General features: G+C 47.2%; 3 protein-coding genes, 4 long non-coding RNA genes and 2 pseudogenes across 9 annotated transcripts; 5 read left to right on the forward strand and 4 right to left on the reverse strand.

Annotated features, from left to right (window-relative positions):
* Window positions 1-60,743: 60,743 nt before the first annotated feature.
* Nenf (neuron derived neurotrophic factor) lies at window positions 60,744-72,088 on the reverse strand. The gene is made up of 4 exons (NM_025424.3): window positions 71,876-72,088; window positions 65,417-65,477; window positions 63,876-63,979; window positions 60,744-61,046 (listed from the first exon to the last, which is right to left on the reverse strand). Exons 1-4 carry the CDS (start codon window positions 72,047-72,049, stop codon window positions 60,870-60,872), a joined length of 516 nt encoding a protein of 171 aa, NP_079700.1. The 5' UTR covers window positions 72,050-72,088; the 3' UTR covers window positions 60,744-60,869.
* Window positions 72,089-79,858: 7,770 nt separating this feature from the next.
* Window positions 79,859-105,241, forward strand: Pacc1 (proton activated chloride channel 1). The gene is made up of 8 exons (NM_025864.4): window positions 79,859-80,033; window positions 82,140-82,236; window positions 92,739-92,948; window positions 94,684-94,835; window positions 98,934-99,076; window positions 100,717-100,861; window positions 102,325-102,432; window positions 103,646-105,241. Exons 1-8 carry the CDS (start codon window positions 79,998-80,000, stop codon window positions 103,805-103,807), a joined length of 1,053 nt encoding a protein of 350 aa, NP_080140.1. The 5' UTR covers window positions 79,859-79,997; the 3' UTR covers window positions 103,808-105,241.
* Window positions 105,242-105,937: 696 nt separating this feature from the next.
* On the reverse strand, window positions 105,938-150,998 carry Ppp2r5a (protein phosphatase 2, regulatory subunit B', alpha). The gene is made up of 13 exons (NM_144880.4): window positions 150,193-150,998; window positions 126,427-126,623; window positions 122,598-122,699; window positions 116,206-116,298; window positions 112,882-113,012; window positions 111,749-111,808; window positions 110,844-110,952; window positions 110,291-110,344; window positions 108,980-109,030; window positions 108,699-108,818; window positions 108,488-108,615; window positions 107,831-107,932; window positions 105,938-107,066 (listed from the first exon to the last, which is right to left on the reverse strand). The coding sequence occupies exons 1-13, from the start codon at window positions 150,371-150,373 to the stop codon at window positions 106,934-106,936; spliced, it is 1,461 nt and encodes a 486-aa protein (NP_659129.2). The 5' UTR covers window positions 150,374-150,998; the 3' UTR covers window positions 105,938-106,933.
* Rab11b-ps1 (RAB11B, member RAS oncogene family, pseudogene 1) lies at window positions 142,573-143,417 on the forward strand (annotated as a pseudogene).
* Window positions 161,615-162,201, forward strand: Gm2272 (predicted gene 2272; annotated as a pseudogene).
* Gm31987 lies at window positions 174,157-186,699 on the reverse strand. Of its 3 annotated transcripts, none has more exons than XR_373879.4 (3): window positions 186,252-186,699; window positions 186,015-186,105; window positions 174,157-174,801 (listed from the first exon to the last, which is right to left on the reverse strand). It is a non-coding gene; the product is annotated as a predicted gene, 31987 (long non-coding RNA). The 3 variants fall into 3 exon arrangements; XR_373878.4 differs by lacking the exon at window positions 174,157-174,801 and adding an exon at window positions 184,186-184,631; XR_373877.4 differs by lacking the exon at window positions 174,157-174,801 and adding an exon at window positions 185,535-185,573 and having other exon boundaries at window positions 186,252-186,695.
* Window positions 174,532-176,601, forward strand: Gm32128. Its single transcript, XR_373881.4, has 3 exons — window positions 174,532-175,075; window positions 175,331-175,376; window positions 175,842-176,601. It is a non-coding gene; the product is annotated as a predicted gene, 32128 (long non-coding RNA).
* Window positions 186,700-190,296: 3,597 nt separating the features above from the next.
* Window positions 190,297-219,005, reverse strand: Gm32200 (predicted gene, 32200). Its single transcript, NR_151615.1, has 6 exons — window positions 218,781-219,005; window positions 218,260-218,338; window positions 199,523-199,543; window positions 196,469-196,730; window positions 195,608-195,764; window positions 190,297-191,937 (listed from the first exon to the last, which is right to left on the reverse strand). It is a non-coding gene; the product is annotated as a predicted gene, 32200 (long non-coding RNA).
* A 22,293-nt stretch (window positions 219,006-241,298) lies between these two features.
* On the forward strand, window positions 241,299-244,332 carry Gm32334. Its single transcript, XR_373886.3, has 3 exons — window positions 241,299-241,445; window positions 241,983-242,038; window positions 244,132-244,332. It is a non-coding gene; the product is annotated as a predicted gene, 32334 (long non-coding RNA).
* Window positions 244,333-286,009: the final 41,677 nt, after the last annotated feature.

Below are 286,009 nucleotides of genomic sequence, written 5' to 3' on the forward strand. Positions count from 1 at the left end.
TCACTGAGACCTCTGATCATATGCTTCTGCACATGGCTGTTTAGTGCTGTGCGACAACTGTTCCCCAAAGCCTGGCCTCTCTCAAGAAGGAGTGGGAATCACTTACACACATATGTACACGCTTACCACATGCATGTACACACATGCACACAGGCATTTCTTTTCATACCAGGGGACCTTTGTCTCTGAGCTGATGTCACTAAGTCCTCACATCTAGGCTTGTCCTCACTTGGGAAGTGTGTCACATCTGCCGTCACCAAGCTCATCCATGGGTCCTGTCACCCACTTGGAACTCTGGCAAGTTTGGCCGGCAGAGCACTTCCCACTGCTGCACAGCTGTATTGGATACACCCCTCTGTACTTGTGAATAAAGTCACAGAGATTCACTGCCACCGTTCTTCCTCTGGTTCTCTCTGGACAGAAAACTCCCAGAAATCAGACTCACTTTCCTATCACTGCTGCTAATGAGTGAGTGCATGAAAGTTGGTTCATGTGGATTATAGATGTTAAAACTGCCTCAGACTGGCCTCAGTCCACCCCTCAACCCGCAGGGAACCAGGGTCCCGGTGTTCAGGTGAGCAAGGAGTCAGGGAAAAGTGACAAACAGACACTGACACAGAGAGAGTGCTGTGTCTGAGTGTGATTTCTCCAAGCGACCATCAGACTTATAGAAGAAAGCAAAGAAGTTAGGGGACACATCAGCCAAGGTACATTGAAGTTATCTGACACCAAACAGAGAAATGCATACATAAAGACTGGCAGGAACCAGGCAGTGGTTACAACTGAGATGAAAGGCAGCCCTTTCTAAAGTCAGCCATTGACAGGAGCCAGGTAAGGATTTCACACCCTAGCAATGTATGCTATTCCTCTGAGCCTTGTGAAAGCTTGCACGGGGGTGGGGGGGGGGGGCTCTGCTCTTGCTGGCCTTTTCATGAATAATGCAATACTATAATTCCTCCTTAAACCACAACCCTCCTTCCTAGGCCATTGTAAATTCTTTCATCTGGGAATGACTCAACTCGGTTGTTATTCTAAGTGATTTTGTGGGGGATTTTCTTCTATTAAGTAATGTAGTCTGCCATACATAACTATAAGAATTCTAAACTTACTTTGCTAAGCTTGCCCTGAGATTTCTAGCTCCTATCCAGTAAAATACTGCAAGAAAGCATGCAAGGCCCTCCACACTATAGCAGGGACAAATTTGGAGCATTCATGCTACTGGATGCCAAGGCTCCAGGAGACTAAGTTTCCATGAAACTTTTTGCCTCTGGACTGTGTTCAAGCTTTTGGGCCTACCACGCAGTTTTTTACTGAAGTGGGTGTGGCATAAACCCCATTATTTTACTTTGTTTTTAGTTTTGAGACACAGGCTTACTTTGTAGCCTTGGCTGGTCTGGAACTCACTATAGACCAAGCTGACCTTGAATTCACAGAGATCCTCCTGCATCTGTCTCTCTCCCATGTGCTAGGATTAAAGAATGTACTACCATGTCTGGCTAGGATTTACAAAATTTAAGAAGCATTACCAAATAGTTCAATCAAACAGCGCCAAAGAGACTGTAATGAAAGGTCACTGTTCCACTCCTTCAATGACCAGGGAGACTTCAGCTTTAACTTTGCCTGTGGGTGATAGTGTCCCTGGAAATTGGTATTTAGCTTTTGAGATTACAACATACTTTCAAAGATACAATCTCAGTTTTTCTTCCCAACCAGTTGGGAAAGTTTTCTTTAGGCTGCCTTCCTGGTCTCAGGTCTTTCCCTCTACCCAACTTGTCTCTCATCCCAGTGTCAGGAGGTCCCTCTGGGACTCTTGATCTTTTGTAAGCTTTCCTTGGCTGGGATGCCCTTCTCCTGGGCCTCTAGGGGGAATATATGAGGCCTCTGACTTCCACAGGCCCCAGACTCACATGCACATGCAAACACACACCCACATACACATGTACACACACATGTACTCACATACTTATACATACTACACACATGCACACATACCAATACATATACACACAACTCTCACATGCTTACATGCCCATACCAACACACACATGTATATACAACACACAAATTCCAACACATGTACACAATACACATCACACACACACATATTAACACATACAAGCATACTCACACTAAAACACACATTCATGCACGCATGCATGCCTGCACACACATACACACACCACAACTTGCACATACACGAACACACATATGCACATATACACATATAAACACACATATATACACAAAGTAAAAAATCTTTCGAATTAACATAAGAGCCAGTGACTAGAGATGGAGAGGACGGGTCTACAGGGAAAGCACCAGCTGCCAGTCAGGAGGACCAGAGCTCACCTCCCCAGAGCAATTGCAAAGCTGGACAGGCACCACCATCTTGTTTATGAAGTGTCCATAATTAACATGCTTTTGTGTTCGTTGGGAAGGGTTTTTAATTTAGATCTGTGCATAGCTTGGTCTGTATCTATTTCTGCAGATCATATAACCTAGCCCTTCAAAACATGTGTATGGTAGCCCATGTCTACCATAATCCTGGGGAATTAGTCATAACTCCTTCTCTCTGCCCATGTACCTCTTTCCCCAGATTGCCTCATCTCAGAGAGGCTCTACCTACTTCCTCATTTTTTTAAAATTATCATTTTGTTGTTAGTATGTTATTTGTCTTTGAGACTATGTCTTGCCTTGTGGGTCTGGTTGGCCTGGAACTCACTGTGTAGCTCAGGCTGGTCTCAAACTAGTGACAGTCACCCTGTATCAGGACCCTGAGTTCTCAGATCACAGATGGTCCTTGTGACCAGCTCCATGTCCATCTCAGTCCCTGCCACAGCCTGGTCTCTCGGCTTCTTGTCTTGCTCTTCCTGCCCTCTCTGTTGCCCCTGAGGCCTCTTTATTTACAAAACTCTCACAGTGTACCTGGTGCAAATGGAAGGTTCTAGTAAATTTCACAGTGCTCAGCAAACAGTTCATTCTGAGATCTGGCTCCCCCAACCCCCACTTCTGAAACCTCTTCTCTTTCCTTCCTAAATTCTGCCAGTGTCTTGTTAGCTGTGTTAACTTGTCTGCCCCAGTTTTCCTCCATCTTTTCTCCAGGCCCCGCAGGGCTGTTCTGTAGGCTCTGTTACCTGCCCTGAACTAACTCCTACTGACTCTTCAGGCCTCAGCCTCATAGACTTGAAGGAAATAAGGCTAAGACATATAAGATGTCATTGCTAGCCTTTATTATATGTGTGTATGTATACATGTGCCTTTATTATAATATGGAATGCCAACAATCCAGCAATCATTCGTCAAAGAAGAATTGTGGTCCTGATCAGTTACTGGTTATGATAGAGCTGATCCCAGGTGAGCCTACGACAGGGCTTTTTGCAGAGCCAACCAGCCAGTCAGTATTTCCATCTTTTGACAAAAGGTCAGAAGGTTCCATGAGAATGCAGGCTCACTGATGATGATGGCCAGTCTTGGTTATCAACTTAACAGGGTCTGGAATCAAGTAACAGGCAAGATGAGACACTCCTGTGGAGAATTTTCTTGATCAGGTTAATTGAAATCGGAAGACTCATCCTGAACGTGGATTTCACCTTCCGTGGCAACTCAGCTCAGATAGAAGGAGGTTCGAGAGAGTGCTTTTGTTTGTTTGTTTGTTTGACCCAGTCTCCTTTGAGTATTGCTGGGGAGATTATCCACCCCATTTGGGAGCTTGGCCATAGTGCTGTCATCTGTGTTCCTTCACTGACATCAGACGCCAGCCTCTTCAGCCTTCAGATAGGGACTGTAGACTAGAGGCTCTCCAGGAATCCTCCAGAGTTTCAGCACCAGGTTGAGATTGCTGTGGTGAGCCTTGTGGACTGAGCAGCTACTGAGTATCAGTCTCTCGAGGGACACAACCATTGGAGTACCCACAGCATACAGGATGAGCCAGCCCAATTCCCTGTGGTAGATGTTCACTTTATCTGTTTTGTTCCTCTAGAGAACCCTGGTACCCAGATATGTCATTATGCCACTTGCCCAGTACCATGAGGGCGAAGCCATGCAGGGGGCCGGAGACAGTGTCAGAGAGGAAGTGAGGTAGAGCTGACACTAGCAAAGTGTTTGAAGGGTAGATGGGGTGCAGGAGATAGGAGGACAAGGAAACAAGGAGGCATGCCATTTCAAAAGAGGAAGCAGGTACTGAGCTGTGTTAAGCCTGCCTTACTCACTGTGACCCGGGTACAGCATGCTTGGTGTATACAGTGTGCACACTATCTACAGTGTATACACTTCCTCTCTGCCTTGGAGGGTAGGTGGGTGGGAATTGAGCATCTCCAGCACCTGCTTGATGCTTGCACCTTTATCCTTCAGCAAGTTGAAAACACCTTCTCTGACCTTCAAATGCTACTAGCTCTCTAGAGCTGCTTTCTCTCTGGAGCCATTCTGACCTTTGTACCAAATAAATGGGCATCTATTTTTATTTTGGGCCATTTTTTTTGTTTGTGAGACAATGTCATGTAGCCCAGGCTAGCCTGAAACTTGCCTTATAGCCAGAAATAAGCTTGAATTTATACTCCTCCTACTTCTGCCTCTGGGATTGGGATGAAGGTGTTCTTGTGTCTGGTTTTATGTGGCTCTAAGGACAGAACCCGGGGCGCTGAGCATGCTAGACAAGCACTCTGTCGATGTACCCTCAGCCCATCCTGTTTTGTCTGTTACCGCTCAAGATTTCACGATAAATCCCACCTTCCCCTTGAAGACGGGGAAGGTGATTTCCATTCGCTTTTCAGTTCCTCCAGTCGTCAAGTCCCAAATCCCAGTGTGGCCAGGCAGTGCTCCCTGAAGGGAGTGTCTGTCAGCCCGAGTCCTGAGCACCCATGAATCTAATGGCAAACAGTGGCTTCCTTCCATCTGCATGCTGTGATGTTTACTCATGGGCTGTGGTGTCACTTAAATGCTGCTGTCCTACATCTCTGACTTTTAGAGAAGTGATGAGTAATAATTTTACAGGAATTTAGAGAGGATGCCCATTCAAAGGCCCTGGCGCTAATCAACTTTTGTATTTACTGTTAATTAACTTCTTGTCCATGGAAAGTTGTTGCCATCTGGGAAGACTTGGACTTAGTAGATAAAATAAGTCCTTGTTCTGCTTTGCTGAGTCCCAGCCTATGACACTAGACAAGCTATTTATGTACTCTGTGGACTTGTAACTACAATTTTCTGCATTAAAATTACTTTGTTTTTAAATGCGTGTTTGTGTGTGTGTGTTTGAGAGAGAGGAGGGAGGAGAAGAGGGAGAGGGAGGTGTGTACAGGTACCCAAGGAGTCCCAGGATGGTGAGCATAGGGGAGATGGCTTAGCAGGCAAGAACACTTGCTGTTCAAATACTCAGCAACCATATAAGAAGGCTGGCAAGTCCTTCAGGAACCCACAGCCAAGTTAAGCATGGACTAGAAATCCCTTGAGCCACCAGCTGCTTAGGTCCTCTGTCCCTGGTGTCATCCAAGTGGCTCAAGCCTGGCCCAGTGCTTGCCCCTCCCATGTCACTGTTTCCTTACATATCCACATCCACACCTGACCACAGCTGGAGACCCCAGCTTTGCAATCATGTGATTGGTCTGAAACATTGTTTCTGTCACCTGACTTCCCAGCTAGTGTCTGGAGCCCTTGGAACTCCAGTGTAATCTCTAGGGTACCCACCATCAAGCCCTACCCCCCTCCCCAAGAAGTCACATGTGGTCACACAAACCTGTAACCTCGGGTACCTCTTGGCTGTGAGCAGAGACAGGTGGATCCCGGGGCTCAGTGGCTGCCAGCCTAGCTCCACATTCAGTGAGAAACTCTGTCTCAAGGGAGCACCCATGAATCTAATGGCATCAGAAAGTGAAGCAGGCTACCCAAAGCTTTTCTCTGGCCTTCACACAAAGTGCACACAACATTGTGTGTGTGTGTGTGTGTGCGTGTGTGTGTGTGAGTGATGTATATCTACATGCACAAATAAGTAAACAGTTTAGAGAATAACAGCTGGTGAGGCTGTTTAAACTATAAAGATTAAATGTGGAATAGATATGAAGTTATTGGTAATATGTGACATGTAAGCTGTCCATTAAAAGTCAGAGAGTTTTAATCTTTTTATAGACTAATGCTGTCTTTTTTCTGTTATATTCCCAACATTCAGACTTCACAGAGAGGTAGGGAAAGATCTTTCAAGGCACCAAGGTTCATTCTTCCATCTGTGAGCGCCTAGGGGAGGGTCTAGAATTGCCTCCTCAGGCAGCTCTCTCTCTCTCTCTCTCTCTCTCTCTCTCTCTCTCTCTCTCTCTCTCACACACACACACACACACACACACACACACACACGTCAGAATTGCAGTGTCTGCCTCACTCAAGGTCACAAGGCCATCAGGGCAGGTGTGGGAGACAAGATGCCTGGTCTTCCTGTGATGCTACCTGTGAAGTAACAGCAGCGTGGGCAGTTGTCCAGACCAACCCCAGAACATTAATTAGCTTTGACAGATTCTAAAACCTAGGCTGCCTCCTTCAGAAATAGGGAACTGCTTGGACTTGTCGGGATTGGATGGTTGGCAGCACCAACACAGAGGCAGACCCCAGAGCTGACTCCAGAAGCAAAGGGAACGAAGACTATGAAGAGGAACAGTTGTGTCTGATAGCAGATGCCACAGAGGCCAGGCCTCAGACCCTGCTGGTGGTACAGCCCAAAGGTGCAACCTGGGGAACTCACCTAGTGTCTCCTGAGCCTCTGTAAAATGAGAGTTCTACTACTTAATTTTTACTTTTATTTAAGAATTACATTTATATGAAAGAATTTCACAAGTAGAAGAAAACTACCTGATTATGAAATGGTTGTGAATTCATCTATCTGACATAATTGGCATAATTACTTGGACACCACATGGTGTGTGCATCCCTGGGCCTCCCCAAAGCTTTTTTTTTTTTTTTTTTCTGAGACAGGGTTTCTCTGTGTAGCCCTGGCTGTCCTGGAACTCACTCTGTAGGCCAGGCTGCCAGGCTGGCCTCGAACTCAGAAATTCACCTGCCTTTGCCTCCCAAGTGCTGGGATTAAAGGCGTGCGCCACCCCGCCCGGCTTCCCCAAAGCTCTTAATGAAAGCCCATGCCCTGCAAGATGCAGCATAGCCCCTGTGTGTGGTGTGTGTGTGCACACACGCGCGCACACACACATGTGCACACGCTTGTGTTCAGGCCAGAGGAAGAAATCCTCTTTGCCATCCCTGAGGTTACAGGGTATAGGGCCAAGTCTAGCTGTCATTTCTACATCTGTCTTGTCTGTCTTGTCTGTCTGTCTGTCTGTCTGTCTGTGTATCTGTTTATGAGGGAGCACACATGTGGAGGTCAGAGAACAAGGAGTCAGTTCTCTCCTATTACGTGGGCTCCGACAGTTAACTCAGGCTGTCAGGGTTAGTGGCGAGTGTTGCCATCTCTGAGCCTCAAGCCTGGTTTTCTAATTTAAACCTTGGAGATCTGAACTCAGGCCCTGGTGCTTGCACAGTGAGGCATTTACTCACTGAGTAGCCACCCAGTCTACCACGGAGCTGCCTTTAAAAACTAAATCAACAACAAAAAACCTGGGTTTCACTATGTAGCCTTGGCTGGCCTGGAACTTACCATATAGAGCAAGCTGGCCTTGAACTCTCAGAGACCTCCATGACTCTGCATCCCAAGTGCTGGAACTAATGCCATATACTATTGTGACACCTCTACATGGCTTTTTATAATTGTCAGACATGACTACTGCCACAGCTCAGAGAGGAAGTAAGAACTTTCCTTGGCTACAGCAGCCTTGACGCTGGCAGCTTGCAGCTCAGCTAAGATTTCCCAAGGGCCTGAATGATAGCTTTGCTCTACCCAGCCCAAACCATGAACCCCAGTGTACTGGCTGGTTTTGTGTGTCAACTTGACACAAGCTGGAGTTATCACAGAGAAGGGAGCTTCAGTTGAGGAAATGCCTCCATGAAATCCAGCTGTAAGGCATTTTCTCAATTAGTGATCAACAGTGGAGGGCCCCTTGTGGGTGGGACCATCTCTGGGCTGGTAGTCTTGGATTCTGTAAGAGAGCAAGCTGAGCAAGCCAGGGGAAGCAAGCCAGTAAGTAACATCCCTCCATGGCCTCTGCATCAGCTCCTGCTTCCTGACCTGCTTGAGTTCCAGTCCTGATTTCCTTGGTGATGAATAGCAATGTGGAAGTGTAAGCTGAATAAACCCTTTCCTCCCCAACTTGCTTCTTGGTCATGATGTTTGTGCAGGAATAGAAACCCTGACTAAGACACCCAGCTTACATTGAAGCCCCATGGGCCACTACTCTAAGGGTAAACAGACCTTACACCTGCCATTGTCCACCTACCCCCACTAACACAGAATTGCTGGGTAAGGCCTGCTGAGCTTGGACCCAGGCTTCTACCGTGTGTATTTTCCTGCATTTGTTTTCAGGGGCCCCTTCGGCACTTGCTTTCTGGCTGGGTCCTTGCTCCCTTGTGCAATCAGGCCCTGGTGGCCAGTGCTATGATGAATGGGCTTCCTCAGGCAAACAGGCAGTGACTGAAGCCCTGCCAGCTGTGTGGCCTCAGCTTGCACAGCACTCCCACAGGAAGAGCCCATGTGTCACAGCGCTGGGCAGCTGCTCCCGAAGGCAGCAAGCCCTTTGCTCATGCCATGGCCTATCAAGTGGCTACAATTCCATTTGGCTGGCGATGGCTGCCCTGTTGCATCACACTGCCCTGACCCCTCCATTGTGCTAGACAGTTTTCAGGAATGATTGTGTGTGAGGATGAAACTCTATAAATCTTCCCCAAAGCAATTTCAAAATGACTACTATGAATAAACAACAACAACAAAAAGACTGCACATTTTAATAAGGAAACATCTTTCTTGTCAATGGTTTAGAAGAGAGGCCATTGCCATAGCCTGTGACTCCAGTACCTGAACCCTCAGCTGGAGAGCAGAGCCAATTTCATTTTTAAATTTACATTAATTGAATTGGGGGGGCACACATGGGGGGGAGTGAGAGGAAGGGGCAGAAAGAGAGAATAACTTGTAAAATCCAGGGTCTCTTGTTCCAGAGACTGAACTCAGGTCGTCGATCTTGGCTTCAAGCTTCCTTACTGCTTCCTGAGTCATCTCAGCGGGCCCTTGTTAAACACATTAAAAACATTTATTCTTTTGCTTGCATGTATGTAGTTGTAGGCACCACATGTGCCTGCCACCCACAGGGAGCAGAAGAGGGAGTCAGATCTACTTGAACAGGAGTTAGAGACAGTTGTGAGCTGTGAACGGAGCCCAGGACCTGAGTTATCTCTCCATCGCCCATTCGGAAGTTTAACTGAACAATTGTTATGTGCCAAGCACGGAGTACCTGACAGTAAAGAAAACAGAGAAAAGGCTTGGCCCTCATAGGGAGGACGTTCCGATGTGCTCAGAGTGCCTTTGACAAAAACCATTAAATAATAATATTAAAGCATAGAGACATTTCTCAGCCCCACACAGCAAGTATCCCGTGCTCAGCTGGGTCCCTGGCTCCTCAGGGTTTGACTCCCCCATCCAGGCATCGACCATCAGCACCACCATATAGAAAGACCCCCTGGGTTCACTCTGCCCTGCATGGCACTGCAGTCAGCCACAGGCAGAGCAAGATAGTCTGGCTGCCTGTGCCTGTGTCCGAGGGGCAAGGAGCAGCGTCCCACCCCGCTTCTGGTTAGAACAAGGAAAGTCCTATCATCAATGCCCAACGTCTTCCGGGGCGAAATCACTTTCAGTCAAGAACGTCTGGTATTTCAGCCACTCCATTTCTATGATGAAGAAGCAACCCTGGATTTGGTTTCCCTGTGGATGGTGGTGGTGTTTTGTTTGTTTGAGACAGGTTTTCCTGTAGCCCAGGCTGTCCTTGAACTCCTCATCCTCCTGCCCCAGCCTCCCCAGTGAGGATTACAGGCATGTGGCATCATGCCTGGTTCCATTGCATCGATAGGGACTGAGAACCTAGGGTTCAGTGAGGCCAGGCAAGCACTCTGTGGCTGATTGGTACCTATCACTTGTTACCTGTGCAACCCTGGGTACACGCGGCAGAGAGCTAGATCCTGGTCCTACCCACGCTCTCAACCCTGGGATCTGGACGCCGTTTGTCCTTGCCCACACTGTATTGCACAGCCCTCTGCTTTTGTTTCAGCAAAGCCCATGTGCCCACCATTGCCTAACCACTTTGCAGCTTACATCCAGGGCCTCTGCTGGGTTTGCATTCTTTTTTTGGATGTGTTCCCCTGGTTTGCCAGTTCCCTCTCATGGAGGAGGCTGGGCGACTAAATGTTTCAACCTTTCTGCCCCAGTGTGCCGCACAGGACCCACAGCCAACTGGGTACAGACCTTTCCTCCCTACTTGAGCCCATTGACTGTAGAGCCTGGCAAAGTGTGTGGCCTGCAGGAGGTGCCTAATGATGATAAAATGAAGTGAGAAGTGAGCAGAGCACACAGGTGGAGGATAGAGATGGAGAGAGGAGAGAGCCCAGGCTGGGATGAAGAAGAGGTCTTGCTACAAAGCAGGAAGAGACAATTGACTTGCCTGCCCCTCATTCCTCCCTCCTCTGGCTATGAACTTCAGTTGCCTCCGCCCTCGTTCCCACATCAGTCTCCTCTCCATCCTTTAAATCACCTTGTCCTCCACATCCTTCCTGGTGAGGCCAGGCTTTTCCTGCTGAAAGGGCAGGCAGGGAGGAGCAGGAACATTTCCTGCAAAGGGTCAGCCCTGCTAAGCCCTCTGTTTAGGCATCTGAGAGATGCTACGTCTTGGCAGAGTTGGTGCCTTCAGATATGATGGGATTTGGGGAAGCCAAGCAGAACGTCCCCAGTTTCTAGCTCCTTTGTCTAAACAGTCCCAGGAGATTCTTCCTGGTTGACAGCAGCCTTCCACCGGACTGAACCTGTGCTACCGGTTTGTTCTCATGTCCTAGCTCTCCACAGGAGGCTTCCGGGGCAAGGGTCTGGTCCCTCGCCTGCTTCAGCAGCCCAGCAAGGTCCTGCTGTGTTCAGTGTGACCTTTGTCTTCTGACCTGGCTGTTGGTCAATCAGTCAATCAGATGTTATTGAGGGATGGGCCCTGTTGTGAGTGAAAGAGACTCAGAAAAACAGGGCAGGATCCTTGTGCTTGGAGAGTGTGCATGGGCGGGGTGGGACAGCTTAGTTTCGCACATTGGAGATCTCACAGCTTCAGGACCTGCATGGAGCCTGCTACATAGCAAGGACAGTCAGCAACAGCTCAAGGCCGCACTGCATTCTCTGCACCCTCTAAAGATTCCTTCTGCCTTCCCCTTTGACAACTGTCCAAAGGCCAGGGATAAAATGCTTGGGAAGAGTTTGGTGACAGGAACACTTGGGCACACCCAGGTCTCCCTTGACAGCTGGCCTAGGACCATGAATTTACCACAGAGCTGCTGGAGACTGGATTTAGATTCCAACCCAAGCTCAAAGCCCAGTATTGACGCAGCTTGAGCCTTGTAGAAATGGCCCAGCTTGCCTCAGCGTCTAAGCTGTCAAGTAGGGACAGGAATACCAGCTCATGTGCTAGCTGAGAATTAGTTGTTATCCATATTTCAAAAGAAACAGCAAGGGGGTTGATCAAGAGGCAAGGTCAGGAGATGAGAGAAAGCAGGCAGTGAGCCAAAAAGGCTGGTGGCACTGGCTAGAACTGGCAAGACCAACGAGGTCACTTGCTGTGTGCTGGCCTTATGCTCAAAGCCACATACCTCCCAAGTTACAGGTGTTATCGTCACTCCACAGATGAGGGAGAGAGAGCCTAAAGAGATTAAGAAATCTGCCTGAGGTTGTCCAAAGCCAGGATTTGAACCCTAATTATCTGCCACCAAGCCCTGTCCCACCCACCCCCACTCCATCCCCCAATCTTCAGTGCTGCCAAAGATGGCTGAAAAGCCAGAATCTGTTTACCAGGGCCTGAGGCAGAAATCCTCTTCCTGTGACCTCTCTGTGACCCACACCCTCTTCTGTAGAGTTGCCAACTTCAAACAGCTATGATCTTTCCACCTGTGGCCCTCCCCATTCTCAAGAACTCAGCAGGGGACACTGTGAACTGGGAATGCCTCTGCCACTTCAGCTGAACTGTTGTGATGGCTCAGTGATAAATGGACTATGAGAAAGACATCCCCGATGCCTCAATTGGAGTGAGGCATCCCATCATCCCACAGGAGCTGCAAGAGGACAACCGTCAGGCCAATGCCCCCTGCCCTCAGCCATCCTGGCTCTGACTCCCTCCCTCCCAACCTGAAGCAAGCATAGATGGGGCCAGGAGAAGGAGGGAGAACTGGCCAGCTAGGGAGAAAGTGGCTTTGCTTACATTTCACATTGGACACGTGGGGTCCAGAATTATCTTTTTGTTTGCCACCTTGTATCCCAAGAGACTTCAGCTTGCCCTCCATGGGATGGCAACAGATATTTCAGAACCTGCGGGAAATTTCTTGTTCTTCCTTTGAGTCAGAAGATTTAAAAAAAATTAAACTAGAGAAAGATCTAGTTGGATGCTATAGTTCTTCTGGGGATATTCTTTTCTCTTAAAAATTATACACGACCATTTTTGTGAGAAAAACTGTAGCCTGAAGAATTAGTCATAGATGTGGCCACTAAGAAGAACCATTGTTGGAAGCACCCCAAGGAAGAGCCAGCCAGCCCTTCAGAAATACCCACAGCTCTCTAAGGAAGCCTGAGCTTTCCCAGTGTGGTCTGGGAGCAGTGGGAGGAGAATTAGGAAGCAGGCAGACACTTTAGATGGACATAAACCTGGATGAAAGTTGGCTCACTCCACAGCCAAAAGGAACCCTGAGCACATTCGGTGGAGTAGCGTTCTGCTTTCTGTGAAGCTCACTTCTGTAGCAGACAGGAAAACATCTGGATTTTCCTCACATCCCAGCCTCTCCCTGCTAATCCTAATTGTATCACAATGTTACCTCTCACCCCAAACCACACTAGAAGCCGGCTGTTTAGAAGAGGAAGGGCCCTAGAGTTGTGATGCTTAACCAGGAGTTTGGAGGAAGACCTCTCTGAAAATGAATGGAAGCTGTGAACGGGAGAAGTGTATGCCGGGGCTGCACCAGGGAGAGAGGGCTTCCAATTGGTCCAAGACCAAGCTCTGCTCGTATTGGCCACTCTCCTGTTGTTGTGGTAAGAGATCCTGACAAAAGAACTCAGGGCTCACGGAAGCTGGGTTTGTTGTGGCATTTGGTTCTATTGGCAGAGAACAGGATCATGATGGGGAAGTCATGGCAGCAGGAAGCTGCTGATCACACAGAAATCACAGAGAGCAGGAAGAGGGGCCAGGCTTATCAAACATCAAAGAAAAACCTCAAAGCTCACCCTCAGCGACTACTTCCTCCAGCCAGGCTCAACCTCTTAAAGGTACCAGAACCTCCCCAAATAGCACCAACACCTGGGGACTGAGCGTTCAAACATTCGAGCTCACAGAGGACATTCCTCATTTAAATGACCAGACTGCTATTCCAAGGGACCCAGTTGTGATTCCCAGCACTCATTTCAGGTTACTCACAACCACCTCTAATTCCAGATCCACAGGGATCCTGTCCTCCATGGGCACCTGCGCTTACATGCACAAACCTACACACACACATGCTAGTTAAAAATATGAACTACATTTTAAGTGCATGCTCACCTGCCTTATGTTCCATGCAGTATCATAGAACGAGGGATGTGGGCATCTGAAAGCTGGCCACCAGAGTGAGGAGAGGCCAGGAAGCTATTGAAGGCAAGCTTGCTGCTGCTGGCTTCCCTCCAGTGAAGCAGACTCCCCCACGGCTGGCCACATGGACACAGTGCTGAGGGCTCGTGTCTTAGCCCTGGCCAAGCCTCCTGCCTGGTGCTGTGACCTGTTGCAGGCATGCACACAGACATGGCTGTGCACTGTGTCAGTGGCTCTGTCTGTAATTCACTCGACTCTCACTGCAGTCCCAGAAGAACTGCTCAGAATCTTCTTCTCAAGTTCGTCTTCCAGGAGTTAAACAGAACTCACCAATAAATAGTACTATTTATTGGTCGTTTACCTGTGCCGAGACATTGTGTTGCTTTGAGGTCACAAAGCCATATTTTATGAATAAGGAAATTGAGGATGAGAGTCTATTTATCCATGGTATAGAGTTACTAACCCGAGTTTCTCCAGTCCCAGTTCTTTGATGAGAATCCGTGTGTTCTGTGTTATCCTCAGCACAGTCTTGTGGCGTGGACAGCTACCATTGCCCAGGACTAGGGAATTTGGTTAACACCGTTCTAAGCGTTTATTTATTTTTATCTCATGTGGATGGATATTTGCCTGTGTGTATGTATATGTGCCAACTGCATGCCTGCTGAATGAACAGGTCAGAAAAGGACATCAGACGCGCTGGAACTCAAGTTATGGACAGTGCGGATGCTGGGAGCTGAACCTGGGTTCTCTGCACCAGCGGCCAGTGCTCTGAATCATTGAGCCATCTCTCCAACCCCAGTTAGCAAAATTCTAAAACCACATTAGTGTTCAGGACTCACACTCCAGTAGAGAAGGGTGGTAGCACAGGGAGACACCAAATGTAGCTGATTTTCCTGGGGTAGATCTTCCATAGCTCCACAATAGGCTTTCTGCGAAGAAAGCCACAGAAACCCACTAGGTTGCACATGGTCCTTTACAGTACAGCTTTGCCATACCTCCATCAAGAGGAAAGTCTTTACTTTGAAATGCATTGCTTTTAGCAGTAGAATTTGTTGGATGTGGTGGTGCCCTGAGAGCACCCCTTAAGCAAGCTGGCAAGGTTGATGGAAGACGGTGGGGGGAGGGGGAGCAATGAGGAGAACTGAGACTTCCCAGACAACAGCAGTCACCAGATGTCAACGAGGCTCCCTCCATCCCCAGCCCAGCTGCCAACTATGCACATCCTGCAGATGAACCCTGCCAACAAACCATGCCATCAAGGGAAATGTCTTCAGCTGTTGATTCTATTATCCAAAAGCCACAGGTCTTCCCAAATCCCACCCTGCCCACCAATCATGAAACTACAAAGCCAGTGAGAGGATGAGGAAAGTTAAGTGTGCTAACCGCTGAGCAGGAAAGACTTGGTAGACAAGTGGGTAAGGGGACAGCCGCTGACCACAGCTGAGGAAGTTATAGTCCATTGCTTCTGAGAGAGGGGAAATGATGAGCGGTCCCGGGTTTGATTGACCCGTAGCGCCCCTTAGACCGAGTATGGCGGTGCATGCCTGCAATCTCTGCACTCAAGAGGGGAAGGCAGGAAGATCAGAAGTACACCACCATCCTGGACTACATCGTGAGTTTAATGCCAGACAGAGACACAGGAGACCTTGTCTCAAAATCAAAAGAACACACACACACACACACACACACACACACACACGTACGCACATGCTAAGGTAAAGTGCATGATCTCTGGAGTGAGATTGCTGGGCTCAGCATCGACCCCTCAGTGACAGCAGGATCTGGGTAAGTCACTGAACCAGCTAGCCGCACTTTTCTTTGTCTCACAAAACAAGATGAGGATTACATATAATTTCTGTACAGGGGCTGACACAGAATATGTACACAGAAAATCATAGGCGTTCTGACTGTCGAGATCTGTGGGAAATTCAGTGGGAGAGTCACAATGTATTCTACCGTCTTAGGTTCGGAAGGAATCAAGGGAGCCTGATTAAAGATGGGAAGAAGGGAGCCAGGCTTCTAAAAACCTGGTTAAACGCCACTGGTGCTGTGTTCAGTAAGTTCCTGTGTTGCTAACCCCTCCTGGTCATTACTGGGCTTTCAGAGTGGGATACCAGAGCCTGGGTCATGGTGGAGTGGCTTTCACACAAAGGCCTAATTCATTCCCCAACGTGCCTGCAGGTTTTCCTCTGACACAATCACCCCACACAACAAGCTGCCCCACGAATGCCAACTGGGAGCAGCCCAGGCATGGGCATCGCGTGCAGAGTTCTGCCTCAGGACAAGCTGAGGGCTAGAGGCAGGCAGAGAGGTCGGGTCTTGACCTCCTGGAGGCCTCGGCTCTAAGCAGCCTGCTATGACCCTATGCCCCTTTCAGCTGCCCTCTGGGGCCAGAGGCTGAGTGCTGAGCTGGCTTAAATGTGTGTGCATAGGTATTCATCAACTGAATGGGGGGATCTGCAGGGGCTGTACTCTAAGATGTTAGCCACAGTTCTTGGAATGGGACTTAAGCTGAGCTTAATTTCCTCTTTTCTGTGTGTATGTTTCCAATTGTCCACAGTGACCACATGTTCCCTTTGTAGTTTTGGTTAAGAACAACAATGTAGCCCTGTGTGGTGGCGCATGCCTTGAATCCCAGTGCTAGGGAGGTAGAGGAATGCAGGTTTCTATGAGATCAAGGCCAGCCTGGCCTAATTTGTGAGTTCCAGGACAGCCAGGGCTGTGTAGAGAAATTCTGTCTCCTCTTCCTTCTCCTCCTTTTCTTCCTCCTCTTCCTCCTCCTCCTCCTCAGCAGCATAATGCAATGACCAAAAGATACAGAATCCATGAATTCTTAGGAAGATGCTTGAGGCATTGGCAACCAGAGTCTGGGTCTGTGAGTCCTTGTCTCAAAAGATACACATACCCATCTATACCTAACTGCATAAAGTTAAAAATGAATACATAAAAAGAGAGGATACTTCCATAACTATATATATATATATATATATATAGTTATCTGATATATATATATATCAGTTGTTATATATTATATAAATTATACATTATATATTATTTATATTATACATATTATATACACATATATAAAATATAATACATACTAATACATTTATATTTTATATTTGAAACATATTTAAATAATATATAAGCATATGTATTATTTATATTTTATATATTAAAATATATTTTTATATATGTAAATACACTGTAGCTGTCTTCAGACACACCAGAAGAGGAATCAGATCCTATTACAGATGGTTGTGAGTCACCATTGTGCTTTCTGGAAATTGAACTCAGGACCTCTGGAAGAGCAGTCAGGGCTCTTAACCACTGAGCCATCTCTCCAGCCCTCCATGACAATTTTAACTCAGTCCTCATGGAGAACTTGTGAGAGAGGGTCAGTAGGTTCTTATCCCTGAGGAAGAGGAAGTCCAGGGAGCTTGGACCCAGGCATCTGGCTGAGAATTAGCAGCCGCTACCCAGCGATAGCAGAAACAGCATTGTAACTGTCTTCAGAGAGAAAGATGGAGGCCCACTGGAGCCCAGCTCCCTCCACAGTTTCTCCTGACTGGGCTCATCCATGGCAGGGAGGCCCAACAGGGCATCCAAGGACACACCTGCAGCTGAAATGCCAAACTTCTAAAGAAAAGCTGCTTTATTTCTGGAGGTCTTCAAAGTCACCCACACCTTACTACCAATCCCCATCTTCCACCCACCACTGGGATACCAAAGAAGAGTTCAAAGTCACAGCCATAGCAGTCTCGGATGAAGGCTCCATTAATCTCTTCTGAGCGCAAGCCACCAGACTCTTGAAATGATTTCAAAACCAGTAACTGACTTAGTCCTTTGTGGGAGCCATAGTGAAACCTGGCAGCCACTCCCTTCTGTGTTTGCCATGTCTCTGTTCCCCATGCACTGTGATTTCTGAGTGACCCTGGGCACCCACTGCTGTGTCACTGATAGTAAGGACTTTGCTCTGGCGAGCTGCTCCCATTTGCCAGAAAGGAAACGCAGGCTCCTAGAAACTGAGGAACTTGTTCAAGGTCTCACCATGAATAAGCATCTCAGCTGGGCTCTGGGTGGGCTGCTGACGCTGACCCCAGCCATGGCTCACACTCCTGAAGCGTCATTTCTAAAGCATTTGTGTCATGAGAGAGGCACATAGGGACAACTGTGGCCAAATAATGAGGACAGTGGGGTAGTGTGGCCAAATAATGAGGACATGTGTATGAGTGTGTATGTGTGTGTGCATGTATATATGTTTATATGCCTGTTATATATATTTGTGTATGTATGTGTATATGTATACATGTGTATGTTTGCGCATATGTCTGTAAATCGCACCAAGAATTTCCCTATGTGTAGCTCAGACTGTGTGACACGTGACCAGCCACCCCTGCCTTCCCAGCCACATAGAGTAGGTGCATATGTGCATACATGCCCAGCCAAGCATCCAGTTTCAGACTTCCTTGCATACAGTTCACCCCCAAACATGATGGAGTGCAGCGGTCACTGCTCCTCATAATGTGCCTGGTATCCGTGGGGTGCTCTCCTGGTGGTGCTGTCTAGCTTCACTCACTGTGGTGGTGGGGAGGCCAGCTGGGGTCTTTCTCTAAAGCAGACTTTTTCACGCGCGTCCTACTGACATTTAGGATGAGGCAAATCCCTGTGGAGGACTAGCCATTGTCAGATGCTGAGCCTACATCCCTAACTTCTGCACACAAGCTCTCAACAGCAAACCCAACTATCTCCACTGTGGCCAAGTGTTCCCCCAGGGAAGTAGTGTCCTTTGAAGACAGCTGGGATGTAGGGAATGCTGCAGGGGTGACCTGTCATTGCTATCAGTGATCTGATCTTCTTAGTGACTAACCCAGGCTCCCTGTGAGAGCAGATGGGGTCTTAGCAAGAGTGCATAAGACTCAGACCACACGGTCGAGCCCAGAATCACGGATAGGAAGATGTACCGCTGGGCCGCATCACTGTATCCCTTGCCAGTGGTCAGCGTGGCCAGGGTGCATAGGGACCAGGAGGAAGACAGAGCTACCTCAAGATGATGCCCCTTTGTAAAAGTACAGGGCTTTTCTGTGCCCTCCCTTGTTCCCGAATAACGACACAGAGACCTTTGTGTTTATTATAAGCTTTAGGCACTATAGCTATTAGAACCTGACAGTGCTAGCCTGGACTACTTCCCAGACACGTGGCCCATTACCAGCCATCTTAGTCTCTGGTCCTGGTACTTCCTTCTTCATCCCTGTCCAGACAGTGACTCCCCTGGTCCCCACCTGATACCCTCTACCCAGAAGTCCCACCTTTTCCTTTCCTACCTAGCTATAGGCTGTTCAGCTCTTTATTTGACCAGTGAGATGGTAATGGAGAACAATGTTTACAGAATACTAAGTTAGGAGATGATTCATAGTAACACCAAAGTCTGGACAGCCACCGGACCTCTGGAAACAGATATCAGCATCTGAATACACAGTGCCCAAAAGCATCCTCCAGGACCCTGTGAGTTGTCATTTGCACAGTGTGGCAAAGGGTTGTTCTTAGTAGTGATCCCAGGTTTGGCTTGGCTCTGTGAACGCCAGACACAGAGGATGGGGGTCTGGTTGTACAGTCACCGATGGGGACAGTGGGAAAGGAACTCTCCTTGATTGGTGGTCCTTCAGCACTAGAAACATTCAGATTTTAAACATTTAAACGGGATGGAATACATTACAGCCCTTGACTGTATTGGTTCCCAGAAAACGTCAATGGGGAGGGGAAGGCCAGTGCTCAGGCTCTTAGAGTTCAGTTGCTTAATTTGTCTCACTTGCTGTCTAGGGCAGTCACAGACAAACCTGCCACTCGGGCTCCGATGGCTCTTCATATAGAATGTTCAGATCACACGCTTCGGAAAATGACACAGAACTGGCATTCCAAGAAGACACCAGAGTCCCAGAGAGGCTAGGGTGGGGCAGCCCTGGGAGTGGCCACTTCCTCCCACCATATTCCACAGTCTGGAAGGCAGTAGATCTGGAGGCAGAGGCCAGACATTAAGACGTGCAAGAAAGGGAATCAGGCTCAGTGAATGAGAACTTGCCACCATGAAAACACAGTGCTACAAGATGTTCCCAGAATACCCCTCTCCACTGTGAACTACGGTCCCTGAGAGAAGCCGCATCTGTAAAGATTGTACAGACTCGCTCACTGGTTAGAATATTCTGGTTGTGGAGACTTAAAACGTTGTGGCTCCAAAGCCAAAATCATCTGGGGCTGTCTTTAGTTCCCCTAACAGTCATTTGTCAGCTGCCTGAGTCTGACTATCAGGACATAGACCTCTGGGATGTATTAGCAGAACACTAGCTTCCACCAAGCCCAAAGTTAGGCCTGTCATTCAATGACACTGAAACCTTAGCAAAGTTAAACAACCCCACACCCCACACCCCACATCCCACACCTGCCCTTGCTGGAACTCACCTACCTGTTATCCACATCAGTGTTATTTGGTAAATGTATTGATCTGTGACTATATGTGTTCTGTGACTATAAAGGTTCGTGTAGGGCTGGGGATACGACTCAGTTTGTAAAGTGTCTGCCTACCGTGTATGAAGCCCTGGGTTCAGTCCCCACCATCACATTACACTTCCTGCATGGACACCCAGCACGTGAGAGGTGGAGACGGGAGGAGTTTAAAGTTATCCTCAGCTACATAGTGAGTTCAGAAACAGCCTGGGCTATATGAGATCCTGCCTCCCCCAAGCAAACAAAACATGTTCATGTAACCACGTCCATGGTAGAACAGGTCACTTAGGTCAAACTGAATCCATGTTCTGGGGCTCTGGCCACTCATATTTGGCTCATATTTGGAGAGATCTGTGCTGTGGGCCAACACCACAAGCTCCCTTTGGGGCCCTGTATGTGGAGAGACATGGGGTCACATCTGGCTGTGCCCAGAAGCACCCCGAGTCTTTACTGATGTCAGTTAACTGGCCCTGTGGTTAAACCCTGTGTGTTCCTTCCCGTGACCACTTTCTAGTCTGCTCACAGCACTTTCCCAAGCGCTTTGCACTGGGGCCTGGGCTGGCTTCTCAGAGAACAGTGTAGCAGTGTAGTTGGGAGGAGTTCCGGGAGGAACCGTTCCCTTGTTAGTTCTCCTAGCCCCTGCTGAAGCTCCAGAGCCCAGCCCTGTCTTTGCTCCCTTTTTCGGGTTCTGCCTTTCCATCACAGTGCCCTCTGACCCCTTTCTTCTCGGTTTAGCCCACGGACACCTGACCCTTCACTTCCATTCCTGCATTTCCAGGTCACAGCACCGCAACCTACTCCAGCTCACTTCCTCCCAGGCATCCGGTCAAGTCACAACCTGTAGCCTGTTCTTAAGGCGTAGACATGAACAAGTGGCTCCCAGTCCATCTCTGCATTCATAAATTGAAGAGGATGACATGTTCCCAAGAGAGCCCCCTGGGATCCTCAGGAGCCCTCCATCTTATGGCTCCCCAAAGGTAAGGCCACCCTGTAAAGATCCTCAACGCTGTGGGTTTGTTCTGGTAAAGTATAGCAGCAATTTGTTAACCATTCTGGCTCGCGGTGGGTTGCACACCTGCCCACCCAGGAGCTTTTAGGATTTGAAAATGAAAGACACATTTGTCAGTTAATTTTTGACGTGTCGTGACTAGCTCAAAGGCTGAGCACTCCTGAACCTTCCCCTGCTAGCACATATTTTCCTCCAGTACTGCTGACTTAATACCCTCCAATTCTATATTTTATCTTTGTTGCCCTCTCCTTCTGGGCAGCCCCCTAGTCTTTGCTGCCTAAGAGGCTTCTGGGGCTGCATTCTTTCTCACCTACATTTCGGATGATTTTCCTTCTGCAGCTCTAAATCTAATCCATCTCCCTCCGAATCATGGCGATTCTCCTTCTCCTTCCTCCCAGTTCCTAGCCTGTGCAGATCCAAAGGTCCCACCTCAGTTTACCTACCCAGCCATTGGCTGTTGGCTCTTTATTGGTTGATCAAAAGCCAATTGGGGACAAGAACCTTCAGCGGTTTGAACAGGCAGATTTCCATTTGGGGGGGCTGGACTAATTCAAAGCAATAGGACCAATCCCCAACAGTAAAGTGTCTTCCGGTCAGCTTCACGTCTACGTTCCCCTTTAGGGACCAGCCAGAAAGAATGGGCTGCTGTCTTCCACACTCCACCCTACTTCCTCCTCCTTGGAATGTCATCTCCAGGCCCTTGCTGGAGCTGCTTCCTCGTTCTAAATGTCATCTTGCTGTTTTCATGGATGTGAGCTCTCCCTCTCTGCTCAAAACATCACAGGATTCCAGCTCTCCTCAGTCACCTTTGCCCTTCTGAATTCTTGACATTCTCCTTGGCCACATTGCCCTGTGTCGTAATTCCAGGGTTGTAAATTAGAGTGTCACACACCAGCACAGAAACTGCAAATCTGTGCACAGAGCTCTGTGGCACAGCTACAGGGGGCAGCTTCCCGGCTGGCCCCTGTGCCTCTGTGTGAATGCAGCTGTGCCCCAGTGCTTAGCACTTGGGTCTTCCAGCCCCCACCTTCTTGGTGAATTCACCACATCTAGCTTTCTGTCAGCAGGAGCTACAGGGGCTGCTGTAGCCCGAGCCCCTCCAGAGCTCACTCACCCTCCACCACCTACTGGCTCCTACATCATAGGGATGTCTGAGACCATCTTCCTAGGTTGTAGGTTGAAGGCCAAATCCTTAGTCTTTCCTCCTACAGTCAAAGACAGCTGCGCTGTCATTGCTTAGGTCGCACACCTAGAGACACAGCTGACTTCTGTTTCTCTCATGCCGGCATCCCTTCAACCTGCAACGGATTTGGACACTTGCCCCTCTTGCCATTCTGCTGTGATTCACAGCCAGCCGTTGCCTGCTTTGTCCTGTTGTCCTTAATGTCTCCTTGCCTCCTTGTGTACTCCTGCTTCCTCTGTAATTCAAGGAGTTAACTCAGCAGCCCCACTCTTCTGGGAAGTCAGCGGCGGCCGCTCCTCAGCCCATAGCCTTCTTCTGATGGGATCATGCCCTAATTCTGAGTAGGAATTGGTGCCCTCACAATGGCCTGTGTAGCTCCTAACATAGTGGTGTCTGCTCACTGCAACCAGCTGCAGTGGCCTAAAGGACTCCAGGTGTACCCCACTTTCAGGCTTGGGCAATGGCTTCCTCTCTGCTTGGAACATGTTTCTAAGAACCTGCATGGCACAGGTGGACAGCACAGGTGCATGGCACAGGTGGACAGCACAGGTGCATGGCACAGGTGCACAGAACAGGTGGACAGCACAGGTGCATGGCACAGCTGCATCTGCATCTGTGGTATTATTCAGTAGGGTCTTCCTAGCATCTCCACCCTTTTTTTTTTTTGTCCTTTCTTTTTGTCTGTGACACTTAACCCAGATGAACATGCTATATACTTTTTATTATTGTCTTTCTGATAAAATGCGAGCTCCTGGGAGGGTGGGTTTTTATCTGACACATTGTGGGTGTGTAGTAACTGTTTGTAAGGGAAGGAATGAATAGGAGAGAATGGTTCGGACATGCCTGAGTCAGCTTTCCTGGAAGCAGGAGCATGCTTATCCATGTGTCAAACTGGACACCAGGGGATAGCCGGGAAAAGCATGCTTCATACCATGAGCTCAGCCTGCTGGTCCCCTGCCTGATGCTCAGGCCCAGCCCCAGGAAGAGCATCCCAAACAGCAGAGCACACTGATGTTGGACTCCTAGTGTCTCAGACAGTCTGCCTTGTAACCCTCTTGCTGCTCACAGTCGGAGTTACTACATTCTGACAGAATCTCCAGGCTCCTGAGTTATAAATTTAGAAAAGGGAATGAGGTGTGAGGAGTGGGTATTTTTAGCCTTGCTGGTTTGGTTCCTCAGCACATGTGCGTGTAGAAAGCTTTGTCTGTATTTAGTATTAAATCAGGAAGTAAGAGGACTGAGTGGTGGGTCAGCGTCTCTGGAGGTGGCTGCGTGAGCCGGTTGCCACACAGGGTTAGGCCAGAGCAAGTTCCCAGGAAATGTCTCTGCAGAGTCATCCAGGGCTCAGCAGTAAGAGCCTTAGACCCTCCCGTTCCCTTTCCTCCGTCTGCCAGAGGCGCCAATGAAAGTAGAAGGGCCCCTCTGGGCAGGTCGTGGGCAGTCAGACTCTCAGTGAGGGAAGGTGGGACTAAAAGCTCTCACACTGGTGACTGCCACACAAGCTCCCGGGGCGGGTGAGGGTGGGGGGCTGAGAGGAGGGACAGGATATGGAGCTGTCACATTAGGACAGTGATATGAGGTCTTCCTTCCCCTTTGGAAGTTGAAGGTGGAGAAGAAGAAAACTCAGGAGGGCAAGAGTCATATTTGCTTAGAAATGACAGCATGGTGTGGGTACTGCAGAGAGTGGTGGGAAGCAGCCTGGCTGGTAGTACATTCTAGGAGATGATCCCTGCTGTGGTTAGAACTAAAACCTCCACTGTAAAGTACTCTGAAAGAGCATGTGGAGCTGGGTCGTAAGAGCTTGGTCCTCATGAACAGATTAGCCCATCTGTGGGTTCACGTGTCTGTCAGCTTCCTTCCACCTATTTTTGTTCATGATTTAGTCAGGGTTGCTATCTTGCACAAACATCATGACCAAGAAGCAAGTTGGGAAGAAAAGGATTTATTCAGCTTACACATTCACATTGATGTTCATCACCAAAGGAAGTCAGAACTGGAACTCACACAGGGCAGGAACTTGGAGACAGGAGCTGATGCAGAGGCCATGGAGGGATGTTACTTACTGGCTTGCTTCCCCTGCCTTGCTCAGCTTGGTTTCTAATAGAAACCAGGACTACCAGCCCAGGGATGGCACCACCCACAAGGGGCCCTCCCACCCTTGATCACTAATTGAGAAAATGCCTTACAGCTGGATCTCATGGAGCCATTTCCTCAAGGGAGGCTCCTTTCTCTGTGTCAAGTTGACACAAAACCAGTCAGGACAGTGTCTGAGGCCCCGTTGCCTTCGGGCTGTGATGAGGCAGAGCATTAGGGGTGAGCATGGTGGGCTGGAGCAGCTCACCTCATAGCAGCTGAGAAGCAGAGACAGCGAGAAGGGCTGGGCTGCTACCAACCCCTTTGAGAGCATGCCCAGAGTGGCCAGGCAACCTCCCCATTAGGTCTCACCTCTTAAAGGGCTAAACCAATAGCACTGTGAGCTGGGGACCAAGCTTTTCAGATATGGGCTTTCATGGGACATTTATCTAAACCATAACAATGAATTCCCCCTTACAATAGGTCTGTTTAAAAGCCAGTTTGATGCTCTCTTGGATGCCCCATTTTACCATGCGATGCCCTATGCCTCCTAGAATGCTATAGAGCAATGGTTCTCAACCTGTGAGTTGTGACCCCTTCGGGGTCACCTAAGGTCATTGGAAAGCACAAGTAGTTACATTACAATTCATAACAGTAGTAAAACTTCAGTTATGAGGTAGCACCAGAAATGATTTTATGGCTGGGGGTCACTACTGTATCAAAGGGTGGCAGCGTTAGGAAGGTTGGGAATCCCTGCTCTAGTGAGGGCCTTACCAGCAATGAGAACCTCAGAAGATGGGGCAAGCCAACCGTGAGCTTCCCAGCCTTCAGAGCTGTGAGCTAAGCAAACTCTCTCCTTATAGAATACCAGACTCTGGTATTTTGTTGCAGCAACAGAAATCAGATGAACACAAGGCTCACAGGTGGGGTCGCCATAGAATGAGAGAAAAAGAGAAGTCTTGGCGGTGACTTCTGGGATTCAGGAGACCAACTCAGTAACTGGATACCCTCCCTGCAAATGGGTTTGTAAGATGGGGCGAACAGGGAAGGCAGACCCGCAGGTCAACAAGGTGTAATCTGTGAAGCGACTGACTCCACACACAGCTGTCGGAAGCCTGAGAAGTTGCAAAACAGGGCGGATTTTGTTTTGGTTTTCAAAATGATTTCAGACTACACTGGCTAGTTTCATGTCGACTTGACGTAAACTCAAGTCACCTGAGAGGAGGGAACCTAAATTGAGAAAAGATCAGGTTGTAGGAAAGCTTGCGGGGCATTTTCTTAACTGGTTACTGATGGAGTAGAGCCCAGCCCATTGTGAGTGGTGCCATCCCTGGGCTGGCGGTCCTGGGCTCTGTAAGAAAGCAGGCTGGGCAAGCCATTAGGAGCAAGTCAGTAAGCAGCACCCCCTCTCTAGTCTCTGCATCAGCTCCTGCCTCCAGGTTCCTGCTCTGTTTGAGTTCCAGTCCTGACTTCCTTCAGTGATGAACAGTGCTGTGGAAGTGTAAGCCGAATATACACTTTCCTCCCCAGCTTGCTTTTGGTCATAGTGTTTCCTCACAGCAATGATGGCCCTAACTAGGACACAGGCCTGGGCAAGTGTGGTATGAACAATTCCCAGATAGTTTTCTTCACTTTTTCCCAACACTGTACATGAGAGCGGTCACCAATACCAGGAAATTAACCAGAGCTACCAACTTACATCAGATGTTGTACATTGTACATACATCCCATTTCTGCCCCACTGGTGTCTGGGTCTGGCCTGGGAGCCCAGCAGGCATCACCAGGGCAATCGACCTCTATGTCTCTGTGGTCTCTGGACTGAGAGGACTCCACAAGTGCCATTTGATTGTAGAATAAATGTCCTTTTTGTTGCTGTATTGTTGCTGTTTTTGTTTGATTGCTTGGTTCATTAGTTTTGTTTGGTTTTGTTTTTGTTTTATCAAGGCAGGGTTGCTCTGTATGGCAGCCCTGGCTATCCTGCAACTCTCTCTGTAGACCACATTGGTCTTGAACTTGGAGTTCCGACTGCCTCTGCCTCTGAAGTGCTGGAAATAAAGGCATGTGTCACCACGGCCTGGATTTTTTTTTTTTTTTTTTTTAGAATGTCATTAGATTTGTGTTTGGCTGAAGTGACTGCCTACTTTGGACACTTTTGGCTGGAACATCATAGTTTATGTTGATCCATCCCAGATTCTCCAGGCAAGAGAATATGTGTCAGATTACCACTATGGCAACTGGTCACCTGGTGCAGGTGGTGTCCACCAAGCCTTTCCACTCCAAGGTCACCACCTTCCCTTGCTATATTAAGTGTCATGAGGAGACACTGACATTATGCAAACTTCCTCCTCATCGTATTTCCTCCCACAGATGTTCGTTTCCATTGATGCCTCTTACCTAAAATAATCATCGCTGTGCTTGTCAAGGGGTGGACCTGTGTTTCCACCATGTTCCTATAGACAGCAAGATCCTTTCTGTCTCATTCACTCATTCATTCACCCACACACTCACTAATTCACATACAGTGATCTCTGGTGTCTACAGGAAAGAGAGGTGTACCAGAGAGAATACTGAAGTCCCTGGAGCCTCCAAACTCCTCACATGAAATAGTTTGGCATTTGAATATAACCCACGTGTCCTACACTTCACAGCCTTTCTGTGGCACTTATTGTAGAGAGACTCTCTTGTGCACTGTGTGGAAGCATCATCTGTCAATAAAAAGCTGATGGCCAATCAGGTGAGGCAGGATTAGAAGGTGGGACATCCAGCAGAAAGACAGGAACTCTGGGATAGAGCAGGAGGTGGAGAGATTTGCCCCAACTCTGAGGAAGTCGGCCGTATGAATCTTGTGCCAGACATAGACTAGAATAAACAGATTATATAAGTTACAAGCTAGTTGCTGAACAAGCTAACACTTATGAGCTAGGCATATATTCATAAATAATTAAGTCTCAGAGTAATTGAACAAAGAGGTTGGGTTGAAAAGCTCACAGTTACAACTTATGCCTAATGCAGCATAAATGCTGTGTAAATAGTTGGTGAATATGTTGTTTAAAGAATGAAGCCTGTGCAGTACAGATGGGGTTCTGAAGTAGTTTTGGTGTGCAGCTGTGGGACCCACAGGTAGAGAGAGGCAGGTGCTGCTTATCTGTATCAGTGATGTGAAGTGTTTTATCTGGACCATTAGAATAATGTACTGGGATGTTTGTTGTGGTCACTCAAACTGTCTGATCCCTTCCCGTATTTATAGAGGCTCCAGTCCATGCCTGGCTTGCCCATTGCTTTAGGGCCATGAGCAGGGTCACAGTGTGGTAGGATTGGGTGGCAGGGCCCTGCCTGGAGTGGAAAAGAAAGAAGAGAAAGGAGCTGAGGTCCCAATACCCCACCCAAAGACATGCCCCCAGTGACAAGAAGACCTCTCTCTAGGCCCCACCTCTTAAAGGTTCTACAACCTTCCATGGGCACCGCTCTAGGGAGCAAGGCTTTACCACATTCTGGAGAAACTCATCCAAATGATGAATCAATTGACTAGTTTGTTCATCTATAACCTGAAGAAAACCTGAAGTGGATGGGCGAGGGCTTGTGTAGTGGCTCTACACCGTGTTCCCGTTCCCAGGCTCCTACTACCTTTCTGTACTGCCACACTTAGGATGAGGTGTGTCTTCTATTGTCAAGATTGCCATATGGTCATGGCACTGCCACCACAACTCCAGTCATCCTATCCTCATTATAGACCAGAAAATGAAAATGAAGATAGTGGGCAAAGCTGCTTGTCAACTGAGCCTCCTTGAAGTGCTCTCTCAGAAGCCCCTTAAAGTGCTCCCTCAGATGCCCCTTGAAGTACTCCCCCAGAAGCCCCTCGAAGTACTCCCACAGACGCCCCTTAAAGTGCTCCCTCAGATGCCCCTTGAAGTGCTCCCCCAGAAGCCCCTCGAAGTACTCCCTCAGACGCCCCTCGAAGTGCTCCCTCAGAAGCCCCTCGAAGTGCTCCCACAGATGCCCCTCAAAGTGCTCCCTCAGATGCCCCTTGAAGTACTCCCCCAGAAGCCCCTCGAAGTGCTCCCACAGACGCCCCTTAAAGTGCTCCCTCAGATGCCCCTTGAAGTGCTCCCCCAGAAGCCCCTCGAAGTACTCCCTCAGACGCCCCTCGAAGTGCTCCCTCAGAAGCCCCCTGAGCAGTGTCTGCTTCTATCTCAGTGACCACACCAGTGATCTAGGAGCATCCTACCTGCAAGTTAGTCTGGGAAATGTAGTTTCTTGGCTGGGAGCATTGCTCCCTGAGGTGAACAATGGGCATCTCTAATAAGGAGAAAGGATGGGTAGATGAGGGTGGTTATGAGATGGAGCGTGTCTAGGGTAGTATGGCCGTAGACTATCACAGCTGAAATAATGGAGTTTATGGATGAGACAGGTGCCCATAGAATTCACTTACCACAGGCCACTCCCCTTATTAAAGTGCTATGCAATCCGGGAAGGGGCGGCTAATTAATTGAAGGAGTGATTCCAGTTTCCAGTTTGGAGAAAAAGAAAATGAAACCTAAAGCCACCCAGTAACTCACCTGGAATCACCCATGGAGTCCTGATTTCACTATCTCAACTATGCCAGGCTTCTGCTTGCCTGCAGACCTCACCTGCCCAGCTTGGCCTGTCTCAAAGAGAGACGCTCTCAGGGGCTCTCAGAACACTCTCATGACCTGCCCGGAGTCTCCTCAGGACAGTCTCAATAGCTCAGAGTGGCAATTTATAAACAAAGACCTTACTTAAGGATTCATTCTGAAAATAACTTAATCTATTTTATACCTTTTTAAAAAATCACATGTCAAGTTAAAAAAAAAATGAAAGGGGACATTTTCAGAGGTCGAGAGCCTTTTTATTGGAGACCCCAGATGCAGGGCAGGGCAGGGAACCCGAGGGTGGGGCAGCAAAATAGGCGCTTACTTGGGAGCCTCTGTCTGGGAGGCTCCGGGGAATGGAGGCCGACTTGAGGAGCGAGCTGCTTGTCCTTGTGTGTAGCAGTAGAACTCTGGTTGTCCTGTGGCTGGGGTCATATCCTTACCGAAGGGCCCATTGTAAGAAAGGTCGGTGTATCCCTAGCCCACTACCACACACATGCACGTCCTGAGAGTGGAGGAAAGCCTAGGGTCTCAGGGATTAGACTGCTCTATGGCCCGACAGCGGCTGTGACCGAGCGCCCCCATGGGGCGGCATCTGGGACTGCATGTAGAGGGACTGACACAGCGATGAATGTGACCCAACACAAAACCACAGGCTTACTTAAGACCTTATGAGGGACTTTTGTCATCCTGTTTTGTGATTCAACTGTGTAGTTCTGAGCATAAACTGTAGATGACAACACCACATTGCAGTATCAAAAGGTCGATCACGACTGGCGGGTGACCTGAGTCAAGGAGTATATGTAAGCCCCTGACTTCTGAGTCCTAACATAGTGTCATAACTGGTGTGGTGACATATGCCAGTAATGCCAGCACCCGGGACACTGAGGCAGTAGGATTGCTATGAGTTCAAAGCCAGTCTAAACTGTGCAGGAAGTTTAAGGCCATATAGAACTTGGGCCCTAATAGCCAGACGCTGTTTCAGAAAACAAAACGTATTTCACTGCGACTGTTTGTGGTAGATAATGATGTCATTATTAACGACATATTCCAATAAATACAGAAAGAGTGGGCTGGAGGGAGGAGGGCTGAACAGTCATTTCTGTTTCAAGATAAACTAGAGCCATCCTTGACCTCTGGTGGTGCTTAGAATGTTAAACTATGACATGGAAGGACTCATGTGCTCCAGTGCTGTCTGAGCAGGCGCAGAGCTCTGAACCCTGCACCTTGCTTTGACAGACAGGTGAGAAGTGGGAACACAGCCAAGGGCCAGCAAAGTGGCTCAGTGAGGAAAGGCGCTTGCTGCCAAGTCTAGTGATCCAAGTTCAGTCTTTGGGACTCATATGGGGGAAAGAGGGGCGCAACTTTCGTAAGGTATCCTCCTGCCTTTACAGGCACACACATGCATCACACACACACACACACACACACACACACACACACACGCACGCACGCGCGCACACACACACACACACACACACACAGGTAATTTTTTTTTTCAAAGGAGAAAAACAAAACCCCAGCAGATCCATTGGAAGTGTCACATGGGACTTTCCTGGGCAACTGAAAATTTACTTTTTAAATTTATAAATTTGCTTTTTAAAGTGTTACGCTTAGCCAGGCGTGGTGGTACGAGCCTTTTATCCCAGCACTCTGGAGTCAGAAGCGGGAGGATCTCTAGAAGCTCCAGGCCAGCCTGGTCTTCCAAGACCCTGTCTACGCAGCAGTCATTATACTCTCTAGCCGTCAAGCTCAGAGGTGGTGTTCCTAAGTGTGCGGCTCCTTCCTGCCTCTTGTGCAGCCGTTTTTCTGACATCATCTCTAATGTCCCCGAGCCTACCTGACCTGGGTGCCATCTTGGTTTTCTGTTTTTATTTTGTTTTTCTGATTTTCCTCACCCTCCAGGTGTTTATGTTGCACTTTGCCGGAGGACTTCTCACCCAGACATTTGGTTTGGCGTGGTTTTGGGTTTTCGAGACAGGGTTTCTCTTATAGCTCTGGCTGTCCTGTACCTCACTACATAGGCCAGGCTGGCCTGGAACTCACAGAGTTCGGCTGCCTCTGCCTCCCAAGTGTGGGGATTAAAGGTGTGCGCCACCATGCCTGCTGTTTTACCACCTCTAATCAGCTCTGGGGTTGAGACCAAACAGGAAAGCTCGCAGCCAGTCTCAGGGACAAAGGAAGCTGTCACCACATGCCGGTGTTGCATTGTCCCTTTCAAAGCTACCATTCATTTTCTCAGCCATTCTGTGAGACAGAAATTTCTGTCTTTATTTATAAATCAGGGACCAAGGCTCAGAGAGTCTGGACAACCTGTCTGAAGCCACCCATCAAAGGGCAGGTCCAGCTCCTGGTTCTGATCCCAGTTCTTATTCTGAATTCTTGCTCTTAAACAAAAACTTTGCAGAGGGAAAAGATCCTGTCAGTCACATGAGTGAAGGGTTTCCTCATGATGACACACATAATCCCTGTCTGTGCTCGGCTCTGGTTGGAATCCCAGCTCAGCGGAGGGCCCCTCCCCTTATATGACTAGGGCACTCAAGCCAGGTCATGTGATTACCTTCGCCCATGAGCAGGCATTTCTCCATGTGACATCACACAACAGTTGAGGCTTGCCCAGGTGCTTCGTGGCCTCCCGGGGCTGATGCGGAAGTTTCATTTCTCTGGGTGACATCACACTCCGGTTGCTGACTGCCCAGGTGCTTCATGGCCTCCCGGGGCTCACGCGGAAGTTGCATCATCTCTGATGCTTGGCTTTTAAGTTGTTTGTCTTTGGCTAATATTAAGCTGGAACGGGGTCAGGGAAAGTTGTCAAGGCAACCAGACAGCAAATACACTTGCTATAGCCCTCGGGTGAATCATTTCATAGGCCTGCAGAAGGCCAGGGCTGGGCCTCCATGTAGAAGAGACTGAGTCTGGTACAGTGACGCCGCCCCGCCCCCCCCTGCCCCAAGCACTGGCCACTTAACCTGCTTTAGTGCATGGCCTCCTCAGCTCTTAACCCAAGGAGAAGGAGGCAAGAGACCCATTCTCCAAGCCACAGGCCAGAGCACATTTCCCCCTGGAGTGTCTCAAACCTTTGTGTACACAGAATCCCCTAGAAGGTTCAAGAAGACAGAGCTTGGTGACCCCCACGGCACCTGACTTTACCATTTGGTAGGTCTGAGGTGGGGTCAGAGAGGTCACATGTCTAGTAATTTCTCAGGTGATGTAACCTATGAGCTCAACTTGTTGACTGCTGTCTGTGTGCCCTCCCTCACCATTCCTGATGACTGGCACTTGTGATGGGCGGGGGGCAAGGCGAGGAGTAGCCTCTGGTGAGGCTCTAATCTGTTGAGGGTCTTCGGCTCTAGACTTCTCCTTTTCAGCCAGTTAATTGAGTGTGAACTTGGGGAATCACCTACCTTCCCTCTAAGTTGTATGTCACATGAATAGAAAGCTTCTGACACCAGCTGCTCAGTACTTGAAAGACTAACCCTCTCTCTGCCTAACCCTCTCCAGCAACCCCCGCTGAGGCCTTGAGTCTGTTTCTTTGCCTGGTGTGAGGGCTACAGGAGCCTCCCTAGACCTGCTCCCTATTCACACTGGGCCTTCAGTGAAAACCTGTGGTGTTTCTCAGTTCTCCCTGGCACATGGCCCCCTTCCCGTCATGCAACAGATACAATAACAACAACAACAATCTAAGTACACTGGAGCTGGGCAGTTGGCTCATTGCAAGTGTGAGAACCAGAGTTTGGACCTCCAGCACTCAGGATATAGAAATGAGAGGTCAAACTGGCAAGCTAGAGTGGCTGGATCAGCGAGCTCTGAGGTCCAGCAAGAGACCTTACCTTAATACATAGATAAGGTGGAACCCAACTGAGGAAGACAGCCAACATTAACGTCCTGGGGCCTGCACACACACACACACACACACACACACACACACACACACATGCACGCATGCACGCACGCAAGCAGACATACACACTACATGTGCACATACACATGTAGAATCATTAGATATGAAGCCAGAGAAACTCACTGGTTGCAACCCAAGTGTGATGAAGATTTGTGTCACTGAACATGGAGAAGGAGGGCAGAGCCGTCCTGCAGGATGGGTGGATTCCATCTGAGGAGAGGAGGGGCGTAAAGGCTGCAGTGTGCCTGCAGAGTGGAGGGCGGAGATTGTCACCTGCCAGAGGTCTAAGGATGAATGCTAAATGACTGAGAGGTGGGGAGGGGTGAGAGAGGGTAGGGGAGGGTGTGTAGGGTGGGTGGTGAGAGGATATCCAGAAGGTGGCTACAGTGGTCATGACAGGAGGTCCAGGGTGGTGGCTGTGGAAAAGCATAGGAAAGGTGTGAGCTGCCACCCGCTGACCCTCCTACACTGGAGGTAGTCCAGGCATCAAGAATGGCTTGAAATGTGGACTAAGGTCCATATTTTAGGGAAGAGAAGGTATTTGGTGAGTGTGTACAGTGAGGAGCTTGGATAGGCCCCTGATTAATTAGAGAAGCCCCCGACATCCTGTGAATCTGCTGTGGAACACCCCACAGTGTATTGTGTATTGGGCTGCTACATTGTATAATAAATGTGCACCATTGTTACTTACCAATTAATAGTGATAAAAGATGTCCAAGCTATCGCCTTCCCAGAGCTCTTAGAATGCATGGTGAGATGTTTACTGTTACAGTTTATATGTATGTATCTTGGTCAGGGTTTCTATTCCTGCACAAACATCATGACCAAGAAGCAAGTTGGGGAGGAAAGGGTTTATTCAGCTTACAATTCCATAGCACCAAGGAAGTCAGGACTGGAACTCAAGCAGGTCAGGAAGCAGGAGCTGATGCAGAGGCCATGGAGGGATGTTCCTTACTGGATTAAGACAGTAAGTCTTTCTGCACAAGTGTAGTACACTGTGTCTGTGCCTGCTGCCTATGGGATTCAGAAAAGGATCTTGATCCTCTTGAGCTGGAGTTATGCATGGTTGTGGACCTCCATGGGGTTGCTGGCAACAGAACACAGGTCCTCTGCAAGAGCAGCAAGTGCTCTTAGCGGCTGAGTTTCTTTTCAGCCCTAAGATGATTTGTTTTAAACATCAACTTGACCCAACCTAGAATCACCTAGGAAGAGAGTCCTGAGCGAGGAATTTTTTAGATCAGGTTGGCCTGTGGGACATCTGTGGGAGATTGTCTTGACTGTTAGGTGAGGTGGGAAGATCTGCCCGAGTGTGGGAGACACCATTTCTCAGGTTGGACCCTGCACTGTGTGACAGAACTGTCCAAGAGTGGGCTGGGGCGATGGCTCAGCAGTTAGGAGCATTGTCTGCCCTTGCAGAGGACGTGGGAGCCAGGCTTGAGTGAGTACAGAGAAATACACACAGGCAAAACCCTCATCGTAATAAAAAAGTTAGAAGAGGGACGGCAAACAAGCGTGTTCTCCGTGCTCTGCACTGTGGGTGTCGGTTTCTGCCCTGACTTCCCAGAAATGGCGGACTGTCACCTGGATTGTAATCCAGATAAACACTCCCCTGACTTGCTTTTGGGCATGGTGCCGCAGCCTGGGATGAAGACAAGGGAAGACTGAGGGTGAAGATTTAGGATCAGAAAGCATCAGGCAGAGAAGGCCACGGCCAGGGTGGCCCTAGCTGTCACCGGGTAAGCCTGTAGCCCCACGTGTGCCCATGAGAATGGCACTGCACTCAGTTCAGGCTTGTTGGGGAGTGAAGAGTTCAGACTCACTACACAGAACCCTGCCTCCTCCCAGAATGCACAGCAGCTCTGCACTGTGTGCCTGGCTCCCTGACAGGACTTCCCCACGAGTGTCCTGCCCTGGAGTTTCCCGAGCACAGGCTCCAGCAGTCCTGCCCTTTCCTGTCCACTCTCCATAGATCCAGGACAGGATCCACACAGGGGACCCCACTGGGTCCTTGGGTCCCCTGGACGGGATTCCTTCCTAGTGCACTTCGGGTAAGATGTGACCGGCAGACTTGTGACTCCCCATCCTTCTGAGTTTAGATAAGCTCTAGCTGTTTACCTGGCCAGCTCGCTCCAAGCCTGTGAGATACCCGGAATTCTGGGTAATGGGATAGGAAAAGATTGCTGTGATCCAGACCTGCCCAAGCCCACCTGTCCAGAGGCTCCCTGTTACCCAGTGTTTTCTAGTTCCCATGGTGACCAAGAGCACAGAGCAGGGTTGTTATTGTTCCTGGAAGAAAAGGGAAGGACCGAGTTTGAGACTGACGTCCGTCTGCCAGTGGGCAGCTGAGTCACCCTGCCATGGCTTGGCCCGTCTATAGAGTCACTTCCCCATGGTCTAAGGCTCCCACTGGCTTCTCCTCCTCAGCGAGAGCTAGTCCTCTGCCCATGTCAGTAAACAAGCACCTGAGACCAGTACTTGTGTGCTGAGCGCAGCCCTCAGCCCTATGCATGGCTAGCAGAGTGGGGAAGGACATTACTGACAGACCAACACTCTGCTTCCAGGGCGTAGGAGCTGGTGGGCAGGTACAGACCCTGTCCTTGTAGCACAAGGTCACAGTTGGTTTCCAGGACCTCCTTCACTCTGCCTACCTAACCTTGGCCATACCATTTTGCCTCAGCAGAAGAAACAGAATTACCTCGTCACTTCCTGGTATCTGGTCTGCCCCCAGAAGACCAGGAGCCACCTCCAGATACCACTGATACATGGACTTGGGATTAAGTTTTCCAACACATTTTCCTCTGGGGTGGCGGGACATTCAGACCATGGCCATCTCCTTCTGTCGCTGCATGGAATGAAGAGCCTTCACTTCACAGACATGGAAGAGAATAGAACAAAAGATTCCACAGATCAACTCAGGGTGGTGTCAACAAGAGACAGCAATGAGGCGGAACACCCGGGTCGCCGCTAACTCTAGCTCTCAGGCTGTGCTGGCCACTGGCTTTCCCTACCAGAGGACGGTTTTGACGGGCAGACACAGTCACTGCACTAGTGGGTGCTCACCGTGACAGATCAAGACAACTGTGTGGTATGCACTCCGGGTTTCAGTCTTCCCGGACATCTAACCAACCTGGGTTTTCTGGGCCATGGGGACCCAGGCCATTTTCTATGCTGACCCCTGCCTGCGCTTTTGTCCCCTACAGAGCTGGTCTGAAGCACAGTCCTCTTCCCCGTGCATGAAGACCAAGAAGGGTGATCATAGAACCGGTTCAGTGGGTGAGATGTTTATCTGTAAACACTACAAAGAACAGGGCCCAGAAGGCTTTTCGGGGGAGCCACAATCAGTTTCTCAGTCTCTGCTGTGTGTTGTGTGTATTTGTGTGTGTTGTATATGTGTCACATGCATATACACATAGACATGCTACATGGATACATTATCAGATTTTAGTTTTATGTATATATGTACAATATATGTGCAGTGCCCAAGAAAGCCAGAAGGGGGTGTTTGTGAGCTGCCATGTAGGTTTTGAGACTCAAACCTGATTCTCTTAACCACCCTCTTGAGCCCCAGGTAGCACATTCTAATCCTAGCATTTAGCATCAAATGTCTCATAGCTGTGGGTGGGGCTTAATTAGCCCTCTAAGTCTCACAGGTGAGTGGACTAGATCCCAGAGTCAGTGCAGCAAGAGTTTTGACAATTAGCTGACAACCTAAGACAGCCTAAGCATCCAATGAGGAAATCTATCCTCTCCTTCCTTCTTCAGCCCCACCAGGCTGCCCATAGCTAAACCCAAAGAAGGCTAGTGTGCCAGAGCCAAGGCCCGAGGGGAGAGCATCTGTCACACACGTGGTACTCAGGTTGCCACCCAGAGCCTTGGTTAGTGACACTTAAAAATCTGCATCCCGGCTGGGCCTGGTGGTGAATGCCGAGGCAGGTGGATCTCTGTGAGTTCAGGGGTAGCCTGGTCTACATAGTGAATTTCAGTACACCTACAGCTATGTAGAGAGACCCTGTCTCAAAATAACCCCCTGTGCCTCAGGCATGTGGGTGACACTGACTGGGAGAGCCTCAGGCATGTGGGTGACACTGGCTGGGAGAAACCCAGAGCTTTCCATGTCCCCAGGCCAGCATGATGCTGTGCGCTCTAGACACGCTCCTTTGACAGGGCTGACAGTCAACCTCACCAGCTGCCCTGGTCTGTCAGGACGTGGGCTACGGGTCAGAGCACAGTAACAGAGGGGCCTGTGTGGGTGAGAGGAACAAAGAGGCCTGTGGTCACGACACCCACATACAGTCGCCTGGACTCCTCAGGGACAAAGGGCAGAGTTCTAATTTGGGCTCACAGTGGGAGCAGGAGAAACCATGTTCTTGTTTTCTGCACACTTGTGGTGGGCTTGCTCAGCCCTTGCATTCGGCCTGTTCTGGGTTCCCATGAAACTGTCTCTAACCTCATGTTCACAGCCCACACAGCTGATCCCTGAGGCCATCATGGCTTGGTCACATGCACACTCCTGAACAGTGTGGCCAGGATCCTGACACCATGGCTGGGCCCTACTATGTGCCTGGTTAAGAATCTTAGATGGTCTCCTTCATCGGGTGGCTTGTCCACCGTGCTCCCTGACAGCCGGGCTGGTCCCCAGTGGGGATGGAAGTCTATGGTGCTCTCTGACAGGAGAAATGTCACTTTAGTCCTCTTGATTCCTTGGGAGACAGCCCCACCCCTGCCTTGGGGCTCCTCCGGGCTCCTTGCTCTGCTAGGTGTTTACCTGGGAGTTGCTAGTGTGGACTGCACGTAGCCCTTTGCACTTCCTTCTTCAGTGCTCCTTGGCCTTTTGTCTGCCGTGCTCCTGTCAGTGGCTGTGATTGGGGCAGAGGGTAGAGCACCTTGCTGAAGGTGGCTCCTGGACCTTGCTCTCTCCTCCACCCAAACCTCCCTAACATCCCAGGCTCAGGGACTTGTCTCACCAGCTCACTTTATCAAAGTAAGAGAAAGAAAAGACAGTCTAGGCCAGCCAGTGCTGGCTGCTGCACCCTGCTGCACGACAAAGACAGATCTTTTTGTTTTGTTTTGGTTTGTTTGTTTTGTCAAAGCCAGGTCTTGTCAGCCTTGGTTCTGCAGAGCTGTGCACACTGTTGGTGCTCTATGCTCTGCCCAGGTTCCTGAAACATCGACTCCCTCCCACCTCTTGTACCACCTGTAGAAAAGAACCAACCCCCAAAAGTTGTCCTCTGGTCTCCACATGCACACCATGGCACGTGTGCCCAAGTTGACTGTCTGTGGACATAAAGTAAAAAAAAAAAAAAAATAATAATAATAATAATAATAATAATAATAAATTAATATACATATATATATGGAATATATAAAGTAAATATATATATATGCATGAGGAGATTGAATTACACTTCAGCTGACACTAAGTTTTTCAATGTGGAGAGAGAAATGAGGAGAAGGCTGGGACTTTCAAAGCTTTGATCAGCCCCTTCCGCTTGTGTGAGTGTGAGTGCGTGAGTGCATGCAGCATTGTTGCGGGGAGTAGGGGGGCACCAGTCCTCGGCAGGACATCCCTCATGGCCACCAGGACATTGCCCAGTGCTTCCCACTTCCTCCTAATGAACTAGAGTGCACACCTGTCCTTGGATACCTTGAGCAGCTGCCAGGCACGTGGTAGGACGTGAAGCCACACCACCCAGTCACGTCCCTCATGAATCAGTCAGTGTTGGTGAGGCACCCTGCTGTGTCAGCTTGCTGGTGTCCTTCATCACCTGTGGCCTCATTGAGGACCACAACCATGGGACAACAACCTGCACATTTAAAATAAACCTTATGTGTATTCATGCTTTGCGAGCTTGTATGTATGTGTACCATGTATGTACCAGGTACCCTGGGAATTCAGAAGAAAGCATCAGATCTCCCTGGAACTGGAAGCACTGATGGTATGAGCCACCATATGGGTCCTGGGAACCAGCCAAGGTCCTCTGCAAGAACCACACATGCAAAAGCTGTGGAGCCATCTCTCCAGCTCCATCTTTAATTCTTTTGGCACTGAAAATCTTTACTCCAAGAAAATCTCACCTAAACTTCCATCAAAACCAATGGGAAATCAGCAATCGCAGGTAAGATTGCTTAGCTAACCAATAAAAATACAAAAGGAAGAAGAAAAATGGGACATGCACACACACAAGCATAAAAGAAAGGAAAAACATAGGTTTCTGCCAAGTTACTGCACTATACCGTTCCCACCCCTGGAGCAGAGCCAACTTAAGGCTTGTTTATATAATAATGTACATAATTCACTTTATGTTCCTCCTTCAGGAGATGTTCTCCCTGCTAAGGTAAATGACTCCATGATAATATAAACAACAACAGTCTGGAAGGTGAGGGTGTGTCTAATGTCCTTAGCAAAATGGTAACCACTGTGACCTTTAGGACAGTCCTTAAGTCTGTAGGAAAGAACTCTGAAGAAAACATGAATGAGATATAGATAGATAGATAGATAGATAGATAGATAGATAGATATGATTTCTCAATTATGCAAAATATAAGGATGCAATATGAATTATATGAGGGGCTTCACAAACCTAAAATAACAGAGGCAGCTGCACTCTGAGCCAGCTTGTCAGAAAGATATTAAGGAGATGAAGAAATTTGGGGAGTGGTGATAGCATGGCAAGATCCCACTCAGCTAAGTTTATTGTTTGTGCTTACAAAGGCAGGCAGATTCCTGAGTTCAAGGTCAGCCTGGGACAGAGCTAGTTTAGGCCCAGCGGGGTAGGAATGGTGATCTCAGAGTTGGATCCCACCCAGCTAGTTTATTGTCTATGCTTACAAAGGCAGGAAGATCCCTGAGTTCATTGCTATGTTTTAAAAAAAATAATGTACCTGCTGTCTTTCTAAGAATCAAGGGGATAGGGACATAAAGTGTTGATTCATGGGATAATCAAAAGGGAAACTGGGGTGGACTATTGAATTAATACATAAATAAAAGCCCATACATGGGCTTTGGTCTGCAAGAGATAGCTACCCAGAGAGATCTGCTTGGAGAGCGAACACAGCTCTTTTAGAATTTTTTTTCTAGCAAGAACAGAGCTATCTGGAGAGCTGTCTCAAGCAAAACATGAGGCTGTCAGCTTGCACCCCCACCTCACTGAACTCAGGTCCTCTTGCTTAACCTCTGAACCACCTCTCCAGGTTTCACCGAAGTTGCCCAGGTAAATTTGTACTTGGTAATCCTCCTGCCTCAGGATCCAGAGGAGCCAGGATTACAGGCCTGTACCACCAAGATTATCTTAATTTGGTCACATTCGATGCTACCTAAAATTAGGGAGAGCCCATGGTTAAGGCCAAATACGGATCCCTTTACCCCTTCTTCACCATGGTCGTCATTTTCTTGTCCCTGCGGAGACTTCCTGTGGTTGCTTTCCTTTCTCCTTCCCGCCCCAGCTGTCTCCTTTTGGATGGCAACATCCAGTTTATCTTGATTTTGTTGAATGGATCCTGGTGGCCCAGGGGACCAGTGTTAGGTGGGTGATCAGTAAAAGCCACATCTCCCTGCCTTTACTCTCTCTCCCCAGAAAAGCATTGAGGGCTAAATGGCTTCCTGATATGTGATCCCTGGTGGGATCCAGCATGAGGTCACTTACAAAGGACAGAGGGACATCCTCAGGAGAGGGCATTGCTGACTTTGCTCATGTTTGGGTTCCTTCCTGTGTGGGGTGTCCCCAAGGTCACCTTCTTGGGCCCACGCATGTCCCAGGCTTAACCCACGGCTGCTTATGTTTCATGCCGTGGGCCTGGCCCAGCATCTTTCAGCACAAGCCAATAACCACTGTCACAGCAGTCATGACATGGGTGCCCTAACAAATGGAGTGGCTGTGAGTCTCCAGCTGCCTGGCCTCCACCCAGTGTTATTGATTAAGATGTATAGTGGGTCATCCAATAGACCAGACCAAGAGCCATACAACTGAATAGAAACCAAGCAAGCAGAGAGCCCCACACAGACTGGATTGCCTCACTGCCAGCATGTCAGAGCAGCTCTCCAGAGAGGATGCCTCTGAGCTGTCGTGATAAACAGTCCCTTACTTTACCCTGGCCTGATTTAAGCAGTTGCCTTGCTGTTGTTCTGTTTCCTGTTCCTGCCCGAGCTGTGTTACAAAGCCTCACTAGTAAGTGGAACATCCTCTATTGGAGCACATTGCTGCCTGCTTGATGCAGCATTATTAAAGCCAATTAGGTCTGTGTGCTGGTTGGTATATGCTTGGTCCCAGGAAAGGCACTATTAGGAGGTATGGTCTTGTTGGAGTAGGTGTAGCCTTGTTGGAGGAAATATGTCATTAGGGGGGACCCTCCTCCTAGCTGCCTGGAAGCCAATTTCTCCTGTCTGCCTTCAGAACAAGATATAGAACTCTCAGCATCTCCAGTGCCATGTCTGCCCATGCTTCCTGCCATGATGATAAACAACTGAACCTCAGAACCAATAAGCCAGCCCCAATTAAGTGTTGTCCTTTATAAGAGTTGCCTTGGTCATGGTGTCTGTTTACGGCAATACAATCCTTAACTAAGACAGTCTGTCAAGTACATTTGTTGAAATTTCGTTTTTTAGCCAGTGCCCTGATTGGTGAACTGACCCAAGTGAGAAAGGTAAGGACATAGGTGACATCGTCAGATGACGCATTACAATTGTATCTGATCCAGTGCTTCCTAAACCTGTGTTGCTGTCTGAAAAATGCACATTCATGTACCCGTGCGTCTGGGGCAGTGGTTCTCACCCTTCCTAACCCTGCAGCTCTCTATTCCAGCTCCTCAGGTTGTGGGGACTCCCAAGCATAAAGTTACTTTGTTGTTACTTCATAGCTGTAACTTTGCTACTGTTATAAGTGGTGATGCAAACATCTGTTATGCAGGATATCTGATATGTGACCTCTGTGGAAGGGCCATTCAACCCAAAGGAGTCATGATCCTCAGGTTGAGAACCGCTGTCCTAGTGTGACTAGACAGCCAGTCCCGACAGGTGTGTACTATGGGCAAACAGGACAAAATGAGAACTGTCATGGGTTTTTAAGTCACCACAATTGTGTTTTGTTATTGTTGTCTCTTTTTGACACTAAGGCCAGAGTGTTTCTGGGACGGTGGCTGCTTAATCAACCAAGCCCTGGAAGGAGGAACGACCAGAAGAGAGCCCTGACTCAGGCTGGAATTGAATAAGACCACTGAGGTGTTGGGATTGCATGCTGTTACTACAGCATAATCCACCCAGCCCTGATTAATAGCCCTGAACGAGCCCAGATCTCCAGAATTCCCTTGTGGTCTAAGCTGAGGGGTTTCCCTAAATGCCATTCCTGCCCATGCTTTAGATGGTGTGCTGGGTTTGGGAAGTCTTCTGCCTTTCATGTGGATCTGAGGACCAGTTCTGAGCTGCCTCATACGGGAGACTGCAGTGAGCTGAATGGTACCCTTCAGAAAGGCCTGGACTGTTACATTGCTGGGGGGTTGACGGGGTCTTTGTAAATGTAGTTAACTTAAGGCCGTGAAGCAGAAGATCAGCCTGAATTAGCAATGTGGGCCTTAGTGGCCCAGTGGCAGGTGTACTTTTAAGTGTGAAGCAGGGAGGCCAGGGTTTAACTTAATGGTGGAACAGTTGTTAAGTTTGTTTTTTAAGTTCCAACATTGCTTAATAAACAAGGTACTGAAAATGAAGATAGCTAATGGGGTTAAGATAAGAGTGGTATGGATCAAGTAGGAAGACAACTAAGGAAGATAGTGGAGCCAGCACCGTGTGTATGGAGGGAAAAGGGGGGGGCGCAGAGCCAAGCCTCTCATCCCTGCCAGTGATGTGTTGGGTGTTTCTGGAGTCACCTGAGCACCCCACTCTCTACCGCCCTCCAGCGGCCAGATGTCTAAGGATGACCCAGTCAACACCAGGAGCATGGGAAAGCAGCTCTCTAGGAAGGTACAGCGCCCCATGGGGCACCACAGAGCCTCACAATAGCGCCCCCTGGTGGTCATAGATGGACAGAAAGCAACAGGGGTGAAAAGCGGGGTTTTTTACCTGGAACTGGGGAGGCTCTCATTCTGAGGACGTGCAGCAGAACAAGGGCAAACTGTCAGGACAGAGTGTGGCCTGTGTAGCAGCAGCCAGTGGGAAGCCCTCTGGGGTCAAGCAATGGTGTTAAATATTGGACGGTGATGCTGCCAGTCCTCCTGGAGCAAAGCCTTCACAGCGTGGGACCTGGACTGGAGCAAGCAGGACTGGTGGTAGGGAACACAGGCCTTGCCTGAACTGTAGCAGTGGGAAGGGGAGGACACACCCACTCTGTGGTTTGTTCTTTCTTCATAACTATCAGTTATGCTGGGACCATGAGACTGTGCCCTGGTCCCAGGCTGCCCCTTGCGAACCACGTGGGAAGAAGCTACTGACCTGCCCAAGTAATACTACCCCAAATCTTGATGGTCATTTGCAGAGATCTGGGATGACCTGGACAGTGTTACACTGAGTTTACAGCATCCTGCGAGAGACCTGAGGAATGCAGCAAGCCAGGGATTTGCCCTGAGATGACCTATGCCATCCACTCACCCAACCACAGTGCTCTCTCTCCCCACACCTGCAGGAGGTGCCAGGGTACCAGCCAGGATGGAGGTCAGGGGTAAAGGATGATGGACTGGCTGGGAAGACTGTCCTTCACACTGACAGTTGACAAACCCAGAAAGCATGTGTGTTAGCAGAAATAGGAGGCAGACCATGATGTGTCTCACTTAAGGGCACTGTGCAGCCAGGAGACCCTTTGACTTCGGGGGTGGAGGGAGTGTTTGCAATTTCACCTTGCTGTCTGAGGTGTGGAGTCCTCGATGCTCTAGGATACCGTCATGGTGGGAAGACCTATGGGTGAGGCAGGAGGCAGCTCGCAGCAGAATGACACGTCCCCTTTTTTGTTCAGTCTAGGACCTCAACCCATGGAAGGTGCCACCCAAATTCAGGATCTCTTCGGTCCACTCTTAACTCTGGAGATACCTCCATAGACACACCCAAAGGGTCATCTCCTAGGTGATTCTAAATCTAGCAAAGCTGACAATACAAACTCACCTTGGTCACCTTGATACCAAACACTTCTTTACATCTGAGCAGCTTCTTGCTAGTTTGCACTCTGGGCCTTAAACTGCATCCATCATAATTACCAAGGACTAGCCAGGCATGGTGGTGTATGTCTTTTATCCCAGAACCCAGGAAGCAGAGGGAGGCAGATCTTCAAGTTCAAGGCTAGCTTGGTCTACAGAGTGAGTTCCAGGGCATCCAGGGCTACATAGAAAAACCTTGTCTTGAAAAACAAAACCAAATAACAACAACAAAAACCCGCTAAGGACTAATACTATTCTGTATGGTAATGCTATTATCAGTACCTTTTGTTGTTGGGATAAAAAGGACCACAAGGGCAACTTATAGAAGGAAGGGTTGTTTAAGCATATGATCCTGGAGGGCTGGAGTCCATCCTGGCAGGGAGCGGTGGCAGAAGCAGCAGACATGGCAGCAGGATCAGGAAGTGGAGAAATCGCATCTTCAACAGTAACTACAAAGCAAGAAGAGCACACTGCGAGTGAGGTTAGAAACTCCCAACACCCACTCTCTCTCACTAATGGACATCCACCAGAAAGCCTACAGGTTCCAGAGCCTCCCCAAACAGTCAAGCAACTGGGGACCAAGCATCTAAATACCTGAGCCTATGGAGGACATTTCTCCCTCAGACCACCACATTCCACATACATACCACATACCACACACACACTAATACATGCATGCATGCACATGCACACACAAAGGCACACACACACATACATGACCACATTAACAGTTACAATAAGGAATATACTGGGTAGTTCATTTATTATAACTCTTCCTTAGGAATAAAGCCAGAATGCTAGAATGTGTGACATCCTCATTGGTCGTTATGTGGAACCAGCTATCCACAGACTCTCAGGGATGGTGTGGTAAATCCTGAGGCTCTGAGCAAAGGGTCTTCTCATATTTGGTTGAGACTCGTTTAGCCTTTAAGACACCTTCAGGGCTGGTGAGATGGCTCAGTGGGTAAGAGTACCCGACTACTCTTCCAAAGGTCCAGTGTTCAAGTCCCAGCAACCACATGGTGGCTCACAACCATCCGTAACAAGATCTGACGTCCTCTTCTGGTGTGTCTGAAGACAGCTACAGTGTACTTACATATAATAAATAAATAAATCTTAAAAAAAAAAAAAAAAGACACCTTCAGGGGCCAGGGAGCACAAGAAGGGAGGCCGCTGACTCTGTGCTGACTGCCATCCTAGGGACCTAGAGTCGCAGTATCCCAGGCATCAGGTAATATCAAGACCAGACTTGGGCAGTGTCCAGCAGTATGACAGGCCAGGGGCAGGCAGGTGGCACTATGTATGTACAGGAAACATCTTGGCAAGCTGGAACAGTGTCTGTGGTGGTGCAGGTCTGTAATCCCAGCACTCCATAACCAGAGGCCAGCTCGAGCTACATAGTAGCTTTGAAACCAGCCTGGCTACACAGTGAGTAGCAAAAAGCCAGAAAACTAGAGGCTGGGGAGCTGGCTTGTCAGCCAGAACCATCTCGCTCTTGAAGAGGACAGATCCATTCCCAGCACCCATGGCAGGTGGCTCACAGCCAACTGTAACCAGTTTTCTAGGGTGTCTGATGCTCCTGGCTTCTGCAATCACCTGCACACATGTGCACATACCCCTACACATACACATAATTAAAGAAATAATAAGTCAGCCAGGTATAGTGGCCCATGTTTTTAATCCTAGCACTCAGGAGCAGAGGTAGGCAGATCTCTGTGAGTTTGAGGCCAGCCTGGTCTACATAGTGAGTTCCAGGACAGAACAGTCTAATGATCTTCTTCTTCCTCTTCCTCTTCCTCATCCTCTTCCTTCCCTCCCCCTCCTCTCCTCCTCCCCCTCCTCTCCTCCTCTTCCTCATCCTCTTCCTCCCCTCCCCCTCCTCTCCTCCTCCCCCTCCTCTCCTCCTCTTCCTCCTCCCCCTCCTCTCCTCCTCCTCCTCCTCTTTTTCCTCCTCCTCCTCCTCTTCCTCTTCCTCCTCCTTTTACTTCTTCATCCTTTTTTTATAAAGGCCAACACTAAAGAAATTAATAAATAAAAAGTGTCTGCTAGGGGCAGTTCTTCCTTTTTATAGTTCTTAAATGACCAAGATTTTTTACATTACAAAAAGCTTTCTGCTTATAATTAGACCAAATGATCATGTTATTCCACCACAGGGAAACCAGGTTTGGCCCTACACCCAGCAGCTGCTGCTACTATAGGGGCCTTTGGCCTCATGAGACCAGAGCCCCTTTCCCCATGCTAATCTCACAAGATTGCATCCAGCCCTCTCAGCTCAGGCCTGTTTCTGGCAACCACATCTGCCCTCCCTTGTCCTTCCAGGGTTTTCCAGAAATTCTTTGCCACTGTTCCTTGGCAGGAGACTACGGCATCACATGGCCAGTGACTGGTGCCTTCTGACTCACGGAATGGAAAGAAACCACACAGAGAAGCACACAGGGCCTCTGTTGCCAGCCAGGGTGACCACATGGAACGGGAGGTGATTCATCTGAGCCTGCCTGGCATTGGCACTCGAATACACTTGCCTGGAGCTGGGCAGTCAGCCCTTAAGTGATGCGTGGGGTATCCCCCTCCCAGGGCAGAGCAGCCCCTCCTAGGAGGAATAAGTGGCTCTCTGCCTCTGTCCCAAGTGGCTGACAGATGACCAAGGAGGTTGTAGGACAGCTCTGGGGACAGAGGTAATTAGATCAAGAATCAGGGTTGGGGACTTCAGAGAAGAGGTAGACAGGTGGAAGCTGAGTGTGGCTGGGGTCCTTTGCTCCAAATTCTTCATCACACCTGGTGTCTCCAACACAGAGGAGACACAGCTCACCATTCCAGAAGGAATATAATCAGTTGCTCACATAGTCCTTTTCAAGGCCAAGTGCAGAGGGGGCAGGGCACCAAGGGCAAGCGCAACTCTACGTCATTCCCCACTGGGCACCATATGACAGTCCCATTTTATGTATGAGGAAATTTTAACCAGAAATATAAAGCAGGTTGCCGCAGGTGACTGCCACCAGTGACAACTCTAACCACGTTGTGTGGTCCAGCTCTGCTGTGAGCTGCTGATGGATACAACATCCCATGCAAGCTCCACATTTCCCTTCACATACATGGTCTGACATCATCCTCAGAGCAGCACTGTAGGGAGGATGTTAGTGTTCACACAAAATGAGATCAGAAAGAACAGCAAGGCACAGGGTGTGTGATGGACAGGGTGTGTGATGGACAGGGTGTGTGATGGACAGGGTGTGTGGACAGGGTGTGTGATGGACAGGGTGTGTGATGGTTTGTATATTCTTGGGCCAGGGAGTGGCACCATTTGGAGGTGTGGCCTTGTTGGAATAGGTGTGACCTGGTTGGAGTAGGTGTGTCACTGTGGGTACGGGCTTAAGACTCTCACTCTAGTTGCCTGGAAGTCAGTCTTCCACTAGCAGCCTTTGGATGAAGATGTAGAACTCTCAGCTCTGCCTGGACCATGCCAGCCTGGATACTGCCCTGCTCCCACCTTGATGATGATGGACTGAACCCCTGAACTTGTAAGCCAGTCCCAATTAAATGTTTTTTTATAAGACTTGCCTTGGTCATGGTGTCTGTTCATAGCAATAAAACCCTAACTAAGACAGTGTGGTAGCTAGTGTTTCAATTGTGAGCCTAGCCTTTAAAGGCTGAGCTATCTCTCAGCCCCTATGGTGGCTAGTGTTCAAGTTGTGAGCCTAGCCTTTAACTGCTAAGCTATCTCTGATACCTGTGATACTTTTTAATTGTACAAATGATACAAGGTAGACTAGACTGGCAACAGTCTCAGTGAAAGATTCTTTAGATCAGATTGGCCTTGGTGGTGGTGGGACTGTCTTGATTACCTTAATGGCGGTGGAAAGACCGACCTACTGTGGCAACACTAGGCACAGTAGGCAGGGCCCTGGACAATGTAAGAGTGGAGGAAGAGAGCTGAGCAGTAAATATGTATGGATTCCTTTTCTTCACAGCTGTGGCTGGCTGCTTCGGCTTCCTGCCTTGGCCTCGTCACTGTCATGGTCTGTAACCTGGAGTTGTAAACTAAAACAAGCTCTCCCCGGAGTTGTTTGTCAGAGTACTTAACCCCAGCAACAGAAATGCAACACGTACAGAGAGCTCGAATGCTCTGGAGTTACAAAGTGAGTGCTGTGGAACCTCAGCCAGGACCTTCCTAAGCTGGAGCACCGTGGTTTGGGATGTTCCCTGCTGCCTATGGGGAAACCTGGCATGTGCTGAGCTGTAGGGAAGAGCTCTGACAAGGTTAAGGGGATTCAGAAAAGGTCAGCCAAGCCACATGCACAGGAAGATGGGTGAGCTAGAGGGGTAGATGAGGCCCAGACTTCTCCGTGAAGTCATGGAGGCGGTGCAAGCTTGCTTCAGAGAGCCTAACCCTAACCCTCCTCCCTCCTCCCTCTACCCTCCTCCCTCCTGCCTCTTCCCTCCTCCCTCTTCCCTTCCCCTTTCTTTCTCCTCTCTCCTCCTTTCCTCCTCCCTCTCCTCTCCCTCCTCCCTCCTCCCTCTCATCTCCCTCTTCCCTCCTCCCTCTTCTCTCCTTCCTCCCTCTTTCCTCTTCCTTCTTCCCTCCTCTCTTCTTTCTCCTCCCTCTTCCCTCCTCTCCCTCCCTCCCTCCCTCCCTCCTCCCTCTCCTGTCCTTCTCCTCTCTCCTCATTCTTCTCCTTTCCCTCTCCCTCCTCCCTTTGTTCTCCTCTTCTCACTCAACCCCCATCCCTTCTGCAACCAGGTCTCATGAAGTTTGGCCTATAACTTATTAGGCCATAAAAGATGACCTCAAACTCTTAACCCTCAGGCCTCCACCTCCAGAGAGCTATGATTGCAGGCATGTGCCACCACACACCAGGCATGCTAGGTGTTAGAAACAAACAATCTGGGTGTTGCACGGGGGAACACAGAAACAAAGCAAATGTATCTTGGTAACATAATTCTTTTTAAAAACTATTTCATTGTATGTGTGTGGATGCTGTGTCTGCATGCATGTATGTGCACCACATTCATGCTTGATTCCTGTGAAGACCAGAAGAGGCCATCAGATCCCCTGAAACGTGTGTTACACACAGTTGAGAACTACTGTGTGGGTGCTGGGAATCAAACCCAAGTCTCTGTAAGAGCAACAAATGCTCTTAACCACGGACCCATCTCTCCAGCCCTAAGGGTTTTTGTTAAAAGGGTGTGCCAGAATCCAAACCAACAGGACTCCTGCCTTTATCCCTAAAGTAGTCGGTAGCTGTGTTTCATCCATTAATGGGTGCTCAACTTCACAGGCTGACATGATTGGCTAATTGGTGAAAGGAGGAAGGAGAAGGCCAGGAAATGACTTCCTGCTTGGCTGCCTAGCTTTGACTTAACAAAACAAGTTTCTCATAGGCAAGCCCTCTACCAACTGCTCTCTTCTCTCTCTCTCTCTCTCTCTCTCTCTCTCTCTCTCTCTCTCTCTCTCCCTCCCTCTCCCTCTCTGTCTCCTTTCCTCTCTCTCCCCTCTCTCTCTTCCTCTCTCTCCCTCTCTTCTTCCCTCCCTCTCTCTCCTTCCCTCCCTCTCCCTTCCCTTCTCTCCCTCTCTCTTTTCACACATGTGCACACACACACATACACATACAGTCCTTCCAACAAGGAGAGAGGAGAGAGAGAGAGATCAAATAAGTTTTCATTAACCCAGAGAAAAAGATGTCTATCCAAAGGAGACAATGGCAGCTTGGCCCCTGCCCTTCAGTTCATTCCATGTTGCTCAGCCTGGTGCCAGCTCACTTCTCCACATTCTTTCTGCAACCTCCCACCTCCCTGTAAACACCCTGCAAACGCCACTGACAGCACTCGGATCCATCAGTCCAGCTCAGCTCCATGCCTTGCTTATCTAGGAAGACAGTTCTGCTCCAAACACATGCTTATAAAACTAAATAATACAGTCTTGCTCCCAGGCTTGATGTTGCTCCTGGCTGAGCATTATTTCAGAATCTGTCAATGGAGCCCACGTGCAACAAATGCATTCTTTTATGTACTTAGAGTTGGAGACAGGGAGTGCCCTGTGGGATTGCACAGATGTGCCTGTGGGTAGAAGGGATGTGAGCCACTTCTTCACCTTTCCCTGGGTTAGATGACTTCTGCTGGCCCTTATGGAAGAGAGGGTGGGAGAGGGACTGGTGAGATCATGGGAGACAGTCGGAAGAACGTGGAAAGAACTGCCTGCCCCAAACTCCTGCCACGGCGCTGCAAACTCTTTCTTTTCACACCTAAGCAGGCCACTCACATGCCATGTTCCTCTCCCCACTTGCCACCCGCTTCTTTTCTGTCTCTCAGGGGACATTTTCCAGGCCAGCACTACTGAGTCCCCGGGTATGGAAGGCACCCCATTCTGAGCCTCCTGCTCCTGGGTTAAGCAGGCTGTGCTGGCTTTGCTCCCCTGGAGGGAATCTGGAGCATGCCCTTGCCTTGGATTCAGCCCGGGAGCTTGGCAGAAGAATGTGGGTTGTGTCCAGCAGAGAAGCCCAGCCTTTCCTGGAGCCATCCCAGGTATCCAGGGTATCCACTGCATTCTCAACAAACCCTAGACACCCACACAGAGCAGAGTGGGAGATAACCGCTGAGTGAATCCCACCCACAGCTGACGATAGCTCTCCAGCTCCCCTTTGCTCAGAAGGGCCAATCTGAGAGCTGTGAAGTGCTGGCACCCTCCAGAGCACCGGAAGCTGGATAGAGCCAGGGCAGCACTGGGTGTCCACAGCATGGAACATTTTCAAATCACACTGACAACTTCAGAGTATAGCCCCAATGGAGTATCTATCGGTGGTGCCTCCATGTTGTGGAGACAGAAACTAAGTCCTTCCTCAAGGGTCCTAGGGCTGGTGAGTGGAAGTAGGTCACAGACTGTGCCTGGTGTGTATGGGTCACCTGGATCTGTGTTCCTTAGTCAGGCAGGACAGGGCATCATCGGGGTCTCTAGTCTCTTAGCCTGCCCATGTGACTCCCTCAAGAACTGACAACCCAGAGCAACCTTGGGCAATCAATGCCTTCCCCACTCCCCACTGTCAGTCAGCAGGCAGAGGGCTCAGGCCACAGACCTTGAAGGCAATCGTGGCTCCTGCCCCAGGTGCAAGACATAGACAGACAGACAGACAGATACACAGACACGCACACACACACCGATACAAGTACAGGCACACAGACAAACAGAGACAGACATACAGACACACTCACAAACACATACATACACATACTCAGACATATACACAGACACACACACACAATGACGTTTTGATAACAGAAGACTTCAGGTTCTGTTAGCCTAAGGTGTCTTCCTCTCAGAGGTCACAGAGGCAGCCTGATCTAGTCAACAGAGCTACTCAGACATAGGTTTTGGTGGCAGGCCAGGTCTTCAAGGTAGCTTTTCACCTACAGGCCTGAGTAGGTCCCCTGAGAGACCTCTGCTCGAAGCAATTTGAAAGCCATGCCCCAGTTCTCTCGGTTGCTTGTCTAGGCCTGGCAGGCCTTCCAATCCCACTCTGGTTGGCCTTCTTGACTAAACCAGAGCTCACTGAGTGGCTAGACTAGCTAGCCAATGAGCAATGAGGTCCCAGATTCTATTATCTATATGTATGTGTTTATGATATATATGATATACAATATATGTAATATTGTATGTTGATTGTTGGGGACTGAGGTTCCACCTCAGGTCCTTGTGTTTGCACAACGAGCTTTTTGTCCACTGAGCATTTCTTCAGCCCCAGGGTTTTTCTTCCTTAACTGTAACTTTACTGATAAGCCAGAGCTTGTAAAAGTGAGCACCCTGGGGCCTGTGGTAGGCAGTATACCATGGCAGGGATGCACAATGGAGCAAAGCCACTCTCTTATGGCTGGGGATGGGGAAAATATCTTACAGTCCCTTTAGGGCATGACTCAGTGACCTAAAGACTCCAAAAAGTTCCACAACTCTCCAGTGGTTCCCAAGGCTGTGATCCAAGCATCCAATACACGGGCTCTGAGCCTATGAGCAGTCACTTTTCAAAAGGCCGGTCCCACCTACTACCAGCTGGGCTCTCCAGGCCACACCAGAGACTCCTAAGGACTGCCCTCGGCATCAGGACCCTCTGCTTTCTCAGGGAGGGCTCAAGCGGAGGTTTGCTGGAATAGAGGAGGAATATGCTGTGCCTGTTGTCCCTGTATCTCTCCAGATGTAGCACAGGCCACTGTGTCCAAGGCTGAGTCAACCCACTACTCAGAAATCAACTCCTATGAGAAAACCAGATTCCAAATCCTGAACCAGGACCTGGGGCAGGAGGATTTCCAAGATCAGAGAAGACTTGAGAGCTGCCCAGAGCCTACAGTATCTGTGCTGCCTGCCTGGTTCCAAGGCTTTGGTGGCACCAGCTGTCCCAAATCCCCAGGGGCAGAACATCACAGTCCTCAGTACCTTGCACACCCTTGCAATGTCCACCTCCCGTTGCTGGGAGGCCAACACACAGACAGAGACAGACCGCTTACATGCGCCCACCCTTGGTACTCAGAGATGCCTGCCATAAGTATAAGCTTACTCGGGTGTCAAAAGTTCCTTGTGATCCTCTCCCAACACTTCACCCCCTGGGACTCATCAAGAACAAGCACGGAGAAGCATGCAGCAGAGCCGTGCTTGCTGGGGTTGGGGTGAGAAATGGGAAACAACGGGAATAAAGTTTTTGTCATAAAAAGGAGATAAATGCAGAGATCTGCTGTGCAGAGCAGCACCTGCCATGAACCATGTGTGCTGAGGGGAGTAGAAACAGGAGGATCAGGGCTATCCTTGGCTACATATTGATTTCAAGGCCAGCCTGGGCTACTCGAGACCTTGTATCAAACCCCCAAACAACTCTATATCATGCTGTTCTTTATGGTGATGGTTTCCTCACTGTGCGTCACACACAGAGGCCACAAACATGTTTGAGGGAGTTGACAAGTAGATTGTATCATAGGTGTGATGGCTAGTCCTGTGGACTGACAGGACCTGCAATCACCCTGGAGACAGACCTCTGGGCGTGTCTGTGGGGTAACTGAGGCAGAAGGACGCCCTAAATGTGGTTGTGTCAATCCATGCGCTGAGCTGTAGCACAGTAAGTCCCCACATGGGAGGCCAGGCCCTGGCTCTGCTGCACACTGACCCTTCGCTGTGCCTTGATTCTTCACTGAGAAAATGGAGTCAGTGTCCGACTCACAGGGTGAGCTGGCCTAGAGTGAGCCGAGCTAGCTATTATTGTAATTTCTATCTCACCACTTCACAGCTGCTGACGTGTGCCGCTCACCCAGGCCTCCTGACCCAGGATCTGGTGTTCTTTCCAACACGTCACTCACAGAGTGCACATGGCTTCTGCAGCCAGATTGTGACCAGCAAAGCCACCCCCCTTGGGACCCTTTCATCAAAGCTGGTGGAGCCAAGAGCAGATCTAACCCTGGGAGCAGAGATGTAGAACATGGACCCGGCAGTGTGGAGCCACCTGCCCAGCTTCTCCTGTTAGCATTTCATTTTGGAAATACTGGGAACCAAAAATAGAAGTTCTTGAGCAAAGCTTAATCCTGCTGGCTTTCAAGACAGCTGCTGGAACGGTTGCGACTTGGCCACCAGAGTGCACTGTTGCCTGTGCAGGTGCTGAAATGTGACCCATAGTGGGCCATTGTGAGTCATTGTGGGCCCGAGATTTCCCAGGAAAACCCAGATGGTAAGTAACCTGCCACTCCATCTTCCCAGCTCTGTGCTGCAGTCCCCACAGACCACCAGCTCCGGGGCATAGGGAAACCACCTTGCAATCAGCCCACTGTTCTCTCTGGGGACCCTTAAGAGATTGACTGGTTCCTGTATTTTCTTGTCCTAGATTCTTCCAGAACCCATCCCAGGCCTGACTGCCTAGGAAATGTGACATACACATCTAGGTGTTGGATATGGAAAATGTGTAGTTAACAAACTGTGAGCAGCTTCAAAGAACAAAATGTTAACCGTTGTAAACATCTAACTGGCTTCCACCGGAGCCAAGAAGCATCCACCTAGAAGACAGAAGATTCTCATAGGTCTGTCAGAGAGCTGCTTTCATGGGCAGAGAAGGCTGAGAGAGAAGGAAGGTGCTGGTCCCAGGCTGGGTGCTTTTTAAATTCCCTTCCTTCTAGGGAGCATCTGTCATTTCTCCTGCTTCTGTGAAGGGTAGATCTTGGGCTTTGGTTTGGTGGTGTGGAGTTAGCATGTGTGTTTGGTTCCTCTTTGGGTTGTCCTGTTGGGAACCCAGCTCAGAACTCAGTGCAGGTTAATAGCCTTCCATGTATTTTAGTTCATTTAAAAATGTTTTATGTTTGTGAATGTGTGTATGATACCATTTGTGAGTGAGGTGCATGTGTGTAGGATACATGTTTGTGAGTGAGGTATATGTGTGTAGGATACATGTTTGTGTGTGAGGTGCATGTGTGTAGGATACATGTTTGTGAGTGAGGTACATGTGTGTAGGATACATGTTTGTGTGTGAGGTGCATGTGTGTAGGATACATGTTTGTGTGTGAGGTGCATGTGTGTAGGATACATGTTTGTGTGTGAGGTGCATGTGTGTAGGAAACATGTTTGTGAGTGAGGTGCATGTGTGTAGGATACATGTTTGTGTGTGAGGTGCATGTGTGTAGGATACATGTTTGTGTGTGAAGTACATGTATGCCACAGTGTGCATATCAGAGGATATTGGTGTTGTTTCTCATGCTCCATCTTGCTTCTGAGTCAGGATCTCTTGTTTTCCACTGTTCTGCACAGTCCAGGCTAGCTGGCCATGGGCTTCCAGAATACTCTCCTGTCTGAGTACTAGAACTACAGATGTGTGCCCCTACCCACTCCCCAAGATTTCAATAGCCCTTGTGCACCCCTACTCAATTAAGAGCTGTTTGACTGAAAACTGTCTCCAGAGCCAGATGCTGGACTCTGCCTGGGCATCCTGAGGGCAGAAGCGGACCCTGGGGCCAGCAGTGCGAGCTAGAGCCCTGCCTCCTGGTCACAGCTGCTTTACTCTCTAACCTTCCTTTCCTTTTGTTTTGTTTTTGGTTTTTGGTTTTGGTTTTGGTTTTGGTTTTTGGTTTTTTGGGTTTTTTGTTGTTGTTGTTTTTTGGTTTTTGTTTTTTTTTGGGGGGGGTTGGTTTTTTGAGACAGGGTTTCTCTGTGTAGCCCTGGCTGTCCTGGAACTCACTTTGTAGACCAGGCTCGAACTCAGAAATCCACCTGCCTCTGCCTCCCGAGTGCTGGGATTAAAGGCGTGCGCCGCCAAGCCCAGCTTTTTTTTTTTTAAGATTTATTTATCTTAATAAATTTATGTATATGAGTACACTATAGCTGTCTTCAGACACACCAGAAGAGGGCATCAGGTCCCCATTACAGATGGTTGTGAGCCACCATGTGGTTGTTGGGATTTGAACTCAGGACCTCAGAATGAGCAATCAGTGCTCTTAACTGCTGAGCCATCTCTCCAGCCCTAACTTTCCTTTTCTAATAACTGCCACAGTTCACAACCTGCCCTAGGACCTCCAGCACCTTAGACAATACTCCCACACCCTCTCAACTTCCTAGATGAAAGAACCAGGCTGTCTGCCCTGCTGGAGAGGGAGGGCCTAGAACCAGGGAACTGAAGAGTTAAGCCAGAACTAAAGCATCAGGAGTCTGTCCCCTGCTGGTAATGGCTAATACCCTGATTACTCCGGTAGATCCCTGGACAGCAGGGTATCTAGACGCCGCTGCCCTCAGTGACCCCACAGGAAGGGGACAGGGCAGCAACCCCAGTTCTGATGGATGGTCTGGCTCCAGGGAGTCTCTTCCCGCCTGTTTCCCCTTGGGGCTTCAGAGCAGGTGGTCTGAGGCCAGGAGGGCAGCCCAGTGGGCTCCCTGGGCAGCCAGGATCGCCAGCCAGGGCAGTGTTTGTTTTCCTCACAGACCAGTTACCACTTGCTGCTGTGGTTGCCCGGGGAACACTTGCTATTTTCATGTAGGCCCTGGATGATGAGCTGTGGAAACTCTTGCAAGGTTGGTCTGAGAGGTGATATTCAAGTAGGCTGTGCCAGAGAGGAGTGCTGGACAGCAAGAGGGAGGCTCGACATTCACACACACAGAGTGTGGGATGAAGGAGGGTGGCTGGGAAAGACTGTGCCCAGAATCAGGAGTACCAGTCCATCCCTTGTTCATTCATTCCCATGTGGTCTTTGCTTTCTGTTCATTGGATCAAACATTCAAGGGTTTTGACTTTGTGCTAGGTGCGTGCAAACTGATCAAGGGTGTCCCAGCCCAGGGAAGCTGGCAATGTAGAATACAGCTACAGTTCTGTGGGATCCAGGCCATCGCAGGGCCACATGGGTAGCCTGTTCCCATGCCTGTCCTTGGCAGGAAGGGTAACTGAAACACTTCCCTGATGAAGTATCTAGGAGTAAATAGATTTTTGAAGGCAGAGTGGACAAGGGGGAGCAGCACGTACATGGTTCAGAGGAGACCAAGTATAGCACTTCTAGAGGAGACTGAGTATAGCACTTCCAGAAGAGACTGAGTATAGCACTTCCAGAGTGTATGCCCAATCCTGGGCAAAGTGAGAGCCTGGCCAAGAGCCAATCCATCGAAGGGCTTGGGGATGAGATGATGTTGGACCACTGAAACAGTTGTGATGAGGCCTCAGGTAGCAAAATGAAGCCCAGGCCTTCTCTGGAGAGAGGCAAGTTTCCCCACTACCCAGGAGACGTGGGAGACTGGGGGCTCCACAGGGTATCTGAGAGCCCTGAAGCTGCAGGAGGGAGCCCTCCACAGGGAGAGCCAAGCTAAGCCTTTGGTCCAGGCTGGCAGTCACTGCCCATCCACCCTTTCCCCAAAGCACAGTCTACTGCTTTAACACCAGGCATGCACATAGATGTCTTCTGCCTGTCTGTGGCCATTCCCTTAATGGAAGATGCTTACTAGTCTAGAAGGTGGGTTTGCTAGTCAGGCCTCTGAACACACACACACACACACACACACACACACACCACATACACAAACACACACAGACATACACACAGACATATACACACATGCACACATAGATATACACACATGTACACACACTCAAACACACACTCACAGATATACACACATGCACACTCACTCACAGACATACACACACATGCACACACACTCATACATATGTACACACACACACCCCACATACACAAACACACACAGACATACACACAGACATATACACACATGCACACACAGATATACACACATGTACACACACTCAAACACACACTCACAGATATACACACATGCACAAACACTCACAGACATACACACACATGCACACATAGATATACACACATGTACACACACTCAAACACACACTCACAGACATATACACACATGCACACATAGATATACACACATGCACACACATTCAAAAACACACTCACAGATATACACACACATGCACACACACTCATACATATGTAAACACACACCCCACATACACACAACATCCAATCACTATTGGACTTAACCTGTTTGTTCTTTGTTTGTTTTTCAAGACAGGATTTTTCTGCGTAGCCCTGGTTATCCTGGGACTAACTCTATAGACCAGGCTAGCCCGGAACTCAAAGAGCCACCTGCCTCTGCCTCCTGGGTGCTGGGATTTAAGGTGTGCACCACCACACCAGGTTGGACTTCTTTTGTAAAACTTTTTATTTATTTTTATCTCATGTGGGTATGAGTGTTTGCCTGAGTGTGTATGCATGCCCAGTATCCATGGAGCCAGGAGAGGGACGTGAGTGCTTGGTTCTGGCGCAGGCCCTTGGCAGCAGTGAGTGCTCTTAACTGCTAGGGTGTCTCTCCAGCCCGTTAGTGGCTCCATGCTGCAGGCCCTTGCTTCTCCTGTGCCATTGCAAAGGAGCTGGCTCTATGTCACATGCCAGGGTGAGATCTGTGCTCTGCAGACACACAGAGCAGGGAAATGAGGGGTCTGACACTCACTGAGAGTGCAGGGGCAAATAACTTCACAAGTTACACCAACTGTGTAGACAGGCATCCCACAGAGAAGCTGACCTTCCAACCTGGAGGCCAGGGGTAGACATGGAACTTTCCACCCTTCCCGTGTGCGTCCTTTGACCTTCCTTTTCCTGGGTAACTAACCCAGTTCCTTCCTTGCTTGCTTATCCCAAGGGCAGCTGTCTGCCGTGTCTAGGGCCTCTCAGTCTAAAGGAGGCCTGGACTCAGCTTGGTGACGTTCAGTCCCTCGGGGGCGTCCAGGGCACAGATGTTGGACTTTCAGTATCAGTACCAAAAGTCCTCAGACACTTAGCTTGTCATTGAAGTGAAACTTTGGGGCCCTTAAGACACACACACACACACACACACACACACACACACACATCATTTGGCAATCACAAGCACACTGGTGCTCCTGGGTTACAGGAGAGTACATTTGCAGGGAGAGTGTTGCAAGGCAGGTGTGAGCCCTTAGGGCAAAGGAAGCATCTAAGCAAATGTTGGAAAGTTAGTGCCTGCCTGTGATCCCAGCACTCAAGAAATGGATGCAGGGTGGGGGTGGGTGGGTGAGAACTTTAAGGTCATCCTTGGCTACGCAGTCCAGGCCAGCCTGGGCTACAGGAAGCTGTCACAAACAAAGCAAACATGGAGTGATACAGACACAGGGCCTGCAGGGATCTGTGCCCGGACAGCAAATCCCCTTCTCTCCAGCCCCTTCTGAACCTGCCCTTTCTGCAGCCCACGAAGCTGCCCAGATTTCTGTGTGCACTGTCCTGTCAAGTCTCTGGTTTGGAATCTCAAAGCGAGAGGCTGGTCGTACTGAAGAGAGGCCCCTCTGCAGTGGGGTGGTGCTTTGAACGGAGAACAGGATGGGGAGCCTGAGGCCAGCGGGGAAAGCTGGGCCCTAATGGGGCAGGATTAGGGGGAAGTGTGGGCAGCCAGCCTTGCTGGAAAATCCCAGCCAGGCTCGGAGGTGTTGCCCTTCTGTGGAGACCAGGGCCTGAGGAATGGCATCGCAGCCTGCTGCCAGGTCAAGAAGACACAGGAAGCCATAGGCTCCTAAGTCAGGCTTGTTGGGTGTTTTTGAGGGCTGTGCATCACTGATTTGTACCATCTGTTTGGGTCAACATGTCCCCATACAGTGTACATTGGCTCAATGAACAACTTTTGGAATTCTAGGCCTGAGACTTTCTGTTCTTGGTTGCCACTGTAACTGGGGCATCCCCTTGCCAAGACAGTAGTCCCCACAGGTTGGTAAAGAGTGCAGAGATAAATCACTCTGGAGATGGCTTCAGAGCCGTGTCTGTGTTATTACATGGGAGCAGCCTCTCATACAGAGAAAGCCTATCAGTTGTGATGCTTATCACATTACCTCCGATTGGAGCAAGCAAGCACTCATACAGCCAGGGCCACAGGGAAGGCGCCATGGCAAGTGCAGACGTGTTCACAGGCCAGCCACTGGCAACTCACACTACTTCAGAATTCAGTGTTCTGACTTCAGGAGCACGGTGTGCCTTGCAGCTGCCGGGTCACGCCTCCATTTCTTCTACGATAGCGTCATTACGCCTGAGTGGCCACCAAGCCCTGGAATGTACCATCAAGTATGGCAGCCTGCTCTCTCTGAGGTGTGGGGATGGCCAGGGATGACTTTCTCAGGGCCTCTGGTCCAGCTGAGTCTTCCTGAGGTACGAGGCTAACTATGCAGTTCCCAGGCTATCCTCTAGGGGTGCCAAGTCCTGGGGCAGGGCTCCAGTCTCTATTTAAAGTAAAAATTCTATTTTTTGTATACACACACACACACACACACACACACACACACACACACAGAGCAGGGAGTCATACAGGCTGGCCATGAACTCAATACATAGCTGAGGACAATCTGGGACTTCTGACCCTCCTGCCTCTACATTCTGAGCCCTAGGATCACAGGTGTATGCTACCATACCAGTTATGTGGTGCTGTGGCTGGATCCCAATCTCATGCATGCTAGGTAAGCACTCTACCAAATGAGACACACACACACACACACACACACACACACACACACACACACGGCCTCTTGCTATTCTATCTATCTATCTATCTATCTCTCTCTCTCTCTCTCTCTCTCTCTCTCTATGTGAGTGTTTTGTCTACATGTAACTTTGTGTACCAAGTATATAACTGGATAACTGGTGCCCACAGAGGCCAGGAGAGGGCATCAGATTCTCTGGGACTAGAGAACCTGTGAGCCGCCATGTGTATGCCGAGAAGTACATCCAAGTCCTCTGTGACCCCCGACCAGGCTCCCTGCCAGTCTGGCTGCAGCCAGTTCCTGCCACCGCTTACATGGTCCTTACCTCCTGGCCTCATCACAAGCAGACATGGACATCAGGACCAAGACAGGAACCTCACCCCTGCAGGCCGTGCATAGGAAGTGCAGAGACAGGAGAATGCTTCTGCAGCAATGGGGTTGTTTGCTTAATGTATCCTTACTACAAAGGAGATGTGGTTGTGGTAGGGAGTGTGGGGAACACAAGCGAATGTAGAATCGGGGGTTCTTCACAGCGCACTGTGACGTTGGCCTTTAGTCACAGCTGAGCACCCACACACACACCTGCTGGCGGGCAGGGACACCAGGCAGGCACGGCCCCTGACCAAGAACCATACACAGAGTCTCCCAGTTAAACATTCGCTTTATTCAGCTGCAGGGCACTCGGAGGCTTCCTCCGCTTGTTCCGAGGGACACTTAACTCCTGTCCCCTCACTTCTCCCTAGAACCGGCTGCTTCTCAGCTAGACATCAGAATTCGTCCTTTATGTCAAAATGGGGCTGGTCTTCAGGCTTGAAGTCCAGGTTGGGGCTGCCATCCTCGTTGAGGATCCTTCGGGCTGTGTAGCCAACAATGGGGTACTTGGCTTTGTACACCTTGCTGAAGACGTCATCGAGGGCCTCCAGCTCCTTGGCCGTGAGACCAGTCTTGGGGAGAAGAGATGGGAGAGAGAGATGAGCAAGCTGAATTTGACAAGTTGTGACTGGCACTGTCCTCTCTCTGGCCCTGCCTTATCAGCCCCAAACTCCAAGTGCAAAAGAAAAAACCATGCTAAAAGAAAACGAAAGAAAACAAAGCAAAGCCTTTTTTAGGAGAGAGCAGGTGCACAGCCCGCCATCACAGATTCTGGGACCAAGTTTCTTGCATTTGGGGAAATGGCAGCGGTCAGCACACGTGGAGACTCACCCTGGGAAACTGCCTTTGTGTTCATGGCGTCCATTCTCGCCAGAAAAATATGGGGGAAAAACCCTCCATCTTAAATCAAAGAATGAACTTTCAAACTTTTAAAGAAACAGCTCTAGGTATGCAGGGTATGTACACAGAGGGTAAGTGAGGAGTGTTTACAGGATGTTAGTGCAGGATGCATGTGTGGGGGGTGTGAGCAGAGTGTTTGTGGGGGGCGGTGAGCAGAGTCTCTGTGTGTGCAGGGTGTGTGAACAGAGTCTGCGTGTGTTCTGTGAGAGCAGAGTGTGGGTACAAAGTGTCTGTACAGAGAGAGTGCTGGGTGTGTGAGCAGGGTGTGTGAGCAGGGGAGCAATGGCCTCATCAGTTTTGCTGGTCAGCTGACACAGGAAGTATCTTCCACAGAACACCCAGTCCTGGGTGGGCAGCACTGCAGCCTGCCCACCTCTCTGTCGTTATTAAACATTTAAGTACAGCATCTGCTGTAACCTGGACTGAGGATGCCCCTTGGTGAAAGGTCCATGTGTCAATGGTTTGGTCTCCAGGGTGAAGTTACTGGGAGGTGATGGTGCTTTTAAGGGGCGTGGCCTAGTATGAGATCCTTACATTGAGAGTGTGCCCTCCAGAGGAACTGTGGGACACAAGACACTTCACTCTCTCCTTTGCTTCCTGGTCATAAGGAGCATGGGCTTTCTCTGCCACATGCTCGAGCTCTGAGATCAGTCAGTCCTGGATTGAAGCTTCCAGAGTAAACCCTTTCTCTTTAGATGTTACTTAGACGTCTAGAGAGACAGCTTGGTGGTTACGAGCACTTTCTGCTCTTGGAGAGGACCCAGGTTTTCTTCCCAGCACGCCCATCAGGCAGCTAGCTCCAAACTGCCTTTGACTCCAGTTTCAGGGGATCTGGTGCCCTCTTCTGGCCTCTACAGGTACGTGCATGCCAGTGGTGCACATAGACACACATACAACGAAATAAAAATTCATTTTTAAAAAGGTTATTTGTGTTAGATATTTTGTTACGGTATGGAAGGCAGACTAAACCCTTCCCACTAATTTCTTTCTATAATGCTGTGGCTTAAGAAGTTGACTCACTGGGCTGCAGAGATGGCTCAGAGGTTAAGAGCACTGGCTGTTCTTTCAGAGGTATGAGTTCAATTCCCAGCACCCACATGGTGACTCACAACCATCTGTAATGAGATCCGGTGCCCTCTTCTGAATTGCAGGCACACATGCAGATAGAACACTGTATACATAATAAATAAATAAATCTAAAAAAAGAGAATTTGACTTCTCACAATTTTTTATATTGATTTGATAAGCACAATTCAGGTGAATGCCAGGCAATTGTAGCATTTACTATATAAAAATTACTATACTATGTTGTGGATATTACTATATAAATTTTTGTTTGTTTGTTTGAGACAGGGTGTCTTAGTCAGGGTTTCTATTCCTGCACAAACATCATGACCAAGAAGCAGTTGGGGAGGAAAGGGTTTATTCAGCTTACACTTTCCACATTGCTGTTCATCACCAAGGAAGTCAGGACTGGAACTCAAGCAGGTCAGGAAGCAGGAGCTGATGCAGAGGCCATGGAGGGATGTTCCTTACTGGCTGGCTTCCCCTGGCTTGCTCAGCCTGCTCTCTTATAGAACCCAAGACTATCAGCCCAGAGATGGTCCCACCCACAAGGGGCCTTTCCCCCTTGATCACTAATTGAGAAAATGCCTTACAGTTGGATCTCATGGAGGCATTTCCTCAACTGAAGCTCCTTTCTCTGTGATAACTCCAGCTGTGTCAAGTTGACACAAAACTAGCCAGTACACAGGGTTTCTCTGTGTAGCCCTGGCTGTCCTGGAACTCACTCTGGAGACCAGGCTGGCCTCAGAACTCAGAGATCCGCCTGCCTCTGCCTCCCGAGTGCTGGGACTACAGGCGTGCTATAACCAGGCCCACTTTTAACATGCTGTGGTCTTCTGCACAGAAGCATGAGCACAGGGAGGGGCCTTGATTCTCCAAGTCCATCCACTAAGCTTCGGCAACTACCAAGAGCAGGACTCAGAGATGTGTGCAGCGCACACAGATGCCCAGCTGACGAGTCCACAGAGTTTGGACTTAAGTCTGTAGGCAGTGAAAAGCCAACAGAGGCTCCTAAATAGGGTGACCCAGAGAGCAGTTGGCTACCAAGCCACATACGCTAATTAATAGGCTTATTAAGAAGTTTTGTGGGCCAAGGAGCTTGTTCAGTGGTAAGGCATTTGCCTAGTGTGTGTGTGTGTGTGTGTGTGTGTGTGTGTGTCGGGGGTTGGGGATGTCTACATTCAAATCCAGAGTAATAAAAGAAGTCTGATTAATCCAGAGACTTAAACAAAACAAACAAAACTAAAAACAACTGGGCTCAGTGGTACACACCTTTAATCTCAGCCCTTGGCAGTCCTGTGAGTTTGAGGCCATCCTGGTCTACCTAGAAATTTCCAGCCTAGACAGGGCTACATAGTGACACTCTGTCTTGAGAACCAAGAATAAACCCCACAGAATGGGAACGGAACGTTTTGACAAAGGCTTATCCGGCTTACAGTGTCGTGAGTGAGGTCTGCTGGATCCAGTGACATCTTGGCCACACCTCTGCTGGAGTCCTTCCCGGCCAAGGCATTGTAGGGGGCTCCTCGTCCATAAAACTCTGCAGCAGGGCGGAAGGAAGAGTGTGGGTATGCATGGATGGAAGCCAGGGGTTGGGGGGTTCTCCAGACTCCCCAGTTCTTGGAAAGGCTATAGTTCTGAAGATGAACTTCACAGGGCAGATGGGAGGCCCAGGCAAACTTATGGTGTTGCACCTACCCAGAACACACCTGTCAGCTGAGAGACTGCAGAAAACACTCAATGAAGTCTCTTTAAAAACTAAAATGTAGGGGGCTGGAGAGATGGCTCAGTGGTTAAGAGCACTGACTGCTTTTCCAAAGGTCCTGAATTCAATTCTCAGCAACCACATGGTGGCTCACAACCATCTGTAATGGGATCCGATTCCCTCTTCTGGTGTGTCTGAAGACAGCTACAGTGTATTCATAGATATAAAGTAAATAAATAAACAAACCTTTTTTTAAAAAAATTAAAATGTAAGTTATGCTTAATGATGCAGGCCTGTAGTCAGAGCTAGAAAGGAAGCTGGTGTAGAACTGCAAATTCAAGACCAGCCTATGCCTGCCTCAAAATAAGTATTCTTAAAGGGGGAGAGAGGCTAGGGATGTGGCTCATTGGTACATAAAGCCCTGGGTTAAATACTGTGTGTGTGTGTGTGTGTGTGTGTGTGTGTGTGTGTTTGTCTATTTATCTGTCTGTCTGTCTGTAGGGTGTATGTCTGTAGTGTGTCTCTCTCTGTGTGTATATATATTATATATATGTATATATATGTATATGTGTGTATATATACATATATATATATACATATATATATATGGAGAGAAAGAGTGTGTTTATATGTGTGCCTGTGTGTCTGTCTTTAGAATGTGTGTATGTCTGTGTGATGAGTTTGTCTCTGTGTTTGTGTGTGTGTGTATAGTTTGTTTGAAAGTGTGCCTATGTGGTGTGTTTGTCTGTGTGTGTCTGTCTGTCTACCTGTATATAAGGTGTGTGCTTTTGTGTGGTCTCTGTGTGTGTGTGTGTGTGTGTGTGTGTGTGTGTGTGTGTGTGTGTGTATGTATACACAAGCATAGACAAGAAGAGCCTCCGGTCTTAAACATCTCAGGAACTCAAGTCTTCTACCATGTGGACTTAGAGGAGTAGTGAAAACCCACCTCCTGGTAGTAGAGTAGATACAGTCAGGGAAGCTACTGCATGGTACTGAAAGGTTCTGCCACTTCTACAACAGCAACTCTTAGCCAAGGGACACTCTTCTGGCTTCTAACAGAGTGCTCATGGGGTTTGAACACACTGCCCTTCAAGTAGAAATGAGGCATCAATGGAGCACTAAGTCCATGGACCTGTTTTGGTGAAACCCTGACAAGGCTCAGCTCCAACCGGCCTTGCAGAGGGAAGGAAAGGCCTTGCCTGACAGAACCCCTGCCTCATCCCTCCAAGCACCTGCTCTGCCCGAGTTCCCCAGAAGTGATGAGCCACTTACCCTTCCCAGAGGTGACATCGAACACCACTCCCTTCACTGCCAAGTAGATGGGCTGATCCTCCTGGAAAGCAGGGGGGGAGGTGTGAGGAGCAGGGGAGAGGCCTGAGGCACTGAGGAAGTCACTGGTGCAGAGGGCAGCTTACACCACAACCCCATGGACTGTGGTGACCTTTCTTCTTGTGAACCTGGACCTTTGTGGTGTCCTCACATGCCCTTTGCCACCCTTTCAAAGGGTATTAATGGAACATATACTCCTGTCTGCTCTCCAGAAAGAGGGGAAGACATGGCCTCCCCCACCACCACCACCACCTGGGAAGGGACATTGGAATGCCTTTTCCAGTTCAGACTTTGGTCAGTAGCTACAAAGGGATTGAACATCGTTTTGGCAGCTGGCACCTCAGAGAGAAGAACACAAGACAGAAGAGCCTGATCTAAGTTCTAAAAGTTGTAAAGTTACCAGGCAGTGGTGGCGCACGCCTTTAATCCCAGCACTTGAGAGGAAGAGGCAGGCAGATTTCTGAGTTCAAGGCCAGTCTGGTCTACAGAGGACAGCCAGGGCTACACAGAGAAACCCTTTCTCGGGGGTGGGGGGGGAGTAGTGAAGAATCAGATAATCAAAAAAGACTTGTGTCACCTAGAAGTGTAAGAGGAAATAAACTGTATGCTTCCCAAGTTGCTTTTGGTCACGGTTACTGCATTGTATCACAGCAACAGAAAGCCTATGACACAGGGTCAAACCATGAGACCTTGTCTCAAGAAAGGAAACAACAAAAATGTAATTCCAAAATTGTACACAGGGACTTTGAAGTTAAGCTGGAAGGACCCTAGATGATGAAATACTCCCCTTGTGGGTGAGGCTATTTGTTGTGCCTATGTGCACAGGTCTGTGCCTGCGTGCGTGCAAGTGTGAATGTGTGCGCGTTGAGACACCGTCTTGCTCTGTAACCTAGGCTGGCTTTGAACTCAGTTCTCCTGAATGTCTCTTGAGGGTTTGGATTCCAAGCTTGCCTCACCACACCCTGCAGAGTAAGGCTATTTGGGCCCAAGGAGGTTGAATTGGGCATAGACTGAATCAGAGAAGGCAGGACCAAACTTGGAGCTTTGGAACACAAGGCTCCGGTCGCCTTCTCGCCCTTGACCACTAGAGGGCACTCTTAGCCCAGAGAGAACTTCTGGGACTGTAGGGGCGAATGAGTGGGGTGGGGGGGGCAAACTTCCTCAACCTCAGGGCTCGTACGACAGGAAGGGACCTTCACTGTCCTTCACCTGGGACACGCCGTGGCCTGCCTACCTCTGGCTAAGCAGAGGACGACCACAAGTGCTCCAGCGGCTCTAATGCAGGGCCACGGAAGAACTGGGCAGAGAGGAAGTAGGTGGAGCGTGGGCACAGCCGGCAGGAGGACTTAGACATTGGTCAGAGCTCCTGTCCCTCACCAGTCTCTGGGCCCAGAGCGGAGCCAGACCTGCCCTCTGTGCACCTCTTCGGAAAAGAGGAAAGCTGCGTGGGTGTTTTGGTTTGGTTTTAGGGTTGTTGTTGTTGTTTTGGTTTTGGTTTGTTTTCAGAGAAAACTGCTCTGAGGGCATGGTCTTCTTACTGCCGGTAGCACCCACGACCTATTTCAGGGTCATGGAACAGGGATTTATCAACAGACTAAAAGGGATGGGAGAAAATAATAGAACGTGAAAGAAAATGGAAGTGCCTGAATGTGAGCTTTTCCTCAGCACACTCTCAACTTTTTATAATAAGGTCAGCAGGCGCAGAGGCTGGTTCAGGGTCGCTGTGCCAAGCACTTTGTGTGTCTCCATCTCGTCTTCACAAGATGCCTGTGTAGACGAGGTACTCCCTGTAGCCGTGGGAGGGGGAGTTTTACATATCCATCCAGGAGTGAAGTACTCAGCCAGGTGTGACAGACAAGGCTGAGATCTGCAGTCAGGTGACTCTACCTGAAGGACTATGTCACAGTCTTTCAATGGCCCGCCCCCAATCCATTGAAAGGCCAAGAGGTTCCCCCAGGAAAAAGAAACTCCACCTAGTAGGGCATGGTGGTGCTTGCTTTAAGATCTCTGTGAATTCTTCAAGCACCCTGGTGTACATAGTGAGTCCAGGACAGCCAGAACTACATAGGGAGACCCTGTCTGAACACCACTCCTGTGAAGAAAGGAGAGAGAGAGAGAGAGAGAGAGAGAGAGAGAGAGAGAGAGAGGAAGAAGAAGAAGAAGAAGAAGAAGAAGAAGAAGAAGAAGAAGAAGAAGAAGAAGAAGAAGAAGAAGAAGAAGGAAGAAGAAAGAGGAGGAGGAGGAAGAGGAGGAAAGGAGGAGGAGGAAGAGGAGGAGGAGGAGGAAGAGGAAGAGGAGGAGGAAGAGGAGGAAAGGAGAAAGAGGAAGAGGAGGAAGAGGAGGAAGAGGAGGAGGAGGAGGAAGAGGAGGAGGAGGAAGAGGAGGAAAGAAGGAAAGCCCTTCTCCTGAAGAATTCCAGCCTCCTTCCAGGTACAGCCTGCCTAGTCAGACAGCCCCGCCATCTGCAAACTGCTGTAATAGTATCCCCCTCTCTCTGATGTCAACACCATACAGTTGAAAATATGGTCCCCGTGGTGCTTAGTAACTTGGGCCAAACACACAGCACAGCAAGAATCCAACCCGGGATACCATTATAAGCTTTAGCATGGCCAAGTATTGCATCACAGAAACCATGATGCTAACTGGGCGGGGGCAGAGGTGATGTCCTGTGACTGCAGTCAGACCAGACCCATTTCCAACATGCTCTGCTCTGCTAACTCTGCCCATAGCACTCCTCTGTTTCAATCATCTCCTTGCCTGATTCTTCCCACCTCAAGCCTATGGCTCTCCAGAGTTAAGTCTCCATCCACAATATGAAATAGAAAAATTAGGGTCTTTTCTCTGTCCTCATTCTGGAGTCTGTGTGTGTGTGTGTTTCCTTGGGTTCTGTGCTTGGGGGGAGGGGGTGTCAAGACCCTGCCCATACATAGATGAAAGCAAACAACTCGGCAGAGGGCTGCACTCACTCGTTTTCTGTCACCACAGTCTTATGCCACTGCTGCCAGCTTTCTTATTCTAGCCCTAGCCAAATATTTCTTTGCTAATACAAAAATATACTTCTCTCTACCTACACAACCTGTCAAAGTTACCTAAGATTCTCTTTCCTATCCTGTCTTGACAACTGCTAATAAATTCTAGTCAGTTATAACCAATCAATAGTGCTCAATTCTGTCAGAAGTTTGTCAACTATTAAGTTTATGACGGACAGAATCCCCAAAAGCTTCTAACGGTTTCTCCCACAAAGTCTCAGAAGATGTGGACACAGCTACTGGATTGTGATGTGACAATCACTGAAATACGCAGTGGACAAGACTGGATACTCTGAGTCACATGACATGGCTAAAACCAAGGTAAGCCAATCCTCATGTCACACACATCCACTCCACAGAGAAAAAGCCCTGTGACTTCTGCACCGGAGAGCCAGACTGACTCTGCCCAAGTTGCCATGGAGACCACAGAGAACTGTTGGCTAGTGGACTCTCTCATTTTTTTAAATAATACACAACTGATATATAACCGATAGACTATTGTTTATTCTTTCTCAGACTTCTGACTACATTGACAGCTAGAAAAAAACTAAACTCTGTTTCCATTAAATACTTCATATTTCCTCTTCTTGCTATGCCACTGTCCTGATATTATCTGAGCTCCTATAAATTTGCTTAACTCTAATAAAACATTCCAGTATATGATCCAACTTTTGAATCATGCTCCTTCTGCTCCACAAAAGGCTCGTCTTAAAGACTGCTCGTGTGGTTAACTCATGTTGCTATCTCTTTTATAAACTTGTAAGCTACAGGAAACCCACTCAGATCTACCTTTCATGGATCACATAGGCTCCGTCCAGATCCGTACATCGGCTGTTCCAGCGGGTGGGATTCCTCTGGGTTTCAATTGGACATCTTAAAAAACTGTTCTTTCTCCCAAACATACTTAATCTTTTCTCTACCTATAATAATGTGTTTCAACATCTTGTCAAGTCCAGGCGCTTACTATACCCAGGACCACTCCAGAGGAGCAACCTTCAGATGCTCCAATCTCCTCACAGACACAGACTCTACTGGACCTGTTCCTTCCGACCTATCCTCAGATGGCTCCACAGGCCCTGGACAGCAAGGAAGCAGACCGCTCTCTTAAGACTAGACAAACATCCCCCATACCCATCCCTCTAGGTTCCCCAGAGACACGCCGCCCCAATGTCAGCATGAACCAGCCAGATATCACATCCACCCTATTTCTGCTTCACCATCACCTCTTTCTAAGTTTGTTTGTTTGGTTGGTTGATTGGTTGGTTTTTTGTTTTTTTTTTTTTTTTTTTTTTTTTTGAGACAGGGTTTCTCTGTATAGCCCTGGCTGTCCTGGAACCCACTTTGTAGACCAGGCTGGCCTCGAACTCAGAAATCCGCCTGCCTCTGCCTCCTGAGTGCTGGGATTAAAGGCTTGCGCCACAACACTAAACCAAAATGGGGGAATGTTCGTATTCTGTCTGGATTCCACCCTCACTGTTCCTGGCAGCAGTCAAGTATGTTCCTCCCCACAGTTACCTAGCAACAGCCAGGTAGACCTGGCCCACTATAAAAGGGGCTGCTTGCCCCCTCCTCGATCTCTGGTTCTCTTACCCTTGTCCCCCTGTTCCCCCCTCTTCATTCTCTAACCCCCTCTCTCCATGTGGTCATGGCCGGCCTTCTCTTCTCTTCTCTTCTCTTCTCTTCTCTTTCTCTTCTCTTCTCTTATCTTCTCTTCTCTTCTCTTCTCTTCTCTTCTCTCCTCCTCCTCCTCCTCCTCCTCTCTCTCTCTCTCTCTCTCTCTCTCTCTCTCTCTCTCTCTCCTACCCTCTTAACTCCCTCTCCATGCCCTAAATAAACTCTATTCTACACTATACCGTTGTGTTTCCCTCAGGGGGAAGAGATGAAGAGATGCCTCGGCATCAGCATGGGCCCACTGAGGCACCCCCTCCCCCCACACCTCACCACACCCCCATAGAACATATATTAATACCACTTTATCTTTTTATGATGACAACACTCACCATCTCTTTCGCCAACAACAAATGACCAAGATCTGGTCCTCTACCCACTAGAAACCCTGGGTTCTTCCCCAGCCAGTCTGGGTGCCCCGATGCAGAGTGCTCCACATAAACCATACTGCACACCCAGTGTAGGCAGTGAGAAGCCCGCCCGCCCGCATCAGTAAGGCGTGGATTGCCTTGCTAGGCAGAACAACAGGCCAGCTTTGCTAACTGTTCTCCCCATGCGCCTATACCGGGAGTTCCCTCCGCTGTCCGGTAACACCCGTTCACATTCCCGCCATGTTCCTATCCCTGTGTTCTTATGGACCTGTGGGTCAAAAGCAGCAGTTCTTGGGCTGCAGAGATAGCTCAGCAGTTTAGAGCACTGACTGCTCTTCCAGAGGTCATGAGTTCAAATCCCAGCAACCACATGGTGGCTCACGACCATCTGCAATGAGATCTGATGCCCTCTTCTGGAGTGTCTGAGGACAGCTACATTGTACTTGTATATAATAAATAAATAGACGGGAGCAAGCGCGGCCAGAAAAAAAAAAAAAGCAGCGGTCCTCAACCTTCCTAACGCTGCAACTCTAAACAGTTTCACATGCGGTGGTGACCCCCACAACCATAAAATGATTTCCATTGCTACTTCATCATTGTAATTTTGCTACTGTTATGAATCCTAATGTAAGCATCTGTGTTTTCTGACAGTCTTAGGACCCACAGGCTGAGAACCACTGGCCTCAGCTTTCATCCCTAAAGATCTGTTTTGGGAGAGACCCTTGCATATTTGGTCTATGTAAGGTTCGCTAACACCGAAGCTAGGGAGCTCAGGGCACATAGATTCAGCGAAGCAACACGGGTCCTTCCCTCCTGTACCACTGAGCACGTGCCTCAGTTTCCCTATCTGTAAAGGTAGGGGATTAATTCCTGGAATCACTACAATGCCAAGAGACCGGTTCTTCCTAACTGGATTCAGGCTTCCTCCCCATCTAAAGCAGCTACCCATATCGGGTAGTGTTATTTCCTCCTTTGCGTTCATCCCCACCAGCCCAGACACTAAATGGGGTCTGAAGGGTGAGCTTCAGTAGGCCCGGGACACCGGGGCAGGAAAGGAAAGGCTTGGATCATCCTGCCGGCCCCAGACCCCCCTAGCTCAGTGCGCACTCTCAGGCCGGTCACTTTGCACAAACTGTAGGCCGTGTGACCCCAGCTCACCCTCACACTAAAATCTAGAAGGGTCTGAGGTCTGTACTCAGACCCACAGCGACAAGGCGGGGCGGAGGAAGCGCGGGGTGGGGCGTCAGGGCGACGCCCTGCCTCCACCCGGCCTCGCGTGGGTCCCCGCCACCAGTCAGCTCGGGACAGCCGCCGGCCCAGGCCGCGCCGCCTACCTCCTCGCCGCCGTAGCGGGCCAGCTCCTCCTCGGTGAAGAGCCGCACCGGGGGCCCGCGCTCTGCGGGGCGCGGCGTCTGCCCAGCCCAGGCTGAGGGCACTGGGACCAGAGCCAGCGCCAGGACGAGCGCCGCCAGCAGCCGCAGCCGCCACCAGGGCGCGGGGCGCGCCATAGACAGCGAGGAGCAGGCGGGAGGACGGCGGGGCGGGGCGGAGCACAGTCGGCTCCTAGGGAGGGGCCCTGTAAGACAGGACCCAGCCTTATCAATTTGTCCTCTCCTCCTTTCTCTCTGACGCTAAGTCCTACTACATAGCCTGTAATGTTCTTGAACTGGTGGCTATCCTTCTGCCTCAGTCTCCAGAGAATTGGGATTATACACTAGTGGCACCAGGCCCGAGTAACTTGCCCCCCCTTCCTTCCTTCCTTCCTTCCTTCCTTCCTTCCTTCCTTCCTTCCTTCCGTCCTTCCTTCCTTCCTTCCTTCCTTCCTCCCTTCCTCCCTCCCTCCCTTCCTTCTTTCTTCTCTCCATCCCTTTCCCTTACTCCCTTCCTCTCCTCCCTCTCCTTCCCCCATCTTTCATTCCTTCCTTCCCTCACTCTCTTCCTTCCTCTTCCCCATCTGTCTTTCCCTCGTTCCTTTCTTTTCTTTTTTCCTTTCCTTTCCTTTCCTTTCCTTTCCTTTCCTTCCCTTCCCTTCCTCTCCTATCCCTTTCCCTTCCCTTCCATTCCCTTCCTCTCCTATCCCCTTCCCTTCCCCCCCCCCTTCCCTTCCCTTCCCTTCCCTTCCCTTCCCTTCCCTTCCCTTCCCTTCCCTTCCCTTCCCTTCCTTTCCTATCCCCTGTCCTTCCCCTCCCTTCCTTTCCTTCCAGGATTTCGTTCTGTTTTTCAGGCTGGCTATGTCCCAAGGCTGACCTTGCAGGGATCTTCCTAGCCTGGCTCTTTTATAGAATTGTGTTGCAACGAACATGATTATGGCTTTGAAGGCTGTGCCAAACTCACAACACATTATCTGCTTTATACCGAGTCGCAGAATCTCAAGGTTGAAGAGGCCCTTCTAACTCCCAGGGTGAAATATCACAGCCTTCTTGAGGCCTAACACATCTTGACAATATCTCTGGCCTTGAGCACTCTGGCTGCTCCAGCCTCTTCTCGCTCTGCAGGCCTGTGTGTCAGGAAGCCAAAAGATTCTTCCTGCAATTTCTCCTGACCACATGAAATGCGCTGCCTGTTCTCCCAGAGGTCCTGGATTCTACACTTACACGGCAGTTCACAAGCATTTGTAACTCCAGTCCCAGGGGCCCTGACACCCTTTCTGGCCTCTGCAGGCACCAGGTACAAATGTGGTATACAAGCAAAACAGCCATACATATAAGTAAAATTTAAAAAGAATGTAGAAATTATTTTCCAATAATGTTTCCTAGTATTTATTTCTTAGCTGTATCCAACAGGAAAGCAGACTGCTGGCCACACAGGTGACAGAGGCTGAGGCTGAGACCTGTGGCAGAGAAGACCAGCCACAGGGAGGAGGAGGTGTGGCTCACATGTCTGGAGCTATGAAATAAGAGGCTAGAATCTTGGGAGGGAAGCTGGAGTTTGATGGCTGCTGTGGTCTAAGGCAGGGAATGGATGCTCACAGCGGATCCCCTGCTCTCCCTTCCCTTGAGCCTGCCAATCTCAGGCAGCACTTCCCCTTGATGGAATTCAAAGGAAACTCTGCTCTAAAGACTTTCTGATGGCTCATTTTTATTCCCTGGGCTCTGTGAACAGTGTATTAGCACTCAATATACTAATTAGTAACTAATTGCTAATTAGCAATGAACATGCTAATTGATAACTAATTAGTATTAGTAACAAATACATTATTCACAACCAATGATTTACAAGAAGTAATTTAAGGAAATAAAGGTTTATTTTGACTCACAGTTTTGGAGATTCCGTCCCCCAGGGTGGGAAACACCCTGGGATGGGGATAGGCCGTGTGTCCACACCTCAGCAATCAGGAGGCAGAGAGGAAACCACCAGAGTTACTTACTTTTTCTTTCACCATTTCTCTTCATCCCTGGACCCCCACCTGTGCAATGTGCTATCCACATCTGGGACAGGTATTCTCCTGTCTGGAAAGGCCCCACAGACACACATAAAGGCGTGCTGACCAACACTCTTGGGTTCTTCATTCAATCAAGTTGACAATCAAAGTCAACCACCACAAACAGGTAGCGATAGTTTCATATTACCCATAAGGCTACTGGGCACAGGAAGGTTAAATGACCTTACTAAGACAACAGGCCCAGAGCAGAGCAGAGATAGAACCTGATAGGGTATCAGGGTGCCAGGTTATCGATTTCACTAGCTCTTCCTCTGATGTTCCTAGGTAGACTTTGAGTGCAGAAATGGCACAGACAACTGGGCATACAATTTGTGGTTTGAATAAAAGTGTTTCCCATAGGCCCTTAGGGGTGGGATTATTAGGAGATGCGGCCTTGCTGGAGTATGTATGGCTTTATTGGAAGTTCCTGGGGGCAGGTTTCGAGGTTTCGGAATTTCAAGCCAGGCCTAGTTGAAGTAGAAACTTAAGGGTTCTTTGGAAAGTCAGTTGTGTTGGATGGAGTTTTGTTGGGGCAAACACGTGAAGGAGTGTTTTCTGAAGTGGACAGAGGTCTGAAAGGCTAAGATGATCATGAAGGAATGTTTCCCTAAAGCACACATAGGAGAAAGGATGTTCTGTTAAAACAAACAAAAGGACACATGATAAAGGATTCTTTACTAAGGACAAACATATTTTGGTTGACCTTACATTGTGTAGTTGAGCTCCATTTGTTGGGACTCCACAGAGAGAAACACATCAAAAAACTTCTGGTGGTGTGCTGTGGCTTCTTGTTTTCGTGGACTTGGGCTGAGTGACAGTGATGTCAGCTGAGACAGATGCATGTGCTGAGGCGAGACCCGTGGAGGACAAGTGATGTGTGGAGAGAGGATAAAGAGGGTGCGACAGACACCAGGGACTGAGGCTGAGCTTGGCTTGCTTATAGAGCTGCCTGTGTAATGTTTGTTCTCAAGCCCTCACTGATCTTCACTTTGCTGACAAAGGCACAGCCAAGAACTTCTCCTCCTGGTCCCTCCTGTTGACTTGTGCTGAGTCTGAGGCCTGGCTGTCTCTACTAGGTAGTGCCACAGCTGCTGATTGGTGTTTGCTATCCACACTCTATCGAACTAGACTGCTGGTGTATCTGTGAAGTGTTTGAGAGTGGATCTAGCTGATGCTGCTGACCTGTGAACTGACAACACAGATGGGATTTGCTCCAAAAAAACCTTTCTAAACAAGTCCAGTTCCCCTGTATCCTTTCTTTTCCACTACCCCTGGTAGGTGGTAGGTTGAAAGGGAGGTTAAATCGTTTAAGATTAGGTCTGAAAAAAAATTAAAGTTACACCTAGTGGCTCACTCTCTTCCTGCTGCTGATGAATCCAGGTATAGAATTCTCAGCTGCCTCTCCAGCACCATGTCTGCCTGGAGGCTGCCATGCTTCCTGTCATGATGACAATGGACTAAACCTCTGAACTGTAAGCCAGCCCCAATTAAATTCTTTTTTTTTATAAGAGTTGTTGTGGTCACGGCATCTCTTCACAACAGTGGGAACCCCCACTAAGACACAAGCCAGGTCCTCAGAGAGCTGGCAGTGATGTGCTCCCACATATTTGGGAGTGGGGTTAGTTTCCTTGGGCTGCTGAACTGAAGGAGCACAAACCGGAAAACTTATAGATGTGTCTGATCTCTTGGCACTGTGACTCGATGTTGTCATCTACAAAGTTCATTTTTGAGAAATATGCAACCTAGTTACAAAAAAAATTCATGTTTTAATTAAGTTTGTGATTCTATGTGGAGATCTTGCTGGCCTGGGGCACACAGAGCCCAGGGATGAAGGGGAGACCGGCAGTCATCATGTGAGTAACTGGGGAGCCACTTTGCCTTTGCCGATGGGCCACTCCAGGATGTCCTGGAGTGTAGGGGAAGGTCATTGCATGGTGTCCTCCTGCCTTGACATCATATCCATGTTTATTGTGTTTTTAATGAAAATGTCCCTCACTGGGTCATATATTTGATGCTTTGTTCCCAGTTGGTAGAGCTGTTTGGAAAAGATTAAAGTGTGTGACCTTGTTGGGGGTATGTCCCTGAGGGTGAGCTTTGGGGTTTCTGAAGGTTCATGAACCCTCAAAGCTTTCTCTCTGCCTCTTGGTTGCAGATCAAGATGCAAGCCTCCCTCCACCATCATGTACTCTAACATCTAAAACTGAGAGCCAAACTAAAGGCTTCTTTTTATAAATTGCCTTGTTCATGGCATTCTCTCACAGAGACAGAAGACAACTTCTGTCTTTTTATAAAGACACAGACCACACTGGACTACCCCATCCCACTTACACCCAATTAAATCCTCAATGACTCTATTTCCAACAAAGTCACATTTTTAGGTAGATCCACATAGTTTGAGGGGACATAAACTCATTACATGACTCTCTAGGATAGAGACAGTAGTTGAAGCCATGAGACGAGATACTTGCTTTCCTGCTCCTAGGGAACAAGTAGAAAGAAGATAGACAGGGAAGCTAGCTTTGAAAATGGTTTTGTTGGCCGGGCGGTGGTGGCGCATGCCTTTAATCCCAGCATTTGGGAGGCAGAGGCAGGCGGATTTCTGAGTTCAAGGCCAGCCTGGTCTACAGAGTGAGTTCCAGGACAGCTAGGGCTATACAGAGAAACCCTGTCTCAAAAAAAAAAAAATTGTTTTGTTGGACTAGGAGGAGGAACCAGGGCACAAGACTGGAAGAGGAGAGAGCAGGTAGGAGTTAGGGGTCCTGAGAGCCCAGACAGAAAGTGTCCTGGGGGAAGGGGCTGGGGCCCAGAGATGAAGAGAGGATGCAGCAGAGAGTAAGAGAGTAAGAAGCACAGGGGAGGAGAGATGGCTCAGTGGTCCAGGGCTTGCCTTGTTCACCTGAGTTCAACCCCTGGAACAGACTACAAAAAGTTGTCTTACAGAAGAGTTGGGAAAAAGATTGAGGGACCCCAAGAGAAGAGGGACTCCACAAGGAGGCCAACAGAGTCAGCTAACCTGGACGCTTGTGGGGCTCCCAGAGACTGAATCACCAACCAAAGAGCAAGCACAAACAAAAGTTGGCCTAGGCCCCTGCACCTATAGCAGATTAGCAGCTTGGTCTTCATGCAGGTTCTCCAACAACTGGAGCAGGGGCTGTCCCTGAGACTGTTGCCTACCTGTCTGCCTGTATATCCTGCACCCCTAAATGGACAGCCTTGTCTGGCCTTAGTGGGAGAGGATGTGTGCCTAGTCCTGAAATCCTCTTGTGTGGGGCTGTGGGTGTGTGGGTATGAGGGTATGGGGAATTAAGATGGGTGTGGGGGGAGGGTTGACATCCAGAGGGGGGCTTCCCTTTCTAAGGTAAATGGGGGGAGGACTTACTTGAGGGGGTACTGGGAGTAGAGGAAGGGCTGATATTGGTTTGTAAAGTGAATAAATAAATTTAATTTTAAAAGTTGTCCTCTGATCTCCACATACACACCACACACCATCACACACACACACACACACACATACTAGCAATGCATAAGACAAACAAGAAGGGACATGAGGAAACAGCCACCTGGCCTGAAAAACAGAAGTCACACACTTCTGAAGCATGACCCTGGGAGAAGAGTCCTTGGGGACCTCAAGGGCTGAAACCCCTATTTTATGTTCTCTCCACACTCGTTCCACAGAGCCACAGGAATGAGGGAGCTGGGTGTCTTGCTCATTTCTGGATCCGGTGTGGATGCGGCACAGTGTATGGTAGTGAGTATGGCCTCAGATCTATCTGGTTCTTCTCGGCTATTAAATCCTGTATGGCACATTCTATCAGCTACCCTTTTATCAACACAGTGGGAAATTTAATTAGTTCCTGGTATTTTTTTGGTTTGGTTTGGTTTTGGTTTTTAGTGACAGGATTTCTCTGTATAGCCCTGGCTGTCCTGGAACTCACTCTGTAGACCTCGAACTCAGAAATCTGCCTGCCTCTGCCTCCCAAGTGCTAGGATTAAAGGCGTGCGCCACCACCGCCCGGCTGTTGCTGGTATTTTTGTTTGGTAAATGTCTTTAGGGTTTGAATAACTCTGATAAAATGCTATGATCAAAGGTAACTTGGGAAAGAAAGAGTTTAAATTCACCTTACAGTTTAAAAATCTATCACCCAGGGAAGTCCGGGCAGGAGCTGATGTAGAGGCCATGGAGGAGTGCTGCTTACTGGCTTACTCCTCATGGCTTGCTCAGCCTGCTTTCTTATTGCACCCAGGACCATCAGCCCAGGCAGGGTGGCACTGCCCAAGTGAGCCGGGCCCTCCCACATCTATCACCAACCAAGAAAATGCACCACAGGCTTGCCCACCGGCCAATACAGTGGAGTCAGTTTTTTAATTGACTTTCACTCCTCCAAAGTTGTGTCCAGTTGACATAAAACCAGCTGGTACAATAACATTCATTAAATGAGATGTAAACTGGTATTCCATTAATGAACTTACCCAGAATTCGTTAGGTACCTACATGGTATTAAGCGCTACACATACTGACTGTCTATAGCTGCTTCCCAAAGTTTTGGCAACCATCAAGTGCGCATTTGTCTACATTCTGGCCCATTTAATAGATGGAAGAGCAGAGGACCAGGTGGCAGGGCAGGGAAGAGTGGTGGTAAGACACAAAGAGAGGAGCCCACTTCTCCCTGGCACACTTTGATAAAAATGTTAAACTTTTACCAGAGATCTGCTAAGTTCTTAAGTCTTCCTTCCGATGCTCATTCTGACATATAAGCAAGAGCTTTTACCAGATGAGGCAATTGGATGCCATGACCAATATTAGGCTGGAACCCCTGCTCACCCCCTGCACAAGGTAGGGAAACCACGCCTGCTCTCCTTCCCCAACCCTGCCCCCACAGAGACACCCTACCGCCACTCCTGTCTGCTTGGAGAAAACTCCTGGCTAACACATCATCACTCCTGTCTCCCTGTTTCCAGCATCCCACCAAGAGTGCCCACCCAGGGGCTTAGGTTTTGACCATGTATGGACACAAGACTAGCTCCTAGCTGGCAGGTCATCACTCCTTGCCTAAAACCTATAAAACTGCCTTGCTTTATTCTAGGAGTGGGACTTTGCTGACCCCCACCTGTGAGATTGGTGAACCCTCCTGAGAGCTGCCAGCTAATAAACCCGTCTTTATCTATTTTTAATCTGGCCTATATCTGTGTCACTGAGAGAGAGAAAATGTCTATCAACCAAGAGCAGATCCTGCTGGGCTCCACCTTCTGCCCTGGCTGTCTTACATAGACTCAGATAGCCAGCTGACTACCTCATGGCGGTACCAGCCACAGGTACTTACACACACTCTACAGGAACCTTAGTAAACTATACAACTATTGCAACCCATTGCTTGGCTCTGGAAGGTGCAACCTGAGCCAGGGTTGTTTCACACAGTCCATATCGACTGCTGGCTGTCACAAGCCTTGTTGAACTCTAGAATTTTGTTATTCCTTTCTCAGATGAAATAACTTCTCGATCATCACTCTCTCCCTATCCTTACTGACAGAAGGTATCCTCATTACCTCAGTGTACTAATCTGTAAAATAGAGAGAGAGAAAAAAAGTTTCCTTTGCAGGATTCCTTGAAGGATCAAGACGTAAGCGTACGGAGAGCTTGGTACACAAAGGGCTCTTTGGACATTTATTGTCATTATAAACCGCAAGGCCCAGTTTCCTCTCCCCTTACTGGGCGCTCCGACTGGCCTTTGTGCCATGCTGCACTCAGGCACTCCATTTTTCTGCCTGTAACAAAGAGAGGAAGTGCGAGGCTATTGCTTGCCTCTCTAGCGGGAGGTTGAGCCCAGCTGGTGCTTTCCCCACCGCTCCCGGCACCTAGAACTACAACTCCCAGCGTCGCCCGCGGCGGCAGCAAAAGATGCGCATGCGTTGAGCGCCGCCACGCCTGGTCTTGGGCGGTAGACTAGAGCGGGTCTTGCTTAGTAGAGCGGGCACATCTTGGAGCTCGCGCCTCCTGCGGCGTCGCGGTCCCTGGTGAGCCGTAGAGGGCCAGTGCCATGATCCGACAAGAACTCTCCACGTCCTACCAGGAGGTGCGGACCGGACGGGCGCGGAGGGCGGGCAGGGCGCCGCGACCCCGGTGCAGGTGGATGATTGGCACTCCGTGGCATGCGGGCTCTGCAGCAGGTGGAGCCCCTGCGTGGTCCCGGCACGCGGGGATAACAAGGGACCCTGGAGTCTGGCTGTGGGGAACGCGTGTGGCCAGCAGCTCCTCGGCAGCTCCTCGCCTTCCCCAGAACCCCAGCAGCCCTTTGTCTGTCGCCCGAACCTCCCGCTTCCCTTCGCAGAGCCGCGCTGGCTCCGGGCCCCTTCTGTTCCTCTGGTGTGGGGCTTCCCCGGCTCTGCCCTGCCTGGGTGTCTTTCCGCGACGCCGCATCCTTAGCCGTCAGCCACCACTGTCCAGGTTTGCTCGAGGCCGTGCAGCCGCCCCATGCCGTTAGACCTTGTCCAACCGGAGCAGCCCAACCTTAGCTTGTCTCCATGTCCGTCTCCACCCACGGAGGCCCTGGCCACACTGGAAACTCACACTCTCCAAACGAGTTAGCAGCGTGCTGAACTCAGCGCCCTGGGGTCACTGATGATCCCGGGTGAATACCAGGATGCAGACAGCTCTTGCTTCTGCGGAGTTTTGGGGTACTAGCTTCAGAGGACCGCAGTGTAGCAGAGCTTATAAGATAATGTATTGAAATACAGGCTGTTGTCCTGTTCGCAGAGCAAGGCCACAAGTAGATAGATTCAGGTGCTCACTGGAATCGTGCCTAATGGTAGAAGGCGTTAAAGAGGCCCCGCCTCCCTTTGCGTTCTTCAGATCTGTTTGAAGTCCCAAGAAGACTGGCTTGCATCTTTCTTGCCCGGGTTGTTTTGAGAGCGGACCTAATGAAATTAGGTATTTGCTGAGGTTCCGCTCTAGAAAGGAGCTTTCTGAGAAGTTTGGCCTGGGATAGGCAAAGGCTTGTGCTGGCTGCTGAGTATCAAGAAGGCGATTGGAGGGACGGGGATTGCCACTATACCTGGGTTCTTGGGACCACTGTCCCTCTTGAGTTTTGTTTTGTTTTGTTGTTGTTGTTTTGGTTTTTTTTTCTTTTATGTAAATCATCTAGGGTAAATGTGAAAGATCTCTGAGGGCTGGGGGTGTCTGTAGCCGAGATGGTTCAGTACTTGCTTAGTACTAGGAGGTAGAGGCTGAAGGCCCAGAAATTCGAGGTCATTCTCCACTATAGTGAGTTTGAAGCCAGCCTGGATTACATGAGACCCTGTCTCTGAGTGGAGAAAAGGTACCTTTTCATGTGATATCCCGATGAGCCTGGGCTGGACCCCTGCAAACCACGGGGTTCACCTGCCTAAAATGATGGGACACTGATCCCGGACTTTGCTTTCTCAGCAGCAAGATTTCTCCCGTCTGACAGGTCATGTGAGAAGACTGCTGAGCTAGATTGCGGTTGCCTGGTACCTGGACATCTGTCGCCCCTGCTTTGCCATTTGCACCCACATCTGTGGGCTTTAGTGTCCCACGGAGACACCAGTTTTGCTGTTGTCAGTTTTTTTTCTCTGAGTGGACTCTAAGCCACATTTCCTCTTCCTCTAGGAAGTGGTTAGGACCGTGGGCTTTGGAATGAGACCAAGGTGGCGTGATTTCTGTTTCACTAACTGACTGTGGCTCTGGGAGATGCTGAAGGGTGACTCCAGTACTTGTCCTGTTTGGACTCGGAACTAGAGTCACTTTGGGTTATTGCACAATGACAAGCGTTGGGCTCTGAATCGATCATTATGATTGTCCTTAAAGATGTACCCCAAGGGGGTGCACACTGCAGGGGACCCTGTAAAAATGGAGGCAGGGGTTAGACATCAGGCACAGCTACCAATAGCCCTGAGAATGCCAGGGTAATCAGCAGAAGCTAGGAGACAGGCTGGGAATACAGGTCTCCCTCACTGCTCATCGAGCCAGCCCTGCTAAATCCTTTCCTGTAGTTTCCCAGGAAACTTCTGTGAGAGAAGACAGAGGACTTGGTCTCACACATCCTGTGTCATGTGGCCTTTGTGCATGTGTGACGGTTATGTGGATGGCAGCTTCTGCTTTTTTTTTTTAGCCTAGAAAGGCAAGGCCAGTCCAGCTAAACTGTTCACGCCTTCTCCTTCAGCTCAGCGAGGAGTTGGAGCAGGTGGTTGAGAACTCGGAGCAGGCAGACGAACGAGACAAGGAGCTGGTCCAAGTACAAGGTCCAGGTGTCGTGCCAGGTGAGTGGGTTTAGGATGCTGGCTGTGTGCTGCTACAGCTGGAGGCCCAGTCTAGGCACCTTGCCAGCAGAGGGAGGGGACATCTCCTCTCCTCCACACTTGTACCCTGGAGTTGGGTCTCAAGGTCTGCCCGGTTCTAAAGCTCTACATATTTAATCAGCCTCCAGCTGGAGGACGTGCCTTTTCAAGGTCTGTGTTCTTGATAGTGGGGTTGGAACCAGTTCCTGAAGCCAGGCCATTCTTTTTCCCCAAGGAGGTGCTGGCCAGCATGTCTTTAATGCCCTGATCATGTCCCAGAGCCCCATGGGAGAAAACCTCTCGTCAGGCCTCCCCAGCCCTGCTGCCTGGTGGGTGGCTCACCTAGGCTGTTTCCCTGCTTCATACTCTACTTAGGCTCATGCCTCAGTGGTTTCCTTGAGCTGGGTATATGCGTCCTACATGTCTGTGTGCCCATGGGTACCACCTCTGTTGTTTAATTCCTGCTTCTGGAATTCTCAACCCCATTTTTAAGACATTTCTATTTGTGTGTCTGTGTGTCTGGGCACATGCCCCTTATGTGAGGATGCTCACGGAAACCGGGAGGTGGCATTGGAGATGTGAGCACCTGACGTGCATAGATACTAGGAGCCCAAACTTGTATCCATGCTTATTTTGTGTGAAAGAGGGAAGGGTAGCCATTGTGGAGGTCAGGGGACAGCTTGTGGGAATCAGATCTCCTTCCACTGTGTGGATTCCAGGAATTGAACTCAGGCGGTGGGGCTTAGCAAGTGTCTTTGCCCACCAAGACATCTTTCTGGTTCCTGCTCCTTGTGGGAGCTGGGGTGGGCAGGTGGCTAAGTGAGTGGGTTAGCAAGTAGACAGAGCCCAGCCTGGTTCCAGCTCTTTGGGGAAGCTGAGGAGGTATGCTCTGTCTTTTAGTTCCTCTGTCTTGGGGGGACAGGAAGTCCTGTGATTCTGCCCACTACCTACAGGAGACCTTGGAAGCAGTAGAGCAGCTAGCTTCTCTCCCACAACTTTCCTAACGACCACATTTCATTCTCAAAAGAACCCTGCTAGTTGGCGTCTTCATTTTCTTTTCTTTTCCTTATTATTTTTTGGTTTTTATTTTTTTTTTTAAAGATTTATTTATTTATTATATGTAAGTACACTGTAGCTGTCTTCAGATGCACCAGAAGAGGGCATCAGATCTCGTTATGGATGGTTGTGAGCCACCATGTGGTTGCTGGGATTTGAACTCCGGACCTTTGGAAGAGCAGCCGGGTGCTCTTACCCACTGAGCCATCTCACCAGCCCCTGCTAGTTGGCGTCTTCATTTTCTTTTCTTTTCCTTATTATTTTTTGGATTGAATATTTTCTTTTTTTCTTTTATTTATTTTTGTAAAAGATTTATTTATTATTATACATAAGTACACTGTAGCTGACTTCAGATGCACTAGAAGAAGGTATCAGATCTCATTACGGGTGGTTGTGAGCTACCATGTGCTTGCTGGGAATTGAACTCAGGACCTTTGGAAGAACAGTCAGTGTTCTTACTGCTGAGCCATCTCTCCAGCCCGCATCTTCATTTTCTAGACACAGACTGCAGACTCAGACTTGGTGAAGCATGGAGACAGACCTGACCCCTCTAGACACTCTGACCCCTCTCTACCTACTGACTGGTGGCTTTAAAAAAATATTTGTTTATTCTGTATGAAAGAGGGAAGGGTGGGCATTGTGGAGGTCAGGGGACAGCTTGTGGGAGCCAGATCTCCTTCCACTGTGTGGGTTCCAGGAATTGAACTCAGACTATGGGGCTTTGCAAGTGTCTTTGCCCATGAAGCCATCTTACTGGTCTGGTTTGTTTATTATACATAAGTCCATTGTGTAGCTGTTTTCAGATGTACCAGGCATCAGATCTCGTTAGGGGTGGCTATGAGCCACCATGTGGTTGTTAGGATTTGAACTCAGGACCTTTGGAAGAACAGTCAGTGCTCTTACCCACTGAGCCATCTCACCAGCCCAGTCTGGCTTATTTTTAAGTTGACCCATAACTGTCTGTATTTGTGGGTTTCACTGTGGTATTTCAGTACATGTGTACATTCCCTGAGGATTCTATCATGGAAATCAGTGTATAATCTCATATGCTTATCACTTTGTGTTAAAAACCATTAAAAATCTCTTCTGGTTATTTTGAAATATGTGACTTATTGCTGCTAATTGGATGTCCCTGCTGTGCAGTAGTGCCTTGGGACACACTGCTCCTGTCTACTGTCTTAATACCCTTGGCTCCCCTCTCTCACGCTCCCCTCCCTGTTTCTGGCATCCACTGGCGAGGTCAGCTGTTTTAGAGTCCATGTGAGTGAATGAGCTCATGTGATGTCTTTCTGGGCCAGTATCAGTTCTTAGGTCCAGCCATGTCACAGATAAAAAGACTCAAGCTTCCTTTTAAAGAAGGTTTTATGTAGCCCAGGCTGGTCTTGAACTCGCTGAGGACGGCTTGGAACTTGTAATCCTACCTTCACTAAGATTCGGTTGGAGGATAGTCTGCATAAATACGGACTCTCTGCCCTGTTGTTTTCTTTAGAGTTGATGTTGACTCCAGGACACAGGGAGCCAACAGACTGCCAGTGGACTTCTAGATTGTTATCTTGTAATTGATCTACTCCAAACCCTGGTTTGCAAGATGAGAGCGGCCCAGTTTCCCCTTATTTTTCAGACTCTTCCCAGCCATTTGGGATCAGCACCAGGAGGTATCTTGCCTGGTGTGGTCATTTTTTAAACTTGTGAGCTTCTAGACTTGGTTTGCCATAATTGGGTCTCCTGGGCCACTGTGGATCCATGGCACTCCTATATCTTCTTTCTCTCACTGGCCTGTCTGTCTCTCTCACTGTGCAGGCAAGGCTGGCTGGCCAGCGAGCCCCTCAGAGAGATGCCGTCTCAACCTGCCCAGCTCTGGGACTACAAGCATGATGCACCAGACATGGCTTTTTTACATTTACAGTCCTAGGGATTGAGCTCTCATCCTTATGCCTTGAACCTAATTTAAGATGGGTCACATCCCTGGCTTTGTGAATAAGACTGCAGTAAATACAGGAGCTGACTCTTGGACGAGGTGATTTTGTCTTCTCTGGGTACAGTGCACTGGCATATGGCTGGATCACATAATATTTCTCTTCTTTCTTCTTGCCTGGCTTTGTTTGTTTGTTTGTTTGTTTGTTTGTTTGTTTTTGAGGCAGACTCTCCTGTATCTCAGCATGGCTTTGCTATGAAGGGGAAGATGGCTCTCATGATGGAGCAAGCACCAGCATATCTCCAGCCTCTGCTTTTCTTATTTTGATGTAGATATTTGCTGTTGGGAACCCCCTTTTTGAAGCTGGGTTACACTGTGCCGTCCAGGCTGGCTTTGAGGTCTCGTGACCATTGACTTTCTGGTTGCTTGGGTTGCAGAACTGGGCCACCACACTTGACTGTGCACCGACTTTATTCCTCCCATCAGAAACCTGCAGAGGAGTTGAGCTTGCTTCCCAGGACTCATGTTGGGCAACTTACAGTCCCCTGTAACTCTAACTCTGGGGGACCCAACACCCTCTTCTGGCCCTTGGGGGGCACCTTCCCCACCAGGTATGGCACGCATCCACAAAAATAAGTCTTAGGTCTTGGAAATTGTGATGCAGTAATGTAGCATTCTGAATTTAATGTGAGCTTACCCCTCCCAGAGAGTCACCCTGTGTGCATCACTCCTGTGTCTCTGGCTAAAACAATTCCAACTGTTTCTTATTAGGCCAGGACAATGATGAAGAATCCTCCAGCTTTGTTTGACATGGAAGGATTTTTTTTTTTAATTTTCTTTATTTCTGAGAAGCTGTGTCACTGAGGGTGATGTCCTTGGCTGGGCACTTCCTCTAGCATTCTGAATTCACCTCCTATTCTGTCCCTTTCTGGCCTTCCAAGTGTCTGCCTGTCTGTCCATCCATCCATCTGCCTGCCTGTCTTTTTGTCTTTTTGGTTTTAAATTCTTCTCTCCCTCTCCCCTCGTCTTTCTCTTCTCCCTCTCTTCTTTTTGTCTATCCATCCCTCCATTCTTTTATCCATCTATCCCTTTTTTTTCTGAGATATGATCTCCCTGTAGCCAGGTTGGCCTTGAACTTGTACTCCCTACCTCAGCCTCCCCAGTGCTGGGATGGCAGGTTAGACCTTCCACTTCTGCCTCCAGGTCTCTCTCTCTCTCTGCCTCTGGGCAGCTTGCCTAAGTTTTCTTGAGAGAGGAAGCTCTTTGAGGTAAATAGAATGTGAGTGCCTGTCCAGACCTTACTCAGTGGCTTTTAGCTGTCCTTTAATGGTCTCTGGGCCTTCCTCCATGTCCTCCTCCGTAATTTCCACCGTGCAGATCTTTTCTCGGCGGCTTTCCTTAGATGCTACAAGCGTTCTTTGCGGTTCTCTCCTCACCATTGACAACTGGCTTATTTCAATAAACCTGACTTCAGGTCTGGAGCTCACTCTGCTCGGTGTAGCCTGTTTGTTTGCACTGCTGCCTCTATTCATAGTTTTCATTCATTGGCATCTTCATCTCTTACACCTTCCCTTCTGCACCCTGGCTGTTCTCTGAGTCCCCAGCTGTCCTGGCCTCTGTTACATAGCTCTAGCTGTCCTGGGACTCGCTCTGTACACCAGGCAGGCCTCAAACTCACAGAGATCACAGAGATAGCGATCCCCCTGCCTCTGCCTCCCGAGTGCTGGCATTAAAGGCGTGCGCCACCACCGCCCGGCCATCTTTCATTTCTTAATAACTGAGTCTGTCCTTTAGAACCGGTGCTCCTCTGGTTTCACTGAGGAACTGCCTGTCTGCTTCCTCTCACTGTGCTTCCTTGATTGTTACTTGGAATTCCTTCTCCTGCATTTCTGCTAAGTTCCTGGAGAGTTACTGTGTCTTTTTTAGTGTCATTTCCTTGCTGCTTGTGCCTCACGTGACGTTCCATGGAGTTCCATACATGAATGTAAAATGCCAGTAAAAACCTACTTCTGCCTGCCCTCTGCCCTTCTAGCCTGTTACTGGCCACCGGTGTACTCTCAAGCTGACTTGGATCCAGGGGTGAACTAATCCAGCCTATGAATGGCGCCACCCACTCTCCATCTTTTCTCCTCAGTCAGACCTCCCTGGAAATGACCTCAGCGTCCGAAGTTTGTTTCTTAGGTGATTGTAAATGTAGTCAGGTTGTAATGCAGACTCTGATCCTGGGCAGGGGAGATGGTGGCTTAGCGGCTAAGGAGCCTGCAGACCTGAGAGTATTCCTCAGCTGTTGGATGGGCTGTCTGTGACATCAAGGGCTAGCCATGGGTGTTTGACCTCTGTTGAACTGTGGTCTGGCTGAGCTGTCCATAGTGAGGGTGTGTGTTGGGGCTGTGATCATTCTGGGCCCACTTCCCCGTCGTGTGGCGGGGTTTTGTTTTGTGGAATTGATACGAGGTAAACAGAGACCTGTATCTCCTGAGTGAATTGATCTCTGGGTCATTGTGTGGCAACCTTCTCTGTCCTACAGTTCTTGTCTTGACGTCTCTGTTGTCCTGCAGATATGGCTACTCTTCATAATTTCCCTGATTCAGGTTTCTGTTTGCTTAGAATGTCCTTTTCCAATCTTTTACGTTAAGCCTGTATGTCTTTGTGAAGTCAAGTTTCTTCTAGGCGATGTGTATATTTAAAAGGTTTAAAAAAAAAGATTTATTTATTTATTAATGTATGTGGGTACACTGTAGCTATCTTCAGACACACCAGAAGAGGGCATCAGGTCCCCATTACAAATGGTTGTGAGCTACCATGTGGTTGCTGGGATTTGAACTCAGGACCTCCGGAAGAACAGTTGGTGCTATTAACTGCTGAGCCATCTCTCCAGCCCCCTATTTAAAAGTTTTCAAGGTTTATTTATGTGAGTGAACATCTACCATGGGAGTCATGGGAGTGCCTGAGAATTAGGTGGTTGTGCATCACCATGTAGGTGCTGGGAATCAAACCAGTGCCACAGGAGCTCTTAACCGCTGAGCCCTCTCTCTAGCCCCAGCAGTGAGTGCCTGTATCCCCTCCCTCTCTGCATCCACCTGTTCCTTCTGGTTTTGTCCCATTTAGATCCCTGTACAGGCCAACGACTTGTTCCCAGCATCCTGCGGGGTTCTTCCTGCTGTTCCCAGCATCCTTTGCTGTCTCTGTGCTTTGCTGCCTGTGGTTTAGTGGCTTCTCACTGTGTAGGTGAAGTTGGTAGCTTTGGAGTTCCTGCTCTTCCAGTGGGACTTACCTCCCTCATAGCTGTTTGGCTTTATGCTGGTGAATCTTGATTGTTGATTGGCTTTGAGAAGGGACAGCACCAGTGTAGTACACTCCTTCTGGGTATCGTGACCGTGACGTGATTCTCTAAAGAGGAACGAGGGAGGAGGAACCACCCTGGATGTAGCTGTCAGTAGCCCAGATGGAGCAGAGAGGGAGGGAAGCCACAGCACCCTCTCTGCTTCCTGATCCTGTGAGGTGAGCTGCTCTGCTCTGTGGAGTTCCCCCTACACACAGGAGAGTGCAGCCTCTGAGATGCCTGAGCCAGATAATCCTCCTGCATATCATTTCCCTAGATGATGCTGTCACAGTGACACAAAGGCCGACAGAGTTGCCTAGAACTTCTGTAAGGCCAGACTGTGGGCATGGATGCCTTCAGTGGTTTGTCTTAGAAGACCCATACGTTCTCAAAAGATAGACCGCATTGCTGGGTATAATATTCTTGGTTGTAGGGTTTCCACTGAGGGATCTGCTGGTGGTTTAATGGGATACCTTTAGTGGCACTTTCCACTTCCGTGGTTCAGATTTTATAGCTTTGTTTGTACTTTTGGCAATATCACTATAATGTGCCATGGTGTAGATCTCTCCTGGCCATGTCTGCACTGTGACATCTATGGTGTAGATCTCTCCTGGCCATGTCTGCACTGTGACATGCTGTGGTGTAGATCTGTCCTAGTGAGATCTGTTTGGGCTCCAAAAGCCTCCATACATCAGTGTATACATCTTTCCAAAGATTAGGACAGTTTTCTCTCTCTCTCTCTCTCTCTCTCTCTGTCCTGCTCTTCTCTTCTCTTTTCTTTTCTTTTCTTTTCTTTTCTTTTCTTTTCCCTTCTTTTCTCTTTCTTTCTTTCTTTCTTTCTTTCTTTCTTTCTTTCTTTCTTTCTTTCTTTCTTTCTTTTTTTCCTTTTGAGACAGGGTTTCTCTGTGTAGTCCTGGCTGTCCTAGAACTCACTCTGTAGACCAGGCTGGCCTCGAACTCAGAAATTCACTTGCCTCTGCCTCCCAGACAGTTTTCTTTCTTGTTTCTCTCTCTTAGTGTTTTCACCTAGCCATCAAAGTATTCCAAAAAAACATTAAGATGAGCAAGCCCTGTGCCTTTCCTGCTAGTCCTCTCGCTGAGCCCCCGTGTTTCTTGTTCACATCCTGCCTTGGTTTTCTACTTCACTGAACTCTGTAATAACATTTCAAATCCTTTACCAGGCATTTATCTATGCGAGTTTCTTTGGGACCTCTTGCTAATAGGCACATCCTTTTGGAAGCATCGTGCAACCTTGAGTTCTCATCTCTTTGTACCAGTTAAGATTTATGCACGGTGGACCAGATATTTCTACCATTTACCTGATAGCCTCCATAATAATTGGCCTTCTCTTGAAAGTACATCTCAGTTAGTGGGTTTGTTGTGTGATGCCAGCTCCAGTTGCAGCTGGGTAGTGCAGTACCCGCCCATAGCTTCCTTCGTTTGTTCTGGTGAGTTTAGGGCACAGAGAGGAAGGGAGCAGAGAAGGCCTGGCCAATCTGAACCTACGGCACCAGAATTTTGAGAGAAATTAATTTGTTCTTTGGACTGAAAGACTAGATTTACAGTGCACAGGTTGAGAGCTTGAGCTGATATGGATTTGGGGTCTCCTAACTACTTGAGAGCCTGGATGCTTGCAGCTGCCTAAGTCTCACTTGGAAAGAGAATGATGATTTTGGTGGCACAGGGTCTTTAGAGAGTATTGTAGCAAGCAAGCAAGCACTCACTGGGGGCAGCAGTGTTGGTGAGAACTGAAGGTTCTTTTTTCCATCCTATTTGACAGTTAGAGTGGCAGAGATGGGGGCTGCAGAGCCACAGCTGTAACTAGAAAAGATATGTCTTGGAGATGACACGGAGAGGGGGAGGACCAGCAGTCTGGGGCAGACACATGACCTCGCCATGTCTATCCAGTGATACAGCTTATCTGATCATTGGTCTCTGTGGATGCTTGGTGTTCGAGAGCATGTCATATTCTCTCTTCCCTCTTTTTTAAATGTTTATTGTGTGTGTGCACGTGTGTGTGTGTGTGCATGTGTGTGTGTGTGTGTGTGTGTGTATGCGCATGCCTGGTGCCTATGGTGGTCAGAAGAGGGTGTTGAATTCCCTGGAACTGGAGCTAGAGAGGCTTGTCAGCCACGATGTGGGTGCTGGGAATTGAACCTGGTCCTCTGTAAGAGCAGCCAGTGCTCTTGTCTGCTAAACCCTCTCTGCAGCCCCACATGTCAAGTAAATTTTTTTTAGATTTATTTATGTATATGACTGTTCTATGTGCATGTATGCCTGCATGACAGAAGAGGGCATAAGATCCCATTACAGGTGGTTCTGAGCCACCATGTGGTTGCTGGGAATTGAACTCAGGACCTCTGGAAGAGCAGTCAGTGCTCTTAACTGCTGAGCCATCTCTCTAGCCCCCATGTCTAGTAGTTTTTGATGGAACACTGGTGTATTAGGCATGTTCTTCTAAGTGAACAGAACGAATACACTGCATGTGTATATGTGTGTCTTGTGTGTGTACACATCAAAGAGCCTTTGTTAGACTGGCTTACCTGACAAAGTCTAGCAGTGGCTGTCTGTATGTGGGAGAGGCAGAGACCCAGTGCCTGCCCCCTCCCCCTTCCCCTCCGCAGTGACAGACCTGGAAGCTTTCTGGAGAGCGGCTGGTGTTCTGCCTGGAAAGCTGGAGTTAGGTGTTAGCAGAGGTTGGCAGTACACACTCAGAAAGCAGCCAAGCAGAAATGCTGCCTTTCCTCGGCACAGGTACAGCTCATATTGACAGCAGATCCTCCCTCTGGAAAGTCTCAGAGGTTTGTGCCCCCTAGTCAGATGGGAGGAGACCACCGTCACAGCCAACGCCGATTGGCACAGTATGGGCTCTGGACCCTCTGAGGTCTTCTGAAGTGCGTTTTGTCTTGGAAGGTAGGCAGCATGGCAAGGCTGAAGTTCTGAGGTCCTGCCTGCCTCACAGTGGCAGCCAGAGTTACCCATTTGCCCTCGTACTCCAGCCGGCGATCCCAGCATACCCGGTATTTGCAAAATCAGTGACCTCTCCCCTCTGCGGCTCGACTACTTTCAGGATTTCTCCTTCACCTTCAGCCCTGAACTCTCTCTCTCTCTCTGAACTACATCATTTAGGGGTTGGTATGAACCCTCAGGCAAAAAGTTAGACATCTGTGCTGTTCTTTCCAGAGGTAGATTCCCTGTACTGTGTTAGCCCGTTCTTTAACGCCTTCATTACATTTCAGATACGTTGTTCAGATCTTATGGGCTGTCAACTGAGGCTGGTGTGACCACGCTGCTTGGTCCCTGTTGGAAGCCACAGCCATCTGGGCTTTCCCTCAGGGCACCGTGGTCGGAGCTGGGGCGCAGAAGCACCTTGGAAAGGTGAACCCAGCTTGCTGTAACCACCCTCATGTTGGGTGGCTCTCAACAGGAAACCCCCTACACACACTCCTAGCACCATGTGTCTACCCACAGTCAAGTGCCGCAGAGATGTTCTCTAATGAAAGCTCCCTTCTGCTTAGAAAAAGCCGCCTTCCCACTGCCCTTACAGCCTGGGCTCTGCACTGTGTTCTGGTGCCATGTCCGCTAATGCCCCGTCCTAAGGAACTCATTTACATTAACCCATCCTCAGCCCCAGGTCAAACTCATCGCCTCATTGTGGGGTAATGCAGATCTTACCTTTCTCCTTCCTGTGACAAAAATACTCGGCAGGAAGCTACCTACGGAAGGAGGGAGGGGCTTGTTGTGGCTCTCGGTTTGACAGGACACAGTCCGTCATACAAGATGCAGCTTCAGGAACAGACCATTGCTGGTCATATGGACTCTGCATCAGGTGCAGAGGGTGCCAAGTCGGGTGCTTAGCAAGGAGACCCCCAGTCATGTTAGCCATCAAGGGACGGTCTCCTTGGGAAAAGGCTTAAGAAACGGGGCAGAGTGGGCTATGAGCAGTTCTTCAGGACAGGCCTAGGGATGGCAGACGGGAGCAGCTCTGGGATTGAAGGATGAGAACGTTGTTGAGTAGGGGGAGGGGAGCACATGGCCCTGACTGATTGAGATGTCATGTTGGTGGCCTTGGCTGGGAGAGATGAAGTTGATGTTTCTAGGTGCCCTTGGTGATGAGGGTCGGCCTCACCTCCTCCACAAGGTAGGTGAGGGCCTGGCACTGCTCTGGTGACCCTGGTGTCCTGTCAGCAGGCGTGGACAACGAGTCCGCCTCCAGCAGCATCCGCTTCAGCAAGGCTTGCCTGAAGAATGTCTTCTCGGTCCTGCTCATCCTCATCTACCTGCTGCTCATGGCGGTGGCCGTCTTCCTGGTCTACCAGACCATCACGGACTTCCGGGAAAAGCTCAAGCACCCTGTCATGTCCGTGTCTTACAAGGAGGTGGATCGCTACGACGCTCCAGGTAGGGCCTGCTGGGCCAGGCATCTGCGCTCCAGCTTTGGGGTTTCTGTCAGCAGGCACTGCCTTGCCTCCCTGAGCCAACACTGTCAGCACAGGCAGAGTGGAGCCGGGCAGTTGTTGTAGGCAGGCATCCGAGAGCCTGTGCCAGGCCCTGGTGCCCTGGAGTCCTGGAGCCCTGGGGCCCTGGAGCCCTGGAGCCCTGGAGCCCTGGAGCCCTGGAGCCCTGGGGCCCTGGGGCCCTGGAGCCCTGGGGCCCTGGGGCCCTGGAGCCCTGGGGCCCTGGAGCCCTGGAGCCCTGGGTGGGTGTTGGAGACTGGCTTTCTTAGGCATGAGGTCAACACAAGGGTTTATGGGAGGGGCAAAGCTGGACGCCAGGAATGAAGGGCAGCATGTTAGTCTCTTTTCTTTTGCAGTGGCAAAGCACTGTGAGCAAGGCGACTTTTTTTTTTTTTTTTTTTTTTTTTTTAGATTACATGTAAGTACACTGTCATTGTCTTCAGACACCCCAGAAGAGGGCATGAGATCTCATTACGGGTGGTTGTGGTTGCTGGGATTTGAACTCAGGACCTTCCGAAGAGAGCAGTCAGTGCTGAGCCTTACGGCTTATAAAAGGAAGCTTTCGATTGGTTCGTAGTTTCAGAGGGGGTAGAGACCAAGATGGTGGAGCAAAGGCTTGCTGGCAGGAAGGGCTGGAATGGAGAGTGGGAAGCAGAGAGCACACGGAGGAGGCGGCGGAGGACACCAGCCTCCTGAATCCTCAAGCCTGCCCCTCCAGTGACATACTTCCTCCAACGAGGCCACACTTCTTAATCCTTCCCAAACAGTTCCACCAACTGGGGGCTGAGTGTATGACACATGAACCTAGGGGGCTGTTGTAGTTCAGAGTGCCTCAGGCAGTGAGAGTCAAGGCTGGAGTATGGTGCAGGAAGGTGATGGGATGTAGAAGCCAGTGAACAGCCATCTAGGCAGAGCCTAGCCTAGAGGGGCTCCAGGCTGCTCTGTGTACCTGCCTCCACATGTTGGGAACGACTGATCCTTATTGTCTGCCAGAGTGGGTGATCTGGCTGGCACTGTAAGTTGGCACTGGAGAAGGAATGTGGCTCAGGCTTGCCCACTGTGAGTGTGCCACCCACTTTGACCCTGAGTGACACCCAGGACATCCTGTGCACAGGCTGGAGAGGGAGTTGGGAGTTTCCCTGCAGGAGCTCCCAGCTCACCCTACAGCCAGGCCCGATTCTTTCTTTCCTCCCTGGCTTTGCTGTGTCTGCTTCTGGCTCTTTGTGGGCTTTTCTTGCGGTGTCCTCTCTCCTCCCTCAGCTCTGCCTCCATTGCCTATACTATCACCAGTATCTCCTGGGAGCCCAAGCCGAGAGCACACAGAACCCTCTATGTGCTGTGTGATCCCAGATCTCCTAGCAGAGGAGAGAAAAGGAGTCCTGGGGAGATCCACAGCCTAGAGCCTCTGCAGCACCAGGCGGGCAGGCCTGGGAGGCACCGGCGTGCTGTGAGGGGAGGTGCTCGGGTGGGAGTATTATGAGCCCTGGAAGCCACGTTCCAGGCAGGGTGTGGAGTGACTGAGGTGGTGAGTGCCCTCCACTGGAGTAGGACTCTGCCTTGCCACCCCCACCCCCAGTTTTGGCTGCCGCCCTAGTACTTTCCCAAGGAGGTTGGGGTGCGATTCTGTTGGGTGCTCAGGACTGTGACTGCTGACACTTGCCAATTTCTGTTTGTTCCAGGGATTGCCTTTTACCCTGGTCAGGCTCAGCTGCTCAGCTGTAAGCACCACTATGAGGTTATTCCACCTCTTGCCAGCCCTGGCCAGCCGGGAGACAGGAACTGCACCACTCAGAGGATCAATTACACCCACCCCTTCTTCAACCACACCATGGTAATGCCTGCTTCCCTGGGTTCTGGTAGCCACACACCCTGAGGACTCCAGCCTTTCTTCCCTGTAGCCTGTCGGCAGGGGCCCTTGGTCCCCGGCAGATGAGAAGGGTGGTGTGTGTGTTACTGGGGCTTCATGCCCTGAGATGGGAGGGTAGCAGGACTGAAGGTAGTCTGCCTGCTGCTTGTTTCCAGGAACTGCCTAGGAAGCCATACTTTGAGAAATTTTGCCAATGTGAAGATGGTGTGCTGGTGTGGTGGTGAAGATTGCTGACAGCCCACACCACACAGCACAGCTCAGCTGGCAAACCGTGCACAGTGTATAAGGGTCCTGGGCAGGGAGATGGCTTTGTATTGTTATGTCATGACTTCTTCCTCCTTTAGGAGGGACTGAAGGGGCCATATGCGAGCTCCCCATCAACGCAGAAACTTCCTATGCACAAGACATTGCCGACTATGGTGGTTTGAGTGAGAATGGCCCCCATTTTGAATGCTTGGTTCCCAGTTAGAGGAACCAATTGAGAAGGATTAGGACGCTTGGCCTTGTTGGAGGATGTGTGCCATGGGGGTAGTCTTTGAGGTTTCAAATCCCTTGCTAGGCCCAGTTGTATGTTTTCTCTCTCTCTCTCCCCCCACCCCCACTGCCTGTGGATAAGTATATAAGCCTTCAGCTATTTCTCCAGCACCATGTCTTCCTGCCTGTGTGATAATGGACTAACCCTCCAAATCTGTAAGCTAGTCCCAATGAAATGCTTTCTTTTATTGCCGTGATCATGATGTCCCTTCACAGCAACAAAACAGAGACAATGATCGTGGTGACAGAGACAACCAACACTGTAGCTGTGCCTCTGGGCAAGGTGGAGGTGGTGGTGGCTTAGAAGGTCTTGAAAGAGAATCTGAGCTGTGTCTAGGGACAGAAGCAAAGGACAGTGCGTGTGTCCTGCTATGGGCAGTCTTGCCCACCATAAGTAAAAGAAGGAACAATGCCAGGCCCTGGTTGATCTTCTTCAGACCTCTCAAAGCCCGATGAAGTGGTTTCTACTCCTTGCAAAACAGGATAGGGTAGGGCATGAGGACAGCCCTGTGTACCGAGAAAGGCTGCACAGGTAGACCAGAAGGCCGGAAGAGCTAGTCAGAGTAGCAAATGCTGGCTTCTAGCCCCCAGCTCAGGGGGACTGAGTTTGGAACAGGTCTGACTGATGTGACTCAAGGATTTTGTCCCTCCTGGTTGCAGAGCTGTTGGGCAAGGTGCTTCCCTGGATGCCAGGCCCCAGAGCGGTCTCTGTACAGGCTGAGGGAAGACCCACTGCTCAAGCATGGAGACAGGCCTGGGGTTAGATCATCAGTGCTGCAAGAATGTCCTCTGTTGATTGGCGTGCTTCCTGGTCTGCCAGCAGGCAAGGGAGAGCGTTAGGCAAGCAGATGTAAGCTAGCAGATGTAAGCACCGGGGGAGATGTCCCACTTTGGGCCACTACTCGGTCAGTATCTGAACCCTTTATTCCTAACTGAGAATGGGCAGTTGGTGGCCACCAGACGTTTCCATGAACTCAAGTTGAAGTAAAAGGACTTGGAATGAAACAGCAGCATCCAGTCAGGAAGATGGGCTCCCGGCTTTCGTTATTCCCTATGAGAAGCACAGTGGCACCAGGGCGCAGCTGTGCCCGTTCTGGGAACCTCTTCCCCTGTTGATTGGCGTGCGTCCTGGGATCCCGCTGCCCACACCCAACACTTTTATTGCTGTATACTTCATAGCTCAAATGTAAGTTTAAGAGAGAGAAGAGGCACAGAAGGAAGAGTGTGCTCATGGGAAGGAAGATGGATGCATTCACTACCCCAGCCTGAGGGATGGTTCATCTTCTTTGTCAGCTCCTTCCAGCCACACGCGATGACCTCCAATAAATTCTCATGTCCCCTTTCAACTGCTTCCTGGGCAAAAATCGGCATGTGATGATGTATCGAGACTGTCGTGGGAGTGTGCATGCACCCAAGTATCCCGGGCACGAGGACCTTGCTCAAGCCCAGGAGTTCAGCCTGAGCGTCACAGTGAGACTCCATCTCAGAGAAAGGAACAAGAGTACGATTCAGGGGCTGGAGAGATGGCTCAGCGGTTAAGAGCACTGACTGTGCTTCTGAAGGTCCTGAGTTCAAATCCCAGCAACCACATGGTGGCTCACAGCCATCTGTAATGAGATCTGACGACCTCTCCTGGTGTTTCTGAAGACAGCTACAGTGTACTTAGATATAATAATAAATAGATCAATAAAAAAAAAAGAGTAAGATTGAGGCACCAGAGTGTCCATGAGGCAGGGATGGCTGGAGTGTTCACAGCTGCTTACAACCCCTGGTGATGTCCACACAGGGTCCGCATGTCCGTTGTAATGTGCAGGCAGTCCTCCCTGCTGCTTTCTGAGAAACGCCAATGATTGCCTTGGCCTCACCACAGGTTGATCTGCATTGCTGGAAGCCTTGAGAGCCACATCCGACTGGACTTAGGAAGCTGCCCTCCTTGGGGTCTGCACCAGCCTCTTTGCAGTCAGCTTCCAGCTTGAGTCGTCTGGGGACTGGGGCTGAGGTGGCCTGTTCTCACCCTGCCTTTCCCACCACCCTTCTGCAGTGAGCTGTTAATGTGCAGGCTTTGGCTGGCTGAGTCCTGAGACAGCGACCCCCATTGAGGGTCTTGTTGTGTCACATGGCATAAGTCTTCAGGCTTTTGTTGCCTTCCTGGTTTCTTGTGCTTTGGATTTCATGTGGCTTGCCTGTAGCCAGTGATTTTCTTTTGTACAGCCAGGGCTGCCACCTTTCCAGTCTGTTTCCTCATTGCTGGGTTCTCTACCACCCACAGGTGAAGCTCACGCTATCTCTGGGGCTTCTCTAGCTCCTGAAATACTCATCTGACAGAGTGTGACACCGCGTTCAGGCTTAGCTCCTGTATGTCAACACCCTTCCTGAGGGACCCCCCTCGAGGCCAAGGCAGCTTCTGAGAGTGGCCTGACTGGCAGGCCGACAGGCAAGCTCACACGGGCACCGCTGCTTCATGGGACTGCCCAGCAGCACTGTTTCTTGTGCTGTCCACACGGTCATGGTCAGCTTCTGAGCACATGCCTGCTCCCTGGGAGGTGAGGGGTAGCGAGGAAATATTCTCACGTTACTCCATCAGGTCGGCTCCGTCTCAGTCAAACGTCCTGACGTATTTAGTTGAGCGGTACAAGCTAGTTTGAAAGCACATTCAGAAGAGAGGAGAGCACATACCGCAACAACTAGGCTGTTGGATGAATAATGTGGGAGGGACTGGCCCAGGCCGGAGTTACCTTACAGAACAGGTAAAGTAGTCCTGGCTCAGGGACAGACCAGTGCATTCATGGGCTGCATTCAGGCCAGGACCAGTGTAGGGTGCCGAAAGACAGGGTTGAGAGCTGGTTAGCTATGATGCCACATTCAAAACTAAAGCCAGGCGTATGCAGTATGTACATGAAGATTTAAAATCACAACGGGGTGAGGGAGAGATGGCTCAGCGGGTTAAGAGCACAGACTGCTCTTCCAGAGGTCCTGAGTTCAATTCCCAGCAACGACATGGTGGCTCACAACCATCTGTAATGGGATCAGATGCCCTTTTCTGGTGTGTCTGAAGACAGCTACAGTATACTTATATACTTAAAATAAATCTTTAAAAAAAAAAAAAAACCCTTTAAAATCTTGAAAGGGGCATACTTGGGAGTGCTGAGTTATTGACATACCTTAGCAAGGAGGCATCCGAGACAGATGGATGGACAGACTTCATTCACTTTCCTAACTTGGAAACCCCCATGTAATAGACATCGGGACAAAGTTAACTGGGACACCCCTACCCAGGAAAGGTGTTCCATAGTGTGCACAGCCCGTGAAGAGAGCATGTGTCACATGCAGCTGGGCTCTGGGTTGCGGTGCTGAGATGTCTCCGGGACCAGCTTGCATCCCTGGGCAGGAGGGCAGCAGTTCCTGGAGGCTGCTGGTGGCCTGCTGTGTTTGCCTGGCAGGGCTTATGGCTGAAGTCTCTGTGGGCCTGTGTGAGGGTCGGGGCAGCTCCGAGCGAACACTAAGGCTCCGGCTTTTGTCTCCCTGCAGCAGTCAGCCCTGATTGTCCAGGGGCCCCAGGAAGTGAAGAAGCGAGAGCTGGTGTTCCTCCAGTTTCGCCTGAACCAGAGCAATGAGGACTTCAGTGCCATAGACTACCTCCTCTTCTCTTCTTTCCGGGAGTTCATGCAAAGGTGGCTGTTCAGAGTTCAGGGGTCTCACTGTCTCCTGCCTTGTGCGTGTCCATGCTGGAAATGTGGGGGTGAAGGTAGAGAGGGGGAGCAGAGTTGGCCCAGAACAGGAGCTACCCTAAGGACCTGGTGGCCCATCACACTGTCTGCAGTCAAGCAAACATGGATGTAGTATTGCTTGCTGTCTGCGTGCATGCTGTCCTGGAGAGGGTTCTTGGTTAGCCTGGGCTGCTGAGGAGCTGAGGGAACTGCCCTCCCTGTGGTCCGTGAGCCTTCTTGCCTGCAGAGTACTACCTGCAGACAGTTCCTGTTGGTTTCAAACACTGGGGAACATTGCAGTGCCATCTCCAGGGCCTAAAACACTGGGTCTGGCCCTGCCTGGCCCTGCCGAGCTTCAGGCTTCACTTTTATGATGTAGGAAGATACATTACAGTGACAGTGAGGTGACAGTCCCCCTGAACAGCAAGTCACACACTGCCTCTGCCGTCCTTCCACCCCAGACCTCCTAGCAAGCACCTTCCCTGCTTATGGCCCATCTGTCTTGTCTCCCTTCTGGGAGCCCTGTCACCCTGAGCTGCTTTAGTGAGAGGCCTCAGTCAGGCACTGTTGCTTTTGCCTTTATTCTTCAACTGGTTCACCAGTGTATAATGCACTTTGTTCATTTTCTCTCTCAACCTCCCCTCGTTCCCACTGGGCCCCACTGAAACCCTCATTTTTCACAATGAATCCCTACCTACCTTCCTGTCTTTCCCTGTGTTAACTACAGTTTAATTAGAGTTGTCTACATGTGGCTACCCTACTGAAGGAAATGATAGCTTCTCTCCCAGCAACCAGTCACTAACTGCTGATGATCCCAGAATGCAGTGTCAGCAGGCCCAGTCCTGGGCAGACATGCAGTAAGGTCAATGGCCGCCATGTTCCGAGATGTCTTATTGTATATGTCCTTATCTTCTGGCTCTTATATTCCTCCTGTTCTCTCTTCTTCAGTGTTCCAAGTTCCCTGATCCTTCAGGTGGGGTGTGTTACATCTGTCCCTTTTGGGGGCCAGCAAGCCCTATTTTTGAGGACTGGTATTACTCCGTAGCCCAGGCTGTCCTAGAACTCATAATCCTCCTGCCTCAGCCTCCCAATGGCTGGGCTGACAAGCATGCACCACTCTGCCTGGCTCTACACTGCAGTCTGTGCTTGCTCACTCGGGCTTTGCTTCTGCTGTGCATACAGCGCCCATTGCTGGGCCTTTCAGAGGGAGGCTGAGGTCACTGAGGAGTGCAGCGAGCCATACTTGAGGGAGCTCCAGGAGACCTAGGGGGTGTGGATGACTGAGATGGTGAGAGGGATGCTGTGGAAAGGGGAGGAGTGTGCCACAGTGGAGGTGGGGTTGGGGGCAGGAATCATGCTGTGGCCCTCCTACGGGTGGAGCTGTTTGGAAACTAAATGGCGGTTACAGGTGGTCCAGGCGCTGCTTTTGATGCCAACTAACCTGGTAAAGCAGCCAGATCGGAGGGAGACCGGTATAGACTTCTTTTCTGTAGCAGAAAAGAAACCAGCTTGAGACTGGACTGGAGTTTGCTTTGGCCACATTGGGCTCCTGCTGTCAGGCAGGCCCGGATTAACCTGGACCTCCCTTCTCTCTCTTCGCCAAGCCCGGACAAGGCGGGCTTCATGCAGGCCTGTGAGAGTGCTTACTCCAGTTGGAAGTTCTCCGGAGGCTTCCGCACCTGGGTCAAGATGTCACTGGTGAAGACCAAAGAAGAGGACGGGCGAGAAGCTGTTGAGTTCCGTCAAGAGGTAGTGGCTGTGTTTTGTTTTCTCGGCACATGTGATGATCTCCACACTTAAATTGGGATGGAGGGAGACTTTTGAGTGGAACGGGCTTTTGGGTGGGGACCCGGGAGGAGAACCCGTGTGAAGGTGTCTCATGCTGGAAGCAGTCTACAGCAGCCTGCCTGTTTTCCACAGCACCATTTCTGTGCTGTGTAGAGGTGGGAAACATTTCCTAATGCTGCCAGGGATTGTTGCAGATGAGGGGAGACCAGGCACAGTGAGGGGTGTGAGGACCTGCTAGGATGCAGGAGATGATGAGCTAGTCTGAAAGCTTTTGGTTCTTGACCGGGAGCCAGGAGAATGCTGGGTGTTGAGGCAGGAGGATTGCTTGTTTTTTTTTTTTTTTTTAAGATTTATTTATTATTGTCTCTAAGTACACTGTAGCTGTCTTCAGATGCACCAGAAGAGGGTGTCAGATCTCATTACGGATGGTTATGAGCCACCATGTGGTTGCTGGGATTTGAACTCAGGACCTTCGGAAGAGCAGTCGCTGCTCTTAACCACTGGAGTCATCTCTCCAGCCCCTGCTTGGGGATTTTTAACTGTTGTCTGGGAAGAGCCGAGGAAGACAGAACAGGCATGCTGTGGGGGATGTAGAGGGATCTGGCTTGCTTCCTTGGGAGCCCTGCTTCACCACAAGCAGACCCCTGGAGGTTCCAGTGAAGCCGCAAAAAGCCAGGCTCTCCTTGTGCACATGGAGCCCTGGCACCTAGGTCTAGTCAAGAGAGAAGATTTTTCCCGCTTTAGGGAGCGACAACCCTTGAAAGCAAGACTACAAGATGTTATTGTAAGGTGACTGCCAGCCCCACAAAGGCTGGAGGTGTCCCTGACCACCTACTCAGGGGCAGCCCTGCAACAGATCTCGGCATCGTCTTCCTGTGGCCAGTGTCACATGTCAGGTCACAGGTGGCCCTGTGCCTCTGGAGCCCATCTCCCCTCCACTGTGCAGCACAGCTTCTATTATAGATCATCGGCTGATCACTTGTGCCGATCACGTGTACCTACTAAGTACTTACAGAGCCCTAATATGGACTGGGGGGCTACACTTTGTCCCCTATAGACTCGAAGGCTTAGACTACTTGGCTCTTAAATAATTTGTCCTCTGAAGTGGACTGAATATGGCTTGAGTGTAGACATCTGAGAGCAGATTTTGGTGACAGTTCAAAGCACTATCAGGCATTGTGATCTCTTCTCTCCCAAAGACCGAGGCAGCTGCAGTAAAGCCCTGGCTCCTGGACCATTTAAAAGGTCTTGTATGTGAGTCTTGTCTTTTCCCTCCCCAAAGGATGCTGTTAGGAGAGCCAAGGGCTAGTAGTCCTGCCTGCTCTCACTTCCCTGGGTCCAGGCAAGGGAGGGCCCAGAAGTGGTTAAAAAAAAAAAAAAAAAAAAAAAAAAAAAAAAGTGGTAACTGCCTGTTCTGCACCTAGACCAGCGTGGTTAACTATATTGACCAGAGACCCGCAGCCGAGAGGAGTGCTCAGTTGTTCTTTGTGGTCTTCGAATGGAAAGATCCCTTCATCCAGAAGGTCCAGGACGTAAGTACTGCTAAAAGTGGTTTTCCTCTATCATCACAAGATGTCCCAGGGTGATCGTTGCAACAGGCAAGAGATTCCAAAGCTCAAACATGGGCCCTTCGGGTCCCAGGATGGAGTCTGAGACAGACATATTTTGCTGTCACTCCTGACCCTCAAGTTTGGCCCAGGCTTTGTGTGAGGGGTGAAGGCTTGAGGCTTACGAAGATGAAAAGGGTGAGAGGAGCCAGTTTGTAGCTGTGCACTGATTTTCTTGAACCTGATCTACCTGTTATATAAGAGGCTTCTGGGCCAAGTAGAGCCTTTGAAGTCCCTTGAATCATGCAGGCTGAGGTGTGCCTACTGTACATATGTAAACAACACGGGGTCATCCATCTCAGGCCACCCCACTTATCCTGGCTTACAAGTGGATTTTCTTTTTTCTTTTTCTTTTCTCTTTCTCCCTCCTTCACTCCCCTCCCCCCTTTCTTTTCTCTCTTCTCTTCTCTTCTCTTCTCTTCTCTTCTCTTCTCTTCTCTTCTCTTCTCTTTCCTCTCCCCTCCCCTCCCCTCCCCTCTCTTCTCTTTTCTTTTCTTTCACACAGGGGAGTTTGAAAATGTAAGAACCCTGCCTGAGTTTGGAGAGGGGGTAGACTGTGTGGAAGAGCACTTATCTAGCATGCACAAGGCCTGCAGTCCATCTATTAGCACTGCAGAGAGATAACAGGGTATTTAATGGGGGCCAAGCTATTTCTTTACATCATACCCGACAGTGAACAGCTGTCACAGGGCTCTGGGGGATAAACAACTTTGTTGAAGGAAAAAGGGTTTTGGCCGAGTGGATAGAGAGAGTGCTGAGTCGGATTAAGTCCGGATAGGAGAACATCCCAGAGCAGGAAAGAAGGAAGGTGCGTTGGCCTGGTGGCAGAGTCCCCAGGATGAGTGTGAGGGGACAGCTGAAGGCTGAGGTAGCTGAGATCAGACAGAGGGACCAACCTTGAGGCTGAGGTATAGTTTAGGGAAATTTCTTTGGGTCACTTGTTAGATTAAGCACAGTATGAATGTCTTATTTACACAAAGATTTTTGAGGCGGAATCCTTTTACGTGGAGGGGCTCACAGTTCCCTTCTGAGCAGTGGTAGGGCAGAAGCAGCATGCGTCTCTGTTGGCTCCAAAGTCTGAGACAGACAGAGTCAAGGCTGCCGCCAACCAGCAATCCCGGTCTTGTCTGCCCCACAGATAATCACAGCCAATCCTTGGAACACCATCGCCCTGCTCTGCGGGGCTTTCCTGGCGTTGTTTAAAGCAGCAGAGTTTGCCAAACTAAGCGTGAAATGGATGATCAAAATCAGGAAACGATACCTTAAACGGAGAGGCCAGGCGACAAACCACATAAGCTGAAGCGCCCGTGCCACGGCACTCCGACAGAGCGAGACACCAGCAATCCTGAACTCACTTGAAGGGACCCTGCAGGGAAGGACAGTCCCGTCCATCGCACTGGAGGCTCAAACCCGGCCCGGGAGGGAAACGCCCAGTGAATAACCTGAAACTTATTTAAGTACTTAAATTATTAACGGACATCTTGCAGAGCTGCCTAGTGCCTTGGAGAGGTTCCTCCTATTTGGTCACTAAATAGTTAAGGCTTCTTCTTTCCCTTAGGGCTTTTTTTCTTTAAAGCGGACTGATGTGCCCTGTACGCAGAATTCCTTTTAGACCATCTACTGTTACTTAACAAGAACTTGTTAGAGCCTAGATTTGACTTTTTTGTTTTTCCTTAAATGTAGCCCCGCTGTAATCACTGTGTAGACCAGGCCTTCCTCGTGCCTTCCCATTGCTGAGACTAAGAGCCTACATCACTCCCCGCAAGCTTTACACGAGACCTTAAAGGCTACTAGAAACTTGTGATTGTATTTCTGATGTGCTAGAAGTGCTAGCAGAGGTATATACAGTAGGCACCTACTTAGTGTATCTTGATTTCATTAACAGGTAAATAAGGTTGGGCAAGCACAAAAGGGATGGGAGTGAATACCCAGTAAGCCAGCGGGCAGCAACGCTGGACGCTGATGCTGTATGGCCAGCAAACCCAGAAGGTAGTGTAAGTCTGGACCGCAGCATAATGGCTCTGACTCAGCACACATCACTGCCAACAGGGAGGTAAGCTGTGCACTGTCCACAGGTGGCCAAGAGGGATGGCCACACCACATGAGCTAGTCCCTGCGTCCTACAGAAACACACACCTAAAAGGGTGGCCTTTAGGGCTTTGATAAACAGCACCTCTACATAAAACCAAAAACTCTATAATAGAGTTCCACATGTGGCCAGAGGTAACATTGAAGAACTTGTAATTATGCCTTAGGGAATCGGAAGGGAAATACTCACAGGTATAAGGAGGACATTTTTGTCTCTAAATTAGCAGCAAGAAACTGTTTTGCCCAAATCCCTAGAAATAAACTTGTACTGTGAAATATTCCTGCTACCTTTGTCTCACATATATACAAGAATTTAGATTTTTAGCCTAAAACTTTTATTATAAAACACCATTTTAGCACAAATGCCAAGCATAAAGCATCAGTGACATTAAAAATATGTGAAGGACAGAAAGTCGAGGGGCAGGGGTGCAGTCCAGTCACAGGATGTGTGCTTACCACGCAGGGCCCTTAAAGTTCACAGTTGCATAGCACTTCAGTAGTTAAATATCTGCCTCAGTGAACACTAAAGCTTTATTTTCCTGTATTGTGAAAGCTGAGCTGCTTTTAATTTTGCTTTAGATAACTAGGAAGTAATTTTTGCCTATTCATAGAATAAAAACCCGACTTCCACTTTCTGGAAAGGCAACCCTGTGTTTTGTTTTGTTTTTTTTTAAGATTTATTTATTTATTATATGTAAGTACACTGTAGCTGTCTTCAGACACTCCAGAAGAGGGCATCAGATCTTGTTACAGATGGTTGTGAGCCACCATGTGGTTGCTGGGATTTGAACTCCTGACCTTCGGAAGAGCAGTCGGGTACTCTTACCCACTGAGCCATCTCACCAGCCCGCAACCCTGTGTTTTGTGTGGGTCGCCCAGGGCTATTCTGCAGAGGCCTAAAGGGAGCAGCCTCATTGGACTGCAACAATGGCCCTCCCTGGGATGCCCACTGCTTGAAAAGAGAGCAAAAATTACAGGCCACTGTATTACAAGGGAGTTTGTCCAGAGGTCATGGAGGCTGCTGTCACAGCAACAAAAAACCCCTGTGACCCTTCTAAACTGGTGTTTAGTTGAAACCATGTTACAGTCTCCCTGCCTTTCCCAGAACTGCTACTGCCATGGATTCTGAGATTTCCCGTTTTAGTTAAAACTAGCTTTAATGTTAAACTGTCCTAGAACACGGAGGGACAAGAAGCTTGGGATTTTATGAAAAGATCGGTTAGATGGCTAGACTCCTAATCCCTGGACCACAAGCAACCTAATTCTAATTAGAGTACATCCGTAAGTTATAATTCTCTAATATAAATATCTTCCAGAGACAAAAGAGCAAATGACATAAGGCAAAATACAAACATAGACTTTATTAAATGCTGCTCAATCCTCAGTAAAGATCTCTCATTATAAAACAGTTTTCCATACAACTGCAAGGCAAGAGGCTGGAATGGTACTGGTAACAACAGTGTGAAAAATACCTGACCAGGTAAAAACAGACAAAGCTTCTACATAGTCAGCTCTGAGGACACCTGCTGCAGTTCCTTTAAATAAAGCCAGGCAGTGACAGCTAGCAGTCTGCATCACACTGTGGGAGGGACCCAGAGCTCCACCCTGCAGGCAGGCAGGCCTGGGGACTGGCAGGGTGAGGACTGGGAAGGCCCTGCCTCCAGCCTTGGAGGAGAGGAATGAAGGAGGTGAGCCTCGGGTCCACCCGTGGCCTGTGCTGCTCCGCACACGCTCCGGGGAGCCGCTGCTGAAGGGGGGATTTGGGAACATCAGAATTTTGGTTTACTTCCCCCCCCCAACTTTAATACTTTGTGCTTCAGAAGCCTGGAAATGTCAGATGTTGTAAAACCCAGAGTATGGCAGTGTCTTTAATGAGGCTGGGCTCTTGTCCCCTGCCCACACCTCTCTAGGAGAGGTGAGGGAAGGGCAACCCCTCCGCTTATCTTACGAGGCTCTTTCCTCAGATGTACTCAAGGTGTGCAGCACCAAGGTGTGCAGCACGGTGAAAACACATGATAAAGGAAGTGTGCAGAGGACGGCTTCATCTGTGTGTGCAGCACAACCGGGCTCAAGTCGCAACACACGCTTGCCACTCCCACGATCACCTCACTCAACAGAGACAGTGACACAATCCATGATTAGACAGAGTTTACAATATACTGTGGCCGTGATACAGCACAGGGCTATGTTTTAGTCCATAATTCTTTCGCTTTTACGCTTGCCAGGAAAAACTGGCCTCCTAATTATATTATACTGATGAGGTCTGCTCTGAAGTTTTTATATATTCAAAAAAAAAAAAAAGTGTACAAAACGACCGCCCAGCAGGGGGAGCTGATCTTTATTTGGCACTGGTACTGCTGCGAATACTGTGCATGTTGTAAGCATTGTTCTGTTTCTCTAGAGCCTTCTTCAGCTGCAGCTCCTCTAGTTTTTTCCACAACTCTTCCCGTTCCAGTTCTTTCTTCTTCTCTCTGTAGAGAGATCAGCAGTTTTAATGGGAAGCTCAGGAAAGACACTGGTTGGTGGCTTTGTGGGGAGCGAGCATTACAATGCCCGTGGCTTCTGTGACACGCGTGGTATTACATGGCACTAATTCACCGTAGTCACTCGAGGCCTCTAGGTCAGCTACAGTTAACACTCAGGCCTCCTAGGGAGAGGTAGAAGCCCCACCCTTCCATACCAGCAGAAAGGCAATCTACCCACCCGTCAGTTTATGTTCAAACTGAGTGAGCTTTAAAACTAGATAAGTAAAGAAAGTACAGGCTGTAAAGGAGGGCTTTTATTTCTAGGTCTTGGTTCCCACACACCTCTCCTGCCTGTTGCTTTGTGGACTTGGATCCTGGTTCTAATTTCTACCTGAACCTTGTGAGGTTTTTGTTTGTGTCTTCCTGGCCTTAAAATCACAGAGCTCTGACTCGCTTCCTGACAGTGTGCTGACTTCAGATACCACTCTCTGATGATCCACAGCACCAGGACTATCAAGCTCTCGGGAAAAATCTTATGTCTCAGCTGAGATCAGGACGAACACGATCCGCACTTAAACCACAGTCTAACTGTTAGAGGAGGAAAGTCTTAACAAATTTATAAAAATACCGGGATTACTTTCCTGGACAATGGCTGTAGTGCTCAGAGGCTTCCAAATGATAATGCCTAACATATTCACCATAGATCCACCGACTAAGAGATGGACCTTTCTGAACTGAAGAACACAGAATTTTCAAAACTCATCAAGTACCTCTGTCTTTCGGCTTTGTAGGAACTAGTAAGGTCGTCAAAAAGCTTGCCGTTCATCTCCATGAGGGTTTTCAGCACATTGTACACCAGTGCTACAATAGTCCTGAAAGAAAGAGAAGACAGTTCTGGGTTAGAGGCCAGCAACACTGAATGCATAATTAATGCCAGATGCTAGAACTAAAGTGGAAACAGTCTAGTCTCACAGGCCAGAGATTCTAATGTTTACCCTCTTCCTATGTAGATACAATATTCTGGTTCTCTTCATGTGAGTTTTGTAGTCTCATCCTAGACCCTGGGTAGCAAGATAAAAATGTCACAGAAGTCGGAATGTCTGAATGCCATGTCTCCCTTTGGTCCTCAGTTCCTAGCTTGGGGAGGCCGGATACAGCTGGCTCAGCCGATGGCACTGGACCGCAAGCTGGTTAGACCATTTGCTGAGGAGCATCCATAGACAGCTTTATAAGGATAAGCAGTATCTACAACTATGACACTCACCTTCAGTATAGGTTACAGATCTGTCCAGGCTTCAACTAGCAAAGTAAAGACACGTGAAGTACACGCCTGTGATCTCAGCGCTGAGGCTGAGCCAAGAGTTCAAGGCTAGCCTGTGCTACTGAGACTGTATGTTAAATGGAACCCAACAACAACAGAAACTTACTGATTCCAGTGTTCTTTGGAAATTTTATACAAGCTGGCAAACATGATTGGCAGGATTTTATCAATATTCTCTTCAATCAAACTAAGAATATATTCATTATTCCAGAAGTACAGTGCTCTTTCTGCAACCTAAAAAGACACCAGAAACCTCAAAATCCGCAGGAAAAAGGATGGCACAACAACAGAATGTCACAGAGAAAGGAAGCTGGTACCTGGAAATGAGAGCTGGAGACGCACTTGGATATCTGCTTAAAAAGCGGCTCTTCAATTTTTTTGAATTGTGTTGGTTCAATGACATCTAAGATCTCTTCAATTTCTCCTAAAAACATCACCTAGGTTTAAAAAAAATTTTTTTTCCTTTTAAAAAATTTACAAATGATGCTAATGTAGACAAGGCAAATCGGTACATTAGGAAATGGGTACAGTTCACAGAGCAGGTCAAGATTGCAGTCCTAATGTAAATACATTTATTTTTATTATTATTAAAACCCACCTCTTTCTGACTGCATGTTTTTGGCCAAAATTTCAGCAGTCCTCTGATCACCTACAAAAACCAGCAAAGTTTAGAATGAATTCAACAACTGGGTGTGTGGTACACGTCTACAATCCTAGCACTTGGAGGTACCCAGGCAGGAGAATTCCAAGTTCTAGACCAGCCTGGGATACAGCCAGACCTTACCACTTCTACTAGCTAGACTATCCCAAGATATTTCACTCATCCTGACGTCAAGCATTTAGCACTCAGTACATGAAAATCCCTACTTAGCTGTGGACTTGAACCTGGGCCGTGCCAGACACTGCTCTAGGTACTACACGGCTGGGCAAAGTCTGTGGTCTTCATGGAACGGGACCAACGTGAGTGGACACTTAAAGAACAAGAAAATGATGTCTGGTGTGAAGGAAGTTAATCTTCGAGAACATTTTTGTTTTTCCAAGACCGTATAAGTAACTGGTGGTTGAACCCAGGGCCCGGTGCATGCTAGGCCAGCACCCTACCAACTGGGCTCAAGCCTCAGCTCATCACAGCTAACAGATAATTCTCATTATCTAGAGTGCCCGAACCTGTTTTATGGCTGACAAAATCAGGGCAAACTGAGATGTTAAAAGGAGACCATCTATTTCAACAATTAGGCCATGCATATCAAATTTCAAGCACCCCTATGGTTAGCCTAAATACATGAATTCTAGTCCTTCAGTTTCAGTACTTATATTTGAAGTGCTTAAAAAGCATTCTACCGAAACACTCATTTTACTTAAGGGTACAATCAGTGGTTTGTATAGTGAGTTGGGTGAGCTCAAAATCCCAGCATTTAGGAGGCTGAGGCAGGAGGATCACAAGTTTGAGGCCAGTCTAGGCTAAATACAGTTCTAGATCAGCCAGGCTAAAGGTTACAGAGTTCATTAGGGCTGAGCTGCTGAGCCTTCTGCTCTCACACCGGCTCATCTTAATCATTTTTCTCAATGACTAAGTATTTCTAAGACTGAACTCCAAACTGCTGGAGGGGAGGAAACACCTCTAATCTTTTTATTTCTGAACAAAACTCAAGGGAATGGTTCTGGGACTCGGTGTGTTCTCACCGTAAGAAGTGACAGAAGGATTGAGTGAGGAGAGCTAAGAGTTCACCGTTGTCTCTGGATCTTACCTACATCTTAACCATCAGTCCCTCAGTTTATGCCTCCTGCCTCCTGAGCATGCTCCGTTCTCAGGCTCCCAGAAGCTGCTCTCTGTGTGAGAACTGACTACCCAGGCTGCAATGAAACACCAGTGGCCAGACAAGCGCATGAACAGGAACTGAACACTCACCGGCTCTGTCAGCGTTGTGTCTTTCTCCAGGAACTGCACAACACAGTACGCCAGCTAACGGGCAGAGGCAAGTTTAAGAGATGTTAGTGACGTAACACTAGGGGTAAGGGGATAGTTTCACACTGACACAAAATGTCACTCCAGTTTTAAGTTGCAGTATAAGATGAATATATTCTTATTAAAGTTCTAAGTTCAACATATTGTTAGCTCTAGACTTAATTAACTTAAAAACACCCATTTAGTCTTCCAGTGCTAATGTTAACAGCGACCAAGACCTAACAGATCATTAGCATCATTCTGCATCCCTGTGAGATTCATTCAGGGTCACACAACTAAGCACTTCCCAGACCTAAATATAAGAAGCAAACTTTTGATAATCTTTTCTATATCTAAGTTAAAACCGCAGTAGTAGTATGTAAACAAACTCATAATAAAAATTTTGCCAAAGCACATTCTTTAATTTTACAAGAAACTAGCACCTTAATACCTCTCAGTTTTTTTGCCTTTATATTTGTTTTTGGAAATATCCATTTGTAATTGTTCTGAAATTTACCTGTGCGTGAAACAAGGCCAATCCTTTTGCAGTATGCATAGGAATAAGAACCTTCATTAGAAACTGCTTATGCTCTGCTTTCAGTGGCAATGCAAAGCCATTGATGATACTGGAGGGAAGAAAAGGCAGGGAAGGGTTAAGTAGTCACTTTGCTTCCACAAGTTACATGACCTACAGCACTGGGGAGTGGTAGGGCAGCCTGCTGAGCTGTCCCTCCAGGGCAGCCTGGAATCTGACATCTACACTGTCACTACAGAGTTCTGCACAGCTGCCTTTAATTTCCCTCCTTAAAGCAACAGGAGTGACTGTCTCAATGCTGTTAGAATTCCCAGCATGCACAGTGATAATGGGGGGTGGGGGTGGGGTTTCCCTGACATTTCTGAATAATCTAGAATTAAGATAATGCTATCATTACTGGTGTGTAGTGAACAGAAAGGACGTGTATAGAAAACCGAAGACTCTTCTAAAGGAAAAGTTAGATTGGGGATGGCCTATCGACATTTGGATAAGATCTCTCTCTCCCTCTCCCCTCCGACTGCTTCTGCCTCCCAAGTGCTGGGATTAAAGCCTTGTGCCACCACTGCCCGGCTTGGGTAAGAATTTTTGTAGTGAATGAATGACAACTTCATCTCTTCCAGGCTTCCAGCTGGGAAGAACTTCCAAGGGGCAAGGCTATGTAGATCCAACAACACACAACAGTGTATGTGTGTGTGTATACACACACACACACACACACACACACACACAACACACACACACACTGTTAGGGATTGAGCCCAGGGCATCTAGCATTGTGCTGTAAACTCTCAAATAGGAACTCATTTCAACTCCAGCTGTTTTGTATATAAAATACTCTTTCAGTAACTTAATTCTTAAAAAATAACAAAACCCCACCCCTGACCTACCTTCCCAATATTTCCAGGAGCTCAGCCACACCATTGAAATGTTCCGTTTCATATATAAACCTGAATTTGAAATAAAGATAGATGTAATAAAATGTAAACACCAAAGAACAAGGCAGGAAGGTGAAAAAACTCAGCCCAAGGCAGCAGTAACAGCAAGCAGTGGCTGCTCAGCCTCAAGGCTTCTGGTTCACACCAGACTCTCTGTTTTGTTTTGAGACTGCCACACTGCCTTTAAGCTTGCTGTGTAGCCAGTCCTGACCATCTGACCCTGTTGTCACTAGAGGTGTGTGCCACCACAGCACCAAATGAGCTACATCCCAGCCCAAACTGAGAGCAGTAACAACACAGGATCTATTTCCCGAGTCACACAGTCCTCTGCTAAAATCTGCCACATAGTATTATTCCACCGGGATCATTATATTACGCTTAATATAAAAGAAAGACAGATTGCCTAAAGAAACCGTTTCAAAGTAGGAGACCACTATTCACATAAAAATCCGAGGAAAGGGGGTCCATTTTTTCAACTGTTCAGAAACTTTAGACAGTAACTGATAGGCTATCTAGTTATCTACTATCACAACTGCCTTTAAAGCAAATGACAGCATGAGTTGGGGGTGACATGGGGCTGCAGAGCTGAGGAGATGGAACACTGATTTAAGACTAGGGGAGGCAACAGCCCCCTCCCATCTCCCATGCTAGCCTAATTTTGCATCATCAATAACTGACATAAAGAAAAACGAACTTGAAACACAGATATTAATGTGAAGTCTGATGTGAAGCACGGGTTTCACCAGTATTTAAACCGTGGTCCCAAACAGATTTTAATCAGCTTTATCAGAACCGTCCAAAGGAAGCACTTCTACAGGTATTGGCTTAAATAGTGATTGTTTAAAAAAAAAAAAACTCAGAGAGAGTTTGAGCAAATTATTCTTTCAACTCAAACACAGTCACCCATCCAACACTGTCCTGCTACCACTGCTGAGGGTAAAGGTGGCAGGGTTCTACGTTAGGCTGCCACCGTGTGAGAACCACGGAGTGGGCAGGGATGCCTGAGGTGCCATCAGCTCTGTCGGGTTTCAGCTGAAGGAGCCTGGCTCAAGAGAGGAGGAGACTGCTCTCGGTGATGAATTTACCTGAGGAAAATGTTGTTAATTTGCTTTCTGATGAACGCTCTCAGGCCAAGGAACTTGCCGTAAATCCGATGCAGGACGGTCTTCAGGAAGTCGCGCTCCCGTGGATCTTCACTATCAAAAAGCTCCAGGAGCTTGAAGAGAAATCTGACAAATTACTTTAAAAAAACAATCGAGCTAAAACCGCTCTTTTTTCTAATTCTGATTGTAAGATAACCTATGAAATATTCTGCCTTACTAGATTTTTATCTTTGCTAAGTAAATGAAACTAGGAAAAGTATAAATATTTTCACTAAATTCATAATTCTTTGTATTGTTTCAAAGAATATAAACACTTTCTAAAAATATAATTTTTTTAACCTTGCCAGTGACTTTAAAATTCTTTCCTAGAATAATTTTTAGTGTTACGTTTAATGTTTTTTTTAATAAAACTTACTATTTTTATTTATTTATTTTTGAGACCGAGACTCATTATGTAACCCATGCTGGCCTTGAATTTGCAATCTTCCTGCCTCTGCCTTCCAGAGTACTGATATTTGGAGGCCAGGCTGTTCGAAAGTTCCATGGTAAGATTGCCTTGAACATCTCCAAATGCGTAAGAGTCTTCCAGAACTGCACGGACCCTTCTGTTCTAAACTGAGATGCTGGGCATAGCCAGGGAAGGTGGCGAGCTCTTTCTTCATTGTTTCTGTGCAGATTCCAAACCCAAGCAGACATTCTGAGGCACTGATAAGTCACATTCACGTGCCTTAAACAAGCAACTTCCTTGTGGTTTGCACTCATTTTTGGCTAGGTTAAGATACTGCGTGAGGCTCCAGCCAAAAATACCTACAAAGCACTGGTCCAAATGATCATAATTAGGAATGGCTAGCCTTCTCATTTTAGCCTTAAATTCGTGTTTCTGATGTTGGTTTACTTGAGATGGTTTTGTTCAACGCAGACTTAGCTCTAAGGGGGCACGAAGCTCAACAGCAGTTGTTAGCTCTGAGTTTCAAATCTAGACATATTTTGAAGTATTGTAATTAAATAAAACTAATTAGAAATAATATACTCATGCCAGGAAACCTGGTTTTTCTGGCTCTGTTGCCCTCAAACTATTTTTAAGAATAATTCAGTCAAAATCAGAAGGTCCTGTTCCATGGTTCTCAAGCCGTGGGTCACGACCCATTTGGGGATCCCATGATTCACAACAGCAGCAAAATTACAGATATGAAGTACAATAAAATAATTTTATGGCTAGGGGTCACTACAACACAGGGCCGCAGCATTACGAAGGGTGACACTGCTCTAGTTCAAATCCAGACTGTGCCATTTACAAGCTGTGTGGCACTGGATGTGGGCTCTTTTTACAATAAGCATAACATTGATGAAGTATCCAATGACAGGTCTGTGTCACAAAAAACAACGAATATATCTTAGTTTTCTTGGGAGATTATCTTATTTGAACGTAAATTTAAATTATGTAGTATGCCGCCATCCTCCCCACCACCACCCCCGCCCCTGCCCCCAGCTCTTTTAACTTAAATCTCTTCTACTCTTCTGAGTTTTAACTTTCAAAGCTGAGAATTCTCACATGGTAGTTTTCAGAAGCACACCCCACAACCCCGATACCTCCGAGACGCAGCTGTGTGCAGTACACGGAACTGTTGGAATCAGATAGTTAACGGCCTTGGCTTTCCAGATACTTCAGGAGTTTGAGGTAGAAGGCAGGAAACCGTTCCTGCTCTACTGGGCTTCTGTCTCTCCTCAGAGAAGCCCAGCAGTCTAAGTCCCTAGAGCACCAGGTTACTGCAGCACGAATATGCAAGGTCCCCTCAATCTGCTGTCATCAGAGATACAGTCTAAGGTGTGTGGCTTCACAAGAGCCTGAGTACACTCCACAGCAAACCATACAAGAAAGTAAATGTGCGTTTGTTTATCTGCAATTGCCCCAAAGGCCCCGTTGTATTTGGACTGACTTTACCCCTGGTTGATGTGTATGCTGTACTGTTAGCGGACATCTAGTCTTATGTAGTTTTTGAAGGGATAGGCAGGCAGAGATTTACCATATATGAGCCAGAACTGTTCAAAATATGTGGAATATTTTTAAAAAGATTTGTTTATTTTATGTATGTGAGTGCACTGTTGCTCTCTTCAGAAACACCAGAAGATCAGACCCCATTACAGATGGTTGTGAGCCACTATGTGGTTGATGGGAATTGAACTTAGGACCTCTAGAAGAGCAGTCAGCGCTCTTAACCTCTGAGCCACCTCTCCAGCCCCAATATGTGGAATCTTTATCATCCAGAACACCCAGCAGTGGTCTGAAAGGTCTTCACAATGGAGTCAAATTGTTCTCTCAGCATCAGATTCCTAACAAGGTTACACAGTGATTATGGCTTTAAAAGGGAAAATGGAAATAGAATGGTTCACTTGACAGTTCTGTCTAGGGCCAGACAATTTCAAACGACAGAAGAGAGGCTGTTAAGTCTTTAAGGATCTTGACAATGAAAAAAAAAATGGGCACATTCTTAGAAATTAATTGCATGTTAGTGTCCAGAAATAGAAGTAATACCCATTTCTAAAAACCAAGAAGGCATTCATTCCATGTGCTCAGCTATCTCCTCTCAAGGTCCCATTTTATTTTAACTGTGGCTTAAGGAACCTGTGGTGCAAAGGGGGGATGGGATGGGTGGAGACAGGCAGCTGGTGTTCAGATGCTAGGTGTACAGAAAGACATCTACAGCTCAGTCACAATGATTAAAACACGGCAAGTCAAAGTCTTAAATCCCGAACTTTGAGGCACTGCAGAAAGGGCAGTTTGACTAATTTCATTGGGTGCACACTCTGGATATAAAACTCAACTGCTGAAAGCTACTCAGAAGACGAGTGAGCGTGTGTGGGGGCCAGAAGACGGCATCTGACCCTCTAGAATTGGAATTCACAGGCTTTTGTGAGCTGCCAGACTTGGGTGCTGGGAATCGAACAGAGCTTCTGGAACAGCAGCACTTTGACCCCAGTGTCTTGCCAACCTTGGAAGCCGCTTTTACTTTGTCAAGAATAGTCACTGAATATGTTTAAATGACTATCCCCCCCCCTTTTTTTCCATTGCCATTTTGCCTGCATGTATGTCTTTGTGAGGGTGCCAGCCCCTCTGAAATTGGACTCACCAACAGTTGTGAGCTGCCACATGGCTGCTGGGGATTGAACCTGGCTCCTCTAGAAGAACAATCACTGCTCTTAACCCCTGAGCTTTTTCTCCAGACCACTAAATCAATTACTCTTAAAAACAACTAATTACTAAGCCAGTGCGTGGATACAAACATTTGAGATCTAAGAGTCCCTTACCTGTTGGACAAACTTCTGATCAATGTATCGCTTTGCAATGCTGGGCTGGAAATCAGGACTCTCCAAGAATCTCAAGAAGAATTCATACACCAACTGTGCGAGAAGGTAAGTAAAAGCAAAATGCTGTTGATAATATTCTGAATTACAGTTCCAGAAAAACAAACAAACAAAAAAACCAACCACCTTTCTTACTAGCGTGAGTTGGTAACTGTTTCTAAAAACAAAGTTTTAAGGAACCTTTATTTTTACAGTTTAGCTTTTCTCCTGATTGGCTTTTTATCAAATTGACACAAGCTACAATTATCTGGGAAGAGGAAGTCAACTGATAAAAATGTCTCCATCAGATAGCCTGTAGCAATTCTTTGGGGCATGTTCTTGATTAATCTGATCTGGATAGTACCATCTCTGGGCACGTGGTTCCGAGGTGTGTAAGAAAATAAACCGAGCAAGCCAGTAAGCAGTGTTTCTGTGTGGCATTGGCGTCAGTCCCAGTCTCTGGTCCTTAAGTCCTTCCTTGACAGGTGCCCTCTTCTCCTAGACTGTTCTTGGTCATGGCGTTCATCACTAAGCAGTCTCCTGAGCCACAGTCGGTGAGGGTTGTATTTCTGCACCACTCATTGAATGATCGTAATTTATGAGTGCTAGAACCAATTGAAGTTCCCAAGGTATCAAGTTAATGTCCCCCCATCCCCTAGAGTCCCTTAAGCACAGGCTCAGAATAAGAGCGGGCAGTGTGGTCATACCAGTTATAAAAATCAAGTCTTCCTATTAAACTAGGGTAGAGGGTCTAGTAAGGTGGTTCAAGAAGGTAACAGAACTTGCCGCTAACCACTGACCTGAGTACAATTCCCAGGACCCAACTTAGTGGAAAGTAAAAAAAAAAAAAAAAAAAAAAAAAAAAAAAAAAAAAAAAGACTTCCATGGGTTGTCTGTCTGACCTACACATGTGTATACACACACACACACACATAAAAGCAGAACATGAAAATTGAAATGGAAAGCAGTACACCTGGAGAGTAACAAACAACACTGTAGAAGCACAGGCCTGAGAAGGAACTGTACACCACAACAAACAAACCAGATACATGGGTGAGTCTTGTACCAAGAAGTCCCACGCAGCCTGTGTGACAGCACAGTGCACCTTATCACGGCAAGTCAGAACTAAAATAATCAAGGAGAAAGCATGGCTAGTCTTTTAAAATTGTAGTCAGGCCGTGGTGGTGCACACCTTTAATCCCAGCATTCAGAATGCAGAACTCTAAAGGTTCAAGGCCAGCCTGGTCTGCAGAATGAGTTCCAGCACAGCCAGTGGGGTTATACACAGAAACACTTGGGGGAAAAAAAACAAACAACCTAATAGCTATGAAAAGTAAGAAACTGGCCTCAAGGTACAACTTAATTTATAAGCAAACATATCAATTAAGCATCCTAAAAATACAAGAGAGTTAGATCCCAAAGTACAAGGTCACTTAAACATCTGGGGGTCTAGGGAGATAGCTCAATGGGTGAATCTCTTGCCTCACAAGTGTGAGGACTGGAATCTGGATCCTTAGCACCTGTATGAAAAGCCGGACAAGGTATGGATGTGTAGGGGCAGCTCAGCAGCTAGAAGCACCAAAGCTCAGTCTCCAACGCCCACAGTAGGCAACTCACAAGGGCCTGTTAACTCCGGTTTCAGGAACTCTGATGCCCTTTTCTGGTCTTTGTGGGCACCTGCGCACACATACAAAAATACTTTCTTTTTTTTTTTAAATCTAAGCAGGTATGGTGGTCCACTTGTAATCCCAGCACTTTGGAGGCAAAGGCAGGTGGAGCTCTGTGAGTTCAAAGCCTGATCTACATAGTGAGTTCCAGGCCAACTAGGGCTACAAAGTTTAAATGTACCTTACCCACCTGGGCACAGGGAACAAAGTTTGATTGAGAGATACAAAATTTTTAATGTTAATTGTGCATTAAGAACATAATAAAAATAATTTTGCTTTGGGGCACAAACAGGCCCCAGCGTGAGCCTGGAGTGCTCTGTAGAGTTAAACTGTAGCTGTGCTGATAGCACAACTAAGGCCTTCTATCACATAACTTTTCAGAGAACCAGCGAACCCCTTGGGAGACTTACATGACATCAAGCACAAGCCCCAGATCCCTAAAGCAGTATGTGGATGAGTGCTATGCTGTTCATAAGCTGTACACGGTTTGTTTGTTTGTTTGTTTATTTGTTTGTTTGTTTTTTCGAGACTCTCTGTGTAGCCCTGTCTGCCCTGGAACTCACTCTGTAGACCAGGCTGGCCCTGAACTCAGAATTCCACCTGCCTCTGCCTCCCAAGAGCTGGGATTAACGGCGTGTGCCACCACTGCCCAGCGGTTTATTTTTTAAAATTGTATTATTTTACGTGTGGGTGTGGGTGTTTTGCCTGCACCTGTCTGTGCACCATGTACATGTAATACCTAAGGAGGCCAGAAGAGGGAGTCATATCTCCTTGGAACTGGAGCTGTGATGCTGGTTGCTGGGACTCACACCTGGGTCCTCTGTAAAAGCTGTCAGTGTCAACTCTTAACTGCTGAGCCATCTCTTCAGATGCCTAATTTTTAAAATAATTTTCATCTACATAATTTCCCCAACAACAATGCACATGAAATGACTAGTCTAGATGCAAATACCTGCGGTCAGGAGCCAACTCAGCAGCACTGAGGAGAGGTCAAAGGCTACTTATTTAACACATGCTGCCTGAGTATTATAAACAGACGGAAGAAACCCACAGAGCTGAGAGTCTTCATCACAGTGAGACAGACCATCTCCTAGGAATGAAGCTCGTTCCCAGAGCCACTCCACTCCCTCTTCCTACATTATTTCTTCCTGAACCTATCACATCTGACTAAGAATGTTCATTTCTGGGCATGAACCGTAAAACATGCAGGCATTAGAGTCTTAGCGGGGTTGCTTTGTGGTACTTTTTTTTACTCCCAATGTCAGAAACACACAATGGAGGCTTGAGTATTTAATAGCTATATGAAATCACAGTTTTGCCAGGCAGTGGTGGCTCACGCCTTTGATCTCAGCACTTGGGAGGCAGAGGCAGGTGGGTTCTGAGTTCGAGGCCAGCCTGGTCTACAGAGTGAGTTCCAGGACAGCTAGGGCTACACAGAGAAACCGTCTCGAAAAACAAAACAAAACAAACAAAAAATCACAGTTTATAAGACTGTTTCTGAGCATTTACTGAAGTTTCTCTATATCCATATGAAGAATTATAATTTGCCTTTAAGAATCTTAGAACAAAAACAAAAATCTTAGAACACACACCAACAGCTTCAGCATTAATGCAATGGCAGACTTTACATGTGCTGTTACAAGTTTGGCTTGCCAATTGTATACAACAGAGCGCACCCTACACCCCAAAGACAAGAGATACATAGAAGCTGCACTACTCAGTCTTTTGAAACAGTGTCTCATGTAGCCCAGGCTGGTCTTGAACACAAAATTAAAATATAACTGATAATGAGTGTGAACTTTGGAGGCTCTGTGTCACCTTCCTGATGCTGGGGTGTAGGGTACCTCATACAGGGTACAACTCTAACAACGGATCTAGGGCATGTAGTCTACCACGGCATGTACTCTACCAAGCACATACACCACACGCAGCCTCCATTGTGCTACTCAGTTCTGAAAATGCCTTTCCTAAGGTAATCCAATACAGGGCCACCAGAAAACAGGACGGACACTAAAGAATCTCAAAATAAACCTATATAAGCTAGCGAAACTGGAGCCATCTGACCCAGAGAAGACAAGACTGAGTGGCAGTTTTAATGAGTATAGGTATACAAAAGGCCCTTTCCAAGGAATACAGTGACCACGTGCTTTCCAAAGTCTGTTAATAGGAAAGTGATGTGAAGGAATTTTAAACAATTTGTTCCATGAAAGAATTCATAAAGGAGAGCATCTATATATTATACCACATAGTTTATACTACATGTTTAGAACACTGCCTGGGCACAATGAGCAGCAATAGAAGCCCAATTCTCTATGAATCTCTCTCTCTAAACATCTGAGAAAGCAAGACAGAGATTCTGCAAAATACTGAGCAGTTTAAATATGTCCAGCCTGGATGTCTTCTCTCTGCTCTTCCATCCACTGAACAAAACTTAGACACAGCCATGGCAAACTGGACAGAGAAAAGCCTGTAAGGCCTCGACACCACACAGAACTACGAGCATGAAGCTGGGAGTGGGAAATGGGGTGTCCCTCCCCAGGGACAAGCACACCAACTATACAGTGCTAAACCGTCAGCCCTGAAAACATGCATACAAGTAACATACGTACTTAATAACAACTGATGAAAAAGCCATCAGTTTGAAGGACAGTGGGGAAAGGTAGTATATGGGAGGGTCTGGAAGGAAGACACGTTATAATTAAAATACAATCTCAAAGTGAAACAACAAAACATATGCTGGACAGGGCAGCAAACATTTGTATCCCCAGCTACTGAGGAAGCTGAGACAAGAGCTCACCTAAGCCCCAGAGTTCAAATCTAGCCTGGGCAACACTGCAAGCCTCCCCTGCCACACACAGAGGTCAGCAAAGATCATTATAATAGTACCGACTCACAACTAAAAATGTCCTAAACAGATCTCTAAGGTGTACAGAGGCACAACAGGAACCTTCCACTGAGCACCTTTTTCCAGCGTGGTAACGTTCTGTGATCTCACTTCGAGCAGCTTTATATTCCATCGTAAAACCTGCTTAAATACATGACATCATCATCCTGGAACCCTAAGTAGCTTCAGATCGCCCCCAAACATTTCACTACCAAATTTAAATGCTATACCAAACTTTAGTAACTCAAGAGTGTAAAATTTTAGACATACACAGACCATAGATGAAATAAATTGCAATCTGATTTTGTCTTGAGTAAGATCTGGCGAGAGCGAGGGAGAAGGAGCAGGCACATGTGGAGTGCTCAGAGGACGACTTGTGGAAGCTGGCTTTCTTCATCACGAGGGTTATGGCACTGAGCAGAGGTCAGTAGGCTTGACATCATGTGCTTTTATCTACTGACCAGTCTCACCGGCCCTAGAAGTCCTATCTTGGTAGCAATTACCATCTCCTAAAATGTTAACCATTTTCTCTCAGAGGAATATAAACGGAGCCTCAAATTATACAAGTGAAAAATGGAAACACATTGTTTACTTGGCTGAGTTTCTTATGTTAATTTCTATGAGTATATAAAAATATCCTGATAGAAAAATCTGTCTCTGCTTTTTAAATTTTCAAAAACTAAAAGTCTTTCTCAAAGACTATCCAGCAACACATAATTAAAAAAAAAAAAAAAGAGTAAGATGGGCTAATGAGGATCTCATGCTTTAAAAACTGATTTTATACCACGTATAGCAGAAAATGTCAGATGAACTTGTGCTTCATTCTATTAAAAATTAATTCAAGGGCCTGGCATGGTGGTGCATACCTTTAATCCTAGCAGTTAGGAGGCAAGATCTCTGAGTTCAAAGCCACCCTAGGCAACAAGCAAGCTTTAGGGCAGCCAGGGCTACATAATAGAGAGAACCTATCTCAAAACACAAAACAACAACGAATCTAGCACCTCCAACTAAATACTATTTTTAGGAGACATACGTTAGATTCAAAAGAAACAAAGAGACTAAAAGTAAAAGAATGGAGAACCTAAGTCATGTAACAGCAGCCAGAAGTTGGAATGGCTATACTCACACCAGACAACCTAACTTCAAATAAGGACGAAGAAAACCTTAAGCCAGTTACAGCGGCACAAGCATTAATCCCAGCACTCAGGACACAGAGGAAAGGGGATCGCTTTGAGTTTGAGGCCAGCCTGGTTTACAGACTGAGTTCCACTCCAGCCAGGGCTATGTAGAGAGATTGTTTCAAAACAACAAAACATGACTTTTAGAAGACAAAATAATGTTAAGAAAATGTATTTGAAATAAAATAATAAAAATAATGAAAATAACAAATAAAATTATTTTATTTTTCTTTCTTTAAAGAAAAAAGTCAACATTTATTTTGTGTTTCTAAGTGGGGGGGTGTGTGGTGCATGTGTCACGCCTTGCATCTGGGAGTCACATGACAACTTGCAGGACTCCGTTTTCTATTCCACCACATGGACTGAACTTTGTCGCCTGGCTTGGCAGCGTGCACCCTTACCCACTGCAACACCTCAGTGACTCATAGTTATAGTTTGGGGAGGACAGGTTCTTACCATGCAACTGAAACTGGTTTTGAATTCATGATGTTCCTGCCTCAGTCCCCCAAGGACTGGGTTACAGGCAGATGCCAGCACATGCAGCTTAAAACTCAAATACTAAAAACTCCACAGGATCAACAGATTGTTGACATGTAAACATTGTTAATACAGACTAATAGCTCATACCTGTATGTGAGGCCAAGAGGCCTCAAGTGTGGGCTCATCCTCTTCCGGGTCAAAATCTGGATTATCACTTGGAGGAAGTGTCCGGAAGATGTTAGCACTGATCTGAAAAGAAATTAAGTTTGGACTCATATTCTCTGCTGTATAAGTGAATTTAACAGTGAGAAATAAAACATTCTAATACCATTTTATTACAGAAAGGTAAAACTATAAATTTTGTTCAGCTCTATAAATCTCTTCAAGACATAAAGGGATACGTGATTCTCTACGGAGTAACTGACTTCCTTAGACCTCAAGCAGCTAACGATCACAGATCACCTCCAAATGCTTTCATCACCAGCCACTCTTTTCAAATCTTTTCTTAAAACAGAATCAGGGAGGAGAAGAGAGGGGATCATGGGCAAGAGGCAAAGTTAAAGTTACCAACTTCATCTATCTTTAATTTGGTCATTCTACAACTCCTCCCATATTTGAATCCAGCTATGGTCCATAGCTGTAACAAAAACACCCTCCCTGTTATTATAGTCACAAAACCTCATGATGGTTTACCTATGTTTTAATACTTTGAGATCTGAGACTTTAAAAACAAATTACCCTTAAACAAGGAAGGGCTCTGAGATTCATTTTAGAGCCAGTGACATACAGTGTTTATAATTTCCTCCTCTGTATCATCTGTGTCAGCCAGGTCCCAGGAAACCACACACATCCTTTTCTCACCACCAAAAGCTACACTATGGTCCCAACCCACAATTCTTTTGGGCTTTTTTTTGGAACTCACTATATAGACCAGATTATTCCCAAACTCACAAAAATCTGCCAGCCTCTACCTCCACAGTGCTGGGATTAAAGGTATGCCACTATTCCCAGACTATTTCTTCTAAGACAAATGAACAGACCAGATCAGATAGCTTAGTAATGTTTAAGGGTGAGCTAGTTAGGAGATGATTATGGTGAAGGGATGACTGTGGTGGGGGGATGGCTATAGTAGGGGGATGGCTGTTGTGGGGGGATGACTCTATATTGGCGGGATGACTGTAGTGGGGGATGACTGTAGTGGGGGGGATGGCTGTAGTGGGGGATGACTATAGGGGGTGGTGACTGTAGTGGGTGATGGCTGTAGTAGGGGGATGGCTGTAGTGGGGAATGGCTGTAGTGGGGGATGACTATAGGGGGTGATGACTGTAGTGAGGGATGACTGTAGTGGGGGGATGGCTGTAGTGGGTGATGACTGTAGTGGGGAATGACTGTAGTGGGGGATGACTGTAGTGGGGGGATGGCTGTAGTGGGGGATGGCTGTAGTGGGGGATGACTGTAGTGGGGAATGGCTGTAGTGGGGGGATGGCTGTAGTAGGGGGATGACTGTAGTGGGGGGATGGCTGTAGTGGGGGATGGCTGTAGTGGGGGATGGCTGTAGTGGGGGGGATGACTATAGGGGTGATGACTGTAGTGGGTGATGGCTGTAGTAGGGGGATGACTGTAGTGGGGAATGGCTGTAGTAGGGGATGACTATAGGGGGTGATGACTGTAGTGGGGGATGGCTGTAGTGAGGGATGACTGTAGTGGGGGGATGGCTGTAGTGGGTGATGACTGCAGTGGGGAATGGCTGTAGTGGGTGATGACTGTAGTGGGGGATGACTGTAGTGGGGGGATGGCTGTAGTGGGGGATGACTGTAGTGGGGAATGGCTGTAGTGGGGGGATGGCTGTAGTAGGGGGATGACTGTAGTGGGGGGATGACTGTAGTGGGTGATGGCTGTAGTGGGGGATGGCTGTAGTGGGGGATGGCTGTAGTGGGGGGGATGACTATAGGGGTGATGACTGTAGTAGGGGGATGACTGTAGTGGGGAATGGCTGTAGTGGGGGATGACTATAGGGGGTGATGACTGTAGTGGGGGATGGCTGTAGTGAGGGATGACTGTAGTGGGGGGATGGCTGTAGTGGGTGATGACTGTAGTGGGGGATGGCTGTAGTGGGGAATGGCTGTAGTGGGGGATGACTGTAGTGGGGGGATGGCTGTAGTGGGGGAATGACTGTAGTGGGGGGGGATGACTGTTTGAAATAAACTACTTGGGCAGGAAGGTAATACAAGTGATGTACAAATAAGTTTCCAGCTATTCTTAACCCCAAGGAGGCAATTATCTAGAACTTCATCAGTCACAACTCAAAAAGTTTTCTTTTTTGAGACAGGGTTTCTCCATGTAGTCTTGCTGGAACTAGCTCTGTAGAACAGGTTGGCCTCAAACTCAGAGATTCATCGCCTCTGCCTCCTGAGAGCTGGAATTAAAGGTATGTGCCACCAGGCCCAGCTTTCAAAACCAAGTTTAAAGGTAAAACCAGTAACCATGTGATAGGCATCTGCTTCACACAGAGTAACAGAAGTCTCCTAATTGTTACTAGCAAAATGAAAAGCTAGCTTTGTGGCCCCCAATAAAATAACATGTAATAAATGTCCAGAAGTATGTCAAAGGGCTAAGTTGATTAGATGGCTCATACTTAGAAATTAAACAAAAACAAGGAAAACCACATCTTTTTATTTGAGTAAAGAGATTAAATCCCAGAATAAATATATATGGAATTATAGAATAATCTGAATAAAATAGTTACTCAGTTTATTTTCAGTTAAAATAGAGTATTTTCCATCAAAATTCCTCAATAAAAACCACAGGAAATCAGTTAACAGAAGGCAATAACTTTTAGTCTTGAAATTTTAATAATAAAATAAAAATAGGAAGTCCATCAGCATTTAATATTTACATTCCCTTTTACTATCTGTGTGAGTTTAGAAAGCTAATTTTACTTTGGTTAACGTTCTCTCTAAAGCTAAAACAAATAAACATCAACAACAAACCTACTAAAGCATTAATTTCTGATCTACAAATACAACACACATTCCTAAGTTCCTTTGACAGGGATAAAAAGAAAACCATCCACATAATGTAAAGGCAATTAAGTCAGTATTTTTAGTTCAGCTATTTGGACCTTATAAAGTCAGGAGTAGAATTTTCCACTTACAGATTCATGTCTGTGCTCAAACTGTTTGCTTCAGATTCTGGCTTCTGGACTAACAAGGCTTGATAAGAAGTACTATTTAACTCCTTATAGGTTGAATTACAACTAAAATGTTATAATCTATAAACGTCCTAAATGGGATTTCTCTGAAGCTGGAACTTGCGTAACTCCCTTACCCACTGCCTACACCTGTGTGTCTCGTTTTCTCTGCCCCCCTTACAGTTCCCAGTGACTACTCGCTCACACGCTATGATCTGTATGAACTTGCGTTTACACTGTTGGTTATTTTTAAGATTTTAGTTTTAGTTACATGCATGTGTCTGTATGTAGATGTGCACCTCAGTGTAGGTGCTAGAGGTATCCTCCTGGAGCTGAGCTATTAAAAGTCAGAGAGCTGCAGGTTGGGAACTGAATCCCAGTAGTCCTATACAAGAACAGTATGCTTGAGCCTACATTGCGTTCTAAGTTTAAGGTCTACTGTATCCAAAAAGGTATCCAAGAGCCACAATACCTACCAATTTCTCAAACTCCTATAACCAATGACCATATCAATGAAACAGATAATCTTTCAAATGGGCTTTTTTGAGACATAATCTCACAAAGTCACCATGACTGATGTGGAATTCACTATGTAGGCAAGGCTGACCTACAATTCACAGAGATTGACTACCTCAGTCTCTGAAGCGCTGGGATTCAAGGTGTGCGCCATGCCTGGCCCCAGGGGGAAGTTTTTAAGAACATTCTTTTGGGCATGTTAGTTACTGTACATACGCCTCAGATCTTTGCACTTACATTAATCTGAGGAATAGAAATCTAGAGGCTTACCATTTTTACTATATCAGAATACGCTGATTCAACAATTACACCACGATTAGTTGAAACATACTCAACCAGTTCATTCAGCGTCGCTCTTTTAATTTCTTTGCTCTTCAAGTCTGAGACAGAGTCCATGAAATCAAACAGTACACAGCACTGTTGTAGCTTCTGGCAGAAAAGCTCTTGCTGTTCATTTGAAGTGGCATCTATAAATAGAAAGAGAAAAACTCTGAATAAACCAACTTGAATGTTACTTTGTGGTTTTTTTTAAAACATGATTTTGTAGATGCTATTTGCATGTATACAGTCCTCTAAGCGATTGAGTAGTAAATCCAGGCAGCTGTAATATTTTCGTACAAGGATTTACACTAGGCTGTTCTTGCTGTCTACAATCAATCAATCGGATATTACTGATCCTAACATACCTTTCTTGTGATCACCTCAATCAATTTAGATGCGTATCATCCCTTATCTAGATTTTCAGTCACAACTGGCTACTCATTCATAACTAATTATTCATTTTTGATTTATTATGTAAGCTACTTAAAAAGTTAAGACTTTCCTAAGAGAATCAATACTACCGTACTCAATGAGATCCTCAATAATTTAGAAAATGAAGCCTCTGTATTATGTCAGAGTACAGCTGCCTATGCTTAAAGTCCCCTTTCAATACAACCAAGCCTGCCTCTCCATCCTGGTGAAACCATAGCCCTTGGGGCTCCTGAAGAGCACAGGCTGGCCCTGAGCCCAGAATGCCCATGTCCCCACCATAATCTTGGATACTTTACTCACTGGCTCCATTTTGGTCTAAGTCCTTAATCAAAGATTTTCCTAATAGATCAAACTAAACTGGTTGGTAAATCCACCTTTACCCTAAAGTATTTTAGGTGTGTATCTCTGTTGCAGTATTTCTTGTATCACATGCTAATTATATCTTGTATTTTTAATTCTCCTTATCTATGAGGTCTCCCAAAGTAGGAACTACATGTTCTGTCATTATGCCTATTGCTTCCCTCTTCCCTCTAATGCATCCAGTAGAGCCTGGAACATAAATGATACCTTTTTTTTTTTTTTTTTTTTGGTTTTTTTCAAGACAGGGTTCTCTGTGTAGCCCTGGCTGTCCTGGAACTCACTTTGTAGACCAGGCTGTCCTCGAACTCAGAAATCTGCCTCCCTCTGCCTCCAGAGTGCTGGGATATTTGCCTTCAGCTTGTTACAAAAACAAGGTTTACAGTTGATCCTAACAAATGTATCACAGTTTTTTTGTTCTTAGCATTAAAAAATTACATTTAGACTCTAGACTTTCAAATCTATCAATAGGAACCTTCTAGTCCCTCACTTATCTAAGTCTCCTGAACCGTTACCGAGGTTGTGTTTCTAAGATCAGATATCTAAAACTTGATACTTAGGCTCATGTATGTAAAATTGCTTGCCCATCAAAAATCAGTTCCTGTTTTATATAAAGATACAAAAAGAATCTTCAAAAAGATTAAAATCTCACCACAGGTATCTGCAAATGGGTGTGTGCACACATGTGTGCGAGTGTACATGTAGGGGATTTTCTATGTCCCCATGTACGGGTGTGTGTGCATGTGTATGACGATACATGCAGTGGACTTTGTGTTCCCATGAGTTGGTGTGGATGCATGGATGTGAGTGAGCCTGGATTTGCCAATTTGTTGAGCTGTCTGGCCGGCAAGCTCCAGGGACCTCCTGTCTCTCCATCTCCTCAGTGTTGGGACTAAGTGTGAGGAATGGAAATTCAACTCAGGTTCTCATGACTCCATGGCCCATCTTGAGCCATCTCCCTAGCCCCGCCCCCCCATTTCTTTTTTATTATAGCAAGTGTGAATATTTTAAAGACCAGCAAAATTTACATGACTTCTGGAGGGACTGCTAAAAACTACAAATAAGTTTTGAATGTACTGTATTAGCCTTCTGTGGCTGTGCTACTAAAAGTGTCTAAGACAGGTCTACACCCACAACTAATCATCTCTCCTGCTCTGTCCCAGAGCCAGCACCGGTCCCTGTGATGTGAAGCTGAGGGACAGTAAATAACATTTTTATTATTTTTTTTATTCAATCATCTTTTAGGGAACTACTCTGAAATGGACATATGTTAACTTTTTTTTTAAAAGAATCATTAAATTTGCAGATAAAACCTGCCTGAGCTCTGGAATGAGACTTCACCTACTGTGGAGAGAATGAGGCAGCTCTGACTGACGCACACAGCCAGCAGTCGGGCCTACTACCCCTGCTTGGTCCAAACACCAGCAGGTGTTCAGCAGCAGAGCTTGCTCTTCTCTGCAAACTCGGTGACATCTCAAGGGCCTTTTCCTTAAACCTTTTGGAGTTTTCTGTTAAATAGTTAATTTCAATTAGTTAATGGCATTTCCTAACACTGGTACCAAGCTCTTTAGTTTAAAAATATAGGAGATAAGACATCTTTGCTTTTTATAAGCTCTCTATCAATGCTAAGCTTTTCAGAACACATATGTATTGCACACTTTTGATGATGATGACTGTAACCCTTTGTAACTTGTAGAGAAAATCCTCAGCATCCTTGCAGTCACTCATTTACTTAAAAAAAAAAACAAAACTCTATCCTTCAAATATAGCTGTATCTTTATTCAAGAAGACGGTACCTCTGTATCCATCTTAATCTTCTGTGTCTGTTCCCGGGCACTGAGCACAAGGCTTCACACAGGCTAAGCCAGTGCTCGCTCTACCTCTGAGCCCTGTCCCAGCGCTTGCGCTGCATCTTGACTGTTACTATCATTAGATTCCATTATAATGATGATTTGGGGATAATAGGTGCCATCTTTAGAAGCTGACTCAGTTCTAACAGAGTCTTAAGATATTTTTGAGCATTTTTTCTCCTGATACTGGAATGACTACAAATTCACGCTTTATCCTCTTGCACATGTGACCACCACTCATAGGCAAGTCCCGCCCTCTCTCCCCTCGCTCTCACCACCACACACGACACCAAGTTTCTTATCTGCAGGACCAAGTCTCTCACTCAGTGCCTTCCTTAGCTATCAGTGGTGAAGAAGCTGCTCCTCCACACATTCCTCTTCTGCCCAAGTGCATGCAGCTAAAAATAAAAGCCTTCTTCCTTTATTTGTATCAGGTATTTCTGTCAGAGCAACGGGGAAACTAACACATTGATGGATATTAACTTCTTAAAAACATATAAATGAACCCTGAGTATATAAGAGAAGGGTATTTAAAATAACAGGGAGTATGGTTTGAATCTGAACTGTTCCTACAGGCTAATGTGGTCCATTGCTGGTGGTGTTTCTTGGCCTGTGGAAGCGTTGCAGCAAGGGGCCGAGATAGCAGAGATAGGTGACTAGGGGTGGGCTTGTGGGAGCTATACCACTTCTGGCTCCGACTCGTGTTGCCACTTCCTGTCTGTCCTGACACAAGCGAGCATCTGGAGCCACATGCTCCCATTATATGGCCTTCCTGGCTGGGACAGACTACAACTCTCTGAAACCATGAGCTACAACAAACATTTTCTCCCTTAAATTCTTTCTTTTTGACACAGTGATGAGGAAAGTTCAGTAATACACCGGTGAACTCCACTTAAATGATACAACGAAGCCAATCCTACATACACCTGCAGAAGTATTTTGATCTCTCCCAAGTATTTACCAAAGAGCAATCCATAACTATTAGATGTACAGCAAAGTCAACAACTTCAATGCGTTAAGGTTTTTATATTGCCTAGGGAAGAATATTATACGACCTGTAATACCAAATTGTGCTCATCTTCGGTAACATCCTCAGAGCTAAGGCTACTTTAAAGGACTCCCCTGGAAACCATCACTAAGCCAGCAATAAGAAGGCACTACACGATATTATGAACAGTACAAGAGAAACTGCACAATCAAGGAGCGAGCTATAAAGAAACACATGTGCTGTGCCTTTGCGAAATACATAATTAATTTAAACTTGGCTTGAATATGAGTTTTAAAAATGCATGTAACTTTTCCATCTTATTATGATTGAAATTTGATTTCACTAAAGACTTTACCACTGTTAAAAATAAAAATCCCTGTGACAAGCAGGAGAGACTAAGACAGTTCTGGAGAAATAAGCGTTTCCCCTTTGGAGATCCATTACACACCTTCAAAAACTCTCCCGAAGCCCTGTCAGGTGTTTCCTAAACTCCTCATTTTTTTTTCCCCCAAATACCCAGCTTGAGATGTACCAGGCTCACACTCTAAAAACAACAACAACAACAAAACACTGCCCTAGAATACTGGTTTTCAAAGTATGGATTGAAACCAACCAGACAGTAGTATCATTCTGATGGGTCACAACTGGAGTTAAGCAAACAAAACAATCAGAGGCCAATGTGACAGTATTATTTCAGTGCACTGTATTTGAGTCCTCAGTTGTAAAGCAAGATGTGCTTCATATGATAGTATGTAGTTTAATAAAAGTTTGAGAGATACCATTCCACAATATGTAAAATGCTATAATTATCAGGAGCTGGGGAACAGAAGAGAAGCACCCCCCAAATTAAAATACTAAAAGACCCCAGATTAGGCAGGCCTAAGATGATATAGTAAACTGGTAATGAAGCTGAGATTCCAACCACTGGAATGCAGAGAACAATGCTATCAATGGAGCAGCCGATGTTCCTTTAAACAGTGGTCCTCAATTTGTGGGTCTCAACCCCTTTGGGGGTCAAATGACCCTTTCACAGGGGTCACCTAAGACCATAGGAAAACAGATAACGATTCACAACAGTAGCAAAATTACAGTTATGAAGTAGCAATAAAAATAATTTTACGGTTGGGAGTCTCCACAACCTGAGGGGCTGTATCAAAGGGTAGCACTAGGAAGGCTGTGAGCCACTGCTCTAGACAAAGAAGCCGCCAAGAACGGCCCAGACAGGGCCCTCTCCTACTCTCGTGTCACATGTCTCTATGCATCCATCACTCTCATTTTGCCCCACCTTTACGACTTCTCTCCCCTTTCATGATCTCTTCTAGTTTCTCTCTCCCCGGCCCCCAAACCTGGGCTCTGCGTACGAGTAAAACAGTGCCTTTCTGGCACTGGAGCTTTCTCCTAATGATTCCCTGTCTCCTCCTTTCTTCTGTACATGCCAGAGCTTCACTGCTTCTTTATAAGCTATATGAAGCTAGCCTTGATTGTCAATATTAACTGAGTCAATTAATTCCCAAGTAACTGGACACACCTCTGAGGGATTTTTCTTGACTGGGTCTTCTGAGGTCAAAAGATTGTTCTAATTCTGAGCCACAGCTTCTGGTTGTATACCACAAAAAAGTACATGGAAGAAGGAAGTTTTGCTCTTTGCCTGCTTGCCCTCACTCTAGCTGGCAAGTTCATCTATCCTGTTGCTGAGACGTTACACACACACACACACACACACACACACACACACACACACACATCTCTCTCTCTCTCCTCTCTCTCTCTCTCTCTCTCTCTCTCTCTAACAACTTACTTCTTCAGGACACCAACTAAAAGTCAGCCTTGTGGATTCAACTACCAGATTATATTTGGCCTTTCCTTCAGGAAACAACCATTGTTGGACTAGCTGGACCACAGCCTGTAAGCCACTCTGGTAATTTCTCTTTTAATATAGATTCATTTTATCAATTCTGTTCCTCTAAAAAAAAAAAAAAAAAAAAAAAAAAAAAACCCTAACATAAGGTGAATAAAACCACTGTATCCATGTACTGCGTTCTTTGTTTGATAGATATCTATGCTGGTTTCATTTTCTGGCTACTGTGAATAGTGGAGCAGCAATAAACATGGGTATGTAAGTCAACTCTGTAATATGCTGAGTTCAGAGTCCTTTGGGTACATACCAAGAGTGGATTAGCTGGTTTATAGGTAGCTCTGTTTTCAGTTGTTTGAGAGAAACTTCCACACTGATTTCCATGTGACTGCAGAAATGTGCCTTCCCACCAGCAGTGAATAAGGATGCCCTTTCCCAAAGCCCTGATAGATAGCATTGGCGGCCATTTGTTTTCTTGTCAGCCATTCTGGCAGGGGTGAGATGGGCTCTCAAAACAGTTTTAATTTGCATTTTCCTGATGGCTAAGGATATTGAACAATTTTAAAGTACTATTGGCCGTTTTATTCCTTCTATTGAGAACTATCTATTTGGCCACGAGTCCATGGACTAACTGGATAATTTCTGTGTGTTTAATATTGCAGCTCTCTTTACATATTTGGGCAAATCTCCAGGCTGATGAGTAGATGGGCAAGACTTATCTCTCCCCACTTTCATGGAATTCTAATTATGCCAATTCCCAGAATTATTTCCTGGGCTGTTGGGTTCCTGCCTATGATCTATCATGAAGTGCTTTACTTCCAGCAGTGTCAAAGTCAAGTCTTACTAACTGAAGGCCTCTGATCCAGCCCAAGTCGATTACAGTGCAAGGTAATAGATATGGACCAGGTCCCATTCTTCTATATGTGGAATCAGTTTTTCTGGCTCTGTTGCTAAGAAGACAATCTTTTCTTCAATCTCTATTCTTTATATCTTTGTCAAGAACCAAAGTTAGTCAGTTTCACATTAGAACATGGGCAAAAGGTCAAGAAATGATTGTTAGTCAAAAAACAAAAACAAAACAAAACAAAAAAAGATAGGCTTATGTCCCTGGCACAAATCTTACATGGTAAATATACATTATTTCTATCCATATATTTTAGACTTCAATCTGCCAATATTTGACTAAAGATTTTTCATTTATGTTCATAAGGCACATTGCTCTGCAATTTTATTTTCTAGTAATGATCTTTCTTAATTCAGACTCAATCAAATAGACACATACCTACTGAAATTTTTGTTTCTTCTTGTGTCAGTTTTAGAAAGCTATTTACTTCAAGAAAATTTCCCATATCCTCTAAAATTTCAAATGTAAGTGTATAACTTTGTATCTGGAAGCTATGATATCTTAGATAAAATGTACTAATTATTACTATAAACAAGTTAAAATTATAGTCAAGTCAAAGATAAGAATTCCTCAGATCAGGGCTGGTGAGATGGCTCAGTGGGTAAGAGCACCCGACTGTTCTTCCAAAGGTCCAGAGTTCAAATCCCGGCAACCCCATGGTGGCTCACAGCCATCTGTAACAAGATCTGATGCCCTCTTCTGGAGTGTCTGAAGACAGCTACAGTGTACTTACATATAATCAATAAATAAATCTTTAAAAAAAAAAGAATTCCTCAGATCTACCTGCTTCCTCAATGTTCAGTTTAAAATAACTGTTTAGTCAAGTATGGTGGTACATGCCTGTAATTCCAGCATTTGAGAGGCAGAGCAGGAAGAACACCAAAAGTTCAAGGCTAGTCAGGTCTACATATAGTCTACATGGAGATCCACGATAGGCAGGGCTATGTAGAAAAACCCCTTTTCTAAATAAATAAATAAGGTTTTAAAATAAATAATAAAGCATCATTTAAAGACTATGAATAGGCCCAAGGGCAAACAGCAAGTGAGGAAACACCTATCTAAGAATATCTATGAAAACTCAAGGCACTAAATAGCCCAGTAGAAAAACGTTCAACTAATATGAACAAGGCCTTGGGTTTGAGTCCCATGCCACAAATAATTTATGAAAATTTAGTAAGCATAATCTAAATGAAGACTGCTCCTTTTCCCTTCGCCCAGTTAGGCAGGAATTCTATTAAAAAAACCAGAGGCTCTCTCTACTTCAATCTTCCTGACAGCCTTCCTCAGGTACTAACAGACACTGGTACTTCTATCACCAAGTTAGGTAGAGAGGTGAGAGTTCCCTTCTTACTCTACTCATACCACAGAGACTGTACTTTTGGGCAGCACCACTAAGAATATGACCCCAATCACCCTACCCCTGGCATTGTATGCAAGATAAAAAGACCTTAGGCTACTACCTACAGGTTACCCTTGCATAAAGCTAGCTCTTCTTTCCCAAAGAAATCTTTAGTTTACAAGTACTCTCAGAAACAGCAGGGGCTATGATGGAAGGGAATGATAGAGAATTCTAGATTCACCAAGAACTCATAAGCCAACTTACTGTCAGAAGAGACCTGTAAAAGGGAAGAGCTTTTAGTATGTAGAGGAGTCTTTTGGTATGAGAGTCATGTCCACACCCTTCCTACTTCCATCCCTACCCCTCTGTCTGGAAAAGTACAGCCCATGGGTTAACAAGAAGGGGGAAAAGGGCACAGCATACTTAATTGCTTCTGAGAGTTCACACTAGATCTAACAGATTATGATTGCCAAGAAACCATTACTCAAAGGGAGCCATGATTAAAGAAAGATGTCATGACAATGTCTCGTTAAATGGAGTCAGAAAAGTATGAATAAAGAGAAGTAATGGAGATCATAGACTGCAGTAGTCTAACAAAGAAAAATTCACTGAAGGGGCTCATCAGGACAGAAAGACATATCAAGAGATATATTCCAATCTTAAAGAGATAGAACTGGTCTACAAAGTGAGTTCCAGGACAGCCAGGGCAATACAGAGAAACCCTGTCTCGAAAAAAACCAAAAAAAAAAAAAAAAAAAAAAAAAAAAAGAGATAGAAGAAGGGCTGGCATTGCTGCTCCTGTAGAGGACCTGGGTTCAAGTCCAGTACCCACGTGGTGATTTACCACCATGGATTACCCCATTTTCAGGGAATCCAATGGTCTTTTGGGCTCCAGATACACACAGGGTATAGCATGTAAGATAGACGCAGGAAAAACATTCACATATAAAATAAAATAAATGATTCTATTTTTAAAAATGGAAAAAAATGAACAGAGCTTTAATGCCCTATAGAATACTATCATTACACTAAAATATTCATAATGGAAGTACCAGAAGGAGAGAGAAAAGGAACAGAAAAAAGACATTTGAAGCAGTGACAACTACTCTGCAAATATATTGAATATATTATTCTAACCTGGTGTAACCAACGAGCTCGGTGAAATCCAAGAAGGACCAATTCAGGCCAGCAAGATGGCTCACCCAGTATGTGCTTGTTACCAAGCTAGAATCCACACAGTGGAAGAGAGAACGGGCTTCTGAAGTTATCCTCTGACCGCCACACGCACTCTGTAGCACATAAGCATCCACACACTGCCCATACACACATGCAGCAAACAACTGGAAACCAAAAAACCAAAAGGAAGGATAAAACCCAGGAGACCCATAAACTACAGGCTCAGTGCAGTCAGAGTTCTTAGAGTGAGGCAAGGACAAAATCTTGAAAAGCACAAGATAAAAACAATTATTTTTAGCTGGAGAGATGACTCAGTGGTTAAGGGTACTGACTGCTCTTCTAGAGGTCCTGAGTTCAATTCCCAGCAACCACATAGTGGCTCACAACCATCTGTAATGGGATCTGATATCCTCTTCTGGTGTGTCTGAAGACAGCTACAGTGTACTCACATACATAAAATAAATCTTAAAAAAGGAAAAGAAAAAAGAATTCAGGTCTCACCATGGCATCCAGCTCTCTCCTTGGCAACAGACTTTAGGCAAGCTAGCTGGTCAACACCACGATGGACAGATTTGCCTACGTTACACCCTTAGGAACCGTGCAAACCCTGTACATGACATAGCTTGCTCAACCTTGTATCTCAGTCTGCGAGTTTTATCAGGCCCTGTGTAGCACAGAGTTGCCGGTATTGCCTGCAGTGGACAGAGAAGAAAGTACATCAAGTCACACTGCTTCTTCTTCCATGGCTCTTGGATGTATTTGTGTGCACAAATCTTGGCTCACATGATGGCTGCTGCCAGATGGAAAGGGAACACTGATACGTGAACAGCCTGTCTTAAAGCTTTCGTCTTCTTCACCATCTTCACTGAAGCCAATGGGAGAAACCCAAGCACAATCAAGTGTTTCAGCTTTTTCATTTGTTAGTGCTGTGTTTAATAACAAGTATTTAAAAGGGCAGGCATAATTTGTAATAAGGTAATTTTATAAACTATATCCCCAGTTACTGCTGCTCATTTATTCTGAAATCTAAAGTAACATCTCATATAGGATTCATGCTACAAATAATAGAACAAGCACAGTATCATAGCAACCCAGCACCACCACTCAGTGGCAGGCCGAGGATGTGGTCCAGAATTCTAATTTAAGAGACTGACACAGGATATAGGACATGTAGCTTTTTGGCAATACCCGAGAACGTTATAGCTAAGAGCCTAAACTAGCTTTTATCTAAAACTAAAGATCAGGCTACAGAAAGGAAGCAACAGGATTATTTATTTAACAAATGACTCGGCACTATTACTAACTATGACTTAGTTAAGAGTCTGTGATTTTGTTACAACTGAAAACTGAGAAGAGAGTAAAGACAGCACTCGGAGGAAATGCCAACAGGCACGCTATCAGTCTGATATCTTACTATATAAATGTGTATTAAGGAAAACCACTAGGATATTGCCTAAACTTAACAACAACTTTAATTACCATTCAAAGATACTGGTTAGTTCTTACTCCAAAATATAAAACTTATAGCTAGTATGTGCCCATAATCTCAATATTTTGATGGCCTAGGCAGGAGAACTGAGAGCTCCAGGCTACCCTGGGCTACATAACCCAGTCAAGAGGGGAAGAAAGGAGGAGAGAAAGGCCAAGAAAGAAGGAGAGAGAGGCAGAGAAAGAAGGAGGGAAGCTAATTACAGATTAGCTTTTGAATTTCCAATATCTCTTCTGATAAAGCAGTGAGAATAGGGAACACAGATGGGTTACTAGATATGCTATGCCTCTCCCTCCTCCTGCCTTCCTCTCTTGACTGGGTTATGTAGCCCAGGGTAGCCTAGAGCTCGCAGTTCTCCTGCCTAAGCCATTAAAATACTGAGAGTATGGGCACATACTAGCTATAAGCTATCTTTTAATCCTTCTAAATAATATTTATGGATACAGTTATATTTTAATGGTAATTAAATTCCTGGCCATGGAAATGAGTTAGCATACTGCTGAAAACCGTCTCTTGGGAGAAACAATGGAAAACTTGTGTCATCTCCTTAATCTAATTTGAACCTACTGTTCATTAAACAAGAGTTTGTGACACTTTTTTTTTTTAAAGATTTATTTATTTCATGTATGTGGGTACACTGTAGCTGTCTTCAGACACACAAGAAGAGGGCATCAGATCCCCATTACAGATGGTTGTGAGGCACCATGTGGTTGCTGGGAATTGAACTCAGGACCTCTGGAAGAGTCAGTGCTCTTAACTGCTGAGCCATCTCTCCAGCCCAAGTTTGTGATACCTTTTAAGGGACCAGAAATGTTAAGCAGATCTTCACCCATCAAATGGAAGGCTAAGAAAACCATAGCTCTCACTTTAATGGCTGTGAGGAAATCCATCTTGTGTTAATGCCTACACAACTGTAAAGAAACGCCTGCCACTTACTGAGAACGTTACCTTCTTCAACAGAAGCTCAAGTCTACGGCAGGACCACAGCTCTATGCCTGTTCCAGTTCCTTCGCCATCACAGGCTGGCTCTGTGAGAGGGTTTGGGAGTGGCAACCTTAGGATATTTAATCAATTTTCTGGGGCAGTGATGGATTTAATTGGATTTTATACATAGATCTATGTACAGACTCCTGAAACAAGACTCTTAGAAACGTGGCAGGCGTTTCTTTAGGGTTGTGTAGGCATTAACACAAGATTTATCCTGCTTCTCATTCAGTCTTCAACACCATAAATAAATAAATAAATAAATAAATGAATAAGAAGCTACTTCTGAGGGTTGTGTAGGCATTAACACAAGATTTATCCTGCTTCTCATTCAGTCTTCAACACCATAAATAAATAAATAAATAAATGAATGAATGAGAAGCTACTTCTGAGCCAGAGAGATAGGTCAGCATGTAAGGGCACTTACCAGCCTGACAGCCTGCGTTGAATCCCCAGAACCCATATAGAAGGACCAACTCTCACAAGTTGCCCTTTGACCTCCATATGTGTGCCAAAGCATGCCTGTGTGAGTGCGCATACATGCACAGAAACACATATACCGATAAATAAAAATCTTTAAAAAGAAGACTTAATTTTGGTATGTGGAAATTTATTTATTTTTAACATTTACTTACTTTGGACTGAGTATGTGCTCTCAGGGCATGGGCGGAGGTGGGAATCAGAGGACAGCTACAAATGCAGGTCACTGGGTTTGGCATCGATCACTGGCCTGCTGTACCATCTCAACAGCCTTAGTATGTGAAGTTCATAACCAAGGTTTCAAATGACCCAATTCACTATTTCTAGTAGTAAATAATTTATCCAGGATCATTTCAAAATTGTTATTTTTCTTTCAGAAAAGTCATGCTGTTTATAATACTCTATAAAGTTAAAGCATGAGGTGAGCAGGCTGGCCTACTCTTACACTGTCTCGCTGACAGAAAAGTATGAGAGATTTGCTCTGAAAGGGGAGTTTTGTTTTTAACAATCTATGAGCTCTTAAAAAAAAAAAAAGCCACATAAAGAAACAAGGCAGTTAAGAATGATCTTTCTCACTGTGTATCCTTTTTTAAAAGACTTTATTTCAGAAAACAACGAAACCGAGACCCATTTATGACTCACACCAAGTATTACATCCTAAAATAGTCATTACTGCTCTAGAACTAAAAACAAGTTTCCAAGTGTGCGCAGGGTTATCCAGGTGATCACAGAAACGCCAGAGATCAGCCACACCAAGCACCAACTCCATGCCTGGCTGCCCCACCGCTGGAGCAGCTAAGGAAAGCTCAGACATTTCCCCTCTCCTACTGGTTGACCAGACCTTCCCAGGAAGGAAACAGGACTTCAGACTAACCTAGAAGCATGTCCTCATTACATCCGCTACTCCAGTTGTACTTACATTCAAGTTAAGGCTGGCTCACTAACTACAGGCACACATGCATCTGGAATAATACAGAGATGCTATGTGGGGAGCGGGTGTGGCGGCAGTCCCAAAGGCGCCAGGGACTGCAGCTAAGTCATATGACTTGCACCTGACTTCCTCATATAAGACACAAACATCTTGAGTGCTGCGCAGGTGTACCAGGATACAGGTGAATCCAATTTGATGGAGATTTGCCCCTGCTGCCCTGATTAGCTGAAGCTGCGTGCCTGGTGAGGTGGCGTGGCCTGCTGTGCGTGGATGGGAACTGAGAGTATAAAAGAGTGAGAGGCCCAGGGCTCGAGGGAGATATAAAAACAAGGGAGATATATAAACAAGGGAGATATAAAAACAAGGGAGATATAAAAACAAGGGAGATATAAACAAGGGAGATATAAACAAGGGAGATATAAACAGGGAGATATAAACAGGGAGATATAAACAGGGGAGATATAAACAGGGGAGATATAAACAAGGGAGATATAAACAAGAAGAAACAGGACTGAATAAACGTGTGCAGAAGGATCCTGTTGCAGCGTCGTTCTTCCTGGCCAGTTGAGTGCGCGCAACAAGATCCTTCTGCATAAAACAGACTGTTGAGAAGTGGTGCTGAAACCCGGGAAAAGAAACATCTTCAGGCATGAGCGAAGACCCCCTGCTACAGGAAGGATTCAGAACTGCATAACGGGGAAGAAGTGGTTAATAAAGGTTCCCGTGAAACAGACTGTTGAGAAGGATCTGGCGTGGATTCAGAACTATTCAGCTGGGGAACGGTACTGATGAAGAGAAAGAAGAAAGATGAAGACTGAATAAACTGCTGTTAGAAGGACTGGTGGTCGTGTCGTTCTTGCTGGTCGAGAGCGGGCGCGACAATTGGTGGCCCGTACGGGGAACCGACTCCCCCACCGAGTTCAGAACTTTCAGCAGTCAGTGGTTGCCGGCAGGGTAAGTTCACGGTGAGTGAAACTTGCGACCCCAGGACTTTGGGAAAGACCTCGGATAAAATAGAGGTGAGCATAAAGTTGCCAGGAAGTAGGCACAAAGTAACCCAGGAGTTTGGGAAGGACCTCTGATAAAATAGAGGTGAGCATAAAGTTGCCAGCAAGCAGGCACAAGGTAACAAAAGGTTCCCGGCTTTGGGACAAGTTAAGGTTCACGGTTTCAGGACAGATTAAGGAACTATGATAACCTCAGTGTAGTGATCAATAGATCCTCGCTGTGTAGTTATGCTTTTTTCTTCCATTGACCCTTTGTGGGTAGGTCTGATAGTTTTGGTCTTGTTTGTTCTGATATATGGACTCTGTTACTGTTTGAAACTGTGTGTAGAGGCAGTCAAGACAGGTCAGAAAATCCTTATAGAGCAACAAGAAAATATGTCGGAAGAGGAGAAGGGCTTAAAAAGAAAAAAGAAAAAGAAAGGAGACACAGTGTTATCAGGTGGACAGAAAGGACAAAATATAAGAGCAGAGGTGGAGGAGGAAGGCGAATTAGCTTCTGCGTCCTCTCCCTATGCCTCCTCAGCAGCCACCTGTAGGTGGACCTTCTGTCTGGAGATTTGGAGAGGATCGACCAGATCAGGTGTTGACGTGGGCGAGAGGGTCTGTTTGTGTGTTCCCACAGGACCAGACGGAACCTCTTTTCGTGCCGGAGAGATTGGTGAGACGCTGCAAGAATGAGGCTCCTGATCCAGTTGCCCCTGTGGATGTGGTGGATGATCCCACAAGCACAAAGGATGGAGCCGAGATGAGAGATCCTTTCGGTATTCCAGAAGCCGATACCAGCTCGACATGACATTCAAAATTTTCCACGCTTTTTGATCCCTGAATTCCCCTTAAAGAGATAGCCCCTCTGGCTATCTATCCCTTGCTTCAGGGAAGATGAGCGGGGATGAGAGCCCTGGGATGTATGCTTGTTATAGTGTGTGTGTGTTTTGTGTTTGGCACATGTGTTAGGTGCAGAGTGTGCGGCCCGCACTTTCGCCATGGTAGCGTAGGCTTTTGCTGCAGTGGAGGCGGGACAATCTCCTCAGATTCGGTTTGCCGCTCTAAAAGAAATTATGCTGCGTTATGCCGTGGGGTGCGAGGCTAAGCACTGCACAGAGGATAGCTTGCTGTTGGCATCCTGTGGAAGGCATGTCTGATTGCATGAAGGTTCAGTGTCCTAGTTCCCTTCCCCCAGGAAAAACGACACGGGAGCTGGCCAAGACCTCTCTGGGTGATGAGCCTAAGGGATGGTTTTGTGTAGGGCCCCTATGCTTGCACACGGGGGATCAGACCTCTACCTTCACCCATGAGGCTTGCTTGCAGCAATTAAGATCTGGCCATAAGTTAATTAACATCCTGGCCTTTTGATGCACCTGCCACAAGCAAAACACAATCTCCCCAGGTGTGGCTTGGCATGATAGAGAGGTAGTCAGTGATAAGACTCCCTGGGCATGTCACCAACCTAAGACAGGGATCAAACCAATGCTGTTTGTCACCCAAGGACGGGTAAGGGGCATGGTTGCGGGGGGCTATCTACAGACATTCTCTCTGCCAAAAAAGAAAAAAGGGGGAATTGTGGGGAGCGGGTGTGGCGGCAGTCCCAAAGGCGCCAGGGACTGCAGCTAAGTCATATGACTTGCACCTGACTTCCTCATATAAGACACAAACATCTTGAGTGCTGCGCAGGTGTACCAGGATACAGGTGAATCCAATTTGATGGAGATTTGCCCCTGCTGCCCTGATTAGCTGAAGCTGCGTGCCTGGTGAGGTGGCGTGGCCTGCTGTGCGTGGATGGGAACTGAGAGTATAAAAGAGTGAGAGGCCCAGGGCTCGAGGGAGATATAAAAACAAGGGAGATATATAAACAAGGGAGATATAAAAACAAGGGAGATATAAAAACAAGGGAGATATAAACAAGGGAGATATAAACAGGGAGATATAAACAGGGAGATATAAACAGGGGAGATATAAACAAGGGAGATATAAACAAGGGAGATATAAACAAGAAGAAACAGGACTGAATAAACGTGTGCAGAAGGATCCTGTTGCAGCGTCGTTCTTCCTGGCCAGTTGAGTGCGCGCAACAATGCTACGTCATTGTCCAGTTTCATCTCCTCCAGAAACTCTAGGAGACTAAAATCAGTTAAGTGTTTGATGAATTCTCCTAATTAAGTCCATGTGCAAGTCCCAGTTATCGCAGACCACTTTATCTCCTGCTTTCAAATTGGGGGGGGACCAGTGGAAAAGACAGTGCTATGCTAATGTAGCCACAGTATGAGAAAGTTCTTATAGCCTACACACAGCATCTCCAAAAGACAGGTTTTTCAAGACAGGGTTTCTCTGTGTAGCCCTGGCAGTCCTGGGACTCACTCTGTCAACCAGGCTGGCCTCGAACTCAGAAATCTGCCTGCCTCTGCCTCCCAAGTGCTGGGATTAAAGGCGTGCGCCACCACTGCCCGGCTTGCCCTGCACTTTGACCCAGCGTGCGTGCACGTCCTCGATCCTTGGCCAGCCCTTCACCAGTGTCCTCCCGGCCCCTCCCTTGTCCCTCTAGGACAGGCTGCTCCCACCCTCCAAGTGAGCTCCGCCTGCCAGCCCAATGGCCCAGGAAGAGCAGGAGTCCAGTGGCCTCTCCTGTCCTGCCTGCTCAAGAGAAGCTAAAAGCCCCTTGTTTATGTACCTGCTCTTGGATATTGTGGGCATCTTGACAGGATAGGGAGGTTGGTAGGATGGACAGGGCCAGCCAGAGGTGAGGAAGATGAGTGGAAGGAGCCTGCTTCTCCTGTTTTCCAGACTCCAGAGATCGAAACCGCCTTTCCTCTCTGGCCAGTTGACCAGCTGGCCCTGTATCCTCATCCCAAACTCTCTCTGAGCTGATACCTGAAGAGCCAGGCATCAGAGGCTGAGCAGGTGGACATTCTGGGCTCTGCCTCCTGCCTACACCACCATAGCCAGTGCCAGCACGGCCTCCAGCATTCCCAGGCCTGCGCACTCCTGCTCCTGCCTGTAGATTTATGCTGGGAGAAGACACCCTTGCCCCCTCTCCCTCCTCCTCTGCACGCAGCGCTCTCCTCTGTCCATCCCCACTTCTCTGTCTCGTCTCCGTGTCTGGTCAGGAACCTGTCTGCAAGTGAAGCAATATCTTCGTGTTTTGTATATACAAAAAAAAAAAAAAAGAAATAGGTTCTCGGGAGCTGGTGAGATGGCTCAGTGGTTAAGAGTGCCGACTGCTCTTCCAAAGGTCCTGAGTTCAAATCCCAGCAACCACATGGTGGCTCACAACCATCCGTAACAAAATCTGATGCCCTCTTCTGGAGTGTCTGAAGACAGCTACAGTGTACTTACATATAATAAATAAATAAATAAATAAATAAATAAATCTTTTAAAAAAAGGAAAAAAGAAAGAAAGAAATAGGTTCTCTTAGATCATGTAAACCTACCATAGTCAGCAAACTACACTGACTGACATGACCAAATAAAACCTAGTAAGTTTCTTTACAGGAAAGTGAATCAAAATAACATTTCTAAAACTTTTCATTACTCACTCAAAAAGCTCACGGAAACAAAGTCCTTCAGCAAAGAGTTAAAAGTTAAGATACACATAAAAAGTCTCGAAACTGCTTATTATTCAATTATCCTGCTCCGACAAGCAGAGTCTATTTTACATAAACCCAGCCTGTCATGTCAAACTTCCAGCAATTAGGTTTTCTTGTCACACAATAATGTACTAAAAGTAATTATAGATTTTAGATCTGTTTCTTTTATTTCCTTCAAGTACATCCTCATAAATTAAGACTGCACCTCAAATGTAGAGATTAATATAAACTAGCCAGGCAAGGTCCTGCAGGCCTGTAATCCCATCACACGGGAGGAAAGAGAATCATGAGTTCAAGGCCCATCTGGGCTACACAGTAGTGAGTCTGAGGTCAGTCCAGAATACACCATGAGATCTTACCACAAAAAAATAAAGAGAAAAAATATAAATCATAGATACAAACTATTTCAGCTTATCTGATTTTATTCCACACAACTGTACACAACTGCTTTCCTAGAACATCAGTGCTGGGTCACGCTATGTCAGACGCAAGGGCAGTTTCCTTTGCTTTAATCTGGCATTTGCTGTGCTCACTTCAGCAGCACACATACCTTAGACCAAGCCAGAGCCTTACTCATTCTTTACGATTATCAAAGTACTAGGAAATCAGAATTCATTTACTTAGCTTAACTGTTTTAGGCATAAATATATTAAAACACAAAGCAAACAAAAAAGAACGGGTCTCATAGTCAATATTGAACATTCTGGCAAAAGCACTATCAATGCAGGAAGGTAGGTGACTAAAAGACAACCAAGGAGAATTTTATCAAAATAGCGACTGTGTCTACATGACATTTATTATACTGTACTTGGTACTATGTGTTTTGAAAAAAAAAAATCTACTTTTGCAAAATAAAATTTACCATCTCATTCCAGGGAGCAAACTACTAAATATCAACTGAACATTCACCCACAACAAATCAACAAATGGTAGTATTATCCAGAGTGGTTAGTAGAAAGGCCAAAGACAAACTAGGAAAATGAACTAAAAGCGGCTCTGGAGCCTCACTGCTACCTTCCACAAAGAGCCATGGTCAAGATTAAGTTGAACATCAACATGAAAAAAATCGCTGGAAGAAAACACTTGATAAAAAAATAAATATAAGACATGACGCAAAACAGTTAAATTCAACAGCTCACTTTCCCATTAGTTTTGTTTGTTTTGTTTTTTAAAGATAGGTCCACTATGCAGTCTTGCTTGGCCTGGAATTTGCTATGTAAACCAGGATGGTCTCATACTCAGAGATCTGCTTGACTCTGGTGGCAGGAGAAACAGTGTACACCACCATTATATTTTAATATACCCAGTAGAAATATTAGGCTAAGATCTTCAAGAAAGAGAAGACCTCAGATAGAAGACAACAGTTTGGTACTCCAAAGCAATTGGCGTCATCACCAGTGATCCCGAAAAATGAAATTAAAGCTAAGCCAACATCTACTGTGTTCCCAAATGTTTGTTGCCTACTCAATCTCAACTCCAAACAACAAAACAAAAGCAAGCGAGCAAACACCTGATCTCCTGGCACTGGATGACAACAGCTGGGCTTTCTTTAGATATCAAACAAGACCTAACAGAATCTTATCATATGAAAACTCAGAACAGTGCCGACTAGCCAGCCATAGAGGGCAGCAGAGTTAAAAGAGTAAATTGTAAATACCAGAGGGTGAAGTGAGGGCAGGAAAAGTTAATGGGCGGAGAGTAAGGAACCATGAGTACCAAAGAGAAAGACAAAGCTTCAATGAATGAATTAATCCAGCAGACACTAAATTTGTGCTGCTTGGCCCCCACTCCTAACTGCACATGAGGATCACCCTGGCAGTTTTAAAAAACAAACAAGCCTAGATTCCACCTTAGACCAATTAGCAGACTCTGAGGGATATAGGCCAGGAGAGGATATTTTTTAAGCTTTCCAAGTGCCTAAGGAGGACTATACTGTGTAGCACAGTCCTTAACACCCAGACTCTACTGCATATGCTACAATGTTAAAAGCCAAATTAAAAAACAAAGCAAAGCACAAAAACCTATTATTTCCCAAATATATTATTTTGTAGCTAAACCTTTGACTCTAAAACTCAAAGGGGCAATAATAACCTAAATACAATCATCACAGGCCTTTATCAAGGAGAACATTATTCCTACAGGTGGAAAACAGTAAGTTCACAGGGGTTAAACAGCTAGCCCCAAGCGACTGTGAGTCATCACTGAAGCAGGGAGACAATTCAAATCTGCTATTTACAGGACAGCGCTCTACTCCAATGGTCTCACCAACTTGTTAGATGTATTTTCCTAATTTATCACTTTACTCAATTAGATGATTCCAAAAATAACACAGAAATTAATAAAGATGACCAAAAAAAAAAAAAATGAGGTGGGGATATGATCGTAAATAGGAATTCTGAAGACGTTAGCCTTAAAGGAGAAAGATTTTCCTCATATGAAGACTAGCACTAGACACAATATTGAGCAATTTCTCTAAGTATATTCTTTAAAAGTTTTTTTAAAAATTATTTCTTGTTGAAGGGTTATGACAAGTTAGAAAACAGTCCCTAAACAACTGAAATGTTATAGCCAGTTAAAGCATTTCTCTTAACTTGTGCAGATGAATTTCAACTTTACCTTAGTATTTTTCCTATTTACAAAAATGTTGTGTTTGGATAAATAACTGAATATCCATGAACCTTAAACGTTAAAAGAGTAGTAGTAGTGGTGCCCCTCCCCAAATCAACTTAAAAAAAACCCTAATTCTGTCACAATTCACTCAGAAGATCACTACCTCAACAAAACATGTGCATAGACTTCCCCCTAATTCTAAGCAGGCAACTGCAAGCTAACTTCAGTCAGCATTAATGTTCTGGCCTTAGTTTTTCAGAGATCAACAATGAAACTGAATGATTCTCTGAAAGTTTTTTACCTCATCTTTTTTTTTTTTAATTTGTTTGTTTGTTTGTTTGTGTGCGGGTGTATGTCTGTAAACCCCTTGTGTGCCTGGTGTCCTCACAGGTCAGAGGAGGGCTTTGGATCCCCTGGTACTGTTGTTACAGATGGGTGCTGGGCTCAGAACCTAGGTCCTCTGGAAAAGCCAGTGCTCTTAACCAGTGAGCCATCTTTCCAGCCACTCTTTATCTCAAGAAGAGTTCAATCTCAAAATCAGTTTCTGCTCCTTGCTGTTTACTAAGAGAAATGTGTGTCTGTATAGTCATAGTGACTAATTTGATTCCTTTTCTTGGTAAGAAATTATTACTACAGGCTGGATAGATAGACCCCTAGGTTAAAAGTATGTACTGCTCCCAGAGGACCGCAGCTCAGTTCCTAGAACCTAAGTTAGAGCTATTCACAACCACCTGTAAGACCAACTCCAGGGCATCCATTACCCCTGGGCTCTACAGACACTACTCATACGCCCGCACACATAATTAAAAGTAATATTCCAGGAAAGCTTTTATTTAAGCACTACTAACAATTACTCATTTAAAATATTTTAACCTGTATTTCAAACACAAGAGAATGGAAGCTAGCTTGCTTTGCTTATTTCCAGGCACTTAAATTATTTCATTTACTCTCTCCAATCCTGGGAGATAGTATTATTCCCACTTTACTGATAAGGAAAATAACTCAGAAAGATCAAAAACTTACTTTCTACTGTAACGACCTCTCCTGGCCAGACTTTCTCAACCATACTACTTGAAGTTTATGTAAAATGAGTTACAGCAAAACTACTGGCATTTGACCAAAGTCCCAAAGTCAGAAGAAACACCATCTAGATAATCACAGGTCCGAAACTAACCTGTTCAAACCTCAAAAAAAAAAAAAAAAAAAAAAAAAAGATATTTGTGAAAATACACTGAGCCCCAGACTGTTAGATAACAGCATAATAGCATTACTATAGTAGATTGAAAAGGCACATAACAAGAATTAATGACACACAGTTTTTGGTTGTTCCAATTGTCATAGGCAATATTGTCTTGTTTTGTTTTCAAAGATAATTATTTGAAATACTAAGCTGTCTATACACGTAAAGGAGCTATTTTACCAAGCCAATCCTTTCAGAAATTTAAACCAAAATAGGCTAAACACTGAAAGATGACCTATCTTAAATAACAAGTTCCTGAATTGTTCATTATGAAATAACAAGTTTTAGGTAAAAAAATTACAACCTACAAGAACACAAGTTTCAAGACCAGAAAAGGTGATTCACATATACTGATCCTGGTTTTATTTTCTAGCATCTAGCCCTCAGAGGAACTTACACTATTTATTTTTAACATTTTCAGCCTTAAAAATCATGCAACCCACTCACCTACAAGGTTTTGCAAAAATAAACTGAAAAGGTTGGATTGTTTTGTTAATCTTACTCAGAGTCTGTTTCTAACAAAACTCCTTGGCACCTTTCCAGTTCAGATGCATGTGGACAAAGTGTAAGCAAGCAGGTTGGTTGATATAAAATACTTGAAAGATCTTGGATGCCCATGGATATCTGAATCACTCCACAACCAGTGAGATTGTATTTCAGAGCAGTTAAGAAAATTTCTCTTTCATACGAAAGGGTTTTCTGCTGTTGTTTTTGCTAAAACCCACAACTGGGGGAAAATACTACTGACAGAAAAAACTCTCAACACGGTGGTATCAAGGGCACTGCCAAAGCACCAAGTAAGACAACTCCATTAAAAAAAAAAATCACTTTTCAAGCATTTTGACAACTGGATTTAAAGCAGTTTTTCCTGAGGATTTTATTTTCAAGTAAAAAGTTTTACTTCCTCAATCGAATCTGCATCAGTTTATCATGAATAATACCTTATGGGGAACACTATACACGCAAATTTCAATTTCTTTCTACTACTGACCAAATTCTGTATGTGAAAACATTGGCAGTTCCTGCTACATCTTCAACCAAACATCAGGTAACTTTGAGTCTGATTACTGATTCTGTGGATTTCTGTCCGTCTTAAAGGCAAAATCTACTACAGAGGCATCTCAAGACTAACCAGATGTTTAAAATTCAATTACTAGCAGAGGAACTAAGAAGTACAACACTAAGAAGAAGAAAACCACGTTAGCAAATTAGATACATAAGAAAAATGCTAGTATCGAGACTTCAAACTAAAATTAACAGGATAAACTAATGAAAAACAAAGGATAAAATAACTCTTAATTAAGTATAAAAGCTTAAACCTCTGAGTAGCAATTCACTATCCTAACAGGTAGGACAGAGTTATTTTAGGCTATGGCTGCACTCCACTGACAGTGCTGTATCAATTTGAACAATTCTAGTATGGTAAAGAGCAATAAAGCAACAAATGAGACACCACACACCTAACATAAACTATTTTCAAAAGTCTGTGTGATTCTACCAGTGGTATATCCTTAATTCAGAAGCACCCCGAGAGGCAGATGTAGAGTTTAAATGGGGTTCCAAGCTGTTGCTGGTCAACTGTTGATTTGATCTAGGGTTTTCTTTACACTCCTTGCCAAACTAAGTCAGGATTCATAGACTCAAAGACAAATCACAACCAGATTGGCCTTGAAAGGGATGCTGGATCTTTGTCAAAAGAATTGAAAAATCTGCTGATCATTTATCTATTTTGGCATGAGCCTTTCTTTTATTTCTTGGCCTTGTGACTCATTCTCTAGGTTTCTATCAGGTTGCAAAGAATTTCTTAAATATCTAGGAACATAAACATCTTTTCCATTAATGACATCTAGCTCATAAAATGCAAAGACGTAAAATTATTAAATTAAAAGCCAGTAATTCTCAAAGAATAAGCAAGAACGCCAGTAAACAACTCATGAAAAGCCTCCAAACCGGGTGAGAAAAGAGAGCCAAAAGGAGTGCCAAGCACTCCTGCGAGGCATTAGGCACGGATACCAATCTGAATTACTTACAAAACCTTACAAAGTCCTTGGAAGCATAGCCGCGCTAACCAAGTTCCCGTTCCACGGCAAAGAAATTACTCTTCCTTCATAACCTCTCCAAAGACAATCGAGGTCTTCTGAGGTATAACATTTACGTCTAACGAGACAGTAAGATCTGTCACCTGGTCCCGGTTTTAAGCTAGTTCTATATAGCTACGTCTAAAGGCCAGCTAACTCGGCAGCAGTTTGTTTGGACCCTGGATGTGACAACTGAGGGACAAACAGAGAAAGAGAAGAACTAGCTAAGCTTGGAGAAAACCAGGGTTGAGGCTCAGCGAGGCAGGGAGTCGAAAGACTGGACGAGGGAAGGGAGCGCAGGTACCTCTGGGGACCCTGAAATCGCCAAGGCAAGGGCAGGCGGGGCAAGCGCGCAGGTGGGAAGGGGAGTAGGGCTTGCCCCGGGAGCGCGGGCCAGGGGCGGCCGGGGGTTACCTTTGAGCTGGGGCAGGGGGTGCAGCTCCGCCTGGCTGCCCTGGCTGCGGAACTGCGACGAGCCCTGAGAGCGCTTCTGCCTCTGCGCCTTGCGCACCGATTTCCGGGTGAAGCCGTCCACTTTCTCCGAGGCCGAGATGGCGGCGCAGGCAACTGGTGCGGGCGGCGACGGCGACGACATCTCGGCGACCCGGGCGATCGGCGCCTCCCGCGGCGGCTGGCCCGGGCAATCGGCGGGGGACGGGCACGGCGGGCCTGCGCCCCTGCGCCCCGGGCCCCGGCCGCGCCGCCCTCGCGCTCCGCGAGCTGCTCCTCACCCGACAGCGCCTCACGGCCGCATCCCCGCGCCGCGCGGCCGCCTCCCGGGGCTGGCGGAGGGGAGGGCGGGGGCGCGCGGGCCGCACAAGTTGCTGACGCCCGGCGACGAGGGCGGGCGGAGGCGAGCCCGAAGTTTGGACGGCTGGGGCGAGCGCGCGGGTGCGGACGCCGGGCGCGCCTCGCGGCCCCTTAGCGCGCGGAGTCCGGACAGGTCTTCAGCGGCTGCCGCCCGCGCTGTCCGCCCGGCCGGGAGCCTCCTCCCGGGGCGCTTCCATCGCGGGTCCGCGCGAGCCGCTGCCGAGCGCTCGTTCTCCTGTCAGCGATGGCCCCTCATCGCCCGGGGCGGCCACCCGTACCCCGATCCTTGGATCCTTGGATCCCTGGAGCGTCGCCCTCGCTCAGCCTCCCGCGCCCACCGGCCGCCCACGGAGCACGCCCGGGAAGCAACTGCTACAACTTGAGAGGGTGGCTGGTTCGGGTGAGGGGGGACTCGGTGCGCGTGCGTGCGCGCTCCCGCGGCCCGGGGGAGGTCCTCGCGGGGGGTGGAGGAAGGAGTTTGACTGACAACTTCCGCGGGGTCCCACTAGCCTCCGGAGTCTCCGGAGGGGGCCGGGGCGGGAAAGCATGCCAGTGCCCTCGGCCAATCGCAGGGCTAAGCGGCAGACGGGGGTGGGGGCGTGGCCTCCCGGCTGTCTATCAAGAGTCCATAGCTGGGTGGGAGGGAGGGGCTACGTGACAGACGCGGGCCACAACCAATCGCAAGTGAAGGCAGTGAGCGGGGTGCCTTGTGCGTCACAACTGTAAAGGAAAGCTCTCGGGAGGGAGAAAGGGGAAACGCCGCGCCGCTGTCGGCTCTTGTGTACGCCTGCGCTAGGCTCCAGGCTGGGATTGTTCTCCAGACAGCGCGTTAAGAGGGAAACTACACAGGCAGCTCAGAAAGCAGAAGAGCGTCCTCCCTCTCTTTGCGCCCTGCTTACCAATGAGAACATGAAGCGAGGGCCGGGGTGCCCAAGAACACCAAGCATTGCGTCAGTCGAACGGGGGCGGGGCCAAGGTCGTGTCAGAGCAACGTGATTGACAGGCGAAGGAGCCCCGGGAGAGAAATGAGCTTGTCCAATCGGAGCGCGGGGCTACGTTCTTGGGCGGGCCTTCTCCTCTCCGGTCCTAAACCGCGTAATTGGTGGTTGGGGAGTCCATTTGTAGCTCCCGAGGTCTTGGCGCCGCGGTTCGCTGATCGCTGATCTCGCGTGGGGTTTGGGCAAGCTCGTCTCTACCACTTCAGAGAGCTCTGCAAGTCTAGGCCCTCTGAAAAGAAGTTTCCCGTTTCGAACTTAGCCCAAGTTTAACCTCTTCTGCTGAGGCCCTTCAGTCATCTGTAGTCAAGTTCAGATTAGCTGATTTGGGGAATCTCTTCCTAAGAGATTCCGTCTAAGTTTTATATTTAAAGCCAAGAACTGCTCATGTTAGCTTTGGGCATCCGTATGATGCTTCAACAGAAAGTGATCCCGCCTGCCCATAGTGCCCCCTTTGCTCTGCAGTCTCTTCTGCAAGTCCCACACCTTTTCCTTTTGACATAAAAACGGAGGTTAAGTAGGCTGGCCTAATGCTTGAGGAGGATCGAGAAGTATGCAAAAGTAGAGTTCTAAACCTACACTCAAAACATTTGCTTAACCAAATTATATAACAACAGAAGAATGTATAACGGAAATATGGTGTGTATACACATATTTTTCCACCATAAAGAACGAAATAACATGTAGGAAAATAGGTCCAACTGGAGATAATCATATTAGGCTGAATAAGCCAGTTTCAAAAACATAAATATCTTGTTTCCTTTTGCTTGCGATTCCTAGATTTTACATAGGTACATTAAATCAAGAATTTGCGAAATAAAAGCTAAGCATAAGAAGTTGTCCAAGGGAATTAAAGGGATTAATGGAAGGGGAATATGTTTGATGTACAGAAAAGACTTGTATGAAATTTCTAATATAAAATTAAATATAAAAAATAAAAAGTTGTATACAGCCTTCCCAGTCAAAGAGGCTCAGATTGCAACAACAACTAAAAGACCTTTCTCATCCAATCAGATTAAGTTGACTAGCTCATAATGTTCAAAGCTTTTTATTTTAACAATTTGCAAATGATCCACCCATCATAATTCAAGGGTTTCAAGATCACTGCCAGCTGGCCTTTCAAAAGGCCATTTTTACATATATTTCCAGATTATAATATAATTAGATCATTTCTCCCTTCCCTCCAAACCATCGTTCTTGCATCTTTCAAATTCATAGTCTCTTTTTCTTTAATTGTTTATGTATGTATATATGTATGTATGTATGTATAGAAAGATAGATATATTGCTAAGTATATAAATAAAACCTCTATCCTTATAATGTTACCTGTATGTGTATGTTTCAGGGGTGACCATTTGGGATTAGATAACCACTTAGTGTGCTCTTCCCTGGGAAAGACTGTCTCTCCAGTTCTCAGCTTTTCCTTAGTTGCATGTAGTTCTTTGTCTTATTGCCTGGTACCTACAGAATAGAGTTCAAATTCAGTCTGACTCCTGACTTGCCAGGCACAAACCCCACTAAGAATACTTTCTTCTCTTCTTCCTCCCCTTCTTCTTCTAGTTAAGGTACAGTATTCCACAAAGTGGTCATTCTTTCTTGATACTTACAGTTGTCCCAACATCTTGAAATGATCCATCTCATCCCCGTTTGTTGAACCCTGTTTTTTCTTCCGAGCCCAGATACACACCTACCCTCTGTGGAGCTATTCACACTTATCTGTCCTGAATGGATGCCTCCCTTGGTGTTCTGATTGTATGTATTATTCATATCCTTCACAGGACCTGCCACCCCAGATGGCAGTGTGCTCCTTCTCTGAAGATTTGGAAGCACCAAGAAAGCAGGAACTGGATTACTTAACTGCACTTAGCATCTACTGAAATAGATAGGCAGGATTGAACAATATAATTTTCAGCTATCAATAGCTTCTGAAAGTGTGGTTACCGAATTCCTTATTTCAAAAAAAAAATATTCGAGGCTATTATTTGACACACAGAATCCTGGACCTCTAGTCTGATGCAGAATATCAGAAAATATGTGGAAAAGGTTAGACACCTATTCTTAATAAGCTCTCTATTGTTATGCAGAGAAGTAGGGAATCACAATTCTCCAATCACCTCTAGTATAGAGATCTGGACATATAGCTCAGAGGTAGAGCACTTGTTAGTATACACAAGGCCCTGGGTTCAACGCAGCACCACCCACAAGTGATAGTAAATGTCTACAAGGCAAGGAAGTGGTATTTATAGTAAAGACAATGGATGTGAGAGGGGGGACAGAATACTAGCAATTTCACGAGAATGAGCACAGTGTTTGGGTATTGTCTGCAGTGGTCACCTGGGGAAGAAGTTTTTGAAGTTTGAAAGAAAAGGTAAGCCAAAAAGACTGAAAGAAAAGAAAAAAAAAAAATGAAGATGCTTCCAAGTTCAAGTTACTGTTTGGGGGAAGGGTAAACAATGCAACATTGTCTCAAAATAAATAAATCAAAAGACCAGAGTTGATATTTGTCTCTAACCCACTAAGGGTAAACAATGCAACATTGTCTCAAAATAAATAAATCAAAAGACCAGAGTTGATATTTGTCTCTAACCCACTAAGTCCGGTTCTTGTTGCCCTTCTGTGAGACCACCCCTGGAGCATGGGAACCCTATCGGAACTGACCCAACCTTACATGCCATCATTGGCATGCTCCTGCCTTATCACCCATTCTGTCAGCCCTGTTTCCCACACTCGCACATACACTGGGGGGAGGAAAAGACTGCACAGCCTTCTTGGAGGGGTTGACATGGTTTTAAATGTGACCCATCTACAGCTGGATACGGCAGCAAACACCTGGAAACAGCACCTGGGAGGCAAAAGCAGGAAGAATGTTAAAACGCACCAGGCTAGTCTGGCCTACATAATTCCAGTCCACCCAGGACTACATAGTGTGACTCTGTTTCGACAAAACAAGACTGTCTTATCAAAGATTTCCATTGCTTTCTGAAAAAAGATATTTTTGACTAATAAGTTGCCAGTCAAATAGTTGTTTAAAAGTTACAGGAATTTGGTTTTCCTAAACCAAACTTGACACTTGTTTGGTTATTTGAGGCTGGATCTTACAAAATTACCTAAGCTGGCTTTAAACTTATAATCCCCCTACCTCTGTCTCCTTGAGTGTCAGAATTAAAGATAAGTGCCCAGCCATTTTGTAAGTTTTCAAGGACTAAAATTCCATGTGGTTTATGTGAGTGTGTATTGAGATGATTAGGCTCCCTGTGACTTCAGAGGGAGTTGGTAACAAGGCAAGGTGAAAGTCAGTTTTCAGTTGGTTCCATTTCTCTCTCTTTAATGATAAAAACTTTTCTTTAAGCTCATCATTTCAACTCTGTTGTGGGCTATTCGTCAACCAGAACTTTCCACAAGGCCAGGGTCAATCGGAGTGGTTAGAATGGAGATCTATTCAGTGTGAGTGGGAAGTACAGGTATTGGCATCAGGACATCCCAAACCTATGACATCACATAGGCGACATCGAGACCTGAGAACTGCAGACCAGTTGCCAAGGCAACAGGCACCATATCCCCTTGGCTCACCTCCCACCTTTGCCTGCGTTATATCCTTTTCCATATAAATAAGGAAATTGCCCTCCCTCTCTCTCTTCCCCTCTTCTCTTTCTGCCGCCACCTTCTCTCTCTCCACCTCTTCCACGTGGAACTGTCTTGGCCTAGTGTACTGTTGAGACGAGACCCGCGACTCTAATACATCAACAGGGAGCAGAGGGAGTAAATGTGTCGGGAGATCCTGCAGTGTTCTACTTCCTGGTGATTGCTGGACTCTTCTCTTCATAGCAAGGAAGCCTTGTGCTCCCTCAGGATAGGCTAAAATCATGTCTGCTAGCACCTGCCCTACCCCATCTTTGACCTATGCAGACAAGGAATCAGAGAGAATCATAAAGTTAGTGCCATATACCATTGTCCCTGCAGAGTGCAACTAAAAAGCCTGAGCTTGGCCAACTCCCCATGACTATAATAATAAAATCCTACAGGCATTCCTTCTCTGGGTGTTTTTATGTTGGGCAATATGCCAGTCGCTAGAAATGAAGAGACAAAGTATGGACCTTATAGTCATTCCAGGGAAAAGGGACAAACTTAAACACAAAAACCCCTGTCATGGGCTGGTGAGATGGCTCAGTGGGTAAGAGCACCCGACTGCTCTTCCGAAGGTCCGGAGTTCAAATCCCAGCAACCACATGGTGGCTCACAACCACCTGTAATGAGATCTGACTCTCTCTTCTGGAGTGTCGGAAGACAGCTACAGTGTACTTACATATAATAAATAAATAAATCTAAAAAAAAAAAAAAAAAACCCTGTCATGTTGGCTCACACTGCAAGCTCAGCACTTGGGAAGTAAAATAGAAAAATCAGGAGTCCAAGGCCAGGCTTCGGTATGTAACAAGTCTGGGGTAGCCTGTGCAAACAGAAGACCCTGTCTTAACAAAAGAAAAACAGAAAGAAAAAGTAAATAAAAAAAAAAAAAAAACTACCAAAGGAAAATAAGCACAGTCACAACAACAAAGGAAATGAACAAAACCTTACCACAGAGGCTCTTTATGGTATTGTGGGAAAATGCCTTACTTGGTTTGGGAAGAACGAGTCAGAGAAAATTTAACAGAAACCATGCTTGAAATAAGTGAGACAGGGATTTTTGTGTTTAAGTTTGTTCTTTCTCCCTGGAAGAAAACAAACTTTGCAGACAACCATCAAAAAAAAAAAAAAGAAAAAGAAAAACTTGCTGTTTTAGAAACTAGCTTCCGACTTATCTTCATCGCTATAAAGATTTGCATCTTTTACACTACGACAAGACATGAAGACTCCAAAGCCACAGGAAAATACCTTATCCCACATCTTGTGTTAGCATTTGACCTGGAGGAAGAAGGGGAGTGGGCTATGACACCAGCCTGTCCTCTGGAGTGTTATGAAAAGCAGTGTTGTAAAAGCCTGCATGGTGCTAATCTGCAGCTCTTATGTAAGTCTGTGCCTGGCCTTTCTTCACGTACCTGGAGGAAGCATCTGGTAGCTTTGAGGCTGTCACTGCTCTAAAATACTCGGCTGCTGAATGTCAGCAGTCACTCCTTGGCTTGCTGCTTAGGCTCAGACTTGCAGGGGGAAGAAATCGTGTGAAAAGCCAACAAGCTGACTTTGATCTTCAGTGTGGCGTTGTCTACAGTTCGATGGAAGAATCATCGTAGCGTGAGGGTTTTCAGGAACTGTTGAGTTGGAAACACTCAGGCATTGTGAGCCTCTTCCTTGACTGCCATAACAAAAACTATCAGTTTTTCAGAACTGTGTGAATCAGAAGCAGGGGGATCCCGTTGAGTCCCAGGACAGCCTGGTCTATGTAGTGAGGTCCAGGCCAGCAATGCAGTGAGAACCTCTTTCAAAAAAGACAAAAGGCAAACAAACCCTTACCACCAGCAACAAAGCGTTTGAGCCCAGGTGCAGGAGGCTATGGCAGGAAAGTTGGAAATCTGAGGACAGCCTGGGCTACTCAGCCTGTCCTGAGGGAGCTTGTCTCGGGGTCTGTCTCGCCTCTGGCACTCCTCTGCTTTCCTTGGTTATCTGTCACGTTCAGGAACATTCTTTTGAACCTGCACAGCCTAGGCTCTTCTGAAACTTCCTCATTAGCCCACAGTGTCCTTAAGTTCTAAGGGTCACAGGCATGCCTTACCTGCTTCCGTATTTTTTGTTTTTTTTAAAGAATAGTATCCTGAGGTTGTCTGTCTGTCTCTTCTAAACTTCAGTGTTGAAACTGAAGGCTCTATTCAAGCTGAATAGAAGTTTTGACAAAAGATGACAAAGATGAACTGGAGGTTTGCTACTGCAGAGCCTTGCTCTTGCTTAGAATTCAGTGTGTGTGTGTGTGTGTGTGTGTGTGTGTGTCTGTCTGTCTGTCTGTCTGTGTCTGTCTGTGTGTCTGTGTGTCTCTGTGTGTCATGTGTGTATGTGTGTCAGTGTGTGTGTGTAACTACTTAGAAGAAAACTGAGATAACAATGTCCAGTGTTTTCATTCATTCAAAATTATCCTTTAGTCTCATACAACATGCTTTGCCCTATCAACTGTTTGAAGTACAAAATTTATCAACAGATGTGAAAATGCATGTCAAAATTAGAGCCAAGCTGTGGAAACTAAACAGGTTTGCACAGCATCTAAAAGAATCTCAGTGAATCAGCAGGGCAGACTTAGCTAGGAGCTGCTCAGTTCTGGCCCTGAAGCCCACCTCTCAGGACTCCCTTGGTCCAGGATGGCTGGCCTATACATGAGCAAAACATGTGTATTTAAGGCCTCGTGTAGGCTCATCTTACAGGGAAATGTTGTGGTCTCTGTCCTAACAGAGAATTCATTTTAGAAGAGGTTAGATCTAGAAGAGATACTGTCTCCCTCGGAACACTATTTGATGAGTGCCAAGCCATATAGTGGTATAGCCACCTATCAGGTACCCATAATCCTGGAAGTAACCCCAATTAAACTGGATGTTTACCACATTAGACTTGCGGGAAATCATTTCTTCTGTCATACATGGCTCTCTCTCTATCTACCTTAAATAGAAATCAAATTCCTAGGAAAAGTTACAAGCAGTGAGAAACAAAAGGCAAAAACAAAACCCAAAGCTCCTAACAGTGGTGCTCTAATGTTGAGACAGCAGTGGCTACACAGGAGGTGTTGGGATCCACAGCTCCAGGTGATGGGGGAGGGAAGGCTCTGGGTGGAAGCAAGTGATTATCAAGGAGCTACAAGTTAACCAGAGCAAAGAAGTGAAATTGTTCTAAGCATGGAGGAGGGGAGAACCCTCAGAGGAGGTGCCTCAGACCCCAGGGGGCACTGTTCTGAACTCTGCAGGTGGCAGTAGGGGTGTGAGGACAGGGTAAGCTACCCAAAGGCTTTGTGTGCATCCCCTGCACACCATCAAGTCAGGAGAGAGACACTGAAAGACTTTAAGCAGGAAAAAGCAGGAAAGAAACGTGATCCAGACTTGTATTCTACAAAAACTAGACACTGTAGGCAATGTAGAGGATGTACTGATTACAGAGGGCAAAGTGGGACCCAGGAGGCCAAGAGGAAGAGTGGGAACCTGAATCTGTTCCAAGGTGGGAGGCGGAGCTCAGAGTCGGGGTGTGTGTGTGTGTGTGTGTGTGTGTGTGTGTGTGTGTGTTTCTGAATCCGAATACATGTGCACAATACAGGAAATGACTCGATGGCTTATTGGATGTGCATAGGAGAGGGAGGGATGGCCCCCAGGTGTGCCGAGTGAGTGGATGTGGTTGCAGATGTGGTGGTGACATACAGATGGACACTTCAAATCTGTGAGACATACAGCCAGAAGCTGCACAGTGAAGTCTGGCAGGAAGGAGAAATAGACTGGAGACAGAGACCTGGGAGAGGAGACAGAGTAAGCAGAGCTCAGGTGCCACTTGCTGTCCTGGGCAGGGACTCGGAAAGGCACGGCAGCAAGGAAGCTGCTTGGTGGCGAGATAACACATGACAGAGCCCATCTTGTGCCCAACCTGAGATCTGGGGTGAGGAACTGGCAAATGCCAGACTAGAAGCAGTGTTTTCAGAACAGCAGATTGGGGAAATAGAAGCGGAAGGAATTGGTTGGAGATGAGAGACCGAGCAGCAAGGGCTGGACTGACTGGAATGGAGCAGTGTGATTAGGTGCAGTAGTGACTGTGCCCAGCAGCGTGCTCAGGGGCAGGACTGACTGTGCCTATCAGTGTGCTCAGGGGCAGGACTGACCAGAGCAGAGAGCAGTGTGCTGAGGTGCACCCATCGGGCCTTTTCCCGTTATCATCCCTAGCTCCCAAAGGCAGCTAAAACTGTAAGGTAGAAGAGGCAAACTGTGTGTTTAAAATAAATAAATAAATCTCCCAACTCTATCCTTTCCCCAATTCCTAAGTAATGATCGATTTAAACTGAACTTGGCTTTGGGAATCGATATTGAGGGCTTCTACAAAGAAATGCTAGAGAGTTTTGGTTAAAGATGGGATGTGAGGGCTGAGATTGAAGATCAGTGGTAGATCACTTGCCGAGCATATGCAAGGCCTGGATTCAAGAAATGCAAATCCGCACAAACAGCAAGGTTCAAGGTCAGCTGGAGCTACACGGAAAGAGTTCAAATATCCAAGGTTAAGGATGTAGCTCAATTGTAGACTGGTGGGCCAGCGTGTATGCATAAGATCATGGGTTTAGTGTGTGCACGTATGTATACTCACATACACACACACACACATAGTCAGTAGGGGTAAGAACTATCAAGTTGGAAGAATTACAAATGATGCTAAAGTTTTGAACAGTAATATCAAGCGAATTGAACCCTTTACCCAAAGGGCAGAAGCAAGTTCTATTTTGGGGGAAAAGAGGGATGTCAGAGGAAGGAAGAATCAGGAAGCAAAGATGAGTCCAAGGTTAGCCATGTTGAGTTAATAGTGTTTTTTAAGGTCCCTGGAGCTGGCGAGCAGGATCTTTATTTTTATTTATTTTTTTTTTTTAAAGATTTATTTATTTATTATATGTAAGTACACTGTAGCTGTCTTCAGACACTCCAGAAGAGGGAGTCAGATCTTGTTACGGATGGTTGTGAGCCACCATGTGGTTGCTGGGATTTGAACTCTGGACCTTCGGAAGAGCAGTCGGGTGCTCTAACCCACTGAGCCTTCTCACCAGCCCTGGATCTTTATTTTTAAAGAGAGGTGATGACATGTATATTAATTTAAGGGCTGAAGAAGACTTGACCAGGCTGACAGCCTGGAGCAGGCCAGAGCAAAGGAGAAAATTATACAAACACAAGCCTCTTCTCTTTCAGGAAAAAGAAACGATGACAGAAACAGTTGTGGCCCGGTCTCTCACATGCCTTGGGGGTCTCTGGTGCTGAGTGGCCAACAGGACTGTGTGGAGAGAACCCTAAAGTGAAGAACAACCTCTGATACCTCCTGTGCCAGTGAACTGAAAGTCAGGAGTAAGGTAGCACACACTAGTCACAGGGCTGAGAGCCCCTGTGACGGGCCACACATACGCAAGTGTGTGCACACTGACAATGCATGCTGCCTATCATCCGCCCTGTACCCGACCGACCACCATCCACTTAGAACTGTCAAAGTCTCACAATGCCTGTGTAGAGCAGGTATAAAATCTTAGCTGCCGCTGTCACCCAGTTTCAGGTAAGGCCGATGTGAAATGTGAACAGCCTCCCAGCATCTTTATTAGCTACGACCTTGTCCAGGGTCCTTGTCTTACTCTTGTACACTGAGTTACAGTAATTGTCTTTCTCAGCTGATCTGGGTCAAGGCTGCTGGATGGAAGTGGAGTGCAGCCATAACCTCCTGCGAGATGCGATCCTATTCTGTGCCCATGCTGAACTCCATATTTCAACATGAATTGTCTGAGGAGAGAAAGTGCTACATCAATTCAAGGGTCTAAAATAGCCCGGTTCCCTTCTGGCCCTCGGGATGAGCAGAGGTGAGGAAGAAACCACTCATTGTCTGGGAGCTGGGAAAGGCGAGCACACTGGGTCACAGGATAACTCAGGAAGATAAGGGACACACACAAATTCAGTCAGGGCTGGAAGGGAAAGAGTAACATTCTGATTAGTGGACAAGGGACAGGAAACCCCGGTGGGTCTGAACGGTGGGGGGGGGGGGACCTATGGGATGTGGACGGGTGAGCAGAAAAAAGGGACAGTCAGAGGAAGAACGACACAGGCGGCTGAGATGGGCATGTGAGCAGAGCGCTCAGAGGATACTAAACAGTACAGCCAGCAGGGATTGGGAGGAGAGCAGGTCATAAAGCCAGGTTGTTAAAGGCTGGGTGGGGAACTGGACTTGGAACGTCAAGGGTGAGGCCTTTTAACATAGCAGTTTGGGCGCTAGGGAGCTAGAAAAGAATTTGGGAGTCAGTCAGTGAGATCCTGCCTCGGAAACAGCACCATCACTACACGAAGGCATCTGTGGCTGACTTCGGAGATCAACTTTAGTTCTGATGGATCCGAAGCAACAGTGTGACTCTGAGGAGCTAGAATCGATCAAGCAAGCTTGAGTCTGGGAGACAGAGGAAGAGGCTGAGAAGCTAAAGGAGCTACAAAGCAAGGTAGAGAAGCAGGCGAATATGAGTCCACCCCCAGGCAATGCTGGCCCAGTGATCATGTCTCTTGAGGAGAAGATGGAGGCTGATGCCTGTTCTATCTATGTTGGCAATGTGAACTATGGTGCAACAGCAGAAGAGCTGGGAGCCCACTAAATGGCTGTGGTTCAGTCAACTGTGTTACTATACTCTGTGACAAATTTAGTGGCCATCCCAGAGGGTTTGCATATAAAGAGTTCTCAGTTTGCATATAGAGAGTTCTCAGTCAGTGAGGGTGTCCCTGGCCTTAGAAGAGTCCATTTAGAGGAAGACAAAACCAGGTGGTTCCCAAACGAACCAACAGACCAGGCATCAGCACAACAGACCGGGGTTTCCCGCGTGCCCGATAGATATCGCGCGGGGACTGCCAATTACAACAGCTCCGATTCTACAGTGGTTTTAACAGCAGGGCCTGGGGTCGAATCTACAGGGGCCGGGCTAGAGCAACATCATGGTATTCCCCTTACTAAAAAAAAGTGTGTATTGGGAGGAGAGAGAGGGAAAAAATGAAAAAAAAAAAGAATTAAAAAAAAAAGAAAAGAAAAACAGAAGATGGCTTTGATGGAAAAAAAATTAAAAAGAAAAGAAAGGAAAGGAAAAGAAGAGAAAAGAAAAGAAATGAAAAGAAACATACTGTGAAAGGTGGTAGAATCCCATAAGTAGCTGAGGAGGGTCCTGCTTTGGTAATAGGGAGAGGCCCAGGGCGTGGAGCAGAGGCTACATATTCCCTGTGGGGATTTGCCATGGACGCATCTCATCTGCGAAAGCTGCTCCCTGCTTCCCGGCTCCCCTCCATCCTCTCTGGGCCTGCTCAAGGGTAGGTGGGCTCGGGTGGTAGGAGAGCTCTTTTTTACCCAGGGCTCTGGAAGGACACCAAACTTCTCAGCTTATTTCCTTCCCTCCTCTTCTCCCTGCCTTTTGCAGTCCCTGCCTGCCTGCTCCTATCCTACCAGGTCCTTCTTTCCTCCCGCTCCCTGCCCCTCCAGTTTGCCTGGAAATCTGTTTTGTTTGCTTTTGTGTTTCTTTTTCTGTTTTGAGTGTCTTTCTTGGCAGGTTTCTGTAGCCAGCTTCCTGCGACTCAGGGGTAAATTCCCCTTACACTTGGGGGGAATGCACTGCTTTGTTTTGGGGAGTTTGGGAGTGTTTTTGTTTTTCAGGTGTTTTTGGTTTGTTTTAATTTTTTTCTTCACCTTTTCCCCCCTTTTATTTGGAGGGAACGGGAGGAAGTGGGAACAGGGTGGTGGCTTTTGTTTTTGTTTGTCTCTTGTTTTTGTTGTTGTTTTTTTTTAATTCATTTCGAGGGGATGGGAATTTTTTTTAAATAATGTGTCATGAATAAAGTTGTTTTATTAAAAAAAAAAAGAATTTGGAGCAGGATAGTCCTGGGTTAGATCTGAATCTAAGAGGCTTCTACTGTTAATTTTTTTTTTTTTCAACTTGATATAAGCTTGGGTCATCTGGGAAGGGGGAACTTGAGTTGAGAAAATGCCTCCACCAGTTAGGCCTATGGGTAGGTCTGTGGGGTATTTTCTTGATTAATGATCAGTGTGCGAGGGCCCAGACCACAGCGGGCAGTGCATCCCTGCACTGGTGGTTCTGGGTGATATCATAAAGCAGGCTAAGTAAACCTGGGAGCAAGGCAGTAAGCAAAGTTCCCAGTCGTCTCTGGGTCAGCTCCTGCCTCCAGGTTCCTGCTTTCCTCCCTCAGTGGTGGACTGTGATCTGTATGTGTAAGCTAAATAACCCTTTCCTCCCAGTTGCCTTAGGTCTCAGCCTTTCAATGGGAAATAAACTCAAACAAGGTTTAACTGGGAGGAATTCAGAGCGAGGAGCGCAAAGGCAGAGAAACTTCGGACTTGAGTTGGGTTTAACATGTCTGTGCACTCTCCAAGGGAATATACTCACTAAGGCTTGGGAAGAGGGCCTGCAGGGAGGATGGTTATAGTCTATGCAGCCCCAGTTTCTCCATTTCAAAGGCAGAGGTGAGCATGCTCACTTCAGGTTGTTTTGGGAAACAAACACACTGCTTTAGAAAACACTTAGCACAGTGCTTGACTCAAGCCAGCAGGCACCATAACGCTGCTGTGGCTGCCTCAGAAATGGTTGCTCTGTTCTTCCCGGTAGCCCTTTTATTCTCTCCAGGATTCTTCCTCAGTGCCGGCAAACAAAAACACACGGCAGACACACGCTGCAGCCACAGTTGCATTTTGGTGCAGTGACTAAAGCTAGACAGGTTAACTGGCTCCGTTTCCCCCAACAACCGCCAGACTCCAGGATAACTAACTACTCAGCCTCTGGTAAATGGAGTTCTGCTGAATGCCTTTCTAATTTGTCTTCCTTCTCCATGCACAAGGGTTCATAAAATGATAACCTTGTATTCATTAATGCATGGGATTAAAACATGTAAAGTATTATGTATTGCTTATGAATACATGGAATATATATATTATATGTATATATATATATGTATATATATATATATATATATATATATATATATATACAAATTCATACACAGAGAACTTTATATTCCATGTCCCTAAACTACAAATACAATGTACACACATACACACACACACACACACACACTCTGGGAATTGAAGACACTGATTCAGACCCACTGCGATGATTCAATGGGCAGAGGTACTTGCTGTGCAGCCTGGAGACTTGACTTTGATCCCTGGGACCCCGGTAAAGACAAAGGAGAGAAGCCACCGCACAGATGTGTACTCTGATCTCCACACACGTGCTGTGTGGTACATGCACACTAAACTCAGTGAACCTGTGAGTAAAGAAGGACGGGAACTAAGCTCTGCCTGTAATTCTTTACATGTTTTTCTAGCTGGATGCTGACTGATTACTGTTCTATCGTCTACATAGTTTGTGTGTAAGAAATAATATACTGAGATGTGTGTGCAGTTTTAGATTTTGGAGAGAAAAAAGTCAGGTCCTCTGTTTTTGAAATGGTAAGCTTGAGCTGGCATCTGGGCTCTGACATAGAGGGAACCAAACAGGGAGGACTCCTTTGCTGCCTACATCTAATCCAGTCAGAAGACAGGCTGCCAACCTCAGACACCAGCAGAGGAATCCCCACGAGAAAGAGTGGGATACAAGAAGACAGTCTCCAGAGCTTCCCTGGTGGAGGTTTCCTCCACACCACAGAGAAAGTGACAAAGGGGCAGGGGCCATCCAGGCAGAGCCCGAGAGACAGATGGGTCGCTAAAACGAAGACAAGGGAAGTGTGGTTCTTTAGGTTTCTAAGGAGAAGAAAGAGCACAGAGCACAGAGGAGGAAGGGAGAGCCTGTTTGTGACGGCAGGGAAGGAAATCAGAGAAGACTGGGGCTGAATTATCCAGGAAAAACAGTTGTATTGACTTTACCTGAGCAGTGCCGAAAGCAACTGCTGCGGCGGAGACTTCCAGACGCAGATGCTTTCAGGGCGGTACTTCCTGCCCAGCAGTCAAGGAGGAGAAAACTGGGGAGATACATGGAAGAGTGAGTTGTTTTCCCTGGGCAACACACAGCGAGAGAAATAAGGGTCCATCCCCACAGCATCCTCGGCTCTCAGGCACACATACTGTGTCACTGAGAAGAAGAAGATGAAGACGTCGAATTTGGAAGGCACAGTGGTGTCACAGCCTAAGAACGACTCGGGTCAGATCCAGTCACCTGTTCTCAATAAGCCAACTAAAAGAGCCAAATTCAAAGCAAGAAGCAGAAAAAGGAGATTTATTCAATGTGGGCACATTGACAAGAAAGATCCAGAAACCCCACCCCACCCCATCTTCAGGGTCCTAAGGTAAGACCAAAGGTTAGAGCAGAGGATACACACATCTGAGCAATCCTGGTGAGGGTATGTGCCTGCCCACCGCTGGCCTACCCTTGTCTGGACTGACAAGTTAGAACTGGGTGAAATCTCTTCCGGGACACAGGTTCCCGCTCTGGCTGCTACCTGCTCCTTTTCCAAGCATGAGATTCTTGAGGAAATCCTCATTGCTTTGGGGTTGGTTGTTTTAACAGTTTGGGAGTCAGCCTGGGATACAGTGTCTCTTTAAGAGTTCTCCACTCCAGCCAGGCCTGTTCTAGAGGCTGGCATTTGTGAGGCAGAGAAGGTACTAGAGAAGGGGGGTGGGGGTGGGATGGAGTGACGCTGAAAAAGAACTTCCTTGTGGCTGAATACAAAGCTTCGCAAGATCCAATCCAAGTGATTGGGCAAAGAAACCCTCGGGAAGCTCAAATCTTAACAGTTTCCTGAGCTTGGCAAGGCTGGGAAACATTTCAGTTCCAAGGAGACAGAATGGTCTGAACCCTTGTGGTCTTTAAGAGTAGCTGACTATGGGTTGGTGAGATGGCTCAGTGGGTAAGAGCACCCGACTGCTCTTCCGAAGGTCCAGAGTTCAAATCCCAGCAACCACATGGTGGCTCACAACCATCCGTAACAAGATCTGACTCCCTCTTCTGGTGTGTCTGAAGACAGCTACAGTGTACTTACATATAATAATAAATAAATCTTAAAAAAAAAAGAGTAGCTGACTACCACATTCTTCTGTAGAAGCATTAAGGCAACACTGATGCCTGAGACCCTGTAGGGACTGAGGAAGACGCTCTGGACTTGGGATCTGGATTTGAACACAGTAATCATGATTCTGTTGTAGCGACAGTCTGGGGCTGTGTTGTCTATTAGCCTCCAGTCAAATAGGACTACTGAGTCCATGAAGTGTAGTTAGAGAAAATAAACTTCAGTTTAATTAACTTTAATAGAGATTTTCTTTATTGCAAACTGACTGCTAACTCACTATATCACCCAGGCTAGCTTAAAAATCTGGCTTCAACCTTCAAGCATAGGTATGTACTGCCTTAACTCTTGAGTAGTGGGAGCAGGAGATTGGGAGTCTGGGCTAGCCTGGGCTACATGAGACTGTCTCAGACACTTCCAGTGAAAAGATAGCAAATTTAAAAATAACTTTTCTCCCAACAGTTAAATGAGAGTTGCCTGAAATTAGAAGTAAATGTTCAATAAATATTTTTAAGTAATTCTTAACCAGGACCGGGTTCATAATGTTAGCTGCTACCAATAAGATGATTTGAATTCCCACACCCAAAAGAGAACCACTTTTAGATGGAGGGGTGGCCAAGAACATTACCATCTCCATCTTAGAAATTCTGCTGGAGAAAATAAGGGGAAGATCTGAGAGACATTTTACAACTAGTATAAGCTCAACACAGCCTTTAGGGGAAGCAGTTTGGAAGTTCCTGAAAAAAAAAAAAAAAGTTGAAAACAGAGCTACCATATGGTCCAACAATTCCACTTCTGGATATCGATCCAAAGGAGATGAAATCAGTACCTTGAAACGATCCTTACACTCTGCTCTCTCCAGCACAGGGGACAATAGCCAAATTACAGAAACAGCCCATGCTGGTGGATGAATGGATAAAGAAAATGTGAGCTACATAGGTGATCTATATGATTTGGCCTTATAAAGAAGGAAATACATTCCCTGCAACATGGATAAACTTGGGGGACATCATGCTAGACACACTAGGACAAATGCTGCACCCTTGTCTCACGTGTGGCATTCAAGGAGTTAAAGAGCAGGGTAGTCACTAAGGGCAGGGAGTAAAGGAAGTGGAGACTCTCACCTGCTGACTGAAGCCACTGCCTTTTAGATGTAAGCCCTAATTTACAGTGTGGAGATCTGAGCGCCACGGTTAAATTAATGATCCTAGGGCTGGGGGGGGGGGGGGGGTCCTCAGCGGGGACATGCTTAATTAGCAAGACAAAGCCTGGCCAGTCCCCAGCCCAGAAAAAAATAACAATGTATCAATTAGTGATAATGTATAGTAATTAGATCTTAAGCATTCAGACTACCCAGTAAAGGGTACCTGCAGAGATGGTTGTGAAATACCTGTCTTCATTTGGTAATTTTGTCACAGCTTTTATCAGATGTCTGCATCTTAAATATGGACAGCTTTTGTCAGTCATTCCTCAACAAAGGTGGAGGGGAAGACCTGGAAGTTCCTCAATTAAGCAATAATTGTCTTGTTCCAAAGTCTTCCTGACAATGCCAAAATCCAATCGATTCAAATCCAGGTGTTCAGGACTTTCTTCAGGGACAGAGAAAGTCATGTGATAGAAGAAACACAACCAACTGATACTTTGGATAACCTCATTCCACAGGATTTTCAAACTCACTTTCTTTTTAAGTATTGTTGTTCCGTAGCTGAATGTTACTTTCATTGGTATAGACATTTGCAAATGTTACATTTGTCAAAGATCTCTGCTAGAGAGACCAGGCATAACTTCTGTCACAGTGAAGGGTGCCTGGCAAAAGTAGATCAAGGGCTGCCGTTGCCTGTGATGTTTGCTTGCTTGCTTGTTTGGCTTCAGTGCTCAGGCCAGGACCTTTCACATCCCAGGCAAGTGCTCTATGCCCCTGACCCTTTTGAGACAGGGTTGCTTCCAGTTTTTCAAGAAGCTAAATTTATATAACCCTGCTGGCGTCCAGTTGCCCTCCTGCCTCTGGCTTTGCCTCACCTCCCCTGGCTGAACTGTTGCAGCTTCTAAACAAGGGGCTCATCCTTCGTCTGTCCATTTGCTCCTCTTTTTACTTTTCTGAGACTGGGTCTCACTATGACGTCAGGCTGGCTCAAATTCACAGAAATCCACCTGCCTTTATTTCCAGGCTGCTGCTGGGATTACAGGCGAGCACCACCAACACCTGGCTCTTCATTCCATGGAAATGATACATATTGAAAAGATGCTTGCGCTCAGCTTGCTGAGTGAGCTCGTGGGCGGGCGTAGTTCTTAAAGTTATCCTAAAGGTGTACACGTGATATGACTCATCATCTTGTGGAATGCAGAAATAGAAGACAGTTATCTGTGCTCTCTGCCAGTGCTCAGTGTGTGTGTGTGTGTGTGTGTGTGTGTGTTGGCTGTAAAACTAGGGAGGTAATCATGAGAGAGGATGAAGAGATCTTAAGGAAGGTAAGATCTTAATGGAGATTATTAGAGATCTTAATAGAGAGAATGAAAGAAAGGAGAGGGGTACCCACCTGGGGGAAGAAAAAGAACAAGACAGAGGAGGGAGGGGACCAAGAAAGGTCAGCATGGGAGGGAAAAAATTAAAACTAAGCATGGTGAGATGTGTGAGCAGAAGATGCCGTGAGGACACCCACCATTTTGTGTGCTAATCTCACAGATCAATAAATGAACACTAGCACAGACTTACACAAAGTTAACAAATCAGACAGGCTTAAAATCAATGGGATTTAAAGTCAGCTCTAAAAGAAACCAGGCTGGAAATTATGGATGTATATATAAACAGAGAAAATTATTTTTGGTACTTAACCAGGATATTGGAAATGCTTTTTTAAGTTTTAGGATGTTTGGAATAAATCAGGTATGTGAATACTTTTTCAGCTATAAATTATGTGAAATATAAATACAGATCAAGTATTTCTGATGCAAATCTAGTATTTGAATAGAAACATTCTGTAGGTTTAAAAATACACATAAATTTGGAAAGTTCTCATGAGAAAACCAAAGTGAAATGAAAAAATTGTATACTGACTATCTGTTTAAAAGATATCTTCGAGATACTCGGAGGGAGCAAACGTGTTATTAAAATGAATTTTCTCTCAAACATCACTCCCACCAAAGAATTTTCACCTGCTTCTCTTTTTACTACAACTACAAGAACATGTTCAGTTCTATATGCGTTCATCCTGATCCTGTTGGCAGCTTGCTTGGAAGGACGGCCCCCAAGGCAGATGAGTCCAATTTATGATACTTTTTATTTATACACAGTGGGAAAGTCTAGGTTTTACTTTTAACATCTCTGTGGGGTGTTGTTGTTGTTGTTGTTGTTGTTGTTTTCTCACCTAGAACTGAGGGTAACAATGTCTTTACCTCAGCAGTTGTTTTAGGAATGATTGACTCCTGTCTGGCACAGAGTGATGACGCTCTGTAACTAAACCACCTCACCAGTGCTGATCATTATGTGGTCCTGACAGGTTCCTTAACCATTGCTTCAACTGACTGAGCCAACATGGGCCAAGCAGCTTAGAGGAGGTAGCCACCCCACTAAGTCTTCCTGAATCTTCCAGGAGTGGCTGGTTCTGATTCTTGCACTCCAAGGTGGGTGTGCGGCAGGAGCTGTAAGCCTCGGTGCTTGTAACTGCTCAACAACTTTTACAACTTTTACCTGTTGGGTCCTTTTGGAGTAACTGCCTCAGCCACTTGGCTCTCTAACTTCTCTCAAGGGCTAACCTCTAGCCCCAGGGCAATCTCTCTCCCCCTACATTCCTTAACCATTTCCTGTCTGGTGTGTATATGTGGCATTTAATTGCCTTGTACTGTTGGGTAAGGGAATGGAGTGTATTTTCTTCCTGGTTGTGTTAGGGCTAATGTTTTAAAATTTGCAAATTCCCCAATAGGGCATGATAAGTGCTTAAAATATATGTAATGGGCCAACAGCAGATGGGAATAACTGAGAGAGGAAAAAAGAATTTGACTGGGAGACCCTGTCTACAAGGGACAGGAAGTGCCACTGGAAAGAAGTTTTAGGTACGAGTTTGAGATACGCAGGAAGGACTGAGTGCAACTGATGGGGAGTGGGGGGGACCTCCTTTCCCAACTGTCTCCTACAATTATTTTTGGCTACACTCGATTTTCAAAAGTGACACAGGTCCCAATCCAGCCACTGTGGCTCTCAAAGAGCATCCCCAGAGCCCCCTTGCTCCCTCCTGCCCCTGGAGTCTTCCCCCACACCTAAGCAATTAAAATATTTGGCAAGCCTTTCTTCTACAGGAAGCCTTTGCTAACCTCTGAGTGAGTGAAATGAGGTCCCCTGCATTCTGGACTCACTGCCCTCCCTTAACCCCAGCACTCTGTCATCAGAAGACACACTGCTACCTGGGACACTGCAGAGCTTGTCACCTCCCAACCCAGTGCCTGCTCCAAGCAGCATTGAATGAATTATTGTCACAAAGTTGATTCTTGTTTGAGCCACAGGGGAGGAAAAACCCCCGCTAATGTGGAAAGAAAGAAGCCACTGTTTGACTGTGACTCACGGGCTTAATGACCAGTACAGGGTTCAGCTTTGTTTTGAACTTTTGTGGCTCTAAATTTATGGTGAATTAGCAAGATGAGAGGGAGCCAGCATTGGGGAGCCCAGGGATGTGATTGTCACTTCTTGTCACCGACTGCAGTGTGAGTTTGGGCTTGGTATACAAAATGCTAAGGTGACTTCTCACCTCCAAGTTCTGCTATTCTAAAGTTAGACTGTTGCGGGGCAGGAACACTGAGGGCAGTCACACTTGGATAGACACAGGCCATCAGTCACTACATCCAGGGAAGTAGGATGTACCTAACGTGGTTAAGTTAGGCTGTAGGCTTACAGGTGTAGGAATCACAGAGACCAGTGGTGGGGACTCTGTCCTCCAAGTTTTGGCGTGGCTGTTGCTGTCATAAATCAGCATAGTCATGATTACCAGCATGCAACCCTCAGAACTGACCGGTTGACACAGGAAGTAGAAGGAGCTTGAGGTGGCTCATGAGAACCCTCCCTTCACTGAGGTCATGTAAGTGGCTCATGATGGCTGAGGTGAGGCAGACTTTTCCTTGATGATGTAGCTGCTTGTAAGTTGTCCAAGTTCCGCTAAAAAAAAAAAAAAAACCTCCTCACCAGCGCCTCTGTAAGCAACTCCAGTTAAACTTATTGGCTCATTCAGTCAGACTTGAGGGGCAGCATGCTTTGGTCTGTTGTTGCCCTGTCTGGGGTGAGTAACATCTGTTCATGTCTCCCTGGCAGAGTCAGCCAACATCAACGTACATGGAGAGACCGGATAGCTTGGTCACTGTCTGTGTTCTCTTCATCCAACCAGGTTCTGACACACTCTTTCTCTCTTCATTTCTAACTTTATTCTCCGCCCCTAAGCCAAAATCTGATTATATAATGAGGCACACAATTAGTAATCCCCAACACTGATTTTCCCCCCTATGGAAATATATCTATTATATATCTTATTAATTTTGGTTGTTGGTGTTGCAAATCTTATCGAGTGTGGCCAGCTCAGCTGGTCAGGAAATCCAACACTGGTTTTTAATGAACTTAGTTCCATTTCCTATTTGGAAAGGGATGAACCCATTTAAAGGCCATTCTGTACCCCAACAGCTACTATGCATTAGAAATCAGATGAACATTTAAGCCATATTAGAGGAAAACCAAACAACTCAAACTGGGTTAAAGTTCTCTCAGCAGAGATGCATAGCTGTTGAGGAGGGAGACTGCGGTATCAGGTTATGTCTATGAAATTAAAATCATGGCAGTGGATCTGTCTGGCGTCTGCCTCTCACCCTACCTACCTTGACTTCTTCTAGCTTAATAGAAAGATGATCATGAACGTCCAGGCTCCTTGTCTTGGGTACCAGATTGTTTCCCTGGGAATTTGGAACAACTGATAAGAGTATGAGGATTTGGACGGGCCTAGAACTTGGTAGCTCAATGGAGTGCTTCCCGCTTGCCGAGTATACACAAGAGCCTAGGTTCACCCTCCAGTGCCAGAAAGAAAAGGAAAGGCTTTGGTAGCATCTTCCTAGCAAGTCCCATCAGTGCTCCGGTGATGCTGAAGGACACTTTGGAATAGGACTGTGAAGATCCATGTGAAAGAGCTGCACCAGGCTCATGATACTCTCCAGTGGAAGGAACTGCACCGCCAGCCTTCACAACGTTCCCGGCCAGCATAGTGACCATCCCAAGGGGAGAGGGGAATGTTGGGGGTGGGCAGGGTGGGAGGGGAGAAAGATACACATTGAGTGCGAGTCACACTGTCTATAAATGCTGCTCGCCCTTCTCACCGTGCTGCAGAATCAAGCACTGTTATTTCCCTAACCAAGGCCTTTCTTCCTAGTCAGACATTGGTACAGGCCTTGTCTTCCTAGCACTTGAGAGGCTGAGGCAGGAGGATTGGTGAGAGTTTCAGGTCAGCCTTGGCCACTGAGTGAGACCCTGCCCCCCCCCACACCCCCAACCCCCCCACACCCCCAACCCCCCCCCCCCCCCACCAAAACAGAAACAAAACAAAACCCTCTGTTCATCCCTAAGATGCCTCTCATTGCAACCTCAGTTTTAGGTTCAAATTCAAATGTGAGGCCACCAGTATCTCCCAGTTCACTGCTCAGCACCCACCACGAGGCAGCCTACCATGTGGTATTCTCCTTCCAGTGCCTTTGTGAAGATTCTTCTCTCAATGTCCTCCCCCCAAACCCCTTCCATTTACTATTGGCTTTTTTGTAACTTTCGTGCAGCCCTCCCTGTCACCCTTCTGACCTTGGCCACTTCCTGTGACCTCTGAGATTTCCATCAGAATCTTTATTACAGGACACTGTGGTCTTGTGACTCTTTGTTTCTCTGTCTCCTTAGCAGGCTTGGGCCGAGGTAAGACCACAACCTCTTGTTGTACTTTACCACAGCAGTGTTCTGGGGAAGAAGCCCAGTAATGCATTAACTAAACAGGAATAGGTCAGAAGACGAGGGTTAGAATGACTCCAGTCAAATAGCTTTGGCCATGGAACACAACAGGCCTCTCCAAGCCTTTCTCCGGTTCTTCCTCGGACACTCCAAACTTACCATAGAAGCTGGGCCTGACTCTGCACAAAGTCTTCACCCAGACTCAAGTCTTCAGCTCTGAGCTTTGTACTTTCCCTCTTTCAGAGCCGCGTTTTTTGTTTCAAACGCTCTCAGTCCCTCTCTTTCGTCTTCATCTGTGCTGTGTTTCAGGCACATGTTTCTATCTGTTTTATGTGCGGGAGTTTGTGCACTGTCTCCTGCACTAAGGCTGAAGTTTTACAAGCTCCCACAGTTTTCTGCTGAGCCCACCCCAGCGCTATGTGTGTTAGCATTTTGTTTAAGCTCTGTCCCACAGTTACTGGCAACAGCCAGGTATGCCTGACTCACTATAAAAGGGGCTGCTTGCTCTCTACTCTCTCTTTTGCTCTTGCTCTGCCTTCCTGCTCCTGCTCTGTCCTCTCATCCCCTCCCCACTCTCTCTCCAAGTGCTCATGGCCGGCCTTCTATGCCTCCCCTCCCCTCCTCTTCTCTCCTCCTCCTCCTCCCCTCCCCCTCCCCTTCCCCCTTCTCCCTCCCCCTCCCCTTCCCCCTCTCCCCCTTCCTCCTCCCCTCCCCCTCCCCTTCCCCTCCCTCCCCCTCCCCCTCCTCCTCCTTCTTCTTCCTCTCTCTCTCTCTCTCTCTCTCTCTCTCTCTCTCTCCCCCTTTCTCTGCTTCTATTACCCTCTCAACTCCCCCTCCCCATGCCCTGAATAAACTCTATTCTATACTATACCATCATGTGGCTGGTTCCTCAGGAGGAAGGGATGCCTCAGCATGAGCTTGCCAAGGCAATCCCTTCCCCCACACTGCCAGCAAACATACCTCCACCATCACATCTACCCAAACCTACAGGGGGTAGATTTGGAATTTAGCCTTTCCCGGGTTGAGATTCACTAAAACTAAATAGGAAATAGGTCTTCCCTATTGCAAATAGAAACTATTTTAAATATGTCTATAACTCTTGGCAATCCATCTGCACAGCCTATGATTTTATGGGTTATTTATTTATTTGAGAGATTACAAGGTCGAGCTAAATCGTTTTCTCTCACACCCAGTGGACTGACTTCACTTGAGAAATGTTTGCTAAAGTTAGGAGCGCGCCTGTGACCTTGGCCCTATTACCACTAAACCAACTAGGATTCAGGCCCAGAGGTCTGGCAAACAGGGAACTTGGCGACAGCTCCTTTGAAAAAGAGCAGGCTACCCTGCAGATGACCAATTATAGGTCCCTGAGGCTTCTGGAGCAGTCTCAGCCTGGTTCCTGGCATCCAGCTTCCCCACTAAACGCTTCTTGTTTGAGTGTCTTTCCCACTTCAGCAGGTGGGAACAAGTCAAGGTAAATAAATTCCATGAGGATCAGAGCGAGGCATCTGAGTCCGGTGCACACGTTCACGCTGCATACATCCTGCAAGCCACCACCATGCTGCTGTCTCATCCTGGGGAGAGAGTTTAACCTCCCTAAGGGGAGGCAGGGACAACTTTGAGGTCCTCCTTGTGAGTTAAATGAGAAAATCTGAGCACAAGCTTTGCACTGTGCTTGAGAACCAGCAGCCTCAGTGGCAGCCCTTCCTCATGTGTGCTTAGCAATGGCTCTAATATGCCATATTTGAAGAGACTGCAAAACTAGGCTGGCACTGGCTGAGCTCTCGGGCCACCAGCCCTCGGCACTCCTGCCTTCTCCCAAGGTGACCCAGCACTGGCCTGCCAGCTCTGTCCAGAGCTGCTGAGTGAGGTAAGAATCCTGGCCAGTATCTGGCTGCCTGGCCATGACCCCTGAGCTGGAAGTTGTGGGGGAAGGAAGGAACAGAAGGGACAGGAGAGAAACAGAGTGTTAATGGGTGGGCCAAGACTCGGGAGGAAGTGGGTTTGTGGTGGGGCTCGCACGGGATAAAGAGAGGAGTTGGGTGGAGTTTGGGAGGGTTTTTAACAGGAAGGAAGGCAGTTGAGAAAAAAAAAAAAAAAAAACCTACCTTCTACTTTTTTGCAGTAATTTTCTGAAATGAATCAAAACCAGTCGACAAGAGTCTCCTGAGGTGCCACTGAACACAGGCCTTGCCTTTCTCCTTTAATGTTTGTGGGATGGGGAGGGGGCAGGGGGTCTCATTGTCTCACCTGTAATTCCCCCAAAGTAATAGTGTTTTGTGGACAGTCAGGCCAACAGACCATCAGCCATGACCTTTCACCCTGAAGTCTTCTTGCACAACCTGGTGTTACTTCCACTGGCAATCTGTCTTGAAATTCTCATGTGACTGTTCCTCCCCACCACACACACACACACACACACACACACACACACACACACACACACACACACACGTTGCTTGTTAGTCCCATAATTAAAGAGTCATGAGATGAAAACACCAGTGCCACCCCAGTTCTGTGGTGTGTGGTCAAGGAAGCATGATGAGAAGGGACTCAGGGTATCTCAGGAGGCTGGGAGGGTGACAGAGCTGGCCCCACCTCTGAAGCCAGGGCTGATGCTCATCCTGCATCCACAGCTGTCCAGATGAACTGCTGACCAGACAAAGGGCTGACAGACATGGCCCACTGGAAGGTCCTTAGCACATCAGGAAGCAAGTGCCACAAGGAAGCATGATTTCAGAAGCCCAGAGCACCGCAGGCCTGTGGACACATGCTCCCACCCCCTTACGTGTCTGTCTGTCCATCAGTGTCATCTGTCCATCCCTGTCCCTTTCCATGCATCACATTTTATTTTCTCAGAGAGGGGTTTGATCTTTAGCACAGGCTTGAACCTGGGACTTACTATGTAGCCTAGGTTGGCCTCAAACTCTCAGCAATCCTCTTCCTCAGCCTCCCAAATGCTAGGTTTACAGGCATTCACGTTTATTGCCCCTTTTTTGCCAGCTTCATGAAGAGCCACCAGAGGAGCCTGCCAAGGCGAGGCAGCACCTTAACTTTCAGTCTCTTGCAAACTGAGTCCTTATCACTTCTCAGCCTGGAGGAAACAACAGCCCTACCTGAGGCCATCACAACCACATGAGTTTCCTGGTTACATCACTCATCTGTGCACAGAAGTTCATCACAACCTAAGGCACACACCGAAGGTCCTGGCCTGGCATTCTCCAGCCTCCAGATTCCCCTGTCATCTGGCTGCAGAAATGCCCAAGCAATGTCACCCACTCCTAAAGGCCGCTCACTCTCTGCTCCCCCTGCCTGACAGATGCTTCAACTCTGTGCCTTCTGGGCTTATAGGGATGCTAACATAGGGGATAGAGAGGAAGGAAGAAAAGGAGGAAAAGAGGGAATGAAGGAGGGGACAGGGAGGGAGAAGGAAAGGGAGGATGGAGGAGAGAGAGAGAGAGGAGGGAAGGAGGGAGGGAGGGAGGGAGGGAGGGAGGGAGGGAAGGAGGGAGAGAGGGAGGGAGGGAGGGAGGAACCACACAGTGTGGTCTCCACAAATGTCTTCCCTGGGGGCTCTAGTCCTCAGCACCCTCCCCTAAGCCCTTCTGCACACTGGCACACACAGGCAAGCAGAACCAAACCCTGAGGTTATGAAAGCTTCCAGCCTTACATCACCAACTATCTGCTGCTTTCAGTGGCCAGCGAGTTTCGACATACTTATTTCTTGTTTCCCCACCTCGCCCTCCTTCTCCTCTTCCTCCTCTTCCTCCTCTTCCTCCTCTTCCTCCTCCTCCTCCTCCTCCTCCTCTTCTTCTTCTTCTTCTTCTTCTTCTTCTTCTTCCTTCTTCTTCTTCTTCTTCTTCTTCTTCTTCTTCTTCTTCTTCTTCTTCTTCTGCTGCTGCTGCTGCTGCTGCTGCTGCTGCTGCTGCTGTCTGTTTTCTTTTACTCTAGTTTTTCTTTTTGAGCCAGGACCTCTCTAAATTGCTTAAGCTAGCCTTGAACTCACTATACTTCAGGCTGTTCTTGAATGTTTGCTTCTCCTGCCTCAGGCTCCCACGTAGCTGGGATCACAGGCCCGTACTCTCTGCTTTTCTTTGTTTGTGCTACTGGAGACTGAACATACAGCCTGGTATCATTATGGGCTAGTTCTGGAACTTGCTGGCCTTGATCTCATATTGATCTGCCTGCCTCTGCCTCTGAGTGCTGATCTAAGGCAGTTCTAGGCCAGTAAAGGCTACACAGTAATGACCTGGGAGGGAGGGAGGGAGGGAGGGAGGGAAGGAGGGAAGGAGGGAGGGAGGGAGGGAGACAGAGACAGAGTCTGCCCTTGCTAAGCATGTGCTCTAGCATTGAGCTATACCCCAGCCATCTCGTAACTTCTTTTAAACAAGGGTCGTCTCTCCATTTTCTTCCATGCCACTGGCTAAATCAATGCATAGCAAGCCAGGGTGAACACCCTGCCAAACATCCCAGCTTCGGGACTGCCTGATTAATCCCTTGTGGCATCACGTCACCTACTCCTTCCAACCATATCCCTTGCCTCCCTCCCTCCCATGTTCACTGTAGTCTCCCGAGTCATGACTGGGTAGCTCAGGTGCACAGACACCTATCAGAAGGCCCCTGCTTGGCAGTCTCTGCATTTGATCTCACTTCATCTATGTATGAATTGCTAGTTCTCAATGAGAGAACAAACTCTCAGACAAAGTCTGTCACATGTCCGAATGTGTATGGCATGCACAGGAAAAGCCTTCCATAACTCAAGCCAGTTCACACCCGCTGAAAAACATCTGCTGCACTGTGTTCTAGGGAGAGAAATGAAAACAGGAGCTGGTATCCACCATTGCACAGGGCAGTAGTTCTCAAGCCTGCACAATGGTACATCGGGCGGGACCACTGGAGGGCTTGTTGAAAACACATCAGGGTATGGGTAGAGAGGTGGCTCAGTGGTTACGAGTACACGCTGCTCTTGCAGGGGACCCAGGTTCAGTTACCAGCTTACCAGTTACCAAATGGCGGTTTACAACCATCTGTAATTCCAGTTCCAGGGGATCTGACACCCTCTTCTGACTTCCATGGGATTCTGCATGCATAGGGTATGCAGACATATACTCAGGTGTATGCGTGTGTGTATATGTGTATACACGCATGTATATATTGTATATATTAAAATAAATATTAAAAATGATTAGGGATGCTGAAATGGCTCAGTGGGTAAAACTGCTTGCCACACAAGCTGGACAATCTGAGTTTGACCCCCAGAGAACCTATGTAAAAGTAGAAAGAGAGAACTGACTCCGTACAGTTGTCCTCTGGTCAGTACAGGCACGTCATGCCATATACACACCCTTCCGCACCCCTCCCCCACTCAAAATGTTAACACATAAAATTAAACAAGAGAACAAACAAGCATACCCAAAGCTGGTGTGGTGGCCTATTGCCCTATATTCCTATCACTGCCGAGTCAGGCAGGAGGTTCGCAGCAAGTCTAAGACTAGCCTGATCTATGCATTGAGTTCCTGGACAGCCGGCAGCAAGTCTCAAAATAACAAAAACAGATTGGAGGGATGGGGGACACAGCTCAGTAGAAGAATGTTTAACAAGCCCCAGGTTCGATCTCAGGATCACAAATTTTTAAAATTAATTAATTAATAAGACTGCTACAGAGCCAGTCTCCAGAGTTAGGTCTAGGATGGATCCCAAGAGCATTTGCATGTCTAGGTTCCCTGATGTCGCTGCTGGCCCAGGGCTCACTGTTAGAGTTACAGTCTCCCACAGCCCGAGGCTGCTGCTCTGGAGAGGTTTCTGAGCTTTGGGAAAAGCCTGGTCACCCAATGATTTTGGTGACTTTGAGGACATGTTCTCCTGGCTGTTAGGGAGCTGAGAGTTGCCTTCCTTGATTGGAGGAAGTAGCCAGCCTACTAGGGTCTTCAGATCACAGGAAGTTTGCTAGGAGTGACGAGCAGCAGGGCCTTCTCATAGATGGCTCCTGAGAGCATCAGCAATGTCTGTGGGTACAAAGAGTATGCCTGGTGCTTTGCCGTGTGGCTAATGCTGTTCCTACCACTGTAGGATCATCACAGGGCAAGACATAACTGAGGTCACCACTGCCTGTGCTTTATGGCTGCCCCCTAGATATGGAAAGGAAAGATAATGTCGACAGGGTGTGAACAACCCGAGAGAACTTGAGTCTCTTCTGTGTGTCTCCTGGAAGCAAGCGATTGAATTCCCACCCCCCACCTCACCCCCCCACACACACATGGGGTCTATGTCTCTCTATATAGTCATCACCGGCTGGAGATCACAATGCAAACCAGGCTAGTCTCTAACTCCCAGAGATCCAGATCCACCTGTCCCTGCCTCCTGTGTAGAACTAAAGGTGTGTGCCAAAACACCCAGAGAGATTTGACTTTTAAAATCTTATTATTTTTTTTTCGATATTCTCAAGCCTTTTACTGTCCCAGACTTTTTTTTTTTTTTTTTTTTTTTTTTTGGTAGATAACTGCTGGCTATTCTCCGGTGTTTTCTTCACAATTGTCCCTGCTGGCTTATGCTCTCTGCCCCTTATTTCATTCCAGGGCTCACATTCCTTTTTCTTCTCTCCTCTGTCATATTTGAGCACTTCCTGTGTTCTAAACTCAACTTTGTCTCTTCTCGATCACATACTTTCCTTGAGTGACACTGTCTGTTCTTAAAGCTTTGACTTTCACCACGTGTTCATGGCTGCACACCAGTGCCCCAGCCCAGATCTCCTTCTCCATGGTGCCTCCTTCCCGCAGGAGACCTCAGCTACCCACCCATCTTATGTCATCTACACTGATGTCATCTTACACTCAGCCCCGCCCTGGCCTTGTGCTTTCTCACCACCTCTTGACGTCAGGAAATTCTCCTCAACTCTTCCCATCTGAACGAGTTCGTCACACCCCATCTTTTCATGCTCTGTATGTCTTTATCATCCAGGCTCTCTTTGCTCCCCCACCTGCCTTTCTTTGACCCAGCTCCAATCCTCACCACCTCCTCAATCATTTCAAGGAGAGCTGCCATGAGCTGCTTGCTGTGCCAGCAACAGGGTTCAAGCCTTTATGTATTTCATCTGATATAACCGAAAGCTAAAGATGAGGTTGCCCTCACATTTTACAGATGAGGGCATTAGGAAACTAAGTTCACCCAGAGCCCTGCTTGCTGGTAGTAACACCTAAGAACCTGGATTCTGCTTTTCCCCTTTCGTTCTAGTTTATGTGCCTGGGTGTGTTTTTCCTTGCATGTATGTCTGTGCCCTGCATGATCCAAAGGCTAGAACAGGGTGTCGGATACCCTGGGGCTGCCGACTGGAGTAACAGACGGCCGTGTGCTGCTAGGAAAACCAAACTCACATTCTCTGAAGAGCCGCCGGTGCTCCCACCCAAGCCTGTATTCTTAACCACTCGAATACTGATGGGTCCCACACTTGGTCGAGAGCTTTTTAGACCACATTATCCCAAACTAGCTAGATCAACGAACTCTTAACAACCTGAGGTTAGGTTCCCCTCAAACGATTGCCCTGGGCAGTCAAGGTCATGGGTCCCTGAGGTATTCATGGCTACTTTTCCTGCTCCAGCTCACCCAACGCTTGAACTTCCTACAGAATGCTGTCTAGTTCTTTTAAACACTGAGGCAGCCCGGTGTGGAGGCACACACTTGCCATTTCCACTCTTGGGAGGTAGAGGCAGGAGGATCCAGAGTTCAGCTACAGAGCCAGTTTGAGGCTAGCCTTGGCGATAGACAGATGACAGACACCTCCATCATTCCACCCCCTTTGCCTGTACAGGATGACTTTCTGACCCTTTGCACCCTCACGTCTGAGTCTTGCTTCCCATACTCCCAGCCTGGAGTCATACCTTGCACCCAGAGTTCCAGAACTTTCATACTTGCTATTTGCTCTGCCTTAGGACCTCTCCTCTCCCTCCCTCCCCTTCCACCCAACCTTAACGTTAGCAAATATTTTCTCCTTTTGCTTGTGCTTGGTTTTGTGACACATTTAAAATGTCACCTTCACAAATCTCCTTGGGTGATGGTAATACTTCCTTTTTGTTCTCTTGGTCATTTGCCCATTAACTCTGACCTGCAGTAATCTGTTTATATAGTTATCTTCCCCCAAAAGACTTTGAATCTTAAGATCTATGTCTCCTTCATTCTTTAGCTCCATGACCTGGTCTGAGGTAGGCAGTGAATAACTGAGTGAATGAATGAAAGAGCCCAAGAGCTCTTCTCAGAGCGCTGCACACTGTGCCTGCCTCACACTGTGCCTGCCTCACACTGTGCCTCTGCCATTGAGGGTCAAAGCAGCAACAGGGATGCCAGGTCACTGAGTGACACAGGCTGGGGGGGGAGATGAACTCCTGTCAGAGGACAGCATAGTGCCTGCACATAGCAAGCACTCAGACGCCCTGGTGTGAGGAACATCTTAGAAAGCAGCCATCTTATGGAATATTCCAGGTATATGTGTGGGGTTGGGGTAGACACATGGGAAAATGTTCTCTTGGATGATTGGTTTTTTTAAAAAAAAACTTGTATTTATTTATCTTTTTCCTGATTGCTTTGATATTTCTCTATAAATATTGGTTTTTAATAGACACTGTCACTTCAGCTGCCAACACACACAAACGTATACACAAACATTCCAAGCCCTGGTCTGACCATACAAACTTCCGGAAACCACAGACACACAGATGCCCTCAGGAGGCAGAAGTTTCGGATGTGACTGGGGACACTGAGACATGTTAGTGTAGAGAGACCCTCAGTCCTCGGGCTATCTCTGGCTCAAAACCAGAAGTCAGTCAGGTGCCCAGGTCCTGTGCCAGCTCTGGAACCAGGAAGTGACATTTTTATTCATTCCAGTGCCCAGGGACACCCAGAGTCAATGTCTGGGAAAGGACTCCCTGTGAAATGCAGACCTGTGGAGAGATGGTTGCTGGGATATTACGTGGGTTCCTGACGATGGTTGTCAGAGGAAAAGAAGCATTGCCCAGTCAGAAGGTGATCCATTCTGAATCAGTCAGCCAAGTCTAGGAACTGGGGGAGGGAGGCTGGGCTGTCCGCATGGAGGAAGCTAAACCCTGTATGTGAACTCTTTCTTCCACAGTGAGGAAACACAGGCTTTGGATGTGGCTGTGATCTTCATGGATATAATATCAAGGGTGCTATTGAGATCAGCCCATTCCATGTTAGAATGAGTGCATCGGGACTGAGAAAAACCAGTCACGATACCCTCCAGAAATCAGAGATGCCTTCTTGAAGGGATCAAGTAGTGTTGAGAAGCACTGGGGCAGAGATGAAGCAAACCTGTTACCTCAAGGTGGTCATGCACCATGTCTACCATCTTGTCCTGGAATATTTCCATCACTGAAAAGGAAATTCAGTCTCCTCCCACCTCTCCCTTGGACCCTGGCTACTGCTCTTCATCACTTGCCTGTCCTGGCATTTGATGTAAATGTAACACTGCACACAGGACCTTAGTGTTTTGATTGTTCTCCACACGTGTCAATCACAAGCTGAGGCTGCTCTCTGGGTGGATCACATCCAGTCCCTTCACCTCTCTGTGGCCCCAGGCAGGAATGGCCCCTCTTCCTGAGAGCTGCTGAGGTGGCTGTTAGCAGTATAAGTCCTGTGGCATCGCTCCCACCCAAGGGCAGAATCTCTAACCCAGTTCAGGGCAGTGCTGAGCTTTCAGGCTTTGTTGACTAGCACTCAGACAGTCAGAGAATCAGACTTCACAGGAGACCTAAAAATAATTTTCTTTATGGCCACAACAGTCAACCATTTTGTGGGAAGGAGTATTGTAACTTCTCTGACCCTCCGCTTGTTTGTGTGTATATTTATTTTGAAACAGACTCTCATTAGATAACCAGGTTGGATTCATTTTGTAGACCAGGTTAGCCTCAAGCTTGTATCTGGGTCTCCAAACGCTGAGATTCTAGCGTTTGCCATATCCACCCATATCTCTTTTCTATGAGCTTTTCATGTAGACATGTGAAAAAACAAAAACAAACAAAATAGGGCTGGAAAGATGACTCAGTGGTTAAGAGCACCATCTTCTCTTGCAAAGGTCCTGAGTTCAAATCCCAGCAACCACACAGTGGCTCACAACCATCTGTAATAGGATCTGATGCCCTCTTCTGGTGTGTCTGAAGACAGCTACAGTGTACTCATATACATAAATGAATAAATAAAAACAAAATAGGTCTTCTCAAGGTAATTGATGTAAAAGAAGAAAACATGGATGCCCAGGGAAATCTGCTCCATGACACTGCTGGTAGTGAGCTTGACTGTCAGCAAAATGTCCAGTGTTTGAGAAGCCAGGGGTTGAGAGACCAGAGGACCTCTCCTCGGTCTGTGTCACCTCCTCGGATGCTGCCACGTCACCTCCGTACCCTTTGTCCTGCTTCTTCAGCTGCTTTGCACAATTCCCGAGGTGTTCATGAGGTAAGTGGATGTGGAAGGGTTTTGAGAAGCAGACATTTATAAATACGACGATTTTTAATGACCTGGGTTAAATTGTATGATGGACAACCGAGCAGGACGATGTAAGAACAGGAGCCCAGAGTCTGTCCCAGCGCGAGGACATGCTGACCCAGACCTGACTGCCGTACTTATTCATTAAGCCCCGCATTGGTGGCTATAATTGACCTTCAGAATGCAGCTAATAGATAGGGGTCCAGGAAGAGCCCCAGAAGAACTAAGAGATGAGGAGAGTACCCAAAAGGAGAATGCAAGGGGTGAGAGAGAGAGAGAGAGAGAGAGAGAGAGAGAGAGAGAAGTAGAGACGCACAGGGAAAGGAGAGAGGAGATAAGATGGCCCAGCTAGAGAGAGAAAGAGGATGCAACTGGCCGGTGCCCTAGTAACGCCACAGTATTCCCATCCCAGCACCGTTCTGTGGGAGGGGCATTTCCCATAATCTCTTCACACCCCTGTTTCTCATCAGTCAGTTACCTTCCCAATCTACGTAAGGTGAGAAGGGTTCCCAGGCAACCTTTATTCATCTCCTGAGGGCCTTGGGCGGGCAGAAGGCAGCAGGGACAGCCAGAAAGCGGAGCCAGATCAGCTGGCACACAGAGGGCCCTCAGTGAGCATGGCAGCCTCTAAATTGTTCTTTTGTTTTTCAGTCTTTACCAACATGGTTTTATTCCATGTGACTGCTATTTCAGGAGCAGTAAATATTGCCGGCGGTCTGTTTAAAAAGGCCAATGACCTGAAATGTTGTGGTTATTTTTTTCTTCTTCTTCCTTTCTTTTCCATTTGAATTGTCTCCAAGAGGCAGGCCTGTTCAAGCGGCACGTAGTCAGTCTTAACTCACTGTCTTTAGTCTTAGCATCCCCATTTTTGCCTTGTCACGTGCTGGACTGGCAATGTGCAAGCAGCAGAGGCAAGGATACAGAGATGGAAAGCTGACCTAGGCACAGGGAAAGCAGGGGTGTCCAGGGTGTACCCAGAAGAGAGTAGGGAACACTCAGCTCTCTGCTGCCCGTCTGCTTCCCGAGCTGGTGTTTGACCTATAATTACCGTCTCTTTCCTCTGAGAAAACAGCGACATTGGGAGTAATCTCGGAGCAGAAAAAGGCATTACATAAAGGATGGAGGGTTTATAAATACAGTTAAAATTATAGGATTGTGTCCCCATGTTTAGCTCTCTGAAGAGAGGGCTGGGAAGAGAGGAAGAGAGGAGCAGCCTTCTTCAACTTGACTCGGGTCCTAAAATACCCAGGTGGGACTCTTTAGGGGCCAAGCCAAGCACTTTTCCCAGCCTCAGTCCGGATGTGAAAAATACTGCTTAAAAACAAAGGAGTGTGTGCCTGGATGGTGTGTGTGTGTGTGTGTGTGTGTGTGTGTGTGTGTGTCTGAACACAACCTGTGGGAGTTGGTTTTCTCCTCCACCATGTGGGAGTGGACATCAAACCCAGGTCATCCGGCTCAACTGCAAGAGCCTTTATTTGCCTTGACATCTTGCAAGTCCATCTGGCCAGTCTTCTTACATGACTTTTTAAGGGTTCTTTTTCCTTTTTTTTTTTTTTTTTAAGATTTATTTATTGGTTATATGTAAGTACACTGTAGCTGTCTTCACACACTCCAGAAGAGGGAGTCAGATCTCCTTACGGATGGTTGTGAGCCACCATGTGGTTGCTGGGATTTGAACTCTGGACCTTCGGAAGAGCAGTCGGGTGCTCTTACCCACTGAGCCATCTCACCAGCCCTTTTTTTTTTTTTTTTAAGATTTATTTATTTTATATATGTAAGTACACTGTCACTGTCTTCAGACACTCCAGAAGAGGGCATCAGATCCCATTACAGATGGTTGTGAGCCACCATGTGGTTGCTGGGAACAGAACTCAGGACCTCTGGAAGAACAGATGGTGTTCTTAACCACTGAGCCATCTCTCCAGCCTCCTTTTAAGGTTTCTTACTCACTATCTGATTATTCAGTCTCTTTTCATCCAATTTTCACTAAGAAGACATAACGTTACTTCACCCAGTACCATCCAGCGCCCAGGCTTGAACCAGGGGCCCTGCACATGAGGCCAGCATTCAGCCACTAAGTTATAGATACCCAGCCCTTGTAAAAGTTTGTGTTTTGAGATGGGATCTTCCCTAAATTTCCCAGACTGGCCTAGAACTCACTCTGCAACCCAGACTTGAACTTGGAATCCTGCCTCAGCCTCCTGAGTAACAAGGGTGGCATTGCCACCTGTCCAGCTGACCTCTCAGGCCTTTGAGAACCTATATCTTCCCATGGACCAATGAGATATTATAAACCAGGTTGCTGGTCACAGCTCACTCACTTGTAACCACGGAGACAGTCACCCGAGTCAATCTGCTGTGATGGAGAATGGCGGTCAGACAGTGCTGTGGAAGCGGAGACAGCTAACCTGTCTGAAACAGAAAGAAAAGAAGCATGAGAGAGAGGCAGAGAAACGCAGCGGCAGAGGCCCGAGAAGTCCCTGCTTTTTATGGTTCTCGGGTTGGCCAAACTTTGCTTAGTTTGGAGTCTCAACTATTTCCCCGCAGGAAGTCTTTACCAACATGAGATCGAACGCCATTGATAAGGATTCTGCAGAAACACTGACAATGTTTCATCAGCTCCCGTTAGCTTCGCGGGGGCGAGCCTCAGTACTGTGCTCTCCAGAAAGGGAAAAAGGATGAAAGGTCTCAAGACAACTGTAAACAACTGCAGAAGAGGAAAGGACTGGAAAGACGCCTGATGACGGCTGGCTCTTCCTTCATGTGGAACGAACTTCACGGGAGCAGAACTCTGGAAGAGATGACCGTGATTGTCTTCACACCGATCACCAGTATGTTTTCACTTTCATGGTTGGATCTGAAGCTATTCAGCCCATGTTTGCCACTCAGCAGAGACTCAGAACAGCGGAAGGCAGTTGGCTTCTCCATGCAGAGGTCAAAAGGGCCCCGGGGCTGGAAACATAAGAAACTGACCTCCAGAGCAGCTTGGCCCCGCCCCTTACAGCCCCGCCCCTTACAGCCCCTGTCCTGTTTTCTCACCTGCCTGGAATGTTCCTAAAATGCCTCTGGCTCTCACCTGTTGCAGCTCCCCTTTGACTACAGCAGCAGTTCTCAACTGCAGGTCTCGGCTCTCACAGGGGTCACATATCCTGCATACCAGATATTTCCACTACAATTCATAACAGTATCAAAATTACAGTTATGAAGTAACAATGAAAGTAATTTTGTGGTTGGGGGTCACCATAACAAGAGGCGCTGTATGAGAGTCCCAGTGCGAGGAAGGTTGAGAACCACTGCTCTACAGTGTATTTGCCTCTCTCCATAAAAAGGAAAGTGGGGGAAGAAAATAAGAAAGGTGTTTTGTTTTCCAACATTCCAGATCATGTGATTCTTTTTCTGGCTTCAGGTTTCTTCCTAACACATCTCTAGATGTTCTAGGGACAGCAGGGTGCAGGAGGTGCTGCTCTTGCAAGGGATCCCAGTTCAAGTCCCATCATTCACATGGGACCCCCACTCACAACCACCTGTACCCCCAGCTCCAGGGGAACTCACCACTCTGGCCTCCACAGGCATATGCAATCACGTGCCACACAGCTCCACACACTTATACACAGAAATTAAAATAGTAAACCTTTAAAAGCCTGCCAGGTTAATTGCATTTAAATGTGTTTTCTGTTAAAAAAAAGGGGGGGGGGGAAATAACTAAAATAACCTTTTATTCTTTCTGTCAGAACCAGTGTCTATTAATAATGAATATAAATCTTTTTTTTCCTGTAAGTGTGCTATGGTTTAAAAATGTTTCCTTGGGGGCTGGTGAGATGGCTCAGCGGTTAAGAGTGCCAATTGTTCTTCCAAAGGTCCTGAGTTCAAATCCCAGCAACCACATGGTGGCTCACAACCATCTGTAACAAAATCTGATGTCCTCTTCTGGAGTGTCTGAAGACAGCTACAGTGTACTTACATATAATAAATAAATAAATATTTTAAAAAAATGTTTCCTCAGTGGGCATGGTGGTGCGTGCCTTTAATCACAGCACCAAGAGGCAGAGGCAGGCAGATCTCTGTGAGTTCAAGATCAGTCTGGTCTACAAAGTGAGTTCCAAGACAGCCGGAGTTACCCAGAGAAACCTTGTCTCAGAAAAAAAAAAAAAGTTGTCTTTAAATTTTATGTGTTGGAAACTTAATCCCTACTGATGTTAATTATATCTGGGGATTGGGCCTTGGAGAATTAGGATGAAGTCATGAGGGTAGACCCACAATGTAATTAGTGGCTTTATAAGAAGGTGAGGAGTCTGACTATAGCAGGACAACTCAGTCTCGCCATGTGACAGCCTCCATCATGTGGTGACCTATCAGGAAGGCCTCACCGAATGCCAAGCAGATGCTGGCATCTCATTATTGGCTATCCACAACCATAAACGGAGTAAATCTCTATTCTTTATAAGTGGTAAGATTCTGTGACAGCAAAAGAAAATAGGCGGAGACAACGTTTGCACCCTTATACGCGTGCCTCCGTGTCCCAGCACACACGTGCTCGTCAGAGGACAGCTGCAGAGTTTGTCTCTCCTTCCAGCTCAGGTCATCAGACTTGGTGGCAAGCACCTCTCCCCACAGAATGTCTTGCTGACCCTGGCTTTAATCGTATGTAGTAATGTGGCATTTTTAGAGCACCTGAATTTATTGAATCAATTTCCTGCAGCTAGATAGGTGATCGGTTGGTTGGTCCTTCAGTACTTGCAGGCTCGTGTATATATTTTGTGCAAGCATGTATGTTTTTCGAGGCTTGTGAGCAGCCAGCATCAATTCAACCCAGCATGGAGGTCGAGCTGCCATAGTCTTCATCTGCCATTCACGCATCAAGCAAGCTCTTCCAGGTAAGGGAACAATGTGGTTCCTCTCTACCACGCACCTCCTGCCATCCCTGTCAGAGCTAGACAAATTGATATTGTCTACAAAACAGCCATCTGGAAATGCACTGAGAGCCTCTGAAGAGGACTCCTGTCCTAGGTGGTGACAAGGCAGGCTGAGCAGGTGTCCCTCAGGCACTGCACAAGAGGCCTACAAGCGTCTTCCTGGCCTAGGACAGGAGCAGACACGGGGACACATCTATGGGTTAAAGACCTACAAGTAAAGTCACCAAGGTGTCCCGAAACTGAGAGAATGGATGTTTTCCAGTGTCACATCCAGAACCACCCTCCTGGCTCTGAGGAGTTTAGCCGGGAAGGTGAATGTGTGGTCTTCTAGAGCATAGAGTAGGTAGGAAGCCCAGCCCTGTCCTTGTTCCCTGGTGACAGGATTTCCTGCTCCTGTCACTTTCTGATGCTGCTTCCCCATCTGAAAGCGAGAATATGGATACCTGCTCCAAAACATTGCTGTGAATAATAAATGGAAGAATGTAGTGTGCACACACAGCAGTGTGCAGTCCTTACCACGTGTAGCCCAAGAGAGCCATCAGTGTGGCCCAACACAGAATAATAAAATCTCTTCAAACATTAAACGACATTTTTGTAACTTCATCGAGTGCTTCTCAAATATGAACTCTGTAGATAACAGAGAAGAAAAAGCCTGGACACCCCTGGGACTATAGAAGGACAGAATGTTGGCAATAGTTAGGCTAAATCTACCAGCTCCCTACCCCCATCCCCACTCTCACCCCCACAATTCCCCTCTGAGCTGACAGAACCTCTCAAGCCACTGGCACCTGTCCCAGCACACACTATCCCTCTGGCATGCTGGTGAACTCCTTGAGGGTCTGGATGAGGACTTAATGGCATTGTGCCTCTGAGCCTGGCACAGCATGGTACTCCAACCGTGACTGATTCTGCTGACTTGTGAGAGTGTCCTCTCCTTGCAGATCCAGCATAGCCAGTTTGGACCAGCAGTGAGCAAGCAGCTGGGCCAGCAGCTGAGCTCCCCTCCCCCATGGCAGCCTTCCCAAGCACTTCTCCCTGGAGAGCACAAAGCCAGTTGCCAGCCTCAGGGGAGCCTTGTTATCTCCTTCCTCTGCTCACAGGTTAGAAGATCATGCCCTGATAGCTACCCAGAGAACGGCCTCGGACATTATCAGTGCTGATGAAACTCAGAGGCTCACTCTGAGTGACAACTCCTTCCAGGGAGCCTGTATTCCCAGGACAACCCAAGTCCCACACCCTGGCTTTCCTGTCCAATGCACCTTCTGACACATCTGTGCCACAAAACACAGGACTGATGGCTCAGCAGCCACCAAGACACCTTCATATGAGTGGAGAGAGGTAGGCTGCCAGAATAACTCCGAGCAGGAAGCTCCTGGGAATCGGCCATATGCTTAGAGTCCCAGGTGCCACAGGTAGAGATTTGGAGTTGGTTTTATTCCCTTGGCATTCTCCTGGGGCATTCTCTAGCCACACTAACAGCTGGGGTCCTGCGCACACCACCTGTGATCTACAGACAAGCATCTTAACAAGTATTAACTCATTTAATCAAAGCCCACTGATACAGGTAGCGTTCATCTCTACCTGTGTTACAGTGCAGGAAACCGAGGCACGGTCGTTTGCTCAAGACCACACAGCTCCTAATAGGCAGGTATACACAGTTTAAGCAGGAGATGGGCACACAAAACCATATCATTTCTACGCATTTTATTTAATTCTTATTTTATTTTTTTGTTTTTGAGACAGGGTCTTTCTATGTAGCCCTGGTTGTCCTGGAACTCACTATGGAGACAAAGCTGAGCTGCTCTCGCAGAGATCTGTCTGGCTCTGCTTCCCAGCACTGAGATCAAAGGCACGCACAGCTACGCCTGGCTTTGTTTGTTTTTTAATTTGGGGGCACAGGGTGCTTTTTGAGACAGGGCCTCTCTCGCGAGTGAGACAGTGACTCTGCACACTGGCTTCCAGTGGTCTTGTTTTGGAGATTAGAAGACTAGAGCACAGGTTAACTATGTTCAGATCTCATAGTTAACGACTGGAGGGTAACACAGCAGGTCTGTAAAGCCCCATCCCACTCCAACAAGCAGAGTGAACTATGAAACCACAGGGAAAATGCTCAGGGGGCTTAGGAAAGGACAAGGCATGACCACACACACTGGGAAGGGCAAATCAAACCAGCTGGAAGTGACACTCGGGACTCAGAGGCAGGAGGCCCAGGTGCCAACCCTCCAGTCACTTGCCCTTTTGGTACCTCAGGCCGCAGCAATTAGCCAGACTGGGCATGTGATTGAAGTCTGGTGCTGGTTAATCTAGACACTCTTGAGAGCAGAGCCTTGCTGAAGAATGGTCCTGAATGCAGACAAGGCTCAAATGGGAATTCTAAAGGTTTTCTAATGCTCCCCATTCACCCCCTTGGACATTCCATTTCTTTTGTTTGTCTTGTTCTTTCCTCTTTTCTTCTTCCTCCTCCTCTTCCTCCTCCTCCCTCCCTCCTTTCCTCCTCTTCTGCCTCTTCCTCTCCTTCTTCCCTCCCCCTCCCTCCCTCCTTTTTCTCTTCCTCCTCTCCTTCCTCCTCTTCCCCTGGGGTGTTTGGCCCAGGTTCAAGCTATCTTCAGCTCACTGTTACAATTTTAGGGCTGGGAACATGCCAACTCCATGATAAAGTTCTGCCTTGCATGTATAATGCCCTAGGTTCAACCTCCAGTAGTACAAAAGTAAAAAAAATATAAATAAATGCAAAATAAAAGAATAAAAATAAAAAATTGAAAGATGACTATAATCCTAGAATCACAGACCTGGAAGGAGCCTTGGAGATGGCTCAGTGGCCCCTCCCCCTCTCTGCCACTCATCTTCGTTTCTCCTTGCCTAAGGGAAGCTTGCCCTTGTGAATGGGGCTGACCGGTCAGCTGGGGCACAAAGATCTTGGCATTTACCTGGAACCACACAACAGTGGCAGCCGTATAGATGCTGCCCCCTGGAAGGTAGCTTATCTACCTTACTGGGAACATCAGAGATTCTACCTCATCTTTCCCAGAAGACCTGGGAACACAGAAGCAGGTGGGATCTGATGTGGCAGGTTCCAGCAGGTACCTGCAAGATGTCTTTGCTCATGAGAAGCAGAAACGGTCAATGTCTAGGGGGACTCAGAAACCTCACCAAAGAGGAGGCCAGGGAGGGACTTAAGGCCCAGACAAGCGGCAGGCCTCACTGGGAGGCTGCACTGAAGGCAGGCCTCGAAGGCTGCAACCAACTCCTTGACTGACCACGGGACTGGACCCAGTCACACAGCGTGGCATCCCCAGGCTTTCTCTCCACCACGTAGCTGTCCGGGTGGCTCCTACAGGAAAGAACAAACAAATGATAGCTGTAAAATAATCACACTTTTGAATATCATTCTCTTCCTTGGCAAGGCCTTGTTGATCACCCTGCTTTCTTCCAGATTAGGCAAGGGGAATGGGTACAGAACCCAGGGACTCATCCCATGCCAGCTGTGTCTGAGGCCCAACGTCCCTGGGTGACGATTCTGCTTCAGCACCAGCAGGCACCTCAGGACACCAGCAACCCCAGACCCACACCAGTCATTTCTTAATAGAACCTAACAACACTCAGTAATTACATGTCCACTAAGTGTCAGGTATGCTGATGAGCACTCTGTGTGTTACCTAATGAGTTGGGTGTGTTATTATCCTACCCCATAGACCAGGGCACCACACTGTAAAAGATTAGATCACTGACCCAAGGTTCCCCACCAAATGATGAATTCCACAAGACTACCTGGTTACTGGCACCTCCCAGGGAATTCAGTAATCCTTAACCAGGATGCAAGATGCGCTCAGTGACAGAATGCTTTCCTGGCACGTGAGAGGCCTGGGCTGGATGAGGAGCTAAAAGGCAAAGCAGAGAGGAGTCCGCTCTCTAATTGGAGAACTATCTATGAGGAAGCAGAAAGGATTCATCCTGCAGGCCAGTCAGAGGAGCCAGGGTCATCCACAGTCATTTGAGCCTTCCTCCTCTCTGATTATGTATCCTGCTGTGTGTTCTGAATGGAAACTGTCTAGCTACTCCGTGGGTGTATGCACTGGTTGCTAATTCCGGAAGACTTGTTAATCCTGGGCAGAATCATGACCAAGGCTGGTGAGTCACACGCCCCATGTGGAACACACTGACTGTCAGGATGAACCAGAAGCTGCTCTCTTTGCTCCAAAGGGCCCTTTTCCCTTCTGAGGTCTTCTGGGGAGAAGGATCAAGAAAGATCACAGCAGGCCTCTGGATCCCTTCACTCTGTAAACCCATAGATGCCACAGGTTCTTCTGGTGGCCTCCTGGAGAGGTCAGTCCCTCCCCACAGAATGTCACTGGGTTCCTGGAAGAGGTGGGCAGTACCCACTTGACCTCTCTGGGCAGCCAGGAAACTAGTTAGCATCTAACAAAGGATGCACCTTAGCTTGCCCTCTGAGAGAACTTAGACAGTCAGGTCCCGCAGAGAGAGGAAACACACTGATTTAAAGCCAAACAAAGGTGCAAAAAGGAAGCAGAGTTAAAAGGGAAATGAAGCGGCAATGGAGGTGGCCTGGCCTCCAATAGGACTTCCAAGTCTTTAAAACACACCCCACTGACTCCCATTCACACCGTGGACTACTCTGTTCCTCTGGTTGACCATGTGAGGTAGCTAACATCCTGCTTCAGCCATTTTCAACTGAGAGCTACATAGAGCCAAGGAGAAAAGAGAAAACTCCAACCAGGTCACTGGTAACAACAATTCTGACAAGCATGGGGATGATGTTAAAAGTTCAGTGGGAGATCTCACTCTTCAGATGTAGTGGGTCACCACTGCAGAGCTCCTTTTTCAGAGGGAACAGAAGGGTTAGAGTATGCAAGAGTGTGGTCCAAGGCACACTCAGAGGCCGGCCCTTATCTATGCATAAGAATCTCCTTGGCAACAAAGTTCAAGGATTCAACACCTGAACCAGACAGACAGGTAGCACTGGCCTTCAGAACGCTTGCTAGTGTTTGATGAGCCTCCCCTTGTAAGAAGCCAGCCCACCTTCTGGAGAGGGCCCTCATAACAAGGAAACTGAGGCACACTGGAGTTGCTCTTGAGCAGTGGTATGAACGGCAGATACTTGTTCTCTCATAGGCCTGGAAAAGGAGTCTGGTTAGTTATGTCAACTTGAAACTAGTTAGAGTCATCTGGGAAGAGGAACCTCAACTGGAAAATTCCTCCATCAGATTGCCTGTAGGGTTTTTTTTCTGAATTAATGATTGATGTGGACGAGCCAACTGTGAGCAGTGCCATCCCTGGGCAGATAGTCCTGGGTGGTACAAGAAAGCAACATCCCTCTGTGACTGCCACCTTGAGCTCCTGTCCTGAGTCTCCTCAATGATGGGCTATGATGTGGACGTAGAAGCCAAATAAACCCTTTCCTCTTCAAGTTTCTTCTGCCCGGAATGTTTTAATATAGCAATATAAAGCAAGCTAAGACAAGGTGCCAGCAGATCCAGTTCTTTGAAGGGCTTTCTAATTGGATTATTGGTGGTTAACTTCTTGTAATGCCTTCCTGGGACTGTCCTCACATGCACCCATCAGGAGTGACAGAGCAAGCTCTGGTCTACCTCCATACACAAGTACTAGTCTGATCACTGAAGTACTATATCAGACCCATGTAACCTGTTCTATCATGCTTTAGAATAGAACTTTAATGTCTGTGAATATGTGTATGTGTGTTTCTGTGTGTATGTATTTGAAAAAGGACCCACAGAACCCAGACTAGTCTCAACCCTACTATATATCTGAGAAAGACTTTGAACTCCTGACCCTGCCTCCCAACTACTGGGATTACAGGCATGCACCACCATGCCTCATTCTGAACATGTGTATTTTAGGGCACACAAACATTCATTCCCTAGTGATGAAATAACAGACTTCAGAGAGTCAATTTTTCTGGCCTGTATTCCTTCCTTCAGATCTTATATTCTTGGTTAGTATAGTTTGAACACGCTAGATTACACATTTGCCATATGACTTTTGCTGGGAAGATGGATATCTATTTCCAATAAGATACTCAAAGGCACCAAGGGACTTATGAAGAGATTCTGTTGGGGTCTAACTTGGTGAACCCCTGGTTTATTGGAGTTACTTACAGAAGCATGGTGACTGAAGGGTAGCTATACTAAGGGGTCTCCACATCCCTCAGTCCATTGAGCCTCCCTTCCCCTTCTTCCTCCAGGAGGGAGTGCTAATGGGCCCAATCTCACCAGGGTCTCATGAGCTCATCCCAGCTGCTCTGATTCAAGGTGGCAATGGTCATGCCCAGACCAGAGGGAACAGCTACACAGCAATTTTATGCAAATGAAAGCATTCTAATTGATATATATATATATTAGAATGCTTTCATTTCATATATATATATATGTTGCATAGGTCTCTAAGACCCCTCTATGCCACCATTTTTGATGGTCTGGGTCCATGGGCAGTAACACAGTAAGAATCCCTAGTCAGGAGAAGCAGTTTCAATCAAGGGTTTCAGAGTTGGAACGACATGGTTTAAACATGTTTTTAAGGACTTTCCTACCCAGGACGTTTCCAAACTTGGTTTCCTCCTCTATAGAATGAAGAGGCTGGAGAGATAGTTTAACCAGTAGAGCAGTTGCTGTGGAGACACTAGGACCTCAGTTCAATCCTCAGGAAGTCAGGGCAGGAACTCAAACAAGGCAGGAACCTGAGGGCAGGAGCTGATGCAGAGACCATGGAGGGGTGCTGCTTACTGGCTTGCTCTTCATGGCTTGCTCAGCCTGCTTTCTTAGAGAGCCCAGGACCACCAGCCTAGGGATGGCACCAGCCGCAGTGGACAGGGCTCTTCCCATCAATTGTTACTTAAGAAAATGTCCCATGCTGGATCTTATGGAGACATTTTCTCAACTGAGGCTCTCTCCTTTCAGATAACTCTAGTTTTCACCAAGTAAACACAAAACTAGCCATCACAGCTTCTCTCCACAACTTCCTCTTACCTCCTTGAGATTAAAGGATGTCTTCTTAGCCAGGCATGTTGGTACATGTCATTAATTTCAGCACTCCAGATGCAGAAGCAGGTGGGTCTCTATGAGTTTGAATACATTCACATGCACAGAGTGAGCTCCAAGCCAGCCAGAGCTGCGTAATGAGACCCTGTCTCAAAACAAACAGAAATCGCATCCTTGAAGAATCTCAGGACGCAGCCAACACTGGGCATAGAAACTCCTGGATCACTTGCATAACCACTGGCCCAAGGAAATCCCCAAGGGTCCTGAAGTCCTGATAGAGCTTACAGTGAAAGGTGGGCCTTGAATTTTAGGAGGCCAGGAATCTTCCTATACCCTCTGGCCCCTCAGTACCCCACTGCAGCAAGCACTGATCTTCATTTGAACTTTGGGGGTTACCTACTGCCTACTTCTCCTGACGTGATTCTGCAACTCCTGAGGACACATACACTGCATCCACCCGCTTCTGCTTCAAGAATGCTGGAATTACTGGTGTTTGATGCTCAAACTACTGATCCCCATGCTTCCATCTCCTAAATGCTGGGATTACAGACATATGCTCCCATACCTCATTAATGCAGTGCCAGGGATGGAACTCAGGGCTTTGTGCAGGATACACAAGCATGTGGCCTCTTAGCCCCCAGCCCAAGCCCCCCCAGCTCCAGCTCCAGCCCCAGCCCCAGCCCCAGCCCCAGCCACAGCCACAGCCACAGCCACAGCCACAGCCACAGCCCCTGCCCCTGCCCCTGCCCCTGCCCCTGCCCCTCTCCCAGCCTCTTTTTTCAGCTCCTGTCAACCTAGCTGTTTCAACCTGTGCCTTGAAACAAGCCCAGACATCTAGGAGTGAGTCACCTGTCCTTTCCCAGAATGGAATGGTGCATCTGTGTTAGTCATGTGACTCATGATCTCAGAGGCTTCTGTCCTCCATGGCAGGGATGGGCAAGACGTACAGCTTGGTCTGTGACGGTGGGAGTGTGTGGTTCAAGTTCCCCGACATTGCATTGGACCAGGGAGGAGAACAGGGCAGAGCCAAGGACCAAGGTGTAATTTCCAAAGGCCATCTCCTGGATGACAGCTTCTTCCAGCAAGTCCCCCAAGAACTGCCAGATGGGGACTAAATCATCAAAGCATGATGGGAGAAAGAGCAGGTATTTTAGATTCAAACCATATTACTATTATTCCTGACTGTCCTGACTGTCCCTAGTAACATAAAAACCTGCTGTGCTCTGAGATGACTCCCTGCTTTGTCAACTTGACTACATCTGGAATTAACTAAAACCCAAATAACTGGACACACCTTTCAGGAAGTTTTTGTTTTGTTTTTGGTTTTGTTTTTGGTTTTTGAGACAGGGTTTCTCCGTACAGCCCTGGCTGTCCTGGAACATGATCTGTAGACCAAGGAGACCTCACTTAGAACTCAGAGATTCACCTGCCTCTGTTTCCCCAAGTGCTGAGGCTAAAGATGTGTGCTACCAACACAGCTAAGGGATTTTTTTTTCTTTATTAAATCATCCAAAGTAGGGAAACACATTTCTAATCTGGATCTTTGAGGTGAGGAGATAAACCTTTCGTCCATGTCTTTTGAGGTGCAACGGTCCATCTTTACCTGGAACCACACCTTCTGCTGGCAGCCTATATACAGGACATAGATGAAGGAAGCTCTCGTCCTCTGTTTGCTTCTTCTCATCCTCCCTAGCAAATCAATTCCTTCACTGGCATTAACCACTTCTTTAGGATTCAGACGTATACCAAAGACCAGCTGAGACATCCAGCCTTGTGGACTGAACAGCTGCTGGATTCTTGGACTTTCCATGCATAGGCAGCCATTGTTGGATTAGCTGGACCACACCCTATAAGTAACTCTAATAAATTCTGTGTGTGTGTGTGTGTGTGTGTGTGTGTTCATTCTATAAGTTCTGTTACTCTAGAGAACCCTGACTAATAATATGGAAGGCTCATGTCCCTAAAGCCCTCCACTTTATCCCCTCCATATGCTATTCTTAAACCACGTTGAATGTCTTGGTCTGTTGAGAAGGAAAAGGCTTGGGTTCAGTTTCACTTCTAGTCAGTCACTCAGTTATGTCTTTCAGGAAGCTTCCCACGTCCCTCCCAAGCAAGACTGGAAAATCCTCAATGTACTAATGTTCTCTCTTTCTCTCTCTCTCTCTCTTCTTTATTTCTAGATTTTGCTGAGTTCAAGGAGGGCTGAGGATACGTGTTATTAATTTCTTTATCCTTAACACTGAATTAGTTTAAGAACTAACAAGCATATTAAAACAGGAAGGAAGAAAGAAAGGGAAGAAAGCCGAATGAAGGAGGGAAAAATTCAAGCATGATGGTGCATGTCTATAATCCCAGTACCCAGGAGTCTGAGGCAGAACGATTAGGAGTTCAAAGTTAGCCACCACCACCCCCCCCCACACACACACACATAATGGGGAATGAAAATCCTGGGGACATGACAGCATACTGAGTCTAGTTTTGTAGGCCTTCCAGTGGCTCTGAACAGTGTCTCTCAAATCCATTCTCCTCTGTGTTTGATCTTTCAGCTTCCACTCCCTGGTATTAATATAAAAATAGGATGCATTTATATGTGCTAAGTCACCATGATGACTTTTGGAGTCCTAGGCTGTCAGCAAGCTTGTAAATGTCTCTACTGACAGCAAGGCATAAAACCATCACCAAATACAAACACTGGTCTTTTTCCTGGTCACAGATACACGCTCTATTCCATGGACAAGGTCACTCACTTCTTGTGAACATAAGCTGTCCACGACAGCCAAACACGTGCCCACACACACCTTCAAAGAAGAGAACAAAAAAGTTCTTAGCAATTAATTCCCTGATGAGATCACTTATGGCCATCTCCACAAATGGAGAGGGACAAGGCCCAGAAAAATACAGAGAAGAACAAGAAAGCCAGATAGCCAAGCAATTAACTGTGGTGTGTACATGCATACAGACTCCACAGTGAAACTCCCTAGCAATGTTTTGCTCAGATTAATGATTAAATGGCTGTGTGTATTTTGACTAGAAGCCAACAGCTGGGCAAGGTAAGAGGGAGACATGGTGCCACGGTCAGCCAGGAATGAGAATCAGTCAGGCTTCTGTGCAGATAACCCAAGGCCTTGCACATGGATTCCCCCCAGGACTTCAACTTTGTTCTTTAGAGAAAGGTGTTTTTTTTTGTTTTGTTTTTTTAAGTCCAGACTGACTTCAAACCCATGATCCTCCTGCATCAGCTTAACAGTGCGGGGATAGCACAACATCCAGCTAGCTTCTCAAAATATTTAGCTCACCCTCTGACCCAGACCTGACGTTTGAACCAATGTTGGTTGTGTCTGGAGGGCAGAGTCTGGGGCTCTGAGGTCTGCTGCTGAGAGTCCTCTCCCCTCCGAGGAGCATGCCTATTCTTGACAGCCCACCCTTTCAACAGCACGTTTATTCCTCTTGATTCATTTTGTGCTCAGAAATGTCATTGCTGTGTGCGGAATCACGTGGGAGTCACCTGTTAGGGAGACTAGAGGCAAAGACAATCCAGTGCAGACTCCTATTTAGACAATGCCAGATGTCCATCTTGTCTCAGAGACGTCTGGGGGAGCCCAGGAAGGAAGACAGACTCTGTGGTTTATGTAAACTGTCAGCTTGGCAAGACCTAGAGTCACCTACTTATTTATTTATTTATTTATTTATCTATCTATTTATTTATTTATTTAGAGACAGGGTTTCTCTGTGTAGCCCCGACTGCCCTGAAATTGGCTATGTACACCAATTTGTCAGACTCAGAGACATCTGCCTGCCTCTGCCTTTGGCGCCCTGGGATTAAAGCCATGTGCCACCATGCCCAGCAATCTTAGTTACATCTGCTGTTGCTGTGATGAAACCTCAGGACCAAAGACAACTTACGCAAGAGAGAGTTGATTTTGGCTTTCGGTTCCAGAGGGCAAGAGTCCGTCACGTCACGGTGGAAAGCCATGGCAGCAAGCAGTAGGCATGTGGAGCAGGAACGGAGAGCTTACATCATCATTCAAAAACAGGAGTCGGAGAGCCGAGTGGACATAAGTAAGGTTTTAAACCCTCAAAGCCCACCCCTAATGGCTTACTTCCCCGAAGTGAGACCATACTTCCTGAACGTCTTCAAACAGCTCTACCAACTGGGGACCAAGTATTCAAATACTAGAGCCTATGGCGTGTGTGTGTGTGTGTGTGTGTGTGTGTGTTGGGGGTGGGGAAGTTGGGGGGCAGATAGGGGTGACACATCTTATTTAAACCACCAGAGTCATCTTTGAGCCAAGTCCTCCGGGCACAGCTGTGCAGAGAGTTCTAGATTAGCTTATCTGAGGTGGGTGATGCACCTGGCGGCCGGATAAACAAGCACCCATCGGTCTCCTGACTGCAGATGCAACGTGACCAGCTGCCTTCCTCACGGTGGTGGACTGCCGGTTCAAGGCATGAACCAAAACAAACACTTCTCTCCTCAAGCGGCTCTTGTTGGTGTTTGGTCACAACAAGGGGAAAGGTGACTAACACAGTCTCCTTCAGTGAAATGCACTCCACAGCAGGAAACCACACTCCTCAGATCAAAGGAGGGGGTCCCTCTCTGAGACTTCTTCCCTTTCTGCCTATCCTTTTCCATCCACATTTAAATTTAAAAAAAAAAATTTTTTTTGATGCAGGGTCTTATGTAACCTGGGCTAAGGACAACCTTTCTATATAGCACAGGCTGACCTTGAACTCCTGACCTTCCTGTCTGTAGCTCCCAGTTCCTGAGATTACAAGTGTGTGCTGCCACAGCTGCCCGCCCCCCCTCTATCCTCTTTTACTGACCACCTTCGTGTTAGGTTCAAGAGCAGAGAATACAGAACAACAACAACAAAAACTAGAGAGCGTGAAGCACTGGGTAGTAGAGCTAATGAATAACCAGCAAGTTCCATAACCCGCCTTGTGCACCTGTATCTCAGGGCCTGCTTTGACAGCAGGGCCTTGGTGGAGGAGGCTGCTGCCAGCAGCTCATTCAGCTAAATCAGTAATAACGTGGGTCTCAGAGCATCTTCAGCACTGTGCTCTATAATAACAGAGGAGAAATATATCCTAACTAAATCCAGGGTAAGGGTGTTGACTGGATGTGTGAATGTGTGTGTGTGTGTGTGTGTGTGTGTGTGTGTGAGAGAGAGAGAGAGAGAGAGAGAGAGAGAGAGCCAACACCAGCTTTAGCTCACTTGGTAACTGAGGCTGGCTTCAAACTTGAGATCCTCCTGTTTCAGTTTCCAAGTGATCGCATTACAGATACCATGTCTGGTTTTGACTGACTTTTGTTTGGAAAACACAAAAAGTCTTCTAGAAGACATTGCTGGATATTGCAGGAACATGTTACATGGCCTGAGAACAGGTGAGATGAGGTAGCTATTGTCAGCTTTTTTTAAAGCATAATAAAGGAAAGAGTGAGGAGAATGTCTTCATTTTTGAGAGATGTGTAGTCATGTATTTTAATTGACCTCTACATATCTCTACATTGAAATAGTCCAGAAAAATAGATGTATATGATAAGATGTAAGCAATAAGACCATCATGCGAGGTGTAAGAGTGTCATCCACGCAGTTCTTTCTATTGTACATCTGAAATTTTTCATAATGAGAAAATGTCCTGAGCACAATGCCTCACATCTATAACCCCAGAACTTGGGAGGCTGAAGAACAGGGCAGCCTGGGCTATGTAGCAAGACTCTGCTCCAACAGACAAAAACAACAATAACAAAAAGCAAGACAAAACCAAAACGAACCATTCTCTGTACTTGCAGTCGGCATACAAAGGCCTTTAATGAGCAAGACCTTCTACATGTTGATCAGCAGATAAAGGATTGCAGATACTTGTCATAGGTGATGCTGAGTGACAATATGCATTGTTTCCTCCGGTCGCTATGGCAACACAGCCACACACACACACACACACACACACACACACACACACACATGGGCTTTCCTTTACAGAACAGAAACTGAAGCCTGGTAAAGTGAAGAAGTTTATCCCAAGTCACGCTCTGGCAGCTAGCAGGGCCAGACCTAGTCAGGCTTTGATCGGGCTCTGTATTGCCTGCTCTTAACTGGTACCCCTCTGTTTATAGCTGCTCAGTAAGCCTTGAAAGTTAATGTCCAGTTAAATCCTTGTGACAGAGTCCATTGTGGTGAAGGGCAACCTGTCCACCTGCATATATAAACAACCATCATGAAGTCTTTCTGCTGAGGCAGGAAGAAGGGAGCTCTGGTGGTTGCTGGGGGGCAGGGAGTAGGGGGGAAGGCCTTGGGAGAGTGAGGGCAAGAATGTGGAAAGATCATGCAAGGAGGGAAGGAATGGGCTTTGCCCTGTGGACCGACAGTTGTCAGAGGCAAATGAAGTTGTGCAGCAGGTAGTTGTGAGCCAGCAGCAGACAGAAAGGCTTTTCTGACATAAGTAGGAAGGTTGTGTCTGCCAGGGCTGCTCTTCATGATGAAGTCACAGCTGACAGCCCTCAAGGTGTTTCTTCCCACCAGAGGCAGCAGGCACAGAGAGACAGTTCCACATTGCCATCACCAGTAGCCTGAGCAGTTCTCTTCATCTTTCAGGAAACTAGTCTCAGGTAAAACGGAATCCTTGGTTCAGTGCAGAAGAGATTCTCGGGGTGGGCCTGTATGCAGCAGAGCTGTGCATTTGCTAAGAGCTGGGTAAGCACAGGCATTCGAGGAGACTAGGTATGCCTGATATCTCTGAGAGAGCCACTCCCCACTGTCTTCACTGTAGCTGTGAAGCCTGTGCTTGGTGTTGTTCAAAGCTGTTACCTCTAAAGGGTTGCTAAGGAACCTAAATGGGGCTACAGGGTGGATCCTGAGGGCAGCAGGCTGGATTTCAGTGGATAAGGTAGAGGGGTTACAGGAAGGCAGGCTATCTCTACTGTCAGTGAGGTCATTGATCTGTTTCTAGAACACACCCGGGATAGCAAGGAGGCCTTACCATGGTCTTCATTGTTATTGTCACAAGAACTATCCTTATATGGAAGGACACTGTCTGTCTCGATGTTGGGACCATCACAGAAAATCTTGATACTTGTGTGGAAATTCTGGCTTCTCTGTTGGTAAGGATCCAACCAGATTCCTGATGATGGACCCTTTCCCTTCCCGTGTCCCCACAATTCTGTTCTCTTTTCTTCATCATCCTTGTCTTCTTTTAAAGATAGGGTCTCACTCTTGGTCTTTGGCTGACCTGGAGTCTACTATGTGCATCAGTCTTAAACTCAGAGAAATCCTCCTGCCTCTGTCTTCTAAGTACTGGTGTGTGTGTGTGTGTGTGTGTGTGTGTGTGTATCTTATTACTTTTTAAAAGATTTATTTATTTTTATTTTATACGTATGGCTGTTTGCCTGCATGTATGTATGTTGTGTGTATCACATACATGCCTGGTACCTGAAGAGACCAGTAAAGGGCACTGGGTCCCCTGGAACTGGAGTCATAGACAGCTGTGACCCACCAAAGCCAGGTCCTCTGCAGGAGCAGGGAGTACTCTTAACTGCTGAGCCACCCCTCCAGTTCACCTTTCAGTGTCTTCTTCACGCGTGTTTTATACGCACTGATGGTTGTGCCGAGACATTTTCATGCATGTACACACTGAATTTCAATCATCTTCACCCTGTCACCTCCCTTTCCTTTCCTACTCATCCATGTTCCCCATCTTCCTACGCTGCCTCATTCCCATGTTGCTTAGTCAATGCCTCCTCATGTCTGAGGTCCCATTACTGACCCATCATTCAGGAGACACAGTGAAATCTAAGAAAGTGGGCTGTGACAAGCTGTCCATACCATCTCTCCTGGCTTCCTTTACTACTTGAGCAGAGAGAGCAGAGGTGTGCCTCACCAGTTGGCCTGAGCATCCAAAACCATGACCTGAGTTGGCCTCTTGATGAACCAGCCCTTGCACAGGGCCAACCTCAAGCCCTGCCGGCTGGTAGGTTCACCCTATAATCACCAGGGTCAAGCTGTGCCGTGTGCTATGTAAGAGGTGGAGAGATTGTGTAAGAGTCAGAAAGACGTGAACACTCCAAGCAAGTCCCCCAGGGGCTGGGCATTAGAGCAGAAGTCACAGACAAGCTTGTCCTATGAGGACAGTGTTCTCTCACAAACCCTTTGGGATGTGGGCTGATCTGGTAAGTGTCATTCCTGGGCACTTGTGGAGCTGCTTGAGTGTCTCCTCATGCAGGGCTAGATTCTTGCTCCTTTGAGCAACTGCTCACGCCACCACATTTCAAATATTTCCAGAAAACTCACTGGATTGCTACAATTACAGACCTCCCCCAGTTGCTACAGCCCAGAGAGAGTCCATGGAAGCTGGTCTCAGAAGAGAAGAAGTACGGCTGTTTGCGGTGTACATAGTGTTTGTGATCTCAGTACTAGGGAGGCTGAGGCAGGAGGATTGAGTATGAGGCCATCTACAGGCTACATGGATAGACACTGTCTCAAAACCAGATAAAAAGTCAAATTCAACCATGACTCCCACTATATAGACTCCATCCTTACAGAGATAAAAGACAATTTCAACCGCAGGAAATATCAGCCGTTTTATCAGTCCTAAAATAGAAAGTACTTCTTGGGGGCGGAGGGAAAGTATTTGCTAAAATAAGTGGCTTCAAGGGACATTTTTCATAAAGGTCTTTCCAGGCCCGAATGATACTTCCACCTACAATCTTTCTTGTCACTACACAGCTTTGACATGAGCTGCTAACATGTTCTTCTTTAAAAGTATCCGCCCCTTTTCCCAAACAAACTACCATCCTCCCTTAACTAACTCATCATCTTTCCCCCAACTAACCCACTGTCGCCCCGACTAACCCACCATCTTCCCAAACTAACCCTCCACCTTCCTCTGGTCTTCCTTCCTCTGACTCTCTGAGCAGCGAGACTCCCTCCTCCCCCATGATCAGTCTCTCTGGAAACACCTTTCACTCCTCTCTTGCCTATACTAATTCTGGATACTTCTCAGCCTCCAGGATGGATGCAGACCGAATATGGCCCACAGGGCACAGCCTATCTCTGTCCTTCCCGCTTGGCTCAGACTTATCTGCTGCTGCACGCACTGTCACCAGACTTCCTTTAACTCTCTATTTGATCCCTGCAGTATCCGTCCTTGGCCTTTGGTAGCTGCTGTTCCTTCAGTGTAGAACTCTGTGGTTGCTAATCTTCATTGTCAACTTGGCTGGATTTAAGACCAACCATGGGAACACACCTCTGGGTGTGTCTGAGTGTGTTTTTCGTTTTCAGAGATGTTTACTTGAGGAAGGAAGACCCACCCTGAGTATGGGAGGCACCTTTTATGATCTGGGGTCCTGCCTTTTTAGAAAGGTCCCACTGCAAAGACTTCTTCTCCAGCCCTTCAGTGTGGCCCTTACCCTCAAATAGTAAGTGGGGTGAATCTTCACTTCATTAAGCTGTTTGTGTTAGGATGGTGAAAACCGGTATAGGTGTAAAAGCTGTGTCTTCAGTGTGGACGCTGCTGAATCATCTTCAGCGCAGACTGTATCTTCAGTGCAGACTCTGTATCTATCTTCAGTGCCGATTCTGTATCTTCAGTGCAGATTCTGTATCTTCAATACACTGTATCTATCTTCAGTGCAGATTCTGTATCTTCAGTGCAGACTGTATCTTCAGTGCAGTTTCTGTATCTTCAATACACTGTATCTATCTTCAGTGCAGACTGTATCTTCAGTGCAGACTCTGTATCTATCTTCAGGGCAGATTCTGTATCTTCAGTGCAGACTCTGTATCTATCTTCAGTGCAGATTCTGTATCTTCAGTGCAGACTCTGTATCTATCTTCAGTGCAGACTGTATCTTCAGTGCAAACTCTGTATCTATCTTCAGTGCAGACTGTATCTTCAGTGCAGATTCTGTATCTTCAGTGCAGACTGTATCTTCAGTGCAGATGCAGTATCTTTAGTGCGGTGTATTTAGAGTTTGATACATCCTCACCCATGCTCATCCCACCCACTTGCTACCCTGCACAGACATACAGAGTGGTCACCATTTGCTGGAGGGGACCCTGATCTGTTTCTAATGCCTGCTGTCTAACTACCTTGACCTGAAGTGCTCATCTTGTTCTCTGGCCTTCACATAGTGCCTGCCACCCAGTAGATGCTTTGTAGTTAGAACTTAACACTCTGAAAGGCCAGATTCACATTCTCCCTTTCCAAATATCTACTACTTTGAAATCAAGTTGCCCATAAAACTTTTGTCTCACTAGATTAAAAGACATATATTTTCATATTTTCTAGGGTTTAAAATTTTTGCTGAAGTCATTTAAGCTGCCTCCCTCCTCACATTAGCCTTTGGTGGCTTAAGAGGTATTGTTGACTAATTAATTAATTTGTCATTAATTAGTTATTGACACCAAAATAATTAAGATGTCAATATTAATTGGCTTTCAAATTTCTTAGTTTACAGAAAAATAAAAACCTAAAGACTTACTTCATTTGTACCCTCTCAGAGGCCTGAGTCTCTATAAGATGAGCCTGGTACACTTGGGAGATACAGGGATGTAATGGCCTGTGGATTCAAAGGCTCTGGCATTGTACCGTGGAGTCTCTCCTCATTGTCCATTCTTCTGCTTGGTCTCCTCACATGGCAGGCTCCATTTCCCCCTTGCATATGTTCAGAGGCAACCCCATGCTTGAACATTGAGGTCCTCTCAGGTCCTCAGGGGAACAAACCTTCTGGGCTGACTCTATTATTGGATGTGTGGAAGTGTTAGTAGCTTGAGAGAATCACCAGGGAGTATTGGGCCTCTGGGCATGCCCTTGGAGATGGGCCCCTAGGGGTGCCCAAGGAGGATTATCTTTAGTTTATTGATGTGGGAAGCCCGTTCCCTGGGCAGAGGATGCTGGGATGTCTAAAATGGAGAAGGCCAGCTGAGCACAATGGTGCATCTGTAGCCTCCCCTCCCCCAGCCTCAATGGTTCCACTGTTTACACCTGGATAGAGCTTGCCGTTCAATCGTTCTGCCACGCCCACTGCTGGAACCTGCCGCTTTGCTGTTCGGAGCCATACACGTGGTCTTCCTGCTCCTGGTCCCCAGGACTATTTGGTGGAAATCAACCCCCCCTTCCCCTCCTTCATAACTGCGTGCTGATATAGTAAAATTGAGCTTTGATCAGAGTTGGCTTTGACTTGGCTCCGTTCTTTCTTCCGTCCGTCTAGTTCCTCTCTTTCAGCCCGAGCTGCCATCTCAGTTGAACCGTTCGTTGCCAGCTGCTGGCCGGCCCGCAACATGCATCCTTAGGTTCCTGACTCTGGCTGTGATGTGAGTGGCCGCTTCACGCTCCTGCTGCTTTGAGGTCCCTGCCAAGATGTATGGAACATCTAAACTATGGAGCCAAAATACACTGTTCTCCTTTTAGTGGCTTTTCCAGTGTATCTTCTCATAGCAACAGGAAAGCTAAGCAAACTAAGACATAGGGACACTCATCAAGAGTCCTGTGGTTTGCCGGGCGTGGTGGCGCATGCCTTTAATACCAGCACTCAGGAGGCAGAGGAAGGCAGATTTCTGAGTTCGAGGCCAGCCTGGTCTACAAAGTGAGTTCCAGGACAGCCAGGGCTACACAGAGAAACCCTGTCTCGAAAAAACAAAACAACAACAAAAAAAAGAGTCCCGTGGTTCTACCCCCTGCAACTTGGTCTTCCTAAAGGGAAATACCTACATTGAAATATCTTTCAACAGGACATTGAAGAGCCACATCTTAACACCCACTCCCCCATCCTCCTCGTTCCCTAACCCTGATCCCCGCCCCCCCCACCATGCCCATACCATCAAGGCTTCAGGAATTCTAAAATGCAGGTTTACAAAAGGAGGAAGCTACACAAAGGGCCCTCCTTGGTCGTCTGCTGCTTTAGAGTCAGCTATCTGAAGTGTCTATCTGCCTGGAGGCCTTTGGTTAGGAAAGCTGTTTGCCAAGCAGGGTCCCTGGCACCCAGGTAGGTAGAATGGAACATTCAAAATGGCCCTGGGGTTGGAGCCACCAGCAAAGCAGATGGTGCCTTCAAATGTCAGCTTTCTCTTCATGTCTAGTCCCAAGACCATTCTTTCACAAACTATCCCTTAAGACCTTGGCAGGAGGCCAAAGACTTTTGCTCGCAGTGGGAAAGAGGCTCGGTTCACATCATTCTGACATACATAAAGGCTCCCAAAGCCTTCGCAGTCACATACTTTAATCCTTGCTGAGGGTCAGTTAGCTGGGAATCTAAATCCATGCATCATCACAGAGTCAAGAAATGAGCAAATGGCAGGACATAAAAGCAAGGTCTGGCATTTGTTACAGGAGAGATGGGAGGGAGGCCAATGTGCTAAAACCACTGTTAGGAGCACCCAAACCCACCTCAGGATGGTCAAACAGCTAACAGCATTTGGAGGTTTCAGCAGCAAGCTCAGGTCGGTGGTGTCTGGGTCTGGTGGCAGGAGGTGAAATGTCTTGTCTTGGAAGAGGAATACTGAGTTATTCTAGGCTGGGGCTTGGTCCAAGCAGAACACCACAAAGCACACTGGGAACCTGGAATTGGGACCTGAAGTCAAACCATACTGAAGAACTGGAAATTAGCCTCAGCAACAGAGTTAAGGTCTCTCTTCTTCCCGTTTGGATCCGGAGTTTACCCTAGATGTGGGCAGATCTCATTGCCGGTTCCGAATGAACTCAGGGAACTCAAGGACTTACTGGCTCTCTCCACCCAGCATGCCTGCTCAGGGGAGGTGCTCACTAAACACTGAATAAGTTCAGAGCAAGCTGCTAGACAGACAGACTGACTCCCCTAGAAGACTGTTCAATCTTGGACACACAGGTACTACCCTGGTCAGCTCTCGAGTTTATGCTCCCCAAGGAAGTGTGTGTGTGTGTGTGTGTGTGTGTGTGTGTGTGTGTGTGTGTTGCACTGACCTCTGTGATCAGAAAGGTCCCTTGCTTTGCAGTTGCCATCTTGAAGTTTCTAATCATCTTAATCTTGGGATTTTAATTTTGCACGGAGCTCCATTCATTAGATAGCTTGGCCTTGCCTGTGCTTCTGCACTGCCCACAACATTTGTCTCAGCTTTCCCTAGCTCTCCCTCTCTTGCCCACAGGAATCCACCTTTTATAATCTTGGTAAATTCTTGACATTCTTGGGAGTTAAGAGAGTGTATGGGTCAACTCTCACTCTTAAGGGTTCTAATCTATTTCTCCTGGGGCTGAGTAGGAATCCTTTTTCAGAAGTTCAGAGGGCTTGGATACTCCCACGGGCCCCCAGCACTCTCCGAATGTTGATTTCACACCTAATCTTCAGCTCCTGGCATTTTAAGGATGAGATACGGGTTGTGAAGGCTGAAGCAGGTTGTCAGCAAAGAGAGCCTGGCTTCAAAAGAGCATCCGGAAGCTGGAAGGGCAGCTCAGTGGTTAAGAGTAGCCACTGCTCTTGCAGAGCCCCCAGGTTCAGTTTCCAGCACCCCCATGGTGGCTCACACACATCTGGAACTTCAGTTCCAAGGATCCAACACCCCCTTGTAACCTCCTCAGGCACCAGGCATACCTGGTACAAATACACACTTCAGGCAAAATACTCATACACATAAAATAATCTAAAATAAGTTTGTTTGTTTGTTTGTTTGTTTTTTTAAAAAAAGTTTCCACAGTTAACATAAAACAAGGCTCAAGAGGCACATCAGCAGGGTGGTGGCTCACATCTGTAACCTCAGCTCTGGGAGGCTGATACAGGAGGATTGCTATGAGTTCAAGGAAAGATAACAAATGTGACAGAGGCAGAACGTCTGCCAGGTACCTTTCTGCTCTTGTGGGGACAAGCCAGCCTCCTTGAGAATAAGAGGCTCCGGTTGTGTGAGACCCCAGATATAAACGAAGCCATCTTACTTCACCTGGTTCCACTTAGCCAAACCAGTCTGGGCCAGAACCATCCACCTAACCCACGGAGTTATGGACATTAGGAAACTTTATTGTTATGGACTGAATGGCTGTGTCCACCCTCCCCTTCCTCTGATCTCTATGTTGAAATCCCTCCTCCCATAGTGGAATTAGGAAGAAAGATCTTTGGAAATTAATTGGATGGAATGAAGTTATGGGAGCAGAGTCTCCCAGAATGGGATGGGTGTCCTTATAAAACAGGCCCAAGCAAGTTATTCTTCCCTTCCAGCAGGTAAAGACATGACATCCATGAAGCAGAGACTGCACGCCAGACACTAAAGCTGGCAGCATGAGGACCCAAGACCATTCCACTTCTAGAAATACCCAGACAGTGGCATAGTAACCAGAGCTCAGTTAATTAGCTGTTTTATTTTTAATTTTCAAATATTTATTTTGTGTCTGATTTTTATGTTTGCGTGTTTGTCTCTGTGTGTGCTTGGGCATGCATGGAGCCAGGAGAAAGTGTTGGATGTGCTAGGTCTAGAGTTCCACCATGAACTTCCTGGCATGGGTGATGGGGACAGAAGTGTCTGAAAGAACAGTGAGTGCTCTTGATGGGGGAGCCATCTCCCCAGCCATGGTTAGCAATTTAAATGAACAACCTTTGGGATGAAGTGAGTTGAGGTACCACCCTGGCATGAAGGGTCTCCTATGAACTGCCTCCCACGCACAAATGGGTAGGGCCCATGGCAGTCAGTATGAGTTCCTGGTTATAAGCCAGCTGGAGGGGCACTGAGGAGACATGCACTTAAAAGTGATGGATTTGGGATTGAAAGATGGGTCCGTGGTTAGGTACACTGAACATTCCTCCATAGGACGAAGGTTCGATTCCCAGCACCCACCCTGTGGCTCATAATCATCTATAACTCCAGTTCCAGGGGATCTGATATCTGGTGTCCTCTGATGGCCTTTGGGGGGGGGGGTACCAGGCACACAAGTGGTACACAGATATATATGCAAGCAAAAATACCCATATGCATAAAATAATTCAAAATAAATTTGAAAATAAAATAAATGTTTGGATTTTTTTCCCCAAAAACCAAAGTTCTAAAGGTGAAGAGAGTGTTGCCAGCAAGTGTGGGGGCAGAGAGTGTCCACGGGTCAGAGGTCAGAGTGTGGGGGCAGAGAGTGTCCACGGGTCAGAGGTCAGAGTGTGGGGGCAGAGAGTGTCCACGGGTCAGAGGTCAGAGTGTGGGGGCAGAGAGTGTCCACGGGTCAGAGGTCAGAGTGTGGGGGCAGAGAGTGTCCACGGGTCAGAGGTCAGAGTGTGGGGGCAGAGAGTGTCCACGGTCAGAGGTCAGAGTGTGGGGGCAGAGAGTGTCCACGGGTCAGAGGTCAGAGTGTGGGGGCAGAGAGTGTCCACGGGTCAGAGGTCAGAGTGTGGGGGCAGAGAGTGTCCACGGGTCAGAGGTCAGAGTGTGGGGGCAGAGAGTGTCCACGGGTCAGAGGTCAGAGTGTGGGGGCAGAGAGTGTCCACGGGTCAGAGGTCAGAGTGTGGGGGCAGAGAGTGTCCACGGGTCAGAGGTCAGAGTGTGGGGGCAGAGAGTGCAGGAATCAAAGCAGAGAACCGTTCCTTAGGCCTGGAACTTCAATTTGTCTTCAAGAGACAATAATGTAATATTGAATAACCATGAAGGAGCAGAGCCAGGACTTCCCAGTCAGAAGGATGTAAACACCACATGCAGGAAGCTGGCCAGCACTCTGACTGGATCAGAGGGAAGGATCTGAGGAAGAGAGAGCAACAGGAGATAAAGTTGGGGTCGTGGAGGCCAGGCTGTAAAAGCTGAAGAGCTGGTTAGAATTGCCAAATTTAGAACCTGGGAAGACGGCTCTGTGTGTAATATCACTTGCTGATCTTGCAGGGGACCTGGTTTGATCCCCAGGACCACCATGATGGCTTACAACTGCATGTAACTCCAGCTCTGGGGAGTTTAGTGCTGTCTTCTGGCCTCAACAGGCACTAGGCATATATGCGGGACACAGATCTTTATGCAGGCAAAACATTCATAGACCTAAAATTAATCTAGAACTGCTAGATTTAATATTAGATGAAAATATTAAATACTCAGCGACATATGGGACATTTTTATACCAATTTTTGCTATCTGAAATTAAAATTTAGGTGTAAGAATTGTTTATCTGGGAGCTCTGGCTGTTTGAAAAACTCAAATGATCCAGAAGGTCGGGAGACAGACTAAAGCTAACCCAACAGAGAAGCCGGGACCATTAGGTTTGGAAGTGGAATGTCCCCCCAGAGCCTCATGACTTTGAGCACCGGGTCCCCAGCTGGCAGTGCTACTTTGGCAGGTTGTCAAACCTTTAGAAGGTGTGGTGGGGTCTCACTGGAGGAAGCGGATTCCCAGGAGGCAAACTTGGGGGCTATATACCAACCCTGGCTTCCTCTGCCCTCTGCTTTCTGACCACTGGCCCAGCAACTCTGCATCATTCTTGGCCTGTCTCAGCTGCAAGGGGCCATGCCTTGCTTACAATGAGAGACTGTTGCCCCTCAAACCACGAGCCCAGATGATCCCTTCCTCTCTTGGTCCATGTTTGTTTGTTTGTTTAAGATGAGGTCTCATATAGTCACACTGGCCTCAAACTTGCAATAGAGTTGAGAATGACCCTGGGTTGACCCCCTGCCTCACCCTCCTGAATGTGAGGATTACAGGCATGTGTCGTCATGCCCATCCCTTCAGGTGCTTCTTGTCAGGTATCTGGTCACAGCATTAAGAAAAGTAACTAGTAAGACCATGGCAGAACATGCAAACACTTGTTCTACTTAAAAGATAATAATAGCCCTGGGGCTGGAAGGGTGGCTCAGCAGCTAAGAATACTGCCCGCTCTTCCAGAGGACCTGGTTTCAGTTCCCCATGTCCACAAAGTGGCTCACAACCATCTGTAACTCCAGTCCCAGGGGATCCAACGCACTCTTCTGGCCTCTAGGGACACCAGGGGCACAGACATACAAGCAGGCAACACACTCTCACATATAAACTTTAAAACAACCAAACCAAACAAACAAACAACCCAGCCCAACTTTGCTCCATTGCTAGCACATGAAAATGCAGGTGAAATATTTTCTACTTTTCCATTTTTCAGGAGAAGTTGGAATTTTGGATTATCGATCCTAATTATGTAACGCCACTGAGTATTTCCTTATTTTTAAAACACTGTGTAGGTCAAATGAAACCATGTTTGTGTTTAGCCTGAGGACTGCTGGCTTTCAATCTCTGTTTTAGCAGGCAAACATGCCTGGGTGGAACTTTTAAGTACAATATACATGCCTGTAGAAAAAGCAAACATCCAGGGACTAAGGTCAACAAGAAAGCTTTCTTCCTCCTGTCTCCCAGCATCCTGTCCCTCTCCTGGGAAGCCTCCTGTCATGTGTACACACAGGCTAAGGATCTTGAAATGTATTCTATAGTCTGGAGGATGGAGTAAATCTCTAAACTGAACATTCAAGAAACTCTAGTGAACTTTGCATGTTTGTGTGCATATGTGTAGCTGTGTGTATATAGAAATACATACACGTGTTAGAGTTTGAATTGTGTTGAAGGCCTGGCTTGCAGCTGATGATACTATTTTGGGAGGCAGTGGAAACCTTAGGAGCAGGATGTACCTGGAAGAAATAGGTCACGAGGGGGTGTGCCTTTGGGGGTGTGCCTTTGGGGGTGTCTTGTCCTTGGGCCCCTCCTGTTGCTTTGCCTGCTTCTGGCCGGCACCAGGTGAGCAGCCCTGCTCCAGCACACACTGCCTAAGCTCTTTTTCACTACCAGGATGGTCATTGCTGTGGAAAATTAGAAACATCCGACCCTTGTCTTAGAGTCTGATAGAAACCGTGGGGTGGGTGGTCTCAAAACAGAATCTCATCATGCGTTGTTAGATAAAGTCATTACTGAGATTTCAAAATCACAGGTGCGTAAAGAAAGAACAGAATATGGAATTATCACTTCTAGGGACAAGCATAATGTTGCCTATCTCCAACCCCAGGGGGCAGAGGCAGGAAAATACCTGTGAGTTCCGGGCTGGTCTGGTTTCTGGGAAGTTCCAGGCCAGCCTAAGCTACATAGTTAAGATGCTGTCACAAACCAACCAAACAGCAAACAGAAAGTCACTGTCGCTTTAATTTTCTAGTCTAAATATAAAAACGCACAGACCATAATCCCAGCTTTGCAGGACGATGAAGAAAGAGGATTGGACTTCAATACTAGTCCAGGCTACAAAGGGAGACTCGATCTCAAAAACAAAGCAAAAATAAAACCAACCATCACCACCACAATGCAATGGGGCAGTAGAAACTCACCCAACTGACTGTTGGTTTCCTGCCTCGGCTATAACAAATCAGCCTTCGAACAGTAGCTTGAAATAACACAGCATCGTGATCTGGAATTCTTGAGCCAAAGTCTGCTGTAAGCCAGCAGGGCTGTGCTCATTTTAGGAACCCTAGGGGCGGACCCTCACCTTTGCACATACACGAGGCAGCCTGGACTCTTTGGCTCTTGACCACAGCTATGGTTTCAACGTCACCTGGAAGCTTGTGTGCTAGAAGCACAATCCTACAGCACTAAAAGGCGGGCCTCTGAGAGGTAATTAAGTTATGAGGGCTCTGCCCTTGTGACTACGTTGATGAAGCTGTCTTGGGAGTGGGTTAATTCTTAAGGGATCTTCCTGTGCCCCGTGTGCTCAACATGTTCTTTCTCTCATGTGACATTCTCCACTGTGGCGATGAGACAGCAAGAAACCCCTTGCCAGACACTCGCCCCCAGGCTTTGGACTTCCCAAACCCCAGAACTATAAAAATAGATTCCTGCTCTTTATGGATTACCCAGTTATAGCAGCAGAAAACAGATGCAGACAGCCAGGTCATACCAGCCTTTGCTTTGCTGTCACTAACCTCCAATGTCACCATGTCTCTCCTTGGACACTCATCCTAATTAAGACCCTCTAACGAAGGCCAGTCCACCAGATTAACCTTCCATCTCAGAATTCCTTGACTTAACCCCTTCTTTGGAATCCCTCTGGCAGAACAGAATGATTCAGCTGATGGTGCTCAGGAAGCACAGAGAATAACAGAAAGAGGTCAAGGACAAGAGGCTCTGATGGGGTTAGGGAGCACTGCTCACGAACAAGTGGATCTGACTGACAGATTTGGGGAGCACTTCTCATGAACAAGAGGCTCTGATGAGTTGGGAAGCACTGTTCATGATAGATTTCATCTGGATAAAAGCAAGAAAGTAGAGTTGGGGAGATAAAATAAGAGCTTGAACTTTGTCTGCCAGGTTTTATTCCTTTAGGAGACAAGCCAGTAAAATTGCAATTCCCCGATAAGGAGTAGGTATTGGTTATGTTGTCCCTATACTGTTCTCTGTTACTATTCCCCTACAAAGTTACAAGTTGGAGAAATGGGCCTAGGGAGAGAACTTTTCCCCTCCTACTTCCTATCCATACCATGTGTGTTGAACTGTAGGGCTCTAGAAGAGAGGACTTGATTTTCATTTTAAGAGAGAGTAGGGTGTTAGTGTTTTAAGTCTGAAGGGACCTTAGAGAACAGCTGGGCCTGGGTTCCTAGATCATTCTGGAAGCCATGGCTTGGGTATTAAATATTTCAAAGTCAATGTGGACACTTTACAAACTCCTTGATCTTTATTGTCCAATGACTGCTGCTGTAATAGATTACCACAGACGACTGGGAAAATTGTAAACACTGGAAGTTTCCACAGACTTGGTAAATTATAAATACTGGAAGTTTATTCAGCTCACAGATATGGAGGCTGGAAAGTCCAAAATGGAGATAATTATTCCCCCACTCCCCATAAGGACCTTTAGTCAGACATGGTGGACAGGTGGGAGTACAATCTTAGGAAGCTATTTTAAAATAGACCTATTCTCTCAGTAAGCAATCCCACAATAAGGGTGGAAGCCATTCGTGGAGGCACTGTACCACCTCTGCCCCCCAACCCTTCTACAACATGACTGGATGTGATCGTTAGTTCCAGAGAGGACAGTTAAGCCATGGCTGCCTCCTCAGACCCTCTGCCTCCCACCCTCCTCACTTGTTAACATGCTGGAGCTCCACGTAAGATGTCATCATCTGAAACAACATTCAGTCGTTACAGTAACACAGATACACACACACACACAGGCACAGACACAGACAACAGACACACACACAAGAGCACAAGCTGCTAGGGCTGCCAGTCTTTCATCACAGTGGGGCTGAGAACTGGATGTGAGACATGAAAGGGACCCTAACCCTGAGATAACATAGATGGTCACCGTCACTTAGTAGATCTCTTTTGCTGGGTCAGAGAGAGGTCAGGCTGTAGTAACTCACAGAGGAATGTTGAGAGGACCCGTGGCTGGAATGGCTCTCAGAATGGGCTTCCTGCAGGCATGTGCTCCTGGGCAGGGGTGGGGAGGAGAGGGAGGAGGAGGTGTTTCTTGGGACGGACCCACTCTTTGTTCACTCTCCTGCCTTTGGATAACTAAAGAAACTGCTAGAAAGAGATATTAGGATAGGGGTCAGGGATGGACAAGAAACAAATCTTCCTATTTAGAAGCAGCCGTGGTTCCTCAGAGTGCCCCTGGGCAGAGCCTGTGGGCCCCCTTGCCCGTCTCCCCTCTAATGCTTTAGCCAATGCCTGTTTTTCTAACTCCCGGGTCTGCTTTGTGTCTGTCTGTGTTTTGTTTTACTTTCATGTTTATTACATTTCACTGGAAAGGAAAGGGGTGGGAGTCATCCCTCCTCCGGCAAGGCAGGCTCTGTCCCAGTGGAGCAGTGGAACAAAGGCTGAGCGGGGCATTCAGAAGCCCCACCCACAACAGAGCAGAAACACGGGGCCTCAGTCAGAGGGCACAACAAGCCAGTCTCCAAACACTCACTTGGCAAGGTGCTATGTCATCTCTCCTGGACATTGTCAATTAGAAGGCTTTAAAAACCTCTGTATCATTTCCCGTTCCCATCAGTGGGAAGGGGAGGGGTCTCTGATAAGGAAGGGGGAGAGGGAGATAAACCCAGATTGGATAGAAGAGAGTGAAGTAACCGTGAAGATATCTGAAAAGTTCTAAGAATCACGCTACTTAAAACACTACAACACACACACACACACACACACACACACGTCTATGTATAGAGGTATGTATACGGCTTAAATAAAATTTTCTCATCTGGGCTGACAGTGCTCCCTCCAAGAGCCAAAGACCATCTAACAACAAGGATCCCCAAAGAAGTTCTCTTTTGAGTCGTTGTCAGGGTTGCCCAAGAGACTTCTAAAACATTACAGATTATTGCTATTGCCCTTGGCTGCCCCCACCCCCTCCTCAGAGAGACAGAAGGTAAGTCTATCGCTGAAGGCGCCATGCACTCCAAATGCAGGACCCAAAGGCCCCTAAGTTGGCACTGACCTGAGAGCCTCTTTTCTGAGGACTAGTTTACATGGTAGCACCATACAAGCCTCCAAACAAGGAGAACAGCCAGCAGTCCTACCCAGCTACGATGCCTGTGAACCACAACAATGACCAGCATGGCAGGATTGCCCTAAGGGTGCAGAAGTGTTACACACACTTTGGTGATTACCAACACCTCTCTAACTAGACTTGAGACATCCTCAACAAGAGGGAAACCACGTTTCAAAAGCTAGTCAACTGCTCAGGGCTGGAGAAGTCATGAATCTTGGAAGAGAACCTACAACCTCCAGCATAAGGAGGTTACTAAGCCAGCATAACTCTTACACGACCCTTAACTACACTCTAAACATTCGTCCTTATACCCACAGAGAAGGGTAGTCCTCACCCTTCATCAAGGAACCTTCCCTTTGTTACAAATGGAGCCCATTACAGAAAACCACAACCAGTGAAAACGCACAGCTGTGAAGCCTAGGCTCAATGAATACATCTTCAAAACTTCCACACATAAGGCTCAGAGAGGCCGTTGTGGAAAACGGAGTAGAAAGGTTGTAAGAGTCAGACTGTTTGCTGTGAGATTTATCACCTAGTAATCTCAGAGGCTACACCCATAAAGTCTCGTCCACATGCCTGCCCAACCTTGAGCTTAACAAGCATGACATGACGAAGCCGATGGACGAAACTCCACAAGACCTCAGCCTTACACAAAGAACCATCACTAACTAAGGAGTGCTGGGAGAAAGAGCCTTCCTGGGGGAAGAGCATGCCAACTGGTTATCAAAGCATACAACTAACGTTATACAGAATAAGTAGGTTGCATTTCTGTGTTTAGGAATATATATGTATATACAAATATACTCCTAGGGGCTGGGGAGATGGCTCAGTGGTTAAGAGCACTGACTGGTCTTGCGAAGGTCCTGAGTTCAAATCCCAGCAATCACATGATGGCTCACAACCTCCGTATTGAGATCTGATGCCCTCTTCTGGGGTGTCTGAAGACAGCTACAGTGTACTTACATATAATAAATTAATAAATCTTTAAAAAAATTACTCATAACAACAACTAATGAGAAAGACGGCTGTGAACTTGAAACAGAGCAAGGAGGGGTCTCTATGGAAGGCTTGGAAGAAGGAAACAGAAGGGAGAAATTATCTAATTATAATCTCAAAATAAAAGATTATAATATAATTAACAAGCAATATAGGGCTTCTCTCGGTACCCACCAGGCCACTCAGGGAAGAGGTACGGTAAGCATGCCAATGGAATGCTTTCATCTATAAATTACCTTGGTCATGGTGTTTCATCACAGCAAAAGAACAGTAGCTAAGACAGTGAAGGAGGGACATCTCTTTTGTAGCTGCAGCCTGTAAGTTAAACCAGAAAGACAGATTAAGAGCAGAGAGCAGAGTTTAACTCCATGCAGAACACATATATGCACGGATTAGCTCAAAAAGAGTGGTTAGACCCTGAGGCCTTTTAACTGCAGTAGGTAAAGAAGAGGGGAAGAAAGGCATTTATAGAAAGCTAACTGCTTAGAAAGACAAATGGATTGTTTAGGAGAAACAAACAAGTCTGTGCCATTTCTCCCCATAATTCTATGTGGCCTAGCTTGTTGCTCCAGATTAAACAACAGAGAGACCAGTTCTGGAAAGCAGAGTTGATATAAGAACAGCAGAAGAGTACAAGATACACTCTGTTCTGCATCAGCCTACATCCAAGGAGGCTAGGGTGGAGGGTGAGCTTTTAAAGGCAAGAAAGGAGTCCATGTAAGCTGTTTTGAAGCAATGAACATGGTTTCACAGGTACCTGCGGCCAGAGCTGGATAGCTCTTTCTGCAGACAGCTGCTGTTAAGTTAGGCAAGTCTCCTTGTGCAAGTTGCCTCGAGGGAACTGCTCTGCTTGGTTCATCAAATGGAATTCATCAAATGCTTCCATGTTCCTCTCTTGTAGCCTCCAGGCCCCATTTTGTTAGTGATTGATGCTCACGATTCCCTTTCGATACTGATAACTTCCACAGCCCCTTCAAGCTAGGAAAGTATTTGGAAAGTATTTGAGTCTCCCTTTCAAGCCGATGTGACTTGAAGAAGAATTTGTAGCCGCTTGCTTTCCAGGACTCCCGACTCTCAGTAAGATAAAGAAGACCCAGGAAGGTTTTCATCTGTTGAACCTTATGTTTCTTCAGCTTAAAGCAATCTTTCTGTTAATTCTGGGATTCCATGTGGCTTCCTATGACATAAATTCACGGTTAAAAAAATAAATAAACAGCACCAGTAGGAACTAAAGCAGCATGAGGGAGAGTCACAGCACAAGGCACAGAAGCACTGGCTCCCACACTGTAGAGAGCAGAAGTGCCAGGCTGGAATGCAGAGGGAAAACACTTAGTCCCAGCAGCAGAGAAAGGTGACAGAAGGAAGAATGCAGGCTTGTGTGCTTTAAAAAGTGTCCATTTGTAGCATAGATAACATGATGTTGCTACACGTTGTAAAGATGGAGAAGGTAAAGAACTTGCAGCCAGCTTTGGCTATGTGACACCCTGTCAGATCAGAAAACAAGATAATATTTTAGCACAGTGTAGAACCATGTCAACAATCTTGGTCTGTAGCTATGCTAATGACCTGTCCAGTGGACGCCAACAGCTCCTCTCGCTGCCCTAGAAAAACCATTTGCATTCATTTCAGTATTTCTGGTCAGTACATGTCTTTCCTTCAGCTTCCTTTGAAACCCGGCAGCCTTCCTCCTTGAATCTGGGGACAGAAGCCTCACTAGCAAGTACTAGAACTGAGCGCCCAGCTGAGATGTAAATTTTAAAAGTATTTGTTAGTATTTAGTTAGTATTAGTTAGTATTTGGGTTTGGACTCAGGGCCTTGGACTTCTGGACTTGGCTCAGTTGGTAAACCCCTTGCCCAGCGATCGGGAGGACTGGAGTTTGATCCCTAGCACCTGTGTAAGGTTGTAGCAGCACAGCCCTGGGGCTTTGTGACCAGCCAGGATAGATGGATTGCTAGACCCAATAAGAGAGTCTGCCTCAAAAATGGACAATTCTTTTTTTAAATTTTTATTTATTTATTTTTATATATATGATGAATAAACTGTAGCTGTCTTTAGACACACCAGAAGAGGGTATCGGATCCCTTTACAGATGGTTGTGAGCCACCATGTGGTTGCTGGGAATTGAACTCAGGACCTCTGGAAGAGCAGTCAGTGCTCTTAACCGCTGAGCCTTTTCTCCAGCCCGAAAATGGACAATTCTTAAGGAACACTTGAGGTCAAGCTCTGGCCTCCACATATGTGCACAGCTACATACACACACACACACACACACACACACACTTGTATGCACACATTCATGCATGCACACACACACACTATGCTCACCTCACGAACACACACTCATGTTAAGTAGTGAGTCTCAGCCGCTCACGGTAGCTGAGCTCTTGTCAACCACAGGTGGCCAATGAAGTAGAGCATCCTTAAATAGGACAAGCATTGAGCTGTAACCAAACTGTCTGTGCACCCACAGGTTGGTGTTCCCTTAAGTTGTTCTAGTTTGGAGGACTTCCTGGTTAGTTGGGGTTTTGTTTGTTTCTTTTGTTGTTGTTGTTTGGGTTTTTGTTTGTTTGTTTGCTCAGATAGTTAAGTGGAATTTGTCTAAAGTATTTTTTTCTTTCCTCCTTTTCCTTTTCCTCTTCTTTCTCCTCCTTCTCCCTCCCCCTCTCTCCCTCCATTTCTCCTTCCCTTCCCCTCCTCTCTCTCTCTTTCCCCTTGAATTCTGATCCTCCTGCCTTTACCTCCCCATTCTGTGCTGTGCTGGAAGCTAAACCCAGACTTCATGTCTGATAGGAAGAAATCTTCCAACGGAGATTCATTTCCAGGCCTTGGTGGGGGGGCGGGGTTTCCTTTAATAGCACACATGTAGCCATTCCAATGATAACAGAACTTGGGAGTCCTTTCATCTTATGACTGTAGGAGAGTCATAATTCTCCTTACCCATTAGGTCATCCTTTAACAAAACATAAAATGAAACAGCTGAAAAGTGTGTCACCCCTCCCCTCACCCCGTGGCCCTTGATGTCCTGGAGGGCAAGATGGGGAACAAGACAAGACCAAGTTCCTGTTGGCAATTGGAGGGAACCATTGCTTTCCCTGGGGCTGAGTCTGTGGTCTGCCCGAGGCCTGCTCCCAGCTCAGCATCAGGCAAAACCTTCTACGATGCAAGACTGCCTAGGTTCAAATCATGACTCTGCCACCCAGATCTGAGTGGTTGTAGGGAGGGGGGTAGAGAAAGGAGGCAGTTGCTTAAAACGTCTGTGCCTGTGGATCCCCATCTATAAATCCAAGGAGACTAAGGAGTTGGCACTATCTCATTTGCCAGCAGGTGTGAGGCACTGGTTTGATCCCTAGCACCTTATATAACGAACATGGTAGCACACATTTGTAATCCCAGAACTTGGAGACAGAGACAGAAGAAACAAGTCAACTCCATGCACATAGCAAGTTCAAGGCCACCCTTGGATACCTGAGACCTTATGTGTGTGTGTGTGTGTGTGTGTGTGTGTGTGTGTGTTTGAGAGAGAGAGAGAGAGAGAGAGAGAGAGAGAGAGAAAGAGAGAATATGAATGACAGAGACACACATACATAGAGAGAGACCTGGGCCAGAAACCAGGGGGAATTACAGATGGATGTCTGGAGGCAGAGTATGGGACACCGGGAGATACTTGGCAAGCCTGTTTCCTCTGTTGGGTGAAGCTTCAGAATTCCTCTGACTTGGCTGTGAATCCTGTGTGTGATTTGTATATTTAATGTTGAACATTGGGTTGCGTATCCCATGCTGCCAACTGGGAGTGAATGGATGGTGTCAAAGTGACCCTCCTTTGGCCAGATGGTAGAGAACACTACTGACACCGCTTACCACAGAGCTTCTCTCCCCGTCAAAAACACCCAGCCTAGCTGGGGATAAAGTATTTATTAGGCCAATATGGGGACTCCTTAACATCTAAAGAGAGCAACTAAATTTTTTTTAGCCCTTAAGTGGTTGTGGAGGTCAGAAGACAGAGAATGAGCCTGTTTTTCTCCTTCTGTCACATGGATCCTGGACCCTAGGGACTGAACTCAGGTTGTCAGGCTTAGTGGTAAGCACCTTCATCCGCAGAGCCATCTCAGGGGCCACTAAAAAAGGAGAAAAAAAGTTTATTTTTCAATTAAATAAAAAGACCAATCAGCCAGGTCGGTGATCCCAGAGGCTCAGGAATATAAGACAGGAGGGTCAGAGATTCAAGTCTAGCCTGGGCAATTTAGTCTCCAAATATAAAGTTAAAAAGGAGCCAGAGCTGGGCAGTGGTGGTGCACGCTTTTAATCCCAGCACTTGGGAGGCTGAGGCAGGCGGATCTCTGAATTCGAGGCCAGCCTGGTCTATATAGAGTGACAACCTATAGACAGGACAACCAGGGCTACACAGAGAAACCCTGTCTCAAAATAAAATAAAATAAAATAAACAAACAAACCAAAAGGAGCCAGAGCTGTAAATCAGTGATAACATAGAAAAAGGGAGGAGGGGGGAGAAGAGGGAGAAGGGGAGGAAGGAGAGGGTAAGAGAGAGGTAGAGGGGGGGGGGGAGAGGAGGGAGAGAGGAGAAGGGAAAGAGGAGGAGGGAGAGGAGGAGGGATAAGAGGGAAAGGAGGGAGAGGAGAAGGAGGGAGAGGGGGAGGAAGGAGAGGGAAAGAGAGGGGAGGAGAGGGGAGGAGAGGGGGAGGAAGGAGAGGGAAAGAGAGGGGAGGAGAGGGGAGGAGAGGGGGAGGAAGGAGAGGGAAAGAGAGGGGAAGGAGGGGGAGGAGAAGGAGGGAGAGGGAGAGTAAGGAGAGGGAGAGAGAGAGGGGAGGAAGGGGGACCTCCTAGTGGAGTTTCCCTGCTGCCTACCTCTGCTCACCTCACTTCCACAGCTTTCATCTCTGACCCTCAGTGATCTGCCTACCAATGGCCAGTCAGTAGTTCTCTCTGCAGGAAATTCAGCTCTTTGTCATGCCAGGCGCATGGCTGGACAGCTCCTCTGCTGCCAGGGGCACTGAAGCCTTAGCCTTGTGTTAAGGAAAGGAGGGCTCCGTCCTGACTCTATTTACTGGCCATAAGACATGAGACCTGAGCAATCCTCACCCCAGAGATTAAAGAAAGTTGTCATAAACCCCACCAAGTGATGGGGGAACGGGCTCAGACACAATCTGCCAGGGTCAGAGACAGGGTTCCCCTAGAGACCTGTCTGCTTCCATAGCCTGTCTTTCCCACCAAGCACTTGGCCTCTGAGTGTTCTTAGTCCCATTCAGATGAGCACTTAATATTCTAGTACACCAGTGCCTTGGAGCAGGGAACAATCGAGAGTTGTTTGTGACCCTTCCTTGGAAAAGGGAGTCAGCTCTCCCAGAAGAGTTTCCTATTCTGTATAAAGTCTGGACACTCTTTACAGACTTCCCCCACTGGCTCTGGGGTAAGATTCCAGCAAAGGACCATGGAGCAATAACATGTTACCCACATAAGCAAATCTCAAGCACCAACTCCCCAAGAAACCCCTAAGTGGTAAAACTGTCTTCTTGTTAAGCTTTGAAATTAAGAGTCTAAGTAGAGGGGCCAGAGAGATGGCTGTTCTTGCAGAATACCAGAGTTCAGTCCCCAGCACCATATAGCAGCTCACAGCAATCTGTAACTCCAGCTCCAGGGTACAGATGCCCTCTTCTGGCCTCCTCAGGAACCGAACACGCATAATGCACATACGTGTGTGTGTGTGTGTGCAAGCAAAGCATATGCACATCATATAAAAACCATACATACATCAAATAAACACAAGCTAACCTATTTTAACAAGAGTCTGAAGCAGAGACACTTCAGTCAACTGTCCGAGGCAGTTCAGCTAGAAAGTGGCTGGCCAAAGTGTCAACACAGCACAATGGCTCTTCCTTCTGGCTGCCTCCAGATTAGCCTGGTTTTGTTTTTAACAGGGTCTTGGGGAGAAAATGCCTTCTCTCTGGATTACCTAGAACTAACACTAACCACACAAGGACTGAGGTCAATAGGATATTCTGAGACAAATAAAGCTTTGGCAATCACTCCTCTTCTCCCCTAAAACAGTTGTCAAATTTGCAGGCTCCCTTGTGGCTCTTCAGCCCTGCGGATTCACTGTGTGACTTCTGCAGGCTCCCATGTGGCTTTTGAGTGGATTCTTTGTATCCTCCTCCTCTGTCTCTGTTATCTCAGTCTCCTGCTTCCTCCAATCCACACTGCTTTTCTCAAAGGAGTCTACTGCGGGTGGTGGGTGGAGGAAAAGGAAACGCAGAGGAGGGGTAAGAAGCAGCCCCTTTACTGGGAAGCGTGGAGACAGTTTTTAGATCCTGAGATCCGCCTGCAAATAGAGTATGCATCATGCAGATAATACAGTCTATGTAAACACTGCATACTTGGACACGCTTTGCACCAGAGTCTATGCACACTGAGCCTGTTCTCCTGGAGCTTAGGGGTAATGAATTAGACGATGAGCCCTACACCAGACTTGAGTGTTGATGATCTGGGATTCTGTGTCTATGACATGAGCCCCAGTCCGGCCTCAGAGAGGGGCTGTAAAGACAGGAGGAACATGACTCAGCAGGGACCCTTTTTCGCTCCTCTGTTCCTCTCTAGCCTTTAGTGATGGCTTACCTCTTCCCTCCCACACAGACGCACCTGATTTCCCACACTCTTCCCTCTCCTCCAAAGCTCTCATCCAGAGGCCTCGCCTCTCTCCTTGTACGTGGGGAGCTGTGTTCTTGGCTCTGAGACACATTTCTTAAATTGTTTGCCACAGTTGAGAGTGACTCAGCCGTTGCTTAGGGATTTAATTAGCCAGCAATAGGAGGCTTGAAAGAGATCAGCCTCTGGGGACTTTCTTCCTTCCTGGCTGGGTGAGAACGAAATAACAAGAAACCTGGAACTATCCTGTCCTCTACAGAAGGCACAGTCACACAGGGCAGATTCGAGCATTTACAACGTAGCTGCTCAAACTAAGATGTACAGAAAATATAAAATATGCACCCAACCAAAGGTTTATATGAAAATTAAATATCTCATTAAGTTAATATTTATTACAAGTTTAAATGACAATGTGATTGTTTTATTAGCTTCAACCACTTTTTAAAACGGGGCTGCTAGACCATTTAAATTTACCTACGTGCCTCTTGGGTGTTGCTGCTATAGCAACATCCAAGTATTCTCAATTTAATAGTGTATTCTCAATTTAATAGTGACTTAACATACCAACATTTTGACACTACTTTTGGTTTTTGGGTTTGGTTTTGTTGGGTTTTGTTTTCATTTATTCTGTTTTTGGTGTGTGTGTGGGGGGGGGGGGAGAATGCTGCATGCGGTCCACAGCATGTGTGTGCATGTGAGAGAACAACTTGTTTGTGTTGCTTCTCTCCCTCCTTGTGGGTCTCAGGATCAAACTCAGGCCCTCAGCCTTGCCCAAATCTCCTTTACCTGCTGAGTCATCTTGCTAGCCCAATATATAATTATTCTTTATTTGTATTTAATATTTGCTTGTCATTCCTTTACATGACTTAAAAAAAATTTTTTTTGAACACCCAAGAAAAAAATTTTAAGATAAAACCTCAAGGATCAGGGTGTGGTGAGACACACCTATAATTCCAGCAATGGGGAGGTAGAGATAGGAGGATTAGACAGGTTCATTCTTAGCTATGTGGAGACTTTGAAGCCAGTCTCAAACAGAAAACAAAACAAAACAAAATTCAACGAGACAACTGGTCAGGAAAAGACAATAGTAGGTGCAAATGCCTTCCCTTTCCTTGGGATTATATACGAACTTCCTTCTGTATTCAGACAAAAACAGGTAAGTGTAATTGTGCAATGGAAGCAGTAAAGGGTTTAAGAGCCCCAAGAGGTGCCTTTCCGCAGGGATAATAGAGATTTGGAAGTGGGTGACCGCTTCTGCATATTAACCACAAGGCTTTGTCTCTTCCACCTCTGTGGAGAAAACAAAATCTGATTTGATGGGGAAAAAAGGAAGACCATAAATAAAGGGGTGTGTTGTTCCTGGAGGGGGCCAGTCTCCTCTGCGGCATTCTACCTAGAAGCCCTCTCTTCTGTGATGCTAAACCTCAAGGCCAGGGCCAGATGGGTAGAGAGATGAATGATGGGAAAGACCAAGGTGAACCCCAGCATCCTGACTCTGAGGCTGCACTGCTCAGAGTTGCTGCTGCATAATCTCATCACAGCAACTCCAATCTTAAAAAAAAAAATTTTTTTTTGAGACAGGATCTCTCTATGTAACCTTAGCTGTCCTAGAAGTCACTATGTAGACCAGATTGTCCCTGAACTCACAAAGATCCACCTGCCTCTGCCTCCTGAGTGCAGGGGATTAAGGCATGCACCCCTATACTTGGCCTTAAAAATGATCTTAATATGTGTATGCACGTGCATATGTGTGCCCCCACAGAGGCAAGAAGAGGGTGTTGGATTCCCTGGAGCTAGAGTTATAGGCTGTTGTGAGCTGCCCGTTGTGGGTACTGGAAACCTAAGTCAAGTTCTCTTTTGCAAGAGCAGTATGTGCTCTTTACCTCTGAGCCGTCTCTCCTGCCCCTAATGTGATCTTCCTGGAGGAACTTAAGGTCAGCGATGGATGAAGGAGAGCTATCCAGCTGGCACAGGCACCTGGAGGCATCCAAAGATACCAACAGCACTGTACACTGCTCCTGGCATCTCTTGCCAGGACAAAAGTCTAACCGTGTGTGCCAAGACTACTCCTGTCGTTTTCCCAAAATGCATTCATTAGTCATCATGATCATGACCTGTTGCCTAGGAGGCTCATAACCCAAAAGAACAGATTTGTTGGTTATCCACAAAAAACATGGAATGCCAAGTGCTCTTGACAGCGTTTGGTACTGATATGTGGTAATGTGGCCAAAACCAGCTTAACCAATTAGAGTTTGGAAACAACGAAACCAAGTATCAGGATCACAAGTGGACAGTGAGGTGGACAGTGAGGTGGGCAGTGAGGCGGGCAGTGAGGTGGGCAGTGAGGTGGGCAGTGAGGCGGGCAGTGAGGTGGGCAGTGAGGTGGGCAGAGGTGGACAGTGAGGTGGGCAGTGAGGCTGGCAATGAGGCGGGCAGTGAGGTGGACAGTGAGGCGGACAGTGAGGTGGGCAGTGAGGTGGGCAGTGAGGTGAGCAGTGAGGTGGGCAGTGAGGTGGACAGTGAGGCGGACAGTGAGGTGGACAGTGAGGCGGACAGTGAGGTGGGCAGTGAGGCGGGCAGTGAGGCGGGCAGAGGTGGGCAGTGAGGCGGGCAGTGAGGCGGACAGTGAGGCGGGCAGTGAGGCGGGCAGTGAGGCAGGCAGTGAGGCGGGCAGTGAGGCGGGCAGTGAGGCGGGCAGTGAGGTGAGCAGAAGTGGACAGTGAGGTGGGCAGTGAGGTGGGCAGAGGTGGACAGTGAGGTGGGCAGTGAGGCGGGCAGTGAGGTGGGCAGAGAGGCGGGCAGTGAGGTGGACAGTGAGGCGGGCAGTGAGGCGGGCAGTGAGGCGGGCAGTGAGGCGGGCAGTGAGGCGGGCAGTGAGGTGGGCAGTGAGGCGGGCAGTGAGGCGGGCAGTGAGGCGGGCAGTGAGGCGGGCAGTGAGGCGGGCAGTGAGGCGGGCAGTGAGGTGGGCAGTGAGGCGGGCAGTGAGGCGGGCAGTGAGGCGGGCAGTGAAGTGGGCAGTGAGGTGGGCAGTGAGGCGGGCAGTGAGGCGGGCAGTGAAGTGGGCAGTGAGGCGGGCAGTGAGGTGGGCAGTGAGGTGGGTAGTGAAGTGGGCAGTGAGGTGGGTAGTGAGGTAGGCAGTGAGGAGGGCAGTGAGGAGGGCAGTGAGGCGGGCAGTGAGGCGGGCAGTGAGGTGGGCAGTGAGGCGGGCAGTGAGGTGGGCAGAGGTGGGCAGTGAGGCGGGCAGTGAGGCGGGCAGTGAGGCGGGCAGTGAGGTGGGCAGTGAGGCGGGCAGTGAGGTGGGCAGAGGTGGGCAGTGAGGCGGGCAGTGAGGTGGACAGTGAGGCGGGCAGTGAGGTGGGCAGTGAGGCGGGCAGTGAGGTGGGTAGTGAGGTGGACAGTGAGGCGGGCAGTGAAGTGGGCAGTGAGGTGGGCAGTGAGGTGGGCAGTGAGGCGGGCAGTGAGGTGGCTTGAGAGTAGCGCTCACCACATGCCATTGTCTCTGCTCTGCTCATTCACCTTCTATAGCAGCAGGACCCCATTCTCTCACAATTTTCCCAGAGATCCGCTTATCTTTCAAGTCCATTAAGAAACCTAATACTGTCATTTGCTAAGTGGAGTTAGTAATTAACTAATAATGGATTATCTTTTTATTTTTATTATTTTAAATTACGTGCATGGCCCTGTGAGACTGTGTGGCTACACGTGTTTGAGTGCAGGTGCTCAAAAAAAGAAGAGGGGTTAGGTCTCCCTGTAGCTAGAGGTACAGGTGATTGTGAACTGCCTGATGTGGGAATCGAACCCAGGTCTTCAATGCTCTTAACCACTGAGCCGTCTCTCTGGCCCCATGACTCACCTTCATACCCACAGATTAGTGTATCTCTCCACCCTCATCAGCTAAGTCTCTGTTTGCAGTAATGGTGATTAATACAGAGACCCACAAGGTCAAGGTGGAGAGATGAGACTTCAGGATATTTGGCCCTAAGTGGAGCAGGCATATAACACTACCCCTTCTCAAGGTCTGGAGCGCATTGCCAAAGAGGAGACAGAGAGAGTATAACAGCCAGAGGCTGTGAATGGTCACCAGGAAACCGTGTCTTATGGACACAGCTGAGCAGCTGCACGTGGGGACTCACGGCAGTTGGGACAGCTCAGGAGGTCTAGACAAGCTCAAGCCAGAGCAAATCCCAGTGTGAAATCCTCTTCCCAGCCGAGAAGCCACTGGCAAATGTTAGCTGCTGGGGGAAGGAAAGGCAGTTTCCACTAAAAGTGTAGCCCTTGGGAAGTCAACTCAACTCAACTGGAAGATTATACATGCATGAATATTCGAGAAGGTTTTATGGGTTTTAAAAAAAGATACTAAGCTAGGTGGGTGGCTTAGTCAGGGTTTCTATTCCTGCACAAACATCATGACCAAGAAGCAAGTTGGGGAGGAAAGGGTTTATTCAGCTTACACTTCCATACTGCTGTTCATCACCAAGGAAGTCAGGACTGGAACTCAAGCAGGTCAGGGAGCAGGAGCAGATGCAGAGGCCATGAAGGGATGTTTTTTACTGGCTTGCTTCCCCTGGCTTGCTCAGCCTGCTCTCTTATAGAACCAAGACTACCAGCCCAGAGATGGTACCACCCACAAGGGGCCTTTCCCCCTTGATCACTAATTGAGAAAATGCCTTACAGTTGGATCTCATGGAGGCATTTCCTCAACTGAAGCTCCTTTCTCTGTGATAACTCCAGCTGTGTCAAGTTGACACAAAACTAGCCAGTACAGTGGGTAAGCAAGCAGGGAGGTAGGAGTGGGTCTAGAATGCGTGGGGGTGGGTGGTGACTGTGATCAAAACAGGTTGAATTAAATTCTCAAAGTAATAATAATAATAATAGTAAATAATAATAATAAATAATAGTAATAATAATAATAGAATTCTACTTCTGTCAGCCATACATGTCTTTAATTCTTGTGCTCCGAAAGAAGAGACAGGGAGACCTCTGTGACCTTGAGGCCAATCTGGTCTATACAGTAAGACCCTGTCTCAAAACAACCCCCAAACTGTCCCACTTCTCAGTGAGGTTTACCTTAGCGATCCAGCTCACAAGCCTTCTGCACTTACTCTGTCTGCTAATGTACTTGAGTGAGGCCTTCAGCTACTTAGAATTTTTCCCCATTTATGTGTGTGTCCAGATGTGCAGGCATGTGGAAGCCAGAGGCTGTTTTCAGGTACCTTCTTCAACTGTTCTCAGGCTTACTTACTTACTTTATTTATTTATTTTTGACACGAGGTCTCCCCCTGAGTCTGAAGCTCTCTGTTTTGGTCAGAGTGGCTGGTCACTGAGCTCCAGGGTCCTCCTGTCTTCACACCCTCCCAGGTGCTGGGTTAAAGACTCGTGTTGCTGTGCCGGACTCAGTGGGTGCTGTGTGCACCAAGCCCATCACTAAGGAGCCGTCTCCTCACCCTTCTTGAACTGCTTTTTGGCATGTGTATGTTTGCGTACGTGTCCTTCTTGACCAACTGTAAGAGCTTCACAGGCATAGCTGTGCGAGGCACAAGCGCACCAGGCTGAGCACAGAGTCTTGGAGAGCCTCCGGGAGAGTGGCCTCTCTGCTTCCCCTTCTCAGAAAGCTCTAGGACTCCGACTCACTGACAGCTCATCCAGCTCTCTCCTTAGCCAGAAAGGAACATCATTAGCCTATGGTTTGTTTTCTTTCCTCTCCAGAGGGTTGAGAGAACCCAAGGAATGTCTGTCTTTTATACAAAGGATAAGAATGAAGCAGAGGCAGAGGCTATTGTGAACCACCTAGTGAGGTTTCTGCCAGAACCCACCTCTGTCCAGATCACTAGAGTTTCTTTGAAAATTGAACACAGCTGAATGATTTGTTTTTTTGTTTTTGTTTTTGTTTTTGTCTTTATGTAAAGAAAACTTTGCTTAGTCTCTCTCTGGGTGTGGTTCCCAAGCATTTGAGAGACTTCATCTTTTTATTATTATTATTTAATAGTTATTGGTATACAAAGTTGAGGATATGGAGACAGGAGAGCTGGGCTTGCTGGACCCAGGTCTATGCTGATTTGAATAGGAAGGGTCCTTGTATGTTTATATATTTGAAGGCATGGTCATTAGGGAGTGGCACTACTTGACAGGGGTTTTATATGAGGTGTTGTTAGAGTAAGTGTGGCCTTGTGGAGGGAGTGTGTCACTAGGGGTGTACTTTGAAGTTTTAACTGCTCAAGCCAAGCCCAGTGCTTCTCTATTCTTGCTGCCTAATTATTCAGAGGTAGAACTCTCAGCTCCATGTCTGACTGCAATATCACCATGCTTTCTGCCATGACAATAATGGACTAAACCTCTGAACTGTAAGCCAACCCAATTACATTTTTTTTCTTTGTAAGAGTTGCTGTGGTATCTGGGCGTGGTGGTGCACGCCTTTAATCCCAGCACTCGGGAGGCAGAGGCAGGTGGATTTCTGAGTTTGAGGCCAGCCTGGTCTACAAAGTGAGTTCCAGGACAGCCAGGAAATACAGAGAAACCTTGTCTCGAAAAACAAAACAAAGAGTTGCTGTGGTAGCTCTTCTGGTCCCGGTCCCTGGAGCTGGGAGAGCTGCGGGTTACCATGCAGGCGTGGCCAAGTCCAAGAACCACACCACACACAACCAGTCCCAAAAATGGCACAGAAATGGCATCAAGAAACTCCAGTCACAAAGGTACGAATCTCTTAAGGGGGTTGACCCCAAGTTCCTGAGGAGCATGCGCTTTGCCGAGAAGCACAAGAAAGGCCTGGAGAAGATGCAGGCCAGCAGTGCAAAGGCGGTGAGTGCGCGCGCAGAGGCCATCAAGGCCCTGGTGAAGCCTCAGGCATCAAGCCCAAGATGCCAAAGGGCCCCAGCCGCAAACTCAGCCATCTGGCTTTCATCGCTCACCCCAAGCTTGGGAAGCAGATTCGAAGCTACACAGCCAAGGGTCAGAGGCTCTGCCAACGGAAGCCTAAGGTCCAAACCAAGGCAGGGGCCAAAGCTCCAGCTAAGGCCCAGGCTTCAGCTCCAGCCCAGGCCCCCAAAGGTGCCCAGGCCCCTGTGAAGGCCCCAGAGAAAAGGCTCCTGCCAGTGTGAAGACAGACGGACTGCTGTGACACACCTACCCACACACTATTTGCAGATGGCTAGTGTCCTATGCTGTTTTTACAAATAAACTCAGGCAAGATCTGTTAAAAAAAAAAAAAAAAAAAGGAGTTGTTGTGGTCACGGTGGCTCTTCAAAAACAAAAACAAAACAAAGTGCGTAGCTCCTGCAGTTTACCTTGAACCATCACAGGCTCACACTCAGATTACCCTGGCCTGTTACCCTCCCTATGTAGTCCAGGTTGGCCTCAAACTCACAAAGATTCTCCTACCTCTGCCTCTTGAGTATTGGGATTAAAGGTATGACTGTACTATACCATACCTTTTCTTAAAAAAAAAAAAAAAAAAAAAAAAACAGTATCTCTCGGTGTAGCCCAGGCAAGCTTCAAACTCCTCACTATGTAGCTCAGGCTAGCCTCAAACTTGAGAATCCTTCTGCTCCAGCCTCAGAAGTATGGAGATTGCAAGCAGGTACTATCATGCGTAGTCCCTGACAGCAGTGTGGACCACCAGCCCCCAGAGCCCTGAAGGAATAAATTTTGCTGCTCAGACCTCCTGGTTTATGGGATTTTTCTGTGCCCACAGGGACGACAGTAAACACTAGAACACACGTCCTCTGCCCACTGAACTCTGAGCAGCATCCAATGCTAAAACCACAAAACACACATCGAGAGCGGATAAGTCACCAACACCAACCCTCCCTTAAAGGCTCACCCCCACAGGCCTATGCGGCTTCATACTCTTCCGTTTCTGTGGACAACAGCCTTGAAAACGCCAGTGGATGCTAGAGTAAAGCTGTATAAGCATGTTCAAAAATAAATTTCATTTGAGACAGGATCTTAGCCCAGGGTGGCCTTGAACTCACTTTCTGCCTCTACTTCCTGAATGCTGGGATTACAATAGTCATGTCCAGCCACACTCAGTTTATGCTGCATGGGGATCCAACCCTGGGCCTTATGCATTCTATGACGACTCTACCAACTGAGCTACATCCCTGACCTTGTGGGGTTTTGTTTGTCTTTCTTTCTTTCTTTGTTTTTGTTTTTAAAGCAAAAATCATTTTTAGAATAGCTTTAGGTTTATGGGAAAACTGCACTGGCAGTAGAGAAAGTTCTGGAGAGCCGAGCCTGGTCGCTAACATGTTAGCGACAACTGATGGACCAGTGCCGCCAACTGATGGACTCAGTTTCCCCGGCCTTTACGGGACACCCTTTCTTACCTCAGAGTTCCATCAGCCTGTCATGCCTTCTTGGGTTCCTCTAGACCTTGGCTGTTTCTTACACTTTCCTCCATTTTCGCTAACCTGGCAGTTTTAAGTACAGACGAGGTAACTTTTAGAGTACTTCTTTTGAGGTTTTTCTAACTATTTGTGGAGTATGGTTCTAGAGAGGAAGACCCCAGAGGTGAGGTCCATTGTCAAAAGACCGCAAGGGTTGGCAGCATCAGGTGACATCGGTGCAAATACCGCCCTTGATCACATATTGAGGCTTGGTCTGTAGTACCGGAGGCGGGGTCTGTGGTACTGAGGTGGGGATCCACAGTATTCCTTACCTCAAAGACTTTCCTTCACATTTCCTTCCTATAATTTAAAGATTTTTTTTACTTTATGCAGATGAGTGTTTGCCTGGATGTATGTCAGGGTGCCCTGGGAGTGCCCAGTGTTCACAGAAGTCAGAAGAGGGCATCTGAGTCCCTAGAACTGGAGTTATAGACAGTTGTGAACTGACACATGGCTCCTGGGATCCAAACCTGGGTCTTCTTCAAAAGCAGCCAATACTTTTTAACCTCTGAGCTATTTCTCCAGTCCATACTACACAGGCCACTTTTGAGTGGGGCTTGTAATTCCTCTGCTTGGGGGCACTGCCTGATCACCTCTGTTCATTTATTCACAACCTTGAGGGGGTTCTCTTCAGTAGATTTTATTTTTTAGAGTATTACAGATTCACAGAAAAACTGAGTGACAAGGAGAGTCAGCACATGCATGGTAAAACATCAAATAAACATACTCAACAGGCAAAAGCCCGAAGAGATCACAAAACAACAACAACAAAAAAAAACTGATGAAAGAACACAAGCACTGGACACTCTAAGCTGAAAAGGGCAAGCCAAAGCCACATCGAGGTGCTGCCTCACAGTGTCAAGAGTGTGGAGAGCAGAGACCGTGCACACAGCTGCGAGCATCCATTACACAACCGTTATAGAGGGCCAGCTGGAGGTGTCTCAAAAAGTAAACAACAGAGCAAGGAATGCCACGCGGTCGCACTCATGATATAGTACACGCACAGGAAGTGGAATGGGCTTGTCAGAGATCTCTGCCCGCTCATGGTCACTGTGAAGTACTCAAAACAGCCATGACTTGGGAACAGCCTGAATGTCCACCAGTTTGGATCCCTCATCATCTGGCAGGAAGTGACCTGCTTCCTGGCAAAGAAACTCCCACCAACAGCTCCTGTCCAGGAAAGAGAACGCACATCAGGGGCATGCGGTTTCCTTTTCACAACTGGTCCTGCTGGGCTCACGGAGAGGCTTTTGCTAGGACCCGGAAGGCCCAGGTTTCTAGTGGAATTTCCTGGGGCTGGAATCTGGTTTCCTATTTACTCTCTGTCCCTGGGAAACCTTCCACAGGGCACAGGCAAAGCCAGGTTAATAATGGGCAAATGTCTTTTATTTTTCCTTGTTTAAGTGAGGATTCAGGCAGGACACTGCATCAAACCAGCCATGCCATGGGGTTAGAGAGAGATTTGAGTTTCCTTCTAAGAAGCACGAGCCATAAAACATAGAGCCAGCGTGCTCCCACAACAGCATGCTACCACAACAGCATGCTCCACCCCACAACAAACAAAAACTTCAGTTCTGTGTATACAAAAGTGTCTTACTTTGTGTAAAATACTTACACAAAGTAAATTGACTTTTTTATTCATCTACTATTTACCACTTATCATTTCTGGTCATTTTAAACCTTTGCATGGTTCCAGATTTTTACCTGGTATTATTTTCCTTCTGCCTAAAGCAATTCTTTTTATTTGTGTATCTTCCAGTAGCAAAGTCTTTCAGTGCCCCATCCCCTTGAGGAAATGACAGGCCCAGGTCACTGAGAACAGCCTGAAAATGTCTTCCGTTTTGTTCTTCTTTCCAAAAGACATTTTTTGTAGCATCCAGAGTTCTGAGTTGACATTTTTTATCCTTAATGGAGTAGGATGTCCTCCTCCTTCCTCGTTTGTGATGTCTCTGGTAAGACACGGTTGTCCCTCGGGAGCTAGATAACTTGGTTTTTCTTTGTTTGTTGGTGGAGGGTCTCTCTTTGGGACCTAGGGCTTCCCAACTAGTCAAGGCTGGCCATCCAGCAAGCCCAAGAAATCCCACTGTCCACCTCCCCAGCATTGAGACTATGACCATGTACCACTGTGACCTATAAAATCGAAAGCAAACAAAACAAAACAAAAGACCACAGGCTCTGGGTGCAAACTAAAGTCCTCATGTTGCATGGAAGAGCTCTATTGACTGAGCTCTTGAGCTGTGTCTCTAGCCTCATTTAGAATTATCGTAGCATGACATTCCAGGAAAGGATTTTCATGTCAGGGGCTGATGCCCTGTGGCCCTCTTCATCCAGAAGTAACCCTTTTCTTTCCTGGCTATTATCATGCATTCTTGTCAACTCATACAAGGACGTCCGGAGCACCTCTGCATGGGCTGGTATTGGTGCTTCTCCTGCCTGGAGTCAGTGGCCATGTGGACTCTGAATGCCGCTGCCCCCTTGCTGTGCAAGACACACGCCAGGGCACTTTTGTACACTGAATCTCGCAGAGGGACCAGGTTAGGCTTCCTCCTGAAGCCACACTCCTGTTCAGCTCTGCACCTCTGTCTTTTCCTTCTTCTGTTGTTTCAGGGTTCTCCTATAACACCCCCAAGTCTTGCACAAGAATCCTGCACTTCTCAGAGCCTCTAGGCAACCTCACGTAAGACCAGGAGATGAAGCTTTTGAAGGCTCCCCGTTTACTAAATCCCACTGGTAAACACTACTGATTGTTATTATGGGGAGGGCTCTGTAAGCCACAGTGTGTGTGCAGAGCTCAGAGGACAATTTTGTGGGCTCATTTCCTTTCTTCCACCTTTCCATGGTTTGGGAGATTAAACTTAGGATATCATCTTCTGTGGCAAACACCTTATCCTCTGAGCCACATGGTTGGCCCAGTCCCTCACTTTTTAAAAAGCAGATGTCAGCTAGATGAAGTAGCTTTAGTCCGAACACTTGGGAGGCAGAAGGACCCTGGTCTGTGTAGTGATTCCTAGGAAAGACAGAGCTACATAGTGAGACCCTATCTCAAAAAAACAAAACAAAACAACAACAAACGAGGAGGAAGACTTCGAGCACAAGGAAGGAAGGAAAGAAAGAGAGAAAACAGAGAGAGATGTCCACTGAAGACAATTAGAATTTACCCAGTTGGCATGAAGTCTATGGCTCTCTGGAATGTGTAGGCGGTTGAAGGAAGATAGAGAGAGGCCTAAGGTGAAGGCCTAATTGTGATTTGCTAGTGACTAAACATTTGTGCAAACTTTGGCTTCATTTGTAGGTTGAACACTAATACTCCGTGGCTGGGGTTAGGAGGTGGGGGCCTCTGGGAGGTGATTAGGTAATAAGGCTGATACATCCCATTTTCAGGATGATGGTAGAAGTCCTGGAGCCTTCTATTCTCCTTCTACCATATGAACCAGGAAATGGGCTTTCATCAGACACAGAATATGCCAGAGTCCTAATATTGGATTTCCCAGTCTCCAGGGCTGCGAGAAAATTCTGCTGCTTGTGAGCCACATGGTGCATGGTATTTTGTTGCTGTAGCAACTCAGATGCACTGCTGTCTATGTGGGGTGAGGTCTGTATCCCACTGGGTCTGGCTGGATCAAGAGCATATGCCTATGTTGGCTTGGGAATCGTGAGGCCAGTGTCAACCTGAACGCTGTTTGAGGTCACCCACATGAGCTTGATCTCCTTCCCACTTGGCCACCTTTGTCTGGAGAAAACGCTGTGAGTTATGATTAAATTACTCTAGATTTCCTTCTGTATTTTGCCTTCATCTCTCTGTTTTCCTTTACTTTTGTTTAATCATTGCTCTGAACCCTAGCAACAAGGCAAACTTGCAAGTTAGCCCTCTCTGGTCTACCCAAAAGAACTGGCCATTGATCCCTGAGGCCCAGTATAAGATTTAAAGTTCAGAAACACTAAAGCCACAGCTAGGAACAGTGATTAAATGGAAAAGCAGAGTAGACAAAAGCGAAGGTACAAAATAAGGAAGGAAATTTAGGGTAGTTCAGAGTTTAATCATGGCCCCCCACCATCTTCTCCAGAAAAATGAGGCTAAATGGAAAAGTTGAAGCATATGTGCACATACACACACACACACACACACACACACACACACACACACACCAGACACACACGCATATGCTCACTTTGCTACCCACTCTGCCTCTTCTACTCTCCCTGGGAAGAAAGACTCTTGCATGAACTGTTTGGACAATCTTACTTTTGGACTCAATCGACAGTCTGAGCAGATTCTAAATCCCCCCCAAATGAGAGACATTTCTGAAGAGGCTAACAGTGAAGAGGATGAGGTCTAGAACTGCTAATATGTTCTAAACCAGAAGGACCACTTGCAAGAAGGCCACCCACCTCACCCTGGATTCTTGTCGTGTTTCCATCTAAGTCAGAACTAGAATAGCAATAGTTAGGGATGAGGGTGTGCCAGGAAACTTGGTAAGACTGGGCAGGTTAAGAAGCCCTGGAACCTCTGGGCAGAAGGTAGGAGCTTCACCTGTTTCTGACCAGACCCCCATGGAGAGGATCAGACCATCAGTCACTTAGGGACAGCACCCCCTAAGTCCCTCCACATGCAGATGAGGCATCCCTAACATCTCAGACCAAGCCAATAGAACACATCTGCTGTCAGACCCCAACCCATGCCCCAAATGTTTATAAGATCCTATCCAGAAGGAATAAAGGTGTGTGAGAATTACTCCATGGCCTGAGAGCATCTGTTGCCTAAGGGCTGTAACACTCCCTGGGGAAGAGAGTCCTTTTGGCCCACTGGAAACTCCTCTGCACCTTGCTGGATAGTTGAGCCCGGAGCCCTCCGCAGGCTCTGCACAGGGCAGTGTCTGGGTCAAAGCAGCAGGCATACTTCCCTCTCTCTGATTGCTCCCTCTCCCCTTCACTTGAAAGCTCCCAGAGGGCCAGAGATTTCCGTACACCGACTGACATAAGAACACACCTGAATATTCCTTGTAGGTGCTGAGAACACAATCTTTAATACCCTAGGAGAATTCACCATGTGGAGATAGTGTCCAGTGCACACTGCTGTGCCTCACTAAATTATCATGGGCACAGTGATAACTAATGGCTGCAGAGGATATTACAGATTTCAAAATATCTTACCACAGTTTCTTATCTTCCACTGTCTTAATCCATTCAGAGGCTGAATGGCTTAGAAACAACAGGACCTGTGCATTTCTGGAGGCGAGGAGAATCAGTCAGATCAAGGCACTAAGTGGCTTCCGTGTATGGGTCATAGATGGTGCCCTTTAGCTGTGTCTCCTTCGCAGGAGAGAAGGAACAGACGAGGTCCCTTGGACCATTTTATAAAAGCTCTCGTACCATGCATGGAGGGAGCACAACAGGGCACTGGCTCCCTGAGTCCTCTCCTCTCTCAGGAGGCCCTCACCCCACTTGTGGGGAGAAAAGGTTAAATCCCAGCTTTAAATATTTTTAGGGCACAGCCACCCTTGCTCCTCTGATGATCCTGGGACAGCAGGCCTCTGGCCAGCACAGAAAGATGGCCATACGTGTTGACCCATCCCTCACCCGTACAATCAATCACAGGGCCTGTAGGGTCTGAGCAGGGATATTTGATCACTGTGGACATGGAGTGCACTGCTCTCTAACCTGCCCACTGGCCAAAAGCATAAGCCAACTTACAAAGCAGCCAGCAGGTGCCAAGCCATAGGAACCATCGGTCCTGGGGAAGCTGTGTCCCCAGCCTCAGTGGTGGGAACGCTACGTTTGCCAGGTCTGACTCATCACAAAGCATGCTGTGATATGGCACTAGACCCAGCTCTGCACTGGATGGTTTCCCAAGGCAGAGTCATCCAACAGGCCCAGGGAGTTTGTTAATCCTCATCAGGGCGTGATGACTGTCACCAGCCCAATCTACAAGCAGCACACCTGTACAGGTTCCCAGGCTGGGACTGTGGGCAAAGCCTGTGCATAGGTGGGAATCCAGAGGTGCCTCTGGATCCCGTGTTCTCCCAGCTTAGTCCAGGAGGGACGGACATTGGACTGGGGTGGTGGCAGAGGGCACAGGGGCCAGAGTCAGGATGGCAGCTTGCCTTGGGCTCAGCAGAGTCATGCCCCACATCCCTTGGCACTACAGACATGGGATCACACAGCGGGCCTACACATGCAGGCCTGGAAGCAAAGCTAACACATCCCTGGTGATAGAACCAGAAGATTCTGTTTTTCTGGTCATGGGTGCAGAACACTGCCTCTGGGGAGCCGTGTCCTGGTCCTGTTTGTTTTTGAGGCAGGGTTTGCTTTGCAGTCTATGCTGGCCTTGAACTTGAGATTTGCTACTTAGCCTTCCAGGTGCTGTGATTAGCACCATCATCTCTGTGCTCTGCCTGGCCCCTGGAGATGACCACACAGAGGTGCAAGGCATAAAACATGCTACCTCCCAGTGGCTGCTGTAACACAGGGACATTCTAGTCAAAGACAAAGAGCTAGGAAGGCAAGCTGGACATCATGGAGGTGCTTTAGGGGACTCGTATGTGTCTGTGTGTGTGTGTGTAAATGTGTGTCTGTATTGTGTGTGTGTGTGCTTGTATGTGTATATGTTTGAGTGTGTATATGTGTGTCTGTATTGTGTGTTTGTGAGTATGTGTGTGAGTGTGTATATGCATGTGTATATCTGTATGTGTATGTGTGTGTATAGTGTATGTGTCTATGGGTGTGTATATGTGTGTCTGTGTGTGTGTAAATGTGTGTCTGTATTGTGTGTGTGTTTGTATGTGTATGTGTGTGAGTGTGTATATGTGTGTGTGTGTATCTGTAGGTGTGTGTGTCTATAATGTATGTGTCTTTGAGTGTGTGTATGGTGTCTATGTATGTCTATGTATGTGTGTGTCTGTGTGTGTCTCTGTGCATGCACACACACATATGAACAGAGACTGAGGGAGAAGTGTGTCATGGGCACGTGTGTGGTGAGGAGAGTGTGTCTTGCGTATGATGCAGCTCACAGGGAGACACCTTTGTCAGGTGAATTCCCTGGTTCACCAGAGCAAGCTGGAGGCCTTACTAAGAGCCCATTGCTTGAGTTCATTTGCCACAAAGACTTGGGGTCTAGCCTGTGCCACTTTTGACCATGTCTTCTGAGGTAGCTTGCTGGCTCCTGGGATCCCACAGGGTCTTTGATTCTACATTGAGAAGACCCGGTTCCATAGGTTAAGACTCAGTGCCTATCCTATACCCTAATCCTCAGTACTGGATGGTGGGGTTTTTCTTTGTTTTGGTTTGTTGTTGTCGTTGTTGTTTGTTTGTTTGTTGTTTTCTTTATTTTTAGCAATCCTGAAATGGGATTATATGTTAAAATAACCCCAGAAGGAGAAATATGAGTTCCGATCTCCTGATTAAAGTTTCTAGCACAGAGATTTTCATTTACATTCTCACTTTTCAGGATTATCTGTGAATGTTCTTAGACAAGAACATTTCTATTAGATTGTAAACGTGCCCAACAAAAGAAGAACATCAGGCAGGAAGGTTGGGCTCCAGTTCTTTCCCTTTAATCTTGTTGAGTCTCAGTGAGCTCATCTGTACAATGGGGAGACTAGAGCCCCTCTCAAAGGGCTGTGGTTAGGATCAAACAGACCTGTGACTGTAAAAGCCCATGATGCACTGGGGGTGGGTGGGTATTTGAAGCTGCTTTTGCCTGTCAGCTGCTTACTGGCCGGTTAATTAAGCAGATATGAATTGGGCTGTCTTCCTAGCCATCTAGACAGCATCTCTGCAGGCCTCCGGGCTTGCTGCTTCTCCTCCGACCACTCAGTCCCTGCAGCAATCTCGCTGGGTCACAAGGTCAAAGGGCTTGAGACGCTTTGACCTCACTGAGCCTGGGGCACAAAGTTCCTGGATGGCCTGCAGAAAGCTTTCAGAAAGGACTTGGTGTGAGGAGCCTGCCTGTTTGTCTTGCAGCAGAGCATTTTAGGGCCCGTGTTGCTCCTTTAAAAGACACAATTGCTCTTCCTATCTCTTCCAATGCACCAAGAGAAAGATAAGGAAGATCTGGGAGCACACAGGGAATAGGATATAAGATACTGGACGCTGTGGCCTCCAAGTCACCTGTGCCACGAACGTTATGTAAAACACTTTGGTACAACGAAAGAGAAATGGTTCTCTAGCCCTCAAGTTCTCTCTTAACTCTTCTGCCTGTGTACAGGAACAAGCCCATCATCATCTCAGCCACTGTGAGAGAACAGAACCTTCAACCTGTGGAGACCAGAACCGAGGAGACAGGAAGCCGATACCACATAACACTTGTGCTCCCAAGGACCCAGACAAAGGCATGCCTTTGGGAAGCCACCATTCCCCATGACAGTGGGACGGCCCTGTGAGTCTGTGAGTATTCATGAGTTAAATCTCAGCTTCACGCCCTGAGCGTTTCCGCTGGGTCCCTGGGTGGGAGGGCTAAGGTGTCAGAAGGCACTATCTCCTCTGATGCTCCCTCCCTCTGTCTGGGGGGAGGGCACGCTCCCCTTACCTTCTTCTGTGACGCATCTCCTGCCTCTGTCTCCATCACTACTTCCCCCTTGTCTCTGTGTGTGCTGGGTAACCAGGGAACAAGGGAAAAAGTGTGGTGTCCTGCATTGCCGTCCCAGCATTTGCAAGAACTGTAGCCCTCCCTGGCTGTCCTGTAGATCAGGCTGGCCTGGTTGGAGATTCACCTGCCTCTGCCTCCCGCGTGCTGGCATCAAAGGTGTGCACCACCACCTGGTTTCAACTTCACTTTCTTAATGGAAGTATAACCACTCAGCCCCGACTGATTCTATCAACTGTGTTCATACACACTCAGTGAGTTCCAGGGAGGCCCTGGCTCACTCATTCCACAAAGAATTCCTAAGCGTAAACCTCATACTAGCCACTTGGAATCCACAGGGGACCTGGAGCTGAGTGTCCCACTTAGGAGACAAAGACCCGGACAAGATTATCAGGTGAGCCTGCCAGGAGATACTTCTCTAAGTGGAACCACCAATGCCTTCAGTAGCTAACAACTGCTGTGGACCCTAGGCCCCCAAAACACCTGTACCAAGCGAGCGTGGCTGAGTATACCTGCTACCTCACAAATTAACTGAGGAAAGTGGAAGCCAGCTGTGTGAGTCTTTAATGCCCTATTAGAAAATACACATTTATCACAGAGACGTCTGGAAGCTAGAAAAATGATGAAGCAGACAAAAGAATTCCCAGAATGCTGTTGATATATGCTCACACACATAAGCTCTATATACAAGTGTGTGTGTGTGTGTGTGTGTGTGTGTGTTTGTGTGTGTGTGTGTGTGTGTGTGTGTACACATATACCCAGGCATGCTCACGTGGTACAGAGGAAAATCATGGTGTCATTTCTCAGATACTCTTAAATCCTCCCCACACAATTTTTTTGGGGGGTGGGGTTGTCTGTCATTGTCAGGTGAGCTGGGGTGAGTGGCAAGCAAGCCCCAGGGATGGGTCCTCCTGCCTCTGTCTCTAATGTTGAAGTTACAGGCATACACACCATGCCCAGCTTCTAAACATGGGTTGTGGGGACTGAACTCAGCACTTGGCTGACTAAGCCATCTCCCAAGTCCTCTTTCCTTTTCCTTTTCCTTTTCCTTTTCCCTTCCCTTTTCCTTTTCCCTTCCCTTTTCCTTTTCCTTTTCCTTTTCCTTTTCCTTTTCCTTTTCCTTTCCCTTTCCCTTTCCCTTTCCCTTTCCCTTTCCCTTTCCCTTTCCCTTTCCCTTTCCCTTTCCCTTTCCCTTTCCCCTTCCCTTCCCTTCCCTTCCTTTCTCTTCTCTTCTCTCTTTTCTTTTCTTTCTTTTTGAGGCAGGCCATGCCTCTTAGGCCATCCTTGAAATCACTCTGTGTTCTAGTCTGGCCTTGCACCTTGCCTCAGCCTCCTGAATGCTGGATCACAAGCACATGTCACCACACCTCTGTGAGCCCAGCATGGAACACATATCCCTTTCAGTCAGTCGCTCCCTTAACAGCTGTCACCACATCCTAGGCACTGTATTCCACACTAAGGACATTAGCACAGTCTGGTGGAAGGACATGGGGAGGGTGTGTGCTATTGAAACAGCATACTGTGTGATCTCTAAGGTTGGGGGCGGCCTTCTTCTACTTATGGATTCTGGGAAGACCAAGATCAAACACATCTTCCTGTCGCATCCTCAGACTATGGAAAACACAAAGGCAGCAGAGACTTTCCCAGAGCACCTCAAACTGGCTTTGGGGGGAGCTGTCAGGGCTCGATCACACAAAGCTCCACTTCCTTTCATCATTATAGAGAATGCTGTAGACGTTTCTGTAATCATTTCCATATGCTTAAAGACATTCATTTTTTATTTTGTGTGTTTGTTTTTCCTGCATGTATGTATGTGCACCACCTATGTGCCTGGTGCTCTTGGAGGCCAGATCCTCTGGAATTAGAGTCACAGATAATTGTGAGGCATCATATGGGCTCTGGGGGTTGAACCCAACCTTTTTTTTTTTTTTTAATTTATATGAGTACACTGTAGTTGTCTTCAGACACACCAGAAGAGGGCATCAGATGGTTGTGAGCCACCATGTGGCTGCTGGGAATTGAACTCAGGACCTTCGGAAGAGCAGTCAGTGCTCTTAACCACTGAGCCATCTCTCCAGCGTTGAACCCAGTCTTTTGCTAGAGCAGCCAGTGCTCTCATTTGCTGAACTGTTACTCCAGCCTCCACATATTTAATGTAGTGCTTTACTCTTGTAAAAATGGGGAGGGGATCTAATTTAAGGATTGAGGGTGACAAGCTGGGGAGACATATGTATATGTATGTATGTATGTATGTATGTATGTATGTTTGTATGTATGTGTGTATGTATGCATGCATGCATGCATGTGTGCATGTATGTTTGTATGTAGGTATGTGGAAGGAAGGAAGAGATACAAGTCCAGTTTGGGGCAGTCAGCTTGGACAGAGCAGCTTTATTGACTGGGAAGAAAAGCAGCACCCACTCACTTGTAGGTGTAGAGCAGAGATGGCTGAAGAAGAGTGTGACTGACCATTGTCATTTATCACAGGTACTGTGTGCACAGGGTGGTGTGCACAATCCTCACAGGGGAGAGAGGAGGACGCCAGCACACAGCTGTACTTCCAGGTGGTTGCCCAGAGCCCTGGTCCCCAGCGGACATCACCTCGAATGCATGCAAGGTTCTGTCGAGTGGACTTGGCATGCTGATGGCTTCCCTCATTTGCTTCTCAGGTGACTTCCACTTCTCCTTACACGTACAGAAATGTCACCAGGGCTGGCAGGCCTAGCTTAGGCTTCTCTGTTAACTTGTTTAAGTGCTAAATTACCCAATTTCCAATGGGTTTATTAGAACTCCATGGTACCTGCTCAGAAACTTGAGAAGGCTCCGTCTTGCCTCACCCTGACAGAGTCATTTTGGGACACAGGGCTTGCCTGGAGCCTGGCTTCCTGATGACGGTTGACTAGGGGCCAGCATTATCCTTGGGCTGCATAGTACACACGTGCTTCCTGCACCAAAGCTCTGAGCACTCTAATTTACTGGAGGGGAAACACCTGTAATTCCCGTTTGGAAAATGTCTGCTTAATGGCAATCCTCCCGGGTGTGACACACTTGACAAAGGACGGCACAGTGGGACGGGGTCTCATGCAGTCTGTTTCATGTGCAGATATAATCAGAGATTTGGCCAGGTATTTGGAAATGGCTGGGCCCTCCAGATAGCTTAATCACTGAATTAACGATTCTTTGATTTTCAGTTTGGCAGGCCTCCTGTCATTTGAATTCAGCATGCTGCCTGATAGCCAGGGCACATCCTTGGACATCCTCAGGAGCCACACTCACCCCCTTCCTGTGACACCTGCTAAGCAGATTGCTAGCCTTGGGTCCACCTTCCCAGGCCTTCTGCTTCTATGCCAAGGACATGGAACCCCCTTTAGGTCTTCATCGCTGACTCCAGCAGGGTCTGTGGGATCACTGAAGCAAAGAGTCATTCCTGGTGTTACTGGTGGTGGTCACAGGGCAGTGAGACCAGGGACAGCTCCAGGGTGGACAAGGTATTGGCTTCTGACAAGAGGCTTGAGCAAATGTGTGAATATGCTGAGAGAAATACAGACAATCCTCTTATTGTCGGGGTTACAGAGAGTAAGAAGAGAAGGCTATGTGCTTTCCACAGAAAGGACAAATTTGAAATAACCAAAAGTTAGCAACAACGTGCAGGGTTCATACCACATGTAGGGATTACACTAAGGCACCATGATGATAGCACAAAAGCCAGGAAGGCAGGAAGGATGGGTAGACTAATGTTTCTTTCTTTATATGTGGAATGCTATAATCATATTTTAAGAAATATCATTGGTAAGTTCCAAAGCATATTCAAATTTCTAGGGAAACTACCGAGACAACCACGACTTTGAAAAGCTAACCAGCCAATAAAAGGCAAAACGGAGAGTTAAAAACCTCTTGTTTTGCTTCACATAGAAGAAAGCAGAAGAAGAGGTCAAAGGAAATGGAGAAAAGATAGGATATATTGAAAATAAGTAGCAAAACAATGGGCTTAAACCCAACTGTGCTGACGATTGCACTAAATATAGCTGTTTATTGCTTCTACTAGAAGGCAGGCTGGATAAACAGGATGGTCCAGAAAAGCCTTACTACAAAGCCGACAATTGAGGGTCTGTTGAGATGACTCAGTGAGGAAAGGTGCTTGCCACCAAGCCTGAGCACCTGAGGCCAATCTCTGGCCCCACTTGGTGGAAGGAGAGAAACAACTCTCATCATTTGTGTTTTGACTTCAATGCATGCACATGTGCACACACACACTAAAAGAAATAAATAAATGTAATTTAAAAATCAATCCAACTTCTTATATATAAAGAACAATTGAAAAGATATTTGAAGGTGAAGAGAAAAAAGTCATGCATATATAGTAAGAAGGAGCAACATGGACAAGACCCTGCAGGGAACACTAAGGCCCTGAGGGGAGCACCAGAATCCTGCAGGGAGCACCAAGACCCTGCAGAGAACATCAAGACCCTTGCAAAGAGTGCCAAGACCCTGCAAGGAGCACCAAGACCCTGCAAGGAGCACCAAGACCCTGCAAAGAGCACCAAGACCCTGCAAAGAGCACCAAGACCCTGCAAAGAGCACCAAAACCCTGCAAGGAGCACCAAGACCCTGCAAGGAGCACCAAAACCCTGCAAGGAGCACCAAGATCCTGCAAGGAGCACCAAGACCCTGCAAAGAGCACTTAGACCCTGCAAGGAACACCAAGACCCTGCAGGGAGCACTAAGACCCTGTAAAGAGCACTTAGACCCTGAAGTGAGCACTTGTGTCTGTTGGGTCACAGTGGGGAGGTCAGTGCTGCTAGAACAGAGAAAGTCAAAAGGAAAGGACTGAGCAAGTGGTCAGAGGGTTGAGGGTTAAGGGTTGAAGGGGATGTGTGAGAGAGTCTCTGTGTGTGTGAGTGTGTATCTGTGTATGTATATGTGTGTCTGTGTGTGTGCATGTGTGTGAGTATGTGTGTTTGTACATCTGGCTGTATAAGGATGTCTATGTATGTCTGTCTGTGAGTATGTGTGTATGTGTGCTTGTGTGAGTGTGAGTGTGTGTGTGTGTGTGTGTGTGTGTGTGTGTTTGTGATTCATTACATAGGACCTTAAATGCCACCGCAAGATCTTTGGGTTTTACTCTGAATGAAATGGGAAAGCATTTTTTTTCATAGTCTTAAACAAATACTAATTTTAATTAACTTTGTCACAATACAGCTTAAATATGGTTCTTGCCAGTCTAAATGTACTCTGTGAGCTTTGGCAAGTGTCTAGCTACATGGAAGCACTGTCATCATCCAGAACATCTCCACTGCTTCCTCTGGAGGATGGAAACTGAGAGGTGGCTTGGAAGATTGTGGCAAGAGTCTTGGTGACAGAAAATGATGGCTAGCCTGGGAGAACATGAAGCTGGAAACAGATTCTGGGTGTAAACTGATAGTAGAGCCAACAGGGATTTCTGGCAGTTTGGCTATAAGTTGTGAAGGGGAAAGTCACATGTGACTTCAAGGTTTGGCCCAAGGACTAGGGCTGTCACTGATGGAATAGAGGTGTGTGTGTGTGTGTGTGTGTGTGTGTGTGTGTGTGTGTGTGTAGCAGACAGGAGTATGGATGGAACGGAGGGGTGTGGAGAGAGCAGACATGGCAGCAGAGTCTCAGTCTCAGATGCCTCCAGTTTAAGATTCTAAATGACATTTACTTGAGGATGGAGAATAAACAGTTCTGAAATGCCCAGCTTATTGGAACAACCCAACTCAGGAGAGTTCTGAGTGAGGAGACTTAGGAGTGTGCACACGATCCAACATAAGCTTCAGCGTTTCCAACGAGAAGTCTGATTTCCTGGATTCTCCATGATGGAAACATTCAGAAATATTTCTAGGATTTGCATGTGGCCACAGGACCTCATAAGTATTCCTCACAACCCGACTAGCTGTGATCTTGAATCTGCTTTTCCTGAGTCAGCACACTTTACCATAACCAGCCAGCCCAGACCTCAGTGCTCATGGAGATAAAGACCACAGAGCCACAGAGTCAAGGGCTTAAAGATAGCAGAAAGGTCACCCCACCCCACACTCACACTAACAGTACAGCTAAGAGCTCGTTAGTATCATCAGAAGGGAAGTATCTCCCACTTCCAAGGGCTCTCTCTTCCCTGGATGGAAGGCTCCATTAGAGAGTTCTCTCTTGCGTGACGCACAAACCTACCTCGCTGTTGTTCCTCTGTTTGCATCTAAGATACCGGAATAAATAAACGCTGAGCTATGTTTAGTGACTAAGACACAATGTGCAAGAGTGTTGACTGGACCACAGAGCTCTTGGCTTTCAGTACTTTGTGGGACCTGTCAAATGGTTTAGGTTTCAAAACTTAAAACTCTTGGCTTCACTAACCCCCAACCCCAATCTCTCAGTCGAGAGGTTTCCTGAATGTTGGAAGGGAAAGTAAACCAAACGGGCGTTTGTTTCTCATCAGTGAAAGCAAAGAGCTTGGGAGAGGTGCACTGACCTATTTTTGTCCTTGTGTGGTGGAGGGTTGCCAAGAACAAGCAAAGGCGTTTTCCTGTGGTCAACACCAGAGTTCAGAGATCAGGATGGTGGTGCTGGGCCTTGAGGCTGAAGAAGGAAGATTCAGGAATAAGATTCAGACTCTGGGAGCCATCAGGTCTGTCTTAGATCCACATTCAAGACACCTTAGCCTTCATATCCCTGAATCCTCTTCTGCCTGGGCCAACATTGTTCTGCTAGTAGAAAGCAGACAACAAGTCTATGTGCAGGTTTCTCAGCACCTCCAGAGCTCTGTGGGATGCTGTGACTGCTGGTATTTGTTCTGAGTCCCAAATGCAGGCCGCTGGCTCCTTTTGGCTACATTCCTAGGGTGGCAAGGCATTCGGTGTTATGGCACAGAAGACAAAGGGGTGGAGTTAACACAAAGCATTTGAGGACTGTCCCAGATTCAAAGGTTGAAGACAGTTCAGGGGAACACTGACTTCACAGACCCAGAGATCTGGGTTCCAAACTTTGCCTGTGGGACCCAGGAGAACAGGGATCCAGTGACAGCAATTTGGGTGATAAATCACCAGGAGGTCCTGGATTCTTCTGCACTTGCATTTTCTTTGATGATCCATCCCAAGTGTGAATTCAAAGTGCATTAAAAAAAAAAACTAATATTTTTAATGCAGATGTCAAAAATCAACATAAAATACAGATTTTTCAGTAAGTCTGAGATGACTCAGAAAGCTTGAACCTCCCCCCCCCAACCCCCCATGGCTGCAGAGCCCTTCTGCTTAACAGAAGGGATGGGGCAGATACTCAGCTGCTAACCTCTGAACGCCCTGCCCTCGCTCCAAGGACTGTATTGACACCCTTTTCTCATCTACACGGACAACTTAACACTTGATTACCAGCCTGTCCCTTAGCAACCGAAGGGAGCGAGTGGCCGATATGTCCTGTGCTTGTGATCACTCAATAAAAGCCAGGCGATTATGTAACCCACCTGAGTGTGCCTCCCATGGGGCATGCAGTTGGGGTGCCCCCACACACACCTGCTAATCTGGCCTCTCCTCCCTCAGCAAGCTTCCTGCTTGGCCCTAGTGGGTGCTCTGGGCGCCAGTCTGACTTTCTTGGATTTGCTTTCTATTCTTTTGGCAGGCTCTGGAGCAGGTGCGATTGATTCCTTTTGTGTTTGTTTAGAAATGCTCTTGACCCGCTGTGAGGACTCAGGCCTCCCTTAGGGTGGTTTGGTTTGCTTCCGTTCCTTTGTGGCTGTGTTTACAACGGTGTTTATTTGGTGCGGTTTCTTGGAACTGAAATGTGTATTCTCTGGAGACATGAACACTGGGTAGACATAATGACATTCCTTGGATTTGGAGGGTCCCCAGAATGTAGTAATCTCTCTCCAGGCACTAGAACTACACAGAATGGATAGGGCTTTATTATTGAAACTACAGCAAGGGCCGTAGCATGGCTCAGCCAAGAAGGGGGCTTGCTGCCAACCTGATGTTCTGAGATCAATCCCCAGAACCCACATGGGAGAAACAGAATGGACTCTTGCGAGTTGTTCTTTGGCCACATGAGTGCTGTGGCCCACATACCCACATCCACATAAAATAACTAAATGTAAAAAAAAAAAAAGTTGTTATTCAGAAAAAAATTTTTTTGAGAGAGGGTCTCAGGCTGTCCTTGAACTCCTGATTCTGCCTCACTGTTCTTATATTACATGTAAGTCCTGGACTATGGGTGTGTGCACCGTGCCTAGTTTATGTGGTGCTAGGGACTGAGCCTAGAGCTTCATGCATGTTAGATAAGCACTCTACTGATTGAGCTACATCTCTAGCCCCTGGAAGAGCATCAAACAAGCCAAGCGCTGCACTAATGCAGAAAAGAATTAACCAGCCGCGTCCAGCCCAGCCCAGACGACTTTGTCACCTCCTCACACCATCTATACAGCACAGCCAAAGTGGATTTACCATCATTGGCAACTTGACGACACGCTACAATGCAGCTTACAATTGTCAGTAACTCCTGCTCCAGGGGTCTTACACCCTCACACAGACATACCTTCAACACAAATGTACGTAAAATAAAAATAAGTAAATTACATAATCACCGTAGAAACAGACCTCCATGTGCTCCCATGAGGGTGTTTCTAGGAATCTTTAACTGAAGAGAGAGGACATATCCCAAATGTAGGCAACACCACACCTCGAGCTGGGGTCCCAACCTGAAGAACAAAGAAAAAGCAAGCTAAGCACCCACACTCCCTTCTCTGCTTGCTTCTGTGGTTACAATGAGACCAGCCTCCTTGATCTCTTGGGGCCATGCCTGTCCTGAGCTATGCACCTTGGAACTGGGAGCCTCCGTCCTCCTTAAGTTGCTATTGTCAGGAATCCAGTCACACCAAGGAAAAGAAGAATGACTGATCAGGCAGTTTGCCTCTCATTTGTTCATGCTTCCAGATTTTGAATGCTTAATATCACTAGTATTCAATATTTAGCTTTATTAGGCTAAGGTGTTGCTGGGTAAAATCCCTGTCTCAGGAGTTCATAGTTTGGGAATTAAGCAAAATCAGAAACATAAAACTGTCCTATTTCAAGTTCAGTTTGGAAGGAAGGAAATAGACTTCTCCCATGGGTTTAAGCAGTGAAGTCAAAATCTAACAAAAGGGCACAGACAGGAGCATAAGAACTAAAGTTGCTTCAGATGAGTCACCCATTCAGCCAACATTTGCTGACTGCTCCCTTAAGGCCTGTGGCAGGCTGGGAACAGACAGTTTCTGGGTTTTGCTTTTGTTTGTTTGTTTGTTTGTTTGTTTGTTTTAGAGGCAGGGTTTCTCGGTGTTGCCCTGGCTGTCCTGGAACTCACTCTGTAGACCAGGTTGACCTTGAACTTGGAGCTCTGCCTGCCTCTGCCTCCTGAGTGCTGGGGTTAAACACTTTCCATTTTTATGGAGCAGCGTTCAGAAGAGTGGGCTTCAGACAGTGAGAGGGAGATTGCAACCTGGACCTACTGCTGCTGATTCTGTGCATGAGCGAGCTGCTGGCCTTCTCTGAGCCTCACAGTCCTTAGCCAAAAACAGAGGGCCAGCAAAGTGGCCAGAAAATGCGGGAAAGTTCCATGAGTTTGCCCTCTGACCTTTGCAGACACACATTTATGTAATACACATTGTCCATACACACAGTATCAAATTTAAATTTTTCAGGGCTGGAGAGATGGCTCAGCGGATAAGAGTACTGACTGCTCTTCTGAAGGTCCTGAGTTCAAATTCTAGCAACCACACGGTGGCTCACAACCACCGGTAATGAGATCTGACACCCTCTTCTGGTGTGTCTGAAGACAGCTACAGTGTGCTTATATATAATAATAAATAAATAAATCTTTGGGCCTGAGCGAGCAAGGCCAACAGGAGTGAGCAGAGGTCCTAAAAATTCAATTCCCAATAACCACATGAAGACTCACAACCATCTGTACAGTTACAGTGTACTCGTATACATAAAATAAATAAATAAATCTTAAAAAAATTTCAAACGGAGAAACTGTCTAACACACTGGATCACTGAGAATGGCAGGGTTCTTTAGATTTTTTTTTTTTTTTTTTTTTTTGGTTGTTTGTTTGGCTTGCTTTGGCTTTCTAAGACAGGGCTTCTCTGTATAGCCTTAGCTGTTTTGGAGCTCCCTCTGTAGACCAGGCTGGCCTCAAACTGACAAAGATCCCTCTGCCTCCACCTCCGCCTCCGCCTCCACCTCCGCCTCCGCCTCCGCCTCCGCCTCCGCCTCCGCCTCCGCCTCTGCCTCCTTAGAGCTGGGGTTAAAGGTGTGCACCTCACCACCTGGCTAACAGTTGTATTTTTTTAATGTTATATTTATTATTATTGTGGGGAAGCACATACCAGGATAGTGGACATGTGGTTGGAGTCAGTTCTGCACACCTTTGTATGGGTTCCAGGGACTAAACTAAGGTCACTTAAGCTTGCAAGACAAGTCTCTTTCCTTTACCTGCTGAGCCATCTCCCTGGCCAGCTCTATCTTCATTGATAGAACATAGCTGTGTTCCATGCACAATCACGTGTAAGTGTGAGCTGCCCAATGTGTGGCTGCTGCACTCAGCTCTTGTCTGCTACAACAACGGCTTGTTGGATTAACTGTCCCAGCTCACACTGGGTTTCGGTGGTGTCTGTAAACTGGGTGCCCTCAGAGCTGTGTCCCCGCTCCCAAGTACATTCACTGTTCAAGGGCCTCCGCCGGACTGAGTCAGCTCTCACTGCTTGGGTGGGGCAGGAAGCTGCCACGGATGAAGCTTGCTCTTCTGCTCCTTCAGGCTCCTATGTGTTCCTTCAGTTTCCACTCCTACCAACGCCCAGGTTCTTGAACTCGCTTGGCCTGCCTCCACTCTTGCTGTCCAGGTTGGCACTGGCTTGTCTGCTTGCTGCTGACTTCCTGACTTAACTGACCAAGTCCAAAGCCCCCGTCTGTCTTGTGGCTTGATGAATACAGCGTTACCTGTCTTAGAAGTCACCACTAACCTTGCTGTCTCTCACCCCGACACAGCAGCTGCTACCCTCTGCTCCAACATGACTGTGTTCTGTTTTGGTTGCGAGCCTGGCCTTTAACAGCTGAGCCATCTCTCCAGCCCTCACCCAACCCTCTCAATATGCATTCTGAGTTCTGGGAGTGTGCAGGGAATGTGCAAATGGACAGCTTGCCCCTTCTCTGAGACACTGTCACCGTCTTCATAAGCACAAAAATGGTGCTGCTGCCGGGAACAGTGGCACACAGCTTCAGTCCCAGCAGAAGTGGGCTGGTCTGTGAGTCTGAGGACAGCCTGGTGCATGTGGACTGAGCAGAGACTAGGTCCAGTGAAGAGGGTGAGAAGACCTGGTCTGGACTCAGAGGGATGTATGCAAAGTTCCCCAGGCTGACTCCTTCTCCCAAGTTCTCTGCTTGGAAAACAGACTCAACTCAGAGTTTAAAATGTCAGCAGTGAATAGATAAGTTAGGGCATATTCATCCTTGGAACATTATTAATTAAAAGGAAAATAAAATCCTTCCACAGGACCTTTGACCCAGTGATTTTTCACGATGAATTTTATGATCCACATATACTTTCCCAGGAGTTCAAAGGTGAATATATAAGGAAGGGCCCTGAAGAAGTGTTTCTATAAGTTAAAAGTTAGAAGAAGCTAAGGGGACATCATAAAACCTGCCACCAAAGCTGGTGACTGGAGCTCAATCGCTGAGTTCCACATTGTGGAAGGAGAGAACCAGTCCCACAAGTTGTCTTCACACTGTGCATATGTGCATGAGTACACACACACACACACACACACACACACACACACACACACACGTCATTTATAAAAGGATACTCTCCAGGCTGGTGAGATGGCTCAGTGGGTAAGAGCACCCGACTGCCCTTCCAAAGGTCCGGAGTTCAAATCCCAGCAACCACATGGTGGTTCACAACCATCCGTAACGAGATCTGACTCCCTCTTCTGGGGTGTCTGAAGACAGCTACAGTGTACTTACATATAATCAATAAATAAATCTTTAAAAAAAAAAAAGATACTCTCCATACAAAAAGAGGTTTTGGGGTTTGGTTTTGTTTTGAGTTGGGAGGCACACGGCACCGTGTGTGTGGTCACAGGATGGTTTTTGTCGAGTCAGCTCTCTCCATGCCTCTCTTGTGGCTTCCAGGGATCCAGCTCATGTTGTCAGGGTTATGTGACAAGCACCTTCACCCACTGCCTTAGTCACTGTCCTATTGCTGTGAAGAGACACCATGACCAAGGCAACTCTAAGAAGAGAAGCATTGAACTGAGGGCTTGCTTCCGAAACATCCTGCCTTCAAACACAGTCACACAGCGGGTTAGAATCCGGCATATGAGCAGCTGCAGGCATTGGGCTGCTGCATTTCTCAGAAGAAACTCCGGGATAATTTCAGCTAGAAACTGACAGACCTGAGTTTCAAAATGATATTTCAAGTTTAAAAATCAGAAAATACCGATGTCCCAGCTCTCAAGAGGTTGAGGCATGAAGCTCCTCCCTCCAGCCTCTGTTGTACTCAGGTCTTCAGATAAAGAGGAGCCCTGCCCTCAAACATATACCTGCTCCACTGAGGTCTACAAATTCATCTCATTCACACAGGTCGTCACCAACACATCCAGAAGAACCCCTGAGAAAACTCACGGCACCTCACGGCCCTGTCAGGTCTACACGTAAAGTGAAACACCAGTAAATAAAAAATCTGGGTCAACGCATCCCTTTGATGATAAAAATGAGAATTTGGGCCGGGCGTGGTGGCGCACACCTATAATCCCAGCGCTGGGGAGGCAGAGGCAGGCGGATTTCTGAGTTCGAGGCCAGCCTGGTCTACAAAGTGAGTTCCAAGACAGCCAGGGCTATACAGAGAAAAACTGTCTTGAAAAACCAAAGAGAGAGAGAGAGAGAAAAAGAGAGAGAGAGAGGGAGAGAATTTGGGCTTGAGGGGTAGTACAGTGCAAGAGTCTGGCTTGTTCAGGGCCCTGAGTTTAGTCCCTGGCACAAGAAGGAAAAATCAAAAACCAAACAAATAAGCAAACAAAACCAGGAAAGTGAAAACTTTCACTAGGGCTTGAGAAGCTGAGTATACTTACATTTTTTTCTTACAATTTTTTTTTACCATTTCTATTTTTTTATAATTTATTCTACCATCTTAAATGTATGTGCATGTGTGTGTGTGTGTGTGTGTGTGTGTGTGTGTGTGTGTATGTGCGCACATTGTGTGCGCGAGCTCACAGGAGCCAGAGAGAGCAACGGACCCCTTGGAGCTGGACTCACAGGAGAATGCGAGCCATCAGTGTGGGAACTAAGCGCCCACCTCTGACCCCTGAGTGAGCTCTCTGTGCTTTATCTGTTGGATCCTCTCTTCAGCCCCAAGGCACTTTTTAAAAAATTTATTAGATATTTAATTTATTTACATTTCAAATGCTGTCCCCTTTCCTGGTTTCCCCTCTAAAGACCTCCTATCCCCTCCCCTTTCCCCTGCTCACCAACCCACACACTCCCGCTTCCTGGCCTCGGCATTTCCCTTCACTGGGGCATGGAGCCTTCACAGAACCAACAAGGCCATCCTCTGCTACATATGCAGCTGGAGCCATGAGTCCCCCACTATATGTTTTCTTTGGTTGGTGGTTTAGTCCCTGGAAGCTCTGGGGGGGGGCACTGATTAGTTTATATTGTTGTTCCTCCTATGGGGCTGTTAACCCCTTCAATTCTTTGGGTCCTTTCTCTAGCTCCTTCATTGGGGACCCTGTGCTCAGTCCAATGGTAGGCTGCTAGGATCCACCTCTGTATTTGTCAGGCACTGGTGGAGCCTCTCTGGAGACAGCTATAACAGGCTTCTGTCAGTAAGCTCTTGTTGGCATCTGCAATAGTGTCTGGGTTTTGTTGGGAGCCGCCCTCACATTTGCCATTATAAGATGGCACTGACAGCTGTGTTCTAAGTGGTAAACATAATCTGCACACGTGCAGGGGCAGTTTTCCCGCCATGTGTTCTGCCTTTCCCGTGATGACAACTGGGCCGATGGGCTGCAGCCAATCAGGGAGTAATACGTCCTAGGCGGAGGATAATTCTCCTTAAAAGGGACGGGGTTTTGCCATTTTTTCTCTCTCTCTTGTTCTTGCTTTCTTTCTCTTGCTTTCTTGTTCTTGTTCTTTTTCTCTCTCTTGCTCTTGCTCTTGCACTCTTGCTCTCTTGCTCTCTGGCTCCTGAAGATGTAAGCAATAAAGCTTTTGCCGCAGAAGATTCTGGTTTGTTGCGTCTTTCCTGGCCGGTCGCGTGAACGCGGGTAAGAGTTGGTGCTGAGACCCGGGACGGGACGAGAAGACCCGGGACGAGAAGACCCAGGACGAGAAAACCTGGGACGGGACGAGAAGACCTGGGACGAGAAATCCTGAGACGAGAAAACCTGGGACGGTTACCATCACCGGCGCAAGGAAGATCCCTCATTCCGGAACCAGAACTGCGGGTCACGGTAATGGAGTGTTCCCGTAAAACAGACTGTTGAGAAGGATTCAACTGCGTGAATTCAGAACTCTTCAGCTGGGGAATGGTGGTAATGAAGTGTTCCCGTAAAACAGACTGTTGAGAAGGATCCAGTGTGGATTCAGAACTCTTCAGCTGGGGAATGGTGGTAATGAAGTGTTCCCGTAACACAGACTGTTGAGAAGGATTCAACTGCGTGAATTCAGAACTCTTCAGCTGGGGAACAGGGTACCCGTAAGTATAGCTTTACAAGGTAAGTCTGGTCTTGAACTTTCTAACGAAATTCAAGACAGTCTATCAGAAGTAAAGTGGGAAATAGCTTTACAAGGTAAGTCTGGTCTTGAACTTTCTAACGAAATTCAAGACAGTCTATCAGAAGTAAAGTGGGAAATAGCTTTACAAGGTAAGTCTGGTCTTGAACTTTCTAACGAAATTCAAGACAGTCTATCAGAAGTAAAGTGGGAAATAGCTTTACAAGGTATGTCTGGCCTTGAACTTTCTAACGAAATTCAAGACAGTCTATCAGAAGTAAAGTGGGAAATAGCTTTACAAGGTATGTTTGGCCTTGAACTTTCTCTAGTGTTAGGAGCCTTTTTGTTCCTTTTCACATGTTATCAAGTGGTTAAGGCAGGGCTGAAAATTCTGGATGAAATTCAGGGCAATCTATCAGAAGTAAAGCGGGGAGAGAGAGTAGGAGCAAAGAGGATATATGGTACACAAAATAAGTATACAGGCCTTTCCATGGGTCTTGAACCTGAGGAAAAGTTTAGGTCAGGTAAGAATACCTGGGGAGAGATTAGAAGGAAGGAAAAGAAAAAAGAAAAGAACAAAGATCAATTAGCGGAGGTCTCTAGGAGAAGGAGCCTATACTCATCACTAGGTGAGCTCAAGGAGCCAGTTCTTAATAGTTCTGAATCAGATGAAAAGGCTATTAGGGCCTGGAAGGCGCTCTCCCAAGCAGGTGAAGCCACTGGACAACTAACAAAGATCGTCCAGAGACCTCAGGAGTCATTCTCAGATTTTGTGGCCAGAATGACAGAGGCAGCAGAGCGTATTTTTGGAGATTCAGAGCAAGCCGCACCTCTGGTAGAATAGCTTATTTATGAGCAAGCCACGCAGGAATGCAGAGCGGCCATAGCCCTAAGAAAGAACAAAGGTTTACAAGACTGGCTCAGGGTTTGTCGGGAGCTTGGGGGACCTCTCATTATGCGTTACTTCCATTCAGTATGAGAAATTTACTAGGGCAGCTAATTTGTCAAAAAGTCTTTCTCAGTATATGTTACAGAATTGGACGGCTGAATTTGAACAGACCCTTCAGGAATTGAGAATTGCCATCATTCAGATCAACTCCACACGCTTGGACCTGTCCCTGATCAAAGGATTACCCAATTGGATCTCCTCAGCATTTTCCTTCTTTAAAGAATGGGTATGGGTGGGATTATTTGGAGATACACTTTGCTGTGGATTAGTGTTGCTTCTTTGGTTGGTCTGTAAGCTTAAGGCTTAAACTAGGAGAGACAAGGTGGTTATTGCCCAGGCACTTGCAGCTCTAGAACATGGTGCTTTCCCTGATATATCTATGCTTAAGCAATAGGTCGCTGGCCACTCAGCTCTTGCACCCCATGAGGCTAGTCTCATTGCACGGGATAGAGTGAGTGTGCTTCAGCAGCCCGAGAGAGTTGCACGGCTAAGCACTGCAGTAGAAGGGCTCTGCGGCATATATGAGCCTATTCTAGGGAGACATGTCATCTTTCATGAAGGTTCAGTGTCCTAGTTCCCTTCCCCCAGGAAAAACGACACGGGAGCAGGTCAGGGTTGCTCTGGGTAAAAGCCTGTGAGCCTAAGAGCTAATCCTGTACATGGCTCCTTTACCTGCACACTGGGGATTTGACCTCTATCTCCACTCTCATTAATATGGGTGGCCTATTGCTCTTATTTTCTTATTAAAAGAAAAGGGGGAGATGTTGGGAGCCGCCCTCACATTTGCCATTATAAGATGGCACTGACAGCTGTGTTCTAAGTGGTAAACATAATCTGCACACGTGCAGGGGCAGTTTTCCCGCCATGTGTTCTGCCTTTCCCGTGATGACAACTGGGCCGATGGGCTGCAGCCAATCAGGGAGTAATACGTCCTAGGCGGAGGTTAATTCTCCTTAAAAGGGACGGGGTTTTGCCATTTTTTCTCTCTCTCTTGTTCTTGCTTTCTTTCTCTTGCTTTCTTGTTCTTGTTCTTTTTCTCTCTCTTGCTTTCTTGTTCTTTTTCTTTCTCTCTCTTGCTCTCTTGCTCTCTGGCTCCTGAAGATGTAAGCAATAAAGCTTTTGCCGCAGAAGATTCTGGTTTGCTGCGTTCTTCCTGGCCGGTCGCGAGAACGCGTGTAAGAAGGTTTGGTGGTTGTTTATGGGATGGATCCCCAGGTGGGGTAGTTTCTGGATGATCATTCCTTCAGTCTCTGCTCCACACTTTGTCTCTGTAACTCCTTCCATGGGTATTTTGTTCCCCTTTCTAAGAAGGATCAAAGTGTCCACACTTTGGTCTTCCTTCTTCTTGCATTTCATGTGGTTTGTGAATTGTATCTTGCGTATTCTGAGCTTCTAGGCTAATATCCACTTATCAGTGAGTGCATAATATGTGTGTTCTTTTGTGATTGGGTTACCTCGCTCAGGATGATATCCTCCAGATCCATCCATTTGCCTAAGAATTTCATAAATTCATTATTTTAATAGCTGTGTAGTACTCCATTATGTAAATGTACCACATTTTCTGTATCCATTCCTCTGTTGAGGGACATCTAGGTTCTTTCCATCTTCTGGCTATTATAAATAAGGATGCTATGAACATAGTGGAGCATGTATCCTTATTACATGTTGGAGCATCTTCTGGGTATATGCCCAGGAGTGGTATTGCTGGGTCCTCAGGTAGTACTATGTCCAATTTTCTGAGGAACTGCCAAACTGATATCCAAAGTGGTTGTACCAGCTTGATAGTCCCCCCAGCAATGGAGGAGTGTTCCTCTTTGTCCACATCCTCGCCAGCATCTGCTGTCACCTGAGTTTTTGATCTTAGCCATTCTGACTGGTGTGAGGTGGAATCTCAGAGTTTGATTTGTATTTCCCTGATGACTAAGGATGTTGAACATTTTTTTTTTAGGTGCTTCTCAGCCATTCAGTATTCCTCAGTTGAGAATTCTTTGTTTAGCTCTGTACCCATTTTTTTAATAGAGTTATTTGGTTCTCTGGAGTCTAACTTCTTGAGTTCTTTGTATATATTGGCTATTAGCCCCTAAGGTACTTTTAAAATAGTTATGAGGCTGGAGAGGTGGCTCAGGGGTTAAGAGCCTTACTATTCTACAGGACATGTAAAGGTTTGAATAAGAATGGCCTCCATAGGGCTGGAGAGATGGCGCAGAGGTTTAAAAAGTACTGAGTGGTCTTCCAGAGGTCCTGAATTTCAATTCCCAGCAATCACATGGTGGCTCACAACCATCTGTAATGGGATCTGATGCCCTCTGCTGGTGTGTCTGAAGATAGCTACTGTGCGCTCGTATAAATTAAATAAATAAATAAATCTTTTTTTTTTTTTTTAAAGGGTAGGGGTGGGAAAAAGGAAAAAAAAAACCAACAAGCTGGAGAGATGGCTTAGAGGTTAAGAGCACTGGGCTGTTCTTCCATAGGTTCTGAGTTCAAATCCCAGCAGCCACATGGTGGCTCATTACTATCTATAATGAGATCAGTAATAATATCTATAATAATATTATGACCTACAGGCATACATGCAGCCAGAGTGTTGTATATATAATAAATCTTTAAGAGAGAGAGAGGGAGAGAGGGTTCAGCGGTTAAGAGCACTGACTACTCTTCCAAAGGTCCCGAGTTCAATTCCCAGAAAACAACCACCTGTAATGAGATCAGATGCCCTCTTCTGGTGTCTGAAGACAGCTACAGTGTATTCATATACATAAAATAAATAAATTTTAAATATAGTTTTAAAAAAATAAAAAGAATGGCCTCCATAGGTTCATGTTTGAACACTTAGTTCCTAGTTGGTAAAACTGTCTGGGAAGGATTAGATGGAGTGGCCTTGTTGGAAGAGATGTTATTACTGGGCTGGGCTTTGAGGTTTCCCCAGTGACTCGCCTATCTCCTGCTTTGCAGATCAGGATGTGAACTCCTAGCTGTTCCTTTGCTCCGCCATCATGGCCTCTAACCCTCTGGAACTGTGAGCAAGCCCCCAGTTTAATGCCTTCTTTGATGAGTTGCCTTGAAAGGTAACTAAGACAGACAAGACTGATGTTCCTTTCCCAGTACCAGTCCAAGGGGCTCACAACCACCCGAAACTCCGGCTTTGGGGAAACTGATGCTCTCTTCTGGCTTCTCTAGGCACACACAGACCCATAGACACGCAAACAAACACATACTCATAAATATAAAATAAATATTTCTTAAGCTTCAAACTTTCCACTCAGATTGGAAGAAACAGGTGTCAAATTTCAGAGACTAGTTTTCCTCTGTAAATATGTAAATATGACTTGGATGGTAAGTCATGCTCTCTTTTCTCTTCTCCACATTTAAAAGCTTTCTTCTTTTCGATAAGTTTCTTCCAAGAAGGGAAAGGTTGAATTTCAGGTCATTTGTCCACTGACTTCCCAAAAAAAAAAGCCACTTCCTTCATCAGCATAGTGGACCTGCCTGAGACCAGGGGAGGGCTTTTGCTGGGGCTTGGCACTGATGTCAAACTCCTCAGGGGGGGGTCAGGTCTGTCTAAAGACCTGCTGGTTTCTGTGGATGTTTTTTAAATCCTGAAACTCTCTCCCAAGGAAAAGGAGGGGTTAGAGATCCAGGGCCATAGAGTGAGAGAGTGGAGACAGCTGGACCATTTCCAAAGCCTCCAGACTCATCCTGTCCTGGTTTTCCTGCCTCGGGAAGACTCAACAAGGGCAATTTGACTGGGTTGGGATTTTGTTGTTTGTTTTGTTTTTGAGACAAAGTTTCACTGTGTAGCCCTGGAACTGCCATGTAGGCTAGGCTGGCCTGAAACTCACCATGAGCCACCTGCCTCTGCTTTGTAAACGTTCGGATTACAGGTGTGTGCTATCATGCCTAGCTTCAGCTGAGGTTTTGATGCAGGACAAGAGGGACAGATAGGGGTACGTTCATGTCCCATACCAGAAAGACACACTTGTACTCAATAAGAAGAAGAAGAAGAAGAAGGAGAAGGAGAAGGAGGAGGAGAGAAGAATCGACTGGCATGTTTGTTATTACCACACACACTCTGTTCTGAGTTAACCCCTCCTATACCAGATGCCCCTGGAAGAGAACAAGATAAACACCATCAGAAACTAATGAGATTGCATTTCAAGAAAGCCTGGGTCAGTGAGTCAGACATTCAGAGAATGAAGGGAGAGTGCAGGAGGTGGTTACAAGAAAGTCTCAAACTTCACAAGTCTCAGAGCAGTGGCTGACCCCCTGAGAGAGTAGAATGACTGACTGGCAGTGCATATAGTCTTCTGGCTAGAGATGACACAGAGACACAGTGTGTGTGTGTGTGTGTGTGTGTGTGTGTGTGTGTGTGTGTGCGCGTGTGTGTGTGTGTGTGTGTGAGAGAGAGAGAGAGAAAGAGAGAGAGAGAGAAAGAGAGAGAGAGAGAAAGAGAGAAAGAGATTGACTCTCTCTATAGCCCTGACTGACTGTTCTAGAACCTTCTATATCAACCACACTAGCCTGGAATTCATATATATCCACCTGCCTCTGTCTCCCAGTGCTGGCATTAAAGGTGTGCATTAGCACACCCTGTTCAGAGGCATTGTGTGCCACCACAGTCGTCCAGATGTAGTTTTTTAAGGGTTGACCTGCAACTTCTCAGACCACCTGCTGTCTGGATGAAGTACCCACTCTTTGCTCACTGGCCTTTGTGGTGACAGCTGGCCTTCTGGCTATGGTTTGACCATGTCTGCCTCCATAGCTTGTGGGACTTCACAAACTGACCCATCCCATCCCCCAGTGCTCCTCCAGTGCTCCTTCAGGCTCTCTGAGCACCTTGCTCCTTCTGTCCTTCACATGCCCTTCACTCTACACTCCACCCTCATCCCACCAGTCTTCTCCTGTCTGACTCTGTCATGAAAACATCCCTGAACTGAACCGGAAAGTTAAGGAAGGGTTCTTTGGAAAGTTAGTTGTTGTCTGCCTCCATAGCTTGTGGGACTTCACAAACTGACACATCCCATCCCCCAGTGCTCCTCCAGTGCTCCTTCAGGCTCCCTGAGCACCTTGCTCCTTCTGTCCTTCACATGCCCTTCACTCTACACTCCACCCTCATCCCACCAGTCTTCTCCTGTCTGACTCTGTCATGAAAACATCCCTGAACTGAACCGGAAAGTTAAGGAAGGGTTCTTTGGAAAGTTAGTTGTGTTTGATTGGCGTTTTGCTGGGGCAAAGACATGAAGGAACATTTTGCTGAAGTGGACACAAGGGAAAAGATGCTTTGCTAAAAGTAAGCACCTGAAAGGATACGTGATGAAGGCGTTTTCACTCAACGACAGGAATGCACTGGTCTGCCTTACATTGCATTGTTGAGCTCTATTTGTCAGGACTCCATAGAGAGAAATGCACCAAAAAACTTCTGGTGGTGTGCTGTGGCTTCTTGACTCTTCCGAGGACTTAGGCTGATTGGCAGAGTGATGTTAACTGAGACAGTTGCATGTGCTGAGGCAAGACCCGTGGAGGATAGGGGATGTTTGGAGGGAGGATAAAGAGGACTGATCTGGGGTGGGGGGTGCTGAGAGATGGCTCAGCGGTTATGAGCACTGACTACTCTTCTGAAGGTCCTGAGTTCAAATCCCAGCAACCACATGGTGGATCACAACCATCTGTAATGAGATCTGACCCCCCCCCTTTCTGGGGTGTCTGAAGACAGCTACAGTGTACTTACACATAATAATAAATAAATCTTTAAAAAAAAAAAAGAGGACTGAATGGACAGTGGAGGGGGCTGAAGGGGGCTGCGGTTGGTTTGCTTACATAGCTAAACACTTCTTGTCCTCACGCTTCTTGGTCTTGTGCATTGCTGATCTTCTCTTGGCTGAGAACTTTTCCTGTTGGCCTTGGTCTCTCCGACTGACTCAAGCCAAGGCTGAGGCCTGGCTGTCTCTGCTACGTCCTGTCACTGCTGCTGATTGGTGTTTGCTATCCTGACTCTACCGAACCAGATTACTGATATAGCTGTGAAGTGTTTGTGAGTGGCTGCTGCTGCTGCTGACCTGTGAACTGAACAGCCGATTTCCTGACAACACAGATGGGAGTTGCTCCAAAGAACCTTTCTAAACAGGTCCACCCCCTTCACATACACACACTTCCATCCTTTCTTTTCCATTACCTCTGGTGGGTGGTAGGCTAAAAGGGAAGTTAAAGTCTTTAAGAACCATCATTAAAAATAGGTGTTGAGGGACTGGAGAGATGGCTCAGCAGTTAAGAGTACTGACTGCTCTTCCAGAGGTCCTGAGTTCAATTCTCAGCAACCACATGGTGGCTCACAACCATCTATAATGGGATCTGATGCCCTTTTTCTGGTGTGTCTGAAGGCAGCTATAATGTACCCAATATACATAAAATAAATAAATAAATCTTTTTTTAAAAAGGCATTGAAAAAAATTAAAATTACACTGAACATTGATATTATTCTAAAAAGAGAGAGTGGATCTTAAAAATTACTTTAAAAACTATAATGTACATGAGATTACTGCTATCATCGCTGGTATAATGAATGCTAAGATCCAGGCTCCTGGGATAGCCAGTGGCACACCCACGTGGAAGCAGTGGATTCTCTGAGCTGCTTTTACAAACTGTGACCTATGACAGAGGCTGGAGGCTGGGACACCTGCCACCTGCTGGGCCAAAGCTAAGCCAGTTGGAACCAGCCCCATGGTAGTAGATGTGGGTTGAAAACATGATTCAGTTTGCACATCAAATCCCAAGCTCTTTTTAGTGCAAACACAAAAGAGTCACTTCCTATGGGGAGGTCAGCCTTTCTGTCCACTAACTCCCTCGATGGCCTTCTCAGGTCATAAGCTGTGTGGTCTCAGGGCAGAGCCCAGACTTTCATCCAGTGGGCTCCTGTAGCCCACTCTAAGCTGGACTTGTATGGAATCATCTGGGCTGTCATATGTTCCTCGGATATTAAGAGGGGACTTGTGGGACAGTGCAGAGGCTAAGAATGAATGCTCGTGCAACCGTGAAAACCATAGTTTGGATCTCAATGTCTATGAAACAAGCTAGGAATGACCTGGTTTCTTAATGAGTGAAGATTGGGGTTTCCTGATTTCCAGCCTAACAGATTCCTTAATCCAGGTGGAGAGCCCCTTAAAGGAGTAGACAGAGAGTCATAAGGGACATCTTTTTTGCTTCTATATGCATACACCTGCAATACACAAGTATGCACACACACATATTCATAACATATATGTTTTATGAATGTTTTATGGCTTAACAGTTTTACTGCTGTGAACAGACACCATGACCAAACTCTTATAAGGACAACATTTAATTGGGACTGGCTTACAGGTTCAGAGATTCAGTCCATTATCATCAAGGTGGGAACATGGCAGCATCCAGGTGGGCATGGTACAGGAGGAGCTGAGAGTTCTACATCTTCATCTGAAGATTGCTAGGAGAAGACTGGCTTCTAGGCAGATAGGATGATAGTCTTAAAGCCCACACACCCAATGGCACACTTCCTTCAACAAAACCACACCTACTCTATTTCGGATTGGTTCTAATGCTATTTGTGTTAGTTCAGCTTCCAAAATCACACTGGAATTGGTAAGTCTGCCTGTAAGACACTGAGGGTCCCTGCCCCCAGTTGACTTTGATTGGTGAAATAAAGTTACCTGCAGCCAATGGTTGGGCAGGGAGACAGAGGCAGGACTTTAGATTTCCCAGGCAAGGGAAGCAGAGAGATCAGACTTGAGAGATCAGGAGAGAAAGCATCCAGCCTTGTATTAGTCAGGGAAGCAGCCCCAGGGGAAGCAAGAGTGACCCAGCCTTTGAGCTGCTTAGGGCATATTAAACATAAGGCTCCGTGTGTGTGTGTGTGTGTGTGTGTGTGTGCCTTTCATTCATGAATCCAGAGCACTCTAGAAGGTGTCGAGAACCATGAGCAGCTGCTGGCGGAGAGTTTAGAGCCGATTAGCAATTTACCACATCACTACTCCAACAAGGCCACACCTCCTATTAGTGCCACTCCTTGGGCCAAGCATATAATAATAATCATCACAATGTGTGTGTGTGTGTGTGTATACCAATATATACACATGTCCATATACAAATAAATAATTTCACTTTTTTAAAAAAAAGTCAAGAGACAGTGAGATAAGGCAAGGCTCAGACAGAGAAATTCTAGAACTCGATGCTGACTACCAAGCCTGATACTAATGAGTATAGAAAGAGGAGGAGGAAAAAGAGGAGGAAGTGGAGGGCAGGCTGTGGCAGGCCTCCTTCAAGGGTGTCGCACTCGGGTGGGTCCCCGTCTCTTCTCTGATTCGCCGGCTCCTGTGCCCTTGTTTGTGTCTTATGCTTCACTCCGAGTGCCTCTCTTCATTTCACCCTCATGCTGAAGATTTACTAAAATATCTATTCCTAGGCCCTTTCTTCTAAGCCACAGGGACACTAAAGGTCAAAGGTCTCTGATCTTGGCTTCGCCCTTTACACATGTAAAGGGAAGGATAATAAAATCTACCCTATGTGACCAAGGAACCATAAAGCTAACATGAGTCTGGGAGGCGGGAGGACTGAACCCTCCATGGGTTCTAGGCGCCAACTGACTGGGAAGGCTCCCAGCACGTGCAAAGTATTTACTTTGAAGACAGGAGCCATTCCCTGGGACTCTCGGGGCTCAGTACCACAAGTTAGGTGGCATGGGACAGCACAGATGAAGACTGGAATCAGGTAACTATTAGGGCCATTCTCCCCCAGACATCTTTAGGGAAGGCTCCTTCCTGCCTCCTGGAGCTACTGAATACTGGGAACTCCATGGGCTGTGGGCTCGACATCCTCAGCTCCGTCCACCTTCCTTTTAACCTGCCTGTTCCTTTATTAAGACAACAGTCCCCAGGGTTGAGGTCACTCTGTTCCCACATGGCTGTAACTCCATGCCACATGCTACGGTCATGTTTCCAGAGAAACCTATGTTCTGAGGGCATGGGTTTTAAGGGCACAGAGTAGGTTGTGGGGAGTACACTCAGAACACAGAGTATCTGGGAAAACGTGCACCTGTTCTAACTTTAGGATATACAATGTTTTCTTGCTTTCCAAGAAGAAATGCTGAGGCAGCAGGGTAGGCAGCAGGGCAGTGTGCTGGAGGGGAAAGCAGCTGGTTAATAAATTCGAGAAATCCTTGGCTCATGATGGGGCCTTTGAACTCCATGGCCAGGCCAGTGTGAGAGGTAGCTGCGGGTAACACTTATTCCTGGAGTGTGTTGGTTCCCAAGGAGCCACAGTCCTACCTGTGTGGATCTGAAGTGGCATTGACCTGATGGGAGCTGGGCTCCACTCTGCCTTCTGCCTGCACACGCTGGATAGGCCCCACTGAAGGAATACCAGTGCAATCTTCTCATGCAAGCCTCCACTTTCCTCACAGTGGAACCTTCCAGTTTGCACCCTGACTCAAAGTTAATCACAACTGCAGTCAGTTCTCCAGAGGACTGGGCAGAAGTACACACACCATGCATTCTTCTCAGAGCTTAGAAAAATCCACCCCACACAGGGCCTAGGTCCTTGCAAGCCTATTCTTTGAGGAAGGTGGAGCTGTATCTTCTGTCAGCCCTTGTCACTTCTGCATTTGTGGGTCTTTCTTTGCTTAAAAAAAAAAGTTAAGCCAGGTGTGGTGGCACTGGCCTTTAATCTCAACACACTGAAGGCAGAGGCAGAGGCAGAGGCAGAGGCAGAGGCAGAGGCAGAGGCAGAGGCAGAGGCAGAGGCAGAGGCAGAGGCAGAGGCAGAGGCAGAGGCAGAGGCAGAGGCAGGAGGATCTCTGTGAGTTTGAGGCTAGCCTTGTCTACATAGTAAGTTCCAGGATGGCGACATTGAGAAACCCTATCTCAAAAAACCAATAAACCATACACACACACACACACACACACACACACACACACACACACACGACTGGGGAGATGACTCACTGGTTAAGAACACTTGCTGCAATCCCACACAGAATAAGCCAGATATGCTCTCACACATTCTTACAACCCAGGGCTTTCAGAGTTAGAAACAGGAGACTGACTGTAACTGGCTGCTGGCCTAGCTGAACAACTTCAACTCCAGGGTCAGGGAGAGATTCTGCTTCAGAGAAGGTGGAGAATGGTAGAAGGCGGCTCCCAACATCCTCTTCTATGGTCTGTGAGCTCATGCACGCACATGAATGTTACAATGTTACAAGCTAGGCTTTGTAGAGTGTTCACATAGTCCTAGCTGCCTGGGAGAGGTGAGCCCAGAAGTGTGATAAAGATTTAGGGCAGGGTATCAGTAGAACACCTGCTTATTGTGAGTGAAAGACAAGGACTTGATCCACAATACGGCACACACAAAAGCAATGATAATAAGACTTACATAATTGGTATAAAGGTGAGTATGATTCATGATGATACCACTACTATGTATTCAATTATTAATACATTCTTTTTGTTTTACTCCCCTCCCCTTCCTGGCTTGAATAGAAGTTAAAATTAACATCTCTTTTTCATCTCTTTGGGGGAGGGGGCGGAGCTTCCTATACTATCATGGAGGCCGGCGAAAGGGTGCAATGGGGAGGGTTCTACACTATCATGGACCATACCGTGTGTGGAAATGTTGGCTCTGGAGAGGAGCCACGCTGCTTTAATTCTGTGCCTGTGAGATATTGGAGGAGGGAGGTGAGTGGGTTTAGATCTAGAAGAGATGACTTTAGGGTCAATCCAGTCTACCCTCATGGGAGTGACTGACAACCTTTGGAGACTCATAGACATAGGAGTGAGGTTTAAGATGCCATGTTTTCTCTCTCCATAGTTAGAGGCCCTCATTTGTCTTACAGGCCCACTGTCTGTCCAAATAAAAGTGCACGTGTTTGACAGGGCTCCTGTCCTTCAACTTAAACACCAGGACACCTTGTCATATACGGGGATCAAAAAAAAATGGAGGAAAACAGGTTGACCAGTGAGGAAAGTTGGGGGGAGTTCCCTGGCTCCCAACTAAGCAGGGACTCTGGGCTTCGTTCACACCAATACTAATCCTTCCGTCCTGAAGGTCTGGTGGCAATTTTTGTTCTGTGGGGATCATAATTATTGGCAGTTCAGAGAACAAACATTTAGTCTTCCATCTATCCTTGCTCTCATTTGCCTTCTCTTAAGCTAGAAAACTGCTTTGTTTTTAAGAGAGAAAGTATGTGTGTGTGTGTGTGTGTGTGTGTGTGCGCGCGCGTGTGCGTCTGTGTGTGTGTGTGTGTGCCATGTGCATATGACTATAGGTTCCAACAGAGGCCAGAAGAGAGTGTCAGATTCCTTGGTACTTGAGTACCAGGAGGTTGTGAACTGCCCAACTCGGGTGCTGGGAACTGAACCTGGAACCTTGTGCAGTACATGCTTTTGGCCCCAGCACCATCTCCAGCCCAAATAGGAAAGTTTTGCCAGTTCTACTGGCTCTAGGGAACATCCTCAGTTATTTCAGACTATCCTCTGGTAGAAGACATGGTCATAGCATCCAGGCTTCCAGATCAATAGGCTCAGCCAGCCTTTGATTTAAAACATTAGAAGAAATGTGTCTGTGCTGAGCATGTGCAAACATGTTCTAGTCAGTATCCTCAGATAGAATCCCACATCTACCCTGCATCGTCTGTAAGTAGTCTAGAGGTGACTTAGAGCATGTGGCAGGGTGTGCGGACACTGTGTCACACACACTGTATGGGAGGATGCTCTTTGCAGACACTGCCATGTTATGTACACAGTGAGCACCTGAAGAAGAGTCTAAGGGATCCTACAAGCCGGTTTCTCAAGGATGCCAGTGGACCACCATGCGTCTTTTAGACTCTGCATCTCTTACAGTCCTTAGCTGTAGTTTGCGTAAAGCTGTCCTCCTCCAAACTCAAGCAGGAGTTTCATGTCTAAGGCTTTTTGTTAATGGTATTAAGAGGGTGGAAACCTCCTATGATTATGGTCTTCAGAGGCTGTAGGGATGTGGTTAGGTCGCTGGGGTGGGGCCCCATAATTGGATCTTGCTGGCTTTATGAGGAAGAATCAGACTAGCAAGGCCTCTCTACACTCTTGCCTTGGTGTGGTGAAGCACAAAGGGCTTCGCCAGAGCCTTCAGGATGCTGCTTATGTCTCATACCTCCAGGACAGTGCACACAAACAAACAAACCTATTTCTTTATTAAGTACCCTGCCTTGGGTATCGAGTTACAGCAATGAAAAGCTGGCTAACACATCTTGGCTCCTATTATTGCTCCATGTGGTTTTAGTGGGAAAGTAGCTATTGACAATCTACAAATAAATGGGCATGATCGTAGTCCACTAATGCTTGCTTTAAAAAGCAGCAGATGTATACCTGTAACCCAACACCTGGGAGGCTGAGGCAGAAAAATAAGGAGTCTCAGGCCAGTCTGGACTATGAGGTAAGATTGTGCCTCAAAACAATAACAAAATGAGGCAGGTAGAAAAACTGATTTGACCTGTGGTAACAGCTTGCCAAACCCAGAGCCACTAACACATCTTTCTCTTTCTGATCACATTGTTTGCTTCTCCCAGAACACTCTGGGTGTCTGTTGCACGCTATGCCTTGTGTTAGACATTATTAGTCCCCTTAACATTAAAGTTCTCCCTTCATTTCTTTAAAATAACGTATTCCATTTTCTTTCTTTATGGGGTGGGGCAGGAGCAGAAGTTGGCGACTCTCACTCACAGTGTGGGAGTAAACTAAGGTTGTTAGCATTAGCAGCAGGTGCTCTAACGCTGAGCCGAGCCGGTCCTGGCTGACCAGGTGCCTTTAAATGGAGACTAGGGGTTAGAAGAGCCCCTAAGGACTGAGCCACCGGCATTTCACACAGTGATGTGGAGGAGGCATTTTTGTATGTGGGTGAGATGTCCCTGTTTCTGGCAGGCCACACTTGGAATCTGTCTTAGTTAGGGTTTTACTGCTGTGAACAGACATTATGACCAAGGCAACTTTTATAAGGACAACATTTAATTGGGACTGGCTTACAGACTCAGATGTTCAGTCCATTATCATCAAGGCAGGAGCATGGCAGCATCCAAGCAGGCATGGTGCAGGCATAGCTGAGGGTTCTACATCATCATCTGAAGGCTGCTAGCAGAATACTGGCTTCCAGGCAGCTAGGATGAGCCCCACACCCACAGTGACACACCTACTCCAACAAAGCCACACCTCCAAATAGTGTTAATCCCTGGGCCAAGCATATATAAACTATCACAGAATCCTAGTACTTAAGAGGTTGAGGCATAGGCTGGCGAGATGGCTCAGGTAAGAGCACTGATTGCTCTTCCGAAGGGCCTGAGTTCAAAATTCCAGCAACCACATGGTGGTTCAGAAACACCCAGGAGATCTGACGCCCTCTAGCCAGGCATGGTGGCACACGCCTTTAATCCCAGCACTCGGGAGGCAGAGGCAGGTGGATTTCTGAGTTTGAGGCCAGCCTGGTCTACAAAGTGAGTTCCAGGACAGCCAGGGCTATAGAGAAATCCTGTCTCGGGAAAAAAAAAAAAAAAAAAAAAAAAAAGGTTGAGGCACAAGGCCGTCACAGACTACAGACTGAGGTCCTGTCTCTCTCACACACAAACAAAACACAGAGTCTGTTATCATTTTAGAAAACTCCAAGGCTGACCCTGTGAGAGACTTACTGTGCTCTTCTTTCTTAGGAAGAACGCCAGTGGCTACATAGCTTAATCCCTTTGGCTGTATCAAATTGCACAATATGAGGTCTTGGGGGTCCTGTTCTCATTTATCCAAGCTCTCTAAGAAAATCATTGTGTGTGGCGTATACATGTGTATGCATGGATGCTCGCACACCACAGCATGGCTGTAGAGGTCAAAGGGCAACTCTAATGAGTTCTAATGAGTGGAATGAGTTCTCTCTCTCCACATTTACAGTCCAGGGACCACTTTCAGGTCCCCAAGCCTGTGCAGCAATCACCTTTATTAACTGAACCATCTTGTCAGCCCCTCCAGGACAGTTTGTAACCAGCTTTGGTTTTAAGTTGTTAACCCACTCATAACTGCTAACTGCTTCTCCACCAGCTGACTGGCTTCCCGATGGCAACCACTACTGAGCTGGCCAAACGCTACAGTGTGTTTGTTAGAGAAGACTGCTGGCTTCTCTGTAGCTTGCTTCTTTGTAGTTGCCCACTGAGCACAGGTTGGTGTCTCTAGGGTTACCTGTGGCCGGTACACCATGTTCAACAGGTGTTGCCAAGAGTGGCAGAACCTATGACAAACCCAGAATACAATGACCACAAGACAAAGCCAACGAGAGATGACAAACAAGGCAGTAAACAGAAGTTCCACTGCTGGTCCCTAAACTCAAGGCCTCGCACATGCTTGGCCACACTGCCAGCCAGATGTTGAGTTAACTACAAAGCTGGAGTCTAGCTAAGCCCTTCCCTTCCCGAGTTCCACTAGGCTCTCAGAGCTCCACTCTTGGACACTACAAACTGCCTGACCACCAAACAGGAGCAGGACATGGAAGAAGAGTAAAATGGACATCTTAGAGATGTAGAGAGGTCCTGTTTAGGCCTCAGAAAACAATTTGAGCCCTGAGTTTGGACTGAGGATTAGGGTGAGGGCAGAGGAGGCCCTTGAAGTCTTAGCAGACCTTTTTGTTGGCACAAGGAGGCAGACTTGGCCCTTGTGGAATAAGGAGGCACTCTTTCTAGGCTGCTCTCTGCTCACTGTTCTCCGGAAGGACTGACAGGCAGGACAGGGTGTCACGCCTGCTGCTAGGGTGGAGCATTACCACTCAACCCTGTTTCCCCAAGATTTTGTGATTAAGGGAGGAGATGGGTGGGACGTGGGCTTGGTACTGGGAACGGGCTAGATGGGGGTTTACAGAGGACAGGGTGGAGCTGGGTGGCTCTGGGTAGGACTGCCTGTGGCAGGCAGAGGCAGATCTGGGGAAGGTGTCCCTGCATAACCCAGCCTGTGATCCCGAGGCATGACTAGGCCTCGGAAGGTCTAATAATCCATGGAAGATCTCAGACATCCTCAGCTCAGATCTCAGTGTAGCTGTTTGCTCTCTGTGGCTTTGGCAAAATCACCAAACCAGTTTTGCCCTCTTATAACACAAGTTTAGAAAACTAAGTGAGACATTTGAAATGTAAGTAAAGAAAAATATCTAATAAAAAAAAGAAAAAGAAAACTAAGTGAGATGACTCCCCCACCTCTTGTTTCTCTGGCTCTTGACAGTAGTAGCTGGCACCTTAGAGGAGATCTGTGCCAGGTGGGACCAAGTTGTGGTTGTTCAGGGATGGCTTTCTATACCATAAAACATCCCTAAAGTGATAGTCGATAGCTGTGGGGCCACACAGATGAGCAGAACCCAACCTGGGTTTGTCATGTATTCATCAATACTCTTCTTATTCCTTTCTCATTCTAAAAGAAATTAAAATATTCCTGCAGGCCCCTGAGCTCTACATTTCTGTACCTAACGGCAGCCTGGGCTCTGGAATCAGGCCACAGTCACTCCAAGCTCAGTTTTCCTTCATCTTCCAGTTTTGAGTCTTGTTGCAAGCTAGATGGACTGAAGTGATGATCGATCTCTCTTCCTCTCTCTCTCTCTCTCTCTCTCTCTCTCTCTCTCTCTCTCTCTCACACACACACACACACACACACACACACACACACACACACACACACCACGGAGGTCTTTGTCTCCCAGGGTGTCCACCTGCCACCTGGAGAGGAGAGTGAGTCTGCAGTGGGCGACTGTGGCTGGTTACACTGTATCTTTTCCAGCCTGTATCAGCTACATTTCTTATTTCTTTGACAAAAACATCTAACAAAGGCTGCTCACATTCTTCCCTTTGCATACAATCCACAATTCACTCTGGGAATCTATGCGTTTATTAGAATCATTTACAGAGCATGGGTGACTCCATACTAACCTCTCTGGAAGGTCTGCCCCCAGCATGGACGATGGCTCCTCACCCCCATGAATTTCCTTTCCTTAGGCTTCCCCAGCCTATGCACTTCAGCCCCTCCCTGAGACCCCAAGGCCTGTACAGTTAGGGCAGGACTGGGTACAGTTGGCTGGGGAGAGTTGCTGGATACACTAAAGAAGGTTCCAGGGTTTTCCCTTGTTCTATGAAGGAATGTTAGCAATGCTAGGATGATCTTTGAAGACTCACGAAGATGATGGGTAATTCACTTGGAGGATGGTACCGAACAAACACCACAAAAGCAACTCAAGGAAGGGTCTGATCTGGCTCACAGGTTGAGAAGACAATCCATCATGGCATTTGGAAGGCACAGCTCCAGAAGTGTGAGCATGCTGGTCACATTGTATCCATGACCAAGAAGTTGACATGGAGTTGAGGCTTAGCAAGGTTTCTCCTCTTACTCAGTCCAGGCCCCCAGCACAAAGACTGATGTGTACTTCCACTACATCTGAGGCTCCAACCTCAATTAACCAGGTCTAGAAACTCCTCACAGACAAGCCCAGATGCAAGCCCCCTAAGTGGCTCTAGATCCTGCTGAATTGACAGTTAGATTAACGGTCACAGCACATACAGTATTTCTGTGGTTGTTTTGATGTATTGCAGGATGTAGCTGTCTTCAATGGGGGAGGGGTGGTGTGAACACTTAAATGATAAAATCCCAAAAATTTGTTTGGTTTTTCAAGACAGGGTTTCTCTATAGCCCTGGCTGTCCTGGAACTCACTTTGTAGACCAGGCTGGCCTCGAACTCAGAAATCTACCTGCCTCTGCCTCCCAAGTGCTGGAATTAAAGGCATGTGCCACCACGCCTGGCTGTTTGTTACTTTTTAAATAAAGTATCTACTAGAGGTCAAGAGCTGTTACGGGAACTGGAGATTACAGCGCAATAACTAAAAAGCCGAGGTTCCTGTCCTCAGACAGCTTGCCTTCTGGAGGAGGGAGGCAGACAGGGACTGAACCAATTTCCAACTTCTTAGCATTGCCAAAATCCCCCGTAATCTTTCACCTGGCCCACTGTAGCCTCCCTTTCTGTTCTGGACCCGCCCCTTCCCATCTGTTCCTGTCCAATCACATCACCCCTCCAACACACTCCTCTCGTCTGGGGGCTTCTCTTCTGCTGTATTCAGTGTGAAGGAAGAGGCCTTGGAGACACAATAATAAAAAGAGTGGACTTGGTATTTACTGTTCGAGGTTTAGGTCTGAAGAGGTCACCAGAATTTGGTGATAATAAGGTCATTGAAGATAATGTGCTACTCTGTCAGAATACGTAACTTAAAAACAATTTGTGGAGAAGCGAAATTTATTTTGCTCATGGTGAAGCAGGCCTGATGGAGCGGAGCGGATCCCAACTCGGCAGCCAAGAAGCAGAGAGACAGATAGGTCTGGAGGAAAGATAAGCCTCTCCTCTTCCCCGACTTGTCCTTGGGGCCTCCTTCCCTTCCTCTAGCTAGGCTCCACCTCTGACAGTTTCCAGAACCTCCCAAAATAGCACCACTGTCTGGGGACCGATCCTTCAACAGTGAGTGTGTGGGACACATTTCATATTCAAGTCCTAACAGGTGCTCCCAAGATCTCAGATTGAGGCTGTGGCTAGGACTTTATCTTCCCGTGGAGCAGTCTGTGGACGTGGGCCTCTCCTCAATACCTGGAAGCTCCCTGCAGCTGACCGAACAGTACAGGGAGAGGCCCATCGGCCGGCCTCCTGGGTGTCTTAGTCCCTGGGTGTGGGTCTGAGTGATTTCCACAGTTCTTCACTACAATCGCTGACCATTCCAGGTGTCATTCACAACCAACTGCTTCTGGGACTGGGCTTTGCCCTTCGAAAACTTCCAGGAAGCTAGTGGGATGAAGCAGCCATTCTTCTTTCTGTCTCTGTTCCTACATCTAGTTTTGAGATCACATCAGTAATTGTCTCCTTCTTCAAGACCTGTTCGAAGTCCACTCCTCCCTCACTAAAATTTCTACTGTTTCAAGTATCTCATGTGATGGCATGGCACAGACTTTCGGCCCTAAGCTATGAGACACCATGGCCACCTTAGATCGGGCTTCTGTCCTTTCCAATGAGGAGGGGGAGTGTCTGAGATGCCTCAGTGGGCGCCCTGAGTGCCAAAGAATTTTCCGTTGCCCCCACAGTGACACCAGCCTGCCACCGACTGATGACTGCAGCTAATTACCTCATCTGAGTGGTGATTCCTTTCCTTAAATCCTGGCCTCTTGGCACGTTGAGCAGACTAGCCCATCGAGCAGACAGCAGCTGCAGTGTGAAGTTTCCTGGCATTAATATACTCCCCCTGATGACAGCATCTTCCTGTCAGAAACCAAGACTTTTAAAGCCCCAGAGCCTAAGGTTTGGGGACTGAGAGCCAGATTCCTCAAGCAGGTCACTGGGAAGGGTGGCGCATTGGGCCTCCTGTGGGCTTAGACCGAACCTATTAGGGAGACAATAGCTTACGATGTTTGTTGAGGAATATCTCAACTTTTGCAGGCTGTTAACTCCAAGATGGCGCCTCAGTTGCAACTGAAGATAGCCACTTTGTCACTCGGAGGCCAACAGCTCAGGGTTGCATACAGGCTGTGCTGAGCAAGCCACGGTTTCTTGGCTGAAAAGGGAGGGGTCCCAGTTTAAGGCAAAGTGTGTTTGGTCTCACGGTAGTGGGGAAAGGCTCTGTAAACTTTTCAGAGTCACGATGCTGGTCATGGTTAAAAAGAAGTAAAAAGAAAGAAAAAGCAAATCACAATCCGGATTATCAAGTAAGAACCTGTGTTTTGGTTGGTTGGTTGGTTTTGGCTTGTTGAGACAGGGTTTCTCTTTGTATCCCTTGGCTGTCTTGGAACTCACTGTAGATCAGGCTGGCCTTGAACTCAGAGATCCACCTGCATCTGCATCCTGAGTACTGAGATTAAAGGCCTGCATCACCACTGCCTGGCTAAAATCTGTTAGTTTAAAGCTAAATAATTATTTAGGTATCAGCAATGCCTACTATGAAATGTGCAAGGCTAGGTACACATATGTCATGTGGGGACTGGAGAAAGCACTGAATGAGTCAAATCCTAAGTAAATATGTGTGTTGACAGTTTGTGCAGATATCCACCATAACTTTCTCCCCACAAGATGTTTATGGCCTGAAGACTGCTGCTCCCCTATAGAGATGTCTCCTACCAAGATTGGATTCAGCTATATACCATAAACCCTGCCTCCTACCTATCTGTACATAATAGTCTCAGCTCCTTGTTCAGCAGTAGGCAAAGCCCTGCCTCTCTGTCCACCTGTATATAATAAACAGTGAGCTTCCTGCACAGTCCAGCTTCTCCATCTGAGAGCCCTGTCCACTCTGTCCCAGTTTCTCCTGAATGGATGTCCTTTTTTTGTACCCTTGGTGCTCCAGTTTAATAAGTCCCTGGAATCAGGGCGAGGACTCCGCAGCATCATTTAACAGTAGGGTTATCAAATGTTGGACCTCACATAGGCAAAGTACTAAGTGATGCCTCCTCTACCGGCATCACTTAGTAATGGGAAGTTCTGAAAGATGCTTTGTTGCAGGATTTTCCCTGTCCAATTAATTACATTAGTGCAGAGGAGGCCTGTGATTGGATAGGGAAAAGGAGGCGGAGCTAAAGTTGCAGAGAGAGAGAGAGAGAGAGAGAGAGAGAGAGAGAGAGAGAGAGAGAGAGGAGACTGGGGGAGAAAGGGAAAGTAAAATGGAGGTCGACGTGATGATATCACAAGGTTTGATTAATTGGGATAAAGCTTTTATCATTATCAATTGGCTCTGAAATTATTGTAGTGGCATCTTGTAAACTGTGAGTTTTATTGATACATAAATTTGATTGGTTAACTACAAGCTTTAAGAGTTTTAATTCTACCGGGTAATTGGGTGATGAGATAGCTGGCCGTGGAGTGCGTGGGGTTTTGTGTGGTAGTGAGAGGAAAAGGGGGGGTCACTGGTTGCTGGCACTAGAGCAGGAACATGGCGGGGGGGGGGGGGGGTCAGAGAGTTGGCAGGCAGAGAGACCATGCAAGTAAGATCACCTGGCGGGAGCCCTGTGGCCCAGTGGTTGTCGGCACTAGCTCGGGAATGTGCCGGTTCGATTTTTTTTTAAAGATTTATTTATTTATTATATGTAAGTCACTGTAGCTGTCTTCAGACACACCAGAAGAGGGAGTCAGATCTTGTTAGGGTTGGTTGTAAGCCACCATGTGGTTGCTGGGATTTGAACTCAGGACCTTTGGAAGAGCAGTCGGGTGCTCTTACCTGCTGAGCCATCTCACCAGCCCCGGTTCGATTTTTTAAATATTTCCCGCAACAATGCTTGTTGGGTAGAGTTGTCGTGTAAATATCACACTGTGCTTTCACTGTTACAAACCTTGATGGTGAGGTCAACGCAGGTGGAAGGATTGCTCCCCGGCTACACGCTTGTGCTACACTAGAGACTGTAAGAAATAATATGTACATATCTGAACACTGGAAACCCACAAGAACACCAGGCAATAGGGGAGTTTCAGCTCCAGTTTCATTTCACAGGGGCTCTGACTATGCAGCCCGTTGACAATTAGACAGTTATGCCTTGTGTGACATTGTGCAGAGATTCCGTGTGCAGTTTACCCACTTTCCTTCTGTAGCAATGCCTTTTGCAACTAGGGTATATGGCAATGAGGATGTGTGTACTTGATACAGTATTCTAGCTGCTCAGGTCACCTCTGTTTTATCATGAGTGTGTGTGTGTGTGTGTGTATACCCACCAAAGGTACTCAGTAGTTTCAATGCCACACAGTCCCGTTGTTGGCTTGTCCTCCTTTACTCTATAGTCCCTGACAACCACCAATTAATTTCTCATTTTTAAAAATTTTATTGTATTTTTCTATGTATGTGAGTGCATTGTGGTTTCCTCAGACACACCAGAGGAGGGCATTGGATCCTATTACAGATGGTTGTGAGCCATCACGTGGCCATGTGGTTGCTGGGAATTGAATTCAGGGCCTTTGGAAGAAGAGCCAGTGTTCTTGACTGCTGAGCCATCTCTCCAGTCCCCCAATTTCTCATTTTTAAAATGTTATTTCTCAAACATTTGGTAGATAGTCTGGTGGCATAGCTCAGCCCTTGCACAGCTTGTAAGAGCCCTGGGCTCAAGTCTTAGCACAACAGAGCGACAAACAAGCAGAGAATAGGTTTTTGTTTTGTTTTGTTTCGTTTTTTTAAGAACAGTATCATACAACCCACAACCTCATTGGAATTGCCTTTTCAGGCTGTATAATTTTTCTGAAAATTCATCCAAATGAAACAGTTGTGTTCATCAACAGCTCATTGGTTAGTGCGAGCTCACTGGCTTGTCTCACATTCACCCACTGAATGACCCTGCACTGTTTCCAGGTTTGGGGACATTCTGAATTCCTGTGAACATTTGTACATAGGTTTTTTTTTGGTGTGGGCATTTCTCTGGGACAAATGCCCAAGAGTATATTTGCTGGTACTTAGTAATTGGACATTATATTTATTGAAAAGTGTAGGCATATTGTTATTGTGCATTGTGTAAAAGATTATCCTTGTGTAATTCAAATGCTGATTTCTCTGTCCCCACATCTGGTTGCCATCTGGACACGGCATTGTAATGCTTATTCTAAGAATCTTCCCTCTCAATGTTGTGTCAACATTGCTCCCCAGTTATTCCCAGATTTCTCAATAAAAGCTGATCAGCCAATGGCTGAGCAGAAGAGAGAATAGGGCTGGACTTCTGATGGCAGCCAGGAGAGAGAGGGGTGGGAAGAGGGAGGGGTGGGGGGAAGAGAGGGGAACACACCTGGAGCAGAGAGAGCCAGATCCACACTAAAATGCAAGGATCTCAGGGATTTTGGCTGGGAGGTAGCCAGATTAGATGATTAAAACAGATTAATAACTGCTCAGCTGTATTGTGTCCTAAATCTTGATTAAATAAACCTTATAGACTCTAGCTCATTTATTTGGGAACTAGTCGGGATTTTTCACGTTTAAAATTGCTCTAACAAAAAAGTTCCAAATAGGGCTGGAGAGATGGCTCAGCGGTTAAGAGCACTGACTGCTCTTCTGAAGGTCCTGAGTTCAATTCCCAGCAACCACATGGTGGCTCACAACCATCCATAACAAGATCTGGTGCCCTCTTCTGGAGTGTCTGAAGATAGCTACAGTGTATTTACATATAATAAATAAATAAATCTTTAAAAAAAAAAAGTTCCAAATAGTTCTTCAAAATGGCTGCAGGTCAGCGCTCATCCTTGATGTCTGAGTGACTTGCTCTCAAGTCTTCCCTTCCCTGCGCGTGTGGCTGCTATGTTTTCTCATTGTGGCTTCAGTTTACATTCCCCACTGCTGATACTCAACTGCTTCTGTCCTCTTCAACACAACCTCTCCCTGTTTTCTAGCTGGACAGTTTTTAAACTGTTAGATTTTAAGAGTTCTTTGTATATTTTAGGCACTAATTCTTTGTTAGATACGTGTCAAGTTGTAGCCTTTTTCTGTCTCTCTGTTTCTATCTGTCTCTGTTTCTGTGTGTCTTTGTCTCTCTCTGTCTTTCTCTGTCTCTGTCTGTCTCTCTGTCTCTCTGTCTCTCTGTCTCTCTGTCTCTGTCTCTCTCTCTCTGTGGTTTAGTATTCACACACATGAATGTGGAAGCCAGAAACCGATGTCAGGTGTCTTTCTTTATCCCTTTTCTCATTTGGAGACAGGTTTCTCACTGAACCTGGAACTCACTGAGGGTCTAGAGGCTGGGCAATAAGCTCTGAGATCCTGCTGTCTCTACCTTCCCCAGTGCTGGGATTACAGGTGGATGCCACTACACCTTGCTTTTGAAGAGGGTGTTGGGATCTGAACTCAGGCCCTTAAGCTTGCACGGCAAGCACATTACCCCCGAGCCATCTCCTAGCCCCGTAGATTGTCTTTGCACCCTTTATACAGATGAGCTGTCTCAGCTTAACAGTTTACATTCATTGGATTTTCCATTCATGCCTCATCTTTTGGTGTCTTTTCTTTATCCCCAGAACCCAGAGGTTTTTCTCTTGTACCTTTTTTCTGAAAGTTTTATAATTTTGCACTTAACCCATAAGTCCATGAACCATAACAAATACATGCAAATTAGGCTTTAATTTCAGACCAGGTAAAGTTATTTTTCCAGAGTTGAAAACCCTATTGTACCAGCCGGGCGTGGTGGTGCACGCCTTTAATCCCAGCACTCAGGAGGCAGAGGCAGGCAGATTTCTGAGTTCGAGGCCAGCCTGGTCTACAAAGTGAGTTCCAGGACAGCCAGAGCTGTACAGAGAAATCCTGTCTTGAAAAACAAAAAAAACAAAACAAAAAAAAAAAACAAAAAAAAAAAAACAAAACAAAAGAAAACCCTATTGTTAGCAGGGCATAATGGCACTCATGTTTAATCCCAGGACTTGGGAGGCAAAGGCTGGTGGATCTCTGAGTTCAATGTCATCCTGGTCTACAGAGCACAGAGCTAATTCCATGACAGCCTGGGATACACAGGAAAACCATCTCACTTCCTACCCTGCCCTTAAAACAAGCCTAGTGGTTGGCTTTCTTTTGAAAGGGCTGGTACTATCCTGGGTACTGTTGGTTAAGGCTGCCTGTTTCTGGCTAGGCAGTGGTGACACACACCTTTAATCCCAGCACTTATGAGGCAGAGGCAGGTGGATCTCTGAGTTTGAGGTCAGCCTGGTCTACAGAGCTAACTCCAGGACAGTCAGAGCTACACAAGAAACCCTGTGTAGAAAATGAAAACAAACAAAACACCCCCACACCCCCTCCCCTGGTTACACACACACACACACACACACACACACACACACACACACACGAACACAAGAGTGTCTGCATCTGGCGAGCTGTGACTGCTGGATGAGTGCTTCTGAGTGAGAGCCAGCACTGCAGTGACCAGTGAGTCAGCCCAGACACCAACTGCTAATTCATCCTGCCTGCTTGGTGCCATGGCAACGCTTCCTAGTAGATATCACAGAAATGTCTGTACTTCATAACTATGCATTTATGCCCTTCCTGCAGACACCCTGACTTCTGACTTTCTAATCTCTCTGCCAACTCCTTGATCCTATCTGTGAATTTCTCCTTTAAAAAATATTTATGTGTATGTGTGTTTGTCTGTATGAGTTTATGTGTACCACATAAATGCAAGAGCCCACAGAGACCAGAAGAGGACAATGGGTTTACAGGAACTGGAGTTACAGGCAAGTGTGCATCATTGTGTAAGCGCTGGGAACAGAACCTGGATCCTCTGAAAGGGAAGCCACAGTCAGTGCTCTTAACCTCTGAACCATCTCCTTGGCTTCTGCTTCTTTAACTCCCTGTGATTTCTCTTTCCTTGTCAATGAATGATAGGCACATGGTGCCTCAGATGTCCCTCACCCTGCCTTCCAGGGTCATCTTGAAATGGGTTATAACCAGCATCAGTCCACTTGAGACTTAATCCCATTTGCGGCTGTCTCCTCCTCCTGCTCTCCCAAGGAGCTCTTTCAGGATCCTCAGAGACCATCCACGTCAGCCCCGGTGGCAGGTAAGGGAGAAGCAGTGTAGCTTTGGGTGTCTGGAAGTGTCACTGCTTTTTCCAGTCTAGCCTCAAAGCCAACACTGCATAGCTATGCACTCAGTTGGTGAAAGCCATGATAACTGTGGTTAAAAGAGAATGGAATTCAACTTTGCCTTTAATGTGGGAGAGCAGACTGTGGAAGAGTATGTGAAGTTGGCAGTGCTGAGCCTCCTCTGGAAGAAAGACACCATCTATCACAAGGTCTCTCTATTCTGGCGAGCCAGAACTTTAATGTTTCCAGCCAGAGTTGGGTTCTAAGGTTTTTCAGATTGTTTTCAGTGTTGTTTCTTCGGTGGTTGCTCTCTGGCTGTGTGTGGAGTTTTTACCCTGTGCATACACAGCCTGGCACTCAGCCATATGCAATGTGTTATACGGGGCTCTTTCTCCTTTTTGGCATTTTATCTAGAAATTTCCAGATGACCTGGTTTCCCTAAACTCCAGTTTCTTGTTTCTCAAACTCAGCAAGGCTTCTGGTGTGTTTGCATTCTCCATTCTGGGGCTGTTATGTGAGAGTCACCTCCACAGCTGCATGCTCACGTCATCTGGCTCCTCCCCTTGGCTTACTTATCTGTGCTGCTTCTTGTACAATATTTGAAAATCTCTGCTTGGTCTCCTTGACTCACTCTCACAGCTGTTTATGAGAGAGTGAGTTCTGTATCTGTTATTCCTTTGTTGATAGAAGCAGAGCTGGACTTGTGGAGGTGGCCTGGAAGAATCTGATTATGATTAAGAATCTGGATTTGGTCTGTGACAAAGAGAAATACATTGGAGACTGACTAAGTGTTTGGCCTAACATTTGGAAGGTGGCATTACTATTAACCAAGACTAGATCAGCTTTTTATTAAATTTAATTAATTAATTAGGTTTGTTTGTTTGTTTGTTTGTTTTTGTTTTTTTTTTGAGACAGGGTTTCGAGACAGGCTGTCCTGGAACTCACTTTGTAGACCAGGCTGGGATTAAAGGCATGCACCACCACGCCCAACTAATTAAGGTTTTTTTAAGATGGAGTTGTTTGTGTGTGTGTGTGTGTGTGTGTGTGTGTGTGTGTGTGTGTGTGTGTAATAGCCTTGGGTGTCCTACAACTCACTTTGTAGACCAGGCTGGTCTTGAACTTACAGAGATCTGCCTGCCTCTGCCTCCCAGTGCTGGGATTAAAGGCATGCACCACCACCACACCTGGCTTTTATTTATTTTTAATTTTTAGGTTTTTTTTTGTGGATCAGCATTATAAAGGTTTAATTTTAAGCATGTTAAATTGGAGAGGCCTGCTGAATGCCCAGATGGACATGCTAACATTGCTGTTGGATACATAAGCCAGGAGTTCAGTTTAGAAGTCAGATTACAAACACAAAATTCAAGAGTTGTCTGGGCATAGATGGTGCATGGAGCCCAAGCCTATTTAAGATTACTAGGGAAGTAAGGCTAAGCAGAAAAGAGATGCTGAAGAAATCTCAAATTGTGTCATCCCCCATCCAACCATTCTATCTGTGCAATCAGCCTGCACTGGTACTGATCTCTGCTGGCCTGTCACTTCCCATGGCCATCTGGATCTAGGCCGACTCAGAAATTTCTTTAACCAGCAAACAGCCACAGAATCTTCTGGAATCACTTAAGTTTCACCTGGCTCCAGCAGATGGGCTCTTCTGCCAAAACACAGGACGGGAATAAGACAAATGGCCTATAACTTCTGGAGTGAGCTGTACCTTGGCCAGAACCCCTTGGCAGTCCATGGTGTTGCTCATGCAGGGGACTGAGAAGAGGAAAGACCAGACCTATTGCCCTGGGCCAAATGAGTCATGCTCTTTGATTCTGATACTACCCTTGGCAATGTTACTCTGGTTGCCCCCACATTATTTTTCAAAAGATCAAGTGTACATTCCAGACATCCCTAGTTTCCCTATGGAAATTAGTGATTTGACCGTAACTACTAATATTAGCATATTTAAAAATTACATGCATGAGCCAGGCATGGTGGCGCTTGTCTTTAATTCCAGCACTTGGGAGGCATGGGCAGGCAGATCTCTGAGTTCCAGGCCAGCCTGGTCTACAAAGTGAGTTTTAGGATAGCCAGGGCTGTTACAGAGACAATCTTTCTAAAAACAAAAGCAAAATCTCGCTTACATATTTTGTGTGTGTTTGTGTTGTGTGTGTGTGTGTGTGTGTGTGTGTGCAGTAGCTTCTTTCCTCACCATATGAACCCTGGGGCTTGAAGTCAGATTTTCACAGTTGATGGTAAGCACCCTTACCCTCTGAACTACCTCACTAGTCTTATTAGCATTGTTCAGTTACATGCAAGAACTGTTACACAAATATTCCTCATGAAGTTAAAATATTAAAAACTACCTACATATCAGTGGTCAGGGTTGACTAGTAGGTTATGGTATATTTATAATGGGTACTCACTAAAATAATTCTGTAGATTGAGGGAGGCTTTGGGATATCTATTTGATAAATACATGAACATTTTGATGGTCGGTTAAGTACTTAGGGAGCTACAAGTATGGACAGACTTGGGGGCTTCTTCTGGTGAGCTCCAAGAATGACAAGGGGAAGGATAAGCCTGGGCAAGGGTGGCCAGCGGGACAGGATCGAAAGTCACAGAAGACACTGAAGATCTTATCACTAAGAAAGGAATGGCCATTCAGCCATTCAGTAGTGTCAACGCTGACGACTGAGGACTATTGGATGACTGACCTCAGAATCCAGATGACCATTACAAGACCAGTCTCAGGAGAGCACCTGCCAGATGCCAGGATGCTGAGGACTGAGTCGGTGGGAGAGCATAGCCAGGTAGCTGGGGAACTATTTTGAGTAGTCAGAGTGAGCAGAGATCAAGAAAGGCACACACATGGAAAAAATGTATGTTCACAACTTGTGTGTGTGTGAAGGTAGTGTCTTTAAAGAACCACTAGGTGAATCCAATAAAGGGGGCGGGGGAGCAAAAGGGACTCTGCAGAGGTGGGCTTGTACAAGATGGGAGGGGATGGTTTGAAAATGGAATTGGTCTCAACTTGACTGTTTCCACTGCAGCAGGAAGCCAGGATCAAGTGGGTGGGTTTAAGCTTTTGGAAACACAGGGAAAACTCACAAAGGCTGACTCTCTGTGGATAGTGAGGGGGGGTGGAAGGATCAGAGATCTTACAGAGTGGAGGGTGGAGTCTGCTGTAGACAGCAGGTACATGGAGCAGGGATATGAACATTTCTGCCACGAAGGGTCCCCTCTGGCTAGAGGTGAGGCTTTCTCAAGGAGCCTGGTTGCCTGGGTGCAGGCAGGAAGCAGGTAATTTGCTTCATCTCAGGAGGGGAAGTGTTAAGTCACCAGGAGTGACTGAAGCTTCTCTTCTCTGCTCAAAGGTCTGGGTAAATGAGAGTAAACAAGTTGGGTTCTTCTGGGGAGGCAGAGACAGGGAACAGTGGGGAAAGGGGGCTTTTCTGTCTCCACTAAGCAGTTTTTCCCTTTAACTCACTTCCCAATCAATCCCCTGCCTTGGGACCCAGGGAAAGCCACTGAGCTTTGTCATTAAGTACATTTCCCATGTGTCCCAGTTCACACATGCCACCCACCCCTGAAGGCTTGTTAGAAGTGGTCCTTTCTAGCCCATGGGAGGTTTTTACACAGGGATATTTCTTGTGTCATACTCTGCCTATTGCTTAGGAATACCTAGGAGTAGCAGGGGCTGGGACACGGAGCAAGGTCACGGTTAAGGCCAAGTGAGGACAAAGCCTCATTTGACAATTCCATCCCACTTGATACTCCAGGACCAACACTGTCCAGGAAGCAAGTGTCACTTTGCTCTGGCCCTTGGCTTCTGTGAAACTCAAGAGCGTGATATAGATACCCATTTCATTCAGCTCCTAGCTTTTTATCCAAGGAGGACAATCAGGGCCACCAAACTACATCCATGAGTGACCTTCCTAAACTGGCAGCTGGCCCCATGCTGGTGCAGAAAGGGGAGCTCCTGCTGCCCAAGGGAGTGAGAGTGGAACTCTAAATAGAAGGCTTTGGGGGATGCACCAGTTCCAAAAGCACATATCAGACACACCAGGGCCCACAGGAGTAGTGTCTGAACTACTAGTAAGTTATTTTATAGACCTATTTAATTAAATCCTA

This window comes from Mus musculus, chromosome 1 (genome assembly GCF_000001635.26).
Source record: "Mus musculus strain C57BL/6J chromosome 1, GRCm38.p6 C57BL/6J".
Classification (NCBI taxonomy): Eukaryota; Metazoa; Chordata; class Mammalia; order Rodentia; family Muridae; genus Mus; species Mus musculus.

What these genes read in the sequence shown, in the direction of transcription:
- Nenf (NM_025424.3), bottom strand. Translation starts at nt 72,049, where the DNA reads ATGGCGCGCCCCGCGCCCTGGTGGCGGCTGCGGCTGCTGGCGGCGCTC. An exon ending in CCCGCTACGGCGGCGAGGAG is followed by an intron (nt 65,478 to 71,875) that starts GTAGGCGGCGCG and finishes CCTGCTTTCCAG; the next exon opens with GAGGATCAGCCCATCTACTT. An exon ending in CAGACCTCACTCACGACACT is followed by an intron (nt 61,047 to 63,875) that starts GTAAGCCGGATA and finishes CTTCTCCCCAAG; the next exon opens with ACTGGTCTCACGGCCAAGGA.
- Pacc1 (NM_025864.4), top strand. Translation starts at nt 79,998, where the DNA reads ATGATCCGACAAGAACTCTCCACGTCCTACCAGGAG. An exon ending in AGGTCCAGGTGTCGTGCCAG is followed by an intron (nt 82,237 to 92,738) that starts GTGAGTGGGTTT and finishes TCCTGTCAGCAG; the next exon opens with GCGTGGACAACGAGTCCGCC. An exon ending in TCATCCAGAAGGTCCAGGAC is followed by an intron (nt 102,433 to 103,645) that starts GTAAGTACTGCT and finishes TCTGCCCCACAG; the next exon opens with ATAATCACAGCCAATCCTTG.
- Ppp2r5a (NM_144880.4), bottom strand. Translation starts at nt 150,373, where the DNA reads ATGTCGTCGCCGTCGCCGCCCGCACCAGTTGCCTGCGCCGCCATCTCG. An exon ending in ATTAACAACATTTTCCTCAG is followed by an intron (nt 111,809 to 112,881) that starts GTAAATTCATCA and finishes TTTCAAATTCAG; the next exon opens with GTTTATATATGAAACGGAAC. An exon ending in TGGCCTTGTTTCACGCACAG is followed by an intron (nt 110,345 to 110,843) that starts GTAAATTTCAGA and finishes TCTGCCCGTTAG; the next exon opens with CTGGCGTACTGTGTTGTGCA.